Source organism: Rhipicephalus microplus, chromosome 3, assembly GCF_043290135.1.
Source record: "Rhipicephalus microplus isolate Deutch F79 chromosome 3, USDA_Rmic, whole genome shotgun sequence".
Taxonomy (NCBI): Eukaryota; Metazoa; Arthropoda; class Arachnida; order Ixodida; family Ixodidae; genus Rhipicephalus; species Rhipicephalus microplus.
In genome coordinates, this window is record NC_134702.1 from 132,642,653 (window position 1) to 132,918,349 (window position 275,697).

A 275,697-nucleotide genomic window follows, 5' to 3' on the forward strand; every position below is an offset into this window, starting at 1 on the left:
CATAGGACATGGTCGCAGCCGGTATGCAGGCGTTCCATTGATGTCACTCTCTATAATGAAGTACGGTCTGAAAGGCAGCCTTCTTCTAAGCGCCGGTTTGAGCATGCACATATTGCCGCTAGTAATGATTATCAAGACACCTTGCTCTTTTCGAATCTGCCAAGGTGACGAGAGCAACGCAAAATCTGCGCGTTCACGGCAACCGAGTGCTCACAGTGAACAGTGTGAAGCGAAAGAAGTGACGCACTTATTGAAACAAGAGGAACAGCAGCTCGTCTCACCTCCGAGTTTGAAGGTACACACGTCCTCAAGCTGCAATCATCGGTTGTTTTGCGGCTTCAGGTTGTTTCCTTTTATGGTTGCGGTGCAGCTGCAAGTCATCTCAGACTACACTAATAGCTTTTTTATGACAACTGTAGTAGATTACACGGCAGACAAGGGGTTGGAGACGGAACGTGCCAAGTCGATCCTCATGTTCACGTTCCTCGGACAGGCCACCGGGTGCGTGGTGATGCCGTTCGTTGCAGACGAATTCCATTCAGTCGCTCTCCCATCGCAGTGCCGTGTCTTTTTGTGGCGACCATAAATTATGCCATCATCACACGTGCCTCAATAAAAGTTCATTCAATCCAAAAATAAACGTTTATCCAATTCGATCACGCGTTCCTCAGCCTTTGATGAAATCGTGGCACTTGCATTCTCGGCAGGCGTGGCCGGTGCTGGTCACCGACTATATCGGCTTGGGTCAGTTCAGCTTGTGTTGTAGTCTGGCAGGTCTTATGGGCCTACCGGTAAGCCTGACTGGTCCAGCAGTATTAGGTAAGTTCTCGCAAAATTTTGTTCGACGAGGAAAACAACGCTACAACTTCACTGCTCCTCAGCATGATGCAACTGCAAAAGTTTTATGTAAAAATAATTCAACTTGTGGTTCATGAACTAGTGCACTCACTATACCCATAATAACTTTATCTGCTACAGTTTTATTTGTGTTACGAGCTCTTGGACAAAACAAAGACCATCAAGGTGAAGTTTACAAATTAGCCGCTTTAGTTTCCTTACTACGTGCGGTGGTAAAACTTTGACAAAATGCGTTTGATGCCCCGATTCACCACGATTCCACTGAAGTGTTTTCATTGTGGATACGACGTTGTAAAATATATGCTAAGAGACTGCGAAGAAAAAAAAAACGAGAAGAAAAAGTACCGTTAATGGGCATCGAACCTATGACCTCTCGCTTCGCAGCGCGAAACCATTAAGCCACGGATCGTACTATGTCGAGCTTGACAACGGCAAGCTATTTGTATAGACCATATACCGCCTTAGCGGTTCTCACAGCTCCGCAGTTCAAGCACGTCTTCATCATCAGTAGGGAGATGCAACGGAGTGCGTGCAATAGGTAAAGTCCTAAAAAAACAACTGAAGTTGCGCCAACCATACCCCTTCGCCTCTGCCTCATCTCCCAGCAACCACAGCAACGCCTCTAGAGTGTCGACCAGGAAACTATGAACGCGAACGCACGCAGGCACCCTTGATGTGCCAGAAATTTGGGCAGCTCAGACACTGCGGCGCCGTGTGTTCATCGAGCGGCCGTGCATCGGGTATGCGAAAGGGTACGCCGGTGGCGTCTGTTCGTGGAGCACGTGCTCGCGAAAGTGGACAAACAATATGGCGTGTGCGATACCTTCACAAAAGCTACGCACGCGAGGTGGGAGGAGACTGGTAGGGGGAGTGATATTAAATGAAAAGAAGAGAAAAAATGATTCCCGTAACTGTCTCTCAGGTGGAGGACACCTCAGCAGTAGCTCATGAGGGATAGGGGTACAGAAGGGATTAAACGGGTAGGAATAATGGGTGAAGATATATAGAGAGAGAGCAAGGAGAGAGCGAGATGCAGGGACAGCAAACAATGCAAGTATGGAGAAGACAGGAAAGATGGAGATGGTTGCAGGAGTCTGAGGACGGGGCACCACTGGCGAAAGCTCTTGTCGGCGTCAGGAGATGGCGTACGGCTCATCCAGTAGGCCAGAGCTATGCTGTCGTCGTGGTAGGGAACCGGGGTCAGGAGTTGGCGTAGGACCAGCCCACTCGGCCAGAGCTGCGCTCTCGTCGGAGATCGTGAGGGCACAACCGGTCGGCATGGTATCCAGCGAGCAATGGCGCTACTTTAGTTTTTTTACAGGGACTTTATTAATAGGCTCGCTCTAGATGTCGTCGCCCCGCACACCTCAATGCAACCGATCGCGCGGTCTCTCATGCTTGCGCTCATATCTCATGATTCTGGAGAGCACGATGTTTACTCCGCTCACTGCCGCGGCCGCGTTTATGAAAAGAGCGCACTGTTCATGCACCATGAAGTAATGCTTGTGACAGTTCACACTAGTTCTGCGTATACTTGTGCATTCGCTTTGCGCGTCTTTCTATTTGAGCAGCACGCTTTAAGTGTACATCTGTGACGATTGTTAGCCCACGCTGATTCCGTGTATGGTCATTTGGAGCGTGCTTTATGCTTGCACTGCGATCTCCAAGTTTCGAGCTGCATGCCTTTCTTCACGTGACCCAACAATTTGTTGCTATAGCATTCATTCCTTCGCCCTCCTGGCTAAACAATGCGCAATAAATTCTCAGTGGCCTGTGTATTGTAATGTTTCACTTTTATAGGATACTGATTCCTAGACAAAGCCGTCAGCCACGTTTTTTTTCGCTGCTACTGAAAATTGATAGGCACGCTTTTAACCCGTTGTCTGACCACGTAGACCTAGACATGTGTGTATAAATCAATAGATTTCGCTCAATATCAAAGCGTCTTCTGGGTGTGCTTCGTGTAATCTATTGTGACAGTTTATGCTGTACAAGTTTTCCTAAATATGTGCGAGACAACTGTGAAGAACACCGCTTTCAAAAAGTTTGATAGCATGTGTGCTATTCTATGCCTTCAAAGTGTCTTTCGGTATTTCCTGTCTTGTAATGTAGTAAACGGATCATATGTTGTGCACCGTGTCTTTTGGGGATGGCTCTGTGTGAGCTTTGAGTAAGGTTTCTGAAGCTGATTTCATTTCTCGCTACTATAGGCGTTTGTCTGTATGTGCTATATTTGAACTGACTCCGACTAGCATGGCCACGGTATTTTTAGCCGTAAGCGGCAGACACATCTGCAGAACCAAGCACTCTGAACTCTACGTAGGGTGCCGCACATACGCTTGTCTTGTGCCGTGTACCGCTTACACCACTGCGCACGAGAGCTCGCCATATCACCCTGAAGGCACGGTAAGACCGTATGCGCAGTGAGGGCGATCAAAGGCAACACTTCTCAGTACGCCCTTTATTAACGGGAGTTTTGTACAACCACATCAGCAGCTTTACACAGAAACCAATCGTAAGTGTTTTTTATGCACACAATGTATCACGCTACAAAATACTTCAATTATACGCCACCCCAGCGCGGTGGTCTAGTGGCTAAGGTACTCGGTTGCTGACCCGCAGGTTGCGGGATTGAATCCCGGCTGCGGCGACTGTATTTCCGATGGAGGTGGAAGTCTTGTAGGCTCGTGTGCTCAGATTTGGCTGCACGTTAAAGAACCCCAGGTGGTCAAAATTTCCGGAGTCCTCCAATACGGCGTCTCTCATAATTGTGTGGTGGTTTTGGGACGTAAAACCCCGCATATCGATCAATCAATCAATTATACGCCGCTAATGGCACACCTACGGAATAAGCAAAGAACCAAGTAGTCTGGAAGCCTACCTAGAGTTCGGCTAACGCTTCCGCGAAGAAGAACCTCAGAGCAGAGAGAGAGCAAATATAATAGAAGTCCGTGAGGTCAGCCTAACCTTCTGTACTCTGTCCTGCTGCTGAGCACAGTGGAAAAAGAAAAGGGGCACACGCGTCATAAAGAAGATCATGGTGGCAGGAAAAGGGGATCCAATTTACAAGAGTCATGTACCACAGTTGTCTTTCTAACGTCGGGAGTGAAGTCCAGTACGAATAAAAAAAATCTATTGATGTCCTTGTAGCAGTCATGAATGATGTCTGGTCGGACATTGCGTGGGATAGATGAGCCTCACTCAGTGTGTTAACGCCCATACCAGCCAACGTTGAAGCCCGCATAATCTGCTGGAACACGCGCAGGGGCAGTCACACAATCAATGTGTTGTAGGGTTTACCGCCTGGCAGCACTCACATGTAGTTTAGGCTGTCAGCACGCCTGATAAGGAGCGCGTAGCGTCGAGTGAAGGCGACACCTAGTTGAATTCGGTGCAACAAAGTAACGTGGTGTCGCTTTATTTTAGCCGGCCGTCAAAAAGTCATGTGAGGTTCCCTTTCCTGCCGACGCCTATGCCGATTGTCCGCGTTACACCAGTAAGTTGTGAACTCTCGCATAAGCGATCTAAACGACGAGTTCACTTCATTTCGCGAGTACAGAATGTTTACGAGGACGGCGCTGTTATCCACAGAGGTTTTTACTGCAACTTCAGCGAGCACGTTGCCTGCCCAGCCACCACATCCGGGTATCCATTCGACAATAATTGTGTGAACATTCCGCTGGGTGAGGTCAAATGTCTGTATGTTGACGGAATTCGATGCGTGCTATTAACTTTTTCTTGAGCATGAATTCAGGACTCGCAATGCAGATTTTGCATCAGAAGCTATGGTCTACTTGCGTGGTGTTTCATCCGATACAAAGTAGCTTTTCTAGTAGCAACCAATTTAGCCACGGTTGAAGATGATTAGTGATCTAAACTATACTGCCAGGAAATATCTCATTGAGCTACCACAAAAGTAGCAGTCGAAATTCAGAGAGTCACAAATCTATCAGTGTATATGTGTATAGGGCTGTTCTGTCATGCCAGAGCAAAAGAAACCGAACATACTTAGGCAGAGTTTCAAATCATAGGCGGTTCATGAATGCGAAGGGCTGCCTCGGGATTTCGAGACTGCGGAAAATATCACGCATCCACCGAGGCCGGGGCTCCGACAAACGACATAAGCACCGGCACGCGACGATGTCTGATAGGCGGAAAGGCATACGCACATTCAAATGTCTTGAAGTGGTCACTTCAGACGCCGTCTTGTGCCCCCACTTGTCGGGCAAGCGGGAGCAAGGCCGAAGTCAACGTTGGCCGAACTCCTTACAGAATTAGGGCAATCGGAGGCGCTGGGTTTAGTGGCAGTGGAATCAAGGCGATATATGACCACCTATTACCGGTCCAGTCTGGAGGAGAGTGACACGAGAACTTTCCGAGAGAAACTGGCGTCGGGCGACAAATGCGGATACCTAAATTTTCAAAGGTTATAGATACAATGAAACAGAAATAATGACACTGTCTGACAATGCAGTCATTAACTCAGTCTACCGTTTGTTTTCCAGTTTGTGTTGTCCTTACAATGTTAGGTCTAAGTTTTTGCTTTGAAAGTTTGAAGTTTATTTGGTCTTTTCTTTGGTACATGTATTTCACTTTAGGGATCCAGAAAGTTTGTTAAAGGGTCCCTAACGCATTATAATAAAAAATGACAGCCTATCCATGGTGTGAACGATGAAGAGTGGAACGAAGCTGGGTCCGCGCACCGCTGCCCCACTGCTTCGGTCTCCCATTGTGGCACTGCCGGGCCCTCGCGTACCTGCACGTTGGGGTCCCTTCTTCGAGAGTGAGCCGCCACCGCCCTGCACGCACGGCGCTCGCTGCTTTTATTGTGCTATAAATAAAATGGCGCGTTTATTCTACTATACAGCGCCCCCAAGCGTACGGCGCCCCCGAAGAACACATGTCAAACATGTCAATCCTTCTTTTCTACATGTTGTGTGCCCACTATAGTGCAGTGACGTTTGCAATTTTCAGCGTATAGCACAAGTACTGCCCTCTATGGTCAGTGTAAGAATTAAAGAGAGGCGGTTACCCACAACGGGGACGCACAAGCCACGCCATCAGGAGCTTCACCGCAGAAAAACACTAAACGACAATCGTCAACAGGTAAATACGTTCCTGTTTCGCCATGCGCTGTTCTCGGGAAGATAAGAAGTGATGTAACTTGGGGATATTTCCTTCAGTGCCACTGATTTCCGTAAAATTATTACTAAAGCGATAAAGCATACCTTAACGCTGAAATGTTTATAGAATAGCGCAGCAAAACCATTGCTTTGGTCGGCTTTGGCGCACATTTGGCTAAGTAGGCGGGCCTATAACTAGATTCTGGTTGTAAAATATTGGCGTTATGCACATTATCTATGGTATGCATTCCTATTTGAAGCCACTTTTTGTGGTGATACCACCTTCCTGTAAATAACTCCTGTGTCACTGCTTGTGTCTCATGTCGAGTTCTCACAGACAAACACTTCCTGCGTGAAAATGCCATTGAATAGTTCGTGCAGAGAGAAACATGCACTATGGTCATGAATGTAGTGTAAATTTATTGATTATATCTGCTTTTTCGTTGAGGCTTTTTCAGAGACACTCGCGGCTCGTACGACAACCTCTACATCTTGTTAGCCGGACTCAACCTTGGGGTCGCCGTACGGCTCACAGTGCTCATTTTCCAAGTCACGACGGGACGCCGACGTTGCCTCCCTAAGAATGCTTTATCAGGGATTGCACAGGAGGAGATCAATTCATTATGACAGCACCTGCACTTGATTATCTGCTTCATCAGATAGTGAGCAAAGCTGAATGAAGTTTAAACCTCTGTAATGGATAGCTGTCATGTATTATTATTTAGGACACTGCTCAGTTACCTCCGTAACGTGCGTGCACTTCATCGTTCATAACGAATTTCCCGGACACTTGCCTGATGCGTTCCCCGGGACAGTTGCCTCAGCGTGGCATCTCTGCGCGGGTGGTCGGGGATCAGCGCACAGCCCGGCAGAACCAAACGCCATAATTCTGGGAACTTCTCCAATGACACTCTTAATAAACGGTAAAACGATAAAATATGTGCGCCCAGTTTTCTTTACAGCTATCCAGATATTGTGAGTATTCACGTGCTTTTAAATGTCGCATCGCTCTCTTTACCGACGTATACTGTTTATTTAGACAAACATGCAAAATATATGCGATGATTCAAAAATCCATTCACGTAAATGCGTGCTTCTGCTCAGTGCTGTGATGTGACAACTCGCGGGAGGAACTACGTCGAATGGCGAAAGATATTGGCTGGATATGCGTAAGCGGTGAAAACGACGATGCCACCTAGGCTGGTGATCACAATGTTGTTGTCTTTTTTTTAATTTTGTAGCCGCGTTCTCAACAGACTAAGAAGCTAGCAGCTGCACTTGCACCGAATCACATATTTGTTGCCCGTCTCAGCTCGTTGATTGATTGATATGTAAGGCCTAGCGTCCCAAAACCACCACATCATTAGGAGAGACGCCGTAGTAGAGACGCCGTATTAGCGGGCTCCAGAAATTTCGACCACCTGGGGTTCTTTAACGTGCACCCAAATCTGAGCACAAGGGCCTACAACATTTCCGCCTCCATCGGAAACACAGCTGCCGCAGCCGGGATTCAATCCCGCGACCTGCGGGTCAGCAGCAGAGTACCCTAGCCACTAGACCACTGCGGCAAGGCGCGGCTCAGTTCCAAAAATGGCGCGCAGAAGCTCTGAAAGGGAAAGGAGAGGACTGGGAGCACCCATGCTAGTCCGACGTGTGTTGAACTGCGTCGCACAGGTTATGAGCGTCTCAAAGGGTTACTTCAGTCTAGGAATGATAGAGTCCTGCGTGCTATTATAAACGCTCGCCCAGCACATGCTTAGTGTGACTTCAATCCACACGTTCGATCGGTAAGCCCGAATGCATTGCTTTTATTTAGCCAAGGAGTAGGCGCTACAGTAAGCATGCTCTGCACCCGTCTTTGTAAAATTACGCTATCCACTTATGCAAATGCCTGCAAAAATCTCATTTCGCCACAGCTTATTGTGCGCACATTCATCATCGTTCGGAGCCGGTAATACTTATGTGGAGTTGCTAAACTTACTCAAAAGTGACATGCCATCTCTTCTTGAGCACCGGCTTACCTAAATAACAGTAATATTATAATCATAATAAACTCTAAGCTTCGCGGGTATGGCAGCGCGTAATGTCCTTCACATCTAACTCTAAGGTCGCTTTGGTTTAACGTTTCACGTAGTTTTGATTGCTGCACTAAATCGAGCTTAACTACTGTGAAATTTGAAAGAGCGTGCAGCACAGACACCCAGCTATTCCATTTCGTGTAGTTCTCACCACATCGTATGCAAAAATGTCGACGACGCCATTGTGTGAGGTAAGCATGTATGGTTTCCGTAGCACAATCGCAGTCTAGTTAGAGAGACTTGCAAACTCAGTGTGGTATCTGCGCATCACTTTTTGCCTGGTAGGCAGTTTATACACGTCGTTTGTAGTGAATTCCGGAAGATTTTTTTCCATTCGGATGTAGCACAGAAGCACGTGGCGGGAAAAGCAACGATGCACTTGGTAAGGTGCTTACGCGGTGTGCATTTGACCTTATTGGCCGGAAGCTCCTTTTACAATTTTAGCTAATTTTCATCGTGATGACTTAATAGCTTTTTTTGTTGATTGCTGGTTTACTTTTTACCCGGTTCGGAGCATTCCTAGGATTTCTGTGTTGACCATTTGATTTATAGTGCGATCATTCCATGCATGATCTAATGACGGACAAGCTAGGTTCCCGAAGTGTTGTGCACTTCAAACAGTATCTGTCATCAGCTATTTTACTCCGTACGGAAGTGTGTCAACACATCAGCTGGGAGAGAAAGAGGTTATAAGGAGCTGTAAAAATGACAAGTCCAGCCCTGGCTCTAACTGATATCTGGGCCACAATGGCAATGTTTCGGTGTAGCAGTTTTGTTGAATCGTAATGTGTGGGAATCCTAAAACAATTCCTTGCATCTCTCTCTCTCTCTCTCTCTCTCTCTCTGTGTGTGTGTGTGTGTGTCTACGTACGTGTGTACGTGCATGCGTATGTGTGAGCCTGTGTGTGTGCGTGCGTACGTGTATGTCAGTGTCTCTACATATGTGTGTGTGAGAGAGAAAGAGACGGTGGGAGAGCAGTGTATTCATCGGAATGAATATAGCTTATATTATATGTGCATTCGATGCAGATACTTCTCGCGTGTGGCGCTACACTGGCACTAGATCTTTAGTACCGTTTGAGAGATTAAGCCGTTATTATAGTGCTTAGAGAAGACTGTTTCGTCGCCTTGTCATTGGGTTCATAAAAATTTAAAAATCACCTTTCCTACCTCTGGCGTCATACGTGCACATTCACGTCATACCCCACTCACACAGCTCAAAGCACAGCTGGCGAAGTAGGCGCTTGTACCGACGTCAATGCGCATTTCGTGATAACAATAAGTAACGGTAATGAAATTGCCGCCCAAGCACATTGTACAGGTGAACAACGAGGACAAGGTCGAACGTCGTATGTTGGCGTTCGCCGCGGGATTGATTCCGACGGTTCATTGAAGAATTTCTTTATTATTGCTCACGTCTTATCCGAAACCACAATTGGTGTTTGACGCCTGTGTGCGTTCTCCTTAATTCTTAGTGGACCAGCGTGGAGCAGCGGCTTCTTCCTATGTGTTGTGGTGCGTATGCTTTTGCCTACTGATGACTTCATCATTTTTAGTGGACCGGTGGCGCTTGCCGAATTTTCGTGGCACTTATTTGACAGGAGTCACTAAGTACAGTAGTAGCAAGAGTAGCGATATTGGTTCTAGTAGTAGTAATAGTAGTGAAAATAGCAGAGGTTGTAGTAGAAGTGTAGTAGTAGCCGTAGTAGTAATGAATACAATAAAAAACATTTATGGACCCTTTATCTTCGCCTTTAAGAGCTGAGCGCGATAGCGAAATCTGGCCCCTAGTGCACCCTTCAACCGCTAAGTGCATACTTATTCATCTGTTTTGTTACATACACACGCACGCACACAAACACGCACACAGTAGATTGGACCAGCGCGCGCTAGTATCGCCGAATGGACTTGATTTCGTCGTGACACCTGTCGAACAAAATGCGCTAAAGGGGCCCTGAAACACTTTTTCAAGTAACTTTTTTCAAGTGATGAAACGAATTCATTATACGAGCTTATTGCCTAATGAATTCAACGCCGCAAAAATTTTAAGAATCCGTCCAGTGCGAGTGGAGTTACAAAGGTTTGTCCCATGCTGCAATAGCATTATCTCTTTTCTCGTCCTGACGAAAGCACTGGAAGCTAAACAGAGAGGCTGGCAGGGCAAAGAAACTACTGCGCCTCGTGACCTTGAGCACTTTTTTTAGAATGCGCGGTTTTTTTTTTTCAGTGTGATCGTGCGCGCGCGTGGACAAGTAGCGGCCTCTCGCGGCTATCTGGGTAACTTGATTTTTCGATCACAGACGCACCGACGATTTTTCACTCACAACCAACGGGGCCGACACCGGTGGCGGGTTTTCTGTGACACGAGCTCTTTACCACTATCGCGTTAAAATTAACATCCTCCCCACGACATAGGTGGTACATACCGGCATACTCAATGCCCGTGGTTTCGGGCATGTTCATTCAAAGAGCTCAGATACACCCTCCAGATACAGGTGGTATAGACCATTATCACGGAGAGGAGCAGCGTCTCGAACCAGTGCATTTTCGTCACACTCTCTCCACCGGCCATTCAGCCATGGCCACAGTGGGGGGGGGGGGGGGATGGCCGCGTTTTTCATGCGTGACGCGTGAAAGGTCAATGTAATTCTATATTTTTTCCTTAATTTTGAATGCGCTATAGCAGTTGTGCTGCTTAAAATCGAAATGTCGTAAGAGAACAAGCCGACAGGCCACCACAACGCTGTGTTTGGCTGCCACAACTATCGCAAAAACAAAAGGCTGGCAGCCGAGACATGCGAGGTGTACCTTCCTTCGAAACGACTTCAGTTGGTCACATGCCTTCTTCTCCGACAAATATTTTATTTTGTGTGGTGCTGTCCCTGTGAACGTTTCTTCATTGCACCAGCTTGTGATTATGCTTGGCTGCTGGCACAGTTCATAATCTGCAGCAAACGAAAGCAATGTCGAACAAAGCTGGCCATAAAAACAACAAATGTTTTGCCCAGAATTCTTCCGTTGAAACATCGACATCCCCAATTTTAACGCAACAGCAGATGAGTTACGATGCCTGCGGCTGCCGAAATCTAAGCACGTGCAGTTTCAAGATTATCAAATGAGCGCTTTCCAAACTGCATGGCAGCGACGTCCGAACTACATCAGTGTTCTTGGGCTCAGGAACATGCCTGTTGCGTTTTTTTAATGGCACGCCATTTTGCGACATGTAAGTTTTGCAACGATAAATAGGGAAGTTCTATCACCACACATTTTTTTTCGTGGCAGCTTGAGTCTAATGCATAATCCACTCATGATAGTTAAATGCAAGTTGCTGCCCGAACACGCACGCTCATCATGTTTCAATAAAACTAAAATTTTGAATTCAAATTTCGCTCTTAACAGTCGACGATAGTAGGCTATGTAAATTTCAGCCACAATAAAAATTTCAAGTATTCTGGTGACGTAAGCACACCGACAAAAAAGGTGTTCGAAGAGACGGGAGGACTGATATTGTTCATAGCAAAAACAACTGCATTTTTTTTGTTTCGGGTAATATGGCCTCGCTTTTTTAGAATGGAAAGCCGCATTTGCTTCCGTTGCCCTATAGCTCTCGAAAAAGGCTGGAATTCATCTACTCGTCGGTTTGGTCCCTTTCACGACTTTACTCTGAGATTGACTAGTCGTCAGAAGCACCCGTTAATTGTGCAATACGCTTTTGAATAATATTTATACAGCTGATTCGACATTCAGGAACTTTCCTTATTTTAATTCAAATGAGGGTGGTTTATTAAAGCCTATATCTCAGTTGGTCTAATTTTTGCAGCTGGAACATATGTTGGCCGAGAATATAAACCTTATTTATTACATGCGTGGTTCATGTTAGTGAAGTTGTCCGAGAGAATATCAGACTCTCAGAAATTTTTGATGAAATACGCTGAACATAGCAAGTCATTGCTGTTGTCACCAGACTCTAAACGTAAACACAGTCGTGTTGCTGATTTCACCAAATCCAGCTGCGCGCATGACATTGGCGGCCGGAAGCTTTGCAGCTCGGAGTGGTGCAAACATGCCAGCACGGGAAAGCCACTCATACTCCCTCTGCGGGCCTCTTACCTCTGCTTACTGGGTATGAACTCCATGTCATCTGTTTGGTTACATTGACACAGATAATATGAAAAAGTACGACGTATTTGCCTTTACTCACTTTTTCTCTAGTTTTATTCACTATGCTGCACGAACCAGTGTATGCCAAGAATATACTAATTTGGTTGAATGCCGCTTCAACATGGAATCCGTTCTAGCTGCGCGCAAAATGTCTTTAGTAAGCGAAAACTGTCGTCATAATGAACCGCCACGTACTTTCTTTTCTTTCTTAGTCCTCTTACTCATCTCCTCCTTCACTTGCCGAACACGCGTGCCAATTAGTGCAGCGTATAGTAAGAGCAGAACAGAAACATAGACAGAGCTCCACAGGAAGATAAAGCCAGAAAATCTTTGTCAAAATAGAGATACTCACGAGGATTCGAAGGTGGTTGTGTTAGCGTATGCTCGGGAGGCCATCGTATTGATTCTCCGCCTGAGCAAACGCACTGAGAAAACATAGGCAAAGAGCCGAATAGTTTAGAATGGCAAGGAAGTAGTAAAAGACATTGATGTTGTGCAGGACGTATGAGTGGTTGAAGAAGATGGAAAGGAGCAGGGCATAGAGTAAGCCTTATCATTGAAAAACGAGAAATAAAAATAGAAGAAGAAATCAAGAAAAAGAAAGAAAGAGTGAGAAACAGTGAAGATGAAACAAAATGACAAAACTAGAGAGCATAGAAAATATAGAAAAGCACGGAGGAAGCCATAGAGAAATAGAGTGGAGGGAAGATGAAGGATATGAAGAAACAGAAAAAAGAAGGAGAGACAAACAGAAATAAAGGAAACAATCTACGAAAAAACACAGAAAGAAGAGAGGAAAATAAAAGAGGGAGAAAGAAGTGGAGAAAATAACGAGAAGTAAATAAAAAACAGTATTGATCTCTCCGTCAAAGGTATCGGTATAACACGAAAGTGATACTCCTCCTTACGGGAGCAGTTCTATGTGTACTGTAGATTGATATAAGAGGGCTTACCGAATGTATCCTGATGTTTTACAGCTATAGCACCATTCAAAGAGAACGAACCTACGCTGATGCTTAGTGATACACTGAAGACAAGAAGCAAATTGGGATAGTTCAAACATACTCCTCCCGATCAGCGCGCAAAAAACGGAAGGACATGCACAACACAACCGCTTTCTAACAACTGACAGAGAAAGAAAGAGAGAGAGAAAACTTTATTTGCGCGTAACGCGGAGCCTTCCAAATGGTCTAGCCCCTATTCCAGGGCTGAGCTGGCCCTAGCCATCATCTCTACCCGTTGGACCGGCCAGCGCTGATCAACAATTGCTGAGCTGGACAGCAGTCCCTCCCATTGTTCCTCTGTGTTGTTCATGTTGTGGTGTTCTTCATTGTGATGCGTGCACTTCCACGTGATGTGAAACAGAGTTGTTGTGGCCCCACACTACGGACATATATCTCTGTATGCTGTGGGGTAGAATACATGCAGCCTTTGTAAGTTCGTGTATGTGTTTGTTTGGATTCTGTGTAATGCCACCGATTACATTGCTCTGAGTTTCTTATCCGGTGCTGGATACAGTTTTCTATTGTCCCTGTAATACTGAAGAATTGTACCAAAGTTAGGGTCTAGGGGCGTTGGATCCTCTATTGCAGTGTGCAAGAAAGCTCGGTGATTTGTGAAGCCTCGAGCCGCCTCATCCGCAAACTGGTTCCCGATGATGCCCTCGTGCCCTGGCGTGCCCTCGTGCCCTGGCGCCCAGATAATGGTTTGGGTGTATTCAATTGGAAAGTCTTTATGAGCTTTGGTTAGAATTTGGAAGGCCTTCATACATTTTCTACCTTTATCGCAATTTCTACATGCAGCCTTCGAATCTGTGATTATTGTCATTGGGACTTCTTGCTCCCTGCCCTCCTTTATTGCCAGCGCGATCGCTATCTCCTCCGCTTGCTTGGGCTATGGAGGCACAACTTGTGACGTTTCCTTTTCGGTCTGTGACCACGGCCACCATGTTCTTCGCATTTGCCTGATATGGTGCACCGTCACTAAATATCGGCGTATTCAAATATTTTGTCTTTTTATCTATGTAAGCGCATCTTGCTTTACGTCTTCCAGCATGCAAAACTGGGTCCATGTTCTTTGGTAGGGGGCATATCTTGTACCAGTCTCTGACTCAGCACGACAATTCCTTAGCTCTTCCATGTGCCTGTACTTGTTCATCGAAGCCGATCCTCTGAAGAAGTTTTCTGCCGGTTAGTGTCGGTAGCAGGCGGTTAATCTGGGTGGTTACTTGCGCCTCAGCTAACTCATCAAATGTATTGTGAAGTCCAAGCGCTAATAGCTTCGCAGTTGAAGTGCTTTGTGGTAGTCGCAGAGCCGGTTTACACGCGATCCTTATTATTTGTCTGCTTTTTCTTTCTTTTCTCTATTCATGTTCTGATAGGGTAGCGAGTATGTTAGTCTGCTGATGACTAAGCTCTTTACCAAACAAAGCACGTCTTGTCCTTTCAGTGCAGCACGATTGTTCGTTATTCGAACTATCATACGAACAATTTGTTGAGCTGTTTGTTTAAGCATATTCAGTGTGTGGAGACATCGCTGATTGGACTGTAACCACATCCCTAAGATTCGAACGGTCGTTTTCTCTGGAATAATATTGCCCTCTAGCTTGACCTCAAGGCGGAGGCTCAGGTCTGTCCTTTGTTTTTTACTCTTGGAGAACCGGATGAGTTCCGATTTGTCTGCTGAGCACTGAAATCCCCTTTATTTAGTGTACTTTTTGATGGTTTTAGCTGCCAGTTTAAGCCGCTCTTCTTTTTCTGCCAAGCTACCCTTGGTTGTCCATATAGTGATGTCGTCCGCATAGAAGCAGTGTCGGATGTCGGGAATATCTTCCAGTTTTTTGGCTAGACCAATCATGGCTATGTTGAAAAGCTATACAGGCGAGATCACAGCGCCTTGCGGTGTGCCTTTGCTCCATGGGTGGAAGACATTGGATTCGTCTTCTCCTAATCTGATAACAGCGGTTCTTTTAGTAAGGAAGTTCATTACATATTTGTACGTCCTTTGACCGCAGTTTGTCACTGCTAGCACATTTAATATGGCCTTATGGCTTACGTTGTCGAAAGCGCATTTTATGTCTATGGCCATGACAATGTTTTCTCCTGCTTTTGGAACATTTGTTAGTACTTCCTCCTTTAAAAGCAGAAGGATGTCCTGTGTCGAAAGGTTCGAGCGGAAACCAAACATGATGTTTGGCAACAAGTTATTTGGTCATGGTGCCGTTGAAGTCTGGCATTCATTAATCTCTCAAACACTTTGCCTAAGCACGAGGTAAGAGAGATTGGACTGAGGTTTTCTATTGCCAATTTCGTTCCTGGCTTGGATATCATAATTATTACAGCATGCTTCCATTGCTGAGGCATAGTGCCATTCACCCAGTGTTTGTTAATGAAGTTTAGAAGCGTTGTTGTGGCTTCGTCATTCATGTTGCGAATCATGGCATTGGTGATTTGATCCGCCCCAAGCGCTGTGTTTCGTTTCATGTTGACGATTGCCGCTCTTACCTCAGCATGCGTGAAAGGTGCATCCAGTTCTGAGTTTGGGAGCCTAGTGTATTTAGCCTGGTAAGGGGCTGTGATGGCTCGGGCGCCGAAACACTTAATATAGATGTCTTGAAGGAGGTCATCTCGTGTGCCTGGATACGTGTGCAATAATTTTTTTAGAGATTTTTGACCTTCGCATTTAGTTTTCAGAGGGTCAATCATGGCTCTGAGGATATTCCATGTCTTTGCTGTTGCTAGGGTTCCATTTAGTGAATTGCAAAATTGTTCCCAGTTGGCTGTCGCGAGTTGATTAGCGTACTGTTCGGCTTGCTGCGTTATCTCTTTAATTTTCACTTTGAGTTTCTTATTTCACTTTTGCCTTTTCCATATTTTAGTGAGGTTTCTTCTTGCTTTCTACAGGTGGAGAAGGTGAACGTCTACTTCAGGGGTGTCATCTGTTCTCGCGATGGTTTTGGTGTGCATTCGCTTTTCATTTCGAATTAATTTGCAACACTCGTACAAGTCGTCTATGGCAGCCACATGTGCTTTTAGTGATTTTCTATATGCATGCGAGTCTGTAATTTTAGCTGTGCCGATGTGTTTGCGGATTCAGCCGGTGCAGATTGTGGTGCTTAGTATGCAATGATCACTGCCCAGGTTTTCAAGGATGTTGTACCAGTCCACGCTGTGGCAGTTTTGTACTATCATCAAGTCCGAACTTTTGTCCATTCTCGTTAGTATCGCAGCCTATTCTCGTTAGTATCGCAGGGTCAGTTAACAGCGTCATTTCCAGTTTCTCTATTTGTCTTGCGATATTCTGGCCTTTGGTGTCTTGCATCTTATATCCCCAGCTTGCATGCCTGGCATTAAAGTCCCCAACTACAATTATTAGATTCCCTTTCGCTAGTTTTTCTGTCTGTTGAAAGAGCTTGTCGAATGTTGCTTTCTTTTATCTTGGGTGACTATAGATATTAAGTACGAAGGCACTCTTTGCACGGCTCCCTTTGTAGGTTATTTCTGGTATGATATGCGGGATATCTGCCTCTTTTATGGGCTGATGACTTATTGCTGTATTTGAGTTCTCCACTAATGTAGCAACTTTCCATTCTGCGTCCCCGGTACTGTAAGTTTCGTAACCCCGTAGTTTTGGTAGTGTTCCGGCTTCCTGGACTGCTATGACAGCAGGTGGCTTTTGTTGCGACGCCGCCAGTTGCAACAGTTGCCCTTTTTTTTTTCGCCGGAAACCATGGCAGTTCCACTGCCATATTTCACACTTTTCTGACCGCTGCGTTTGATATTTAGCCATTATGCGTCTCCTGGTTCATGACCGACAATCCGGGCCTGTTGTAAATATTGTCAGCTTTTTCTCTGATGTTGATGCCTTTCGGATGTTTTCGCAAGGCTTTCGTAAATTCGATGTGTTGTGTCTGGATTTTCTTGTCCTGAATCTCCAGCTTTCTATCTACCTTTATCATTACTTGCTCTATAACTGTCGGTATAACTTCCTTTAATGTTTCTTTCAGCATCGACGACGTAATCATTGAGTCGCCTCCTGCATTCGGTTGCGTCTGCAATACCTGGCCACTCTGCGCGGGTATAGAGTTTTGTGGCGGGTGCTGCGTTTGTTTCTTTTTTAGTTCCCTTTTTTCGCATTCTAGGTCACCTATTTTGACCCGCATTATCTCTAATTCGCTTTCTAAGCGCGTGAGTTGTGATGTTTGGTGTGAGTGTAGGGAGGGTTTTGCTGCCCAGCTCACCTAGTTCTTTGCTTTCTTTTTCTGCGCCTTCTTGCCCTTGTGCTGTTGTTGCTTTGCTTGGGCCTGCTTGTGGTCACCATTCCTGGATTTGGAGCAGTCTCGAGAGCCGGACCTGGATCGGGATGTAGATCAAGACCTGGATCGGGAACTGGAACGGGCCCCGCCTGGCGGCGCACCAGCGTCTCTTGAGTATGCCAGTAGTTTGTGGTGTGCTGTGTTGGTGCGACAGCAGCGACCGGCACTTTTGAGGGACACGTTTGAGTTTTTTGGTGCACTGCGATGCCGCCGTGGGATGGCGTCTGCCGCACAGGGCACATTGCGGATCGCAAGTGTGGTCCTCAGGTGGGTCTCTTAGGCGGCAGTTGCTGCACGCCTTTGTCATTGGTGTGGGACAAACATCCGTCCTGTGTCCCTGGCTCTTGCAGAGTTTACAGCACTGCCGTGTGAGTTGATAAGGCACGCACGGCATTTCACCACCATAATAATACACGAAGCGCGGCAGTATTGGTCCATCGAACGTGATCACTGCAGTTTGTGACTGTTCGAGCATGCGGGCTTGAACAATTGTCACTCCTTCAGTGCGCACTCGGAGATGGCTCAGGAGTTCAGCTTCTGGCGTTTCGCGTTCTAATCCGTGTACCACTCCTTTCAAGTATCCAGAAGGAGTAGATATGTAGGTGTTTACGGGATAGTTGGTGCCATTGAGCTCCAGTGTCTTTATCTTCAAGATCTTTTCTGCGACATCTTCGTACAGAGTGCTTGCAATAATTATGTTTGATCCGTTGCGAAGGCGAAGCAAAAATTTGTGGCTGTTACAAGCCTCCGGGTCCCCGTTAGCATGTTCTATCGCTCGTGCAACCTGGTATGCTTTCAGTTCCTTCACAACTAACCCTGGTCTGGGCCGCATAAGAACTTTCATATCGTTTTTGGGCAGCGGCGCCGCGCGTGTTCGTCGTCGGCCCCTTTCAGATGCTCTTCCGCGTCGCTCTTCTGCAAACGTTCTAGCACTGGAGTTGTTGCTCGCAGTTACGCCTCGAGCAACCCTGTCATCACTGGCTGCGCGTTCTTGTTTCCTGAAGCGTTTTCGCTGCCGCAATGACATTGCTACGTGCCACTGACCGTTCTTGGCTTCGTCGTCGCGTTCCTCCGCAGAGTCTTTTTCCTCATTCTCGGCGTCGCTAGTAGATTCCCCTTGTAGAACCTCTTCAAGTGAAAAGAAATCTTCGTTGGCGTCCACCGCAGAGCTCACGTGGGTTTCGATGTCTTGGTCACCCGTGTCCATAAGTGCCTGGGCTAGTTCCGGGTCGTTGTCCGTTGGGATTCGGGTAGGTGCAGCGCGTCGCGTGGGCCAAGAGCTGGCTGCCAGGACTCCGCGTTCCGCTTCACCGCGAGGCTTAGCGTGGCGGGTTGGCACGCTCTGCTGAAGGTCTTCACTTCTCAAAGGAAACCGGGATTGCATGTCCGAAAAGGTGGAGTCAGCGTGTACCTGACGTCTTCCTGCACAATTCCTGTAGTTTCACTGGTAGTCACATGATTTTAACCGCTGCTAGGCACGATGATTGATGGAGCTGATGTGAACGCGTGTGCACTCCTCGGCGCCACCTGGCGGTTCCTCAACAACTGACAGTTTAATGGAAAAAGCATATCATATATATGCAAGCACGAAGGCGTAGAAAATCTTGGCAACCTTCACAAACACGTAATCAAGTATGCTGTAGATATAAAATCTCAGCACCTGCGAGAGTGGCCGAACGCTAGCCCACACACACGTCTCTTGCTTTTAAGATTTCGTGCACTTCAGCAATTTCATGCATGTGCTGGTCTACATGCCTCATCACCACAGCGGTTTTGTTTAGCTGAGTTACCTTATATTTCCGTCTAAGGGAGCACGCTATATCTCTGAAAGGTACACCAGCTACGCCTCTTGCCCTTCATTGCCAGCAGTGCGGCTGCACGGCTGATTTAAACAAACACGTGTTTATAAAAATGTTAAATTTTTATTAGATGCTCCCTGGAATGCGCTAATATTTTACCAGCTCGTTTGGGAGCGCACAAAAATAAACACGAATTGCTCGGATGAATATTGCAAATTGCATGTAAAGGCTTCTGTAAATTAACCGTGCTTTCATGGTGTGTTGCCGCGTGACGGCACGTATACCCTTGAAATGTACTCGGCGATCGCCTTCCGATTAACAGAGTTGTGACAAAACAATACTGCTTTAGGAAGGGTAACACAATCAACCATGACCACCAAACAACAACCACTTAACAAGGAATGCAGAAAATTAGACATGGAGAATGCTTTCATTTTACCTTGCCCAACCACCACGTGACCTATTGTCAGATATATATGACGGCAAGCAAGGCTTGCAGCCATACAGATGATAGCGAAACACTTTGTTAGTAACCTTTTCACAAAAAGCTGCTATGCGCCCCTGGGGTTTCACTGCGTACAGTATTGCCTATTTTCTTCCCGCATCCTAAAGCCTTGGTAAATTTAGTTTTTTCATAAATACTGAAAAGTCGCGTGACAAACTTGAACTGCACATGAGGCGAATTTACGACGTCTCGTGAGTCTGCTCTGTCCAAGCATGATATACACCAAACATGATAATGCATGACGTGACTGTATGGCGAACATAAATGACAGGTCCTAACGTTTAAATCATCACACGCTTGTTATGTACAGCATGTTTTGCACCTTCCTGGCTGCTTCGCATTCAACCGATTCCCATAGCCCGTGGGGTGTGTCGAATTTTTAGAAGCGAAAACTGTTATGAGATCACAGCAATTGTCGTTATCGCGTCGTACTTAACCGCCACCTCCGCCACCGCTGGTCGTAACCATTATCCCACGAAATAAAAAAAAACGGATTAAAAACACCTAGGACGATTGCCTCCTGCGTGTGAGCCCAGTATTCTACAACTCAGGTATATACTCCGGTGCTTGTGACTCCGTTGAATGCTGACTCTAGACAGGCTTTATGTCTGAATATTATGTGTGATAAAGCATTTTCGGAACAATACAGAGACAAGCAGGCATCACACAATGCGAATTGCGTAACGAGTGAGTCGTCGATAGCTCCAACTCCTTACAAAAGTCTGAGGCATATTTTTTTCATCGTCATCAGCCGCAGCACCAACAAAATCTACATGATTCCTAGTAAGTTCGTAGCCAGTACCACGCCTTTCCGAAGAAAAACCAAGAGTGGATGAGTGAATGCTTCCCTAATACGCAAAAATGTCATAATTTATGGCGTAGTGGGTACCCTGCAAGTGTGTCTGCAGCAGTCATTGAAAGTGTTTGAAAAAAGAACGTACAAAAACAGCATTTCCAGCTTTCACTGTGACTGTGCTGGGTGTTCCATGCAGGCCTGGCAGTTTTTTTTTCTTGCATCTTCCCCCCTTGCTGCATTCTCGGTTGGCAAGGGTGGTAGTGCCGCCTAAAAACAGTGAAGTATTGTATCATGACACTAATGAACACCGACAGGGAGCGCTTCCATGTTAACCGAGCAGAGAGGGCAGGCTCCCGAATTTTCAATCTCATTTTGTATTCCTAAAGCTTATCCCGTCTTTCTATACCAGTGTAGTGCGTGCAACATAGTGGCCCCATTTTTTGATAGCAAAGCTATATGGTTAATATTTCGCGTCGTATCGAAGTGATTGGCGTCGTCTCCAGCATAGTGAAGCTCCAAAATGCACCAACGGCATTTGTGCACCATCAGCTTTTTCGAGTGTGATGACCCCTAATACAAAAACTAATGCATAAGCACAGCAGAAACGCAACAATGCCGATGAATGAATCTCACGCGAGTAGTTTTTTTGGTGAAGGGAGATACAGTCAGTTGCAAGCGGAACGCCTTTGCACGTAGACTGTTCAAGCTGTGTGCTCAGCCTATGCTCCTACAGCGTTTTGTGGTAGTGTAATACGTGGGCAGAGGTGTAGTTTACTGAATTACCGAACAGGGCACACGTTGCTATATCTAGCCTCGAACCACGGCACTTTCTATGAGCACCTGTCGAATGTCACTGTACACTATGCGCTCGCCAATGCCCTCTTTGAGCGGGATTTCCCCTATGCTACGTCCGCGTGTATCCTAAATACTACTCCAGCCATCACAAAGGTTTAATCATGATCATTGGCGTCAGTCGTCTGAAGGAAATATGCCACCTGACATCACCGTAGGTGCATTCATTTCAAATTGTGCTTCAGCGGACTAACACCAACAGAACTATTTCTGTGAAGACACATTTCGCTTTCGTGCTAGGCCGACTGTAATTCAAAGACCCACCATGGTCTTTTAACATATTTATGAAGTTGTAAAAACAACCATTCCAATCACAACGAGAACAAACTTTTCGGACGCACAGTCGTCTTGTATCAATTCGACCGCTGCTTGAGTTGAGCCTGACGTTAGCACGCTCAGGCTCCTATGATGACCACCTTTTATTGCCCGAAGCATCACACTCACTATCCTGCAGAACGTGGTTGAATGAACCGCAGATGCAACTCAAATGACCTCAAACACGAATATCTACATTTAGTGCAGTCGAACCCAAACTAAAAAGTGGGCATAAGCACCGTTTACATTATAGCCACCTGTGGCGGATGCAGATGAGTTCGGCTGTCACGTACCTCGCAAGCGCCCGTACCGCTAAATAGGGCACACAGGTGGCGGTTACAATAAACTCCTTTGTAAAGAACATATAGAAGCAACTGTCTCACTTAAACTTGTTGAAAATATTTTGATACGAAAAAATTTCGTAATTGAACAACAAATGCTATAGCAGCATATCGAAATTGGGACAACTGCAAGGATTCCTTCTTTGTTAGAGCGAATAACTTACTGAAAACATTGAGCAGTGGGACAAGGCTAACAATCAGCATAAATTTGCCCAATTTACATTTGCATTGTGCTTCGGCGCACCTGCTTGCGTTAGTTTAAGGTAAGGGCACATATCACGGAATATTGCCACAATAATGACCGTAGTTGGCCTTCACATTGGGTATTACCCTTAGTTAGTGCCGTGTTTTGCTTATTTTTCAATGTGTATCTAGAACAACTGCAATAATAAGGGCATGATTTTTAAACATTGCAAATCATCCGCCAGCTTGATATGCCCACTTATTTTTTCACCTCGACACGTGACGTTCCGTGCGTGGGTAGTACCGCTGGAGTTCCTAGGCAAGCTGTTGAACTCCATGCAGCTGCCAGTGCACAAAGTATACAACTGGAGTGCCAACACTAGAGTGTGGTTTTGTTTGGGGCTCTTCGGTGGTAAGAAACTCTACTTCTAAAATTTTGTATACGTTGTAATAGACTCATAAGCCAGGTTTTTACGACGTTCCTGTTTAGCTGTGCCTTTTTGACGGCTGACTGCAGGGTTATTCGTGATAAGAAAAAATAAACGACCATGTTCACTGCCGTTAAGTTCGAATAACGTTAGCCTCAGCTTTTGGACTGAGAATTGTCGTCGTACCAAACAAATATATATATATATATATATATATATATATATATATATATATATATATATATATATATATATATATATATATATATATATATATATATGATTAAGAAGTTTATGGTTAAGTGCTCGTTTTCCGTGTCTTGACACAATATCACAATATTAATCACATCTAACCGAATGCTATGCCAAGGAATGTACACGGCAAATAATTAGAACCAATGTAACGTAAATAAGAAGAAAGAACAGTGGGTGAAAATTTGACTTGGCGTGAGCAGGAATCGAACCTGCTCACGGTAAGTTAATTTTTCAACCACTTTTCTTTTTTCTTATTTCCAATACATTGGTTCTAATAATTTCTCCTATACATTCCTTGGCATTATTGTGTGTTAGATCTCAATAATATTGTGTCAAAACACAAAAAACGTGGCCTTATGTATAAACTTCTTATCCATATATATATATATATATATATATATATATATATATATATATATATATATATATATATATATATATATATATATATATATATATATTACGGAAATAAGTGTATACCTAAGGGCTCGTTTTTCCGTGTTTTAACACAATAATATTGAGATATAACAGACAGTAATGCCAAGGAATGTACAGGGGAAGTTATTAAAACCAATGGAATGTAAATAAGAAGACAGAAAAGTGGATGAAAAAATAACCAGCCGTGAGCAGGAATCGAGCCTACGACCTTCGAACAACGCGTTCGATGCTCCAACTACTGTGGTTGGAGCATCGAACGCGTTGTTCGAAGGTCGTAGGTTCGATTCCTGCTCACGGCTGGTTATTTTTTCATCCACTTTTCTGTCTTCTTATTTACATTCCATTGGTTCTAATAACTTCCCCTGTACATTCCTTGGCATTACTGTCTGTTATATATATATATATATATATATATATATATATATATATATATATATATATATATATATATATATATATATATATATATATATATATATATATATATATATATATATATGACGAGATATCCGCGTTTATGGATGGTTTCGCCACAACAGCTCTTGTCGACACAGGAAGTTATGCCCCAAACTGAACAAAGTGACGACTCCACTGGTTGAAATTTCTTTACGCACATCGAGTTCGCAGCACGTCCAGTTTTCTGCCACATGCACTGCTCTTGTTGTGATTCAAGGAGTGCTTTACATCGTTGAATTTGTCGTTCTTCCACATGCGTCTCATGAAATCATCCTGGGATGGAACTTTCTTTGTGCTAATCATGCGGTTGTCGACTGCGCTCGCGCTCAACTCATTTTTTTTATTCAGCACGACATTCATAGAACTCCCTTGCTCACCCAAAAAGGTGATCGTCGCCACTGACGTCATCATTTCTGTTTTTTTGGTCGCCGCGGTATCTCTTTTGTGCAACTCCGTCCCCGATTGAACTGCCCTCTTTATGCCGTCGCAAGAATGCGCTCGTTGCCGGAACCTTGTCGTCACGTTTGCCGTCATACCACTTGCTAATGGCTCCAGTGTCGTGTACGTGTGCAATCCGTTCCCTGTCATGCTCCCTCTCTCATCAAGCAAGATACTTTGCTGTGTGTGAAGGCTTGTTGTATCACCGCAATTACGTGACGGGCGGCCGTAGGTGGCTCCTTGTCATCCCTCGTCATTTGCGCTCGGACATATGCGCTGCCTTTCACGATGACCCCCAGTGTGGCCACGCTGGAGTATTTAAGACTTACTCTCGCCTTTGTCTAAGATACTACTGGCGTGACATGTATTGGCACGTTCGCCAGTACGTTCGGTCATGTGCTACGTGTCAACGCCGCAAGACGCCTTCTCACAGCACTACTGGCCCTTTACAACCCTTAACCTGTCCAGCAAGACCATTCGATCGCGTCAAAATTGATATTTATGGTCCTCTACCTAGCACCTCCACCAAATGCAACGAGCGAGGACACGTAAAAACACAGGTTATTATTCAAGAAGAGTTAGCCGGAACAAGCTGGTACAGGCAGGTTGGTACTGCCCACAGCAAGTTATCTTTTCACCCGCTTTTCTTTCTTCATATTTACAATATATTTTGGTCTAATATCTTCCCCTATACTTTCCTTGGCATTATTGTCTGTTAGGTCTCAATAATATTGTGTAAAACACGAGATAACGAGCCCTTAAGTATGCACTTCTTTCCCTATTTTATAAACGAGGGTGTCGTACTGGCAGACTTGGAGCCTTTGGTTGTGGACGAGGGACTATTGGTCAGCTGCCCACTCGTAATAACTTCACGTGCTCCATGACGCCAAACAGGCTGAAAAGAGTGTGCCACACTCGCCACCATGGCTACTGTTGGCGCTGACTGACACTCCCACGTTTATATTCAGATATAAACCCAATAAAGTGGCCGGATGGATAGCTGCCATGGTAGCTCAGTGGTAGAACATCCAACGCGCTATTTGAAGGTTGCAGGTTTGGTTTCTGCTCACGGAAAGTGATCTTTTCACCCACTTTTCTTTCCTCTTAATTACAGTGAAATTTGGTCTAATATTTTTCCCTTTAATTTCGTTGGTATTATTGTCTGTTAGATCTCATTATATTTTGTAAAACACGAAAAAACGAGCCCTTAAGTATACACTTAAGCGTCGTATAAATACTGCTTGGAAAATAAAGCAAAAGCACGAAAAAAAAAGAAAAAAAAGAAAAAAAGACTTAGAAAATAAAAGGGAGATAAACGCGCAAAGAACAGGGCTGCTATTGGGCCTGATCACGGTAGCGCTCTAACAATAAATTATTGAATATAACAAAAGTTCTTTCACTAACAACATCCTCAGGAAGTACATTCGAATTTGATAAGCAAGCGGTAGAAATGATTTACTGAAGGCATTAGTTTAACCATAAATGCACTGAACACTGTGACAATTAAACAGACGTCGTGATGATTTCATGGGTGTGACGATTAGGCTCTGGCATAGTTGAGGAAAGTTATAATAATGAAGCTTACAGAAGAGGCAGAGACTTGTTACTCTACTACCGGATGCCATAGGCGTTTGACCAATGGAAGTTTTCATGGTAGTGACGTTCAGTCTGTAGTCACATTTCGAAATTATAAAACGAGACAGCTCGGTTATGTAATGCATCCAACTAATAAAGGCAATATATATATATATATATATATATATATATATATATATATATAAGTTCACGTGCTACGTGAACTTATATATAACGTTCACGTGCCACGTGCTACGTATCATAATAAGTTCACGTGCTACGTGACGCCAAACATGCGCATAAGAGTGTTTTCACACTCGTTGTTTGGCTTATAGATGGCGCTGACTGTCGCTCCTACTTCTAAAATTCACAGATAAACCCAAAAAGTGGATGGAGGGAGTGCCGCTGTAATAGCTCAGTGGTTAGAGCATCGAACGCGTAATTCGAAGGTCGTAGGTTCGATTCCTGCTTACAGTTGGTAATTTTTTCATCCACTTTTCTTTCTTCTTATTTACATTCCATTAATGTTAATAACTTCCCCTGTACATTCCTTGGCATTACTGTCTGTTATATCTCATTAATATTGTGTTAAAACACGGAAAAACGAGCCCTTAGGTATACACTTCTTTCCCTTATATATATATATATATATATATATATATATATATGCTCACGGCTGGTTATTTATTTATCCACTTTACATTCCTTGGCATTACTGTCTGTTAGATCTAATTAATATTGTGTCAAAACATGGAAAAACGAGCCCTTAGGTATACACTTCTTTCCCTTATGTAAATATATATATATATATATATATATATATATATATATATATATATATATATATTGTAAGCACAATATTGACAACGTTTGACCTTCATCTTCTTCATCTGTATACAATAATCTTCACAAAAAACGTCGTCTTCGTTCGAAGCGTTGATCAGGCGATTCGGCCTAATAAACACCGTCGAGACTCCAACGCTGCTACTGTCTTCGACACCATTCGACAATCCACTTCGACACCATTGCTGCACCACTTCACTAACTTCTTCCTTCGGGAGCGTCATACGTATGGTCGGACGAAATGCCAAATGACTTTTGACACCTTGAAACGTGCCTCACGTCTGAGCCAGTGCTTTGTCATTGGGATAACGCCGCACCCATTCTTCTCCATACCGATGCCAGCGGACACGGACTCGGCGCTGTACTTCTGCAACGAACAGAGCGTTATGACGAACGTGTGATCGCATACGCAAGTCGCACCCTCACAGCAGCAGAGAAAAACTACACCATCACCGAACAGGAGTGTCTCGCCGTTGTCTGGGTCATCTAGAAGTTTCGACCATATCTTCACGGCCGCCACTTTACCGTCGTCACTGACCACCACGCTTTGTGCTGGCTGTCGACGTTGAAGAATTTGTTTGGACGTCTTGGTCGCTGGATACTTCGTCACCAAGCATACGAGTTTGGCGTTATCTACAAATCCGGCAAGAAACACAACGATGCCGATGCCCTTAGCCGCTGTCCTTTACAATCCTCATCAGGCACTCCTGGCCTGTCGCCAACAGTGAGTGAACTCATCAAAGTGTCTCCGTCAGTTCAATCACTCGCCGCTGTCGATTTTCTTTCTACCTTCGGCAACGAGACGTTTGGATCCCACCAACGCAGCGACACTTACTGTCGCTCTATAACGCAGCGCCTTCAAGGCTCCTCTCGTCCTCCCAACGCCCGCACCCATCGACAGCTGCGGAACTTCAAGAGTGAAAACTCAATCCTTTACCGTTTTGTCTTCCACCCCGAAGGACAGCGCTGGGTTCCTGTTGCTCCTCGTTCCCTAAGGGCGCAGATTTTGGAGGCGTTTCACGATGACCCTAAGGCTGGTCATCTCGGTTTTCAAAAAAAACCTATGAACACATTCGCAGTCGTTTTGCCTGGCCTGGCCTACCCAACTGCGTAGCGCGATATGTTGCGTCATGCTCGCTACGCCAACGCCGAAAGTGACCCACTTCCTCCCAGGCCGGTCTTCTGCAACCTCTTCCATGTCCTGACGCTCCCTTCGATGTCATTGGCATTGACATCTACGGACCGCTACCAATATCAGCTAGCGGCAAGTGCTGGATTGTCACAGCGGTTGACCACTTTATAAGGTACGCCGAAACAGCCGCACTTCCTTCAGGATCAGCAGAGGACACTGCCACATTTTTTCTGGGGGCAATCTTTCTAAGACATGGTGCACCACGCATCTTATTGAGCGATCGCGGCAAGGCGTTTCTCTCAAAACTACTCGAACAAATCCTCCACGTATGTAATACGATTCATAAGACGACATCCAGCTACCATCCTCACACTAACGGCCTCACAGAGCGCTTCCATTGAACTTTCCCCGACATGATATCTATGTATATCAACGCCGACCACACCAACTGGGATACCATCGTGCCATTCGTGACTTTTGCGTACACTACCGCTACGCAGCGCATCACGGGCTATTCCCCTTTCTTTCTCGTCTATGGCCATCAACCAACATCTCCGCTCGACATCTCTTTTTTCGACGTCCCTGTGAACTCGTCATCGTCATCGAGGGAGCACTTAATCTCTCGCCTGGCCAATTGTCGCCGACGTGCCCACCTCAGTACACAGGCAAGCCAACAAGAGTGGAAGACTCGCTATGATGGCGTCCACCGCGTAGTTCACTTCAATACTAAAGACGAAGTACTGTTGTGGACCCCAACACGGGTTCCCGGCCTGTGTGATAAGTTTCACTCACGTTTCATCGGCCCCTACGCTATAGTCGAGCAGACATCTCCTGTTAACTATAGAGTAACCCCTGTTGTCATGCCTTCCGACGGCCGTTTTCGTGGTACGGGGGTTGTTCACGTGTCGCGCTTAAAACCATTCGTGCGCCGTACACCACCGTCATAAACAGCGGCCTTATTGGGCGCTTCCGCGCGATGGGGAAATTAGTGTAAGCACAATATTGACAACGTTTGACCTTCATCTTCTTCATCTGTATATAATCATCTTCACAAAACCGTCGTCTTCGTTCGAAGGGTTGATCAGGCGACTCGGCCTAATGAACGCCGTCGAGACTCCAACGCTGCTACTGTCTTACAATATATATATATATATATATATATATATATATATATATATATATATATATATATTGTAAAGAAGAGGAAGTACTCCGGCGCAGAGGCATCAGCATCGAGCGTGCAGCAGCGGCTCGAGCTCGAGCTGACAAGACGTCCTCCAGCACACGATTTCGCATCACTGTCTAGTGTGATCAATGGTCATGACCAAGCGTCACTAATAGCTGAAATAAAAGCATTTGTCCGCGAAGAAGTTGCACGGCAGCTTTCCTTGGTGCTCTTCACACTAGAACCTACCACAACTTCACCCTCGTCTCTTCGTGGCGTCATTCAAAGAGAGGACGCTGAGGCCCTACCAGCTGCTCGTGAGCATGATCTTGTGGTTGCTCCTCACACCTACGCCGCGACTGCAGCCATGCCAACTCGCAAGGCGCCTGCGCCTCCGTTCCAGCCTCGCGCGAGCTGTACCCCAGCTCCAGTTCACTGGACCAGCACTAACACCGCCAACCCGTGGCGCATCCTCGACAATTGCCCGAATGTTACGCATGTCGATACGCCGGACACGTCGCAAGGTATTGCCACCGCCGTACGCATATCACCGATGAAAACCACCGTGAGCCTTTCTTCCCGCTTGACTCCAACGCGCAATACGGTTCCTCCAATCCAATGCCAGCCCGCTACCAGGATGACCACCACCCGCGGTCGGGACGTCTTCGCTCGTCCTCTCCACGCCGCCACTCACCTTCTCCTATGCGTCGACGGCCCGCGCCTAACGAGGAGGAAAACTAGACGACGTCGTTCCTGCGGCAAGAACTGCGCAAGTTTCGGTTTGCCCAAGCCCTCATTTGTCACCTACCAATGGTAATGATGTGTTTTTCCAAAATATCCCTACTGTCACTCTTGTAGATACCGGTGCAGCTGTTTCTGTTATCGATGCTGAATTTTGACGCTCAATTCGTTGGGTTACGACGCCTTTCTCCGGATTATCGCTTCGCACAGTCAGTGCTCAACCTGTTCAACCGACCGCAGTATGTACAGCCCGCGTAACAATTCAGGACGTTCTGTATACGATAGAGTTCATGGTTCTTTCATCGTGCTCCCACACTATTATCTTGGGATAGGACTTTTGTCGCATCATAACGCCGTAATCGACTGTGCTAGGGCTGAGGTTTAATTTTGCTCACTGGATGACCGAGCGTCCGTCGACACCCAGTTTGCCGCTAAACTTGTCGTTAATGACGACACCTACATCCCTCCATGCTCTTTTGCGTTCGTACCAGTTTCATGCAGCGCCATATCCGACGGCACGGTCTTCTTCACATTATCTCCAGTATACATCGCCCGAAGAGCCCTCTGCCTGCCTTTTGCTGCTCTCAAACCTTGTACAAGGCTCAACCACAATGCCACTTTATAGTCTTGAGTCGTCGCTTTTATCCATATTTTGTCACGAGTGCCTTGGCCACGTCGAGATAATCAGTTCTATCAGAATTATATCCGTCCCCGATCAGGTGCCTTCTACCTCCGTCTGTGAGCTGGCTGTCATCTCCGCGGCTGACCCAACGTCGGCAAACATATTTCAACCATTAATCGCTGCAGATTTGACATCTTCGCAGCGTTCACAACTCATCAACATTCTTGACTGCTACCGCCATTCTTTCGACGTTGAACAAACTTCTCTTGGCCGTGTCTTAGCAGTAGAACACCACGTCGACACTGGGTCCCAGTCACTGCTGCGACAACGACCATATCGCGTGTCCACTACAGAACGCCGCGTCATTGCTGACCAAGTAGACGACATGGTTCGCAGAGGCGTTATTCGACCTTCACAGAGACCATGGGCGTCTCCGGTGGTCCTCGTCAAAAAGAAAGACGGTTCTTTTCGTTTCTGTGTCGATTTCCGGCGATTGAACAAGATCACGCTGAAGGATGTCTATCCACTGCCGCGCATTGACGATGCTTCGGACAGTTTACAGGGTGCCAAGTTCTTCTCCTCGTTAGACTTGCGGTCAGGCTACTAGCAGGTGCCGATGGTGGAAGCCGATCGCCCCAAAACTGCTTCTGTCATGTGAGACAGCTTATATAAATTCACCGTGATGCCCTTCATGCTTTGCAATGCACCTGCAACGTTCGAACGAATGATGGACAACATCCTGCGTGGACCAAAATGGAAGATATGCTTCTGTTATCTCGATGATATAGTGGTCTTCGCCCCTAACTTCGACACACACTTACGTCGCCTTCAGCACGTCCTTACTTGCTTGACTAACGCCAGTTTGCAATTAAACCTTAAAAAATGTCGATTTGCCATGCGTCAACTAAACATTTTGGGCCACGTTGTTTTCAAGGAAGGCATCCTCCCGGATCCCGAGAAATTGCGAGCTGTTACGGCGTTTCCTAAACCTGCCACCATCAGAGAACTTCGAAGTTTCATCGGCTTGTGTTCGTGTTTATGGTGATTCGTCCGAAACTTTGCGTCTAATATATCACCTCTCACGCAACTCCTCGGCAACTGTAAAGACCTCTTATTGTGGTCCGCTGCCTGTGACGAGGCTTTCACCAGCTTGCGACGGCTGCTCACGACGCCACCCATTCTAAGCCAATTCGATCCTGAAGCTCCAACTGAAATCCACACCGACGCCAGTGGTGTAGGCCTGGGTGCTGTGCTCACACAGCATAAACCGGAGCATCAGGAATACGTTGTGGCATACGCTAGTCGCACACTTACCTTGGCTGAGAGCAACTACAGCGTCACAGAAAAGGAGTGTTTGGCCATTGTGTGGGCTCTTAGAAAGTTTCGCCCATATCTATATGGTCTTTCTTTTGACGTCGTGAACGACCACCACGCGCTGTGCTGGCTTTCGACGTTAAAAGACCCATCTGGCCGCCTCGCTCGCTGGGCATTGAAAATTCAAGATTATGACATAAGCGTGGTTTATCGCTCAGGATGGAAGCATGCTGACACTGACGCCCTTTCCCGTTCCCTCCTTTCCCCGAATGCCACAGCTGACTCCGCTTGCGATCCCACATTGTCATCTCTTGACTTTGACAAACCATTGCTTTTGAACAACGCAATGACCCGTGGGCTGCGTCTTTTCTTAATCATATCCCCGACACTTCTGAACTCCCAAAGACACGAACGCTCGGGCGCCAAGTTCCACACTTCTCGATACGTGACACGCTTCTCTATCGACGCAACTACGCACCAGAGGGACGCAAAAGGCTCCTCGTTGTTCTATGAACCCTGAGGTCGCAGATTTGTTCCTCTTTCTACGCTGACCCACAATGTGGCCACGCAGGAGTCTTCAAGACCTACGACAGGCTTTGACATCGTTATTACTGGCGTGGTATGTATACCATCGTCCACAACTTCGTCCGCTCTTGTGCCGAATGTCAGCGCCGAAAGTCTCCACCACACGCCTCCACCGGAGAACTGCAGATTTTACCATGCCCTTCTCGACCCTTCGAACGGGTTGGAATAGATATTTATTGCCCCTTTCCTTGATTCGGACTGCCAACAGGGAGATAATAGTTGCTATCGACCACCTAACACGCTATGCTGAGACCACTGCTCTTCGAACAGCTACAGCACAGGAGGGTGCCACTTTCCTATTGCGTCATTTTGTGTTGCGTCATGAAGGCTATCAAGAACTCCTCAGTGACCATGGCTGCGCCTTCTTCTCCGAGGTCAATGAACAATTGCTCGCTGAGTGTGCTATTGTACATCACACATGTACCGCTTACCACCCTCAAACTAATGGGGCTACCGAGCGCTTTAATCGTACTCTCGGTGACATGCTATCTATGTATGTGACGCCTGACCACTCTAACTGGGACTTAGTCCTCCCATTCATTACATACGCCTATAATACGGCAACGCAAGCGACAACAGGCTTCTCCCCTTTTTACCTCCTCTACGGCCGTCACCCCTCCCACACCATTGACACAATTCTTCCCTATAGACCGCTCGCGTCCGATTGCCTACCGATCTTGGACGCCGTCAGACACGCAGTAGAATGTCGCCAGTTAGCTCGTCGCTTTACCTCCGAAGACCAAAACCGGCAAAAAGCAATTCATGATGCCCAGACCTCAACTCCCGTTTTTTTTTTTCGGGTGCTCTTGTGTAGCTGTCAGTGCCGCATCGCACACCTGGGCTCTCTTCCAAACTCCTGCCAAAGTACGATGGACCATATCGTAGTCTCGAACAAACCTCTGCAGTAAATTACCTCATTGAGCCTCTTACGCCACCGTCAAACTTGCGACGTCGCAACCTCTAGGTTGTACACATCCAGAGACTCAAGCAGTACCATGATTCTACGCCGCCTGCACAGGACTAAGCCGCCAGGATGGCTCCTTTTTTTCCCGCAGAGCCATTGTGAAAAAGAGGAAGTACTCCGGCGCAGAAGCATCAGCATCGAGCGTGCAGCAGCGGCTTGAGCTCGTGAATTGCGGCTGGTGCATCGCCTTACAAGCATAAACCTTTCTGCTCAAGAAATATCCTATATATATATATATATATATATATATATATATATATATATAATATATATATAATATTATATATATATATATAAGCAGGCATGGTGGTTGAGCGGCCATAGCGTTGCATATAGTGCAAAAACATGTACACAAACCATAGACAATCTAACACCCCAGAATTCTCTGCCATCGCAACTTTGACGAGGATGGTCCTCGAATGAAATTCATTCGAGTTTAACCAAGAGTATTTTCGACAAATCAGCGGGACCACTATGGGCACCAAAATGGCACCTAATTATGCGATCATCTTTATGACAAAGCTAGAATGAATTTCTTGCACAAAGTTCCTTGAAACCAATGGTATACAGAAGATACATAGACGACATCTTTCTTGAAGAAGAATGGCGATTTGGGCTAGTTGGTTTGAATTCATGATAATAAGGGTTGTAGCGCGAGCACGAATGTGCTTGAAGAAACAGACGAAAGTCGAGGTACGGAAGGCAAAGAGGCAGCGCTCGTGTTGTCCTCTTTGCCTTCCGTACCTCGACTTTCGTCTGTTTCTTCTAGCACATTCGTGCTCGCGCTGCAACCCTTATTATCATGACATCTTTCTTATTTGGACCCACAGCGAGGACGAACTTTTCAGCTTTATCGACACTTACAATGCTGTACATCCGAACATACACTTCACACACGCATACTCGCAAGTAACCATAAATTTTCTTGATGTTACCATAACGATAAAAGAAGAGAAGCCCTCTACAACCCTATATCGCAAACCAAAGGATCGACAACAATACCCCCATTACGAAAGCGATCACCCACGCCACTGTAAAAACAGTATTCCATACAGCCAGGCTCACCGGTTTAAGCGAATCTGCTCTAGAAAAGCTGACTTTGACACGAGCTCACAGAGGCTAAAACTTATGCTCGAGAAACAAAAATACCCCCCACATGTAATTAATGACGCTGTTCAAAAAGCGAGAAAACTAAAGCGTGAAGACTTATGAAGCGATCACTGCAAGAAGACCCACAATGAACAAACGTCTGCTTGACTTACAGCACAAACTTCCCCAATGTGAACAAAATCCTTAAACGACATTACAACATTCTGGAACAAAGTGAACGTCTGAAACGTGCATTCCCATCCGCTCCAGGCGTCATTTACCGACGACCACGTAACCTCAAAGACACACTTGTCCGCTCTCAAATTAACACATCACCCCCCAATAATTAAGGCTGACCTTGTTTAAAGCCACGATGTCTTGTATGTAAGGCGATGCGAGAAACACACAAAGCAACCAGCACACAATCCAAGTTTTCGATTAACATACGAGGAAACCTAACATGCGATTCCTCTAAAGTGGTATACCTACTCGAATACAACGTGCGTGGTATGCAGTACATAGGACAAACAGAAACACTATTTAGGATTCGCTTCAAAAATCACAGAGCCCATGCGAAATCAGCCCCACGTCTACCTCTATCAAAACATCTTAATTTTCCCGACCATGCATTCGACAAACTATCAGTAACGCTCTTAGAGACGGGATTTAAATCAAATCGAGAACGTGAACAACGAGAGTCATTCCTTATCCACCAATTTAACACCCACGATAGAGGAATAAATAAAAATCTTGTACACTTGCAGCAATTAAAGCATTAGAAAACAATAATGGCAATAATGAAAATAGTGACTGAGTTCACGGCACTGCAGCTGCGAAGGGCACTGGACAACTCAAAACAATTCCAAGTGTAACTACTCTTCCTAAGTGCAGCTGTCATCTGTTTTCTGTTTTATTTTACTACCCAATCAATTGTGCCATGCATGACATGCCCAACAGCAACCCTGTGCACAGCCGGAAGGCCCCTACTGCACGCGTAATCCTGAAGCGGGCAAGGAATTCGTATTGCGCCCGATTACCAGCTTCTGCAGCAATACGCGGCAGCCCTCTTTCTACGACGAATTGTTGACGGGGCGCCGAGTTGTTAAAGGCTTAAAACTTCCTAAAAAGCCCGCTTACCGGCCTCTGCCGCAATCAGGGATAAAAATCACAAAAATCAGGGATAATGACCGTGAGCAGAAAAACGAAACCATCCAACTTCCCATACACCATTAATAACACACTTCTCAATAAAGTTGAGGAACATAAATATCTAGGAGTTACACTGACTTCTGATCTCAAGTGGGACAAACACATCGCTAATGTAACTTCGAAGGCGCTACGCAAACTATTTTTCTTAGAACGAACTCTAGCGCTCTCAACAACGCCAACGAAGCTGCTAGCTTACACGTAATTCGTAAGACCAGTTTTAGAATATGCAAACGCTGTTTGGTTTAAGTATACGCTGACTAATATAACCAAACTAGAAGCAATACAAAAGAAAGCTGTAAGATTTATTTACAACAAATATAGACGCACAGATTCCCCAACACATCTTTTAACTCAGTCAGGTTTACAAACGCTGTCTACAAGAGCGAAACACGCTCGCCTAAAATTCCTTTTCCAGCTAGTAAAAAATAACTACAAGATAGATTCATTCAAATACCTTTCATTTTCACAGGCTCGGCAAACTCGCAATAAACATGCGCGCACGTTGTCAGAATACGCATGTGGGAAAGACACGTTTAAGTACTCTTTCTTCCCGCGCGCGTTAGCGGAATGGAACCAACTTGATGCCACTATCACACACTCCCAATCGCTATCAGAATTTATTGCACAGATAGAAAAAACTGGGTGCGCATAACAGTTTATACGCATGCAGGCGCACCGGTCCAGATCTGCTGTTCGTTAGTTAAAGCAACACCTTTTTCAATGTTCCTTTCACAGTACTATAGCTATTTTTGAAGTATGCTTTCAGTGCTTGCTATTCCTGTCACAACTGTTCCATTTATGTTTTTCCTCACGATACCAATGCCAACATAAGTTCCTTTCTTCAATAATGTATTTTATTTCTATCGCTTTTCGGCATGGTTTCAGCTCTGTATAATGGCTACAACTTGCTTTGTATCTTGTGATTATTGCATACATTGTGTATTAATAACATAATTAACGTTTAACTTCTGCACTGCTCAATGGTTATATGATCCTCATGTCCTGTTATTATGCTTGCACGTTTTTACGTCTACATCCTTTTTGTGTGTGTAAAAAATTACTGTATTGCCCAACTGCCACCACGCTCTCGAAGGAGAGTAGCGGTATTGTAAATAAATAAATAAATAAATAAATAAATAAATAAATAAATAAAAATACGCGGCACCCCTCTTTCTACGACGAAATGTTGACGGGGCTCCAAGTAGTTAAAAGCTTAGAACTTCCTAAAAAAATTTTATGGACTATATATATATATATATATATATATATATATATATATATATATATATATATATATATATATATATATATATTGAAGAACTTTTTCCAATGAGCCAAGCTTACTTGGGAAGAGAAGAAACACAACTTAGCGATTGTCTTCTTAATTTTATTTCCAACGGTTTCGACCGGTGGACCGGTCTTCATCAGGGTTTGCGAACAAGTGCGATGCTATGCGAACATACCGCATCGACATGGTGGTGCAAGAAAGAAACGGGAGAGAGCGACAAGTTGGTGGTGTTTTACAGTGGTGACATATGCTGCGCCGGACAGTTATCTTCGTCTCATTCATTGGAGGAAAACAAAGAGAACCATAGCAAAAAAAGAAAAAAAAAGAAACAAGGGGTACGGAGGAGAAAGAAAGAGGGGGATAGGGCGGCTTCCGCGACGCGTCTTTGAAGGTCACGGTGGGACATTGTGGGTGAGCTGGGGTGGCAGGCCTGTAGCGAGACGACCTGCAGACCTGTAGCGAGACGAATACTCCGGCAGAGAGAGTGCCCACCCGATTCGGCCCCTTCTGTGGTCAGTTAGAAAGAGGAAAGGGGAAACAGGTGTTTCGTTTTCGCTGAAGGTATACTGACACATTCCATATGGGGGGAGGGGGGGGGGTGCAGATTTCGGGGCAAAGATGGCGAAAGCACAAAAGGCTGTTGGAAAGTAAAGCCAACATCTAGGGCCGGAAGGCACACGTTGTCAATATGTCTGCCTGCGTGTCCCTTTTGTACCACTCCCCGAAGCGCTTGTGATTGAAATCGGTTGGTGCTGGTTGGGCTCTCCCACTTACAGATAATAAGGCAAACATAAGTTAAACAGAATGAGAAACAAAATGTAACGAAAGGTGAACAGTGAAAATGAAAGAAATATAACAAACATAATGGAATGGATGATATTGTGCGAAATATACGTGCACAAATCTGTAAACTCAGGGAAATGCAGAAAGACAAGTAACACAAAAATGAAGTTGTTATGATACAAATATTATAGAAATATTAAAGAAATGAAAATCACAAAGCAAAGGTAGTGTACGAACAGTACATAGAAAAATTTTTTCGGTTGGTGCATTCCCCCGATAACCTTTGGGCACCTTTCTTGAGCATATTAAGAAATAATAATAATATTACTAATAATAAATTAGCAATTACTGTTTAAAAATGAAAAAATTAAGAAATTCAAAATAGTACAAACATTTTAAAAAATTAAAAAAATAACATTTACGGCAGACTCGATTCCTCTCCCATCTCACCGTTGCACGACCTAAGGAACGATAGGTTTTCGATGCTTTGATTGATGCCATGTGTTAGTGTTAGAAATTTGTGATTGAAGTATCACTCCCTTTGTTTGCGTTCACTAGTCCCGCAGAAGCCTGACTGGAGGAGGGTGACTCGTATTTTATCGAATGAGTGTTCTGGCGCAAACTCAGATGCTTGAAAAAAGGGAGATTTGGTAGTGTGTGTGCGTGGGCTTTGTGGTTATTGAAACGTAGTCGGAACGCCGTACCAGTCTGACCGATATACTGCTGGCCACAGATATCGCAATGCAGCATATATACCACGCTCTGGCTGTCACAATTCAGCGAGTCCTTAATTTTGAATGTGAAGCCTGAGGACGAAGCCTCGGCAACAGAGGTTGTAGTCATGTGTTTCCAGACTTGGCAGCGTTGTTTCCCGCGTGGCTTACAACCCCATTCACTGCTTTCAGACTCGGTCGTCTTAGCTTTAACTGGGGTGTCTTTTATGTTCTTTCCGCGGCGGTAGACAACTCGCGGCGGCTCCGTGAAAATTGAGGATAGACACGCACTATGCTGTATCATCTTAAAGTGTTTTGAAGGATATTGTTAAGGTGCGGTAGTGTGGACGAGTATGTGACGACAAGGTTAGTTTGGTTCTTTTATTGGCGTGGTTTCGATCCCGACAAAGTTTCATTCCTATCTAAACTACGTGCCCGGTTTATAGCATCATCGATGATTTTTTCTGGGTACTCTTTTTCCAAAAGGGCAGTTTTAAGATCCTTGGCATGATCTTCGAAATCTGACACGTCCGAACAAATTCGGCGGTATCGGTGTTGAAAAGATAACTTGCCGTGGGCAGGAATCAAATCGGAATCAGTAGTGTGGACGAGTATGTGACGACAAGGTTAGTTTGGTTCTTTTATTGGCGTGGTTTCGATCCCGACAAAGTTTCATTCCTATCTAAACTACGTGCCCGGTTTATAGCATCATCGATGATTTTTTCTGGGTACTCTTTTTCCAAAAGGGCAGTTTTAAGATCCTTGGCATGACCTTCGAAATCTGACACGTCCGAACAAATTCGGCGGTATCGGTGTTGAAAAGATAACTTGCCGTGGGCAGGAATCAAATCGGAATCAGTTCCTCCCCACGGCAAGTTATCTTTTCACCCACTTTTCTTCCTTTACATTTGCCTTACAATTTGGTCTAATAACTTCTCCTTTACGTTCCTTGGCAATAATGTCTGTTAGATTTCATTAATATTGTGTCAAAACACGGAAAAACAAGCCCTTAGGTATACACTTCTTTTGCTTATATATATATATATATATATATATATATATATATATATATATATATATATATATATATATCCTTCAGCAACTCCAACTTCTATTCATAGAGCTTGGTTTGGTCTCATTACAGCTCAGGCAGACAGGTATTATTTCAGACCTGGTAGGAGTGTGCCCAAGAACCCGCCGGTAGCATCGGCATGCCGAGGAGTTCCATGAAATTTCTGTAAACACACCCCTAGTGATGGGCAATGGGCAGGATTAAGTCTGGAGGTGTCGGTGGCTCTCTCTTGCCTAGTTGTTGATACCCTGTGCCTGGTCTGTTACGCAATGTTATTTTGTGAAACGTGGTCAGCGAGCACACGTTGGTGGCACCACCACTAGCCTCCTCCGCAGTAGGTGGGGGGCTCGTCTGCACGAGGCACACCAACACTACCTCTTCCATAGGTGATTATATGATCGAACGCGAATTCATGTACTTCTTGTTACCAAGCGTCATATCTTTTGCTATGGGCAACATCGATAGATAACAATTACCGCAAAATCAGCTTTTGTGAGCTCATAGCAGCTTGGGCCATGAAGCAGGACAAGCTGCCGAGTCATATACGTGCGAAGCATTGCATTTAAACAAGACCGCTTTATGTTATCATGAAGAAAAAATCATGTTTAAGCACTGAAGTGCAACTGATATACTGGATAAATGCAGAACTTGGAGTCGGCAATGATTCATCAGGAAAACACCTTGGATTGTATATACGAATTCCACTGGACATATGTCACAAAACCTTGTGGCTCTGTCGTTGGGGGTTGAGTTCCCCGTGGTAGACAAAAGTCGCCCTGCCTACTACAGTTGCTGCTGTTTTTTTGGTGCTGCATGTGCTGTTTTTCATCGTAGAAGAAAAAAAACGGGGGTACCAACGAGCTGTCACACTTATTTGTGCGAAAAGCACAAAACTTTGGGGTTAGGTCTTTAATTTTTTCCAGTTTTTTGTTTAGGATGAACGTCGCAGGGAATTAGCCGCAGCTGTAAAACTGGATAAGTTGCTTTCGACAGTGGTTTATTGGTTACGGTTTAGAGTGGCTTAGCCAGCAGAAAGAATTAGCTTTAGTTAGTTCAATTGATAGGTGGGGTTCAACGTCCCAAAACCATCATATGATTATGACAGACGCCGTAGTGTAGGGCTCCGAAAATTTCGACCACTCGGGGTTCTTTTCCGTGCACCCAAATCTGAGCACACGGGCCTACAACGTTTCTGCCTCCATCGAAAATGCAGCCGCTGCCGCCAGGATTTGTTACCGCGACCTGCGGGTTAGCAGCCGAGTACCTTAACCACTACACCACCGCGGAGGCGCGTTTTAGTGTGTTCGTAATTTTCATACTGCGCGGAACACTTTTTTTTAATAAGCCATGTGTGGAAGCATAGCGAACACATCTACCTCAAACCACGTTGACGCTGCTGTATGGCATTGCCATATGCGAAAACGGTTTCGTGAAGTGAAGGTGTCAATTGATCATGGAACATGTGTTTTTGCATGGACACGGTTCTTTAAAGCAACAGCGAACAAAAGGAACACTTTGACTATGCTTTCCCTAGATAAACGGCTGCGGTGACAGACCTTACGCGTATTAACCAGGCAGGATTGTTCTGGCTGCGATGCGCTTCACGAGATTTTCATGTCTGTGAGAATTCCCAGAAAAACAAAAATCAGGAAACTTGCCGAGTCTGGTCACAGTGTGTACGCATTCGGGCCTGGACATGAGCGTATGAGTTGAGCTGCGGGCCTGACAGGCACGTGACTACATTGTTCACAGCATGTAGCTTCAGCATTATCGCAATCTTATAGCAGATGAAAATGTCGCCGAGATCGCCAGGAGTGTTTGCATGAATAATTTATCCGGGGCATTTGTTATATGCGAGGATTTTCCGCAACGATTTGTGGCTATGCTCTTTTGCACTGCGCATTTACATATCATGCCCTTAAGCCTCTTGCTGATCTTGGTCTATCGTTGTTCCACTACTTAACCAGTTTTAATGTACTCGTCTGACGTAGAGTGCCCCAACAATGATATTTTGCAAAGTGCACAAATGAAAATTCACCCGTGTGGCATAGACTGCCGCAACGGCAATTTCAACCATGCTAGTTTTTTTTAACGGCGAATAAAATAAAATTCGCAATCTATCACTAATCCTTTTGTTATAGACCTGCGCAGCACAATGGCAGGACGCGGCTCCACATTGACCGCAACGGAACTCACACGGCGGCCTGTACCCATGGACAGATGCTGGAGCGTACCGTTCGCGTCGGCGCTGTCGGCCTTCCTGTTGGTCCTGAACAGCTCGTGCTACGGCTTCCTGTACGTGCTCTTCATGAAAAAGTATGGGATCAACCATGCGGAAGCTGCCTGGCCCGCAAGTGCTCTGGTCATCGCTGGAAGCTCAGTGTGTATGACGTCAACATTGACACGCGCATTTGTAAGCTTCATTTCTTCGCAGCCCGTGTGCTTAGTAACGGTGCACTTCAGAACCCCAGGTGGGTGAAATTTCCGTAGCCCTCTACTACGGCGTCTATCATATACATATGGAGACTTGGGGTTATGAAACCACACATGTTAGTATTATGGGCTTCATTTTTTTGTTTATTATGGTTTCAGTCACACAAACACAAACACATATATGAAGTTTAGCGGAGCTCGACGCAAACGGCACTACAGTGCTCTGGAAGCTTCGCGATCATTTGAAATCATTCCATCAAAATTACGCGCGGGATGTCAACGATCAAGTTTGTTCCAAAGCTTAAGCGAGCGCTAGCGATAACGCTCGAAAGTTTGAGGGCTTTTTTATGAAGGCAGGCTAGCTCTGCGGATGACCAGATGACTGACGGCTGCTGTTTGGTTCGCTGCTATCAGTGCGCTTGAGTAATTGCTTGTACCATGATTATCATTTTCCGGCCACAAAAATTCGCCCAAATGAACAGTTTAATTTTGAACACACTGGCTATTTCCTTTTTCACCATGAAGATCACGTGCGATATACGTAAGCTAGAGTGCAGTGTCATATTGTCAAACTTTGTATTTAAAGACATTCTCAATCACATATTTGAGTAAACGAAGGTGACATGGCTTTGATTGTTTGGTCTACATCAAAAGTGATTCGCCACCTGTCCGTCACTTCCAATGCCTTTTTCATGGAGTTTGACCAAGGCCACCTAGATAATATAAGGCCTGTTCACCCTTTCTGCCACGGGTTCTGGTGTCACTCTGTTTAGCCGGTGTGTTTCGCTGCGCAGATGTCAGGCGTGCCTATACGCTTGCTCTCGTCGCTCGACATGCATGGATTACCAAGCCTGACGAATGTTTTTGTGGCGTGCTGGAGTGCATTTTGTGGTCTCGAGAAGATGGTGTTTTTTATGTTTGTGAACTTCAGCTGTATACGTGCTGCGTTTTGTGCACTGGATATTCGCAGTCTGTACGGCTGCAAATTTGAACGGTTGGGCGATTCTGCGTCGCAAATTGTCGCGACAAAGGAACTGAAGTTGCGAATGTTCTCGTTGTTCAAGGACAACCGAAAAACGAAATGAGGGCGTGTCGTTCGTGAAGCTGACGCCGATTTTCGGTTTCTTCATGAACCTAATACAGTCGACCATAAAAGTTTTCAGACCACGTGAGCTCATGCCAAACTAGCTGTCCGCGCTACCTAGCAGTGCGTCATCTACCATCGACTGCAGTTCTGGGCCGGAAACGGGTCTTCTTCTTATTCACTGGCCTTTCAATTTTCTACTGCCGCGTAGCGCATAGTTAGCTCGCAGTTTACACGGGAAGCGCTTATCTGCAATATGACCATACCATTGCTGTTTTCATACGAGGATCAAAACTATCACGGCGTGCCTCAAACGGCATTCTGTTGTCTAGGTGTCGCTTTGTGATAAAGATGGCGACTGATGACAGTTATGCTCATAGACTGCTGGTCAGGCAGAAGCTCGTAGACGCAGATGCCAAAAGCGCGTCGCGTTGAAAAGAGGGGGTGAAAATTATTTGTACCCAGTCAAGAAAGAGACAGCCTACCGATTAGGGGAGGGATGCTTTCAGGGCGCTGCGGTGCTGTCTAGAGCCGATGACGTAGCGGAAGGGTCGCGAAGAGGCTTTCGGCCATGCGCTCGCATGGTACGTCAACACAAGTGGTCGACTGCACGTGTGTCTGTACTACATATTTCAAAGTCATTTCAATGGCATCATCTTCACCATGTTTCGTTCGGGCTCTCAAATAAAGGTGTCATGTGTGCTTCTGGCTTAGCGTAAGCACTGGCATTAAAATAGTAAAGACGCGTGGCAGTACGTTTTCCGAACAGGCGTTTTTTTCTTTAGGGTCGATAAATATTTTGCTATTAGAAATTCGCATCGCGGACTTCCTGTATTACCTCTGTTTACTTGGTTGAGAAAAATGGGAGGAAGGCATTGCTTGACGCGTCGGTTTTATGCATAGTGTTTTCTTGCTGGCGTTCTTACCACTTTATTGCGGTATTATAATTTTGCGCTGTCAGCAGCTTAGTCTGATATGTTTTCTTGAAATTTAGATGCGTGTAGGCCCTTACGGTAAAGCACTTTCTTAAATTCTTTTCAAGTGTGTGAACTCTACTTCAAGCTAGAATATTTAAAAACCACCACTACATATACCGATGCAAGATCAGGCAGTGCAGTAGAAGCGCCCACAGGGACTTTTGTGTACACCCAGTATTAACATTTTTCCCAGGCCCTAAGTTATATGAGCGACTACACACCACTGCGAGAGGGACCAGAGCAAAAGAAGAAACACCGCTTCTTGTGCTGGTCACAAGAGATTTTCGTGAAACTAAAGATTTTGTTTTCTCTTGCAATGGTCATCACCCTGACATAAAGTACTTGTAGCAGTAGCACACTCTCCTCCATAACTTCGTTTCTATGAATACATGTTCGAAAGAAAACACATAAAACTGCAGAACCTGTGAAAATGAGTAGGAACAGTTTTCATGCATGCTCTATATATTGCGTGTGCGCGTGTGTGTGAATAAATAAAGAAGGAATAAATTTTTCACTATTTATCTCGTCATCATGTTAGTCCATCAAACGTTGCTCTTATAGATTGACCTCACGTTCGATAGCTCGAAGTCAGACTTCTTCGTGGAAGAAATGGCCCTCAGCTAAATCCTAAAAGGGGTTTAAGTGCAATAGATTGCTTGAACTAGCACTTTCTTTGTCGCAGAAGGCGGAATAAAGCTAATAGCCATTTAAAACTCTCCGCGAACGCTTTATATTTTAGCGTGAAATAATGGTGGCAATGCTTTCGCAGGTTCTCATATATGCGCGCACGCTCGCGCAAAACGAGTGATATCACGGGGGCTGTGAGCAGGCCTGAAAATATTTTTCTGAGCGGCATTGATTACACACGGTGTGAATCCACGGACTAATTTTGTGATGCTTTTTGTGCTGCTAAAAAGTAATTTTATTTTGCCCACGGGGGTGAGTATGACGATGTTATCAAGCGAAATTGTTGGTCTTCGGCGTATTGTTACGTAAAAATGACACGAGGCATGTGTATTTAAAATCTATATTCAAACTGATGCGTATGGCGTCGACTAAGATGGAAGACAGCACGCACAACCGTAAGACAACTTCCTCGTTGTCGTCTTCTGACTCCTGATATGTCAGGTACGTACATTACCCCCCCCCCCTGGCGGTAAAAGCGTCGTCTCGGTGCACATGAACTACGGTCTTCAGTAGGCAGGTGGTAAGGTTTTAGCCTGCTGACATGCACAACATCACTGGGTGTGGTTGCAGGCGGGCTTGTGGTATCAGATGCAGGAATGATCTCATAGGTGACGTCGGTTACCTGGTGGATGATACGGTAAGGACCCATGTAGTGAGACAACAACTTATCTGATAAGCCAACTCGACGAACTGGGCACCACAGCATAACGAGAGAACCGGGTGAGAAGTGAACGTCAGCATGCCGGCTGTCGTAGATGGCTTTCTGGGTGGCTTGCGAAGCCGAAAGTCTGGAGCGGGCGATCCGACGTGCGTGGTCGGCACGAGCAATAGTGTCGCGTGCATATTCGGTTGACGGCGTTGTAGTGGTTGGAGAGAGAACACAACTTTATTGCTTGAGAGAGAACACAACTTTATTGTGTAGTGGTTGGAAGTAGGGTGTCGAGTGGTAACTTCGGATCACGGCCATAAAGCAAATAAAACGGTGAATAACCAGTAGTGTCGTGGCGCGAAGAATTGTATGCGAAGGTCACGTGACGTAGCACCAGGTCGCAGTCATGGTGGTCGGAGGACACATACATCGCGAGCATGTCCTTGAGGGTCCGATTTAGCCGTTCGGTAAGGCCATTTGTTTGGGGATGGTAGGAAGTGGTCAGCTTGTGGTGCGTCGAGGAAGAGCGCAGAAGATCGTCGATTACACAGGCAAAAATGCGCGGCCGTGATCCGTGAGTAATTAGCGAGGAGCGCCATGATGTAGGATGACGTCGTGGAGCAAAAACTCCGCAACGTCAGTAGCGGTGCTGGTGGGGAGCGCTCGAGTGATGACATACCTAGTCGCGTAGTCTATAGCAACGGCGACCCACTTGTTGCCTGATTTCGACTCGGGAAAAGGACCGAGAAGATCTATACCAACACGGAAGAAAGGTTTGGTTGGGATGGAGATCGGTTGAAGAAGTCCAGCCGGGGGCACAGTAGGTCGCTTCCTACGTTGGCATTTATCGCAGGAGGACACGTAACGGCGAACGAACCAGGCGAGACCGCGCCAAAAGAAGCGGCGACGCACGCGGTCGTACGTCCGAGATACACCCAGATGACCAGCAGTTGGTTCATCGTGGAGCTCGTGCAGCACGGTTGAACGCAAATTTTTCGGCACGATAAGAAGGAGCTCAGGGCCATCTGGCTGGAGGCTACGACGGTACAGCGTGCCATTCAGGAGGACGTACATGCGAAGTGACGTGTCGTTCGGAGCAGATTCGAGACGGTCAATAAGTTGTCGCAGAGAAGCATCACGACGTTGTTTATCACCAATCTGAAGAAACTGGGACATTGACATGACGCTGAGGCTAGGCTCGATGTCTGGTTCGTCGGGCTGATCAACAGGGTAGCGGGATAAGCAATCGGCGTCCAGATGGAGACGTCCAGACTTATAAACAACCGAGTAGGAATACTCCTGTAGGCGTAATGCCCATCGACCAAGTCGTCCAGTGGGGTCATTCAGAGAAGAAAGCCAACACAGCCCGTGATGATCTGTGATGACACGGAAAGGGCGGCCATACAAGTAAGGACGGAATTTCGAAACTGCCCAAACAAGAGCGAGACATTACCGTTCTGTTATAGAATAATTGCGTTCAGACTTAGAAAGCAGACGGGTTGCGTACGCGATTACACGGTCGTTGCCCCGCTGAATTTGCGCCAAAACTGCACCAATTCTGTCACCACACGCGTCTGTTCGCACTTCTGTAGGAGCATCGGGGTCGAAATGTGCAAGAATAGAAGGTGTCGTTAGAGCGGTGATTAGCTGAGAGAAGGCGTCCGCTTGAGGAGAGCTCCAACAAAATGAGACGTCTTGTTTGAGAAGGTCGGTGAGTGGCCGTGCTAGTGCCGCAAAGTTTTTCACGAACCGGCGAAAATAGGAGCAGAGGCCCACAAAAATGCGAACATCATGGACAGAGTGTGGGACTGGGAAGCTTTTACAGCGCGCACTTTTGCCGGGTCTGGCCGTACGCCGGCAGCGTCAACAAGGTGACCCAATACGGTAATCTGACGAAGACCGAAGTGGCTCTTGGAGGAATGGAGCTGCAGGCCGGTCCGACACAATATGGATAGAATGGTCGAAAGGCGTTGAAGGTGGGTTGCAAAGGTAGGTGAGAAAATGATCACGTCGTCCAGGTAACACAAACATGTCGACCATTTAAATCCTTGTAGGTGCGTGTCCATCAATCTCTCGAAGGTCGCTGGAGCGTTGCAGAGCCCGAATGGCAAGGCCTTGAATTGGTAAAGGCTGTCAGGGGTAACGAAGGAGGTCTTTTCTCGGTCCATGTCATCTACAGCAATTTGCCAGTAGCGAGATCGGAGGTCGAGAGACGAAAAGAAGGTGGCGCCATAGAGGCAATCAAGGGCATCGCCAATGCGTGGTAGAGGGTACACGTCTTTTTTGGTAATTTTGTTGAGGTGGCGATAACGCAGATACGCCATGAGCCATCTTTCTTCTTTACTAATACCACGGGAGATGCCCAAGGGCTCGTTGATGGTTCGATTACGTTTTTCGTAAGCATTTAGCCACTTCTTTCTGAATCACTTCTCGCTCGGACGCTGACACACGGTACGGCCGACGGTGAATGGGCCCAGAGTCACCAGTGTTGATTCGGTGAGTGACATTTTTATTCTGGCCCAAGGGACGATTGTCAGCGTCGAAAATGTCACTGTATGAGGCCAAAACTTGGAAGAGAGCGTCGGCCTGTTGAGGCGACAGCTCCGATCCAATCATGTTTCGAAAAATACCATCGTCTGAGCTGGGTGACCGTAAGACTGCGCTTCGATCAAGAGCAGATACAGCGACAACACTGACATCGTCCTCGTTTATGGCGGTTAGCTGGGCTAGAGATATCTGGCAGGGCAACACTTGAGGGGTGAAACCAAAGTTAAGGAGCGGAAGTAACACACAGTTATCCGCAATAGTCGCGATGGTATAGGGCACAGTAACACTTCGCATCAGCCGAACGTCAGTAATTGGCGTAACGATATAATTACCGTCAGAAACGGGAGGGGTCGATGACAAAGACACGTACGTGAGAGCTCGAAGTGGCAGGCGAATGAAAGTGGTTGGGCTCAAGCGGCTGGTGGGCTTTGCAGAGTAGTCGGCAAAGATTGGTAGATCAAGGGTGAGGGTACCAGACGAACAATCAATTAAGGCCGAGTGTGCCGAAAGGAAATCAAGGCCAAGTATGAGGTCATGAGGGCAGCAGGCTAGCACGGCAAAAAGGACCGCGGCGTGACGACTGGCAATGCTGACACGAACAGTGCACATTCCGATTACCGGTACAGTACCGCCATCGGCAACACGTATTGCCTGCGTCGTAGATGGCGTCGTAATCTTTTGTAAGCGGCAGCGTAGAGAAGCGCTCATAATAGACAGGTGCACACCTGTGTCATTGAGGGCGGTCACAGGAACATGGTCGACTTGTACTTCAAGCAGGCTATGGTGCGTGGGAAGCGTCAGTAGAGGATTTTCGGCCGTCATTGGTACTGCAGCTTCACCTCTATAAGCTGCAATGTCTAGTTTTCCTGCTGCGGTCGTCCAGAGAAGCCTGGCGAGGAAAAGCGCTGAGGTGGCGGAGAGCGAGATTGGCGACGTAGCGGCGATGGGGAGCGAGAGCTGTGGCGACCGGACGAAGGGGCGTCAGGGTAGCGGCGACCGGGCAAAGGGGCGTCAGTGGAAGGCTCGTAAGATGACCACGAATAGAAATTGAAGGGTGCGGCGACTGAACGTCGAGGGGTCGTCGAATGCATGAGCGCCGAGTTGGAGAAAGTCTGACGTGGTAGGTTTGACCAACGGCGGCGGCAATAGCAAGAAACGTGCCCAGGCTGGTGGCAGGAAAAACAAATAGGCAGGTCGTCGGGTGTTCGCCATTCCGAAGGGTTATGGAAGGGCATTGTTGGAGGTGAACGGCGAGCGTGTCCTCGGGAGTAAGACGAGACTTCAGGGCGAGTCAAGAGACATGCTGATGGAAGGCCGAGGTTCGCAATTTCCTACCTCACCACTGCTTATATTAACGCCACTGATGGCTGTTGTTGGTCAGAGGCGAGCGTTGCGAAAACGGGTGGCTGAAGAGGAGCCGGACAGGCGGCTTCAATTTCCCGACGAACAATGCGTGTGACATTGTCATACGTGGGGGACTGGCGGGCGGCTTTACACAATGAGGTTGCGGCCGTGTTGGGCAGCCGGGTGAATCGCTGAGTAATACGGCGGCTCTTGGATTCTTCGAACCACCGGTACTCTTTAATGATGGCGTCGACGGTGGCAACGTTGTTGTAAACTAGAAGATTAAATGCGTCGTCTGCTATGCCTTTCAGCACATGGGCCACTTTCTCAGACTCACTCATGTGCTCGTCAATCTGGCGGCATAGGGCAATGACGTCGTGAATGTACGCGACGTAGACTCGGTCGACGTCTGTGCATGAGCCGCCAGTTGATTCCGTGCTGCGATCTGCCGCCCAATGGTGTCGCCAAAAAGGTCGCGGATCTTCTCTTTATAGGAGTCCCAGTTTGTAATCTCCGCTTCGTGCGTCTTGAACCACACTCCGGTGGGCCATGGAGCTAAAAAAGCACATTCGCAAGCATAAGAGTCGGGTCCCACCTATAGCTTGCGCTGACCCGTTCGTACCGGTTGATCCACTTTTTGACGTCAACGCCATCCTGACCGGAAAATACACCGGGATCACGAGCAGGGGGTAGAACGACGTATGTAGAAGTCATGGTAGGGGCAGGTGGTGAAGACGATGGTTGTTCAACCTGTGGCATGTTTGGACCTATGATGATGCGGCCATTGCGGAGCTTCGTGATGAAGACGGGGAAGTACCCAGCACGTCCACCACAAAGATGTTACGTAAAAATGACACGAGGCGTGTCTATTTAAAATCTATATTCAAACTGATGCATATGGCGTCGACTATGATGATGATGATAATGATCCTTGATACTCTGGCGCACACCCACAACAGGGGATCGGCCAAGAACCAGGCGGCAGGATCTTATCTAAAAGGCTTATGGTTTTTCAAACACAACGTAATTTTGGGCTGAAAAAAATATATAGAAAGAAAAGCCGAAAATTGAAAAAGGAGTATATCTGAGCAGGGAGCGATGCAGGCTATCAGATGCGATTTAGGACAGAGGTAATGGTAGGTCTGAAATGATATAAGATGGAAGACAGCACGCACAACCGACAGACCACTTCCTTGTTGTCGTCTTCTGACCCCTGATATGTCAGGTATGTAGCAATATTAAAGCTACATCCGCAGCTTTGCCATGAGTGATTTATGACTTAGGTCTTGAAATTGTTCGGTAACAAAAAATCTCAAAATCTCTAGTGCTTCGTTTGAATATTTTGAAAACTATTTTTATGGCGTGCATGTAGAATAAGCTTGTTGTTCGTATCCTGCATTTTGTTAACAAACGCAGGGCCACAATGATGAGGATGGTTCTATTCTTGTGAGGATGTTCCATGCATGTAGTGTTGAAGTGGGATGACATGCCTTGCTTTTTTTGGTGGTAAATTGTGCAATCAAGAGAAATTATGCGATAGGGCACGACGCTTTTACTGCACTCGGATAGGGTCTACAAGTCTTCAGTACAGAGAACTAGGCAATGGTATGAGAAATACGCGATACACTTTTGAGACACGCTTCAGCGGGGGTTTCATATTACAATTGACCTTGCGAGGCTCTTCGATGAACACCTGAGCCTCATTGAGAGGCCACTTGACCTTCCCAGCAATCGAAACGTTCCAGCCATGGCTGGGAATTGAAGTCATGCCACCCTGTTTAGCCATAGAACGCTCCATCCCCAAGGCTGTACGCTGTGTCCAAACTAGCTTTTACTCATAAACTTTTCTCGTAGATACTGCAGAAGTGTCATTTCCAGCACTTTTTATCTCCTAAGATCTATTCGAACCACCCTAGCAAACGGCTAGTTGATATCGACACTCTTTTTACATAAACTTGTCAGCCCAAGTTCATTCAATCGTGCCAGTGGTTACTTGAAGGAAACACTCCAATACAAAAGTCAAGAGATTAAAATGGTTCTAATTCTGTATTGCTCCAAAGCTCAACGATTCCAAACATTTCCCTTTAACTCGTGAATCCAAAAGAAAATCAGGCCAGGCACAGCCTAGAGGACACCCGTTATTGTCTCTTGTGTAGTAAGAATGATATGAATTGAAATAAATTAAAACTGGGGCGAAAAATAACCCTTTCTTTCAAAGATATCTAAAGCCTAAAATTTCGGTTTTCTTGTTTTATGCATTACCCTTTGAGTTACGATGGAAGGCACTTTCTCTTCTGCACGTGTGGCCCCTGGCAGTGTTACCTAGCACCACTCCTACAGTAATGACGGCAGCTGGGGAAACACTCTTTTTGCCACAGGACAACACCTGGCAAGTTTACTTTGCACGTGGCAAGTGACCAATGAAATCTCGCATGGTAACCTAAGGCACTACGTCTGCCGCGGTGGGGCTCTAGCTTAGAACGAACGAAAGAAGGAAAAGCTTTTTGCGGGGCCCTCGTTTTTTTTAGACACAACCTTAGGAATTCAACATGTTTAACAGCCAGTGAGAAAACTGCGGATAATATTAGTTGTCATTACGCGTAGTGTAGTAATAATGGCATAAATTGAAATTCATTAACATGGACGAAAAATCACAATTTTCGTATGCGGAATCGGAATTCATGCCTAATTCGAAGGTTGTGAGCTCAGATGCCCCTGACGCGAGGGGTGATTTTTCATCCACACTGAATGACATCAGTTCGCGTCAGCACTACACTACAGTTGAAGACAAGATTGACTGCGCAAACCAAGTTATTCTTCTCAAACCCACCGATTTTCTTGGTATCCTTTCACGTGGTGAAAATGCAGACTGAAATTACTGGCGCTGACCTCGTGTTTTTGTTTCTTTGTAGGTCTCGTCGTCAGTGCGTTGCAAGACAGACTGTCTGTATTTCACATCACACTAGTCGGGGGACTCCTGGCTTCGCTTGGTCTCATCGCTTCCACCTTCACTCCTACCATTGCATGGATGACTTTTACATTCGGTGTTCTCCACGGTATGACTCAGCACGTTGTAGACTTTACTAACAGAAGTTTGCTCAATAGGGGTATGGTTTATGTAGAAAACATGGGTGGACAATGGGGCAGACAGGAATTTTTTCCCACGTGAGTAAAAACTCTACTGGCAGCGTAACTTAGGCACAGAAGCGTTTATGAACCTTTTTTGTTCTCTTAAAGACAATAGTCTTTTTTGTTTTAAATATTTTTCCCAGCTGTCAGATGCAGATTTATCACTCTTAGGCAATTACTTAAAAATACGTAAATGCATGTTTCTGACAAAAAAATTGAGGCTACTACTCTACTGTTACGACGATGCCCAGTTCTTTCAAGTGTCTTTCTTGGTTTCTAAATGAGTCCGTTATATTGAAGCACCTAAAATGGCGATACTATTTGATTACCATTGAGATAATATCTCATTTGATGAGCTTAACAACAAAATTTTGCGTTGGTATATTGTTGCGGTGCCTGTACGCTGCAGACCTACTGGTCGCGAGATGAAAACGCAGCTGCGGCCGCTGATAAAAAGTTATAACATTGAAGACCTCTGTGCTTAGATTTCCGCGCACGAGTAACAGCTTTAGGTGGTCAAAATTTTTGAAGCCCTTCACTTCAGTGACTTTCGTAATCATACCACGGCTTCAGGTCTGAATACCCATGAAATTCATTATAAAAGCTGAATAACCAGCCCTTAAACAGGCACTTTATTCATTTCGTTCTGGATACGTCAAGAAGTCAGTATATTGTCTTTATCGGAACTGATTCTTTTACATGATATACTATAAATGAAGAATAGGTTTCACCACAAGGACGAAGAAATAAATACGATAGCAGCTGATTGCAATGTTATCTGACTCGAGCCGATTTCCCGTAACTTTATAAAACGGTGGCGTTACATAATACGACCGCTTCATGGAGAGATGCGCTTTTCACAATCTCTTCGCGTTGAGATCGCGTACGTGGAAAAGATATACGAGCCGTTTCGAGATGCCTGCCATGATAGGACACGCGCCTTCGATGGCAATCCCTCTCTTATAGTCCCCCCCACCCCCTGCTCATCTGGAGTCTCTAGATGTTCTTTCAAGACTTCAGCTACATTCAACGGCACGTCTAATACACATATTTAATTAGAGATGGGTCACTTCGTTTTATCTCTGCGTCCACCGCGTTCGTCGTACTCGCTCCCCCGCTTTCCCTGTGGGTAGAAAATGCGATGTGCAGGAGATGTTGTCCATATAGACTTTATACGAAACAGGGCGACGATGGTGATTCTGAGGACACGAAAAGCTGTCCACAGTGCCCATATAATTAATATCGTAATAAATCTCCCACACTCGTTGTCATCACAAAACATCTGTCAGCTCTACTGGTTACAGGCTCTTTCCGATTACTTTTTCTAGTAGAAAAGGTAAACTGTAAGCAATTTAATGCACATGAGCAGCAAACCAGGTGCAAGTATATATAGCGAAAATAACAGGTACATTTGTTGCCTTAGGCAGACTAAGCTTACCTCGAAGGCATCTCAAAAACCCTATGGTTTTGGGTGGTGCTGCCCACACCACGGCGTGCATAAGATTAACGAGTTTCGCTTTCGCTCTGGCCAGAGAAGACCGGACGCGCTTTTATGATTATATTTTAATAATGCAATGGTAACTATGTGAAATCTCTCGGCTGCTTTTCGCTGTTGCTGTCACTGTCATTTCTTCTATATGTATGCGTATACATAGAAAAAAAAGCCCCCCCCCCCCCCCAAAAAAAAAAACTATTCAGAAAAATTGTTTTCCGATGCGTGGAACGCCGACCTCTCGTTCCGAAGCATTCTGCGCTAACCGATCGGCCACAGCATCACACGGCCTGCAAGATACTAAAGGCAATCTGTTTATACGCAGAACTTATTACTGGCATCACAGCGATCCCTAAAGAATGCCTGCGTGTTCTCTGCTTTACCAGGTAGGTGGTGCCAGGTGCGCGCACAGTGCCTCACTCGTCGCGATGCGATGGCTCGGACATGCCTTTTGCCCTATGGCATGTAGTCGCCCATGCGCGTGCGCGTGCTTATCATCTGCGGGTGAAGTTTGTACATCGAGTGCTTTTGCTGGAAAGGTTTCATTCATGTTACAGAGCGCGCATCGGTCACTTCGCTCGCTTCGGAGAGAAAAGCACGCTGCTCAAACATACTGAATTAATAACTGTGACACTTGCTAGTTCGCGCTTGTACCATGTGTAGCTTTGCGTGTTTGTGGCCTCCATTCTATTTGATAAGCGTGTTAAGTGTCGAGCTAACAACGTTGTTAGTGCGGAGACGTGCTGTGCGTTCATTTTGTGCGTTCATCGTACCTAGGCAACACACTCCAAGTTTCAATGTGCTTGCTAATTTTCGCTTTACATCTTACGTGTTGCTATTCCATTCATTGCTTTACTATTGCGGCAAAACTGTGACTTTTTTTTTCAATAAGGTTTCTCTGCTCACGGTCACTATGATTCCTCCCCCAACCCACTTCCATCCTTTTCCAGGTTTAAGTCGATTTATCTGGTTTTCTAGGCGCACAACGTTCCCAATAATTTGTTTTGTTGAACACGAAGGTCCTCATTGCTCGGTGTTTATTTTCTTCCAGGAGCCGGAATCGGCACAGCCCTCCTTGGTTTCAGTTTGTACATCCTTTTATACTTCGACAAGTATAGCGGCACCGCATTCGCTGTCATGTGGGTATTCAGAGCAGTTTCCGGTATGGCCGGCACTCAACTACTATGGCACTTGGCGAATGCATATGGCGTTGAAGGATGTCTCCTGATTACCGGTGGTCTGCTGCTGCACGTCGTACCATTCACTATGCTCATCAAGTCTCCCAGCCCAACCCGGCTTTTTTGGTGCGCCTCTGCAAAACACCGGGAGAAAAACACATATAACCCGGTTGCGCAAAACCTTTCAAGCAAAGCTAACCAAGTGACATCGACATGTTCTCAAGTTTTACCAGACACACCGTCGTCTACTCACCACCCGTCTCCTCCTACCAGCTCGTTTGCAAGTGTCATTGCAAGCATGCGCACCTGGTCTTTCTACGTAGCTCTGTTTTACTCTGCCATGTGTGAATACTTATTTGTGACCTTCAACGCTACAGTGGTCGCCTACGGTGTTGACAAAGGTTGTTCACTCGTAGATAGCAAACAACTCGTCACCTATAACTCCATGGGACTTCTCGTCGGTCGTGTGGTCATTCCTTTCACAACGGAAAAACTTCGCTACCGTCACTGTCCTGGGGTCGTGGCAAGTTTCTTAGCCGCCGCAATTTGCTTCATCGTGCTAACACAGGTGTCAACGTACGCTGGTCTGGTCGCCGCGGCAACGGCAATGGGAGTCGCGCAAGGTTACGTGTTGTGCATGAAGTCGGTCATTGTCGCAGACTTTGTAGGCCTGGAATGCTTCACCTTCTGTTGTGGTGTGGGAGGAATTCTGTCAATACCGCTGTGGCTCTCCGGACCATCCATAATCGGTTAGTGCTTCGTCATTTAATTATCATTTTGCTAAGAGCCCGATAACAGCTCTTTTTATGCATTTTTGTGATGCCAGGGTAAAAGTGCCTTAAATTATACACATCATAATTTGGGGTCACCGTCGTGTATCAATAAGATACGGGGAATGAAAGGTTATGCTCTTTATAAGTCACGCTGTCTTCCCCTCTAATTGTTATTCCAGGGGCCAGTGCTCAGCTGCCGCTTTCGCATTCTTGCATTGGTGCGCTGAAGATGCTTCGTACTATACTATATATGGTTCTGTCTCCTTCGAACTCTGTGCCGCCAGATACCGCTGGTCACTCAAGCATTTAATCAACTACACAGGTTTACGATGTCGCAAGCTTTCCGTATTTTAAATGCATAGGTACCTGAACAATCGGTGATCTGCGCCCGCTCAAATTTTTGTCGAAGGGCACGTTCCAGTTTCATGCAATTATGAATTTTCTTGCCAGCCCTCCCAAAATTATATGCTAATCATGCACAGGACTTGGACTACACGAATAATGTGTTAGAAAGGAACCGTCACAATCTTTGAAGGTTTGCCTGAATAAATGTATTTCGACATCCGAGGCAATAATTGTGTGTAGTTGCTACCTTAAATGTAGGAAAGAAGTGTACTATTGGAGCTCGTTCTCAAATAACGCATCCTAAAGTCGCTGATTTGGTCTCTGCTCACGGCAAGTTATCGCCCAATTTTATTTCTTCCCATTTACATTACAATGGCTTCTACTAACATCCCACATACCCTCTTTGGGATGATTGTCTGTGATATCCTATAAATATTGTGTCTAAGAAAAAACAACGTTGCCCATAATTGTAAACTTTCGTTCTTCATTCATAGGGAGCGTCTCGTTCTGGCAGATGTGTTGGTGCCTTCAGCCAGTAAACGAAGAATTATTGATCTGCTGCCCTATTGTATTAGGTTCACGTGCTACGTGATGCCAAACAGGTTCATAAAAAATGTTCCACGCTCGCCATCATGGCTATTTGCTGCGCTGACTGACACTTCCACGTTTAATGCATATATATATACACCACAAAGTCGGCGTTAGAATAGCCGCAGTGGTAGCTCAGTATGTAGAGCATCGAACGAGTTATTCGGAGGTTGCAGGTTCGGTCCCTGCCCATGGCAAGTAATCATTTGGTCACTTTTGTTTCTTCAATTTCATATTACAAATGTAATAACATGTATCCCCTATACTTTCCTGTCCTGACAACATTAGTATTTGAAAAGTGCAATTTAGTGAGCCCCATGGGTCCTAAAATGAAATTTTATGAATATTCTTTATTCGGGCACATACCGATATACATACAAGTAAATAAAGCAGCCTGTTGTCCTTAAAATCTTGTCCCATATGTGTACATGCAGATAAAATGAATAACGTGGTTGCTACTTGGTTTCCTGATTGCATTCCTTTACGTTCAAACTTTGCGAAAGCGTCATAATAGCAACAAATTGCAGCTATACCTTAAGTTGGTCAAGTGCCCTGGAAGTATGAGCAATTGTAATCTTCCTTGTAAACTATTCATATAAGAGGGGACTACATTGAATTTAGTGTCAAAAAGGTTTGTGTGTTTTCTACCTTTATATTAATGATTAGTTGCCCTCCCGTTGCAGTCTTCTGAGTGAGAAAGCACCCCTGAAACGTCGTTCTAAGGGTATCAAAGTTAAAGCACGAAGGAACTTTGCAAGACGGTTGTTCTGTTCTTTTTAAGCCACTCACGAAAATTTGCAAGTTTTCTCTGGGTCTTCATGATGTGATATTTTCATGCATGACCGGGCAAATGTTGTTACCGTTCGTTGAGCTTGAAGCTCGGCACCCGCGCTTCAAAGGCAAGTATATAAACCACGACGCCGCACATTTACGCTTGCAAAACGTGAATATGAATGCCTTGAACTTTTTTACCACAATGGTGAGTACTCTTGAAGAGCAACCTTCCGAGAAGAAAAAAAAAAACACGTGATCAGAAATAGCAACAATTGATAAAATACTAAAAAAACATCCTGGGGCTTTCACACTTTGGTACAAGAATGTTTAGCAAAACTTGGTACATTGCGTACAAAAAATGTATCCAGCCAGAAACATCCGGCGACTAGAAAGAGGGAAAGGCATGGGAAAGCCACTATAGCCGCTTTCCTGTCTCCTTTGACGTTTCGTGTATTCGGTCGTTTCTGGCTGGTGATATTTCAATGATTACAAACGGCTTATACGTATAGCACCCGTAAAGATTTTTGTACAGTGAAAGCTCTTATGAGACATGGATTCCGCGCGGCACCGTATTTGCCCGCAGCCGCCACTGCTGCCGCTGGTGTCTGTAACGAATATAAGAAATAAGAAAAAAATATAGGTACCACACCATGGGAAGCCATGATATGCGAAGCACCAATGAAAAAGGTTGAATCGTCACTATAAAATCAGCACAACGTTACGAGGCAGACATAAATTGGGCTGTACATGACTTCTATGCCATTATTATCATGTTTGCACCGGGAATCGGTGCTCGTCGTCCATTCAAGTGACGTAATACCAAATTTCGTATATGTGAAGCTTGCGAAACAGCCACGAGCGCATAATGAGCGTGATGTAGTCATGCTCTTACATAACACGCAAGTCGTGATTATTATGTTTGCACCAGTCATACACATTAATATTTCATTCACGTCACGTAATACCAAATTTATACCCCACTGCGGTGGCCAAGTGGATAAGGTACTCGGCTGCTGACCCGCAGGTCGCGGGATCGAATCCCGGTTGCGGCGGCTGCATTTCCAATAGAGGCGGAAATGTTGTAGGCTGATGTGCTCAGATTTGCGTGCATGTTAAGGAAACACAGTTGGTCGAAATATCCGGAGCCCTCCACTATGGCGTCTCTCATAATCATATAATGGTTTTGGAACGTTAAACCCCACATATCAATCAATACCAAATTGATACATATGAAGGTAAAGAAGCGACTGCGAGTGCATCATGAGCGTGGCATGTAGTCATGTTTTTACATGACACGAATGTCGTGATTATCATGTTTCCACTAGTCATATACCGTCATCTTTCATTCACGTCACGTAATAACAAATTTGGTATATGTGAAGCTAGCGAAAGGGCCGCGAGCGCGTCATGAGCGTGGCATGTAGAATGTTCTTACATGACACGCATGTCATAATTTCCACACGAGGGCCTGTTGCTTATTCATGTTCGCCTAGCAGTCAAGTCAACGTTATTTGGATGGGCGTAAGCTCAGTAATCGTAAGCTGGCTTCCCTATATCGTGTTGTACAGTGAAGCCTATTCATAATATCGATAACAGCGTAGTCGTTGACGTGTCTGAGTATAGACTGCACAGTGGTGGGAGTATTGAAGTGCGCGTTCAGAAGAACTGGCCCCAGCCGTGTCACCTCTGTGCCATGCGTAAATAGCTTTGCTTGTGGTTCACCTTCACACAGTAGTATGCATCCTAGATTCTCTCAAGATCGTTCAACACAGCCGAATTCCGAGTCATTCTTCAAGTAAATGTTGCTATTTCTTGCAGGTTTCTTTCGAGACAAGAACGGATCTTACGATTACCTTTACGCCATGCTCGCCATCCTGTGCCTGCTTCATGCAATTCTTCTTGGGTTACTTACTTGGCGGAAAGCGATTTGCAGAAGACAGCGACTGGATTCCCCGTTCCTCAAAGAGGGTGTGTCGGAGCTGCAAGATTTGAAAAAAACGTCCATGGTGTAAAGACTCAGAAACGAGTTAAGAGTAGCTGCGTTTGCCTTTTGCCGAAACACTCAACTCCAGCTGCTGCGGGAAATGCAACACATGTGAAAGGAAAAAGCGACAACAAAAGACGCATCTTGCTTGCTAAGTGTTCCGTCAAAAAGTTATCTGCCTCCTTTTCCTCTGAAGGCTACGCGAGCGTTCATTCGTAATCGCTTGCACAGTCAATACTGTTTTGCGAGTTGAAGACCAAGCAAATGTATGGTGACTGCTCATGTTCATTACAAACAGGTATCATTGTTCAAGAACAAGCATTTTTCGAAACTATAGTGATTTGGGGGAGAGGTGCTGATTAGCAGTCAAGGTTTGACCATGCGGCATGAATACGGACCAAATTAAAATTGCCTGACTGTCATTTAATACCTCTATAAGATTTCTATGAATTCATTTCGAATTTCACCCGCTGCTTCAAGGAAACAATAGGTGTCAGCAGATTTCTATGTGAAAATAACAAACACTATTCGCAAATGGCATCGAAATATACAAGTGTTTAGTTTACATGTCAGGCCTTAAATAAATCATGCATTGTTTTTATCCCTTCTTTTTAATGAACTTTACAAGAGGTGTGAGGGATTCACCTAATTTTAGAGATTTTGGACCAATGTCGCGCAAGAAGCGTGTTGTTGATGATCTACAATAACTATAGGGTGGGCCTGTGTTACATTTTATCTTTTGTTAGAACGAAATCATCAAACCTTGAGCAATGTAGTGTAACTACGAGTAGCGATGTTTGCTATGGCTCTGAGAAAAGCAGGTACTAATGTCCTGAATGAAGGGAAAGCCCATATTTAGTGCTATAGTGCTGAAGTCATAACCCGTGTTGAACAAGTAATTTCTAATCTCATACATGCAGTCAAATTTCTTCTATTAAAACTTGCACCATCTCTGCTGAAGGGTAGCACATGTATATGCGAAGCATCGGGCGCTGATGCTTACACTGGCGGCAGCGTTGATGCTGCATGGCGCTCATCGCGACATCGTGCAGGAGGCAAATCTGCCGAAGCGCAAACCACGAAGTGATGGACCCGTGTTTCCTACTAGAACACGCCGATCGCTGCTAATGGGCAATGAGAGACAAAAGACTTCGATCGGACACAGAGACCCGCAATTCACTTTTCGTTAACGCGTACGCAGTGAATTTTTATTGTTGAACAACGCAGAGGAGAAATCTCCCACCGGCACTGCCTTGGAGGTCAAGATCCAGTGCCTATACATACGGGGTGGTCTTTGAGTTGTAGTGCAGCTCGAGCAGTCAGTTTTTTCAGTCAAGAATCAAGCACTGCTGTTCATGCACAGGAACGGCTTCATGCTCTCCCATAGTAGAGTAACTAGTCATAGAACGTAGTACTCTAAATTGTTACCCCGTTTTTCTAAACGCACAGAAACTCGGTAGCAGACGCTGCCTGTGCCGGCGTTGCGAGGCGAGAGAGGAGAGGGAGCGTAGAGAGGAGAGAAAAAAAAGAGGAGGGGTACGTACATGCGCAATGGGAGTGTAAACACCGCAGGCAGGAATGCCAAGAGGATAGAGAGGGGGTGGTGGTGGTAGTGGTTAGACGATGAGAAAAGGCACCTAATTTCTGCAACCTGGTCGGGAGCACGGCGCAGTGTCTTAGAGAGGGCGGAGCGAGCGTAGGTTAGCAGACACTCCGTGTCTTGGCGTTGCGAGGTGAGAGGGGGAGCGGATGCGCATGTGCGTTAAAGGTGGTCACGCCGCACATCCGATTGAGCTCGACCGTCAGCCGTTTCGCACCTGAGAAATGTTTGCCTTCAGTGCACAAATTGACTGATGTTAGCAGAGCTTGCTCGGAGGTGCATGGGGTGTTTCATGGCTAGACCATTCCTGTAGAAGGGCTTGTTCACGGGCCGGCGCATGATCTCTATGTCAAAGCCAGCGTGGACAGGCACGCGCGTTCCACGGTCAGAACTGCGCAGTGTGGGCCACGCCGATCGGCCCGTTAACCACCTACAATTTTATGCTATACAGGCCGCTGTCGTGAGTCAAATTCTTAACGCTCATAAGTGGCAGACATGGAGCTATCAGGCGCTCTTCAACGGGGTTGTGATCAGGCAGGTGGGAGTATTTGAAAAGATATTGTTACCCGTGGGTAACACTCGTTGCGGGAACTTGTCATTTGCTGCAGTGACTACGAAGCGACGAGAACGAAGAGGACGTAGTCACGAGGAGGCCAGTGTGCAGGCCATCGAGTAACGATGATGGATGGATGGATGGATTTAAATGGCTGTGCCCTTTAGATGGGGCAGTGGCTAGCGCCACCAAGCCGTAAAACTTAGTGAACCAAAAGCGAAATTTATTTCTTTCCCTCTAAATAGTGAGGTTGAGGACTCGTACTTTGCAGTGTCGGGTTTAATTTTCACTCGTGCCTTGACTTTAACCACCAATCATATAGCCTCGTTTTACTAATTCTACCCGCTTAAAGTCTATTTTGCCCTCCCTGTCCCTAAACCCTAGTTCTTTGAAAAATTCTGCGCCATCATCCTGAACAATAGGGTGAAGCCCTTTAAAGAGCATTATCAAGTGTTGGGCCGGCTGCTTTGTCCCCTCCCAGCCCCACCACTACTTTGCTGAAGCTGGGCCTTGCGACAATTGAACCGGCTGAACCTGTTTTTTTAAAACCTGCTTGCTTTTTCTTCTCCGCCGTTCTGGTTGCCGGTTCCCTACTGTTCTCACCGTAGGCCGCTCCTTTGTTCACCTTGGCTAGTGCTTTCTCGGCGGACTTCAGCCTTTCTCCCATTGCCCTCGTTTTCTCTTGCTCTGTCACCAACGCAGTGTCGAGCTCGGTGATTCTCATCAGCAGGTCACTATGGGTATGGGTAAGCATCATTTTCTCCAGTTTTTCCTCGACCTCACATTGCCTACACTTCACGTCAGTCTCTTCTCCTTCCGCTTCTACACTTGGGTCCACTTTCAAACCAAAAACACATACTGAACACTTTACAGCCTTTTTAACCATGTCTTTCCGACACCAATTGTCCTTATGACTTGTCTCACTCGATAATTACAAAACATGAGCCCTGCCCTACGAAAAAAAGAAAGTCTAAGCTCTACTACTAAAATTTGCGTGCTCAATGTGCGTGCACCTCTCCCACGGGAGTGCAAAAGAAAACAAAACAAAAAACAAAAAAAATCAAACACACACGCACACACACACACACGCACAAACTAATGAATACCTTGTGACTGACCCCCGAAAAAGCCGTACAATAAAATAAGTGCTACAGGGATTTTAACTGCTGCCCTATAATTATAAAGAGAAGCTCAAAACATGCAAAACAACTTATCTGCGCAGCCGATCGGGAGCGCTCAAAAAACACGTCCATCCACCTTGACACTCCGAACCGGATGAATGGATATGGCTGTACTTTTTAGATCGGGCGGTGGCTAGCGCCACCAAGCCGCAATACCTAATGAACGAAAAACTAGATTTATTTATTTTTCCTTTTAAAAAGCGAGGTTGAGGATTCGTAGTTTGCACTGAAGGGTTTAATTTTCACTCGTGTCTTGACTTCAGCAACCAATCAAATAACCTCCTTCTAGTTAAGTCTACGCGCTTAAAGTGTATTTTGACGTCCCGGTCCCTAAACCCCAGTGCTTTGAAAAACTCTGCGCCATCATCCTAAACTATAGGGCGAAGCCTTTTACAGAACATTATCAAGTGTTCGGCAGTTTCTTCTTCCTGTCAATTTCTCTGAACCAGTCAATTTGCTGCTTCGCTTCCTCCATTTTGTATCGACATTCTTCATGTACAAGTCGCTGAATACCTTCCTAGCCCAACGGTCCTCCCCCCATTTCTCTCAATCGCTTCTCAAATTTTGTCTTGCTGCTAGCTTCCCTGCCCTCAAATGATGTCCATCCCATATCCCCTTGTACTCCCTAATATGGTGTATTCCCGTGAGCTCCTAAGGCAAGTCTACCTATTCCACGTTGCTTAATTTCTAATCTTGCTTGAACTTGTGATCTCATGCACAAGACCGCATTGCCGAACGTCAAACCAGGAACCATGACGCCTTTCCATATTCCTCTGACAAGATCATACCTATTGTAATTCCACAGTGCCCTGTTTTTTATTACCACTGCATTCCTGTTACCTTTAGTCGTCACGTATATTTCTTGTTCCCTTAGGTACTCGGCCCCAATGCTTATCCATACGCCCAGATATTTGTATTTATCTGTTATCTCTAGCGTGACCTCCTGTATTCTTAGCTCACTACCTTCCATGTCATTAAAAATCATGACTGCTGATTTTTTCTTACTGAATATGAAATCTAACCTATCTCCCTTATTACCGCAGATGTCCACCAATCTCTGCAAATCTTCCTTGTTGTCGGCCATTAGCACTATATCATCTGCGTACATCAATGCTGGTAGTGCCTGTTCAATGAGTTTTCCTTGTTTGAGAAAAGAAAAGTTGAAGCCCAGTCAACTTCCCTCTATTTGACCTCTAATCCTTATAGGTACATCATTAATAAGGGTGACTGGGGACACCCCTGCCTAAGCCCCCGTTTTACCTCTGCAGGCTTGGATACCTGTTTTTCCCACTTTATAACTACCTTGTTACCTTTATAGATATCCGTTAAAAAATTAGTGACTAGATGTTCCACGCCTAGTGTGTCCAGTATTCCCCATAATTCCTCTTGAACCACGCTATCGTACGCTCCCTTGATATCCAAAAATGCTAGCCACAGGGGCCTGTGTTCTTTTTCTGCTATTTCGATGCACTCTGTCACTGAGAACAGATTGTCTTCCAACCTCCGGTGTTTCCGAAACCCACTCTGCAGCTCCACAAGCACCCCCTTATCCTCTATCCATGCCTGCAGTCTTTCCTTCATAAGCTGCATCACCAGCCTGTAGACCACTGATGTCAATGTTATAGGACGGTAGTTGTTTAGGTCAGCTTTGTCCCCCTTTCCTTTATAGATCATGCTCATCCTGCTAAGTTTCCATCTATCGGAAACTTCATTATCGATTATTAGTTTGCTCACTGCCTCTCTCAAAGCCTGCTTAGACATCGGACCTAATGTCTTTATCAGCATAATTGGAATGCCATGTGGGCCTGTTAATGTACTACTAGGAACGCTTTTCTCAGCCCTTTCCCACTCGTTGTGAAAATGAAGCCATTGAGCCACTTGGTTCATCCTTGTCTATTAAAGCACTTTTTTGTTGAAATTTTTCTGTCACCCTTGTTCTTATATATTCAATAGCTTCGTCCCCTTCTAGGCTAGCTCCTTGGGCTGTAGTTATAAACCTCTGCTCTAGGCTCGTCTCATTTCTTAGGGAGTTTAGATGGTTCCGAAATTTTCGCAGCTGCCTTTTCATCTTTTTTGCGTACTTCTGCCAGCCACTGCGCTCCCTTTCTTCTAATTTTTTCATTGATCAGAATGGATGCATCCCTTCTACAGACTAGAAAGGTTTTCCATTTTCTTTCAACATCATCTGTCGGTTCACTCCGCTGCTTAGCATGTCTGGGTTCCCTAGAGGCTTCCTGACGTTTTGCTGTGGCTCTCTTAACTTCCTCATTCCACCAACTTTTGGGTTTGTGTCTTCTTTTCCGGGGTGACTTGTCACGCGTCTTAGCAAGTTTTAGCTCAAACAATCTAATTAGATTCGTGTATGTCCACACTCTTTTAATATCCTCCGTGATTACTTTGTCAATGTGTTTAGTGGCTATTATGATTTGCCTTTCTGGATAAAAATTTTTCTGTAGTTGCTCGTCTTTTCTCCTTCCCACTTTCACTGCTCTTCCAAAACTTAGCTTGATACGTTTGTGATCCCTACCCAGACTTCTGGAGCCACCTTCATCTATGTGCATTCCGCTGAGCTTATCATACATCCTATGTGACATCAGTGCATAATCTATCGTGGACTGCATCCTTCCTACCTCCCATGTTATTTGCCCTTCACACTTCTCGGTACTGTTGCAAATTGCAAATTACCAACTTGGGTGATGGCGCGCCACCGTGTGAGCATTGTTGGAACCACCAGAGAGGTGACCGGAGTGGTGACCTTGAGCGGTGACACGAAAAGTGTATATTACCAACCCGGGTGCACACGCGGGTGGCCGCCGGACAGGGCGCGAGCTGCATGACATCTGGCTGGAGTGGGTCTTCATCCCTTTTGTAGATGTTCTTTCTTCAGTTGAAATAAATCATTTTGTTGAGGGTTAGCGGACGTGTATTACTTGCCGCTCCCTCATTTTATTCCCTCTCTCTAGCGCACCTGCAGTGTTTTCCCTTCTAGTCCTTGTGTCATATTTGCGCTAAACATTGCCAAGTATCTAAGTAAATGTGGTCAAACACATAGCGTTGCTCAGAAAACTAGGTTCATCGACACTTCGCGCTTAAGCTTTACGAGCTGAACGACAGTGCCGAAACCGAACGGCTCGGTATGGCTTGAAATCGTGTTCTTTGTCTAAAGGGCAAGGGTGTGCATAATTGAACTGGGTTGTAGGTCAATGGCTGGTTAACCTACCCCGTGAGACCGGCGATGGATCGGGTGGTATACGTTATTTTGAAGCATCACACCCTTTAGATAATAAATGGCCTTTCTAAACGCAGTATAGTTTTCTTGGCGTTGTTAGTGTTCGGTCAGAGGGATTAGTAAAGACATTGTAGCACCACTAAATCTTTGCTAGGCATTCGCGGTTGCCACCACACGTGTTCGAATGCGTTGGCGGCCGCTCCGTTTGGAAAGCTTTTCCAACTGTTCGGAAAGCTTTAGTAGACGTTTATATAAAAAATCCTGCGCTTAGCGTGCTCGTTTAAGTGTGGCAATGCGACAGCCCGTTGTTGATATGCTCGTATTTTTGGACAGGTGTTCGGCGTTATGCCTGGCAGCAAGGTAGAAGACTTTGAAAAACAGAACGACATAACGTTTCGGGCAGAACTCTTAGACTTCAGTATGTGGTTATTTATTGTTTGCTTCTAATACTGTATTTCTATTTATCTATTTATTTAACTCTTACGTTGATTTAGGTCTTCTCTGTTCACGCCTTGACGATCGGCTCAACGCGTCATAGGTTCTTCGTATATGCGTCATGTTATCAGTGCTTCCAGGGGCACCTTGATAGAGGCGTTATCAGTATTTTGGCCTCAAACAGCTCCCTCCTATGTTTAAGTGTATACTCCTGCACGTGTACGACACCGTACTTCTATGGGCGACTTCCTTAGTAGTCTGGCAACTTCCTCACTATTGCATCGAATCGAAAGTGGCCGACGTTGAACTGCACACCTGTAGAGCTGAGATTTCGTCCTTTCGTGCAATCCTTGGACACACGCATGTATGGGATTCAAGGCGACCGATTCCACGTGGCGATAAGCGAGCCCGCGAATCTGTTGTAGGTTTGCAATGTCACTCTCCGCGTTGCTGTAGGTCGCGCTGACGGCTGCTACGAATCAGAAAATCGTCGCCTTGTTATAGGTAAGTCCTAGTGCGCGTCGTACAGTTGTCATCAATCTTAACTTGAACGCTCTGTAGCGTTGCCTCGACAAGTCTGACTTATGCCAGCCGCGAAGCGCTGGATGCTTCGCGATGTGCTTGGATAGCATGTCTGCATGCAGTGGTGTCATCGCGGCCACAAAACCCAAAGCTAAGGGCACTGTCGCCAATAAACCCATTTCAGGATGCACTGCAGAGCGTTCAAGTTAAGCTTGCTGACGACTCTAGACGTGTAATCACACCATTGTATCAAGAAATCCCATGCCTAAGCCTTTAGAAGTTGCTGGTTGAAGTTGCTGTATCGAAGTTGCTGTATCGAAGTTAAAGGGTCCATGACATAGTCACTCAACAATTTGCGGCTTAAGGCGAAAAACTGAGGTAGAGGGACAGATATACCTGCAGAAGTGTGAAAACTGGACCGTAAAATATTATTTGAATTCAAAACTAGCCGTAGAAGCCATTGACTTTATATTACGCCTCCGCCGATGAGCGCCATTTTGCCATGGCGTGTGTGACGTCACAAGCCGTAAGGAGCAGGGCTGTCGTCCACTACGAAACAGCACCTTCCCACGCGGTGAATGTGACTGTGTTGCGAGTGTTGCTTTCTACGTGGTGTGCACGTGTCAGTGAGGTGCAAGTGCTGCAGCGTGTTACCGGTACCATCGCCATGTCGTCGGCGCCAGCATCACCTCACAATTCAGGCGGTGGTTCATCGAGCAGCAGAAACGGTGACAATGTAGTGTACGCTGCGCAATTTGACTTTCACCCCGTTGCCACCAGCTGAAGCGAAGAGGAAAGCGTCGATGACGGGGCGAACCAAGCTGCCTCGGTGTTGTGGCACACGTTGAAGACGGCCTTCCGCAAGGATAAGTAGCTTTATTTCAAGCGTGCCAGGTTGACAAGTGAGCTTGGGATACGGGGGCCTGTTGACGCTACATTCGCGACCAAGTGGTGCTTAGCGCAGTGAAATTCGCAGAGCGTGCAGATGTTTCTTTGCTAGCATACTCACATGTACGAGTTTCGGTGCTGAACAAAATAAGTGGTGGCAACAATGCTCGCGTTCAGACCATTGTTTTTTCATCGGTTGTTGCGTGCGGCATATGAACACATTAGACAAAGCGAACAGCGTGTCAGTGTGGTGCTTGGGTTGCTCTATAGAATTTGGCTGAATCTTTGCAAGAACTTTGTCGACTGCATTTGGTTCGAATAAAAAAAACAAGTGTGAAGTTGAAGCATGTCACTTACTGCGATTGAGTGATTGATATGTGGAGTTCAACATCCCAAAACCACCAAAATGATTGAAAGACGCCGCAGTGGAGGGCTCCAAAAATTTTGACCACTTGAGGTTCCACTTCGAGCAAAGGAGTTTCAATAAATATCCGCAGTTGCATGCGCGTTGCACATTCGCAGGACCCTTTTGGCCTCAGACTGATTGACAAAATTTTCTCCAAGTACCACTGCTAAATGGGTGACGTGGTGTCACTGTTTCAACTGCCGCAAGTGAGTTAGTTCCGGTGGCAAATCGAACACTGCAGAAAGAAAAGCCAGGCCTGTACGGAAGGCGGAGCAAATTCTCAATGAAAGCTAGCAGAGCGGCCTTTCAGAACATGTTGTTGTTGTTTTTCTCCTATTGTAAGGGGCGCATACCCACTGTGGGGGATTGGCCAAGAAACGAGTGGTTTCAAAATTTACTGTTTGGATTTGGAATGATTGAGGTTTAACAGAAAGATTACCGATAGTCTAGGAAAGTGTGGCGCTTAATGTAATGCATGCAAATATTTACATAAACGAATTTATTCTTAGAATAGAGCAATAATATGATTTTATAAGAACATTTTCTAAACACTCATTGAGTAGCTATTCCACACACACTTGCTTGATACCCACTACGGCAATAATAATAAATTTTTTGGGGTAGTAGGCTGGCATTCGCTATGCTATTTTGGTCATTCTTCTAAGAAGCGGGGTATCCGCTAAACATTTGCAAGGAAGTTTCTGCCCATTGTTCTTGCAGTGGCTGACGACGACGAAAAATTATGGCGAAAGTGGGCATGCACCACAGTTTATAAGGGAACGAGAACAAGCTTTTGCAATGGCTTGGAGCATTGGACGACCCACTCGTTAGGCTATTCGCATTATGCGACGACTGGTTGTTCCTTTTCTGTTTTAAAACGCTTTATGAGCCGTATTAACACGATTCCTTTCCCGACATCAGGCCTGCCTAAGGCAAGTTTGCACCGGCGTGGCTCAGCGGTATAATACTAGGCTGTCACCCAGCGAACTCGAGCACGAGCCCCACTGTGTCACTGGTTATAAAATATTCGATAAAAAGTAATGTCATGACCAAATGCGCCGACATTTCGCCATCTTGTCTTTCAACGTACAAGAATCAACCCACACAACACAGATTATGGTCCGAAATTGGGTGTCATGACCCCTTAAAAGCTTCAAATTTCTGAACTTAAAGCTTTTGTTTTATCTTTTATACAGGTCATCGCAATTATCGCATAGCAAAATCTTTAAGCAATGAAATGGCGGTACACAGAGCAAATGTCTTACTCTTTTCTCTGGAGTAAACTAGCGACCATTATGTTTGTTCTTGAGGACGTTTACTTAAAACTACATGACTTCAATACATCAATGCCAAGATTTCTTCCTTACGTCAATGAAGTCGCTGAATGCATTGTTTAGGTGACCCCTATTTCCATATCCCCTTTTATTTCGCGTTTTAAGATAAAACCCGTGAAACTTGACCAATGCACAGCGCATCAGGATGAAGTTTCTCGAGTAGGTTTACTGTGAGATGGCCTACATCAAAGTATGGTTAGAGTGCTTTGATGAACGCTTTTTTCTTCGGCCACTCCGTGTCCGAGTAATCCTGTCCCTTTAGTCTTCCAAGGTCGGGCCGTAATCAGAACAGCGGCCAGACCGCGTTATCAGTGCAAACAGTCGGCCGTTCATCAGGGTAACTATAGCGACGTACAATCGAACCGAAGGAATTCCTGGAAAGCTGCGACGCGTGTTCTTGGCGATAGCCCTGTGCCCTAGCTACATTCTGGACAGCTGTCTGGTAATGGACAGCACGTAAAGCAGTTCTTCGCAGCACCCTTATTTCAGGACGCTGCTTTCACTAGCTAGTGGAGATGTAGTCACGAGCTACTTTATTAAGTTTCAGTGGCCTTCTTCATGCGACTGAACAAGATATTGACATGCGGGATTTAAACTCCCAAAACTACTATATCAATATGAGAGACGTCGTAGTGTAGGGATCTGTAAATTGCGACCAACTGGGGTTCTTCAACGTGTACTCAAATCTGAGCACACGGGTCAACAGCATTTGCGCCTCCATCAAAAATGCACCCACCACAGCCGGGATTTGATCCCACGGCCTGCAGGTCAGCAGCCGAGTACTTTAGCCACTACACCACTGTGAAGGGGTTAGACAAATGAACAAAAAAAAGGATACTTCACGCTATTAAACAGTTGGCGAAAATAGCACTAGATGTCTTTTAACGTACTTACGAAGGCCTCACTGCCAATCTGTGAACTCCACACAATCTGTGTGACTATTCAGTATACAATATGCCGAAACAGCTCACGGTTCACGTTTTAGCGCACCTTTACAAAAAAACCAATATTTGTTGAAAACCTTCTCATGCCTCCGAACGAAGCGTGTCAGCTGAAGGCGACGAAAGCCCTACTTCGTTTTTTAAACAAAACAAACTTGGACAAGTAACTGTGATGTTCCGTACGACGCTAAAGAAGCAAGCTGGGACTGACTGAGTGTGTGCTGTAAAATCTGCCATCTTGTCTTGTCTTGTCTCCTAGGAGATCTTGGCTTTCTTCCTCTTTCAACTTCATCTTTTAATCCACCTATCTTGTTTCCATGTGAAAAAAAGTAAATCAATTTTCCTAGTGTGGCTAACTACCCTCACTTTTTTTTACTGTTTCTTCTCCTGAGCTGACAATTACTTGAATACTTTTCGAGTTAAACAATTGGCAGAATCCAAGTACAATGGGAATCGATATTATGCGAAGCACGAATGAGGAAGGGTGGTAGGTCACTTTAAAATCAGCACAACGTTAAGAGGCGGAGGTAAATTATGCCATACATGACTTACATGTCATGATTATCAAGATTGGCCGTTTCATTTGCTTTCGTGACATATTAACGTCACCTGATACCAACTTTGGTATATATGGAGCTAGCGAAACAGCCACGAGCATGCAATTAGCGTAGAATGTAATCATGTCTTACGCGTAATTCATATCATAATTATCTTATTTGGACGTGTCATTTACATTCATCGTCCATTCACGTCACGTAATGCCAATTTTACTATATTTGGAACGAGTGAAAAGGCCACGAAAACGCTATGAGCGTAGCATGTAGTCATGTTTCACATGAAAAGCATATTATGATTATAAGGTTTGGACGTGTCATTTACCTTCGTCGTCTATTAACTTTTCGTGACACCAAATGTGGTAAATGTGGAGCTAGCGCAACGGCGGCGAACGCGTCATGAAGGGCACAACATATTCCGACGCGAGGTTGACGCACGCGCAGGCTGGGCGCAGCGACGCCACGCTAGCAAAACGTGAGCACTCTATAGTGTGACGCCAGGCGTGACTGGCCCGACCAGCGTCCGTCTGCGCGGCCCTATGGCAGCCGGCGCGAAATGCGACACGCTGCATTTCGTGTCAATGACGTTACTTGGGCAGCACCGCGTCTGCCTCTCTTCGTGACGGTGGGACGCCGTGTGCGCTGAAACGCGCATGCGTCAAAGCAACGCACCGCGACGGGCTTGTGCGAGTATATGGCATGCGGATCCACAGTTAAGGTCAGTAGGCAGATTTACTGATCTCTGGTAGAGGGATATCGGCACCTGGCGTGGCTTTGCGACGTGAGCTGGCGCGCGTGCGCGCAGGTTCACGTCGAAGTGTATTGGTGCCTTCAGTGTGGCGTGTAGTACTGTTCTTATATGACCCGCATCGAATGATTATCACTTTTGCACCAGTCACATACCTTCGTCATCCATTCACGTCACGTAATACCAAATTTTGCTATATGCGAATGCAGCGAAACGGACGCAAGAGCATGATGAGTGTGGAACGTAGTCTTGTTGTTACATGACACGCATGTCATGATCATCATGTTTGTACGTGTCATTCACCTATATCGTCCGTTCGCGTCACGTAATTCCGAATTTGGTACATGTGAAGCTAGCGAAACGGCCACGAGTGCATCATGAGAGTTGCGCATAGTCGTATTTTTACATAACACGCATCTCATGATTATCATGTTTGCACCAGTCACAAACCTTCGTCATCGATTCACGTCCTGTAATACCGAATTTGGTTCATGAGAACCTAGCGAAATGGCCGCGAGCGCATCATGAGCATGGCATGTAGTGATGTTGTTACATGACACGCATCTCATGATCATCATGTTTGCACCAGTCACATACATTCGTCATCCATTCACATTTCGTAATACCAAATTCGGTATCTGCAATGCTAGCAAAACGGCCACGAGCACATCGTGAGTGTGGCATGTGGTCATGTTGTTACATGACACGTATGCTATGATTTTGATGTTAGGGTCAGTCGCTTGTGTTCGCCATGCATTCATGTCATACCATTCCAGTTTTTCAACATATCATGTAAATGAAACCACCCTAAGAGTAGCAAGACGGAGACATGTAAATCATGACATTTATGACATATATGTCATGAATTTAATGTTATGACTAGTTGCTTATGCTCGCAATACAGTCATGTTATGCTATACCAATTTTGGTATTGATACCGTCATCCAAACGGCCCGGAGAGCTAAAAGTCGTAGGTGGCTAGATAGATAGATAGATAGATAGATAGATAGATAGATAGATAGATAGATAGATAGATAGATAGATAGATAGATAGATAGATAGATAGATAGATAGATAGATACGCTCAACGTCGCCGAAGTTCGCCAAGAAATATGCTTCGTAAATAAATCGTGACGATGTCTTATTAATTGAATGTGAAATAAAACCAGTAGTAACTACTGCAGTCTACTTTGAAAAATATCTAGCAGGTTCGCATAACAGCGTTGCTCTCATTTAACAACTCTTCTGTGCAATAGTTGAGACGGCATATCTTCTCACTGAGCATCTTAGAAAGTTTAAACCGTCCGCTGCAGTTTTTGACGCTTTATCCGGCCTCAAATATTACTCACTTCATCATAGTTTTCACTTAGATACAACAATAAAGAGAAGCACAGACTTTTGTGAGATGGGAGGCCACGGTAAAAAGTTGCCTGTTTATTTAGGTTTTTTTGCCTTCGTTTACAGTGCTATTCATCCCTACAAGGTAGTGGAGTCAGATATCACGGTCTTTTTTATATTTTTTAACCATCTGTCACATATGCTTCAATCGGCGAACAGAAGCATAAAATCATTAGAAATGCACAAATGATTCCAACTTTCATAAGATGTGGTGTCGCAGCCATCCCTGAGTTTATGTCCTATATTGTGGAAATTATTTATCTTTCTTTTCGTTTTGGGAACAGTTCCACCTTCATTGTTTCAGTTGTAGTTGAAGCGTATTTCGATTCTTATAAGTATTGTTTTTTCCTAGGACTCAAGTGCGCGACCCTAGACGACGACCTCTTTCCGAGTGGTTGTGCTTCCCGACGCGACCAGGCCCACCGAGCTCTCCTTACATTTATGAACCAAACGGACCTGGCCATTCGTTTATAGACGGTCTCTTTTTCCCCTTTTTATTATTTTATTTATGATTTTTTTACCCATACTTGTCAAAGTCTTCGTCATTTTTTTCCCTTCTTCATCTTCTTTCTATCTTTCTCTCCTCTAATCTTTGTTTATTCTCTTTCTTTCCTCCTCCCGAAAGAGTGGGCTAAGGTCCCTAGATGAAACAAGTTTCCGAGGTAGCGACACCCTCCCTTTTCCTCCTCGCTTATTTGCCTGAAGCGCCCCCTAGAAGGTTTAAAACTTTCATCCAAAAGCGAATGTTTGGGTTCTGTTGCTACGGTGAATAGATGTAAATGAAACAAAATGGAACGAAATAAGACGTAGAATAAACAGTTACCTTTATGAACATAAACGGCACAACACAAGAGCAAGCGGGATGTGCGTTACTCAACCGGCAACGTTGGGCAGTTCTATACTTTACACCACTAGCCATGGCGTCTCGCGTAGTACATTGAAGTTCCACGGCCGCGGTATTTCGTCCAGTTCTAACTAGTCCACTTCTCCGATTGTGTTTTGTTCGTGCTGTGACACAGTGAACCTGCTTCTTGCTGGATCCTGTAAGTGGCCACAGGGCGTGACGTTGTGACGATTGATTACAACCGGCTTGTGCACACGCAAGAAAAAAAAACTACGACCAGACTGGTACGAACACTCGTCCAGCAGCACTGCGATGACGTTTTTTTTTTTAAAAGGGCCCATTTGGACAATCGTGATGCCAAGTGATTCTGATGCAGTGCTGGGAACTTCCTGAAAAGTGAGAGTTCTACTGGTGAGGTGTCTCGAAGCAGCGCGTTTCGGCTCAAGCGGGAACTGGTCAAGAGTGAAATGTTTCTGAAGGTGCGTTGATTACAACCTACAGCTGTTCCATATACGTGCATACCCACATGTATTTGTACCAACTGGCATGCACTAGGCACGCATTAGACGCGCGCCTGGCGTTTCAATAAAAACCGACAAGTGAACTCGCTTCGCAGATCCGCGTCGACATACGTTGACGGAGTTGCACGAAAGCCTTCGCGTGAAATGGTTCATAGTTGCACTTAATGGTGCGCTTCATCTCGGAAAGCACGAGGTAAGTTGAAGAGAGCGAAACCATTTTCTGTTGTTTACGGCAACGCAGCATTGCTGAAAAACGCAGATGTTGCATTGAACGAGCATGGCGAAACAATCATTGTTGACTTAGCGCACACCGAAACGCTCCTCGTCTTCAGTTTATGTTCTGGCTACGATTTTGTCTTTGGTCACGGCGAGAATCTGGCTGGAGCCATATGCGCATGCGTACTCGTTTTGAACCTTTTGCATAATAATAAATAACACCACCAGCCACTTGCAAGATCACGTGCTAGTAATGCACCAATTACAGACGCGGATGGCAGAGAAAAAGAGGAGTAATCGAGAGAGTGAGGAGGACGGCTCGAGAACAATAAGTGACACTACCTTGTTTCATCTAGGGACCTTAGAGTGGGCAGGCGTTGTGCCCCTCCAGGTGGCAGTTGCCAGCTTGCTCTCTCCCCCTTTCCTCTCTGTCCTTGTGTATCTGTGTATGCAAATAAATAAATAAATAATTAAATAAATAAATAAATAAGTAATGTACCAGCGCTTACACGCAACTTTTTTCATTGTTTGTGTTTGACCTACCAGTCATACAACAAATTTGTATCCCCAATTTTCTAAAACTCCACGGTGTTCCAGTTGTAGTATTTGTAAATAAACAAATATATATATATATATATATTTATATATAAGTATTCTAAAAAGACTACGAAAATAGTATTTCGATTCATCAAACACGCACCTTCGCGAAAAAGAATGGCCAACACATTTATATTGAAACAGCAACCACTGGATTTTGGCTAGTTGTACTGATCCAGAGCTTATGTAAGCGGTTAAGGCACGTACGTAATACGAGAGAAGGACACAAGACAAACGCTTGTTCTGTGCCTTTCTCTCGTCTCACAGTTTGGGTTTTTTTAGGAGTCCTCCTTTGTAGGTCACAAAAAAAATGTCAGTGAGGTGCTACTCTAGATCTGTAAAATTCTGCTACCTCTACATGGAATGGTATAACGTTAATCTTCTTACAACTGATGACAAACTCTTATGCATTTCCACAGCGTATGCAAAAATTTTTTTCGGATTAAAATTCACCAACATAAAAAGGTGAATTCTTTCAAGCATACTGCGGCTGTTTCTATTATAATATCGATGTTATTTTCAATCAATAACAACTCGTACTATTTTTGTTAACTGAAGGTAGCTTGCTTACGTGCGTTGCGGTTCAATGCGTTGTATCGTCATTGTCTGGGTGATGTCACCGACGAATATTGGTGTATGTCCTATTTCTTCCAGCTGAATCCATATAACATCACAAGCTCAGCTTACGTATGCGGAGTTCCGCGGATATACAGCAGCCCATCGTGGACTTGGACAGGTGCTGGGGTGTGCCTGTGGCCGCTGCCTGCATCGTCTTTCTATCGTGCATAGCCTCAGCTAACTATGGCTTCCTCTACGTGCTCTTCATGCAAAGGCATGGGCTTAGTCGCGAGCAAGTCGCCTGGCCTCAGACCTTACTCCTCATCTCAGGTGGATGCGTTGGTGAGAAAGCTGTCTTAAACTACGCCTTCCTGGATGCACTGCGATCCTTTGTGTGTGCATGCACCGCTTGCTCCTGTAACTCCTTTTTGCGCGTCTCGTTTCGTATATTTCGCGCTGTTAGTAGCGGAGCATCTTTCGTCTTGAGTGTGATTGGAGTTTCGTCTACATGACAGAAATGGCTATCCCACCAAAAACAGATATTCTCCTGCTACATTTGTAGTAAAGTGCAATACGCAAAGAAGATAAGCAATAACTGCATTACTAGTGGCTAAATATTATTGGTATATAGGTAGCTGCGTTCGTCACAATCATTTTGCGGGCCTTCTGAGCGCGGTAAAGCCACTGGGAAGATACTGCCGGACAAACTTCAACCAAATGTTGATATACTTCTTCAGGGACGGAAGTTTACAATATTAGTACGAGCCATAGTCGGGTAACGTCAGTTGACGCCACTGTGTTGTCAATTTTTTTTTCCAGGGATCGGGCACCTGTTTATTGAATCTATGCACCTTTTCAGAGCGTCTGGAATTGTTACATTGCGCAGCCGAAAAGCACACCTTGATTATTACCCTTTTCTTTTTCACTACGAAGATCTTGAGAGCTGGTGTGGGCATGCTGCTGCTCTTGCCCTCTATCGGGACAGCGGCGCACTTTTACGATTGTCATCATCTGTACTCTCTGCGTGCCTGTGTGCATGTTTCAAGGCAGCGGCAATGGTTGCACTCAGTGATGTTCTGTGCGGGAAATTTTCCCCCGTCATTTTGAGCCGAGCAGAAAAGGGAACCTTCGTTATATTGCAGGGAATTTCAGGAATGGTTAGATTCTCCTATGGCGACCGATAATTTGCGTGCGCGCCTTCACCTGCTGTAATCTGTTCTGGCGTATTCACCACGCAAGCATTTCCATTGAGCTTTCTGTCTGATATTTTATTCCAGTCTGGGCTACGCTAAACAAAACAAAGAGTGAAAAAACTATTCTTCTTCAAAAACGTGCACTATGTCTGCTAACTACCTCGGTCCCCCCAAATACGTCCCTTTTTCGTCTGCACAACATGATACCATTCCCAGAGCGCTACAAGGTTCAACTAGCCATGTTAATCTATAAAAAAATAAGAACAACTAACAGAGTTTTTGAGATACATACTTAAGCAGAGATCTTGCATACAATCTACGTACTGTTGCGTTGGTGGGGCCGATGTGTCTGACAGACTATGACATACAGTCAATTGACAACCGAATTATTTTACTGTGCAACAAGATTTCGGAAACAATAGAATACGCTAGGGAGACGAAAAACAGTAGAAAATGTAAGAAGCAAATTACGAATGTAATAATCCAAACCTACTTATAATGTGCGTGTACTTAAGATTGGTAATGTATGAAATACATCTGTTGTAATCTTTGTTTTATATCATTGTTTACCATACACACACAAATTGTGTGTATTTCAATATAGGTTAATAGTGCTGACAACGTCTTTGCATGTATCGCTAAAGAACAGTTTTGTTTGAATTTTTAACCGATACTTTTTGCGCTTATTGTAGTGATCATTGTTTTTTATAATTTGTATGTAAATCTTGAATTTTCTATGAACTGTATTGCTGTACTTGCCCAAGGTGCCTCACGAAGAGTGGGCCTAGTCAGGAGACGCTCTCTCCTCTTTCCCCCTTCGTGGGCATTTTTGCACGAATGCACAAATAAAATAAATAAATAAAAAATAAATATTTACTTGGAGTTGCTTCTAGTTCACTGTTAGTGTTAGGCTTGAAGCCATCAATGGGCAGTTTGCTAACAATACATGAATTAAAAAAGCATTGATTTTGTTGTGTGGCAGTGCATAGGCTAGTCATGATTTCAAAAGTTGTCAGTACGTGAGACACGTGTAATTACAGTGTGTGCGGGCATGGAGGCGGAAATTAGTACAGTTGTGGAGGGAAATATGTTTGGAATTTCATCAACGTTTGCAGGGAAATATCCTCCAAATAGAGAATTTTCTAGTCTCTGGACGGCGATTCATAGTAGTAGTACGGAACATCACTGGTTGCCCTGGCTGCTGATTTACAACAATAATGACCGTAATTTCTTCGTGTGTGTAAATGTGTAAATCAGGTTTGCAAACTTTTGTCTCTTTTTTTTCTAAAAAATAGCTGTACTGCAAAAGCAACCTGCAGTGAGTCTGTAGCGTAGCCATTCCACAGAACTTCGTCCCTTTTCCGCCCCAAAACAATCGAGGAAGAGATACCCCTTGAGTTCTTTTCACTGAAACCGAATCGCCTCTACTGAAAAAAAAAACAAGAGCAACAAAACCGAGCTGCTTGCACCGGAAACAAACTCCATTCCCAGGGTCACTGGAACTATACGATTCGTCCCCCCTCTACACACACACACACACACACACACACACACACACACACACACACACACACACACACACACACACACACACACACACACACACACACACACACACACACACACACACACACACACACACGCACACACACACACCCGCACGCACGCACGCACGCACATCAGGCCAAGTGAATGCCGGTTCCAAACAGTAGTTCGTTACTCATTGTCGTATGCTTGAAAAGCGCATCACCCACCAAGACCGCAAGTCCGGGCTGGGTATGACGACGAGAAGCGACCATTGTGCGTTGTTCTGCGGTTTTCGTAGGATTGAAATCCTATTAAGATATGTTTCAAAAGAAGCTGCTTGCCAATTGTGGTGAAGTTGCACGCTATCGGTCAGAGTGCTATGCGTGATGGAAGGTTTCACCATTATTAGAAAACGGTGGAAACTAGTTGTTATTATACTTCAATGACACCTTCGCGCCGCATTCAAGAGAGCAATACTATTGACAAAAATGTCGAACCAAGTGCAAAACTTATCCAAGGTATACCGCATGCGTATCAGTCAGCGGAAAGTGATCCCGGTACATCTATAGCCGATGATGTGGCTGTTATTGCAAATATAGAAAATGGGAAATCTACGGCCACTACCTCAAAGGCTGCAAGCACAGTAATCACACTACAAGTTTTCACTACACCCGAACAATCAAACGTACGCAATAAATGAGTGGGAAAAGCAAACTTGCCAAATTTATCTGTGTCTGGAGCAACTCGCACCATCTACGGGAGTTTATGTGCAAGTGCTTCGCAGCACAAATCAACAAGAGGTCTTAAGTTGGCGTCGTGTCTCCTTTTACTTCTAATAAGATTTTGAAGACTCGAGCAAAAGAGCCTAGTATGTCTATTGCTTGTTAAAGAAAATCAGCATAAGAACGTCTCTATAAAGTCAATCGAGAGATTCTAATTGCAGTTTGGTGTAATTTAGGGGTAAATTTAGGAATATAAGGTGAACTTAGGTTGGCATCACGGTGGAGGGTGCATAATCAATCAGGTGCTGAAATATGTTCACAGTCGCTATAGCGTGTGGTGATAGCAACGTGACATAGTTTCGCGCTACAGTAATAAGCCGATCTGAGTGTTACCTCCGCAAGATTAACGAAAGGCTCAATCAAACATCACTAAATCCATGATGTATGCAAATTTACGTGACATGGCGATGGGCCTTCTAAGGGCTGTTATTTCGTGACAAAAAATAAACAAAAAAGTCACAGCTTTGCTGGAAAGACGAAGCAATGAACGCGATAGCAAAGAATTGGAAGGCCATGCGTTGAAGGGCAAGCAGATCGAAACGTGCCCCATGTTTCCCACGCACAAATGACGCACGAAGTGTACTCACAGGGACATATGAGTGCAAATAAGCGTCTCAGTTGTTACTTTGCCGTGTCTGTGCAACGGAAACTGTGCAACGATTGCAACGACATTTGTGCGCCCGGTAACAACAGACACGTTCTAGTGAAAGCCAAGACATACGATCCAGCCAAGACATACGATCGTCACCACCGGGAGATAACGGTGCGTGAGCGAGCATCTATCTTCTCTACTCTGAGGGACAAAGTACGCGTGGGAGATGTAGGCTCCCTAGCCACCGCGCTCATTGCGCTATCTTGCTGGGAATGCTAAAAGCTCCATAGTCCCCCTACCCCTCTAAGATGCTTATCACCAGTGGTAAGTGGTAGATATAAATAGCTTACTGTTTGAAAGTTGAAGGACGTGCTCCGCGGTGGCTCAGCGGTTAACGCCTGACATTCACGACGCGGAGGTTTCCACGTTTGATCCTCGCGCCAGAGTCTTTTTTCAGGATTTCTTACTTTCTTGCGTTTCCATATATATAGATACGTATACACATATGGTGAGTGACAGCGACGCCGAAGCCGGCGGAAAATTCCAGCGGAGAGTGTTCATATAATCGCTATCGCAATGAAGTTGTGGTATTACACATTCTACTGTTCCCCGCAGTGTTCCTCTCAATTTTTTTGTGTGTCCCTAAAAGATCAGTTCACAATTCAATCACGAACACCATCTTAATTATACATATTATTAAGGGCTGAGTTTCAGTCTCTCTGACATAACTTCAAATGTGATTTATTACTCTTCCAGGCCTCCTTGTCAGCGTGGTACAAAAGAAGTTCTCCATCTATCACATAACCCTCGCCGGTGGGATCTTGACTTCTGCAGGTCTTGTGGGCGCTAGCTTCGCTCCCAGCATCGTCTGGTTTTCTGTTGCTTATGGAGTGGTACAAGGTATGAATTTTCCTGTCTAGAAGAGTTCAGTGAACAATTATATCATGGCGCCGCTAAAACAGCAACGACTGATGCACTGTGCAAAAGAGTACGTTAAAGGGAGGAAGGGGGGGGGGGAATGGCACCGTTTATGAAGAAGTCGTGGGCGAGAGAGAGCGAAAAAAAAATCAAAAGAATGGTAGGGAGGTTCACAAGGTAGCACTCGGTTTGCTACCCTACAAGAGAGAAGGGGGAAAAAGGTGGAAAAGTAGAGAAGTAGAGCAAGAAATAGAGGAAAAGTAATACGCTTCCACGCATAGCAGCGTGCGAGTACCGCGCATGCCCGGAAGGTTCTAAATAAATCGCGGGTAAATTATTGTTCCCAATTATGTGCTACATCTAAGCTGAGTGCAATACTTTTATACTTGATTACGTCCTAAAGGAATATTCAGCATTGTTGATTTTCTTTTGCATCAATATAAAAGATAATATGAAGTATAAAACTGTTCAATAGAAATCGGAGCAGTGTTTCAGACAATACACAATGCGCGCGCATAGAGTGGCTGGTGCAGTGATAGCAGCGTTTGTATGACCTATGGTGCACAGCTGCGTCACTGGCATCAGCTGATGGTACCATGTGAAACTCAGGCAGCAGCTTTGTACATACATCTTTAGTCCTGATGACTTCCTCGGTGCGCTAGAGATTCCAAGGTTCACCAGCCTCAAAGCGCCTGTGGGGATGATTGCTAGAGGCTGGACACTCAGTATTCATTATCTCTCGACATTCTCAGAGTTCGTTATTCAGAGTAGCTCTAGAACGACACTTCTTGCATTTACCTGTCTTGTATAAGCCTGGGTAACTGAGGTGTAAGGTCACCAGGTTCAGATAAAATCGCCTCAGTAATGGCCGCCAGTCGACAGACTTCTTTCGGCTTTGCTTACGGTGATAATGTGGAAAAACGCACCACTGCAATTTTCACTGGTGTGCGATATGATGAAATTTCATCATGCGGTCATGCCATTCTCATTTGTCTCCATTCTCGCTCTCGGGCAATACTGAGAAGGCGGATATACTGTCACGCTGGCTTAGTTGTGAGGGGACCCGTGGGTCAACCATCGAGCCTCATCATGAACCGTCTAAACAATATTGCTTTTTCATAATGCGGTGGTGATTTGACCATGGGAAGTAGTGAAGCATGCTGGCACTACTGAACATCTTGGAAACATTTGTGCTTCCTTTTGCCTTTGACTGAAGAATTTTTTTTGTGTGTGCGTAGGAGCCGGACTCGGAATCACCTTTTTAGGCGTCGCCATGTACTTGCTCCTGTACTTCGATAAGTGCAAGGCCACTGCCGCCGCCATCAAGGACGTCGGCATGGTAGTAGCGGGTGTAGCTGGTGTTCCATGGATATCTATTCTCATGAAGGAATACGGTTTGCAAGGCAGCCTTCTTCTCATGGCTGGTTTGATGCTTCACATCTTGCCACTAGTCATGCTTATCAAGACACCTCGCCGATGCCACATGTTTCGAAAAAACGACAAACCGACGGGGCGTATAAATTCACAGAAAGGGGACGTGGACAAACCTGCCGCCATTAAAAGCGCAGTGCCCTTATTGAACGAAAAGGAACATTGTGTCCAACGTGAGGAACTGCCGACGTTATCAAATGGTGCCCCCCGTGGGTTCCCTATTGGTATACGGTTCCCCTTCTTTGTTTTAGTGCTGCTGCAAGTCTTCTCGGAGTACGGCAATTCTCTATTCATGACCACCATCGTGGACTACGCGACAGACAAGGGAGCAGAGCTTGGACGTGCGAAAACTGCAATTATGTTCGCTGCGATAGGAAAGGCCGTAGGACGTGTGCTGGTGCCTGTTGTGTCAGACAAAACTTCTTTCAGCCGCTCTTCTATCACCATGGCATGCCTTTATGTGACAGCCCTCTGTTTCTACATCATTACACGCATCTCTGCTTTCGAAGCAGTTGCAGCACTTGCTACCGTAGCAGGTGTGACCCAAGGATACACCATTTGTATGCGACCATTACTGGTAGCCGACCATTTGGGCGTGGAGCGGCTGAGCTTGTGCAGTGGAGTGGCAGGACTAGCCGGCATGCCGATGTGCCTTTCTGGCCCAGCAATACTAGGTGAGTAAGCAGGAAGGTTCCTGAAATGAGAAAAACGAATTGTTGTTAGGCTTGTTTTGTTTTTTTTCGCTTATGACGTATAAAGAAATCTAGAGTGGTGATGGGTATTAGTTGCCCTTAAAACATTTAATTCTAATTCCGTGGACAGACGTACTTCAGTCTAGTTGCAAAAAAATATCAGTAACAAATCTGAAAGGCGTGTCATAGCGAATACTTTGTTGTTTTTCACTCAACACAGGCTACGAAGCGTAGGACAGCTTGTTGAGTCACTGTGGCAATATATTAGTCACTGTGGCAATATATTATAATAAATTTTTTTCTGAGTAACAAGCACACTTCACCGAGATTTTCGGAGAAGCAAATTGTGCTAATGAAATGATGCAACTAAGGCCTGAAGCCTCTTAAACTTGCAAGGCTACTACAAAAATGTGAGAGTCGCTCACACCGTGCAAATTGCACGATGTACAATGTGCGTATAAAACGTAGCGCACTGAACAAAAATCAGAACTCGAAGTAGTTTGCCTGCGAAGTAGTTTGCCTTTATCATATTGTCTGTCCACCTATATCCGTTAAATTATCAATTTTCATCATTCTATAAATTTTGCATGAAAGATGTACCTGAAGAAACGTAATTTTATTGCGTATTCGAGTAAAAATTTGAGTTATTTTCACTTGCATAGCCGCAAGTGTGGTCTCGTTGCAGGGCTTTGCTAGTCAATGTACACATCTAGAGCAGCGTGGCCCAGCCAGCCTCCCCCCCCCCCCCTCGTGTAGAACGAGTTCGATGCACAAGAGTTTCTTGAGGACCCAGTCGGCACATGACTCAGAGCGTAAACAATTGATTATGATTGAACACAGTTATGCCAGGGTGTGTGCCGCAAGAATTATCTTACTCTTTGGCGCGATTCTTTATACAGTTACGCATGTCCAGGCGTGCGGCTCGTTCTTCCTCCGTCGCTTCCTCCTTTTAGGTTTGTTTCGACGACGAAGCTTGGCTTCTCTCAGTCTCACCAACTCATTTTCCATATCTTCCGATGATTCGAACCGAGCCACGTTTTCGATATATGTGGTGCAACGCCACTTCCTCGTCTGTTTTCGCAACGCGGTTTCACCGGCTCGTCTTCTGACGTCATGCCAGACGGCACGACGAGCGGCGCTGCCAGCTGTGGTGGTTTCTAGGAACGTCACAGCTCGCGGTGCGCCTCCGGCCGCAGTGAGACGGCAAGAATATGCACAATATAGTTATCGCAATTAATGCAAAAACGGGAGCTTGTAAAGGCGTTTAGTTGTGTGTTACTTCTACTTTTCTTCTGTTTCTTTTTTTAACATCTATTTTCTGTCATTCTTTAGTACTACCCTCACCCTCTTGCCCAGCATAGGGTAGCCAGCTGCTCTGAGAACTGGCTATTTTCCCTGTTCTTCGTTTCCTCTTTTTTCTCGTTTTTTTCCTACTTAGTCCCGTGCTTGCGCGATTTCTACGCAATACAACTTTGCAATGCATGCAAAATGGAAAACAGAACAGTCACTTGGTGATAGACATGGCCTTTCTTTATTCCCTGGTTCTCCCACGGTAAAGGTTGGATGTGTATCCATCTTGTAAAGCAACATCTGCACATCTGCAGTACATGGTCTCCACTGAGATCAAAAACCTGCATTTCTGTAACACTGCCTAATAAACAATGATACGATAAGCCCGGCTCAGTGCTGAGTAGTAGTAGTGGTGGTTCAGGGAAAGAAAGAAATAGGGCGCTAATTTTTGCGGCCCTTGAGGGAGCACGGCTAAGTGCCTTCGGGGGAGAAAAAGGTGGAGGCAGCAAAACAGAAAGAAAGAAAGGTGACAGCCACGAAGCCGGCGTGTCAGGGAAAAAAATCGCAGCATATCCACGGAGCGAATGATGATGACTGGGCCGAAGTGCTGAAGGGTTATATATGCAAATACTGTTTATATTTATACAATAAATTATACATTTCGTAAGTGGTAACTATACGTCGCTTCTGTTCCCCCTTAATTATAACTACTTTATGGTCGTTGAAGTGGTGGATCGGTCATGGGACGTAGTGGGATGTTTGCAAGGACGAAGTAGTGGCCAGCTGGCAAAGGTGGAACTATAGGCAGTCACGTACATACATAAATACATACATACATACATACATACATACATACATACATACATACATACATGCCGGCGGAAATGTTGTAGACCCGTGTGCTCAGATTTGGGCGCACGTTAAACAACCCCAGGTGGTCGAAATTTCCTGAGCCCTCTACTGCGGCGTCTCTAATAATCATATGGTGGTTTTGGGATGTTGAACCCTATATATCAATCAACATACATACATACATACATACATACATACATACATACATACATACATACATACATACATACATACATACATACATACATACATACATACATACATACATACATACATACATACATACATACATACATACATACATACATACAAGGGATGGACAGACCGCCGCCTTAGGAGCTTCGCCCCTAATATGAAGAGCCGAGGCTATTGCGGTCGGCAGAAGCTACTCATGTTGCCGAGAATCCTTGGAGGCCATCTCGATGGCGGGGGTGAATTCACCGCGGGTGTTATAACGCTAGTCACGCCTTGCCACATCGGGCTGCGAGCTGACTGCTTGAAGGAAGATGGCTCGCAGCGGATGGTCCACTGGCCGGAACTGGACGACAATCTGCAGAGCGGCCACGACGCTCACGAAGAGGGCGTCCCTCGGGTCCGCCTCAGTCGCTGCAGGTGTAGTAGAAGGCTGGCTCTCCTTGAGTAAGATCGCTGATAACAAGAGGAGGAGGAGGAGGAATAAATGAGGAAGGACAGGGAGGTTAGCCAGTTCTCAGACCGGCCGGCTACCCTGTACTGGGGAAGGGGGTAAGGGGGGATAAAGGATGAGAGAAAAGAGACGTTATTTAAAAAGAAGAGAGAAGGTCATCAGACAATCTACGACGCTGTTTACAGTCTGTCTCTAAGACCACTTGCCCTCAGAAAGCGCAACAACGCTCTCAATGCCTTGCGTGCAGAGGACGGTCTCGGCCAGTGTCCTAATACCCTTTCTTCCGACAATTGGCGATTGTCTATTCTATCTAAAGCTTTCGACAGTTCTTTTCTTGGCACGCTGAAGCGGGGACACTCGCAGAGAAGATGGGAGAAAGTCTCTGCGCAGCCACAGTTGTCACATGTCGGGCTTCTGGCCATTCCGATTCGAAACGAATAAGCATTCGTAAAGGCCATCCCAATCCACAGACGGCACAAAAGTGTCTCCTCTGCTCTGGTTATTCCTGATGGAAGACGGAGCTGTAGGTGTGGGTCCAAATTATGAAGGTGGACGTTGGTGAATGCCGATGAATTCCACTGAGCGAGTGTCAGTTCTCGTGCAAGTGATCGAAGCCTTGCAGCGGCTTCCGTTCTTGATAATGGTATAGCTACACAAGGAGCATCATCATGAGCAGTTCGGGCTGCTTCATCTGCACGGTCGTTTCTGTCAATGCTGCAGTGGCCTGGTATTCATTGATACGCTATGTCATGTTGTTTCTCTATAGCCCGGTGATGAAGCAGTCGTATTTCAGCAATTAGGTGTTCGTTTGGTCCATGACGATATGGTGAGGCAATGCCCTGGAGAGCTGCTTTGGAGTCGGAGAATATTGACCATGTCTGTGGCGGTCCTTCAACTAGGAACTCCAGAGCGGCATGAATGGCGGCAAGTTCTGCCACCGTGGATGATGTCAGATGCGAGGTCCTGAACTTTATCGTGATAGATTTCTCCGGAATTACCACAGCGCCTGTTGAACTTGTTGAAGTAACCGACCCATCCGTGTAAATGTGAATGCGTCCACTGTGTTTGTCATGCAGAAACAGTAATGTTGTTTGTGTTAGAACAAAATTTGACAAATTTTTCTTCTTTTGCATTCTGGGGATGGTTATCAGGGCTTCCAGTGGATGTAGACAGCACAATGGTAACGACGGTCTTGCTGCGTGCGTGAAGTTTGTGGGAATCACCGTGCGATGTGGGGCAATAATAGAGCAGAACGCAGAGCGTGGCCTGGAAGTTGGAAGGGAGGCGAGGTGATGCGATTGAATCCGGCTGGCATGTCTTATGAGCGTTCTTAAAGCATCGACACGAATGTAGGTTGTGATAGGGTGTTCATGAGCGATTGCGACAGTCGCTGCTGAGGATGCGCATCTCGGCAGCCCAAGGCATATTCTCAGTGCTTGAGCTTGTAATGACTGGAGGACGTGTACGTTTGTTATGCGGGCCTTGCCAAGCACAGGTAGGCTGTAGCGTATGAAGCCAAGAAAAAGTGCAGCATACAGTTGAAGCATGGCTCAAACCGATGCACCTCATGATTTTCCCGCAAGAAACCTTAGGACGTGGGTGATCATGGCCAGTTTCTTCTTCATGTAAGCGATATGAGGGCTCCAAGACAAATCACGATCTATTATTACTCCCAGGAAACTGTGAGTCTTTTGATAGCTTAGTGTGTGTTCATTAATTCTGATGCGGTATGGCGTCATTGTCTTGTGCGTAAACGCAACCAGTGAGCGTTGCTCAGATGACAGCTCCAGTCCTCGTCCTTGAAGGTAGTTTGACGTCAGTGTAGCCGCTGTCTGAAGCCTGGCTCGTACGTGTAGACGCGTGACCCCTGATGCCCAGATGCAGATGTCGTCCGCGTATATCGACAGATGTACGGAGTGTGGCAGGACGTCAACGAGGCCAATGAGCGCAAGGTTGAAAAGTATGGGGCTTAAGACCCCACCTTCAGGTACGCCGCGATAAGTATGATGTTGCCTTGTTGCGCCATCTTCCGTCTGAACGAAGAAGGTTCGGTCCTTCAAATAGCTGTAGATCTATTGGTAAACGCGGCCTCCCAATCCAATGCTGCCCAAGGCGTCCAGGATGGTTTCATGTAGTACATTGTCATATGCAGCCTTAATATCCAAGAAAAGTGCCGCTGATAATTTCTTTAGGCTTTTCTGCTGTTGTACAGACGTGACAAGATCAACAACATTGTCGATAGAAGACCGTCCACGCCGAAAGCTGGTCAAAGTATTGGGGTATATACTGTTATGTTCCAAGTACCATTCCGGGCGAGTCAGCACCATTCTCTCCATCACCTTTCCGAAACAGCTGGCAAGTGCGATGGGGTGATAGGAGGCCATGTTCAGAGGCGATTTGCCTGGTTTGAGCCGGGGCACAAGGCGGCTGCACTTCCACGAAGGAGGAACCAAACCATTGCTCCACGAGTCATTGTATACAGCTAGAAGGGCATGCCAAGCTGTTCGTCCTAGGTTAGCAAGGGCCATGTAAGTGACTCCATCAGGTCCAGGCGATGACGAGCGCTTGCATGCTGCCAATGCTGCCTGAAGCTCCTCTAGAGAAAACATATTGTCCATCCGAGTGTCTCTGGACACCGGCGCGTTTCGTAGGTTACTCATGTTAATCTCGGACCCCTTTGCAACCCTGGCACAGAAGTATTCCGCTACATCTATTTCACGCCGGCCTTGGTGGAAAGCAAGGCATTTGAACGGACGATGCTGTTGTGGCTACGTTCGTAGGCCGTGGGTTATTCTCCATATTTGCGAAAGAGGTTTGTGGGGATTGAGCGACTCGCATAGTGACTTCCATCGTAGCGACTGTAGTGCATTCATTCGACATTGAATCTTGTTTTGTAGAGCTGATAACAAGAGATCTCGGAACGGCGCAGGAGACGGAGCTGCAGGCTGCGATCCATGGTATTCTCAGATGGGTTGGTCTTAACTGCAGCAGCACAGGAGCACATCTAGCGGGACTTCTCGTGCACTGAAGCGTTGACGATCCGTCCCCAGAGCAGCTTCGGTGGCACAGCCATTAGCGTGATTACTCTACTCTCCTCCTGCCAGCGAGGGCACGTCGGGTTGTTAGCAGCATTTCTTTCTCCACATTTGATGCAGCGAGGACGGCAGCTGTCAGCAGACTGTTGGTGCTGGCCGCATCTATTGTAGTTGCTGGTGCTGGCCGCATCTACTGCAGTTGCCGGTGCTGGCCGCATCTATTGCCTTGCGATGTCCCCTAAGCGGCCGCACTGCCAAGTTTGAAGTGACCGTGGTCTTGCGTGCCACACTCGAAGTAGGCCGTAGAGGAAGACGAGCTCCGGTGAAACGCTAGTGGCAAACCGGAGCCTCGCCTTTCAGCCCTGTAGGCTCGCCTCAAGCAACGGGACGCTCGACATAACGCCCCAATGCAGCTCCGAGTCCGTAGGCTCTCCATCGATGCCGTGTAGGAAGCCGACGCTGGTACGACAATCCGCAGGTTCCATGGTGGTAACGGCAATGCCGCTGAGCGCCCTTAGTGCTTACCTGGCACCCTGCTTAGTCGATAGGAGCCCCAACTCGTTGGTTCTTTAATTGGTTTGTAGATACCTCTTCTAATGTCCCCTTCTCTTCATCTCAGTATTTTAGTTCACATCCAACCGGATGTCTTTCTGGTTAACCTCCCTGCCTTCTCCCTTTTTGTTGCTTCCTCCTCCAATGTTACTATTTCATGTCGCCTCAGTAATTAGAAGTTACTATCAACGTCTCTATCAACGTACATTGCTTTATTATCAACGTACATTGCAAGTGGTTTCTCCAAGGAATTTCTGCTTAGGGGCATACATTGCATGTGGTTTGACTCGTACATTTTTGCTTGGAGCACTATTCTTTCTCTCCTTTTTATTGAGTTTGTGTTTACCGCGAGGTGCAGTGTACTCGTTGCTGCTCGCTTTTTCCTTCGAAATGGAGGAGAACCATGCTTTTTCACAAGTGGTGTTACTTTGTTTTCATTCCAGGTTACTTCAGAGACAAGCATGGCTCTTATGACACGCTCTACTACATGCTTTCTGGACTCAACCTTGTCGTAGCGGTACTTCTTACGGTCCTGGTGGCATGCCCCGTGACTAAACAGAGACATTGCTTTACGAAGCAAGCTTCTTTGAAGACTTCGTTCAATGAAGAACGGGTCTAGGACGCTAGTTAATTATAACCGAGTCCCTGCTTAGCAGAGAGAATAAGACAGTCGGGTGGCATAGCTCTTTAATTTTTCTACTACTAGTCGCACCAGGCATCGTTACTAATTCAGGGCGATAAGGCGGATACATCACGCATCATACGTGATCACAAAGCTCCGTTCTTGAATGGGCGTTTCGATAAAGAGATTGCCAGTAAAGTTTTCATCGCAAACTCTATTGATGATTTGAAGTTAGGGAAATCATTCAGTACTTTTACGGGAAAAGTACTACTACTACAAACTGTGCCAGCAATTGTCATTACAATGCAATGACGTAATTACGACACCATTTTAAGGACAAGCTAATAGATTACGAGGTATGGCTCTGTAATCTTCGTAGTCAAGGAAACCTTGCTAAATGAGAAACGAACCGGTGAGATATTCGGATATTTTATGCATCAAATAGATCATTTGCCTCTTTGTTGTGCTCGTGTATTCACTGGCCTTTCAGCGTTGATGGTGGCCTTAAGTACCAGCGAGTCTTCGCTATACATCGTTATAGTTATCGCTCAGCTCTATCTCTGACTACACGGCAAAGTTCTGAACATTTTTTAGCACAGTACTTCAGTTCACACTGAGCCTTCTTGTGCTTGTGTCTTTCCTGTTCACTGCCGCAGTCTCACAAATGGGGTAAGACTTGGTAAAATATTATTTGATGGCGCTAGGCGAGTCGCAGCTGCTGCGATAACTCTCAAATCGCGCCCGACTGTACCGTTGTATTCGCGACATCCACCAGACGTGTTCGAGGGCCTTAGAAACCACTAAATTTGGAAATCATTGTGATCTGTCCGAGAATTTTCACTACTCTCTTATGTCATAAAAAGCACGCATTGATTAAGCATGTTTCAAAGCAAGAAGGGGTCCGGCCCGCTCTGCTGTCACACTCATCGCATTTCAAGAAAGCCTTTGGCACTTCCCTTTTAGCGGATGAGTATAATAGTACTTACAATGTGGCTGAATAGACACCTGCATTATGAAATATCGAACCGGCCTTCATGGGTTCAGTGTGTGCTTTTTTCACATCGTCCTCATTTTCAGGTAATATCTATTCCCGACTCAGCAATGGGCTCAACACCTGATAACACCTTCGTAGATATGCCGCTATTTCAGCCCTTAAAAGGGCCTCCATAAGGGAGGTGTTACCACTGTTCCAGACTCGAATAACCTTCTCTTGTACAAGATGTCTCACGTAACTTGAGTCAAGGATTTGAAAGTGAAAGACACTTAGGAGGGTAGTTGAGCCAAATGTATACTACTCGCACTAGCCTGTAGGTACGCAGGCTATTTTTTTATTTCTCCCCCTACTAAATAAATAATAATTCTTAATTACCATTTTTTAATTATGGGCTGGAAACTCAAAATATAAACACTGAGATGTAGAGTACTTTCAGAAACCACCGACTAAATTGTTTCCTGTAGTATACGTCTCGCGCTGTTATTTTTTTTCACGTTGTAAAGAAAGCCCGCGAAACGTGAAAAGAAACCGTGTGATGGACCACGAGAACACAACTGTAGTGCTGCTGTAGGCTTTCTTTACAGCGCGGAAAAAAAAAATAAAAGCGTGAGACGTATCGTGCAGGAAGCAATTTAGTCCGTGGTTTCTGAAAGTGCTCTACATCTCAGTGTTCATATTTGGGGTTTCCAGCCCATATTTTAAAAAAAAAGGTAATTAAAAGTTACTTATTATTAGTATGGGAAGAAATAAAAAATAGCCTTTGTACCTACAGGCTAGTGCGAGTAGTACGGGTTTGGTTCAATTCGCCACTGAAGTGTCTTTCATTTTCAAATTCTTGGCTCAAGTTATGTGGGACACCCTGCATATGGGTGGATGTTCCCGCTGCTGTATTACGCCATACTCAGATAAGTGGCTTCCTCACTGGTAAGAGAATGGGCTGACCACAGATATTAAAAGAGCAGAAGCCCGCATATTCAGAGACGTATAACAACGGATGTAGAGCTGAGCATTCGTTCTTCAGTGCATAACTGAAGCCAGGCGTCCGGTAACAGGTGACCGATATTGAGCAGCGATAAGCAAACACGCAAAGCTGTTGTGCGTTAGGATGTCATTGTCAGTGCTGGTTCTGGTCGTGCGGGCTGCTGCTGCAAGTCGGACGATCGTCTCCGTGTTTACGGTAAGCGATAAGGTGCTTATGTGCGCGCGTAATTGTTTCGCTGTATGCAGGTTTTCCATGTGAAGAAGTGTGATGTTGCTTTTCAACCTTGCATTTGTTGCTTAGCAAACTTTCATGCAAGACGTTATAATAATTACGCTACAAGTATTTAAAATGTCAAATGGGGCTACTGAAGGCAAACGTAGTAGCTTCTACAAGGAACCAATGAAAATGAGTTGCGCGGGAACACGCAAGTGGGTGGAAGGATTAACAAAGAAAAACTAGAGAACCATTCGCTTGTAGCATGAAGCCACAAGGAAACCCCAGTGGATTTCTGAAAAAGAAACATTCTTGGTTGCTTCGTTCTTTCCCGTTGTTCGAACACGGGAACCACGTCTTCCGGGGCGGTTTCTCTTGCTATTGAGCTAACCAGGATGCCAGCAATTGGCAGCACGAGGGCAAATTCACTAGCGACTCGAAGCCCGACAAAAATGATGCCCTTCCGTCCCCTTGCGGGTTTTGGCAGAACTCGTTTGCATTACTTGTCTCATTGTGCTTCGAGTTGTCGCTGAATTCGCCCTCATGCTGCAAATAGCTACCTTTCTGCTTAGCTCGATTGCTAGAGTGACCGCCCCTGAAAGGCGTAGGTCTCGGGTTCAAACCCCGAACCAGCGTGAATTTTTTGGCAATTAAGAAGCTTTCCTTGTGAGATATGCGTACGGATTGTCTTGTCACTTCTTGCTGCAAACGGATGGTTGTCTGTTTTCTCTTTCTTAGACTGAACTAGTAACCAGGATTTTTTTTTGTTAGCGACGTTTATATAAATACTCACAATCACATCTGCAACTCGACTAGTAATCAACGAATTAACAAAAGGTCAAAAAGGCCTTAGTATGCATCTTTTACTTCACGCCTAACTGTGCTATTTTCCACAGCATATTCATTACGTGCTCAACTTTTTTTTCCAGCTGATAGAAAAACCCCGTGAAAAGTGTCGCTTCGCATACCTGCAGCGCGCACAAGGATGCAGTGTTCCCAAACGTATGCACTGTGAAGTCACAAAAAAAAAAAAACGTGAATCGCCGTGTCTGCCATCCTCTCCCCCTCGGCCGATTAGTTTCGTATTTTTTAGTCTTACCAACGGCTACTGCAAATAGACTCCTGTGACATCGCACGCTTTCCAATGGGGACGGGAGGTTTCTTGTGGTTGAATGCTTCCTCCACAAGGAGCGCTCGTAGCCGACACTACTATGACGTTTATATGAAGTTGTGAGAGGGATTTGGAAAGGTGTCATGGTTCCGGGTTTGACGTTCGGCAATGCACTCTTGTGCATGAAATCAGAAGTTCAAGCAAGATTGGAAATTAAACAACGTGGCATAGGTAGACTTGCTTTGGGAGCACACGGGAATGCCCCAAATCAGGGGGTACAGGGAGACATGGGATGGACATCGTTTGAGTGTAGGGAAGCTAGGAGCAAGATAGAATTTGAGAAGCGATTGAGAAAAATGGGAGAGCAACGTTGGGCTAGGAAAGTTTTCAGTTACTTCTACATGAATAATGTCGATACTAAATGAAGAAAACGAACTAAAAAAATCAAGCAAGTATTTAGACAACAGCAGAATACCAAGCCAAAAGAAACATCGGTTAAGAAGAAGGAGAATGAAACAGAGAGGGACACGTGGAAGATAGGAATGCTTACGACACCATCTCTGGAGATCTACCGAACCTTTAAGCAAGAAATTGCAAAGGAAAAGGTCTACGATAATTCTCGGGGTAGTTCTCTGCTCTTAGAGGCTAGAACGGGAGTATTGCGGACCAAGACGTACCGAGCAAAATACAAAGACACAGTTACGATAGGTAGTGCGCGTGGAGAGAAGGAGAAAACGGCTGAACATTTGATAATGTTCTGTAAAGGGCTTCACCCTATAGTCGAAGATAATGGCGCCGAAATTTTCAAAGCATTGGGGTTTAGGGACAGTGAAGGCGAAATAGACTCTAAACGGGTATAAACAACCAGGGGGGGGCTAACTGACTGGTGGCTACAATCGGGGCGCGAGTGAAATTTATCCTTAAACACACAATGATAGTACTTAACTTTATGGCTAGGTGGCGTAAGCCACCACCCGATCTAAAGGGCACGGCGGGATACATCCATCCATCCATCCATCCTTCCATCCATCCATCCATCCATCCATCCATCCATCCATCCATCCATCCATCCATCCATCCATCCATCCATCCATACTTCCGCTCGACTCAGAAGTGACACCATCAGAAAAACACGTCGTGATGCCTCCGAGACGGCAGTAAACAGTGCTTTAATCTCAGAGGCGGCAATGTTTAGCGGCCGCCACAGCAAGCGCTCAACGCGGACACTTTTTGGGCAGCGGAGGAGGAGAAAACCGGAGAGGGCCGGGAACCAGCTTTTCGGCTCAAGTCGCAGGCATTTTTATAGAGGAGGCGATGGTCTTGCAGAATAGGGCTGTAAACAGACGAGCACCACGACCGCTTTATCAGTGCGGACACTTGACCTTGAGACATGAATGATAGCGGCGTGCAATTGAGTCGAAAGAACCCCTGAGATACCCAGACGTATGTTGTTGGCAATCGTCCTTTACCGTTGCTAAGAGCGTAATGCTGGCTCTGGCAGCTGACACCAGGCCAAGCGACTCCTTGACGCACGACCGTAGCCAGGGGAGAGGTTAGTGCCCCCGTCCTTGAAGTTGTGCTGGAGTAGGGTGTTCTGCCTAAACAATTGCGATGAAAAAATCACAGCATATTTATGGAGTGCATGATGATGAGTCGGGCGAAGGGGCCGTCCATTCGTCTGTCTGTCTGTCTGTCTGTCTGTCTGTCTGTCTGTCTGTCTGTCTGTCTGTCTGTCTGTCTGTCTGTCTGTCTGTCTGTCTGTCCGTCTGTCTGTCTGTCTGTCTGTCTGTCTGTCTGTCTGTCTGTCTGTCTGTCTGTCTGTCTGTCTGTCTGTCTGTCTATATACTGGGCTTACTTCGCTGCCGGAAGGACGTGGGATTGTCCTAAACCGTAAAGGCGCGTTTACACTATTTAGAGCAACACGACACTGACACGAGCCCGTCGAAAACACGAGGCAGATGCAAACCATCGGCCGACGAGTCACCCGCCGACGATTGCGCAAGACCCCATGGTGACACGAGGCTGACGAACATGACGACATTTCAAAAGATAGCATTTCATCGTAGTGTAACATGATGAAAGACCGTAAACACCAGCAAAACGCATCGGCAGACCGGTCGTCGGCGTGTCTTCGGGAGATCGGTGGCTGAGTGAAAATTTCCCCATGTCTTTGGTTCAAACGACCACGAAGTGGGCTATCATGGGGGAGTTAACAATGAGGGAGTTAACGAGGATTCCACGGCGTCTGAATAGGCCACTCGAGCACTCAATGGAGGTCTTTTCTTCGCTTCCCTATAGTGTGCACCAACCCCATCCCTGGTTACCATGAATCATGGCGGGGGCTGCGCTGGTTACCCGGAAAGGGACAATGGCAGAGCGAGGAGCATGGCTCAAAATGATGTGCAGGTACGCGAGTTTAGTCGGTTTCGCTGTATGTGCCTCCAACCGAACTACAGAATCGGCCAACGAAATACTGTGAGCAAGACAAGGCACGAGCGGGATCCTCGAGAGACCACCCGGGGACTGTTTATGTATTTGCAGCGTACATAGGTTGACGAAAAAAGAAAAAAAACTCCTAAAAAACAGCCCGCAGACCAAAATCGGCGACGTGTCTCTCTAGTTTAAACGCGCCTTAAGAAGCTTCGCTTCTAAAAAAATGCTTCTCTAAATAGTCGGGGTCTTCAGCTAGTGCCCCCCCCCCTCCCGGAAAAAATCCTGTCTACGGGCCTCGTTCGAAGTAATCTTATATAAATGCAATGTTTTCTTTTGTGGGTGGTAGCGTAGTTCGCGTCGTCGTGTGTTATTTTCCAGATACAGTGGGATTTCTTTCTTCACAAAAAAATTCAAGCAATTAGCGTGCTAATGCAATTAGCGCATTGAGTTGTGTTTGAAGATGCCTACATGCCTCATAAACATTTTGATAATAATAAATAGGTGAATACTTGTCAACCTATAAGTATATAGATCACAAAAATATTATTAGTCACTTCTACAGCCTACTGGGACAATATGAAGGTTCGCTCCTATCAACGCTGCTACTCTTTGATTAAGTCTTGCTTCACGATTACTGGGATGCAACGTTTTTTCGCTGTCAAGAATGCCGAACTTGACTAGTAACTCTTGCTCCTTCATGTCGTTTCGCAAGCAGGTGGCGAATAGTAAAAGCTTAAGGTGACTTCGAGGAAACCAAAATATTTGTGCGGTGGCGAAGCATCCCAATGTCAAGACATTTATACGTAATCCCTGTTTTGGTAACTACTATCGGTTTGCACAGGACTCGGGGAAGAAAGAGAACACAAATAACTTTGTTCCTAATGGCAATCACATCAGTTTTATTCTAACACAATGTCTAGTTGATATGTGTGATTTAAAGTCACAAAACCATCACGTGATTATAAGATACGTCGTTGTGGAGGCCTCCGGAAATTTCGACCACCTGGAGTTCTTTCGTGCACCCAAATCTGAGCACACGGGCCTACCGCATTTTCACCTTCATCGAGTATGCAGCCGCTAGAGCCACGATTTGATCCCGTGACCTGCAGGTCAGCAGCCGAGTACCTGAGCCACTAAACCACCACAGCTGGACCTAACAGAGAATCTAACAGCAAAGAATCTAGCATATTATGCAACAGAAATGAAATCAAAACCGGTAGCGCGTGAATTTGGCACTAAATCTGAATCTCTCTTTTTCGATATCCCCTTCAGGCGCGAATTAAATCTGACGTAGCGAAAAAAAAATTTTGTTCAGATTATGAATACATAACGCTATTAAAGAAGGAATCCACAAGAAATTCAGAAAAAAATTCATTGGTTCAATTTTTCAATGGCGTCCACATATGTGGACATTGCGCCTCAAAGCAGTCATATTGTCACGTGACCGTTACCCAAGCGCGCGCACGAAGACGCAGGGAAAGGAAGACGACGAAGGTGCGCCATGGCTTGTGCGTGGGTTTTTCGCCATACTGCCTGTTGTATAGGCTCTAGTAAATACATATTTTACATCTCGCTTTCCTTGTTGCAATACCCATGAACGGTGGAGAAGAAGAAAACAAACGCTTTTATTTCGGAGGCTCGCAAATAATCATTGCAGGAACACTGCTTAGGAAGTCTTTTCCGCAAAAATAATCAGAAAGAGTCTATTTGGTATGAAACAAATAAAAACAGTCGTTCTGAGATGTCAGACAAAGGAAAATGTTGCATTTCCTGCAGCGGACACGGCTTTTGGATGTGCATTCCTCTCTCCGGCAGCGTTGTGCGTTAGCCATGTTTACTTGCTGCGGCCAATGATTAATCCCATCATAGCGAACAGTGCTGACTGGTAGTGGTGAAGCATTGGGTACCTTCTTTTTCACTGTTCGGGAGTTGTCATTGCTCGGACGTCCACGCTTCTTTTGTGGCTTATTGCTGTTCAGCAGGCAATTCGCGACGTCTGTTTGGAACGCCATCATGTCCAGTGTCTCTTTTCTTAGTAGCCCTGCTTTATTGGCATCCCTTAAGTATTCAAGCCAACTGTTGGAGAGCGCAAAAGATGCAAAATGGGAAATCACTCTCACAGGCCACTTTTTCGTTCGCGTCCGCATTGGGTAGAGGGACATGATGAAGTCTAGTTTGTCTACTCCACCCATGTATTTGTTGTAGTCCAGGACTACCTCTGGACAGTCAATGTCAACGTGGACCTTTTGGGATTCGCTCCATCTTCTCACGGTGCCAATATTTCCAACTCCAAGGTGGGTAGAAGCCATGTTGACGGTCCCGTTGTCTTGCCAACGAACAAGGACAACTTCGTCGTTCTGGGAAACCCGCTCATCATAGCTTCCCCGTCCTTCTTTCTTCATTTCCTTGTCTGTTTTCATGACGCATCCTGCCAAGCGGTTTCCCCTAATTGTGCCACTAGCCAAAATGCCGATCTTTTTTAACTCAAGAAAGAGCTTCACGGACGTAAAATAATTGTCCATGTAGCACTTGATGTTCTGTGCCTTCGGGAGGCTTTCAACAAGGCGCATTACGACGGAGCCACCAAGGCCAAGATGTGCATGTTCTTTGCTCACTCCCGTTCCCTTCCCTTGGTAAAACTCAAAGTCATGTGCAAGACCGTCAAAACTGCAGCGTACAAAAACCTTCACGCCTTCTGGGTTCGGTTTTCCTTTCACAAATTGCTTTGCAGCAATGCGTCCTGTGAACGGCACCATCTGTTCATCGATGCTATTCTGTTCCAAGGGAACAAGCTGTAAGCAGCGGCTTCTGACAGCTTCTAGCAACGGCCTAACTTTCCAAAATTTGTCTTGGCTGTTCGGGTCCCGTTCTTCATTAGCGTCGCTTATGTGGAGAGCGCCTCTGATTTTGAAGAATCGCTTCACGCCCATCGAATCGGCTATTGCGGGAATCCTCGTTGCAGTTTGCCAATACATTCTGACGCGTGGGTATTTCAGAACACCCATCAGCATGAGCATTCCAAAAAATATTTTGATCTCTTCTTTTGTAGTGGCTAATACGGCACCGTCTCTTTGCAGGACATACCTGTTTGTGAATTCAGCAAGGTCTTCAAATATCTGTTCGGTGAAATACTTGCTAAAATACACAAGTGGCTGCTGGCATGTCGAGGCTACTTCAGGATTGTAGTGGCAGTCAACATCACTTGGAGCAAAATCTTTCTTCACCCATTTGAACTCAGCCTTCGTAGATGCCGCAGGTGCGTTCGAGCTGACCGTGGCGTCTGGTCGTGCAGGCAGTGCAGCTGTGGTCGTGGATGCGGTCACCTGACCATTGGCAGGCTGAAACAAACAGCGTAAATTAGGGTCAAAGTACCTTTAGACAGTTTGGTGCCATATGTTTCCCGAGAACACAAAATAATGTCTCACAATCTCGAGCAAACTTACTATGTTTTCTTCATTTTCTGCTTCCAATTCGTCATCTGAAAAGTCGCCATCTGAGATATCTCCATTTGATATTCTCATGAGGATTTCTTCTGCTGTCGCATCATCAACTTTCTGACGTTTTGAAGCATGATCTTCAAGTCCTGGAGACAAAAAATCACACATAACCATCATATCTGCGCACACGGTGCGAAATGGCTGCCCTGCAACAAAGGCAGCACTAAGGCGCAATGTCCACGATCGTGGACGCGGTATTTTACGCACCCTTTTTGACGTTATAAATAGTTTCTAGTTGCAAAAGTCTTGTTTATTGGCATGAGGTATCTCTTAGCTCTTACTGACAAGTGCATAATTTCATGCCACCTCGAATGAAACATAGCAAGGGCTTGAAAAGTGAGAGCCACTTACGTGCGCCGCCGTAAAACGTGGAGGCGTCCATCTTTGAGAGTTGTTTTTGTAGTTATTTTGTGTCAGCTGCGGCAGATGGCGCCACGGGTCGCTGCAGCAACATGTAGTGATAGAGAGAGCACTGGTTGCGCGCGAGATTCAAAGTAAATTTCGAGATATTGAGCTGTGAAGTTGGCGTCCACAAATGTGGACGCTGCGCCTGAAGGGGATATACAAAATGAACTCGCTATACGCAAACGTTTGTCGAGATGGGAGTTTTTCCAGCTTATGCGACCCCAAAATTCTCATGCCCTAGTTTTTATTTTCTGGTAGCGGAGTGAACATGGCACGTGTCGTAAAACGCTCTCGCTAATGATGGCGTTTATAAACGACATGACCTTGCTCAACTCCCCACGGAGTTTCAGGTTACGTAGCTAGGAACTCTTTATGAGATTTTTGAAAACCATTTTTGATTGACTGTGACGTGTACAAGGGTGCATGCGTGCGTGCGTTCGTGTGTTTGTGTGCGCGCGTGTGTGTGCGTGCGTGCGTGTGTGTGTGTGTGTGTGTGCGTGCGTGTGCGTGTGTGTGTGCGCGTGTGTGTGTGCGTGCGTGAGTGTGCGTGCGTGTGTGTGTGTGCATGTGTGTGTGTGTGTGTGTGTGTGTGTGTGTGTGTGCGCGTGCGTACGTGCGTGTGTGTGTGTGTGTGTGTGTGTGTGTGTGACATACAACAAAATTTTCAGTGCAGCCAGAATTCGCAATTACCGATCTGTGTTTAGTGTGAACGTTCGCACCGCTGAAGCGCACTGGACATCGGTAATTTGTCACCGCGAAACGCCGCGAATACCTCATACCTCACTTTGAATTGCCGAGTTACGAAGAATTGAGAAAGATAATTTCATTGGTAACAACAGTAAGCTGTTCAGATCATCAGTAGGCTCTTATAGAGTTTCATTATCTAAATCTTCAAGGCGATACGAAGTAGGCTTCACTAGACCTCGGCAGCAAGCTGGCTGGCGCCGGTCGAAAGCTGCGCTGGCGAAGCACTCGCCTCGACTACTGGCGATGGTGGCTTCTCAAAGTATCACCGGTAGTTGACGAGCTGCAAATAAGACCTCAGTACGTCGGTCACATTAAGCTCGCGGCGTAACGAGCTCGCCCTGGCGCCCTGGCTGTCAACCGTAGCGAGCTCTACAAGCTCGCACCAGGCACCGGCGAAGTAAAAAATGTGTTCCACATAAAATGAAGGCTGCTGGAATGAATGACCGCCTAAATTGTTTCTACTGCACCATGTGGCTGACGACCAATGCAAAGCCGAGCGCCGATACTAGGCAGAGGCACACAAAAGAAGGTGTTAAGGAGTTTTGAAACTTTTGCCGGGCACCCAAGCCTACAACCCCAGCTCTCCTATTCATTAAACATAATATGCTAAAAGCTTCCAAGTTACGCCATTATAAACTATCCCTCTATATGCATAAAAACATGATTCCGAAACATGAAGAACACACTCTTTATGACTATAGCATACGTAATAGGCAAACACCAGTACCCCGTACACGCAATAACTACGGTAGAGTTAGACTACAGTATTGCATACCATCACTCTACAGTTCCTTAAAAACTCAGAAATTTCAATGCCCCTTCAAATGTGTTCAAATCAGATGTGCGTGATTACTTGATGCAGATATATTTTTTTTCATGTTGTGTGCATCATGTTGTACCAGTGCTCCGATGTTCCTTGTATGTGACTTAGATTTTCTTCGCATTATGCTGTTTGATTTTGTTGACAAGACTTACAACTGTATGGAATCCGCTGCATCTGCTGCCCTCTGTAGGTCCCCAGGTCCCGTCAAGCTGTTTGCACCTCTTTTTGCCTGGGGTCCCCCAACAAAACTGTTGAAAATAAAGTGTACTCTGGATTCTGGAGAAAAACAACCAACATACAGCTGCCCATGCACTGCGATCAACATCAACCACGATTGCGAACCGTCTGGTTCGTTTAAGTCGGCCGCTCGCCAGCTTCAACGGCGTGGATAGCAGCCACTCATTTTTGTGCGTGTGAAAATTAGCGACGACGAAATCTGCAGAGCATAAAGCATTTTGTGACGACCAGCGGTCGTTCCTAGTATAGCCATGTCATACTCCTGAAAGAAGCTTGACGGTAGAACCCGGCAGCGGCTCTGTGCCTCGGTTCTTCAGCTGTGCTGCTGTAACTGAGCCGTTGATGTGTTCATGTACGGCCGCTCGGGCTTTGTGTGCGATGCAGTTCATTTTTACAAATACACAGTTCTGGTAATAAAAATTCATCCCATGCGACAGAACACCACTAATAATGAGGTTTCGCTATAATCAAAAAGCATTCAATATTAGGCAGGGTTACGATAAATTATGTGTGTGTTAAAGAGCATGTATCAGGCCGACGTAAATTTACACCTACTTCATCATTGTTTATTGTTCAATTACACGAAAAGAGAGGTCTGGCTAGAGTTACGTGGAAAGTTGAAATAGAGTGCTTATATATTGCCGGCAACCAACATTACTCGTGCAGCGCGCGCGGCAAGCCTAGGTTTGAGTACAATGCTGCCAACTCTAGAGAAATTTCCCCAGATATAGGATATTTTGGTTGTACTTAAGGAAAAACGGAAATTCGGCACCGTCTAGGGAAATTTTTCGCTTCCAATTGTATCAAGCAGATCGACGGAGGGACCTCCAGCCCACAACCTCTTTTAAATGCGAAGCATTTCTTAGCAAACTTCGGCGACTTTAGCGTATCTATCTATCTATCTATCTATCTATCTATCTATCTATCTATCTATCTATCTATCTATCTATCTATCTATCTATCTATCTATCTATCTATCTATCTATCTATCTATCTATCTATCTATCTATCTATCTATCTATCTATCTATCTATCTATCTATCCGCGCCTACGACATTTAGCTCTCCTGGCCGTTTCGATATTGTTATCAATACCAAACTTGCTATGGCATAACACGAATATATGACGAGCATATTTAAATAGTCACAACATGATAATCATGACATGTATGCCATGAAGGTTATGATTTACATGTCATAATCTTGCTGCTCTTGCGGTAGTTTCATTCACATGTCATGTTGCAAAACTGGTATGACGTGTTTGCATGGCGAACACAAGCTATTGACCCTAACATGAAAATTATGACATGCTTGTCATGAAACCAAATGACTACATTCCATGCTCATGATGCGCTCTCAGCCATTACGGTAGCGTTGCATACAACAAATTTGGTATTACGGTACGTGAATGGATGATGAAGGTATCTGACTGGTACAAATATGGTAATCAAGAGATGCGTGTCATGTAACAACATGACTACATGCAAGATCATGATGCGCTGGCGGCCGTTTCGCTAGCCTCACTTATGCGAAATGTGGTATTACTGGACTTGAAGGAATGACGAAGTTATGAGAGTGGTGCAAACATGATAAACATGAGATGCGTGTCATGTAACAACATGACTTGATGCTCCGCTCATGATGCGCCCACAGCCGTTTCGCTAGTTTCACGTATACCAAATTTGGTATTACGCGACACGAACAGACGACATAGTTAAATGACACATCCAAACATAATAATCACGACATGCTTGTTATGTATTAACATGACTACATGCCACACTCATGATGCGCTCGCGGCCGTTTCGCTAGCTTCACATATGCCAAATTTTGTATTACGTGACGTCAATGGATGACGAAGGTATGCGACTGATGCAAACATGATGATCATTAGATGCGTGTCATGTGAAAACATGACTACATGCCACAGTCAAGGCACCAATACACTTCGACGTGACCCGGCGTGCATGCGCGCCGGCGTTCGTTTCGTCGCGTCACGTCGGCGTTGCCGCGCCAGGCGCCGGTCCTGTCATATACTCGCAGGCGCGCGCTGCGTTGCTTTGACGCATGCGCGTTTCAGCGCGTCTGGCGTCCCTCCGTCTCGAAAAGAGGCGGACGCAGTGCTTTCGGAGTAACGCATTGGCACCGAATGCAGCATGTCGCTGCATAGCCCAAGTTGACGTCGGGCCGCGCCGTCGGAAGCTGGTCGCGTCGGTCGCGATTGGTGTCAGACTTAAGAGTTCTTGCGTTTGGCAAACGTAGCCTTGCTGTGCCCAGCGTGCGCTTGCGCCAACGTTACCTTGGAGTATATTGGGATCTTCATTATGCAATCGAGGCCATTCCGCTGGCTCCACATATACCAAATTTGGTGTTACGTGACGCTAATGGATGACGAAGGTATTTGAAGGGTGCAAACATAATAATCATGAGACGCGTGGATGTAAGAATATGACAACATACCACGCTCATAGCGCACTCGCGGCCGTTTCGCTAGCTCCACATATACTAAATTTTGCATCACGTTACGTGAATAGATGACGAAGGGAAACAACATATCAAAACATGATAATCACGTCACGGAAGTCGTGTATGGCGTAATTTACCTCCACCTCGTAATGATGTGGTGATCTGAAAGTGGCATATCAACCTTTCTCATTCGTGCTTCGCAAATCATTGATTCCCAATGTAAGTGGGATCTGTCTTTTTTTTTCTTCTTCTTCCACTTTTCATCTTTCACATTCCGTCTACTTTCACCGAAAAGCGCTGTGCCATGCCCTAAAGCAAAGCAGTTCGGAGGGATTCAAGGGGGTGACAGGTGGTGGTGGTAGTAGTTAGAAGAGGAAGAAGGCACCTAATTTCTGCAGCCCGGTTGGGAGCACGGCGCAGTGCCTGACGCGAGAGGGCCGGTTTCCGTCCCCAACGCTGTGTCAGCGCTCTCCTCTCCCCATTGCGCTTTATCCTGTGCCGTCCATGGTCGACGTCGATTGCTCGAATCCCGGTTCGAACAAAAGAAAAAATTGGCAGATTCTACGTACAGTGGGAATCGATGATATGCGAAGCATCAATAAGAAATCTTGATACGTCCCTTCAAAATCAGCACAACCTTACGAGGTGCAGGTAAGCCATACCGTGCATGAATTCCGTGTTATGATTATCATGTTTGAATGTGCCATTCACCTTCGTCATCTATTCATGTCACGTGATACCAAATTTAGCATATGAGGAGCTAGCAAAACGGCCGCGAGCACGCTATGAGCGTGGTTTGTTGTCATGTGCTTACATGACACGCGTGCCGGGATTATCATGTTTGCACCAGTCATTATTTCGTCATCCATTGATGTCACTTAACACCAAATTTGTTATATGTGGAGCTAGCAAAACGGCCGCGAGCGCATCATGAAGGGTCCAATATACTCCAGTGTAGCACTGATGCGCGCGCACGCTGGGCACAGCGATGCTACGTTAGCAAAACGCGAGCACTCCATAGTCTGACGCCAGGTGCGACATGCTGTATTTCGCGCCGATGCAACAGAGTAACATTACTCTATGCCGATGCGTTACCCAGACTAGACTGCGTCTCTCAATTTTTGTGATGGAGGTACGCCGGACACCCTAAAACGCTCATGCGTCAAAGCAACGCAGCGCGGCGCGCACCTGCAAGTATACGAGCCTAGAGCAGAGTTTTATAACTACAGCCCAAGGTGCTAGGCTAGAAGGGGACGAAGCTATTGAATATATAAGAACAAGGGTGACAGAAAAATTTCAACAAAGTACTTTATGCACCACAATGGACAAGGACGAATCAAGTGGTGCAATGGCTCTATTTTCACAACGACAGTGGGAAAGGGCTGAGAAAAGGGTTCCTAGTAGTACATCAACAGGCCCAGATGGCATTCCAATTATGCTGATAAAGACATTACGTCCGAAGTCTAAGCAGGCTTTGAGAGAGGCAGTGAGCAAAATAATAATCGATGGTGAAGTTCCCGATGGATGGAAACTTAGAAGGATGAGCATGATCTATAAAGGAAAGGGGGACAAAGCTGTCATAAACAACTACCGTCCTATAACAGTGACATCAGTGGTCTACAGGCTGGCGATGCAGATTATAAAGGAAAGACTGCAGGCATGGATAGAGGATGAGGGTGTGCTGGGGGCACTGCAGAATGGGTTTCGGAAACACAGGCGGTTGGAAGACAATCTCTTCTCACTGACGCAGTGCATCGAAATAGCAGAAAAGAAACACAGGCACCTGTGGCTAGCATTTTTGGATATCAAGGGAGCGTACGATAGCGTGGTTCAAGAGGAATTGTGGGGAATACTGGACACACTAGGCGTGGAACATGTAGTCACTTATTTTTAAAGGATATCTATAAAGGTAAAAAGGTAGTTATAAAGTGGAAAAAACAGGTATCCAAGCCTGCAGAGGTAAAACGGGGGCTTAGGCAGGGGTGTCCCCAGTCACCTTTATTATTCATGATGTACCTACAAGGATTAGAGGCCAAATTAGAGGGAAGTGGACTGGGCTTCAACCTATCTCTAGTCAAACAAGGAAAACTTATTGATCAGGCACTACCAGCATTAATGTACGCAGATGATATAGTGCTAATGGCCAACAACAAGGAAGATTTGCAGAGATTGATGGACATCTGCGGTAATGAGGGAGATAGGTTAGATTTTAGATTTAGTAAGGAAAAATCAGCAGTCATGATTTTCAATGACAACGAAGGTAGTGAGCTTAAAATACAGGAGGTCACGCTAGGATAACACATAAATGCAAATATTTGGGCGTATGGATAAGCATTGGGACCGAGTACCTGTGGGAACACGAAATATATGCGACGACTAAAGGTAACAGGAATGCAGCAGTGATGAAAAATGGGGCCCTGTGGAATTACAATAGGTATGATGTTGTGAGAGGAATATGGAAAGGGGTCATGGTTCCCTGGCTGACGTTCGGCAATGCGGTCTTGTGCATGAGATCAGAAGTTCAAGCAAGATTAGAAATTACGCAACGTGGAATAGGTAGGCTTGCTTTAGGAGCTCACGGGAATACATTAAATCAGGGAGTACAAGGTGATATGGGATGGACATCATTTGAGGGCAGGGAAGCTAGCAGCAAGATAAAAATTGAGAAGTGATTGAGAGAAATGGGGGAGGAGCGTTGGGCTAGGAAGATTTTCAGCTACTTGTACATGAAGAATGTCGATACAAAATGGAGGAAGCGAACCAGGAAATTGACTGGTAAATACTTAGAAAACAGCAGGTGGCCAAACCAAAAAGAACTATCGGTTAAGAAAGTGAAGGAAACGGAGACTGACATGTGGAGAATGGGCATGATTAAGAAGTCCGCACTAGAGATTTATCGAAGTTTTAAGCAGGAAATCGCCAAGGAAAGGATCTATGATAATACTCGGGGTAATTCTCTACTGTTCGAGGCCAGGACGGCAGTACTGCGAACCAAGACATATCGGGCCAAATACGAAGGGGTAGACACAGTATGCAGTGCGTGTGGAGAGGAAGAAGAAAATGCCGAATACTTGATAATGTTCTGTAAAGGGCTTCACCTTATAGTTCAGGATGATGGCGCAGAGTTTTTCAAATCACTGGGGTTTAGGCACCGGGAGGGCAAAATAGACTTTAAGCGGGTAGACTTAACTAGAAGGAGGTTATCTGATTGGTGGCTAAAGTCAAGGCATGAGTGAAAATTAAACTCTTCACTGCAAAGTACGAATCCTCAAACTCAATTTTTAAGGACAAAAATAAATCTAGTTTTTTTGTCATTAAGTATTATGGCTTGGTGGCGCTTGCCACCGCCCGATCTAAAGAGTACAGCCATATCCATGCATCCATCCATCCATGGCAGGACTGGCGCCTGTCATGGGAATGCCGGCGAGCAGGCGCACCGTGTCACGTCGAAATTTATCGGCACTTTGCTGTGGCATGTAGTCATGTTGTCGCATGACATGAATCTCATGATTATCATGTTTGCACCAGTTACATACCTTCGTCATCCATTGACGTCACGTAATACCAAATCTGGCATATGTTAAGCTAGCGAAACGTCCGCCAGCGCATCATGACTGTGGCCTGTAGTCATGTTGTTACATGACACGCATGTCGTGAATATTATGTTTGTATGTGTCATTTACCTAAGTCGTCCGTTCGCGTAGTGTAATACCGACTTTAGTACATGTCAAGCTGGCAAAACGGTCGTGAGCGCATCAAGAGCATAACATGTAGTCATGTTGTTACATGACACGCATCCTATGTTTATCATGTTTACACTAGTATCATACCTTCGTCATTCATTCACGTCAATACTAAATTTGGTATAACGGAAGCTAGCGAAGCGGCTGCGAGCGCATCATGAGCGTGGCATGTAGTCATGTCGTTACAACGACACGCTTCTCATGATTATTATGCTCGCACCAGTCACATACCTTCGTCATCCATTCACGTACCGTGATACCAAATTTGCTAAATGTGACGCTAGCGAAACGGCCGTGGGCACATCATGAGCGTGGCATGTAGTCATGTTGTTACATCACACGCATGTCATGATTGTCATGTTAGGGTCCGTTCCTTGTGTTCGCCATGCAATAGTGTCATACCATACCAGTTTTGCAACATGTCATGTGAACGAAACCACCGCAAGACATGAAGAGCCTTGAAATTAAATCATGACATTCATGACATCTATGTCATGATTGTTATGTTGTGACTAGACAAATTTGTTTTTCATACTGTCATGTTATGCCTCACCGTGTTTGGTATCAATATCATTACCGAAACGGCCAGGACAGCTAGAAGTCGTATGTGGCTAGATGGATTGATACGCTCAAAGTTGCCGAAGTTCGCTAAGAAGTGCTTCAAATTTAAAAGTGCTCTCTCTCAAGCCCGCCAGGTATATGTTTTCCTTCACACCAACGTCCTATTCTCTCGCCTTTCACACGCGGCGTTATTTCTTTGGTTTCTTGTTTCTTATCAGTTTTCTTTCTTTGCGAGCGCTGTGACGTTGCTAGTGAGCTGCCCCGTGAAGTCAGGTGGCTCCGCCAAGGTCACGAAGGTTTCTGTGAAAAGCCCGGCCAGAGCAGTAGGCTGCATGTATGCGGTTATTCGCACAGCTGAAAAAGAGAAGCCTGGAAAAGACAGTGGGTGGCGGAAGACTGCAAGGATATATTTGAAACGAATATAAGCAGTCAACATTTCTAATAAACGTATATTTTCGTAACCATTCAGCAGGTTGCCGAGGATGAAGTGCCAACTGGCATAATATGCATTTATGGTTAAACTACTTCACAAATATACTGTATCAGATACCTTAACAAAGCTTGAGAGCACGTTTTTCAAGACATTGCTTTTGAGTTATGTAAGCGTTCACCACTTCATGTTCCATATGAATACCACCAAGCGTTTTCTGCAGAGTAGTTGCAAAATAACACAATTTTAAACTAATTGCAGAATAACAATAATTACAAAAGAACAAAATTTAATAATTTTTAAAGCTTGCTTGCTGGAATATTTCACGTGCAGCGCTTTGTATTCTCATTATTATTATTATTATTATTATTATTATTATTATTAATATTAATTTTAATATTATTATTATTATTATTATTATTATTATTATTATTATTATTATTATTATTATTATTATTATTATTATTATTATTATTATTATTATTATTATTATTATTATTATTATTATTATTATTATTATTATTATTATTATTATTATTATTATTATTATTATTCGACTTGCATGCTATTCGAAGTGCACTATATCATAGTGTACTGCTGCTGCTGAAAAACATTTATTTACAGATGTTATTTACAGGGAGGGTGGGAACGGTCTTTAAGGGGCCGCCCCGTACAAACACTAGGTGAGCTCCCTCTTACGGGAGCCCATTGGCGTTGGCCGCGGCCCGGGCACGCTCGACCAGGGCCCGTTGGGCTGTCAGGTCAGAGCAGCCGAGCAGGGCATCCTCCCAGTCCTCCCGCGAAGGGTTGGGTAGTGGGGTAAGGTTTGGGGTTTTTTGGCATGCCCACACCATGTGAAAAATGTCAGAGGAATTTTCCTCACAAAGCGGGCACTTCCCCGTGCAAGCGGGGTCAAAGTGTTTTATGATTACCGGGCACAATAGTGTTTTAGTATAAAGGCGAAGGAGGATTCGCTCCTCCGCCTTCGTGAGGCCCTTACAGGGTTTCGGATAGACGTTATGGCCCATTGATAAAATTGTGTGACCTCCTTAAAGGTGTAGGCGGGATTGGGTTCGAGTTCCGGATCGGTAGGGGACGAGGATGATGCCCGGAGAGTGAGCGCGCGGGCGGCGGCATCGGCCGTCTCATTACCATCGAGGCCAGTGTGAGCCGGAGCCCATATGATCGTTCGGTGCGCGGGGGCACCTAGGTAGCTGCTGTTCTGCAAAATTTCATAAGCACGGTACGGATTGTATCCCTGTTCAATATTGCGACAGGCACCCCTTGAGTCGGTGATGATGACCCTCGAGTCCTGATCTGCGGCGGCTAGTGCGATGGCGATCTCCTCCGCGTGCGTAATGTTATGTGCACGGAATGTGAGTCTGTTTACAACGGTGTTTTGGTGGACGACCGCAGCCGTCTACCAACCACCATGGTGCGGGCCGGAGGCGTCCACGTAGAATACTCCGAATTTGTGGCCGTAGTGTCGAGCCAAGGCTTCCGCCCGCGCGAGGCGTCGGCCACTGTAGTCATCTCGGGTCATGATAGCCGGAAGAGGGCGCACGTGCAAGGAGTATCGCCAAACTTCTGGAATCCGTACGCGCTCTTCCGTGTGTATTGAATGATTGATGTGTAGCCGGGCAAGGAGGTGGCGACCCGACGGTGTTTTAGAGAGTCTAGTATATTGGTTTGTCAAGTGCTCCTCACTCAGCTCTTTGAAGGTGTTCACCATTCCCAAGCCCAAAAGGCGCTGGTTAGAGGTGCTGACAGTAAGGTCGAGGGCGCGCTTGTCGATTTTGCAGAGAATGACTTCGAGTGCATTCTCGTCAGATTTGCTTAGGTGGAGGTATGGAGCCGAGTACAGGACTCGGCTGGTTACGAATGCATGCGCCAGCCGCAAGGCATCTTTGCATCGTAACCCCCCGCGCTTGTTGGAAACCCGGCGGGCCATCCGGCCCACCTGGTCCCCCACCTTACGCAATTTGGCCAATGTTGTGTCTGCTCTGCGACTTTTGTGTATAAAAAGCCCCAGTACTCTAATCTCATCGCGTTCGGGTATTGGTCCGCTGTGAAGGGAGACGTCGATTTTTGTGGTGCACTTTGGTGAGGGGCGTATGTGCACGAATTCCGATTTGGACGGAGAGCACTGAAGGCCGCAGCGACGGGCATAGTCATCCACGATGTCCGCCGCTTGCTGCAGGCTTGCCTCCATGTCTCCTGCCGAGCCATGTGACGCCCATATGGTGATGTCGTCGGCGTACAGCGCATGCTGTATGCCTTCGACTTTCGCCAGCTGAGCGGGGAGTCTCATCATTGACACATTGAATAGGAGGGGCGAGAGGACCGCTCCCTGCGGAGTCCCTCTCGTGCCTAATCGGTATATCATAGTGTAGGATTTCTGTTTTTAGGGGCGAAACTCCTTATAGCGGCACCCGTTCGTTTCCCGTAGTATGTAACAAGTATAACATTTTGACCTCCAAGGTGGTGCCGGTGAGAGACTTCTTCAGTGCGTTGTTGAACAATAAAAAATAGTGCTCAATGTACATTCCAATGACTCCTAATGGGAAATGAGAGACAGGAGCATTCGGCTTTTAGTTAACGCGCTGGCTGCGATCACCATTAGCAGCCATTGGAATGTACATTGAGCACTATCTGACAAGAAAGGGTTGCTACGTTATACTCGCTGGGTGTAACCTCCTTAGCTTCAGAAATATTTAGCGAGCGTTGAGCCACAGTGCCATGAATACAATGAACTTGTATATACCATGAATGAACTCGAGGTGGTTAAAAATCAGAAGTAGATACGAAGCGCAAGCCGTAAGAAAGTAAAAGCCGAATTCTCCGCCTCTCATTTCCCATTAGCAGCCATTGACATGTACATTGAGCACTATTTGACTGAAAAAGTTTGCTGCGTCATACTCGCTGGACGTAACCTCCTTGATTTTCGAAAGGTTTAGCGAGTGTTCGGCCGCAGTGCCATGAATACAGTGAAGTAGTATATACCATGAACTCGAGGTGGTTAAAGGTGGGAAGTGGACCCGAAGCGCAAGCCGTAAGAAAGTGTGCGTGTGCCACCTCTCGTTTAGTCCTTGGAATGTCCGCTGGATGGCGGTGCTTCTATATGGGGAATATATGATGAAAAGATGCGAGATGGTGGTACTTGGAGTGTTGAATAGATGGACGAACGGACACATAGACAGATGCATGGATGGACGCATGAACGGACGCAGGGGCGGCTGCATGGACGAACGCAGGGACGGACGCACGAACAGACACACGCACGGACGGGCTGATGGACGCATGGACGGCCACACTGACGGACGCATGGACGGACGGAAGCAAGAACGAATGGACGGACGAATTCTTCGCCCCACTCTCCATGATTCACTCCGTGGATATGCTGCCATTTTTTTGCATCCAACAGCTAACAGTGTTACTAAATATTATTTTGATTATTTATCCCTTCTTTGGCCTATGTGCAATGCTTCTTTCTTGGTGATTTGTATAAAATATTGCGAAACTACATGCCCCCCCCCCCCCAATGTGATGACTGCTTATCTTTGTAATTTCATGGAATAAAATGTCGTTTAAAGCTTTTCAATTTATACTGCGACACTTTTTCACCTCCAGCATGGTACTTTAGTAAATGTTTCCAAACGAATGCACCATTATATCTTGAGAGTGAACTTTGAAATTGTTTTCTACAGCACCAACACAAATAGTCTTTAACAAACCACTCTCCGTGAAAGTCTAGGGAAATTTAGGAATTTTTTTTTACTTCAAAGAGGAAAAAAACGGCTCCGCAAATTGGCAACACTGTCTGAGTGAGAGTTTTAGTAATGAACGAATGATGTTGTGTGCGCGTTTGTGGAAGTGTGATCGATATCATGCGTGTTCTACAAAGCTAATTCAGTTGAGCACACGCTTCCGCTGATACAGCTGTGGAAGTTTCAGTTTTCCAATGAATATTGCCACAGGGGGAACTCGAGTTATTGCGTTGCAGCGTGGGGGGGGGGGGGGGTATTGCGTGAATGCTGCGTTATTAGGGAATGCCTTACAATCATTTCGTCTTTAGTTTTTTATTCACGGAAGGAACGAGAATAGTTGCCTTCAACGTCAAGCGAAAGGCATGTAAAGATGGTCTTGACTGAATTGCATACGCACGATCCAGTGCCTACACATAAGAGTTGGTCAGTGAACGGTTGTGCAGCGCGAGCAGTCGTTTTTTTTTTATTCATAGCAGACGCTACCTGCGTTTGTCTTTCGAGGCGACGCAGGTGGCGTCTCGAGGGGACGCAGGCAGCGTCTGGGCATTGTCATAAGAATAAAAAGCGACGCAAACAGTCACAGGCAAATTTTACCTGTTTACTGCATTCGCTTTGTTCTACGGTGTTTTTATCCCTACAAGGCAATCAGACTGAACATCGTTGGGTTAACTATATCTCGCGTTAAGTGCATTACTCATGATCAATTGAAGTAATAATACTCTGCGAATGCAAGTCTTGCGAAATCAGAACTTAACTTATTCAACTTCATTGTATCAGGCTTCAATCGTTGGGAATTTAAAGAAATATAAAAACATCAACCAAACATATTTCAATTAAACTGTCAGAAACCGAATAGTAACCTCCATTTTTACACGAAGTGATCGCAGTGTTACAATAGTGAGAACATTAGTTATATTCAAAAGATGTGCCCGGACACCACGCTCTGAAGTTGAGCATTACACACATGGACTCCTCTAATCTGCATTTTTCAATCGTTGCTAATTAGCGTGGACCACAGAGACAATAATATACGGTGATTTTAGTGCCAGCCTCATAAGCTTTTCTTAAATTTAAATCAGCTTGCTTACGTACGTTACTGTCGAATGAGCGGTACCGTGATTATGTGGAGGTTGTCAGCGTGCAACCTTGCTGTAAGTCCTATTCCGTCCAGCTGAATCCTTTTTGCTATCGCCACAGGCACAGTTCACATATGCGGAATACCACGGACAGACAGAGGCCCGTCGTGCACTTGGACAGGTGCTGGGGTGTGCCTGTGGCAGCAGCCGGCATCACTTTCCTATCGTGCATAGCCTCATCCAGCTATGGGTTCCTCTACGTGCTCTTCATGCAAAAGTATGAACTCAGTCGTGAGCAAGCCGCCTGGCCTCAGACCTCACTCGTCATATCTGGTGGTTGCGTGGGTAAGAATGTTTCTTTATATAACAGCCGTAGTGTTCTTTATTCTTTTGTGCGTGCCTGCACCTCCTGTTCTTGTCTCAAACTTTGCTCTGCTTTGTCTCATTTTTCGTCCTGTTAATCGGGGTGGAAGGTTTTGTCCTTAACACACTTGGAGCTTACACTGTTTGGCAGAGAAAGTTATTTCTTTGACATCTAGAAAAAATGTGGTGTGGTCTTTGGAGTGGAGTGCAACACTGTCTTACAGCAGGTAGGCGCTTCAAGGAATTTTACCTGCGCTTAACAGATGGTGTTACGTGGGTTGCAAGCAACTCGCGGACCTGTGTGGAACTGCAAAACCGATATAAACATAGTGTAGGCCACTTTGCCACTAAAGCCTTTATCTCCATTATTAATTGCGAAATGTTTTGAAGTTTGTGTGAGGCACACTCCAGTAACATCGTTCAATGCCGCTATGTGACCATGTAAAAAATAAAATCAGAACAAACTGCTTAATGAGAAAAATTTATCCGCTGGGTAATAACTAAACTGAGCATCTGTCAATAAAAATACGGGCAATCAGTGCACATGAGCTGCTGGAAGGGGGACGCATACACTGCACTGACTTCTTTGGCGCTGTGTTTCTTCCGATGTACAAACAACTTACACACAAAGAAGCACTTGCGCAATCTCGCTCGTCTATTTCTTTGTGTCCTATTTTCGCTAATAAATAAGGAATTAGGCGATGATGAGCCTGACAGTAGCTCTTGCGTCTTGTAGCAGTAACATGACAAAGTTACGTGCTGATTCTGAATTAGCCTATGTTAAATTTGGCTTCGTAAGATCCTTCCAACGCACAATAATTTTACAGCAAACAACGTCCACCATACAAAACAAATTTGAAATCTGACATGGAAATGGATATTTTAATGACTGTCCCTCCAAGTAATAGCTGCTAAGGTGTTTGACGTCCTCTAGCCCCCTCAAATACTGCCCCAAATGAAGGACACTAAGTGTCTCCTTGAACTCCTTAATCAAACAATCAAGCAATCAATCGACCGATGAACTAATCAGTAAACAAATGATTAAACTATATTTTTGTTCATTTCAAAAAGAGACAGAAGACTGGCTAATAAGAGATGTCTTTCGACAGATTTGTAAGCAAGCCACCACTATTACTTACAACACCTGACTGCAGCACAGCGAGAATTATGATTTACATAAGCATTTAAAGAATACGAACATCATTGGAAAAGGTTCCAATAAAAAAAAAACTTTTAAAAAGGGTGAATTGCTCTCTACGGCGGCTCGCAGCTTCCAAGACTTCAATTAATACGTAATATATTACACTTCCAGGCCTCCTCATCAGCATGGTTCAAAAGAAATTTTCGATCTACCACATAACCCTCGCTGGCGGGATCGTGGCTTCTGCGGGCCTCGCAGCAGCAAGCTTTGCTCCCAACATCGCGTGGCTTTCAGTTACTTTCGGAGTACTACAAGGTAAGAATGCTGACGGTGAGGACAAGTTAGTGTACTGCTCTGTCTTGGCAGCACTGAAACCAGAAACACTAAAGCGCTGCAATAAATAGTTCACGCGAAGGAGCATATGACATAATTTTGTGGCACGATTTGTCATTTCGATTATATCATGTATCTAAGTTTATTCAAATACTGCCGCGAAGTTTAAACTTTTTGTCGAATTTCACCTAGGAGGGACTGCAGTTTCGTAGACAGGTAGCCTACTAAACGGAGAAATACGCTTATCAGGCGGATATGTGGCCACAAAACTCTACAATTCGTCTGTGGCAGCCCTAAGGGTGGTGCTCTGTGGTCGTCGATTAACAAAATGCGTGGTTCTATCGCCCACGCCAAATTCGAAGGTGTTCTGGAACTTTTGAGAGACGACTGGTGAGGTTTCTACTGCGTTCTACGACATTCTGGAAAAATCTCGAAGCCATCACACGTGCCAAATAGTATACTCTAGTACCCATTGAATTTTAACGTCCCGAAACCATGATATGTTTAAGAAGACTTTGAGCGAATCTATCTATCTATCTATCTATCTATCTATCTATCTATCTATCTATCTATCTATCTATCTATCTATCTATCTATCTATCTATCTATCTATCTATCTATCTATCTATCTATCTATCTATCTATCTATCTATCTATCTATCTATCTATCTATCTATCTGTCTATCTATCTATCTATCTATCTATCTATCTATATATCTATCTATCTATCTATCTATCTATCTGAAAATTAATAGTTTGGTTTTGGACAGACAATGCAACCAAACAGAGGGGGCTCAAAAGATGACAAAGTGTCGACATCTTTATTTCCTTTTGCGAGGGCAACTGAAACTACCCGCCACGGTGGTCTGTATCAAGCTGCTCGACTGCTGACCAGTAAAAAGTGATATCTAACGTATGATAGGGTACATGGCAACATTTTGATGGATGCGTTGTGCTAGAGGCCCGTGTGCTTAGAATCAGGTCACAATAAATAGCATAATAATAATAATAATAATAATAATAATAATAATAATAATAATAATAATAATGTGAGGCACAGTTTTACTCGAGTCGAGCTCAGTGTCACACATGTTGGTGATAATATCTACATATGAGAAAGTTGTAAAAATTATGATGATAACTCCAGATGACAAAGAATAGTCATCAACTGCGCTCACAATATCTGGGATTGGGCGTCTCACAACCACGAGGTAATTATGAGGATAGATAGATAGATAGATAGATAGATAGATAGATAGATAGATAGATAGATAGATAGATAGATAGATAGATAGATAGATAGATAGATAGATAGACAGACAGACAGACAGACAGATGGATAGATAGATAGAGAGATAGATAGATAGATAGATAGATAGATTGATAGATAGATAGAGCTGGTGAAAATTATAGGTTGAATATATTACTTGGAGCAGTGTGACTTAGCAGCAACTACTGGTAAGGTAATTTGGTGAAAAAATATTAGCATCTAGTAATTCACCCTGTGATCAGACACAAAATGAAGATAGTGTCGTATGTGGGGCTTAAGTGTTTAGTTCTTTTCACTTTACCCGCATTCCTACAAAAAACTTTTATTGAATGAAGTTATGAGTGCTTGAAGGATCTATTTTTTCGCAGGCGCTGGAGTGGGAATCACCTTGCTAGGCGTCGCCATGTACTTGCTCCTTTATTTCGACAAGTACAAGGCCACTGCTACCGCCATCAAGGATATTGGCATGGTCGCAGCTGGTGTAACGGGCGTACCTTGGATATCGTTTCTCGTGAAGGAATATGGTCTGCAAGGCAGCCTTCTTCTGACGGCTGCTTTGATGCTTCACATCTTGCCAGTAGTGATGCTTATCAAGACACCTCGCCGATGTCACATGTTTCGAAAAAATTGCAAAATTACAGGGCCTATATATTCGCAGCAAAATGAAGTGGAGAGACGGTCCGCCATTGAGAAAGTCGAGCCCTTATCGAACGTAGAGGAAGGCTTCGCCCCACTTCACTGTGAGGAACTGTCGACGCCATCAAAGGGGGCTCCCAGTGTGTTCCCCGTGGTGGTATGGTTGCCATTCATTGTTTTGGTGCTGCTGCAAGTCGTCTCGGACTACAGCAACGCGGTATTCATGACCACTATTGTGGATTATGCAAAAGACAAGGGTGCAGAGCTGGGGCGTGCCAAAAGGACAATTATGTTCGCCGCAATGGGACAGGCTGTGGGACGTGTGGTGGTGCCCTTGCTGTCGGACAAAATTTCTTTTAGCCGCTCTTCTATCGCCATGGCGTGCCTTTACGTGATGGCTGTCTGTTTCCTCGTCATTACGCGTGTCTCTGCTTTTGAAGGAGTTGCGGCCCTCGCTGGCGTAGCAGGCGTGGCTCAAGGCTACGTGCTCTGTATGCGGCCATTGTTGGTCGCCGACCACGTCGGTGTGGAGCTGTTCAGCTTGTGCTGCGGAGTAGGAGGACTTGTCGGAGTACCCATGTGCCTCTCTGGACCAGCGATACTTGGTAAGTAAGCGTGAAAGTTCGTGAATTCTAAAACTGTCGAAGCTTCCGCGAAATCCCGCAATCCCTGAAACAGAGAACCTGCCCGTTTGTCAGCTAAGTGAGGAAGGTTGTTTCCAGGTTGCTTCCAGGTCGTTGCCAGGCTTTAGCTAGGTGATTAGGTGATGATAGGTTGTTTCTACGCTAAGATATGACCCGTATGTGTCATCTCTTCAGACAGAAATTTGGACTGAAACCGAACGTTCAAACCCCTCATACAGTCACTGACACGACATGGTTGTCGAAGCAATGAGCAGTTGGTAGTGAGTGCTGCGTGGCATGTGTTTTACACGGGTGGATGTGTGAGTGCTTGTGTGAGTGTTTGCGAGAGTAAAGGTTCCGCTAAATATTTACATTATGCCGGAGAGAGAAACTCACGCTAAAACCGAGCGTTAGCACCTCTTATAGGTCTACGGGCACACTGTGATTGACTTATTCCTTCCATCGCTTTGGGGTCTTTTCGCAGCCGCCGTTGCATTTCCCGTTCCCTAGTATTTTCTCGCTGTACGTACTTGGGTCTTGAACTCACTGCCATGACTTTGCAGCAACGTTCTTATTTTATTTGTTTGGGTGTCACAGAATATGGCACATACACACCATGGGGGATTCGCCAAGATAGCGTAGTTTACCCCGTCGCGGTGGTCTATTGTGGCTAAGGTACTCAGCAGCTGACCCGCAGGTCATGGCGAAACCCGGCTGCGGCGGCTGCATTTTTTATGGTGTCGAAAATGCTGTAGGCCCTTGTGCTCGGATTTGAATGCACGTTAAAGATCCCCAGGTGGTCGCGGTTTCTGGAGCCCTCCAGCATGGCATCTTTTATATTCATACGGTGGTTTTCGGGTGTTAAACCCCACACATCAATCATGAATCTAGATTTCGTAGTTTCTAATTCGGTACACAATCACAACAGTCCTAATAAAATGGAATGAAATGAAGAAAAAAACTTGATTTTAGTCCTGCAGGACGTGCTTAGCGCGTAGCAGGCGTATCCCGCATAGGGACCGAGAGTGAGTACCTGGTGGCCGCTTTGCGGCCCTGCTGGTCGGCCCATTGCTGGTCGGTGAGAACTTAGCTCCTGAGCTACCTCTCCCACTTGTTTGAGGTAGAGTTGGAACGAACGTTTCTTCAATACCAGAAAATGTGTGAGAGTGTTGCCGTGTGTCCACACGAAGGGCATGTGTCGCTGGGGTATGCATCAGGATAATAAACGTAATGCTTGGCAAGGTTTGGGTACGAGTGGGTCCGTAATAGGCATAGAGTTAGCGCCTAATAATTTTATTGGCCAAACAGTTGCCTCTTTTCTCTTTGTGGTAGTTTGGCATAGTGGGATTTACTCAACTTCAGTGGCACATAGCCGTTTGCAATACTCCACATTTTCTAATAGAGCACACATTTCAGTACCACACACCTGTTTCTTGGGCGAACTGTTGCTTTCTTTATATTTAGTGGACCCATGGTTAGTAATGAAATTGTACGAATGTCTGGGGGTCATGCCCGTTCAGGAAGATTGTTTTTTTTTTTGTAACGGAGAGAACGAATAGCCATTTTTTTACAGCTTCACTGTTTAAAAAAACCTTTCTTAGCTGAGTATTTTTTTTTCAATACGCCGTTCTTCATATTTACTTCACTCTTGCATTCGCAAGATCTGCGTACTTCAGCCATGGTCGTATTGTTCTAAGTGCATTTTGTTCTAATAAAGGCGTGTGACAGAGCACTTTCTATTCAATTCCAAGCAACACGCGTCAACAAGTAGCGGTACGCTTTGGATATGAGCCGTTGTGGCGGTGTATATTTTTGTGTTGCAGCCTAATGCTTACGTAAAGCTTCCTAAGCAACAAATGTACTTACACAAAAGACGCGGTATCATCATTGTCATTCTGGCAGTATATAATTTATCTGGCAGCCTTATACATATGTTAAGTGCCTTAAGAAAAAAAAGATCTATTTGTCAGTGTGTGTTGGCGAGACGAATGACCCTGACTAAGCGAAGTGTGAGTGTTTCGAAACTCTTGTACTGGCAAGGCTAAAGAAATGGGATGGTTGTTCTCATTCTGTGCACAATGTACTCTGCAGAGATTGGGTACAATGCCAATAGTAGAGGTGACGGCAGTGAGAATCCGAGATGTGTCGCCTCCACAGTAGCTTTTTCCTTTTGATATTGCCTGTGTAGCTATCTCATTTCAATTATCGTCACATTTTCCTTTCTTTAGCCATACGTCAAAATCGCTGAGACACATTATTTAAGGCATGCGCGAGCAAAAATCGCAGCATATCCACAGAGTAAATGATGATGAGTGGGCGAAGCTTTCGTGGGTGCGTTCCACCATGCATTCGTTCGTCCGTGCGTTCATCAGTCTGTCTGTCCCTCCGCCCGTCTGTTTCTCTGTCTCTGTGTCTGCGTGTTTGCCCATCTGTCTGTTGGTCCGTCTGCCTATCTGTCCGTATGTGGGTCCGTGCGTCCATCTGTCCATCCGTGCCCTCCGTGGATAAGCTGTCAAGGCCCTCCACTTCGCTTTGTCTATGCTCCACCAACGAGGCGACAAGCACAAACCGCCACGGCCCTTCGCCGCCCTCCGCACCCACCGCTCTACTTCGTCCATGCTCGGGCGATTCGACACGTACGGCGGTGATGAAGGACAATGGAAGAGGCACTCGTTTCCCGCACATCGAGGTACATCCCACGCAGCAGGCAATTGAAGAGTAGCGGTACAGCGCCATCTTGAATATCCTCACTCAATTTCAGTTTCTATGTTCGTCTATAAAACAGCGCCATTCATTATACTGTTCGTGAAATAGTGGCGGTTACGCCTGCCGCGGCACAAGGTTAAACTAAGAGGATCTTTGCTTCTAAAAGTCCAGGTTGCTCAAACTCCACCAGTTGGTGTTAGCCATTCACGCTTTAACAATTTAAAATCCATTCAATAACTGACGCTCTCATGTTCTTCCGGGACACACGCACTCATCGTCGCCCCGAAAAAAAACATTAAGGGTTAGAAAATTCTATGGCAGTCATACCCCAATCCAATGAAATTGTCTTCCTAGCAATTCACTGTTATTTAAAAATGAAGCTGACTTTAGGAAGATTTATTTTACCTTTTGCATGAGTTGTGGTCTTCAATGTGTGTTGCGGCAGAGCCTACAAAAAAAAAACGCCAGATCCACATACCGCGAAGCGGATTTTATTGTCTTGTTACGGTGGGCTTGGCAAGGAAAAGTGACCTATTTCACCTCGGTGCTAGTGTTGTTGGATGTGCCATGGTATACCTTCGCCCCGCAGTTTGAACGCTGCTGGGAATGTTCACGATCTGAACATGAATAGGAAACTCACCCCTATCGTGTCCGCTCTGTATCATTTGCTAAATACCTATGTTTGTCGCCAACCTTGAGAGATTGGAATGACTGAAAGTTTTCTAACCGCATCTGAGGGTAGCAGTATGCTACTAAGAGAATGAAAAAAAAATTGTAGGCAACGCCATTTGAGAAAGAATACTTAACCCGAGTGTCCTTCCTGAACACTTCGCTGGAGAAGTGTAGAAGGAACATAAACATGGGTGAGATTGTCTATACAGGGCTGGGGTGTAGGCATTTTTTCTTGTTGGTGGAAGAGACGCCTTGATTTCGGGAGGGAGGGCACCTCCTTTAACTTGAAATGGCCGTTATCGCTTTGTCGGCCCATGGCAAAAGTACATGTCGATGGGGGTGCACGGGATCGATGTGCTAGCTCCAGGCTACGCCAATGATATGGGAGTCAGTGGGTGTTCTGCTATTACTGCAAGACAATGAAGCGTGCCAAGGCAATAAATTGGTGGCGAATCAGTAACATGGCATGGCGCACAGAAATAAAGTAGGAACGACGCAAATTTTAGAGGCTGAATTAGCCATTGTTTAAATCTGTATCCTCATATATTTACAAGGTCCCATTTTGTTATTTACGATGCGACGCCTTGAATTGGGGATACTGGCCTCAAAGAAATACTGGCCGCTCCGAGTAAGGACACACTGAAAGTCATTCATTCTTTCATAAATAAGCCCCAAAACGTGTCGAGGCCGATTAGGACACACAGAATAAACATTTGTAAAACTTCATAGTTAAGATGCATCTGTGTGGGCCATTGTCCCCAGGAGCTCAAATATCAGCGATAGACATGTAGGCCAAAATGTGCGATGTTTACGAACAACTCAGGGGACGTTAAACAACTATAATTACTATTGTTTTAAGAGGCGCAGTCAATTTATTAGCCATCTGCCACAAAGCATGACATAAGGCTGGGCTCGTTGAAAGTAGCACTTGCAATGATTGACGCTGGCACGCTTCACAGCATACAGCGGATCAAAAACTAACATAAAGAGGACCTATGCAAACGCTGGAACGCTTCCGTGCTTGTGAAGTCCTACGTTTATTCTGTACCGTGTTTTAAATCATTAAATGCTATCCGCCGGAAGTAGTTCCTATCCCACTTGTTTATAAAACAAGAGAAATTTGTTGCTTGCTGCCTATAGTCCAAGTGTGGAAATTCTAACAAAAAGCACAAGCTCTTTTCAGTCTAAATTATAAGAAGTAAACACTGTGATTTTTTGTTACACATCAGTTTTTTTTATTTGCTGCCGAAGTGCACCTTGTGAATCCTAATGCGCAGGTGTTATTGAGGAAATATGCTTTCTCTCACGATTATTCGTTTCATATCTTGTATACTCGACACGTGTGGTGTGCCTGTCACTTTCCTTATATTTTACTTAGTATTCATGATGAGTGGGCGAAACGACTTTATTAGGTGTACAGTAGCCGTGAAATAACTCGACGTCACCTAGCTAGGCCCACTGGGGCATGGTCAGGCTTAACCTGACCGCCCTCGGTTGAGCCCTCCAGAAGGCCAGGATTCGATATTTTCGGTCCTGGGCCGCAATAGGCCTCTTAATTTCTTCTTGATAGAAAGGGGGCTGGCAAAGGCACAGCCCCACAGGACATGTCCTAAGTCCGTAGTCAGTTCTTTATATGTCCCTATCTCCACTTGCGACCATGAGTCATGTTAGTAAGCATTTGAATTTCTCCCAATAAATTTGGTTAATACAAACTTCTTCAGAGGCATGCCTTGCGTTTAGGTAGTCTAATTTTCCATGTGCACGTTATAACTCACTCTAAATGTATGTGTTTATCAGAAAAAAAAAACTTACTTGCAATACAGTCATCACTGCTTGTTTTCTTCTAACAGATACTCTTTTTAGACGACATACAAGTTTCTTTCTTTTTTCAGGCTATTTCAGAGACAAACGTGGCTCCTACGACAGCCTCTATTACATGCTTGCCGGACTTAGCCTTGGAGTGGCAATACTGCTTACGGTGCTGGTGGTCCGGTCCATTACTCAACGGCAACATTTCCCACCGAGCCATGTGTCCTCAAAGACTTGTCCTGGTGAAGAGCGGGTCAGCCAGACGAGATAATTAAAATTAAGCTTCCGCAAGAAAGTAAGGTTGATACGGGTAGGCGGCATGAAAAGCTAGCTAAATGTGCTGCTTTCATTGAAATCCACTCTCGACGAAAATTGATAGCGACAAGGAGGGTAGTCCAGGTGTCATGTATGGTCGTAAGACTATGTTCTTCCATCGAGGAGATACCCCTAAGGTCCATACAAAATTAACAAAACCATATTTATTTTCTGAGCCAGGTGAATAAGTGTAGCGCATTGTACGGAAGAAGTGATATGTTCGATTTCCAGCACTACCAAAAATTGCCCCTATGTTGTTACTAACGAAATAAAGAAAAGTAATTATGACACCACTTTTGGAACAACCTTACCAATTATAAGCTTGTGTTCGGACGCCTACCTAAAAGAAGAGGCGTTATGAAATTGAGAATTTTCCAATGAGGTATTCGGAGCAATACTCTTTGAATAGATAGCTTGCCTTCCAGCTACCATATATATATTCAAGTGCTTTAGCATTGACGACGCCATGTGTGCACGAGTTTCTTAGTCATACACCTCTATAGTGATTGACCAGCTCTATTTCTGACAAAGCGTCCAAGATGATTTTTTATAAAATGATTAAGTTTGCGAAAAAAAAACTATTTTGGGCGTGTGTCATTCCTGCTCACTGTGGAATAGTACAACAGACCTCAGCCTTGATAAAACTTTATTTAACTGCTCACTGCGGAATAGTGTGGTCGGGGCTTTGCAGATCTGTATTTGATGCATCTTAGTAAATCTTTTGGTGTATTCGGGGTGCTGTTTTTGACGAACAGCAACAACGCGACGGTAGTACCTCATTGTACTTTTATTCCAAAAGTGACCACTCGTGTTTGTGGATTTTGGTACAGGGCATGTTTATCGAAGATCTGCCTGTAAATCTAATAAAGCACAAGCAATAAGAAACGAGAGTTACGCCTTTCTAACCTGTGTCTCAACTTTGCACGAATTTAAGCGGCTGATGAAACTTCACATGTGATTCAAACCATCCTGTGCGCAAGTCCTTCATCGACTTATTATCCTGCAGCTCATTATTTTGTTTTGCTCAAAGCAAGTGATCTCAGAATTTCTTGAATTAGTTCAAAGTACTAGCATATCTCTGCGTGACAACACTTGTATGCTACCGACAAATGCCCGGGAACAATTCGGAACGACGCCCGATTCTTATGCTCAAAATTGTGTCACACCCGCTGTGGTAGTCTAGTTGCTAAAGCACTCGGCTGCTGACCCGCAGGTCGCGGGATCGAGTTCCTGCCACGGCAGCCGCCTTTCAATGGAGGTAAAAATGTTTGAGGTACGTGTGCTAGTATCGAGGCGCAAGTAGTAACGAGCGTCTTGGAGAGAGCGTCTCCACATGGTAGTGGCCATAAGAAAACTGGTTTATTGATACAAACGGAACACTAGCGTACAACGTTGCCAGGCGTTGCTCTAGGTGGCACGCAGTGTTGTCCTGTTGACTGCCCGTTGCATCCTGTTCTCTTTGAAGGCGAAGCACACAAAATTTACTCAGAACACAACACTGAACGCCAGTACCACTTTGAACCTTTTCTTTGAAGGCGAAACACACAAAATGCATTGTGAACGCCAGTTGGCAATAGTCGACATTTCTATAAGGCTGTTTCATTTTGCTTGATTCCGGGAGTGTAGGACAGGCGATTTGTTGGTCTATGGGATCTGGTGGATCGTCGACATAAATCTATGGTGCTAGGCGAGCTTGCCAAGTGTGCTGGTGGTCTGTCTTGTCTAGCTTGCCGGGTTTCTGGCCCGTGTGGTATGACTTCGCCTGTAGCTGACTCGGAAGGGCCGTCGCTGTCGTCAGCGTTGTAACGGGGTAGTCGACAGAACGCTTCTGGCGTCTTGTGGAGGTGTTGTCTATTTCGATGAAATATTCAGTCATCTTATATAAGAACGGTGTACGACATCCGTGCTACGAGATCTTGAACTTGCGCTTTTGTTTCCCGTCTACCATTGTTGAGAACACGGACGACGTCTCCCTTCTGCAGAGGAGCTAGCGATATTCTTGTGGTCTTTGCTAGAACAAGTTTTCTACGGGAATTGGGCGTGATGTTGATAAATCTCGAAGCAGTGTTATGAGGCTTCGTTTCATCAGCATTTATGCTGGTGAGTGGCCATCCTCAATAGGGCACTCTCTGTAGTTCAGAAGGTCCAAATAAAAAATCTTCTTTACCTTTCCCCGTCTTGTCCAAAATCCGCTTGACCACTTGCACGCCCTTCTGGGCGATTCCATTACATCTGGGAAAATAAGAACTTGAAATAGTTCACTTTCTATCTACAGGAATCTTGTTGAAACCCCTGTTTGCATCAACTTTGCTGAAATACTTTGCTTGCGCTAGCTCACGCTTGATTTCTTCGCTGCATGGCAAGTGAAAGTGTTCTCTTTTCGCGGCCCGAGTAATTGCTCGCGGGTCCATGCAAACTCTTGAGTCTCCATTTTTCTTCCTTGCGGTAACCAAGGCACGAACCCAGTCTGATGGTTGTTCCACTTTCTCGATGATGTTCGCCGCACACATCCAGTCGAGCTCTTTCCTTAGCGGATTTTTGAGTGCGTAAGCAACATGCCTGGTTGGCTGTACCGCAGGGACCACGTCTTCCCGAAGCACCATTTTAACACGATAGTGTTGAAGAGTTCGTGTCACAGAAATTCCGCAGTCGGCGCGGCACCGTTGGTTGTGAGCGAAAACTCGTTCATGAGCAAAATATCGAGAAAGAAGCAAATAAAACGTTGCTCTAGGAGACAACACTACATAAATCTCATGCAGTGGAATAAGCCTCCTTAACGCATTTTGTTTGACAGGTGTCACGAAGAAAACGAGTCTATTCGGTCATTTGTAGGCGCATTTGGGAGGCCATCAAAGTACATCAAAAAAGGCCGGGATAGTGCAGCCACCGCCGCTAAAAACACACAACTTTCAGACAGCTCCAAAAATCGACAACTAGGTACACCTAGCGGAAAACATATCATGCCTTTCCAGAGGCGTTTATCAAGCAAACAGTAAACCTTAACTTTATGCAGCAAACGCTGGACAATGTGCTGTCATCTGCGAAATATTGTGAGACTCTTTATGCCCCTTCAAGAAAATGCCATTTCAACAAACCACAACACTTGCACAGATTTAGTTTTTCATTCTGACGACACCATTGAAAGAAGTGAAGTACAGCAGTTGCCATTTAACTGACAATAGTGCAATGCTCATTGCAGTTGGCCTGAAGAGGTCTCCACAACAGACCAACAATTTTACCAGATAACTAACGCAAGACGGACGACAGAATGTGACCATTTACGAATACAAGTGTCACGGTTACGCGGAGTTCATACTACACGACCATGTGAATATATCACTGTACAATATTTTTATGAATTTATAAAAGCGCTGTTAAATAGATCAAAAACCTGTTTCATTACTATATACACGTCACGCTTGAGAGCGAGCGAGCGCGCGCGCGCGCGTGCGTGCGTGCGTGTGTGTGTGTGTGTGTGTGTGTGCGTGCGTGCGTGCGTGCGTGTGTGTGTGTGTATGTATGTGTGTGTGTAACAAAACATATTGATAAGTATGCACTTAGTGGTTGAAGAGCGCACTAGGCGCCGGATTTTTCTGTCGCATTTACCTCTAAACGGCGAAGCTTAAGGGTCTCCCAATTTTCGTACTCGCGCTGCATCCTTCCAATTCCAGTGAATAACCGCGGGTACGTCTGCTTCAGCCTTGCGTATCCGTCACTGTTGTCCACCGCATTGACCCTGTTGACGAGACCAAGTTTTTCGCTAGGCCCAAAACGGCTTGATTCTTCTTTACGATGAAAAACTCGAGCAGTACACGTCGCTGGTCTAACTGCATGGTGAGGTGAGCCTTATTCCCACAGTGTGGTATTTCGCCACACCCATAATGACGCAACACGCTCCTTGTGGGGCACGGCCGCCCCTTAGTAGCGAGCCTGTTGAACAGTGAACATGGCAGTAAGTTAGCCTGCATGCGCTCTGGTATCGACCTTCAGCTGCACCTCTTTTCCTTCAATGCTAGTTGTTACAGTACAAATGCGACTTTCACGGCCATGCTTGCTTTCTGCCATCCTGATCTCCAGAACGTCGAAGTCCCCGTTGCTATCACTCTCAGTTCCATTGACCACGTCGTCAACAGCCGCTCGCTTGTCCATGAAGCAGGTGGCGAAGTGATTGGGCTTCATGCAATCGTTGCATATCATTCCGTATGCCAGGCACTTCTTCGCGCGGGCGGCAAGTTGCAGTAGCGACATTTTTTCGCCCCTTCTTATCTGGCATTCCTTAGACTGGTTTAATCTGGATTTCTTCCACCCACGCCTTATTTTGCGATTAAGCAAGTTCCTCAGCTTTGCAGTATTCCACTGCTGTGACAATGGTCAGGGCCTTCTTGCGAAGTTTTTCCCGCATGGAAGCACTAGATATTCCTCAGACAATTTGGTCAATCATCATGGACTCCTTTAAATCACCGAAGTTGCACGTTTTTGATTATAGCTGCAAGTCCCGAAAGAACTGTTTGAATGGTTCTCCATGGGTCTGACGATGAGAGCGAAATACGCAGCGTTCGTAAGTCTCGTTACACTTGGGCAAGTCGTATGCTTCGAACGCTTTAACTAAAGCGTCATAGTCTTCAGCTTCCGCCAGCGTCAGATTCAGGCTATTGAACACTTCAATTTTTTTATTGATATGATATATAAGGAGATGTTGGCGCACCATTATGGCGCCGGCTACTCATTAGCCGTTGATTGAAACTTGAACACGTATCTTGAAGCAAAACATACAAAGCAGTGCATGGAAAATAGAAAACTCAGGCACAGATACGCAAAGACACACTTATACGTACATACCACAATGGTAAGTAAATGTTTGAAAGTCATTGTAAGAAGTCTCGGGAAACAACAAAACACAAACAACAAACACAAAACACAACAACAAAACAACAAAGCACACGTCTGGTCCTTATAAAGATGCATTCGCTCGTATGTACATAATAGTCGACACGTCATTTATTTCACAACACTCACGTGGTGGGTGTCACATGATACTGTATATAATAAGTATATGTGTTACAAATGAAAGCTTGTTCTTTGTTAATACTTGTCAGCAATCCCGCTGTCTTGTAAAAAACGTGTTAATGCTTTTAAAGCGTGGGACTGTAAAACTCCAGTTGGCCACGGGCCCAGAAGTTTTTTCATGCTAAATGATCTGTGGTCCAATGCGAACAGTTCGCTTTTAAGACGGCGTCTTGGCGTGTCATGATGTGGACAGTCTATGAGAAGGTAACATACGTCTTCATCTATAAATCCACAATCGCATTCGGGAGTTTCAGCTCTGCCGATTCTGTGGAAAAAATGTTTTGTGTATGCGGTGCCTAGCCTCAATCAGTGAATTAGAGTTTCCATCCTTCTATCTAATGCCAGCGTAATTTTGAATTCAATAAATGGATCGATGTGATATAAAACACAGCTCTTTGTACTTTGGTCAAACCAAGCAGTTTTGCTCATTCTGAAAGTTGTATTTTTTATAATACTACGCAATTCATTTTTCGAAATCGGTAAAGAAACAGTATCGTCTTTACGATGTGCTTGTCGTGCTGCTTCATCGGCAGCTGTGTTTCCAGGAATGTTGCAGTGGCCAGGTATCCACTGGAATTTGATCTTATGTTGCGCCTTCTTTGCTTTAGTGAGCTCCTTCAGCGTTTCATATCTCATACTATCACTTATTACTGTCCAGTTTGTACTGGAGAGTGATCTTAATGCGGCCTGTGAGCCACTGAAAAGTACCCATTTTCTAGCGTCTGCTACCGAGTTTATAAACTTTAGAGCATACAGAATAGCGAAGAGCTCAGACGGTGTAGATGACGTCGTGCGGCATAATTTAAACGATTCCTGAATATTGAGCTGTGGTATGATAAATGCCCATGTTGAAGACGTTGTAGTACTTGAGCCATCTGTGTAAATATGTATGTACCCTGGATACCGGTATCTGATAAAGCGCTAGTTGTTGAGCAGCTTGGATGAACATGTCTCTCTTTCTAATAATGCCATCCACTCAGAATTCAATGCTTGGTATAACAAGCACCCACGGAGGATAGTCCATTTCAGAGTTGCAAAATTCATGTCTGGGTAATATATGTACTTTACTCTGTACTTCGTTATGAGCATTGCTTTTATCTCTTAGTAAAATCTCCAGCGCCAATGGGTGGTCCCTGTGTTGCGTCTGTAAGCGAAAAAAATGGCGGCATGTTTCATTTGTTCTCATGACCGAAAAGGGTGGTTGTCGAGTCTCTGCTATGACAAGGCTGCTGGAAGTCGCTCGTGGAACACCTATGCAGACGCGCAGTTCCCTAGCTAATAGTCTTTGAAGTCGCTCCTCTGAAGTGCGGGAAAGGCCGTGTAACTTTGCTGCAGAATATGCAACTTTTCGTCGTATCAAAGCATTGTGAACAGCGAGCATGGATGATACAGATCCGCCCCATGATGTCCCAGCAATTCTGCGGAGTATATTCACTAGCGCATTCACCTCGTTTTCGAGTTTCTTTGTGTGAGGTGCCCATGATAGCTGCCTATCAAGTATTACTCCGAGAAATCGATGCTGTGTCACAACCATTAGTGGTTCTTCTTCTAAATTGAGATTGAAGTTCTTTAACTTCTTACGGGTGAAGGGCAATACAGCTGTCTTTGCGTGCGATAGAATCATTCCTCTTTCTTTTAAAAAATTGTTGGTAATATTTATTCCGTCTTGCAATGCAATCTGAATTAACCGTATGTCCGTGCCAGATGCCCAAATGCACACATCATCTGCATATAAGGAGTATTTCAACCTGGAAGGCAGTCTTTTAGCTAAATCAGCCATAACACAGTTGAAAAGAAAAGGGCTGAGTACGCTTCCTTGTGGCACTCTCTGTCTGACGTCGTGTTCTGCACTTTTTCCTTCGCTCGTCTGAATGAATATTTTACGACCTGATAAAAATTTGGATACCCACCGCAAAGACCTGCCGGACAGTCCGTGTTCCAACATACTCAGCAGAACATGAGTGTGACTAACTGTGTCAAATGCCCTTTTGATGTCCAAGAACACTGCGACCGTCGAACTACCACAGGCGCGTTCATGCTCCACATAAGTTACTAGGTCCAGTATTGCATCCATTGTGCATCTCTGTTTCCTAAAACCTGTCAAGTAGTTGGAGAATATACCAGTTCTGTTGCACCACCATTGAAGTCGCGCATCAATCATTTTTTCCATTACCTTACATAAACAGCTTGTCAGACTGATTGGACGGAAGGATTCAAGGTTCAAGGGTGTCTTAGCCGGTTTTAAGATCGGAATGATGCGAGCAGACTTTCAAGACTCGGGTACAATTTCTTGCGTCCATATATTATTGTAAATATCTAAGAGAATAGTTGTGCCTGTGGGCCCAAGGTTCTTTAGCATATTGTACGTAATGCCGTCCGGTCCAGAGGCCGATTTTTGACGACATGATGCTATAGCACAATACAGCTCCCTTAACGTAAATACAGGGTCTAGCTGAGGATGCTGGGCCCAAAAGCAAGCTATAATTTTCTGGCTGGCTGATGCAACAGAATTATCAAATAAGGCACATTGTGATGCGGCGGGCTTACTGATAAGTTGACAAAATTCATCTGCTACCACAGCTTCCGGTTTGTCCAAAGCTACAGCAAGAGCACGAAATGGGAAGCTCTGTGATACAGGGCCACTAAGTGCTCAAATTACAAGCCAAATTCTTGGAACAGATGTGTGGGGAGAGAGCGTGCCACAGAAATCACGCCAGCGTCGTTTACCTGAATTTTTTAGCCGTCTGCGCATTACACTGTGGATTTTCTGTGCATTTTTGTATGCTTCTAAACTTCCGCTGCGTCGATATGCCCTTTCTGAACGTCGTCTGATGGCTCTTAGATGTTCATACTCTCCATCGACTGCAGCATAGTCTTTTGGAATCGGGACTTTCTTTGTACATTTATTCGCATTATCTTGCAGAAATTCAGTAAACCTTTCAACTGTCGTGAGTTCACTTTGGTTTGTCAGGTGGTGCCGAAAAGCTTTCCAGTTCGTCAGTTTGCTGTAGCGTCTGGTGTCGTCTTTTTGCAAGTAGGGGTGACTTATTAGAATGGGAAAATGGTCACTCCCACGTGTTTCTACATCCGTTGTCCATACCACACCATTCACTAGATCTTGGGAACACAAGGTTACATCGATGCAACTAGAGTAATTATGCCCTCGGAGAAAAGTTGGGGAGCCGTCATTTAAAATCGTCAAATTGCATTTGTCTGCGGCACACTCAACAATGTTCCCACGTGCATCACATCGATCACTACCCCAGATTATGTTGTGCGCATTAAAGTCTCCGCATATAAACGTATATGAATTAGAAATGTTGAAGATATTTGTTAGCTCTTCCACCGGAATGCGGCTTGAAGGTTGTAGGTAAAAATTGATCACTGTAAAGCACTGCTCACCAAAGGATACTTTGCAAGCGACGAATTCCGGGAAGTCCGAATCACTTGAGGGTGCTTGATGAGAAGGTAGGTCCTTTCTGACGCACAAATGTACTCTTCTAGGACCACTTCGATGAGATGACTTATATATCACGTAGTTGGAGAGGCGGAAATCATCATTCATGCCTGCCTCTTGGATGCAAAGTATTGAAAAATTATACTGCAGAAGGAGTTTACGGAAGTCAGCACACTTCCTTCGAAGACCATTGGCATTCCACTGGTATATTGAGACATCTTTGTAGCGCTTATTCATATGTTACTTGTCGCAGGTTTGACCCGGACTGTCGACACAGTAGTGCTTCCAGAGGCAGCAGGGCTTTTACCTCTGGCAGGTTTTTTGCTTCCGGTAGAGCAGACAGGATTGCTTTAAGTGCTGCGAAAAGCATTGGCAGAATCAATTGCATGACTGATGCAGAGGCACGGTCTCCATTGAATGGTTGATTTCCTGAGGCCTGTTGAGAATGACGTGGCGTTTCGATGTTGTAGTTGGGGCGAACACTGGCACTGTCGGTTTTGCTACTTTCCGGCAGAGGTCCCGTGGGCGTTCGTAGCTTTGACGCGTAGGTTGGGTTACTTGAAGGTACTTCTCGTGAGTGGTCTCTCGAGTGTGCTCTTGGCGGCTCTCTTGGCGGTTCTCTTGGCGTGCTTGTCGGCTGTTGTTGCGGTGGCCGCTGAGGTGAATCACGTACAGGATGAACAATCTCAAGGTTTGGAGATGGTTCGTTGGGGCGCGGTTTTCTTCCATGGATGAGCTCATGCCGACGCATTTTTGCAGCAGCTTTACTTTGCGGGCAGCCTGAATATGAGGTAGCGTGATTACCTGCACAGTTTGCACACTTAGGTTGAAGAACAGACTTGCACTCCTTATGATTGTGTTCTTCTGAGCAGATCTTACACCGGCGTGTGTTACGGCAACTTTTCGCCATGTGTCCGAATCGCTGGCAGTTATAGCACCGAAGTGCTGGACCAAGATATTCTTCCACTGAGTGACTGGTGAATCCTAAGTAGATTCTTCCTGGAATCGGGCGGTCATCTCGAAAAGTCAGGATCACTGAGTGAAGTGGACGCGTCGTTACTCCTCCATCTTCCTGGCGGTAGTATTTTATTTGCCGTCGCGCCGATATAACCCCTGCATCTCTCAAGTACTCTAGGAGTTGTTCGTCTGAATACTGCAGAGGAACATGTTTTACTTTCCCAACGTTCCGAGTGTATGACTCTGGGTTGAAAGGCTTAACTTCCAGGTCTCCTACATTTGAAAGCATCAGAAGTCGCTTAGCTGAACTTAAGGAAGCAACGCTGACACTAAAGCTTCCATCTCTGGTCGTTCTGGATGACTGCACTTTTTCTTTAGCAGCGGAAACTACTTCAGCTGACACTCAATTGGGGTTCACTTTCCAGAAGCTAGCACCTTCAGCTGTTGGACGAAAGACGACTGGGATACCCTCTGCTTGTTTCTTTTTATAAGTAACCAACGTAAATGGTTCATCTTCGCCCATGTCTTCTTCATCACTTAGGTAATAAGTTGACGTTTTATCGTCGAGAGGATTCTCTTCTAAGCGAGGCTTCTTGCTCTCAGCTTCATCGTCTTCCAATGCTGCTGTGCTCGCTGGAACCATTTCGTGGTTGTGAATTTGCAAATGGGCCGGCTTTATGATGCTTGGACGCACCTGTAAGCCCCCAGGCTTTTCATTGTGTCCTGCAGTATCACTCATGTGGTTTAACGCACTTGGACGAGCATAAGGCTCGTGGCGATGGCTACCAACCACCGTAGTGGTCACGTACTAGCCAAATCTTTGATAACGGAACCTCGTACCTGTAGGGCACCGAGCCCTCGAAGTCTTCATCCGGCGTCTTGTTGGCACACCACGAAGAAAAAACGGTGCCACGTTCTTCGTGGTTCCTCGCGACGCTATAGCTGCGTCGCAGCGGTGACGGCGGTGTCCACGGCGAACGCTATGCAGGTGGCTCTTCTTTCGGCGCAGCGAACACAAAAACGGGCATAAAATGGTCAAATGCAAGTCCTCCCACCTGATTTTTCGTCAGGATGGTCGCGATGACTTGTGGCGACGATTCGTAACGACAAATACGCTGGATATGATTTCCGCCGCGAAACACCCAGAAAACACGGAGCCGACGAGATGAGCGACTGCTCCTGCCGGGCGCCTCACGCGTCTCCCCCAATTCTTCTTGACCTGCGAGGTGCAAAAAAAAAATGGCAGATCCCACGTACAGTTGAAATCGATGATATGCGAAGCACGAATGAGAATTGATGATATGTCACACTAAAATTAGCACAACGTAACGAGGTGGAGCTAAATTATGCCGTACATGACTTCCCTGTGATGATTATCATGTTTGGATGTATCGTTTACCTTCATCATCTATTCACATCATGTGATACCGAATTTATTACGTGGAGCTAGCGAAACAGCTTCGAGCACGCTATGAGTGTAGTATGTTGTCATGTTCTTACATGACACGCATGTCAGGATTATCAAGTTTGCACCAGTCATATATTTCCTCCTCTATTGACGTCACGTTACATCAATTTTTTTATATGTGAAGCTAGCAAAACGGCCGCGAACGCATCATGAAGCTCTAACGTAGCGTTGACGCACCCTGGGCACTAGACGCTACGTTAGCAAAACGCGAGCACTCTATAGTCTTACGCCAGACGCGACAGGCGCGACCAGCGTCCGTCGGCGCGGCCCGACGGCAACCGGCGCGAAATGCGACATGCTGAATTTCGCCCTGACGCTCACACATAGAGTTTCGTACAATAATACTTGAATGAAACTCTATGCCCAGACATTACTGCGGACGCCGGATGCGCTCAAACGCGCATGCGTCAAAGTAACGCGCAGCGCGCGCTTGTGAGTACATGGCAGAACCGGCGCCTAGCGTGGCAACGCCAGCGTGACGCGGCGAAATGAACGCCAGCGAGCACGCTCACTGCATCACGTCGAAATGTATTGACGCCTTGACTGTGGCACGTGGTCATGTTCTCACTTGACACGCACCTTATTATTATCATGTTTGCACCGGTCCCATACCTTCGTCATCTATTCGCGTCACATAGTACTGAATTCGGCACATGTGAAGCAAACGAAACGGCCACCAGCGTATCATGAGCATGGCATGTAGTATTGTTGTTACATGACGCGCAAACCGAGATTATCATGTTTGGCACCAGTCACATACTTTTCTCATCCATTCACTTCCCGTAATACCAAATTATTGTACATGCGACGCTAGTGAAACGGCCACGAGCGCATCATTAGCGTGGCATGTAGTCATGTTGTTACATTACATGCATGTCATGATTTTCATGTTAGGGTCTGCCGCTTGTGTTCGCCATGCAATCATGTCATGCCATGCCAGTTTTGCAACATAACAAGTGAACGATACCACCGCAAGAGCTGCAGGACCATGAAATTTAAATCATGACATTCATGGAAAACATATCATGATTTTTATGTTTCCACTAGCTGAACATGTTCTTTATGCAGTCATGTTATGTCATACCAAGTTTGGTATTGATACCATTATCTGAATGGCCAGGATAGCTAAATGTCGTAGGCAGCTAGATAGATAGATAGATAGATAGATAGATAGATAGATAGATAGATAGATAGATAGATAGATAGATAGATAGATAGATAGATAGATAGATAGATAGATAGATAGATAGATAGATAGATAGATAGATAGATAGATACGCTCAATGTCGCCGAAGTTCGCTAAGAAATGTTTCGCATTTAAAATTGGAGCTTTCTGCTCCTTACTGCATGGTTTGATGGGCTCCGTTGCTATGAGGTACAGCTCGATGCGTTGCTTGAATATTTTTCAGGACGCCACTGCAATGTCACCCAATTGCTGTGGCTCGGGCGGGCGTAGTTCAGTATCGTTGGCATCCCACTTCCGACACCATGTAACGAGCGTCTTGGAGAGAGTGTCTGCAAATGGTGGTGGTCATAAAAATACTCCCTTATTGATACAAACAGAACGCTAGCGTACAACGTTGCCAGGCTTTGCTCTAGGTGGCCCACAGTGTTGTCCCTTGACTGCTTGTTGCGCCATTAAAAAAAACCCAGGTGGTCGAAATTTTCGGAGCCCTTCCCTACGGTCATATGGTGGTTTTCATAATCCTATGGTGGTTTTCGAACGCCACACCCTAAAAAATATTATTATAGAATTGTGTCACGACTATGTGTGGTATGCTAAAAACAGGGATGGTCACTCATCTTCTCTGAGTGGAAAGGCTCTAAACTATTTGTTGTACTGGCACCACGACTTAAAGGTTCAAGCCTGATTATGACTAAACATGTACAATACGTATGTCAAGTTCCAACAAAAGCAGCCAGGTAGTCATTACTTGAAAAAAAAATTGCCCGCAGCTTCCCTCGGGGGAACACTTAGGAGGATGCGGACCATATAATTGGTTAACGAGGTGTTAAAGTGCGACTTACTTGGGTCGATGGCTAAATTGGTTAACGTGGTTGTAGGAGGGGGTGTTAAATGAGTGAACACGTACACACGTATGCGAAAGGGCGGCGCTGGTCGAAGGGACGTCGATCATTGTGTTTGTGGATTCGTTGGAATTCATTTCACCGCGACCTTGGACGTCGACGCGCCGTACAAACCAACCGACGAGCGGCAACTGAGCGAGCGAGCGCCGACCTTGAGTATATATACAGCACGACGGCGCATGCACTGTCAGCTGTTGAATGTTCTCGAAGCGCGACGCCACATGCGCGTCCACTGGAGAATCAGGAGAATTGTAGATGTCGAACGCGGTGTGTAGAGGAGGAAGGGTGCACAGATGGTGGAGGAGTGAAGCGCGCGCGGTGTGTAGAGGAGGAAGGGATGCACAGATGGTGGAAGAGTGGGCGACGGCGCGACGGCGCATGCGCGCGCGTCAGCTGTCGAATGTTCGAGAAGCGGTGCGGACGGCGCGGACGGCGCGGACGGCGCACTACAAGGCGCGAGTATAAGATGCTCCGCATCTAATAAATTATATTGTCCATGCCTGAAACACAGTATAGTTCATTATTTGCCGCGGTTTAGAGTACACTCTACGTAATATTTCAGCATTCTTGCCCACTTTGTATTGCAAGCAATCGAAAGCGCCCTCGATTTTGTGATGTAAGTTAACTCCACTAAAGTGTCTCGCCACAATCTGCGCTCTGTTTCATCGGAGGCACTACATACATTCACGTCGACACAACACACCGCAAATTAAAAAAAATACCCCTTCTTGTTCAAAAATGGTATTACCGACTGCAGCCCTGAACCCTCGTATGCTATTTTGTAACCATATCGTCATATACTTTAGGTATACGTTGTCACTAAGTATTATCAGCTTATAACGCACGCATTAAGTCCAAGGGCGTCGTCGCAGCGGCAGTTTCAATCAGGGGCCACTGTGGAGCAGCTCACTCCCGTGGACGAGTCAGACGTCGACGTGACCGCCGAGTCTTAGAGCTGGGTGCAGGTGCTCGAGTTCACCGACACATTTTCAGGATCTCCGCTCCCCGTTGCCGTGCCTTCGTTTTCGAGCTGCGATTCATGTATCCTAAAGAAAACGTCTTTTGCTCATAAAATTGTATGTATGCTACGCTTGACTACCATAACGCGATTTCTGGCGTAATGCACGCACTTTGTGTTTCAAAGGACCGAAAATAATTTGGCGGGTGCGTTATTTATGTGTTATAAGTATTGCGAAAATTTATTTACGGTAATAAAAATTGCGGTATTGCGAAAAAAATGATGATTTCACTGCTATAGTGAAAGCAACAAAGAATCCAATAAAAACAGAATACCATTTTATGGTATGTTGTAAAACTCACGTTTTCAGACCTGTAAAAACCTGTAAAACAATATGAATGAACAAACTAAACCTAGCAAACAAGGTGACATGTCATTGAAATAGGGCTAGCAGCTATTTCCTTTAAAAAAACACTGCTGGTACAGTGAGAGAAGTGCTCTTTTTGCAGCCTATGGCTGCATCGTCCACTTTATGATGGGAGCACAACACGTGCGAAGTTGTCTTCCATCTGCTAATCACGCAAGAGGATGTGGAATACGACGCAAACGACTTCCGGTGGCAAGGCCCGTTCGATCACAGAAAGCATTTGCTGCCAGTGCCACGCAGCCTCCAACGCTCTCGCCCAATTTACCTTCGTTTTTACGGCTATCATTCCTCTGCCCCTCGCGCACGAAGAGAGTGTCAGGGCGTTATCTCTCGGCTTGAAAACGCATCGCTTGCCACCCTATCACAATTACTTTGACATACAACATATGGCTTCTGGTGAGCATATTTTTTTTTGCGAGTGAAAAAAAAAAACCTTATATATATATATATGCTTATATATATATGCTCATGGCTGGTTATTTTTTCATCCACTTTTCTTTCTTCTTATTTACATTCCATTGGTTCTAATAACTTCCCCTGTACATTCCTTGGCATTACTGTTTGTTATGTCTCATTATTATTGTGTTAAAACACGAAAAAACGAGCCCTTAGGTATACACTTCTTTCCCTTATATATATATATATATATATATATACATACATATATATATATATATATATATATATATATATATATGTATAAATATATATATATATATATATATATATATATATATATATATATATATATATATATATATATATATATATATATATATATATATATATATATATATATATAGAGGTATATATATATATATTTATATATATATATATATATATATATATATATATATATATATATATATATATATATATATATATATATATACATATATATATATATATATATATATATATATATATATATATATATATATATATATATATATAAAGCCTGACAAAGAAAAAGGCATGTGTGCGTTGAAAAGCGAATGCTTTCGACACACCCGCTTTCATACAAAATGCCTTAAGGTTATGTTAGTGCCCTTCCACCTGCTGGAACGCACAGGCTTAGCATCAATGTGGGCTCCTATATATAAAACAGCAACGGGGCGTAGTGATTGGTACGTAGAAAGTGAATCGGTGCGTATCAGTTGAATTGTTCTTCATATTCCCGCTGCATGCACTTCCGTTTATTTCTCATCGGGGAAAATTTGTGCCCGCACACGATTCGGCCGTACGCTTATTCCTCTGAATCCGCTTAGATCTGCTTTAGTGTTTAAGTACAGCTTTAGTTTTTGTAGCAATAAATTCAGTGAAACTTTCCCAGTTTGACCTCTAAATGAGCATCAGTGTTGCAATGAAGTGGGAGTTCAATGCATAATGTTCGACTTTCTGTTAGGTGTAAGCGTGGTAGCAACGCGTTTCTATCCGACTGAGTTGGCTGTAAGTGCTTTGTGAAATTTGCTGGTTTCAGTTCATGTATTAGGATACGAGATATAAGCAATTGGCTACACCATATATTATCATTTTTTGTAGCTATATACTACTGCAATCGTATTCTCAGTGCTAGTAACATACACCTCTGTGTTGCCATATTAGTTCTCAGCTTATGTATCTTCACTTACAAAAACATACAGCGAAAATCCAAACTGAATCTTCCTTCCTCGAGCTGCATCCTGAGCATGTCTTCAGATTCCTAATATGATTGATATTTATAATTTAACGTTACAAAACCTCTGTAACGCTGTAGTGGAGGACTGCGGAAATTTTGACCACCTGGAGTTCCTTAACGTGGGCTCAAAACTGAGCACGCTATCATACAGCATTTTCGCCTCCTATGAAAATGCAGCCACCACAGCCAAGATTCAATACCGCGAACTGCAGGTCAGTAGCCGAGTATCTTAGCCACTACACCACCGCGGCGGGGCCAAATTTTCAATTTCAACACAACACCAAGGTTTCAACACACCACTATACTCTCACTGCATGGACCACCGGTAGCTGGCATTCGCTTTACGCGACCTGCTTATATCGTCGTTTTAATTTTAAATTCCCCCAAAATAACGCCTCTTCTTGTCTGTTCTCCCCAGTCATCATGTCTCTTAATTTTTCACAAAAACGTGTCACACAGGAACTTTTGCAAGCCAATCACAGCATTATTTACCATATGCAACAACCTCATCTGCAACTCAGAGTTGCCAATTTCACATTGAATGTTTAGTTTTAACAACAGTCATTCCTAGTCTAATGGTCCGGATACTTCGAAGAATGCAGTAAGTAGAATAACACAGATTGTGTCCCTAAGGCACGTTTACTATTTCCCTTGCTTTTTATTATTTAAAATGGTTCTAGATTTTACTTCATACGTTTGATGGGGGGAGGGGAGTGATTTTAAATGACATGACATGACAAACAACTTTATTTGGTCCTGAGAGGCAAGGCAGCGGGCCAACTATGTAGGTCCCCACCCAGCCGTTGGCTAGTCCCATGTCGGAACAGAGAGGCCATGCCTCTCCGCTCGTTCACGGGCCCTCTGGACAGCCTGAAGCTGGACGTCTTGTCTGGGGTCTGTGATTGCCGTCGTCCAGTCTTCTTCTGTTTTAAAATCCTGTAACGCAGGGCACTGCCAGAGCATGTGACTCAAAGAGCAAAATTCACCACAATCTGGGCAAAGTGGATCAATATCCGGATGAAGCATGCTCAGAAAGCCCCTAGGGGTAAGACCCCGTCTGGAGCATGCGGAGCGTGCTTGCTTGTGATCTGTGGAGCTTATGATGGGGAAAGGGAAAAGTGTGTCGCTCTCCTCTGTAATGAGATGTTATCTCGTGAAAAGTAACGAGAGGATCACTGTGGACGAGCTCTCCCGAACTCACCCGAGAGACCACCCCGTCGCGGCTTGTGAAACCTCGCGCACAGTCGTGGGCTATCTCGTTTCGGTTCAGGTGACCCGGCAGTACGTCTGGTCCCATGTGAGCGGGAAACCAGACTATGTGATGAATAACGTCTGAGGGGGGTTTGCTGTGGAGAATTCTGGCTGCCTCTGTGGCTATCAATCCCGATGCAAACGCCCTAACGGCCGCTCGGGAATCGGTGTACACCGTGGTGCGTTTCGTGTCCAGTAATGCCAGTGCTACAGCAGCCTGTTCTGCTACATCGACCAAGGAGGTCTTCACTGAAGCTGCCGAGACAAATTCTCCCCTGTCATTGACGACTGCCACGGAAAACTTGCTGCCGCCGGCGTGGCGCGCCGCGTCCACAAATGTCTCTGTTCCGGAGAAATTCTTTATGAAAGCCCTAGCCCTCGCCAACCTACGACATTTATTGTGTTGAGGTGGATGTTTCGTGGAAGAGGGTCAACAATAAAGGAATTCCTTGTTTGATAATCAAGCTGCATAGTTTCTCCCTGATTGAAGATAGGACGGAGGCCTGCCGCATCGAGCAGTTTTCTTCCTGTTTTGAAACTCGATAACCGAATTATTTGTGCTGACCTTTGCGCTTCAATTAATTCCGAAGTGGTGTTGTGCACTCCCAACTTCATGAGTTTTTCTGTGCTAGTCGTGATTGGGACGTCGAGCACCTTTTTGACACTTTTGCGCATGAGCGTGTCCAATTTATTCCTTTCCGTTTTGGTCCAATTGAGAGCCGCCACTATGTATATGATATGGCTCATGAGGAAAGCGTGGTGGGCCCTAAGGAGGATATCCTCGCTTATGCCGCCCTTCTTGTTGGACACCCGCATAATTAATCTCAGAATGTTCTCTGTTTTTGTGGTGAGATGGGCTATAGTCTTTGCGTTGCATCCCTTAGAGTCTAATAAAAGCCCCAGAATTTTCATAGAATTGACTCTAGGAATTGTGCGACCATCCTTGGTGCAAACGCTAATGGGCACCTGATCGAGAGGGGTGAGTCCCCTAACACCTCGTCTAGCCTGTCTGTACAGCAGGAGTTCCGACTTTTCCGGCGAAAGCGCCAGTCCCGTACCTTCCAGGAAAGACTCTGTAACGTCCAGAGCCTCCTGTAGAGCTTGTTCAACCGCCGCCTCCGATCCTCCGGGACACCAGATTGTAATGTCGTCAGCATATAAAGCGTGTCCGACATTAGGAACTTTAGAAAGGCTTGCCGACAGCTTGCGCATGGCTATGTTGAACAGAAGGGGGGAGATAACTGCCCCTTGGGGAGTACCCCTTCGTCCGAGTTTGAAAGGCTCCGAGACTGATTGTCCCAATTTTATTGCCGCCGTCCGACTCTCGAGGAAAGATTCAACGAAGGAGAAGAATTTAACTCCCAGGTTCAAAGCCGATATCTCCTTAAGAATATAGTCGTGTTTGACAGTATCGAATGCTTTAGTGAGGTCCAGTGCGAGGACCCCTTTTACATCTTTGCTTGGAAAGTCAATTATGTGTGTTTTGAGGAGGAGCATGACATCTTGCGTGGAAAGTGAGGGCCTGAAACCTACCATATTATATGGAAATAGGTCATTCCTCTCGATGTAGCGCGATATCCTGTTGTGTACTGCATGTTCTGCTACTTTGCTAAGGCAAGAAGTAAGGGAGATCGGGCGGAGGTGATCTAAGCTGGGTGATTTACCTGGCTTGGGGATTAAGACCACTGTGGCCCTCTTCCAAGTTTCTGGTACGACGCCCTCCTCCCATACCCTGTTTATCTCCTTCACTAAGGCCTGAATGGCTTTATCATCCAAATTTCTTAAGAGCCGATTCGTAACTCCATCGGGACCAGGGGCAGACCTTCCGTTTAGGCTATGGAGCACTTCCCTGATCTCAGCTTCCGAGAAGGGAGCGTCCAACTCAGGGGAAGGCACACCCTCATACCGGTGGGGGAAAGAAGTTGAGCTCTGGCTAAGCGGGAGGTACTTGTTGGCAAGTATCTGAAATTGGGAAGCTTCTGAGATGCCTGCCATTTTCTCCTTAATAATAAGTCGGTCTATGGCTAGTTTCTGATTGCCTTTGGATTGTCCATCATCTAGGAGGTGTTTGAAGAGGGTCCATTTGCCTCCTTTGCGCATTTTCCCGTCCGCAGCCGAGCAGGCGTCCCTCCATTGTTGTTTATGGAGTTCGGAGCAGTGCTCCTCAATATGCCGATTGAGCTCCGCAATCTTTTTCCGTAGCCTGCGATTTAGCCTTTGTTTTTTCCATCTCACGATGAGAGAGCGTTTGGCGTCCAGGAGGTGCGCTAACCTTGCATCCATCCCCGCAGCATCAAATTCTGTTACTATTTCTTTGGTGGCCTTCTCGACATCCTTCTGGATTTGTACAAGAAGTTCACTGAAGGTGTCATGTACTGACTCATCTTCACCTCTGATTTGCCTAAAAAGGTCCCAGTCTGTATATTTATAGGTTCTTGGGGGTGGTGCTCTTATTTCCATCCGGAGTTCTATGATGCTGTGGTCGCTTCCCAAGTTCTCCTGTAAGTTGCACCACTCGACCACTGCATTTCTAGTGAAGCTGAGATCAGGCATCGTGTCTCTGGCGACCGAGTTTCCCAGCCTCGTGGGAAAACGCGGGTCGGAGATAAGCGTTAGGTTTAAGTCTATACTGGCTGCAACTAGATTGGCCCCTTTCTTTGTCCTCGTAACATAGCCCCAAGACGGATGGGGAGCGTTGAAATCCCCAGCTACTATTAAAGGGTGCGATCTGGCGGCAGTTGCGACCCTATGAAGGAGTGAGCGGATATTATGTTTATAAGCCGAAGGAGGGCTATACAGGTTAAAAACGAATATGTTGCTTCGAATTTTGCGTTGGGAATGATTTCAATTAATTGTGCCTCGAGACCGGATCTCTTATCCGAGTCGCAAATTTTGACTTCGTGCTGCTCAAAGGAGGTATCTTTCCTGACCAACGTGGCGATACCTCTGCCATTTGCGCCTTTTTGGCTAATCGAACGGTAGCCCGAGAGAACTACCTTCTCGCTAAGGGTTTCCTGCAAGAGCAGGACGTGCGGCATTGACGCCTGTGCTTTGATGAGCTGCAGTAGAGCAGCTTTACGCCTTAAGGAACTTGCGCAATTCCACTGCCAGATAATTATGTTTCCGGTTTGGCCCACCATTTTGAATATTATTGAAGGAACATAGCCTGCGGCGAACTCGTACCGTCCGAATCCTGCTGCACTATCTTGGCTTTTGCAATCGTACCAGTGTTGGTCGTCTTGAGTTTGCTAGAGTCAATCATTTTCATTTTAGATTCGAGGATTCCTACTCGACGTGTCAGGTGTGAGACGCTCCCGTCCATACGTTCGATTGTGCTAGATTGAATGGCTAAGGCCTCTCTCACCAGCTTGAGCGATTCCTCAATCGCCGTTAAAGACGCGAGTACATTTTTCTCAGGGACCTGGGGGGGGTTAGAAAAAGGAGGTAACGATTTAGAGCACAGGGTACTTTACTATGGGAGAGCTTAAGGCCGTCCCGCTTTGTTAGCGATCAACGGAAAGCACGACTACATGACCCAGGGGACTCGTCACTTTGCATTGCCACGCTTTCCGCGATCGCGGGGGGCGAAACGGCCTTGCGCTTATTCGACCCTCCTGCTTGAACCGGTATGGGTGTGGCTACTTCACGGGGTTCACGCGAGTTGCGGAAGAGCTCGAACTCGGCCCTCAGCGTTCGTAGTGCTTCTTTAAGTTCTGCATTTTCTTTTTTAAGCATTAAAATCTCTGATTGTTCTCTTTTTTGCTCTGGTAAAATGCCCTGCGTTACCTCTTGGCCGCTTGGGATGTTCATCCTGGCCTTGTCCGCCCAAGACATTTGCTTCTGAACGCGGCCCTTGGAACCCGATCGTCTTCTCGAACGGGAGCGACTGCTGCCCTTGTCACGCCCTCTGGAGCGAGAGCGCGATTTGCGGCCGGAGCGTCCTCTGGAGCGGGAGCGTCCTCTAGATGCCAATCTGCTGCGATGAGCGCTGGAGAATGATTCTTCTTCCGCCAGTCCTTCTTCGCCTCCAGCTGTGTCGGAGCCACGCCGCGCGCGCCTTCGGCGGCGCCGCCGTCTTTGGCGCACGATGTAGGGCACCTGGAAGCGCTTTCTGCACTTGCGGTCCGCCGTTGGGTGCGCTCCGCCACAGATGGCACACGTGGGATCACACTGATGATTCGGTGATGGTGACTGCATGCCGCATCCGCGGCATTTCTTCTGTTCATCGCCCTTGGGGCAAACATCGGACCTGTGGCCCAAATCACCACATGCATAGCACACGTCCACTTGCCTGCGATACAAGGAACAAGGGTATCGAAGACCATCACACACGACGTGCTGGGGGACCTTTTGTCCGTCAAACAACACGATCACTGTTGGTGTCTTCTTGATTCTTCGAACCCCCAGAGTGTCAGGGTTCCTCCGGTTGACGATCATCTCCGTCAGTTCTGCGTCACTGAGATCCACATTGATTCCACGGATCACTCCTTTACATGTGTCGTCAGACGCAGCCACGTAAGCCGCCAAGCCTATGACAGTCGAGCCTATACTTATCTCTTAGACCCTGGCGTAGGCGCGCGCATTCGCCTCGAACGGCGTGGCAACGACGAAAATGTTCTGGAAGGGGTTCGTGCACAGCGTGTCGTCGAACACCTGCTCTGCTGTTAGGGAAGCCGCCTTTGCGAGCGAGCGCTTGAAGATAAGAAGGTCTGTCTTCTTGAGATCCATCCCTCCACGTGGCCGTATAATGGTCTTAAAGTGATCCCTGGGAAGGTTTGGGATCCTGGAAGCTTTCACAACACGCCTCAACACGTTCTGTGAGGCGGCAGTGCGGGAGCCGCCTTTACCGCTTCCTGTCGCTGACGTGGGCGCATTACCAGCGTTACAATCCGCCCGCTCGACAAGTTTCTTCTTCTTGCTGGCTACTTCAATCCATCCCGCGCACTCCGCTTCTTCCGGATTGATGTCCATGCCTTCTACAACCGACACATTGGGGTTGGAGGCCATTCTTCAGCTCGACGACGCGTTAGGCGTCGTCGCGACGCTGTTGCAGCGCCCGAGAAACGCGTCGACGCGCGAGGCGTCTGCGTGGCGTGGGTAAAAGTCCTGAGGATGTCCAAAAATTTCACCCACCGGTAAGATGTTGGTATTTGCTGGTTCACTACAACAAACGGCGTCGAATGATGCACAGTTCTTGCTAGTTGAGGCAAAAAATCCGTGCCAGAACGCTTGAACAAACGGGAGCCGACGTGTTCGCACATCCGCACTCGCAGCGCCACCTGCGTAATTCCTCGATTTTAAATGAAAAGAAGATAAAAGTGAGCTCCGTAACTGTCTCTCAGGGAGAGGACACCTCAATAGTAGCTCACGACGGTTGGGGGTAAAGGAGGGATTAAAAGGATAAGATTAAAAGGTAAAGAGAGAGAGAGAGGAAAGAGAGAGCAAGGCGCAGAAACAGCGAACGATGGAAGTGAGGAGAAGATAGGACGGATGGAGATACATATCCTGTAAAGGCTACAACTTCGTAGCGGGTGAAAGTGCTGCTGAGCAGAAGTCTTCTATGCGTTTATAATAAGTGCTATGCACGTGGGTGTAATGCAAGTAACCAATCGTGAAGCCACCCTGTGGTCCTACAAGACAGAACTATCTTAAAGTGTCCTATATATCTCAAGTTACGCTTGTGCTGTGTGGGATCTGTTGGAACACTTGTGACTTGTCAAATTTAGAAAATTTAATGCATGTCCGTTCGGCTGCTTTGCTTTCATTTTACGAGCAATTTTAGTGTTTCAAAAACAAAGGTACGATTGGTAGGGCTCTTCTACGCAAATTGAATTTTGGAAGTTTAAACTTTTTCTCAACGTATTTCATATTCGAACAAGTCTGGACTGCTCGCAACATCTTTGCAAACCTGATAACGTTTCATAGCGACTACATCATGCCCATAAGATGAAGGAAATAAGCTGCCGTACTGACTCATTTATAATGCCTCTGTTGTTTAAGGAAGATAAGCCGATTGGAATAGGTTGGCTTCCAAAGTAGCCGACATTACTTCACATGACATATTTTCAAGTTCACTGCAGGGGCTGAAGTAGTGTGCATTCACGGTTCTGACACTGCAAAACGCTACTACGTATCTACTTTATACTGTATACTTGCATGTACCATTATGCAAGTAGACAGTGGATTGTGTTCTAAATGCGAAGCATTTCTGAGGAAACTTTGGCGACCTTGAGTGAATCTATCTATCTATCTATCTATCTATCTATCTATCTATCTATCTATCTATCTATCTATCTATCTATCTATCTATCTATCTATCTATCTATCTATCTATCTATCTATCTATCTATCTATCTATCTATCTATCTATCTATCTATTTATTTATCTATCTATCTATCTATCTATCTATCTATCTATCTATCTATCTATCTATCTATCTATCTATCTATCTATCTATCTATCTATCTATCCAGCCGCCTGCAGCTCGGTGCTCTGTAGACCAAATTGCTATTGGGATTCGTACCAAAACTGTTATGGCATAACTTGACTGTATGATGAAAATGGACGAGTGCTCATGAAAATCCTGAGTGACTTGTCATGAACGGTATGGTGTACACGCCATGCCAGTCGTGCTCCTGCCACCATTTTCTAAACATGATATATAAAAAATTGCAATGATGAGACATTTATTTTTGAGGAACATAAATGACCGGTGGTTATATGAAAATCATGACGAGCAAGGCATGCACACTAGGAGTCACATACCATACGCATGATGTGCCGACGGCCGTTCCGCTAGCTTAATATACGCCAAATTTGGTATTGTGGGACGTTACTTCATGGCAGAACATAAATGACAATTGGTAATATAGAAATTACGACATATCATGTGCAACATCACTTGCCCACCACGCTCATGGCTCGCCCACAGCCATTTCGCTAGGCTGATCTATGCCAAACTTCACCGTACCCCATAGGCACGTTCCTCTTCGAGGGACCTTCTCGGGGTGGTGGAAAATACGAGGCCCGTAGTTAAAGTAAATTCACGTCTTGCAAGTGCGGATGGGTGCCCTGTGTGCAACGCAATAAAAGAAGAAAAAACAAGGGGGGGGGTCTTCATGCTTGAGACACTTGATATTGGAGTGTGGGCGCCCAAATCAAAACCCCTAACCAATAAGATTTTTTCACCCTTACAGCATTAGTTTCTTCCACCTAGCCATAGAGGGTTCGATGAAGTCCAATTGAATGAGTAAAAACACTTCTGTGCACATTAGTTTTCCCACTGCTCCCTTAAGGGCACTGCTTTTTTTTTTTACTTGGGTGTGACGAAATGCTGGATACCAGTAATCCTTGTGGCCTCGTAACCTCCAGAAATGGTTCATAGCTAACATATTTTAGGGGTGTACTACGTATCCCAATGTGATGTATTATACAGTATATTACACAACAAGCACCAGAGGAGAGACGCGCATGGCACTGCATCAGGAACATAAATGTCAAGAGGTAATATGAAAGTCATGACTATGGTCATGTGTAACATGACTCTCATCTCACGCTTATGGCGCATTCATGGCGATTTTGCTGCCTTTATATACACCTAACTTGGTATTGCGTGATGTGCCTGCATGCCAACATAAATGACACGTCGTCCACTTCGGTGGATCAGTGGCTAGGGTGCTCGGCTGCTGACTCGAAGGTCGCGCGATCGATTCGGGCCAAGGCGGTCACATTCAATGAAGGCGATATGGTAGAGGCTCGTGTACGCTGGGATGTAAGTGCATGTCAAAAGTTATCAGGTGGCCAAAATTTCCAGGACCCTTCACTTCAGCGTGTCTCATAATCATATCCTGGTTTCGGAACGCAAAATTTCACAAAATAATATAAAAACAGGGGGCAGTATGAAAATTACGACAAGCCACGTGGAACGTGCCTGGCATGCCGCGCTGATAGAATTCTCGCGGTCGTTTCGCTAGCTTCATATACACCAAACTTGGTATTGCCTGATGTTGCTGTATGGTAAAAGTAAATGACAAGTGGTAATATGGAAACGTTGACATGTCATGTGCAACATGACCTGCATTCCACGCTCATGGCACACTCGCGACCAGCTTGGTATAGCTTGTCATACACTGAATTGGGTTTTGTGTGACGCATCTCTACAACAGACAGAAATGACAGACCGTAAAATGAAAATAATGAAATCCATGTCATGTCCAACATGATTTATATGCAACGCTCGTGGTACCCTCGAGGACATTTGGCTAGCTTCATATGCATAAAATTTTGTATACAGTGACATGACTGTACGACGAACATAAAAGACAGGAAGTAACATGGAATTCATGGCATGTCATGGACAAGAATTTTATGCCACACTCATGGCACTTTTGGGGCTTGTTCATTATATTGGTTTACAGCAAGTTAGGTATTGCATGGTGTGTCATTTTGGCAACCATAGGTGACAAGTAGTAATATAAAAATTATCACATAATGTTGAGCATGACTCCTTTGCCGGGCTCATGCCCCGCTCGCAGCAGTTTCGCTTGCTCGATATACACCTAGAGTGGTACTGTGTGACGTGACTTTATGATGAACATACGTGGCAGGTGCTAACACGATAATTGCAACACGTGTGTCATGTACAAAGTTATTTTAATGCCACACTCATGGTGCACATGCGTCCCGTCGCGTTCGCTAGCTTAATATACATGGATATTGGTATTGCATGACGTGACTGTATGACAGACATGAATGGCAGGTGGTAACAAAACATTAGGTGACCTTTAACAGCTGAATGCAACAACAATATCCTGTTTTAGTGCGTAGTTAAACATTTAGTGCGTAGCCTTAAGGGAATAGCCGCTGTAGCGTGTGTGCCTTTTCTAGTGGGTGACCAGCTTTAAACTACGAAGTCTTATAATGACATGTTGTGACGTCCGATGACAACGGGCGCTTGTTTTATCCCCCTCTCCCTGTAAGGTGGTTGAGCGCTGTTTATTCAATATGTTTATACATTATTATTGCATACTTTAAACTGATTACATAAAACATACAGAATCAGGAGGTCCCAAAGTACGAGGCTGTAAGGGGGACCTGCTATAGTTATGGGCGTACAGCTGGAGCCTACGGCGAGAAACGGTGGTGGTATTATTTTTGAAGTAGGAAAAAGGCACCCAAATTGTGTCAGCCATAATGTGACACGGCGCAGTGCCGAAGAGGAGAAAAAAGAAAGCGTGCGGAGCGTTCTATGCGCTGCGCCCGCTTTGCTGGCCTTCAACACGAGAGTGGCAGTGGCGAAGCGGCCAGACATCGACGACTGTGAAGAAGTGGCAAAGAGAAGGCCATTAGACCACGTGTTCAAACGTGGCAGCACCCATTCACCGCTGCAGAAAACTGTCTATAGTATCCTTGACCAGTGAAGAGAGTTTAACTCGTAAAAAACATTTGAAGCTGTGATGAATTAGCAACTGTTTGTTGCTTGACACTTGAACTGCGAGTACATATTTATCTGACATGTGTGAGTACATTATTACAGTGGCGTACACACCCAAGATTCACCTGCCGTCTCACCGACGTCAGAGCAATGAGAACCGAGAAATCGTTCAAGGGCTCTTGGGACCCTGAGGATGCCTTAATCTCCTGGAAACATTGCACCGGTACAAAATAAGCGATAGGCAAAATGCATTTAAGATGATTGCCAGTTGGGCTTGTTCGTATAAGTTCACGATGAAACACGCGCCAATGGTACGATCACTCAGAAAAGACACATGACGAGCGCGCGTGCTCCTGTGTTCTTTCTGAGTGCTTGTACTCCTCATTGGTGCTTGTTTCATCATGAAACAAATTTCGTTTCTTGCTTTCATGTGCGGTCACGCTGAATATGACTTGCAATGAGAATACACGTGGGCTCGCAAGCTTAGCGATTGCGCAGACCTTAAATGTGCACCAACGTTCTCAATTGAATGGTATCTGCATACTTGGAGTCATCTCATAGTGATTGACAAATTTTTAGTTTTAGAAATCAAGCTCGTGGGTTCGACCTCGGCCGCAGCGGTCGCATTTCAGTGGATGCAAAATGGTAGACCAGGCGGTAAAAATTTTCGGAGCCCTCCACTATGACGCCTCTAATAATCATATGATACTTTTAGGACGTTATACGAAACATATTATTATTATTGGGTAAATGAGCGCAAGGAGATGCCGTGGTTGATCTTGGGGGTTCCTGAGGCCAGTGCTCCCGTGTTGTTAGTAATGTCGATATTGACAACATATACAAAGAAAAAAATTGTCAGATCCCACGTAAAGTGGAAATCGACGATATGTGAAGCACGAATGAGAAAAGTTGATATGTCACTTTAAAATCAGCACAAAGCTACGAGGTGGAGGTAAATGATGCCGTACATGACTTCCATGTCATGATTATCATGTTTGGATGTGTCGGTTACCTTCGTCATCTATTCACGTCCCGTGATACCAAATTTAGTATATGTGGAGCTAGCGAAACGGCCGCGAGAACGCTGTGAGCATAGTATGTTGTCATGTTTTAACATGACACGCGTCTCAGGACTTTCATGTTTGAACCAGTCATATATAGTTTCGTCATCAATTGATGTCACATAACACCAAATTTGGTTTATGTGGAGCTAGCAAAACAGGCGCGAGCGCATCACGAAGGGCCCAACATACTTTAATGTAGCGTTGACGCGAGCGCACGCTGGGCACAGCGACGCTGCGTTAGCAAAATGCGAGCACTCCATAGCCTGACGCCAGACGCGACTTGCGTCCGTCGGCACGGCCCGGCGGCAACCGGCGCGAAATGCGAGATGCTGCATTTGGCGCCAATGCGTTACCCAGACAACACTGCATCTCCCTGTTTTCGTGACGGAGGGACGCCGGAAGCGCTGAAACGCGCATGAGTCAAAGCAACGCAGCGCGGCGTGCGCCTGTGAGTATGGCAGGACCGGTGCATGGTGTGGCAACGCCGGCGTGACGCGACGAAATGAACGCCGGCGAGCACGCACACCGCATCACGTCGAAATGTATTGGCGCCTTGACTGTGCCATGTAGTCATGTTCTCACAGCACACACATCCCATGATTATCATGTTTCCACCAGTCACAAGCCTTCGGGATCTATTGACGTCACGTAATATCAAATTCGGCATATGCGAAGCTAGCGAAACAACCGCGTGCGCATCATCAGTGTGGCATGTAGTCATGTTGTTACATGACACCGATTTCGTGATTTTCATGTTTGGACGTGTCATTTACCAATGTCGTCCGTTCGCGTCGCGTAATACTGAGTTTGGTACATGTGAGGCTAGCGAAACGGCTGCGAGCGCATCATGAGCGTGGCATGTAGTCATGTTGTTACGTCACACGTATCTTATGATTATCATGTTTGCACCACTCACATGTCTTCGTCTTCCATTCACGTACTGTATTACGAAATTTGGTATATGTGACGCTAGCGAAACGCCCACGAGCGCATCATGAGCGTGGCGTTTAATGTTGTTGCGTGACACGCATCTCATGATTTCCATGTTAGGGTCAGTCGCTTGTGTTCAGCATGCAATCATGTCAGACCATAACATTTTTACAACATGCCATGTGAACGAAACCACCGCAAGAGCTGCAGGTCTATGAAATGTAAATCGTGACATTCATGACATACATGTCATGATTTTCATGTTATCACTAGTAAAATACGCTCTTCATACAGTCATGTTATGCCATACCAAGTTTGGTATCAATACCATTATCGGAACGGCCAGGAGAGCTAAAAGTCGTAGGCGGCTAGATAGATAGATAGATAGATAGATAGATAGATAGATAGATAGATAGATAGATAGATAGATAGATAGATAGATAGATAGATAGATAGATAGATAGATAGATAGATAGATAGGCTCAAAGTCACCAAAGTTCGCTAAGAAATGTTACCCATTTAAAATTAAATCTAGTTTTTGGTTCACTAAGTATTAAGGCTTAGTGGCGTTAGCCACCGCGCGATCTAAAGGGTACAGCCATATCAATCCATCCATCCGTCCATCCAGCGCGAACAAAGGATTTCATGAATGCGCTCAATCTTGTTCTTACCTAATAATAATGGATTGCAAGCCCCTACGACCTTTCGGAACGCTAGGATGATCTTTAAAGGGGTTTTATACAGACTAGAAATCAATCACTTCGTGGAGCGTATGTACATTTCAGCCACAATAAAAAGTCGTTAAGCCGTGCTTTTACGAAGTGGAAAACAGGGGGATAGGGCTTAGTCGATTCCATGCCATTCTTGTTCAACTTCCGTGTTCTGTTTTGTAGACTGTTTTACTGCCTAGTGATGAGACGAAATAAGCAATAATATCCGTGACAATCCACTGGTGCCCCAGTGCGCGACACCCACAGAGCTCGTTCCAATGACGAAGCACACGGCTACCCCTATCAGCAGTGCGACCACGATGAAGGATATGGCGACGATTTTTTCCTCGAGTCGCTGCCTCCAGCCAGCGAAGCGGCAGTCCGCGTCGTTGTGGTCCTCTCAGGTGTTGGCCGGGGTGTACAGTCTGAGCACGTATACCAGGCTGGGCGGCACGAACAAAAAATAAAAAATGTTCAGATAGTTTCCACATGGTGTCAAAGCTATCAAAGGGTCACGCTGTTTTCCGGTTCATTCAGTCCCTTCAAATCACTTCTACGTCATTTTTCTGCTGTTTATGCAACACCAACTCTTTAGTCTCAGTCGATGGTTGCTAAGGACGTTGGTAACTCTTTACTATTACGCCTTTCTGCTAAGTATTTCCCTCCCCCTCTCGGTGTGCCTTCTGCCATTTTAGAGGCAACCGAAATTTTCCCCAACTGTGACGTAGTGTCAGGTTTGGGCCCAGGACCGCTAGCCAAAAACCAATCGAGCCACGAGTGCACACACACACACACACACACACACACACACACACAAAATATATTTATACGGAAAAAGCAACTATTATTGGAGCATTTCTAAACATAGCCTGTCACGTGCAGTTCTAAGGGAAATCTCTCACTAAATTGAAGGTCTCTGCTTGGGCTTGGACGCCGATAGCTCGGGGTGCCATGCCGTCTGTCCCGTTGGCGTCATCAACGTGAGTTGGCCCACGCCATCTCACGGCCTTCTGCCGCAGTAGCAGCAGGAGGGTAGTGGTCGCTCGGAAGCTCCGCACTAGAGCAACAGCTCTAAGCCCCAGCGTTCATCCCAGTAGCACACCTGGGTCGTGCCAGCACACCGGAACGTCAGCAGGACCAGCGGCCCATAGCAAACGGGAACTCGTAGGCACTCGGGATGGCAGCCGGAACAGCGGAACCTCGCCTGTTCCCTGTGCCAGTCACCCAGCCGGAGTCGAGGCCTCGTTAGCCAGTTGTCCAGCTGTCAGGAACGGCAGCCGGAACAGCAGCGGATCGCCTGGTCCCTGGGCCAGTCACCCAGCCGGAGTCCAGGACAGTACAGCCCTAGAGGACGTCTCCTAGTTCCCCGGACTGGTCGTCCATCCAAGAACCGTCTGTCCTTGCCCGCTTCGCTGCCTCGAACGCTGACACGCACTTCCCGATCCCATGTGCTCTTCTTTGACGTCTTCACTCTTCTGCCCACATAATCACACCAACCCTTTTACAGCGAAAGCGGTTATGCGATCACAACTCAGGTCTCGCGCAGCGCCATATAGTTGTCCGCCGCCACCAGCGCTACCACCGACTCCGACGGTGTCCGTAAGCACATCGCGCGAAATTAGAAAAAGAAACCTAGTACCAATGACGCAGTAGGGCTTGAACCCGGGCTCGCTGGGTGTCAGCCCCGTAATATTAGTATTATACCACTGAGCCACGCTGGTGCTTGGGACTTGCAGGCAAACTTTCTTTTGGCAGGCTTGATTCAGAAAAGCAATCGCGTTAATACGACTTATAAAACGTTTTAAGAAAGCGAAAGATTAACCAGTCGTCACACAAAGCGAATAAAGTAACAAGTGGGTCGTACAATGCTCCAACCCACTACAAAAGCTTGTTTTCGTTCAGCTATAAACTGTGGCGCGTACCGACTTCAGGAATATTTTCTCATTGTCGTCACCACTGCATGAACAATTGGAACAAAATTGCTCGCAAGAGTTTAGCGGATACCACGCTTCTCAAAATGTTGACGAAAAATAGCATAGCGAATGCCGACCTACTACCCTAAAATTTTATTATTATTGCTATAATGGGCATCAAGCAAGTGTTCTTGCAGCAGTTACCTAACTAACGTTTAGAAAAGGCTCTGAAGTGCCGCTCTTTTAGCTCTCGCTGTGACTGCACTGCGCCTTCCGCGCAGGCATGGTTTTTTTTATGGCTTGCTTTACGTGAGCTTCCAATCATGTGGCCCCTTTCCCACCGAGATTTTTATAGGTACACTTGAGGCAACTCTGGCGCTAGTGTTCATGAAAACTGCAACGCACTGCACTTCAGCTAGAATAGGAATGATGGGATCGGGTAGAGAAAAAACTTGGTCGAATCTTCAGTTTTTCGGCTCTGTTTGGCTCCCTGTGGTCTGAGTCTGCTTTGCCGCAAGACAATGTTCAGCTAACGTTTCGCAGTAACATAACACCCCCTTTCAGGATCTGCAATTCAAAGTTCCTAATAATCTTTTTTTTATTTGAGACAAAACTAAAACACGGCAGTAAAGAAATTCATTGTGTTCGAAGCCACAAGTACAAAGACTAGGCGAATCCGTGTGCTACCTACCATTTCGATGGTGGCTGAACGACTGCAGCGTTGGAATGTCCTCTGGTTAACATTAGGAAACTCTATGGCCTTTCCCACTCTTCTTTCTGTCAGACACCCTCCCCACCATTCTGGGTATGTGACCTCATTCAGCGTGACAAATCTAGCAATGATAACATCACAGGGTCACGATTACCAGCTTTACTATGGAATATCTTTATCATAAAAGAATGTAGGACTGCGCTTGTGGTGGTGACACATGGTGAACCTTGTGGCGCAGAGGTGAGACATCGACGGAAAAAAGCTAATGTCCTCTCGTCGCTTTCTTGTTTTTCGATGTATTTTTTGTTCTCCAGAAGTTTCACCAACTTTATTATTGTTGCCTTTAGATGGGCAGTAGCTTATGATGAAGCTCAACCAGTGTGCGTAACTACTATTACTGCACGCGCGCAACAGCTGCTCCAATCACTGCCAAAACATGCGCACGTGCTAGCGCGTTCCGACCTGTGTAAAAATCTGAGTAAAACGCAGTGGCTTTTTCCCCTCGCACTCTCTCAGCGATCATGTCCTGGCGTCGGAGAACGAGATATGCAGACGTGAAATAAACGAACGCCTTGTATTGTACAGACAGAACGCGATGGCATGCGCTAGCCCGTTCGGCCCGACGTAAATCTCTGTGTAAGAGGCTGAGGTCTCTCCACCTTACTCTCTCTCAGCCATCACGTGATAAGGTCAGGGAACGAGATTCTGCACATGCACTACGGAGCCACGTGTTTCCCCGTGGCATGGCGATGAACCCGCGTGGGTGCTCCAACAAGCGTTCGGAGCGAGCAACAGCACCAGAAAGTATATTGAATTTATGATGTGCTACCCTCGCAAAAACGCGTTATTATCGGGCAAGGTGCCCGTGATGAACGAAACTTTGTCGAACCATGCGCTGTTTTGCACGTTACTCATGGTTCCTTTTATTAAGAGATCGTGTAACATCTTTCAAAGGGAAGCAGCACTCGGCCAGTGCAACATACGCCTCATCTCAGATATCGGCTTCGTCCCCTGATCATGAATTTAGCGCTATTACGCAACCATGACATTATTTAAAATGTCTCTGTGTTTAACAACTGAGCAATTCTTAAGAACATCGGCATGTGTTTCATGACATAGTCTTACCACATAACAACTATGTTATTAACTTTACAGCTAGCTTAGCATCAACCACGTTGTTCTGGTTATGCCTGTTTTTGTGAACTGGGATCTGTCTTATTCAGAATATATTCTAGGCTTTTGTACTGCATGTTAGAAGGGGGCACTACATTTTTTAAGCGGTGCGCAATAATGTAACATTGAATAGTTACCAACTCGGCAAAGCATGAGCCCTTTTAAGTATACCCATAGTTACAAGTAACTCGAACAAGAGCACTCAAATTTTAGCTTTTATTAACAAACGAGCGCACTCAGAATTTTAGTACTTCTCATGGCACCAAACAATTGCGTGAACATATTTTCTTTCTACGAAAAGGTCCTGAAGCCTTCCAAAATGTACTATTCCAAGTAATTGGAATATATGGGCCGCAACTACAAATTCAATATCTATTACGAGAGAAACATGAAAGAATTTAGCTCTAAAAACTCGCCATGACTCCCCCTGTATGAAAAAAAATGGCGCGCAGCATCGCGCTGCCGTAGAATAAATGTATAGGCTCCCTACAGTAGCATATAAAGGTAGCATATACAGTTACTCTACGTAGCAGAGCATCTTTTCCCGCCTTAGCGAGAGCTAGGGCACGGTGACGAGTCTACACGTCAGGCGATGGCGCGTTACAACACATACGTATGGTAAGGCTTCACGCGTGCAGGTGAGCACCAATCATGGCACAGAACTAACTTACTAGATCTCGGCCCTCCTGAATCACTCAGTAACTACCGATTGCAATAAACCCCCTCGACCCCCTCTTGGCACACGCCTATAAAACACTACCTCTAATTTGATAACAAAAATTAATTACGAAGCTCTTGCTAAGTCATTTCAGTGTAATTCTGTCTGGGCAACGTGTTTCGAATTCAACGTAATGTTCGTGTCCGAAGTCGGCAGTTTTCTCACTGTCACAGTAATATATTTGCAGTTCAAATTTTCCGAAAAAAGAAATAGCCTATATAGGACTCCTAGTAGTGAAAATCATTTATTAAAACGTAAGAAGCCGACACCAATTGGGACAAGAGATGCAGCGCGTCGGAGAACGAAGAAGATGACGATTGAAGGCGCTGGTAAGCAAGTTTTCCGCAGTTCTATAAACGTTTTACTTCAAACGAGCGCTATACCGTGGGAAAGTTGCATACAAGCCTTTGAAGCGAAATGAAATCTGTTTATGCTTTTCGAGGGACTATCATAGGTAGGAGAGCAGCAAAGAATTTGTTGCTTGCTTCGATCTTCGGCTGAAGTATGAGGTCTGACCGCGCCTTGCTGTCGGTAGCACCAGAGCTCCGCGAGATAGATGAGGACGGCTTCGACGGTGCCGCGAGGTGTCCCCCGCCCGCTGCCGTTGGAGACCCGTCAGGGTTGCCGCGAATCGGTGACGGCGACACTCAAGACTGCACGCACGAGCAGGCAGACAACGGCGAGAGTTCACTACTGCCGCAGAGCGCGTCGCCACTGGGACCACCACAGGTGCAAGGCCAAGGCAAGTAGACTAAGAGCACTGATGCCTCATCGGCTTGACTTGTCATTGTTTAAATTATTGCATTTTGAGTACCATCACTTCGATCTCAATATGAGCCGAACCGACTAGAATCACTCTGCGCACTGGCGCACGAGCGAGTTTGCCACGTGGTATTTTTTGTATTTCGAGGGCATTTGTAATTAGCAGAAAAATACTAATAGCTAACAGATATAAAGTTCAAAACTGTCTAATCGGACGTTTTGCAAATCAATGTACAACTTTATCTTCGAATTTTTTTATTGTGGGTTCCTTTCTTGAAAAGTTGATTATTAAACCTAACAAATAAAAATTATTTGAGAACACAAAAATAGTCCGACTAACTTCATGCAACGATGAGCCACAGGTGTTCGGTCGCGTCGTAATTACGTGTTCAAGCATATTTTTAAACTCTGGCTAAAGTTACGTGGGGGACACTGCATATCTCTTGGTAAACGCCCAATCACTTTATTGCGTGTCATAGACCACTCTTGGAAGCACCAGCTACGAGGTGTAATGGTTATGGTGCTCCAGTGCTAACAAAAGGCCCCAGATTGGAATTCTGGCCATGGTACCTAAATTTTCAAGGAGGCGAAATGTTAGAAGCCCGTGTGCTTGGATTTATTTGTGCGTAAAAGAAACAATATAACTAAACAATGATTTGGTTTCGATTGATAAAGTGCTTTCTGGAAACTCTAGGGCTGTTAATCTTTCCATCCTAAGTTTGTCATTAGAGGAGAAAATCAAGCTCCAAATGCCATGTTTAAATTTAGTACTGTAGTCTGCGCACGTGCACGACGTCAGGAATTTCAAAGTGCTTTTGTCGTCTTTTATCAACATTGTCTTGACAAACTTTCTCGAAACTTGGTATATCATGCCTCTGGCCCTGGCAGCAGACATTGGGCTGCATTTTTACCTACTGTGAGCTACGCGACGTAACGAACTTTGGTGAAGGAATGTCAAGGTGGCGTCACCAACCGCGTTTACTTTTCGCGCGTTATCTCACTTGCCAAGTGTCTTCTCAGGACATCCCTGGTGGTTTTAGAGTTGTGAATTCACTAATAACATAAAAAATGCTGTTTTATTTTAAAACATTAGGTGGTCAACCCGTCCAGAGCCCTTATTTTATACTACATCTCTCATAATCCTATCCTGATTTTCTGATTTAAAACGAGAAACTATTACCACCCTTTCCAGCATCTACTCAATGCCTCGCCATTGGCATGTACATTGAGCACTATCTGACAGGAAAAGTTTTTTGCGTTATGCTCGCTGGGCGTAACCTCCTAGGCTTTAGAAAGGTTTAGCGAGCGTTGGGTCCCAGTGCCATGAATACAGTGAACTAGCATATACCATGAACTCGAGGTGGTTAAAGGTGGGAGGTAGATCCGAAGCGCAAGCCGTGAAAAAGTGTGCGTGTGCCACGTCTTGTTTAGTCGTTGGAATGTCCACTGGATGGCGGTGCTTCTATATGGGGAATATATGATTAAAAGATGCGAGATGGTGGTACTTGGAGTGTTGAATAGATGGACGAACGGACACACAGATAGATGCATGGATGTACGCATGAACGGATGCAGGGGCGGATGCATGGACGAACGCAGGGATTGACGCACGAACACACGCTCGCACAGACGGGCGAATGGACGCATGGACGGACGGAAGCAAGAACGAATGCACGGACGAATGCTTCATGTTACCTCTATATTACCGTATGCTACATTTGCATACAATACCGCAGTACAAGAGAAAACCCCCTTCGCGCCATTTCAACTTGTTTATGGTCGGACAGTAATAACGACATTAGACGTGATGCTGCCTGTTAACAGCACGAATGAAGAGGACCCTGACATTAGCGAATATGTATAAAGGGCAGTAGAGGCGCGAGCACTAGCACGGAACTGCATCATTCAACAACAGGACGTTGACGCGCACCGTTACAATCTAAGACGAAGGGACGTTCAGTACTCCCCTGGAGACCAAGTGTCAGTCTGGACGCCTGTACGTCCACGTGGCTTGTCAGAAAAGCTTACGGCGTTATTTTGGACCTTACAAGGTTCTTCGTCAGCTAGGCCCATTAAACTACGAAATGATCCCTAAAGGTCACGTATGCACAACACGACGCAAGAATGTCCCGGAAGTTGTATATGTAGTACGGATGAAACCGTACTACGACACGAACTGAAGAAGCGAACTGACTCACGTCGTCTAACACAAGGACAAGTCCTATTGGGTTAAAACTGCCAGTTGGCTGTACGCATCGGGGTGATGCGTGCTAGGAGGGGGACTAATGCCACAGTTCGACATTCGCAGACGACGCGTGCAACGATGTGCGTTCTAAAAGCCACCACCCAAGTAGCAAGAAAGCCGCGCCATGGAACCCCGTCCTGCACGCGCTACGATGCTACACCCCGGGACCGGCACGAGACTCGAGGTGAAGAGAAATAGACCGACGAAGTTGAAGACAGCGAGCAAGGGGCATTTTGACTGACCATTTAGTTTTGGGGTACGGGCACAGGTTCGCCCTAACTTAATAGCTTGTATAGTACAAGGTGCTATATTTATTGGTAACAATATCATGTTCTGTTCATGCATTAGGTATAGGGCATGCCTTGAACTGCTGTAACTGCTCAGTGTGTGAGGTGGCCAGGTTCTCCTCAAGCTGATAAAAGCAGATTTTTGGCCTGATCTACTCGCAACCTCCTTGCTCAATAAACTTAATTGAATTCATTATTTCAATATTTCAATGTAAGTAGTCGTCGGAGCATGCCTTCGATTGACACTATATTTACTCCTTATTGTCTCACGAATTGTGAGATGCGCCCACTGCAGAGAAACGTCAATGCTCATAACGAGTAAATCGTTTCCCATTTTTATCTTAAAGGGTCCGTAGTTGTGTTAGTCATAGCAACTAGCGTAAACGAGCACCCTTAATGGTGCGAAAATTATTTTTCCGGGGCGTCCTGTGAAATAACCAGCTTTCCTCATGCAGATGATTTTGAGGCGCCCCCACGTCGGCGAAGGGCGTCCCGACTGAGTCACTACCTCTACCCGTGCGGCACCCTTTCGCCGACGGTGCTGCTGGTGACGCTGCTCACCCTGACCGTCGTGCACCTCGTGCTGCTGATGCAAGTCTGGCGCATAAGGATGCTGGCGCATGTGCACAAACACTGACTCGGCTTGCACGCAATCGCTTCCACTGTGCCAGCTAACACGCGGACCACCGCGAACACGACATCACGTGGTCTCATTCGTATGGCATGTTGGAAGCGCTGTTGGTGGGCGGAATTCGGTGGTGCGCTGACAATCTCTTTTGACAATAAAAAAATTTGACGCACTACTTCAAACGACTATTGACACCCACAGTAGTAAGCGTTGTTAGAATGCATAGCAATGGTTTAGGCGCCGATTGTGTGGGTAATGTTGTGTAGGCACAAGCTTGAGCAAAAGGGGTGCTTTCAAACCATCCATCGGTGGACCGGAAACCTTGGACAGCTTCGGTTTGTTGCTGGGTGACGTTCTGCAGACTCATTATGCTGGAAAATACCACACATAAGCACTGCAGAGCACAAGGAATGCACCATTCATAAACTGATAGCCGCTACGTTGGCGGAGCGGTGTTATCCGGCATGGCATCGTTGGCTCCCCCTAACTGTAACGCATGGTATGGCTAATCTGCCAGGGACGTCGACAAGAAATGTATGTATGTATGTATGTATGTATGTATGTATGTATGTATGTATGTATGTATGTATGTATGTATGTATGTATGTATGTATGTATGTATGTATGTATGTATGTATGTATGTATGTATGTATGTATGTGCCATCTATTAAAAAATTCTCGCTATTCTGGGGACTGTCGTCGGCCAAACACAGTTGTAACATACGTGCTGCCGAAATGCACCTCGTTAAGTAAAGATTGGTACAAAAAATAAGATTCCTTGAAAATCTTAGTTTTTCAAGGACTTCTGCACCAACTGTTCATGTGAACCGTATCTTACTTCATGTGACAATTGATGTCCAAATCACAGAGTTTGCTAATATGCACTACCTGGAACTCTGGCGCTTGTGTCTATGTGAGCTGCAACGCACGGTGCTTCATCGAGCATGGGAATGATGGGTAGTACACATATTTATCCAATCTTTGTACTTCTGGCCTGCTTTTTGCTCCTTGTGTGTTCGTATGGCTTGGAGCTGTTTTCTTTCACGAAACAAAAATCAGCAAATGTTCAGCGGTTGTGCTTCACCACCTTATTTTTTTCTAATGCGAAGCATTTATTAACGAACTTCCGCGACTTTGACCGTATCTATCTATCCATCTATCTATCCACCTACGACTTTTAGCTCTCCTGGCCGTTTCAGTAATGGTATCGATACCAAACTTGATATGGCATAACATGACTGCATGAAGAACATATTTCACTAGTTATAACATGAAAATCATGGCATGTATGTCATGAATGTCATGATTTACCTTTCATGGTCCTGCAGCTCTTGCGGTGGTTTCGTTCACATGGCATCTTGCAAAACTGGTATGGTATGGCATGATTGCATGGTAAACAGAATCGACAGACCCTAACATAAAAATCATGACATGCGTGTCATGTAAAAACATGACTACATACCACGCTCATAATGCACTTGCGGCTATTCCGCTAGGTTCACATGTACCAAATTCGGTATTACGTTACGCGAACGGGCGACATAGGTAAATGACACAACCAAACATGAAAATTATGACATGCGTGTCATGTAACAACATGAATACATTTCACACTGATGATGCGCTCGTGGCCGTTTCGCTAGCTTCACATATGCCAAATTAGGTATTACGGGACGCCAATGCAAGACAAAGGTATGTGACTGGTGCAAACATAATAATCATGAAATGCGTGTCATGTGAGGACATTCCTACATGCCACAGTCAAGGCGCCAATACATTTCGACGTGTCGCGGTGCGCGTGCTCGCCGGCGCTCATTTCGTCGTGTCACGCCGGCGTTGCCACGCCAGGCACCGGTCCTTTTCGGTGCACTGATTCGCCAACTGAGCAGGCGTGGCAACACCTGCTCAGTTCGCGAATCAATGCGGAAACCGTATGACACGTGATGTGAATCGATATAGTATACTGTTTCTGCAAACACTCACAGTCACATCAAGGGCTCTATCATCTTGTATCTGAGCTGGAAAGCAGTTAATGACCACAGATTGCGGAGCGCAGCCGAGAATGTGAATTTTCAGAACCAATACTTCATATTCGTGGGATATTCCTTTGTAAAGTAATTGTGCTTTATGACAAACTTTGGATGAAATGAAAAAAAAAGTTAATCCTGCACCACGTGAGTCTCTGTCTAGATGGAAGCGCTGATAGTTTTTAAATAGACGCTTTGACCAGCTGACGAAACTAGATATAATAAGCCTGTGGTTGCATAGAATTGAACGGCAGTTCCACTGAAGTGCTCTGAGGCACCCTATTATGACAGGCAAGCAGCAGCAACTAATGAATCTAAATTATATTCTTTTAAGAAGTCTGCTTTAGTCCTAGCTTCCTTCACACTCTTTTTGTTTTTGGATGAGAAGAATTATAGATATTGCCAGTAATCGATCTGGTATGTTTCAGAAGGCGAGCATCTATATCTACACTCGACTACTTATTGACTTTGAATCATATATAACTTCCTGCTCGGTTGTCTTAAAATGGTAAGCTCCAGCTTCATTATCAATAGAGGCATCTGTCTGATATTCGCCAGACTTATTGAGTGAAATGCTATAGGAGATTAGATATGCTTAGTTTTTTATTCAGAAATGCCCGACCTCTGTAAGTTCATAATATTACTGAGTGAATTGGACAGATTGAGTAAAAAATTTTCTAATACTTTTTCTGTGGCCTTTTCTACCATAGATGAAATGGACGGAGGAAGTGATGCATCCGTAGGAAGAGGCGGAAGAGCTGCTATGCCGGCATAAGCATGATTCCTGCTTTGAAATTCTGCCGTTGCTTTCTTACGAGAGCATCGTATCCTTTCAATGATTTCAAGCACCTGAAGTTTCTTTGATTTTGCTGGGCAGTTCGGATCGTCAGCAGTGTGATTTGTTTTGCACAAACAAGATGTCTCATTGTCTGATTGGCACTCAGCAGTACTATAGCCAGCCCCGCATATGGCCCCGCATATGTAGAATCGAGTGCCCTATCGACAACCTTAAGTACTATGTTCAAAATACTAGCATTTAGCGCGTAGCAGTGGACGGGGAGCTAGAACTTTGATCCTATAAATAAGCGGGAATGCCTTGATCTCCGAAGCGCGATCTGTCCCAGCAAATGTGGCAACTACTGTTTCAGTAGGGACTTTCTGATTGTTTACTTGTTTGGTTCAGGGGTACACAGAAATAACACGTGCTGAAGGAAAAGTGTCCAAGACTTCTGCTGGACTTAGACTTACGTCTACCCTCCGAACCAGTTCTTTGCAGCAAGCTAGATGAGGTGAGATAAAACAGCTCACCGGATGTGAGGCAAAAGTAGTACACTTCAGCAGGTCTTGGATACAAGCCTTGTCTGGTAAACAGCATAGTATCCTTGCGCGTCCGAACTGACGAACCTCTGTTATCAGTAGGGAGTGTGGAGTGATCACATGAAGTTCCGTTTCGATTGCCTTGAGATGCTTCATACGGATGAACTCACCATTGGCCGGCACCTAAGTGACTGGAACGCTACGGCTTCCATTGCGGAGAAACAACTCTAAGGGTAGATCCTGAGGGGGAACAGAGGCTGACCAGAGGGTAGCACTCTGGCCCGGAGAAGAAACAGACATAAAAGAAGGTGAAGTTGCACTTAACAATGACTATAACGTGGCAAAGGCACAACGAGCTTCAGGCTTATTGCGAAGGTTGAGCAACAGAAAATATGGGTTACGTAGACACACCTTATTAATGATATATAAAATGTACATGCGCCCAATACTCGAATTTGGGTGTATATTATTTTCGGGTGGCCCTACGTACAAAATTAAACCGTTAGTTCTATTAGAGCGAGAAGCGTTACGGTTGTGTTTGCGACTCCCCAGGTATGTCGCTATTAATGTACTATATCAGGAAGCTCGCATACCAACTATTCTTTGCCGATTCCGTATCTTAACAGTACAAACATACTTGAAATTTTACGGCTTATCAGCGAGACGGTCTGCATATGCCTTTATTAGTGACCCCGACGCCTTCTTCCTCGCTCACTGGCCACGCTTTCGTACTCCCCAGATTATTTTTGTACAAAAGAAACTTGAAAGCATAAAGGTGGATATCAGATCGGTAATTGGAACCAAAGCATTAAATCACAATATTACGATAGAATGTGATGAAATTTTTCCCCCACTATCTAAGTTTCAATCTTCGAGTTACTTAAATGACAGGTTAGAAGACTACATAGCTCATGCGGAAATAAAGAACATAATAGCCACAGACGCTTCTGTGAATAAAGAAAAGGCAGCAGTAGGAATCGTCTCAGATTACCTCGGTTGGTCATTCTCGGTAAGACTACCAGACTTCACTCCGGTTTTCGAAGCTGAGCTCCTGGCTATTATTTTAGCGCTACGAAAACTTCCTTCAAACGAAGAGAGTGCAATGATAATTACTGATTCTCTTTCGCTGTGTACTACTCTCACAGCTTCAGAACAATCAAGAGCTCTAGCGACATTACAAACATTAGTTCCACCTCATGTGAAGTTCCTGAAGTTAGTCTGGGTCCCGGGACACTGTGGCATACGGTTGAATGAAATAGCCGATTCACTATCTCGAGCCACACTTGATGGCCCTGTGATCTCGGTACTACCAGAATCGGAACACATAGTGTCGATCAGATATAGAAAATGGGCTATTTATACGGATATTATGGAAAATATTACTAAATATACGGACTATCAGCACCTAACATACCCCTGGAAACCTCAGTGGAGTCAATCTAAAAAGTTAGAAGTTATTTTAACCAAATTTCGATGTCGTGTCCCTCCATTAAACTTTTACTTGCACAGAGCTGGTCTGGCGATATCCCCCCTGTGTCCATTCTGTGAAGAAACGGAAACAATAGAGCATTACTTTATAACATGTAAAAACTATTCATTAATTAGGAAAAGACTTTTAATTGTTCCGTTTCAAGCAGTAGGTTTAAATTTAACTGCAGATAATGTTCTAAGTTTCGGTGCCTTTAGCTTGGGACATTGCCACAGGAGCGTATTCGATGCTGTATGCAATTTCATTCGAGAATCAAAGCGCATGTCATAATAATGCCTGCTTAAATATATTTCTGAAGACACTTGTCTAACTTTGAATGAAATTTGCATATTCATTTGATTGTGACCGGGTGAGATAAGCTCGATTGTCTGGTCTACTCAAAATTTCTGTCTTCCACTGTAGTATTACCTCACCTTTTCTCTTCTTGATTCAATCTTCAATTATTTGTTTAGTTTAATATTCCTTTTTAGTTAATTATTATTTTCTATTACATCATTAGTTTTTTCATTAAGGATAAACCTTTTAATATATCTCATATAGGATACTTCTAGATTTCATGGCCAATCCCCCATAGTGGGTATGTGCCAGTGCGAAGGGGCAACAACAACAATGCATCAAAAACAGATGAGGAGCAAGACGTAGAACTAATAAAATAAAAGTACCCGCCGGCTACTTGACCGCTACCTTGAAGATGGCACAAGGGACATTGGGTCGAACTACACAAGTTGTTCACTACAACGGGAACGTCTGCTGGGCCCTTTCCGAATGACATGGTTATTCCAGTAGCCTATTTTGCTAATGTTTACCATCATTAGTTATTCACAACCTAAAACTGAGGGCGTTAATTTTGTCAATGATCAGCGTAATTATCATTGCTCCCAAATTTTGCCAGTATTAGTAATTTTCATATTTATATCATAACACAGCCTTAAACACGTTTTATTTATTTTAATATCTCAAAAATGGCCATATTATGTTTTTCTACAGTATATATTTTTCTAGGTGTACCTTCTTCTTTTCCTATCTTTCACTTAATGTTTGCATTTACATTAGTAAATGGCTTCTTGGCCTTGGTTAAAAAGACATTCCATGGTTTCTTGGCCAATTCTCCCATAGAGGGTAAGATGCAGACCAAAAGAAAAAGAAACAAGAAAACGCCCTTGGCTCGTCCTTTTTCTACTCGAATTCATTCATCTCAGGTTGCGGACGTATTCCTAAAGGACAGCACTTCGCACCACGATGCACGTCAACGCCGCGTTCGTTGCAGTCGACGAGGCACCTGCTAATGGCGCAGCAGCACAGCCTGGTAGAATCCCTCAGCGCCGGGTCCCTACCGAAAGAGTCGCTCCGGATCACACAGGTGACGGGCCAAGATTGTCGCTTGAAGGAAGCACGGCGCCCAGGAGTGATCTGCTCGGCTTCTCCGAAATAGGCAAGGATATTAACTCATATGGCACGGTTCCACGTCTCGTATAAGTAATCTTTCATTGAAGAGCACTGCCATTAAACAAGTACAATTTAAACTCAATTAATAATGAAACTCGATTCAGAGGACTCCTGAACCACCTCTGAAAATACGAAGAACCAGCGCGTTATTCTCTCCCGGTGTTTACCGTATTCGTGGCACAACTCGTGACGTTAGCTATTTGTTCAACGTGGCATCAGGAAGTGAGCTCTTGGCTGGTCGAGATACGAATTATATCTGTTTTTGGGTGCACGTTAAAGAACCCCAGGTGGCCGAAATTTCTGGAGCCCTTCACTATACGCCGTCTCTCATAATCATATGGTGGTTTTAGGACGTTAAACCCCGCATATCAATCAATTATATATGTTGTGAATTGCTGTCTACCCTTCTTTGCCATGCTGTGTCCTGCCCATTCCGCCTTGTGTCACATGACTGTCGTGCGCGATAAACTGATTTCGCTTCATTTTCCACGTTTTATGACTGCGCAAGCGCAAATAGCAACTTCTAGTCGAAAAGCAGGAAGCACTGACTAGATCAACACGTATATCTAGTGCTAGCATTCCACGTGTTTTATGAAGAGATAAGTGTCGAGGAGGAGAGAGTGCTCTTAGGAAAGGTAGTGAAGGCGAGAAAGAAACTACACTGTCTCGCCTTTGAACGTGATGTCGTTTAGGCGCCGTTTTAATTGGGACTATAGTAAAATCAAGAAAAAAGTTTGATCCTTCGAAATCTGGAAATATAATGTAGCGGCATCCGAAATCTGCAGTGCAATTTTATACGTGGCGCAAATAACATCCTACTGCGCGCCTTACAAGTTCTAGACTACAGCCCGGACACGGAGCACCCCACATCACGCTAGTACATGTGAGGTAGATGGCCTCGTGAAGGTATGACAAGACAGCAATATTGAATGACGACTAAAATGTATTCAGTGATTGCCTGAAAAGGCAGGTGGAGAGACACTGCAAGTTAGGTTACCTTTAGGTGTGCCATATTCTATGCTAATAAGCGGAAGCACTGCTATTGAGGATGCCATTTCGGTTCAAACGTTCTCTTTCGCTCGCAATGTCTGGTACAAAACGATGGATGGCTTTCAGGAAAACGAACGGATGTTGGCTCAGTTTATTACTCCTTACAGTAGGGCTTTCGCATATATTGTTAGTAGCTGAATGGTCAGGCGTTTGTTAGTAAACGCTTAGCATTTCAGATCTAACGAAAGGCATTTTGAGCATATCAGTCTCTCTACGTAACTGGCGGATTCAGTCTTTGTGCTCTCCCAGCCGTTTGAATACCTTCATATATACCAAAATAGGCATGGCATGAGAACAGCGCACAGCGATGATAAATGACTGGTCATAACGTGAAAATTATGTCCCGCAGGTCATGACAGACATGATCCAGTTACGATATTCTAGTGGTTGTTTAATTTAATTGATGTGTATGAAAAGAGTCGTGGTAACCCAAGAGCAAGTGATGAGCATGAATGAATGATAAAAGCATGAAAATAATGTCGCGATTGTTATGTATGCCATGACATACCGTGCAGGCTAAGGGTGCGCGGTAGCTGTCGTTTTAGTTTTTGATGTAGGCCAAAATTGCCATGGAATAGCAAGGACATATGATGAACACAAATTAATGATCATAGCACTAATATATTCAGGGTATTGACATCATGAAGTATATTATACGGCCATAATGTCTTAGTGGATGTTTTATTATATTGAGTGGTTCATTAGTAGCTTAATGTGGTCATACTACAACCAGATCTAGACTTACTCAAAATTGACATGTTAAAGAATATGTTAAAGATTATTTCATCTGGATTAGCTGAATCCGGGCTAAGTCAGATGGGCTTAATATGACCATAATAAGTCATCCAAGTGGCTAGACATGTTCAAATTCTTTGAAAATTCACTTCTTCAAGCTTACCTTCATCCAGATTAGCTCAATGCGGTTAGTTCCTATTTAACTTACCACAATCTGAATCATGGATGGGAAGTTTCATATAAATCTGTGTACGCGTGATTAGACGTATTCCTCACTAATACGGGATATCGATCAGTATTAATTAGTACCGACAAGTGCTGATTGGCTTGTCCAATCTTTTTTTAATTATGCCAGGATATAATTAGAATACTCTTTTGGTGGGCAAGTTTGTACAGGTCTTGATATCTACTAATTGCATGCATCGCAAAAAACAAAGACAAGGAAAAACACATAAACGACATAAACTTGCCCTGACATCCAACTGATTTACTTAAAGCATGAAGCCCGCGCTTGTGCATGCGCACATGTTACCAACAACTCAATACGCATCACGTGTGAGCATACAAAAACTGCATCTTTTCATCCATTGAATACCCACTTGGCGGAATTACACACTTTACACCACATTTCCTCATGAGAGCTGCCTCTACTACTTATAATTCCGTTATTCTTTTTGCACGCGTGGCAAAGGTCACTTGATCAGCGTGTGTATTCAATTTACCCTTGTTGCAGTGATCTGCAAGCTGTCTGTTTGAATTGCTCTTCCAGTCAAAATGTCCTCATATCCTCTGATAGTAAAACATCGGCCTGTCTGCCCAATGTACCGTTTTCCGCAGTTGAGTGGTATATTGTATACCACGTGAGTTGTGGTGTCTCGTATACTACAATTACTGAAACGATGAGCATGATTCCTCGTGTGGAATTTCTTATTTTTTTTTGCAGCATCAGGATAATTTGATTTAACTGGCACGGTGCAGAAATTACAACATTTACATCATATATGTAGGTAGTCTTCTTTAAGGGGTCGTGAAACGCTTTGTGAAATTTTTCAACAGCGTGTGTATTCAGAGTGCTCGCCGTCTATTCGATACTATGCCTCAGCTCGTTTAATCGTCTGGGCTCACTGAGTTGCTGAAATAGCGCCAGCTTGGTGTCCTTGCTCACATTCCCGTCAACTGTGCAGTGGATGTCATTTTAAGCCAGCCAAGCAAAAGTTTCTGTAGTTGACGAAACATAGGCGACGCCGCGATGTCTTCGAACTTTACTTGACTACAGTTAATAGAATCAGACGGTTTCAATTACGGCGCCATCACCACCATAACAATATCTTAACTTCACGGACACTCAGCATGGGATGGCTGACTTTTCCAAACTAAAGCGTCGTTTCCTAGAGTGGAGTCAGCTCATGAGCTTTGAGCCGTACACCGACGCACCTATGCGACTGCGAGATCATTCATTGTCAGAACAAGACAGTGGTGGCGGCGACGACAACGGCGAAGAAGCCTGCGCCCTGGAATCGCATGGTATTGAGACCACATGGAAGAACCTCTGCTTATGGAAGCAACAACCACGACCCTCTAGCTAATGTGCCCATACTATCGAGGTCATCGCCGTTGATAGCTCGAAGCCACACTGCGCAGTGGCTCGCTAGGAAGCTTGGGAAAGTGAACGTTGTTCGCACTTCGATAAGTTGAGCGAGGCTGTCTGCCGACGCACACGGTTGACATAGCGAAGACTGAGCCACCCAGAACACGTTGTAGTGCACGACCTGACGCTGCACTGGCTGCACCCATCAAGCCGAGACAACCGCCTAGAAGGCAAGGATACACATGCGACAGAGCCAGGACGTTCTTGAAATCGGAACCAAGCAGATCACTCGGTTTAATTGCACAGGATACACCTCAGAGTGCACAAACAGCTCCATAATTTTTTCTTTGATAGATTCCTCTAAAACTATTACTTTATAGAAAAATTAAGCCAGCACTCACTTCGGGACTTCTCTCACTCTGACGTTTCACTGACGTCATATGTTAGTGCGCATGGTCACTGAGCGGCCCCAAAAACTGCAATTTCAGTCAGGCATCAATAGTTACGGACTAGATATTGTGGCGAAATACTTCTGAATCGGTATGTGTAATCCTTATTGAAGCCGGGAAATTGCAACCCGGAAGTCTATTTTCGTTTCGTGACCCCATTGAGATTGTAGGAAAATCTCCGGAAATATCACACCACCTGCTATCCTCGTCTATATTTTTCTATTAGGGGCAAAGCTCCTTATAGCGACACCCGTTCGTCCCTCGTAGTCGCAGTCTTAGTCGTAGTGTGCAACCAGTCTTACGTTTTGACCTGCAAGGTGGTGCCGGTGGGAGATTTCTCCTGTGCGTAGTTGAACAATGAAAATTCAAAGCGTGCGCGTTAACTAAAAGCCGAATTCTCCTGCCTATCATTCACTATTAGCAGCCATTGGCATGTACATTGAGCGCTATCTGACAAGAAAGGGTTGCTAGGTTATACTCGCTGGACCTAACCTCCTTGCTTTTAGAAAGGTTTAGCGAGCGTTGAGCCGCAGTGCCATGAATACAGTGAAGTATTATATGCCATGAACTCAATATGGTTAAACCTGGGAAGTTGGTACAAAGCACAAGCCGTAAGAAAGTAAAAGCCGAATTCTCCTGTCTCTCTTACCCCACTACCAGCCATTGGCATGCACATTGAGAAACTTCTGACAAGAAAGGCTTGCTAGGTTATACTGGCCGGGCGTAACCTCCTTCGTTATAAAAAGGTTTAGCGAGCGTTGAGCCGCAGTGCCATGAATACAGTGAACTACTATATACCATGAAGTCGAGGTGGTTAAAAGTGGGAAGTAGACACGAAGCGCAAGCCGTAAGAAAGTGTACGTGTGCCACCTCTCGTTTAGTCCTTGGAATGTCCACTGGATGGCAGTGCTTCTTTATCGGGAATATATTATGAAAAGATGCGAGATGGTGGTACTTGGAGTATTGAATAGATGGACGAATGGACATCCAGACAGATGCATGGACGGACTCACGGATGGCTGCACCAACGGATAGACGCATGGACGGACGCAGGGGCAGATGCATGGACGAACGCAGTGACGGACTCACAGATGTACATGCGGACGCACGAACAGACGCACGCACGGACGGGCGAATGAACGTACGGACTGTCACACAGACGGACGCATGGACGGACGGAAGCAAGAAAGAATGAACGGACAAATGCTTCGCCCTACTCTCCATCTTTCACTCCGTGGATATGCTGCCATTTTTTCGCTCATCAGATTCCTTTTTCTATGTGCCCTGAACGACACCCAATGTCGTTGTTGCATGCAAATCACATTACGCGTGCTGTGTCACAGAGACAGCAGGAAGGTGCCGCAGGACCCCTCCGGCTATACTTCGTTTCACACATCGAGTGAAACTTTGTGGAAGCTACACAAGAAGTTTGACTAGCAAAATCCGCGATTGCGCGCGTCTTGTCCTTGCCTGTCGTCATTGCTAACGCTCGTGCGATCCTAGCATGAGCTCAGGCACAATGCGTCGTGACGCACTACATACAGCGTGTGCACCCTAGCGCTACAAGTAAAACACCACCCCGCCGCGGTGGTCTAGCGGCTAAGGTACTCGGCTGCTGACCCGCAGGTCGCGGGATTGAATCCCGGCTACGGCGGCTGCATTTTAGATGGAGGCGGAAATGCTGTAGGCCGGTGTGCTCAGATTTGTGTACATGTAAAGAACCTCAAGTGGTCGAAATGTCTGAAGCCCTCCACAACAGCGTCTCTCATATGACGTCTTTCACTGGCGGATTCGGATTGGCCCACGAACTTTGCGCCGAAGCCCTCCACTCTGGCGAAGGGCAACAGAAGAGAATCTACCAATGAAACACACGCGCTCTCTCTGGAGCAAATGGCATGGTCAGAACAGAACGTGCTGCACGCGTGTCTTTTCTTGCTTGAGTGAGCACGGTGGGGGTGTGACGGTATACGCTAACAAAACGTGAGCTCCGACGTGAGGCGAAACTGACGCAACCGGCGTCCGTTGGCGCGCCAAAGTTGGCACCATTTAAAGGAACGGCGCCCTTGCGACTTCCGGTTGAATCCACCGATTTTCACAGAGCAGAAGTTGCTCCGCTGAATGGATCTCGCGGTGACAATGCTCCAGATCTGCCAATGAAACTTACAGGGAACACTCGCAATCCGCCTATGGAATGGATTTGCTGCGCATGGAGTGGAAGAAAGTATTACCAGAAGTGTTACGAATTTGCCAATGGATGACACCAATAATCATATGGTGGTTTTGAGACTTGAAACCCCACATATTATCAATAATTGAAACACCAGAAACCTAAAAAAAATTGGCATATCCCACGTACAGTGAGAATCGATGATATCCGACGCATGAATGAGAAATGTTGATATGTCACCTAAAACCAGCACAACGTTACAAGGTGGATGTTAAATGATGCTATACATGACTTTCGTGTCATGATTATCATGTTTAGTTGTGTCGTTTACTTTTGCATCTATCCACGTCACGTGATACCAAATTTAGTATATGTGGAGCTAGCGAAACGACCACTAGCGCGCTATGAGCGTGGTATGTTGTCATGTTCTTACATGACACGCGTGTCAGGTTTATCATGTTTGCACCAGTCATATACCGCCGTCATAAATTTACGTCACGTACGTAACACCAAATTTGGTATATGTGGAGCTAGCAAAATGGCCCGAGCGCATCATGAAGAACCCAATATACTCCAATGTAGCGGTGACGCGCGCGCACGCTGGGCACAGCGACGTTATACACGTCAGCAAAACACGAGCACTCTATAGTCTGGCGCTAGGCACGGCCAGCGTCCATCGGCGTGGCCCGACGGCAACCGGCGCTAAATAGGACATGCTGCATTTCACACCGGTGCGTTGCCCAGAGAACACTGCGTCTCCCTCTTTTCGTGACGGTGGAATGCCTTATAAGTGTGGCAGCTTGGGCTAGTTGGTATGGCATGAGGATAGTTAGAGCGCGAGAACATAACGACGACACAAAGACAAGAAGGACACGAAGAACACGAGTGCTCGTGTCCTTCGTGTCCTTCTTGTCTCTGTGTCGTCGTTTTGTTCTCGCGCTATAACTATCGTGGTGGAATGCCGGACGCGCTGACGCACGCATGCGTCAAAGCAACACAGCGCGGCGCGCGCCTGCGAGTATATGGCAGGACCGGTGCCTGGCGTGGCAACACCGACTTGACCCGACGAAAGGAACGCCGGTGAGCACACGCACCGCGTCACGTCAAAATGTATTGGTGCTATGACTGAGGCATGTAGTCATGTTCTCACATGACACGCATCTCATGATTATCACGTTTTCACCAGTCACATACCTTCGTCATCCATTGACGTCACGTAATACAAAATTTGGCGTATGTAAAGCTAGCGAAACGAGCGCGAGCGCATCACGAGCGTAGCATGTAGTCATGTAGTTACATGACACGCATATCATGTTTATCATGTTTGCACCAGTATCATACTTTCGTCATCTATTCACCTCCCGTAATACGAAATCTCGTATAAGTGAAGCTCGCGAAACGGCCGCCAGCGCATCATAAGCGTAGCATGTAGTCATATTGTTACATGAGACGCATATTATGAGTGTCATATTTGCACCAGTCACATACCCTCGTCATCCATTCGCGTACATACTAAATTTGGCATATGTGACGCCAGCGAAACGGCCGCGAGCGAATCATGAGCGTGGCATGTAGTCATGTTGTTACATGACACGCATGTTATGATTTTCATGTTTTGGTCTGTCGCTTCTGTTCGCCATGCAATTATTTCATACCATATCGGCTTTGGGGCTTACCATGTCAACGAAACCACTGCAAGAGCTGCAGCACTACAAAATGTAAATCATGACATTCATAACATCTATTTCATAATTTTCTTGTTGTGACTTGTCAAATATGTTCTTCACACAGTCATGTTATGCCATACCAAGTTTGGTACCGATACCATTATTGAAGCGGCCAGGAGAGCTACAAGTCGTAGGCGGCAAGATAGATAGATAGATAGATAGATAGATAGATAGATAGATAGATAGATAGATAGATAGATAGATAGTTAGATAGATAGATAGATAGAAAGATAGATATATAGATAGATAGATAGATAGATAGATAGATAGATAGATAGATAGATAGATAGATAGATAGATAGATAGATAGATAGATAGATAGATAGATAGATAGATAGATAGATAGATAGATAGATAGATAGATAGATAGATAGATAGATAGATGATACGCGCCAAGTCACTGAAGTTCGATAAGAAATGCTCCACATTTAAAAAGGCCGACTCATAGGTGAAGGCATGATGAAGTGTGTTTATGTAAATAGAATCCTAAATGTGTTACTCAGGCTAAAAAGTAAAACAAACATCTTGCGGTTGGCAAAGCCATAAGATGTTTCTTGGTGCGAACGCATCTACTGTAAGAAGCCTGGCTGGCCTCCACAGTGTATGCACCTGACAAATTGTCTTGCGACTGCCCTGCAGGAGACGGCGATTGCCTCCATCCAGCCGAAGAGAACCGTCGCAACGTGATCCTTCGCACGGTGAACCGCTACGCGTTGACCTTCTTCCAGCTGCTGGTCATCATTATCGCCGCCTCCGTTTTCCTCTTGCTGCTCGTTGACTGGCCCCATGCGAAGCACTGTTCGGAAGAGCAAGGCGGCAACTGCAGCCAGGATGCGTGGGCCCTCGCGGAGTGAACTTCCGGTCACATGCAGCGCTTCGCGAGCTGCAGTACTGCTACTGCTTTTCTTTTAATTCTTGCTGAAAATATAATAATACGACGAATGAAACCTTGATATTTTTCGAGGACCTTAAGCAGAGCGCCGGAGGAGCCTCGAAACAGGCTTTCTTGCTGGCTGACAACTGATTGGCGCGAGACCAACAGCTTGCGGGTGCTTCATACACAGATAATCAAGAATAATTATGGGCCATGTTCTGGCCACCACACTTGAATACCAAGCCAGCACTTACGGAGCGCAGTTGCATGTGGCAACTGAAACTAATTTGTCTCCGAATGCATCAAGTTTATCGAAATTAGGAGTAAGCAATCTCACAGCAAGCAGCACAACCATGGGAGAGTGATTTAATACATTGACAGAGCGAGATGGCAAGACAAAGAGAGACTTAGAAATGTAAACAATAGACACTGAAAAAAAACAAAGACAGGAAGTGAAACAGAAACAAACAAAAAGATAAAAAGAAAGAAAACAAAAAATGAAGGGCAACAACAACAACAAAAAAACGCCAGGCCTGCACGGAACATGCAGCTTATCACAGCGAAAGCTAGAAGAGAGGCCTTTCAGAGCGTTTTATTAACTCTCTTTGAGTAACTGCTACAAGCAAACTACTGGGTACCCACTACGTCATAAATAGTTATACTTTTTGAGTACTGGGCCAGTATTCACTATGCTATCCTTCGTCATATTTTGGAAAAGCGTGGTACTCCTACACTTGTTAGAAATTTTGTGCAATTTTTTTATGCAGTGGCTGATGACGAAGAATTATGCCTGAAGTGGGTATGCGCCACAGTTATTAGGTCATCAAGAAGTGGTTTTCTAATCGACTGCGGCATTGGACGACCCACTGGTTACGCAATTGCATTATGTGACACCTGGCTGTTCCTTTGATGTTCTAGAACGTTTGATTACTCACATTAACGCGATTCCTTTCCCGACATCAGGCCTGCCTAAGGCCAGTTCACAGACGACTTCCAAGCACTGGCGTTGCTGAGGGGTAGAATACTCATCTGACACGCAGCGGACCCGGGTGTAAATTCCATTGTGCTGATAATGTTTTTTTATTTACTGAATTATTTTTATATTAGTTACTGACACCGGCGGCGGCGGTGGTGGTCAACAACAGCGGGGCAAGTGACCTGTTTTCTGATCTCATAACATATTTCGCTAAGTAACAAAGAGAAACAAATCCAGTGAGAAAAGCATAGAAAGAGCGAGGTATCGGGAGAAATAGAATAAATTCAATATAAAAATTACACCATCTTCCGCTAAAGCAAACCCCGTGTACAGCGAAGCAGCGGTCGCTAACGCTTACACTGGCAGCGTTTTCGACGCTAGCACTCATTGCAGCGTTGCGGAGGAGAGAAACCTGGCGAGGGGCAAAGCACGCACTGATTGATCCGTGTTGCCCACGGTAACATGTCAATTGCTGCTAATGAGAAATGAGAGACAGAAGACGCCGATTGGGCACAGAGACCCAGAGTCCAGTTCAGTCAACGCGCACGCCGTGAATTCCTAATGTTTACCAGCGCACAGGAGAAATTTTTTACCGGCACTCCTTGAAGGTCAGCAATCAACAGACGGGGTGGCCGGTGAATGGTTGTGAGGCGCGAGCGTTTTATTAAGAAACGGTAACTCGCTAGCGGACGTTGCCTGCGTCGGCTTTGCGAGGCCAGAGAGGGGAGAGCATAGTAGAGCAGGAGGGGATGCGCATGCGCCGTGGGTGTGCAAGCGCCGCGTAAAGGAGTGCCTAGAGTAGATGGATGGGGTGGTGGTGGTAGTCGTTAGAAGAGGAGAAAGGCACCTCATTTCTGCAGCCCGGTCGGGAGTACGGCACAGTGCCATTAGATGGGGTATCGAGCGCAGACTAGCAGATACTGTCTGCGTTGACGTTGCGAGACGAGGGGGGGGGGGGAGAGTAGGAGAAGAGAGAGATGGAGAAGGCGTGCATGCGCAGTAATGGTGGTCACACCACACACCGGATTGAGCTCGACGCACACGGGTCGACCCTAAAACGCTTCGCATCTAGAAAAATCCGAAGTGCTTTTACGGAAAACAAAACAAAAGAATATATACTGCAGAGGTCACAGGAGATCGTGAATACACTGGAGCCGTAAAACTTGCTGTGATTCCTTACATTAGTCTCACTCGCTGGGTTTGGTGCCAACCGGTTGTGCCCCCGCGGTCTCCAACGACAGCGCAGCTCTGGCCGACTGGCTCGCCTTACGCCATCTCCTTCTTGATAGGAAGCGCAGCAACTACTACACAGAACACACAACACAAGCGCTCTCACTGAGTGGTGCCCCGTCCTCGGACTCCTGCGACCGTGTTCATTTTGTCTCCTTACTTCCGTATGTGCTTGTCTCTGCACCTCGCTCTCTTCTTCCGCTCTATCTCAATAGCTTTTAATTCTATTCTTTTAATCATTCCTTACCCCCATCCCTCGTGATCTACTGCTGAGGTGTCCTCCCCCTGAGAAACACTTACGGGGCTCACTTTTCTTTTCATTTAAGAATCACTTCCCTATAATATAAGGTTTCCCATAGCCTGAAAGAAAATTTGAAAGACCCTTAAGCTTCGCCTTTAAGAGTTTAACGCGATAGCGAAATCCGGCCCCTAGTGCGCCCTTCAACCACTATGTGCATACTTATTAATGATGGTTCAGCGAACTGGGAGCGTGGGGGTAAACACAGACACTTAAGCAAAGAAGAGGCACACAGCACGAGCGCTCAACTAACAACTGGTTTATTCTCACGTTTGAAGTACATATAAGTACACAAGGGTGCGCATGTCAACAAAAATAGAATGATAGTGTGAGCAGCAAGCGTGGCGTTCATTCGATGCACATGTCTACGAATTATTAATATAGTTAAACTCACAGTCAAGTAGTGATAATGACGGATGGCTAATACAATGATTCTTATTTCTAGAAATGTGATATGCTCCAACTATATTGATAATAGCTTTAACTGATTTAACTATATTGATAATTCGTAGACAAGTGCATCGAATGAACGCCACGCTTGCTGCTCAAACTATCATTCTATTTTTGTTGACATGCGCACCCTTGTGTACTTATATGTACTTCAAACGTGAGAATAAACCAGTTGTTAGTTGAGCGCTCGTGCTGTGTGCCTCTTCTTTGCTTAAGTGTCTCTGTTTACCCCCGCGCTCCCAGTTTGCTGAACCATCATGAATTACCAACTTGCCCACCTTTCCATCCTATTACTTATTAATGATTTGTTACACACGCGCGCGCGCGAATGGTACATACAGATTTTTGATGTAAAGCAATGGTCGCATGGCCTCCAAGATACACGCCGTACGCTCGCCATCCAGAAGGCCACAAAGAGTCTCAAAATGCCTCAGAGATGGCAGCACATTATCTAGCGTTAGCTGCACGGAGAAAGGAAAGGTAAGGAGAGGGCATGCCCAGCCGGCGCAGGGCGTGAAAAATGTGGCGGAAATGACATCATGGCGGCCATATTCACTAGGCACAATGGCGGCGTTGCTATGGTTACGTGTTGCGCAGTGGACCTGGTCTCGCAGTGAGCGGCCGCGGCTGGCGGCGGAATGTGTGCCTCCCCAGGTCTCGTGCTGAGCCGTGGCGGACAATATCTCTGCTCTGCGCTGCGTTATTGGTTACGCAGTGTTCTCCTGGCAGTTACATTACTCTTAGCAACGTTTACAAATCCTTGTCCATCACGGGGTTTCAACAGTGCATAGAACAAGTGCATATCCATGTGTCTTGCGGCGGATGACGCGGATGAAGCAGTTAGTGTTCAGCGAAATTGCGTTGGGCACCATGACGAAGCTGAATGACGACGAACGCCTTGCAGGTCAGTGACGGTTGAGCAGTGCTCCTGCTTGTGACAACGGACGACGCTGTTGGGCCCAGCAAGACGCCACGAGCACAATGTGCACATACGTAGTTTCGTGTTGTGTGTGTACAGTAACAACTTGCATGTGCGTATTAAAACACCTTTTTTGTTCCGCTTGGTACACTCTCCACCAGCATTGCATGTAGTCTCAACGTAACAGCAACCGCGTTCAACTGTCAGTAGCACAGTGCTCAAAGTCACCACGGTCGCTGAATGCTGACGCCGGTGAGTTTTACGCGGAACACGGACACAATGGCACGACGCTGCGACGGCCGCGTGGCGGAATGCAACCGTAGAAGGCGCACGACCGATCGTGTTGTCTGTACAGTTGCTGAATTATTGACGTGAAAGCACTCGCCGTTGTCAGTGCATCTAGCGCGCGTTCTCTCGTAGTTGCTTCGTTGTCGGCGAGCTGTTACTCCCTGTTATTACTCGTACGAAGCGATTTCGCTGAAGGTGTCCCGCAGGCTCAGAGTAATGAGCCCCGTTCCATTAGTTTCGGATCGTCACGACACACGCACTGCGCAGCCCACGTGCTTTCCGAGCCGGAGAGAGTCGTGCATTCTGCTTTACATTCGGATGTAAACAAGCGAGGAGAATTTGCCTAGTCAATATGGCCGACTTCCGGCTTCAACCCGGCTTCACAACGAGTGACGTCAGGGCCTCTCCTTACCTTTCCTTACTCCGTGGTTAGCTGTTTGCTTGATCACCGCTTCTGGAAAGGCGTGATATGTTCTCTGCTAGATGGACATAGTTGTTTATTTTTAGAGCTGTTTGAAAGTTCCTGCGTGTTTTTAGCGGCTATGGCTGCACTAGCCCGGCCTTTTTCGACGTAGTTTGATGGCCTCCAAAATGCGCCTACAAATCGCTGAAAGGGTTCGTTTGGACACCTGTCTGTCGAACAAAGTGCGTTAAGAGACTCCTTCGACTACGTGGAGTTTATGTAGTGGTTTTTTTCCGAAGCAGCCGGAAGTAACATTTTGGTTTTGTGGTAGGACACATACTTGCTACGCGAACGACCCGGGTTCGATCCTCATTGGGACCAAAAATTGTCTTCATTTTATTCGCTCCTCTCTCGATTTTTAGCTCACGCACAATTTTTCGCTGAAAACCAACGGTGCCGACGCCGATGGCGTAATTTCTGTGACACGAGTTATCTAACGCTATCGCGTTAAAAAAACAGGCTGGTATAGAATACCAATAGTCTTTTCCACGCTCGTTAAGCTTGCTCAGCTATGCCCGATAACTACTCGGAAGGAAAATAGACGGCATGAATTTGGAAAAAATATGGCACTATGTACGGGAGCTGTGTCAAAGGCGTGATGTATAACATTCCTTCTTCTTGTGGCAAAGAGTACTCGGGCACACGGGGTGCTGTGGAAGTGAACGAGCCAGAAAGCATTTACGAAATCTACCGAGAGATGGCTTCTTGGCGCATCTGCCAATACATTTAGAACGTGCAAGTGTCAGCCACGTTTTCAAACCATTAAGATTTTGCGCCTAAGCAAGCCTCAGAATGCGCGTGAATTCATGGAAGCATATCATATAAAAGAAAAAAAAAACAAGTTGTATCAGTCATACGCATGCTGCACTCTACGTAGCGACAAAGATATTGTTTGACCTGTGAATAGCATAGCTTTTGATGTGACTGCGCGTGCACAATGTCTATTTATTTCTCTGTTAACGTCCCCAGCATTCAGTCTACATGTTCCTCTCTGTTGTGTGTGTTTTAATTGGCGACTAAACTATGTATTTACAAAAAGAACCATCTAGGCAACAAAACAGTGTTGTTAATAACACTTGCGTGGATGGCACCGACTACGCCATGAATCATTCATTTTTTTTTCGTCAGAGTGCGCCCATTATGCATTTATTTATTATTCTTCTGAAAAGCCTGGTAGTTGTAACTACACACTTGTAAAATCAAATAGGTGGTACACTTTCTCGGTGCTGTGACTGACGACGACGAAGAAATATTGCTATGGTATGAGCCGGGCTGTAGTATATGCCGGGTAGGTAGAAGAGAAAGACGACGTTGTCTGGTGCGGCCTGACGACTGGTAGAAGGTCTACAGCTGCGGGGATCCGGTTTCCTTCTTCGCCGTGAGACATCTCACCTGCCAGTGGTAACGGGGGCAGTCCAGCAAGGCGGCGGCTTCGTCGTAGATCAGGCGCTTGAAGCGTCGTGTTGCTTGGTTGATTACCCAGCGCCTCCACCACAAAACTTACGGTTGAATTAAAGGATAGATGGATTTATTCACAGGGTGAGGATGAAGTTTGGCAGTCACGGTAAAGATGGAGTCCTCAGGTCGCACCAGACAACGTCGTCTTTCTCTTCTACCTACCCGGCACATATTATAGCCTGGCTCATACCGTGTCAATATGCCTGAATATATGCAAGGGGTTGGAGCATTCAATAACCCTGTCGTTACGCGATTCACGCTGTGTGACACCTAGTTGGTACTTAACTATTCTAAAATGCTTCATGTTAACGCGTATTTCTTGCCTATAGCATGATTACGTCCCAGCTTTTCAAGCAGCGGTGTAGCACATTCAGTTATTTATCAATGCTTGACGGCCGTTAGCGTTTTTTGCGCCATGTTTGTTGTGCATGTTTATTTTGTGTTGTGATGTAACGCTCACGTCGCTATGGTGTGTGACGTTCAACAGGAAATGATGGGGGGAAAGCCAGTGTAGCTCAGTGGTTGAATGCTAGATTGCCACGCAGAGGGCTCGAATACGAGTCCCATGCTGTCCTCAGTATTCTATTTTTATTTCATTTTTCGTACGATAGCGGTTACAAATACAAACGGTGGTGGCGGCTGAGGTATAAGGCGCCGAAAACTATCCCTGCTTTTGACCTCATGACAGATTTACTTCCAAATATTTAAAATATTCACGTACTGCGTAGAACGCGCAGCACTGTTACAATAAAAACAGCAACCGCGGTCTTTCTAGAGCCTTAAGGACATTCTCTTCGGGTAAGGATCTGGGGCTGTAAGTACACGTTTATGGCAGGAGTCTCGAGCGAGGGGTCTCGAGCTCACCTGTGCTCGCGGTCCACAGAGAAGAAACTTAGTCGCACAATGGCTGTGACAGATCGAAGCGACGAAGGAAGAGAGCGCAGAGCATTTCACTAAAATGTCGCGTAACGTTGCCGTTTGAAGGAATGCCTTTCTGATATACCGTATATTGATAATTGCTGAAGAGGATTCGGTATTAGGGTTCTAAAATCTTGTACGTAGTTATTTCACAGTGACTGAAACCTGGACGGCGATTCTAAAATATGCAAGTTTCCTCCCGCGATCACGTAACATATGGCGAACGCATAGGGCGTCTGACGCAACAGAAAAGTGCTTGAGACAAGTGCAGTCTCTGTAAAAAGCGTTATTAATTACAATAGGTGAGCAAATATACGAGCACCAAGTATCAGAGTCAATAACTATAGTTCTTGTGACATCGTGTGCTGTGTGCTTGAGGCACGTTCAGTTTGCAATATATGCTCATAATTTCGTGAAGTATGATTCCTCACGCGATTGGTTATTCGGCGGAGACCCGCTACAGATCTGTAACGCATTATGTGCGTGTACTTTGTTAATGGGGTGGTTGGTAATCAAGAATGATGGCTGCGCCTATTGTAGTGGTATATGTGAATGCTTTAAACGGCCAGCTGTCACCTTATTTCCATTGTGTGATGCCTGGCCATTATTTTATTACTCGCCTACCACGCCATACAACAGACTTTACATGCAGGCGAATTTGGAAGGTCATTATTGACGCCATTATTCGCCATTCTTCAGAGTAGCGTGGTATCACCGCCACACACGTGTAAGGAATTAGGCGCACTTTGTTGACGCTGTGGCTGCTAACAAAGAATTGAGGCTGAGAATTTTCTAATGTGTCAGAAGCATTCAACGACCCTCTCGTTACGCTATTGGCATTGGCCAAAGCCTGATGGTTTTTATAATCTTCTCAAACACTAGATTAAACATTTTAACGTGACTATTTCCCCAGCATAAAGCCGGCATAGACCCTGTTTTTAAAATTGTACTCAAAGATCCTGATTCGAACCTTATTCTATTCTGAATATTTTTTTCATTTCGTTTTTTTTTTCATGCGATATCAGCTACGAGCACCGGCGGTGGCAAACGACTACGTTGCCAGAAAACGGGCGTTGTAACCTAGTTACAGCTCTTGCTGACTAAAAAAATCACTGATTAGATGGATTTCTAAACCAAGCCTTCTGTGTGGCAATTGAGTATTCTACCGCTAACCCCCGTATTCTAGAACGCCCCTTCACTCAACGCTCCACTTTCACTTGAGAAAGCCGATGGGAGCGCCATCTCTAGACAGGACAAGTCACTGCATATCAGTGATAATTTGCTGCTATTCTTGAGTAGAACAGTGAGCGTCAGTTTCAGCCGACCAGCGGCGCAGTGCTCAACTCTGTCAAGTGAAGGGTGAAAGTCGAGTCGAAGAGCGTTTGTGAATACGGGGGTAAGCCTCGCTAATACTTTTTTAACCTCCTTTGCAAAAATGCTCTTACAGGCGTCAGGTCGAACGAAAATTCGTGCACTTTCGAAAGGCCACACTTCCAGCTTTCGCATGTGCCTGCGCAGCCCCGGCTGCGCAGACATGGTGATCTTTTGGTATGATTTTATGTGTTTATTAGCATTTTTGACAATGAGCAGGCGCATACGCATGTGATCTGGTTTTATAAGCTCAATTATTTTTACAATAAACTTAAGTTCACGTACAGCATCGTGTCTTTCCTTCCATGGTGCAGTCTTGAGAATTTGACAAGCACCATGCATTTCAACCTGCTTGCTCAATCTAACATCGTACTCCCGCTTATTGGACAAAGGTGAGAATTTGACGACGAACCCGATTTTAATTTTATTCCAGATAATCTCCCTGGGGCGTGGTTGATACCCTGGTTTTGGCGGTACACAACCCAGAATTAAATTATATAGGCACGGAAATGTGAAAAAAAGCATCCAAACCTATTACCAATCAGCTGAAATTACCGAGAAGGAGTTGCGTCATTTGCGACAAATTTTGTTCGATAACCAGTAATGAACCCAACTGAAATATTGCCTTACTTGAACATTTGGATATTCTATTTTATTCTTTGTCAAACTAAGTAGTCACTTCTTTGTATCCATGCAACATGACACCCAGGGCTACTGCAAGTGCAATTATCACATTTCGTCACTGTGTGGAAGCAATGGGGCAACTGTATAAAAAATAAAATGAGGATTTATTGGTCTGTATAAACTATATGCATCAAAACATTGCACAGTTCAATGAATGTAAAAAAAAAGCAGCATGATGGAAGCGAAACAGTCAATATGAGCATGTACATGCGTTTAAAAGCTTAACTCAAAACATAACTCATTTGCAGGGAACTGTATACAATGACTAGTACGTAACAAGACAAGTGTCTGTTTTCCAAGCAAAGTCTTGAAAAAGCTTTGTACGTTATTTCTAATGACATTACATGCTGTTTGCGCTTTACAGAAGTACGATGCCCAACTACGGTAGAGAATACATTACCATTTGTCCTGGCTAGATCCATGCGGTTTTGAATATTCCAGAGAAGGCAGCCGAATACCAAAGAAAGATTTCTATAGATTACCACAGCACTTTCATGTCTCAATGTTGCCTGTCTGCTTAGACGCTCCTAATAAAAAAAAATGACGTTCGGAGGACGCACTGCCACTGAAACTTGGAGCAGTTAACGAATGAGAAAAAAAGCACGAGCACTACTATAACAATTTACTGTATTTGCATACCAATTTTTGTAACTTCCTAAAAGACTATGATATAAAAGACATCCGGGCATAATCGAAGCTTTAGTCTATGTCGAAAGTAGCATTTGCCCTGGTTCGCACTCACTTGAGTCGTGGAAGTAAAGAGTATTCACGAAGGGCAAGTTCAGATTGTGTTAGGTTAAAGACCTCGTTACTTTTCACACACTATTCATGCGATTCTTGCTTTTGATAGGCATATTTTACGTCATTTTTGTTTTAGCTTCATGCAATGTCGTAAGGAGATAGTTGTATTGTTAAACTACAGGCAAAGATTCTCACCACATGGTGCCTGTCGCGCGTTAAATTGGTTACAAACGCCATGAGTTACAACCTAACCTCTGCATTTTGATCAGCTTAATTTTCTTGCGCATATATAAAAAGCGATGCATCAAAATAAGCTACAACACGACCACTTAAGCTCGGGGCACCTTGAGAAAAATGCAATACTTATATTAACGCAGTTCTGAGTTTCTTGCAAATACCCGTAGTGAACGAAATGAGTTGACTACATCGTGTCACAATATAACACCATGTCCCATTTGTAGACAGATCTTCAAACAGTAGAACACTTGTAGGGGAGCTCAAGAACACACAAAGAAACACTGCTTGAGGCGGTTCTGACACTGTGCGGCTAGCAGTCCCTGTGGGTGAACTGGGCACTGAGACTTCGCTGTTGCCGACTAGAAGTAATGGCAAAAGCGTCCAAGACTGAAACTAGAGGAACGACGGCTTGTGGTTCCCACATTACGAAGCTTCTGTCAACGAGCAGGCCCTCTTGAAGTCCTCCGACAGCTTGTCCAGACCTGCGTCATGCCGTTAAAATATGATAATCGTCTGTCACACAAATGTAGAACATTCTAAATAAGTAATAGATCAATAAGGTCACCAGTAAATACTCCATTTGCCCCAAGATGAGGCTACAGGTTCCAGCGCCATCACCGTGCTAGTATAAATAGGCAGCCGGCGGCGAGCATACGTACGCAGCCATGCTTTTTCATGAGCGGTGTGGGCCAATTGTTAGCCAATAAAATGCTTTGACTGCAGCGCACTCGTAATGTGTATGTTGTCCATTGCAAAAAGATGCACGAGGCTCACCGAACGATATTATTACTTGTGAGAGGAACGCAATGTGTCATTGAAACGGATGTTCGTGCTTGGTGACTATCTGCGTTTTTGCACTATGCCACACTTCTTGCATTTTTATTTAGAAGCGTTGAGCTTGTGTCCAGCCTGCTACGCACTTCTGTAGTGCGACTTAATTCATTATTTGTTTCATGCTTGCTGGTCTTGGTCGCTAAAGAGACAAAAAGAAAGAAAAAAGAAATACCATATTCTTTGGTGATGAACAAAAAAATGCCACTACAGATCCACATTATTTTTTTATTCAGTTCTCCATGTAACATACGCATCACCAGAAGGGGATATGGGGAAGCTGGAGCTCCCTAAAAGTATTGCCTGCCACCCCTTTGCCCCAAAGTTCAAGCATAGTCGAAACACACAGCATATGTTCCCAGCCTCCCTGCCCCCTTGAACGAACTCCCTTTTTATGCGTGCCCTCCCAGGGAACAAATTCTGGCGCCGCTTTTGCCATGAAGTGATTGTAGGAGAGTTTCTTAGCTTATTCAGGATAGCTACGTTACTCGCACCACTTTAGCGTGCTTGTTCTTAATCGAAATACAGTATAAAAACGTAACCATGCAGCAAACAGATTCCTTCGATTGATTATCTGCATGACAGTGATGCAACAAAGGCTCAGTTATTTGATAGGAAAGAAGTACATAGTTTGTTTTCAAGCAAACAGTGTACGCACTTCCATCATTCTATAACAATGCCACAAAAGTTTTCAAGATAATGTGAAAAAGAAGATGATGTTTTGCACGAAATTATACAATATACCCGAGCTAGGTCATCGGAATTACTTTTGACAATTTGTATTTTTAAAGTGAATTCAAATTTATGCAGACGGGTGTGTCTGCATACATTTCACCCAATGTTCAAATTGTCCACTGTGATTAAAGTTCAATCACTTCTGTGTCATTTGCTGTTTCTTTAGGGACCAATTCAAGTAGGGAAGTGTCAAAATTAACTCAATATAAATATTTCGCTATAGTAGGGCCAATACCGTACAATAAATAAATATTTCATACACAATTGAAGCTCATCGCAAAACCGGTGTGCAGCAGCACCACAGTCTGACACCTAAAAAGCGAAATTTATTATGTCACTGAGTAGCTAAAATGATAAATTTACACAATATCAAATATTTACTTTTTTTGGCGATATGTCAAGGGCACTTTACGATGCGCGACAGCCACAAAGTGGCACCTAGCCTGAAATTACCCTGGAGAACAAAAGGTACGACTACGATACATATCACTCTCGGCAAGTGCACGAACTGATCTTATTGCAGTGAATATATAGGTGGGCCAGCCTAAACACTTCTGTAGATAGTGTTCAGCCAATGTACAAGCAGTTTAACTTGCGCTAACAGAGCGAGACAAACCGCTCTTTGAGGATGAACATGACGCACGTGCACATACTATCCTTAGGTGGCTAGCAGACCACGCAGGGACCAATCTCCACTAAGTGCGCTTCAGCCAGAGGCTCCCAGGCAGCGACTCCGCTCGATGTCCGGGCGAATAGCTAAAGCGAGACTCAATCAGAATCACCCCTTTTATTTGAGGTATAAACCACAATGCTGTCTTCCAAAATGCACTTTGCAGATTTTCGAAAGCAACACAGTAGTGTGCGTTTGGTCGTAGAAAATAGTAAAAAATCATTATCTTCAAGTCCGAACAGGGAGACATCTCGTTCTGTCAAATGAGCTTGAACGCGCCTGCAACACATGAACAATGCTGTCTAACACACAGTATTAAAAGAAATATGTCGAAGGCAAAACTGTGGTGAAATTATTTAAAAATTCAAAATGAATGCACAAAAAACTACAAAAGACACCCAGTAATTGTGTTTGTACTCTAGTAATACGTATTACCAATTTCACAATTTTCTAGTACTTACTGTACTTATTATCACCCTTGTACAAGGCAAATATACTACATTCTAGCTTATGAAAAGTCTTCCTGGGTAACACATCTTGAGTATGTATCAAGCGGGAATCTCTCAGCAGATAAAAATCAATCAAAGAAGAGGAAATGCCTCTTAAAACTACAAAATATTGTAGCGAAGAAACCAAACACATGTTTAACGTTTTAATATTGCAAAAGAGCAGGTACAAGAGACAGTAAGATTAGTTCACAAAACACAGTGTTTTTTTTTCTGTTGAGCTTTTGTTGTCAAGAAGACACTCAAACAGCAGTAATTCCAAATGCTTTGTTTCTTTATAATTGCAGGCACACTCAGAGAGTCCAGGGTATTCTGGGGATCAGTGAAAATGACGCCCTATTTATAAATGTCTAACTATCTCTACCGTAAAATGGGGTTACTTTGTGACAAATTTCGTACGTTTTCATTCACTCGCTGAACAATTATCCACATAAACGCGAATGAATTGTGGCATAACGTTGCTAAAACCTCCCCTCACACGACGGTATGTTCTACAAATCCGCATCTTTAACACAAACGGCTATATTTAGGATAAAAGTTGTCACAAAGTTGCCCCGTCGTGTGGGGCAACTTTGTGACAACGTTGTTTGTGGCTGAATATGATAGGGAAAAAAAGGTCTGGCACGAAGTTACCCCATCAAACGTTTATTTGCGTTATCTACAACTGGTTTCTGCTCTGGAAACGTTACATTATATTACAAATTGTTCATACGTGTCCAACCTCAATCAAGATCTTTTACCTCAAAGATGCCTCGCTTGCCTATCGGCCTAGGGGATTCAATTGTGTACAAAATTTCTTCTTTGAGTACAAAATAGCGTCTTCGCGGTCCGGCCATCTCCAATTCTTTTTGGTCCTCTCCATAGTGCTGACGATGTACCCCTCAGGGTTTGAATTCCGTCACTCTTCCAGGGAAAATTTGTCCTTCGAAGTTAACTACGACAAAGTCATCCTTCTTGAAAGTGCTTTCTCCAGAACCCGTACAGCGGACCTTTGGGACGTTGCTAGTATTTGAAATCGCGCAAGTGCTAGAAGTGTCTGTGTCCGATAGGTTGTCACGACTTCCGGAGAGTACCTCGGAATCACTTGTATCTTCTTCTGACCACCTTTTGTTGTCGCCGTACTGACCATCTGAGGACGATTCGCTGTCACTGCTTTCTTCTGCTCTGTCGTCCTCAAGAGAAGACCTCTACCTAGGTCGTCTAGCTCTGATACCGGAGGAAGAGCTGCCCTTCTTTCCAGTTGTTGGTTTTCCCGTTCTGCTGGCTTGGCAGTGGCGTGTCACAAAGTTACCCCGCGAAGTATCAACATTTCAGTTTTCTTTCTATAACCTTAAACAAACATGACGTGAATAAATTTTGATTACAGTTTATTTTAGCCTACATATTAACAATCAGAAGTGCATACCTGTTATCGCTGTTTTTCTCGTGCGGACGGGTCGAGAACACAAAGTTTACGGTGCTTCAACAATGCGCGCTAAAACAGCATTAACCACGTGGGCGTCTAGAGTGGCTCCAGAGCGCGAGAACTTCCACCGGCTGCCGCTAGGTGGCACAGCATGTCAGGCGAGCTTGTTGAGTGGCTCATAGCTTTTCGGCGGCGCCTGGTTGTGGCGCAAGATATAAAATAAAGAAAACCGAGCGCGTGTCACAAAGTAACCCCTGCAGTCACAAAGTAACCCCATTTTACGGTACATTACGTTCCTTTATGTCTAAACTGTTTTAAGACTACTCATGCAAGGTAGAAGTAGCATATCACTATGGAGTCTTGAGTGCCGCTATAAGCTAGATGCAAAGAAAATATCCACACACATTAGATGTTTCTTCGCAGGATGAGTCAGCAATTCAGTTTAATTTGTTGTATCAAACAGCTGTCGTAGGCATATGTGAAACATGAAACAAAAAGCAATGCTGAATCTTTCGAGCCGCCATTTTGGCGAATGCCCACGTCATTACTTCGGTGCACACGTGGTGATCGGAACTTTTCACAAATCGGATCATTTGATTGACAGTGCCAGCTTATTAAGAAGCTATTCTTATGATCTGTAGGACACTTTTATTGAAACAATTAGACGGTTTGTCATAAAGTATGTGCAGTATGGGTCCACTTGGTTGAACTTCATGAGAAGAAAATTGATAAAAAATATGAAATGTACCATGGAAGTCGTCTTGCTCGGTGTCTTTCATCGCTTCTTCGAGTCTTAAACCCGAGAGCGACAATTCTTCAGCAGCCTGCTCCGCTTCGAGGCGCGTCATTGTGTGCCGGTAGTGCTCGTGAGCGACATCGGGATTGTATTGACGACGGCCACACGGATTTTCGCATGCCTGTTCCCTGCAGCCGCAAGGAAATGACGCATTCTCGACCTGCACGTGATGTGAATGAAAAATGAATCTTGCAAAATTTAATGTGACTTGAAGCAGTCATTGAAATTTATTAACTTAAATTCTTAACTATGCTAGTTCAGGTACATTCTAAACTGGTGTGGACCGAAGACTCGTGTTACAAGAAGTAAGAACTGCATGAACTAATGAAACCAGAAACCAATGAAACTTGTCGATCGAAAATCCAATGCGTACTTTGCACATGTTTCAAATAATCAAGCGGCAATGTTTACATCATGCTGCCATGATTCTTAATGTTGGTAGGTTATCGTAGTGGTACTCATCAATGTGAAGAAACCAATAATTTGAACTCGCGCTCCTGGCAGCGACTGTTCAAGGAAATTATTGTCTCTGCGCGATCACTTATAACGATGGGCACTATCAAGGATGACCAGTTCTATGAAGAGCCCCTTCATATAAGCTACCTGACATAACATCCTGTGACTACATGTATTACAGTATAATGAATAGCCATGTTACGATTCATCAATACGCAGAACAGAAAAGAGTACATATGTTGTCAAAGCTATTTAATGCAGGCTAATTGTTGTTAACCACGTGGTTTTACCTAATCTCCGATATCAGTGATGTTCTTTACGTCACGGTAAGCTAGTCCTACTTAATCTATACTTTGGGGATACTGCAAGGCTAAAAAAAAAGCATACCGTCAAGCACTTTTCTGGATGGCCGTAACTGTTTGTAGTGTGGGTGACGACAACATATTGAGACGGGGAATTCTTTACTCTGAATGCTTACACATTAACATTTCAGGATGTTTAACATATAACAATTATATATTGAGGAAGTCGACAAATATTCACAAAAGTGCTTAGGCACTCAAAATGCAGATTTACATATCTACTCCAAAATAAAATATTATTCTGTAAATAATTGTTCATACACTTTTCTTTACTAGGATTTTTTACAGCAGTTCTTGCTGTCTTTTTTTAACTGCAGCAAAAATTTGCAGAGCGTCATATTATATCTACATAAGTGCTTATGGTCACAGAAAACAGCAGAAAATATCCTGCTGGAATGGGACCGCTGCTTAGGAGAGATTGCTCTGACCATGAATTTTGCTTTCTCATATAAGCCAACTAACGGCATCCTGGCCACAGTGAGGAAACAAAGCTGCTCGATTATCTAAATGCACACATGCTTACATGGTGGAGTTTCTTGGTATAGCAGTTCTCAATTTAATGAGAGTTAAGCCGTTATACTTTAGGTGTTCCTAACATACTCCTATATATAAACTTTAAAAAAAAGGGCCAAGAGTATGAAAGAATCTTGTGCTATATATTTTCAGCCTCCTAAAAGAAAGTATTTTTAAAGGGAAACAAACTCATAGAGACATATTGCTGATCCATTATGCCCTAAATTGAGAGAAATAATGCAGCCTTTCTTATGAATAGATGTGCCACTTCCTGCTATGTTGGCAACCTCCATAAGCAGAAAAGCACATTTCTAGACCTCTATCCTAAAGGGCAACTTGTCAAAACACAGCGGCAGCCACTTTGAAATGTGGAGCATTTCTTAGCCAACTTCGGCGACTTTGAGCGTATCTATCTATCTATCTAGCTGCCCACGACTTTTAGCTCTCCTGGCCGTTTGGATAATGGTATCAGTACCCAATTCGGTATGGCATAACATGAATATATGACGAGCATATTCGACTAGTCTTAACATAAATTCATGACATGTCATGAATATGTGATATATATTTTATGGTCTTGCTGCTCTTGCGGTGGTTTTGTTCCCATGACATGTTGCAAAACTGGTATAGTATGACAGGATTGCATGGCGAACACAAGCAACAGGCTCTAACATGATAATTATGAGATGCGTGTGATGTAACAACGTCACTTCATGCCACGCTCATCATGCACTGGCAGTCGTTTCGCTAGCTTCACTTATACGGAATTTGGTATTACGAGACCGGAATGGATGACAAAGGTATAAGACTGGTGTAAACACGATAAACATGAGATGCGTGTCATGTAACAACATGACTACATCCTGCGCTCATGATGCGCTGGCGGCCGTTTCGCTAGCTTCACATATACCGAATTCGGTGACACGAACGGAAGACATAGGTAAATGACACATCCAAACATGATAATCACGACATGCGTATCATGTAACAACATGAATACATGCTACACTTATGATGCACTCACGGCGATTTCGCTAGCTTCACATATGTCATATTTGGTATTACGTGACGTCAATGGATGACGAAGGTATATGATTGGTGCAAACGTGATAATCATGAGACGCGTGTAGTGTAAGAACATGACAACATACCACGCTCACAGCGTGCTCACGGCTGTTTCGCTAGCTCCACATATACTAAACTTGGCACCAGGCGAAATGAATAGATGACAAAAGTAAACGACACATCCAAACATGATAATCATGACGCGGAAGTCGTGTACGGTAAATTCACGTGGACCTCTTAACATTGTGGTGATTTGAGCGTAGCTATCAACCTTAATTCGTCATTCTGGCTTCACATATCATCGATTTCTACTGTACGTGAGATCTGCCAATTCTTTTGTGCTTTAGTTATTTTTAAATCGGCTCATGTCTCTTATTTTGTTAGCAGATATATACGGCTTCAGTAACACTCAGTGCACTCTAAGGCATTTTCAATCGCAACCATTCCATGAAATATAAAAAAAATCTTACGTGTACCTATACAGACACTGTAGATTGAGCGTAAAAACATGTTTGTCGTACGGTCTCTAAATATAGCTCACAAACAAGTCCGCAGCATCATGTGTGCTGTGAACTCGAAATTCCAGCTACAATAAAAACGGTCTAAGTGAGGCATATTCGCAAAAATTGACTAATGCAAAAGGCCAGGATTCACCTGACAGGGTATGCCGTTCAGGGAGCACGAACAGGCCTCTCGGAGGCACTGGCCTCGGCACTCGCAGCCGCAGCGTTTCCGCGACGCCCTGATGTATCGGCACTCCTTGGCTTCAGAAGAATCAATCTTCCTGACGCCACTGTCCAGAAGCAGCTTGCGACGACAACGCCATGGCAAGGGCTTCAACTGCTGCTGTCCATCCTGGCTATTTTTCTCAACAGCGACCTCCTGCAAGGAATACACGAAACACGGATTTCCCACCATGGACTTGCGTCTGTGCCAGTTTTGTTTTTAGGGGCGAAGCTCCGTGGCTTGTGCGTCTGCCCTGTTCGTAGTGCGTAGCCTGTGGCACGTACCTGCCATCGGGCACATATCTGCATGCCGACATGCTACGAAAAACGTATAGCACGGCTTCGTTATCACGCTCGCGGTGTCAACAATTAAGGCGCTCGCTAATAGCACAAATGTAGTACATACTCTCGTTTAGTCATTGGATTGTCCGTTGGATGGCGGTACTTGTACACGATGAATATATGATAAAAGATTGATTGATTGATTGATTAATTGATTGGTATGTGAGGTTTAATGTCCCAAAACCACCGTATGATTATGAGAGACGCCGTAGTGGAGGGCTCCGGAAATTTCGACCACCTGGGGTTCTTTAACGTGCACCCAAATCTGAGCACACGGGCTTACAACATTTCCACTTCCATCAGAAATGCAGCCGCCACAGCCGGGATTCGAACCCGCGACCTGCGGGTCAGCAGCCGAGTATATGATAAAAAGAAGCGAGATGGTGGTACAAGAAGTATTCACTAAATGGACGGACGTACGCATGGCCGGAGAGACAGACAAGCAGACGGACAGACAGACACACAAATGGATGGGTGGACACACTGACAGATGCACGAATGGGCGCCCGTACGGGTGGACTGACGTACGGATGGACGGACGGGCGGACGGACGGACGGACAGAAGCATGGACAGATTCATGGACGCTTCGTCCCACTCATCATCATTCATTCCGTGGATATGCTGTAATTTTTTTTTTCATGACAACCTCCATTATATGCACCTAAACGCAATGAGTCTTGTAAGCCTGAACAACGCCTCCAGCGCAGATCACCGATATTGAAACTGGCGTTCGTTGCTTCTGAAGTTGTCCTCCGCGTGCCAGTCGAAAAAGACGTGGGCGTGGTAGTTTCCGGAGTAATACGCAAACCTGCGACGTCGGGCGCCGCTTAGTTGGCATTTGTCACCGCTGCGTGTTGGCCACAAAACACAATTCGCAGGTTACGTCAAGACAGCTGCGCCTGCGCAGGCAAGTCTCCTGAAAAAGGCCCATACTATGCTACAGCCTAAGTTGACGCAGAAATGGGATCTTACGTGCACGTTTCCCGTTTGCGGACGAAGGTTTAACGCCTGCCTAGAGTCAAATTTTATTATTATGCTTGTCGTGTGTGCTTTGAAATCCAAACACGTACAGGATAGAGTATACGACATCACGCGCAACAGATCTGATGCCACTATCAACAATATTTTTCTGCAAATGTCTCACACAACTTGCTTGTGATAGCCGACTAAGTTTATCGCAAAGCAGGTTCGGTAAGCGTTGGTTCATTTGTTTCTTCGCTGGTTAAAATAAGTTACAATTAGTAGGCATTGGTGTGACAGTTATCAGCAAACAAAAGTGATACGTTCCAATTTGAAAGCCTGCATGTTCTCGACTCTCCTCCACAATGAAATAAAATGTCGGAAACACTTAGCAATGATTCAAAAGCAATCAGTTTACATGATGGCAACACAGTTCAGGCATCAGTGGTGTGCTTGTGCTTTTTATTTTTGTAAAGACAACTTCTCAGCCATGCCGGACAATAATTAAGTCTCAAGCAAAGAAATAATAAAAACCAATTTCGTATCTAGATGCGGCAGCTATCAAGTAATGGAACTATATATACGTGTGTAAACTGCAACACATCAAAATTCCATACAATATTATTATCGTAGACTTTCTCCCCGCAACAAAAACTTTCTATTTAACTTTTGAATATTGCACTATGATCATTTATATGAGGGAAAGTTGATTCCCTCCTAAATAGGGTTACTTCGATTTGTCCACAAAAAAGAAAAGCAGCAGCCAGAAATGCTGGACTGTTTTCACACACAACTCACAAGTACATTAGTCCGTAGTAAAGTACTGTCGGACCCTTTACCTTTGGCTCATCGCTGGGACATGTCGTTGGGTAACTAGAGGTTATACTGTCTTCCAGGACAGCGTGTACAGCTGTGATTGCGCCGGACTGTTCAGCACCAAAATGCAGTCTTGGCTGGTCGACATGTTGACGAATGAGGACTGAGTATTCTTCCACGTGCCTGAAGCCTAAACCTGTCATATTCAAGGAAAGTTGAGTGAATCTCGTGCTCAAAAAACCAAACCACTTGGTTGGGCTACGAAAGGCATGTATATGTAAATAACGCTATTATTATTTTTATCTGTCCCTCCGCAGTGTTCTTTTATGCTCCAGTACACTCTTATCGCTGACTTTAACGCACATTATTATTGAAGGGACCACATACACCACAGGACATACAATAAAATTTCACAATAGCAACACCTATTTCAACAGAACCAACCCTGCGTGAGAAGGGCGACTGAGAGCAGCTCTATCGTGGCTATTCTTTTGTGTAGCTAAAAAAAGGACCAGCTAAACAGACAGAACGTACACAGCTTTCAGTGCATGCTAATTTGCGCCATGTGAGAGCATATTTCCAAACAGTAGAGAGGTATATCACAAAAGTTTTGCTGTATACATAAATGTTTCATGGAGTGCCGGATTACCAGATGGTGGTATAGAAACTGGTGACAACTTCCAACAAACACGTTTATAGACGCATTTCTTTTTGACGAGTGCTTCAGATACAAAAATTTTTCGGACAACGCTGTTGAAATTACGTCACTGTCGAGGATTCACCCCACTACCGCAGTAAAATACACTAGCCCTCGTGCGATAAACATTATGTGCTTGCCAGGTTCATCTTAGCGCCGATAGATGGCCCGAATTATCCGGCCTCTCTCCTTTACACGTGCCCTGCATGCAGTGACTAGGTATTACGCGAACGCGAAGTCTGGCTAAAGTTACCTAATGACTTTCGAATACAGTGTCACCTTCGATGGCTTAGTATACCACGCGTTAGATGACTGAATCGACCACGCTTGCCGGCCTGGCCTTCTCGTAGGCAATCGGCACACAATGAATGAAATATAATGGCGTATCTCCAAAATGAATAGTCTAGGATTACAGCCCAATGAAAAGCAGTAGTGCAAGTCGTGCCACCAGGCTTGTGTCCGGCATAAAGCTCGCCAGGCTGGGGAGCAAGTGCTTGCTCATTGCATAAGGTGGTTACGTTACTAATATGCAGAGAACGTGGAAAGCTTTGGTGTGGAGTTTTGTTTGAGAGTGGCACCAGTTTCCGATTGGCCGGTGTACTTATTCTTTTTAAAAACAATCGGCAATAATAACCATTTTGTACGTGCATAAAACCATTCCACGTATGGCCCATGTCACACTGGCCTTCTTTAATTCTGACTGGCGTAGCATTTCTGTACATGCTCTTCAATTTGACTATATAGGCTTTTCTGAATATTTTCTCATTTCACTCACATTTATATAAGTGCTTGAGTGAATGAAGATAACATGCGCTCAGGTAAGTCCCAGCCACTTTGCCTAGGGTGGCAGCTTATGCTAGACCATGTTTTTCCAGTGTATCTGTGGCTATCTGCGTGTGTGTGTGGTTTTGTGTGTATGTGTGTTTGTGTGTGTGCGTGCGCACATACACGAGCGTACGTTACTGCATTCCTTATAACTAGTAGAAAAAACTCCAAATAAAACAACCAGTCGCGTTTCCCTGCTTGCTTAAAAGAATAATTTGCTAGCGCACACGCATTTTGGTATGCTCAAAATACGCTTTCGTATATACCATTTTACCCAAGTCTTGTGGGCGCTGCCTTCGGGCTGTTAAGCTGATGTTTTTTCAGTTTTGTTTATTGCAATATGAATTAATAACACCAAGAAAGATTTATATAATAACCAAACAGAGTTCATATGTATGTGTCTACCGTAAAACTGTCCGTTTAGTTGTTAAATAGGCAAACCACAACGAATAACAGCCCAACATGGAGACACTAAGACCGTTCGTGAAATAGTCTCTAAAATCGCAGAGCAAACACTATCATCTAGTAAATTGTCACTTTTCACGGGAAAAATCTGGTGGCTCTCTCTATCGATGATTTTCTAAGCAGCTGCTGCGCATGCATTGGTAAAAGTATCTAACGAATGGTCTAGGCGTCATTTTTTTTCGACACTGACTCCGCTGTCGGCATGTGATAAGCGGAAAAACACCAATACTTAGTAAAGTTACAGACTGCCAGTACAATATCTTGCAATGTGATCTGTCACTTCCTTTCTAGAATTTTTCAACCACTTTTGTGGGTTCAAAATATCGCGTAAATAAGCAAGGAAGTAAAACACAACAATGGCGTAAGCTACGTGAAGCAACATTTAGTATTATTAACTGGGTGGCGTTGTCGTGGAATACCTCGGTCTGTTTTAAAACTGTGGCTATAGTTGCCTGGGACACCCTGTGTATATCCAACACTTTCCTTCACTGTTATTCAATTTTTTCATATATTTACAAGTAGACGTTTATTAAGAAATTTTAAGCAACGTTTGTAATATTTCAGAACGAGCATGAATTTGCTGCCTTTGAGAAAAAATGAGAAGTTTCGGCAAGCAAGGCAACAGATTGCGCAATATGGAATAGAAAGAGACATACGAATAAAACAAGCACAGTCGTTATGTGCGCGAGAAATTGTGAAGTTTGAGCATGCTAACCAGAAGAGAGGCGTAGCTATAGTTGTTACCAGCGGCTGCACCGGTACCAAGTAGGATGAGCTATTGAAGATGAGATATTTGAATAAAGAATCTGCTTAGACTCATAAAAACTTCTTTGAAAACTTTGTGGTCAATATCAGCACCATAAACTCATTCTTAGATGAAAAATAATGTCAGAGTTTAATTTTTACACATCGTGGTTGAATTCTGTGCACGTGAAGTCAGGAAGTTCAAATACTTCAGTCGTACTTCGACCACATTAGCAAACTACTCTGAAACCTATTCTAAGTTTCATAGCCTTCTTAGAGGGCAATTGATCTATTTCGCATTATTGTATTTGGAACTCCACAGGCAATACTTGATGTTTTCAAAGTCCACGACATCAGGGCAATCAGCACCGAAGCTACAAGATGGCAACGCTCCCCGCTTTTTCTTCTTGCGCATTTTCTGGCTTATCAAGCATCTTCTCGCAGCAGGCGTGATAGCCTCAGTAGGGCTGTGTTAATCCTTAAAAAATTTTGAAAACAAGTCGAATCGCGTTCTTTTCAACTTGGTAATAGGATCTAATCTTGTATATTCGAAATGCCAAATGTTTTTTTTATAATATAGATCACAGACGGAAAACATCGAATTAACAGTACCCTAGAAGAGCGAGGGGTCGCTTTCGCTTTTTGCAGCTTCAGTTTCAGTTTATTTAGCAATCTTTTTCAACAATCGTGTTAAAGGACGATGTACAGTTGCAATGAGTTATTGTTTTCATGCAATAAATATGGTCAAAGCAACGTAATACAAATCAGATTAAAAAGTGAAAAAGATGCAAAGACAGCAGTTGAAATCGCCTAAAAAGCAGCTTGACGAGATTCCTGACCATGATGCAGCTTGCCCGCAGACGCGTGGTCATGTGCAAAAAATAAATACAAACAAACATACAATGAACAAGCAAGCAACATGCAAGCAAACAAAACTAGCAAATTTAGCAGTAAATTGTAACTGACAATAAAATGTAAAAACCAGGAAACACTGAAAACAAAGGTATACATGCAAAAGAAAAAAAATTAAAATGAGCCGAAATATATGTAACAAAGCTTAATAACAATACTGTGTAGAAATTGTGCGTTTAATAAAAACACTAGGACATATTACTGCTCATGTTTCGCATATATATATATATATATATATATATATATATATATATATATATATATATATATATATATATATATATATATATATATATATATATATATTTGTTTATTTTTTTATTTATATTGTGATGAGCGAGACAGAGAACAAGAGACAACACCCGATCATAGGCCAGCTGTTCTTATTCTGATTTCGTTCTTCTCTTCCTTGCTCTAGCTACCCGCGCGCTGAAACGCCAGCGTCTTTCTTGGTCATGACTCTTGGCCATGACTGCGCGCGCGCGGTGCTGGCGGCAATGTTTCTGGTGGGTGGGCTTGGCTGCATCGTGGTGGTCAGCCCGGACCACAATGCAACATGGAGCGACGGTGTGGGAGAAGCGTCTCTGGTGGACGGCGCTGGCTGCCCCGTTGCGGCCGACGCTCTCGGCCGCGATTTGGTCCCGGTATCTGCCAAAAGAGATCTGGTGGTCGATAAAGTGGCTGCATCTTGGAGGCCGGCCTTGGCCACGCTGAAACTGGGTGCCAGAGTCTTCCACAAGTCTATCGGGAGGTCGAAACTGGCTGCATCGTTGTGGTCGGTATCGGCCATGCAGAGACTCTCTGTGGGAAGCAGATAAACATGCACCTGACAGTGCGCTTCAGACGGGCCGCAAAATCAGCGGCAGACGTTGCACTCCGGTCGAGGGTAGCTGAAAGAGTATACCAAAATACGCGCTGGGTCCCTTGGGCTCTACCGGCGCTATCACCGTAGGCGGTTCAAGCATAGGCGATGCTGGTGTCTCCACTTGCCTCAGTAAAGGTTATATTGGGGCTCGCTTCTCTAACTGAGCTGTATGAGGACTGGTATCAGCCTCTTCCACTGACATGATGGCATCGCGAACCGGCGCGGGCACTGAGAGCAGTAGTGGCGTGTCGCACATGCGTCTGACGTCGTTCGTAGGGCAGGTGGAGAAGCTTACTGCCGCGTGGCTAGAGGGCTCCGAGGAACCTTCGAGGTGTTGCTCCACTTCAGCTCGGTGTGCGAATGGGGTTGCCTCGGTGAAGGGCAATGCAGCACAGTCGAGGTGATTCTCTGCGGCTGTTTCGTTGGAGCAACGCCCTTCAAGTGGTCCGACTTCGGTAGCGACCTCTGGCCGCAGTGAACTTGCTTCGGGTATCGACAAAATGTCTAACTTTTCGTGTGGTAAGCTGCAGCGCACAGCTGCAGCCTCGAGGTGGAAAGCCTCTGGAGTCTGCTCCTCGATACCGGCCAGGCTGGACGAGGTGGTGGTGGAGAGCTGGTAAGGATTACGACCGAAAGCAGCTATGAGCTTGCAGCTCCACTCCGCCCATGACTGCTTCTTCGAACCTTGATACCGGTGCCACGCCGCTGCACCTTCCTGAAGACGGTCTATGGCCACATACCATTTCTAATTTTCTGTCCAGGCCTCGCGCATTGCTATCGCGTTGACGGTAGCCACCCAACCGTCGGCGTCGTTTGGGGCCCCGTGGAATTCCGGTAGTTCGCAGACGGCTGGTGATTGTGAGGTGGCCGGTAGCAATGCAGAGATCACCAACGCGAAGCAGTCGAGCTGGTGTGAGAGCTTGATGACAGAAGACCGAAGCTGCCTGCGTTGCCCCAGTGTGCTTGCCTCAAGGTCGTATGAGGCAGCTACATCCAACGCTGCGTTAATGTCACACAATGCTGGCAACATTGTAGGCGCTCGACGCGGATTAGCGCGATGGTACGCCGCCGGTCCGTGGTGCTGTCCGGCATTAAGCCCGAAGAGTCAGTGATCGTGGTCTTCGAGTAAGTAGCAAGTGCAGCACTCACCCCGGTGTGGTCGACGAGCAGGGAAGACTGGACGGCGTTTCGTGGTTGCTCGTTTGTTGTAAGAGTGCCGCAACGGGAATGTAGGCCATGGGAAACGTGAGCGGCATTCCCAAGGGACAGGAGCCGGTGTGGATCCCTGCCTTGAAACGGTGGCAGGGTTTCAATCAGGTCATGTCTTAGAACCACAGGGGAGGCCTGGACGCCATTCACAGGTGGTCTGAAGGGTGGCTGAAGCGGCGGGAGGGACTCCATCGCTAAGCAAGCGTGAACGGCGTTCCTTGATGGAGAAGCCCGCACTGCCGACGAACCACGAAGACACGTACCGGTGGCTTCCCACAGAGGGTTCACTTGTCGGCTTGCGCTGACAGCAGAATCCATAGCCAAGGGCGCGTGGACGGCGTCCCTTGTGAAATGGTACCGGTAACGTGTACTGCAGCCGCCGAGGAGGCCTTGACACCGTCCCCGAACGCTGGTGGCAGTGGCGGCAGGTGAACAGCTGCCGAGGTGGCCTTGACGCCGTCCTCAAGCGGTGCTTATCGCAGCTGCCCTGGATGACGAAGCCGAGACGTAAGCCTTCTTCTTCGTCGACTGCGCCATTGTGATGAGCGAGACAGAGAACAAGAGACAACACCCGATCCTGGGCCAGCTGTTCTTATTCTGACTTCGTTCTTCTCTTCCTTGCTCTAGCTACCCGCGCGCTGAATCACCAGCGTCTTTCTTGGTCATGACAATATATATATATATATATATATATATATATATATATATATATATATATATATATATATATATATATATATATACATACATATATATATATAGCAATATGCACTTCTAATATCAAATCAAACATCAAATGTCAAATAGAAACTGATGCTTTTGAACACAGAGAAGATGAACGCGAGAATAATTGATCACATTCAAAAGACGCTGTCTGAGGTCACTAATTGTGTATTCTTTCCACTGCTTTTTTTGTCAACAAGTTATCATTCGCATGATTTTTGTGATTTACGCAACACCACAAATTTGGCATGATTTTATTAGGACATTTTATACCACAATTTATTCGCGAAAACGATGTATGCCATGTGCCTATCTTGCTTATGTTGTAGGGTGTTGCCGATGACTTTTTTCTACAACACTACAACACAAGTAACTTAGCTTGCACCCCAGCTTAAACCGAATAGCGAAACTATATTCATCACCGAATGAAAACATTTCCGCTACGTGGACGAAGGGAACGAGTCTCCAATACACTATCATCGCAATGGCATTGTTCATGGGTATGTGGAGATTACGGCTCCATTTCAATACTGAATTGCAACTTCGCAAAGGTTTAAATGACTAGCAGCCAATGCAAGTGTTATTTTGTTGATGTAAATTGTTCTTGCAAATTTAATATTCAGCAATGATGTTTATCTGCCTTTGGTGCAGACACATTATGTGTAACTGGCTTACCTACTTCATTAAACGTTTACTTACATGTATACGCTGTTCGGAAGAACATTTTTTAATTGTTAAGTATTACTTTGACTTGAACGCTGTTAACAAAGCGGCACCTTGAATACTGTAGTCACTGTTGTGCTACAATGAAAGTTACAAAATATCGAAAATTCTACAGTCTTTGATGTATACAGACTTATTCCACTGTGCACAACTAACAGCCTTTGTCGCTTAGAAATAGTTCTAATGTTGATTTGTTAAAATTTTTGTATATTTGTTGCTATACAAATGCCATAGATTCAAGACCTGTTTACGAAATAGCTCGAAACCTCGTTTTGAAGATACTATTCGAAGACCATTTGAATAGTATTCAATTCGGTCAGTGTCATCCATATTCGATTCAGTTCTGAAGTTCACTACTATTCGCATGCCACTACATTTTTGTAATAAAAGAGAGTAATACACTAATACACGAAAATTCACATTTTCTCTTTATTACACCTTAACTCTTTACAGAGGAAATTTCCTGGGCCGCGCTTCTAATACCTTTCAACAGACGAGTGCGGCGTGTAACGGAGTGCAGCATACAGCGCACAGCAGAAACAGAACATCAGTTTCAACGTACGCACTAAAATAGATACATTTTGATCCCAAAAGTGTAGTTCTAGTTATTTGAAGGCATCGAATTTCGCTGCGCGAGTTGCACATGCAGTGCTTGTCCAAGAACCTAGAAAATCTTTAAAATGCCGACGTGACAGTTGTTGCTGACAAGTTCTACAATTAGGGCTACTATCAGTAGATTAAAGATCCTGCAAGATCAGATTAATTGGGCTAAGTCGTCCCTTGCGTTGCAAACGGGGTCGACCTCATTTGTACAATTTTGCTCAAGATCTTAGTGTTGGCTACACTTAGCCGAATCCGGTATATATAGGCACACCTTATACCACCTATGCAAGTCATACAACATCCGGAATTTACACACAGGATCGCGCATGCGTACATAGGTCCATAGTACTGTACACAACACTTCGCAGAGCTTGTTCGTCGCATACACAGAAAGTAAATGAAAACATTTACAGATATGATCAATGCATATACGATGGTGTTTCAGGAAGACTAGGTACTCACCTAGGGTCATGCCTCCCTCAGTGGGAACTGAAGCAAAGCCCTGTGCCCGTGGGAATTCATAAACCGTGACCTTGTCGAAGGTGACTGTCTTTGTCTGGCGCCTCGATGAACGTCCCAGCGCGGAGCCTTCTGCCATCTCGGCCGTCAGTTTTGTCAAAAGCCTTTTGTACAAGACCACTGACGACGAATACCATATCTTTCCGGTAAGAAAACCTGCAGCGAACCAATGCTGGCTGTATAGTATGATAGGTGCCCACTACGGGAGCATCGGATAGAAAGTGGGATTTTTCACTACGACAACGTTTGCGTGACCTGTCAAGGCCAAATAGAAAGGAACATTAGTTACGTAATGTTCTTCTATAGGCAGTTTCATTGGTAACCACAGGTCAATCAGAGAAGGCAACACTAATGGACCTTTATCATGTCTGACTCGCGACTTCAATGGATATTGCTCCTCTTTAGGGTCGTTCATCTATCTGCGTGAGAGATGAGTACAATGGCCGACAAATGAAAGCGCACCCATCTGCCTGGTCAACAAGAGCACCCTTCACAACTAATACAACACCCTCTAGAGGCAATCAGCTCATGGCGGCATATAAAGTGAGATTCAATAAAGATGAAGAACATTGTACATGCTGTGGCGAGCTAAGAAAAAGTTTCATTTCAAAGATTAGGTACGTTTCGTTTCATGGTCGATGCGGGAAGGTTGCGCCAAGGCTCTGAGGAACAACCAACCAACCGACGATGGAACATGTTCTGATTGAATGTGGCGATATCCACCCAGGTATACGTGTGAGTATGAGCTTGCATGAGGCTTTGGCTTTTAGGGACAACAATGGAAAGCTGAACGCGTCCGTCATAGAAGCAAGTAAGAGATGGTTAGAGTATTGGTGGCTGAAAAGTAGAGATAAATTACATAAATAAAGGAAAAAATAAGGTCACTCTGCCTGAAGAGGCAGCGGGAACGTGAATTGGCATTTTTCTTTTTTGTATTAAGAATATTTAAATCGAAGTAAATGAGACATTAGGCCAACATGAAAATAAAGGTCTGTTTTCGTTTTGTTTTCTATCAAGTCTCGTGGCACACATATCATCGCCCCAATATAAAGGCGACGCTCATAGCATCCGTATATCCATCTATTTATACCGTCTATGGTAATCTGTGAACACATGTACATGTCTGCTTGCTTTCGGCGAGCCGGTTCACACGAGACGTGAACTCAGTCACGTCTCCGGACAAAATTTTTATATTCTTGAAAAGCGCCGCACAAGTGTCAAACGGTTGTGACTGATGCTGCTGATGGCACGCAGGACAATGCCCTGATGTACTGTCCACCAAGAACCATCGTCGCCTACTTCCCCCTGTCGCAGCGCCTGGCCTCACACAAGCTGAAGCCGCTGACAGGCGGCACTGTCATCTACACAGCAACAAGTGGGCACATGTCTAGCATCGGCACATGCGAGTAGCGTGTACTCAGTCCGCAATACAAAGCGCTGCCGTGCTCACTTCCCAGTGTTGCATCACTGAACTACTTTGGGTACAGGACCTCATTGAAAACGCCGATAGAAAGCGCAGATAAAACAAAAATCGCCACACAGCCATTGCGCACAGACAGTCGACCACTGACGCTGAAACGTGCGGGCCTGACATTTTCGGCGGCAACAGTGTGCAAAAATTGCGGTGCATTCGTCAACCGCCTGTTTCGAGAGTCCGAATGAACGATACGGAAGACAGAGCTACAGTTTACTAGATGGGGTAGTGTGCCGCGCGGCGCCGGAAAGAAGGTTCTTCTAGCGATGACCGCTACGCGCACCACTAGAGAACGCTGCTGGCTGAAGGAGCGCTACGCTCGCTGACATGATGGCTTTGTGAGCAGGCTGTGTGGCGAATTTGTGTACTGTTCCGAGTTGTCGTCGTGGCTTTTTATGCGATACATGGCACCTAATGGTGAAATTCAGCCCTTCCGCATAGGCATTAGCGGTTGTTTCATCATAGCGAGCGTACACAAAAACACCCGATCACAATTCAGTGAGATCGTTTACACCAGTCGAACCGTTTTCTTTTTGAAGTTACTAAATTTTATATAGTAGTGATGAACTTTCAAATAGTATTGGGTGGATTTTAACGTATTAACTTATTGAACTTAAACATCTACTTTTTGCATACAAGTGTCTGTGTTTGGTCCTGTGTGTTTTATATTTTTATATTGCTTCGCATACTAAACAGTCGAGAAGCGTCAAGCGAAGGCGTCGAAATCTTTCAGCTACTGCTTCTTCAGACAACTGCCCATTTTTCTGCTTTCATTCGACTGAATTTAATTTTTGCGCTGCTAAGCTTGGCTTTCGTTCTCCGAAGGTTATGTCGTATATTGCGAGGACATTGTTTCGCAAACATCTTCTGACATCGTCTTCTGGAAAGATCGTTGAATATCAGCTTACTCTGATATTTTCAGTGAACACTAGCACTGAAGTCATTTACTACAAGCGTGCAGTTCTTCGAAGTGAACACCCTAATAAACGATGGGCCTTTACCAGCTAAAGGCTTCATTTCCGCGCTGGGATACAAAGTCAATTTGCTCGCATTGATTATTAGCAACTCTGCTTATTCTCGTGCTACGAGTTCCTCTTGGCGCCTCTTTTTTTTTCTCTTATGAGAATGTCGGTGGTTGCAGCACTTTCAGCAGCTTGCTCCTTAACCCGAATGAGTTTTTTCAACGCCGTTACTGTGTTCAACAGCGTCGGCTTCCAACTCGGCATAAAGAAATGAGTACCCAACACACGGCAGCAAAATTTTTGACCACTCATTTGGAATTGTGAGCTTTGAAAATGAAAGCCCTTGGAATTCTTGGTCACGAGCTTTATCAGCGGCACCGTCTCAGCCAACATCATTCGACATTCTTTGGCATTCCTGTTCAGAAACACCATCGACTTAACTGCCTTGATCAACGTTGTTCAACTCAGCTTCTGACAACTTGTTGCTCTCACGGTTTCGGTAGAATCTGATAGCTGAGTTTGCATCTTTCTGCTTTTTAAGCAGCGATTTCGAAAGGTACTTAGGAGCATCAGAAAAAATTGTAGCAATAGCATCTTTTGATAAGAGTGGCAGGTGTCCGGAGATCTCAATAACCCTACCATCGATAGTCATCTTCAAAGTTCACTGTCTGAACCTTACTTTGAAGTGTCGCTCACAAACAGCGCTGCTCTTGTCGACGACTCGATCACCTCTCTTGATGTTCCGCGACCATTCTTCCCCGCGGTCAGCTTCAACGAAACCGGAAATAAGGAGTGCACCTCATTACACGAGTGGTAGTCGCTGTTACAATTTGGCCAATGCAAAAGCCATCTCGCTTGTCCCGCCATCTTTCGGCCATTTTTTCTCATTCCAGTAGACAAGCGCGAGCACCACCGTAACTTCTTCACTTACGCACAGCACAATCTGTCGAGGAGCGGAGTTACTTAATGTGAGAAATACCGGCAACGAGGAAATGGTCATGCGTTAATAGCCAAACTGACAGTGCAACATGCGTTGACACATGGGCTCCTCTGGCTCGCAGCGTCCCTTAGCACCCCAAGCTGTACTCAACCTGCTTCATGGCAGCAGAAGCTCCCCTCGCCACCATTGAAACGCGCCACGCATGGCACACTTCCTCTTCTAGTACACTGTAGCAGAGCTTCTCAGCGTATTACCATGGTTTACAATCGAGAGAAAGTGGTCAAATGACGAACAACCACTTCAAAACTCCAAGCCACGGAGTGCTCCAAGCAGATCTTGGGGGGGGGGGGGGGGGGAGTGATTATAAATGAAAAGAAGAGAAAAGTGGGCCCCGTAACTGTCGCTGAGGGGGAGGGACACCTCAAAAGTAGCTCATGAGAGATGGGGGTAGAGAAGAGATTAAAAGGATAGGATAAAAAGGTAGAGAAATAGAGAGAGATAAAGGAGAGCGAGGCATAGGGACAGCGAACGGTGGAAGTAAGAAGAAGACAGGAAATATGCACATGGTTGCAGGAGTACAAGGACGGGGGACCACTGGCAAAAGCTCTTGTCGGCGACAGGAGATGACGTAGGGCTAATCCAGTCGGCCAGAGCTGCACTGTCGTCGGAGATTGCGAGGGCACAGCTGGTCGGCACGGAATCCAGCGAGCGAGTGAAGCAAATCTTTGCGGAAGCCACGCGCCCCTCGAAAGTTGGATTCCAGACGTCGTGCCACGTTTGCGATCAACTCCGGTTAGACAATCAAGTGCGCTTGCTGTAAGGCGTCGGCTCGGACAGTACCCGGCATGGCGTTTGGCGTGTTCCGCGAGTTACATCCGGGTCTCGATGATCTAGCTGGGGTTCGAGGTTGCGGCATGTGCAAGGAACCTTTGCTAGGCGGAATGAGATTGCATAGAAGTTCATTTGTGCCTGCAATTGGGCGCTCGCGCGTCTCGAAGAGGGCATACGTCATGCTCGGAGCAGCCGGCACGGATCTCCGCTCGACATTGCCGGCTCACTGGGTGCTGTTGCGACCGGGGTTTTCAGGCACCGGAGGTCCGGGATGAAGTTGTCGAGGCAGGAGGAAGAGAGACTTGAAGACGGTTTATTTACATTATATACAAGATGAGCTCTCGTGTATGACAAGCTCTTTCTTACATGGCAAGCTCTCGAATCTGGCGTTCCTCTACATGGCGCTCTCTCGAATGAGCCGGGTGACTCATTATAAAGGGTATGTGCTCCCCAGATCTCTAGATTAGAGAACACGTGCAGAGGTTACTGTCCAATCACAGATCACACACAGCCGGAAAGGGTGAAGAACATGCACGGCCTACGTGAACGTCCAATATTGAGGCGTGACTCTGCAGCCAAAGGTGGCGCCAGCGAGGCTCTTTCTCGTCGTGTGTTTGCCGCTGGTCGAGGGGTCCCAAGCTCATGACAGCATACTTCAAAGAGTCGGCCGAACTGCTCGCTTAATTAGCGGGGCGATTTGCGACGGCCGCCGCGGTCTCTTCCAAGGAAGATGCTGTATTTGCTGTCCTCTCTCGAACAGCTTACGGCGTCGTGGCGACATGACGTCTCACCTTCTGGATAGGTGGGACAATTCCTGGCGGTCATAGGCAGCCGGCCGGTCGGGTACTTGTTTGAGGATCCAAAAAGCGCCGCTCTCTCGTCAGCTTTGGCGCCAGTCACAACAGTACCTGGCTTTTCATTGCTCCGAGAACCTGCCGGGTGGTTCAGTGCTGCTCTTCCTAGTTGCAGTTCTTCGCGGCCGCCTCGAGCCCCCTCCCCTTGTTCCACTTCGGAACTGTTTAGGCTCGCTGTCATCCTCATTGCGCCGGCACCGCTTCAATAGACAGTAATAGTTCACCGTACTTAGCGGGCTTGCCGAAATATAAGTGCGCATGCGCAGTAACGTGCCTGACCCGCACCAAGTACGCAAGCTAAATTTCAGATTTAACGTTACCGTGTTGGCGTAGTTCACGTATAGTGCACGTAAAAAGTGGCGGTGCTTAAGCACGCCCTCTTTGAAGCGATTTCAAAGTATAGTTGTTGAAATATTCACTACATTCGCAGCAAACAAATGTTTAAAATGGCTTAGATTGCGTTCAGTTAGCTCCGGTGACCAAGTACTACGGATAAGTTTGCGTAGTTTCTGAGATAGGCTCAAAGACGTTAAAATGAGAAGCTAGCTAGAAAGTATATGTAAACAACCTCCTTGATGTAAACTAATCGGCAACATAAATATTTTCGCATTTGGTGCGTCGTTCATTCTTAGTAACATTTATTATTACTGGAAAAACTTTATTATTCCTTGCCACGGTGACAAAGGCAAGCATTAGACAGTAATAGTATACCTGGCGTACCAGAATACCAGAATCGAAGTGCGCATGCGCAGATACGTACGTTACCCGTACCTACTCGAACTGTCTATTTTTTTCAGATTTGACCATACCTTAGTAGCCTTGGTTTACCATGTACGTAGTGTACGTAAACATAGCGGCGCTCTCGTACGCCCGCTTCGAAGTGATTTTGGCGTAGTTGGAGAAAGATTCACCTATTTCGCAGCAAACAAACATGGCGGCGCGCTCGTACGGCCGCTACGAAGTGATTTTGGCGTAGTTGGGAAAAGATTCACCTATTTCGCAGCAAACGACTTTATAAAGTGGCTTCGCTTGCCTTCAGTTAGCTTCGACGACCGAATATTACGGATAAGTCGGCGTGGTTTTTGAAAGAGCTTCCCATTTCGAACGCGTCTAGGCCTAACTGCAAGATAGATCGATGCAAACAAATCGGCAACATAATTTTTTTCGCGTTTGTTGCTTCATTCATACTTATTTGCTTTCATTATAAGCAAAATAAACTTGTAACATTGCTTCGCACGGTGGCAAAGGCAAATATTCACGTTTTCTTTTCATTTTCAATGTCCTTAACTTATTAACCATTCGATAGGTGGCGCCACTATCCCAGCTGGGGCACGTAAACCACGTAAACGCTATCCCACTAAACTATACCATGTTTTTCACAGCGAACGTTTGCTGCACGGTAACGCCATTTCCTTAACCTCCACTATCACGTTAACCAGAAATTATAGCTGCCTATTCTTGTTCTCTTTTCCTTTTCACTGTTCTTCAACTTATTCACCCTCCCCTAGGAAGCGTCACCATCCTAGCTGGGGGCACGTAAACGCTATCTCACTAAACTATGAGGCGCTCTTCGCAACAAACGTTTGCGGCACGGTAACGCTATTCCCTTAACCCCCGCAATCACGCTAACGGCAAGCTATAACTGTCTAATGACGACCGCTACGAAGGTGTTTCATCGGTACTAGGTCGCGTTCACGCCCCACGCGTGCTCGTCGTTGGTGCGCAGGTCGATGAAAGCCTTGGCCCTCAGCGCTATTCTTCCCTTGTACTTGGGATCAATGTTCTTTTGATTAATTTGGGGTTGGTTCTGGTCTGGCTTTAAACCTTTTCGGTGACGTTGAGCCTCCTCTTCACTTCGTTCTAGCTTTTTATTACGAAGTCGTCCAGTAACTTTTTCCCGGCTGAGGTCCTGGACAGCCGCTCCAGTTGAGCAGTTCGTTGCACTTCGGCTATTTTTTTTTAGCATGTTGCGTGTCCCGAGTTGTACAACGTGTCTCGTGCTTGTGGGCTCGAACAGGCCGAGCGCCGTCTTGTACGATCTTATGATGATGACGTTCATTTGGTTGCGTTCGTGTTGCAGCCATCAGTAGTACACTGCAGCAAAAGCTTCGAAACTGATGATGGATAGTACGAGCCTGGTTAGGCTTTCCTCTCTCATGCCTGCCCTCCAGGACGTAACTCATTTGGGGGGTCTTGTAGTTGTAGCATTGGCTGCCTTACCTGTGAGACGGCCGATCATGTCGCCATTTCTTGTGTGCTCCTCGATGACCATGCCTATAGAATCCTCATTTTACCGACTCTGGGGATATCACGTCTCTGGACTTGGTTTACTGATATGTGGGGTTTGACGTTCCAAAATCACCATATGATTAGAAGAGAAAGCCGTAGTGGAGGGCTCCGTAAATTTGGACCATCTGGGGTTCTTTAACGTGCACCTAAATTTGAGCAAACCGGCCTACATCATTTTAGCCTCCATCGAAAATGCAGCCGCCGCAGCCAGGATTCCATCCCGGGACCTGCGGGTCAACAGCCGAGTACCTTAGCCACTAGACCACCGTGGCGGAGCTCTAGATTTGGTTACGATTCAGATTGTTTTTATTTTTCGTTTTCGCGTTGCCTGGTCATCTGCAGTTAGTGTTGCCTACAGATTCTGTGAGATAGTTTAGCTTTTCTCAAGTGTCACGTTAGTAAACGGCCCATAACCAAAAAAATAGGTTATGGGAAAAAAAAGCACCAAGCGACTGCGTAAAAGTGAGTGATGAGCTATGCTTCGTGGACCCACAGTGAGCCGCATTGTTCACAAGTTCACATTAACACATTCAGCAGATTATTTGCACAAGCCTTTCCCCCCCCCCTCCCACCCCCCTTGTGGCAATCGGGAGAAAAAAAGAGAAAGCTTGGCAGAGGACCATTCAGCCAGTGCAAGATAAGCCGTACAGCAAATTGCTATAGTATATACATAGATTACTTTGGTATGATTGAAAAGAAAAATATCGATTCAGTTTTTTCTTTGCGCTAACTGTCCCCACTTAACAAGGTCGCGCTTCAATCATACCCATTTCGTTAATGTACATGTATGACTGCAGCTTCTCGACATATTCTCATTCCAAGTTCCGCGACCGATATCAATTGAAAATCACTTTTTCCAGCCGCATCGTAGCTTCTCTGTTTATACCGCGCGGTTACACTCAGCAGTATAGAATACGAAAATTTTCGCGTCACGTAGAACGGCTTTACTGAAAAGGAGTGGGAGGGCTGCATACACTAGCGAATTTCAACGTTCGCCGTGATGTCTAAGGCAAGCTGTTCTGCCCCAACTAAATGGGGAGAGAACACTGCCGATTTATGCCTAATTCAGTTCGGAAAACAGGAGTGCCCAAAAGCAAGCTGAAAGTACTCGCTTCAAAAGCGGTGTGTTTCAGCGGTTGAACAGGAGTAGCTCTGTGATCCAGTGCATGGTAGACCAAGAGCACTTTTGCTGCACCGAATGCATCCAGGAGAAGTTTGTAGTGCTCTCGTCTGAAAAGCAAAATAGGCACAACGTGGCGACACTCACGTGACTTTTAAACGTCACATTCTCCGTATTTCTATTCATTTTTCTTCAGCCAGCGAGCGAGATGGCGATGGCCGTTTCTACGGATGGCGACGATGACGCCTATAGGAAGAGAACGTAGCTACGTTCTCTTCCTATACTATACTATATAAACTATACTATACTATACTATACTATACGTTCACTTCGAGACTATAGGCGTATTTTCCTGCTGTCTCGCAGAGAATGCCGGGACTTCACATTTTTCACGGCATGGTACGTTTTCTCCCACTCCTCACCCTCGCGGCTGCTCTCCGATAGCGTGCCGCAATAGGTGAGCGGTAAAATGTGCAATCGCATTAGGTGCCTTCTTCCTTTTCCTCATGAACCACTAACAACAACAACAATCGCAGAGAACTGTGGGATATAACGGCTTCTGGTTCGACGCACCGCACGCGTCAACAGCGGCACGCACGCATTCTTGTACTGCTCCATTGAAGAAAGCACCTCGCCGTGCAATGTTGGTAGTTTATTTATTTTTATTTTTTACCAACCATGACTGTGACGAAGACAAGCTACGAAAGCTATGAACGGTCCAGAAAATTTTTTTGCCGCACTAAAATGGTCTGCAATGCTTTTATGCTGCTCGAAGGTGCTCCCAGTTTGGAGAGCATGTTAGTCGATACACAAAACAGTTTTTCTTCTATGATACGGTACTGCAGATGAAGGCCACCATTTTTAAAGACCTCATGGGGATAGGGATGACTGTAGCAGTGTGCTAAGAGTTCATTTCGGGATCGCTGCTTCGGCCGACATCGTCAGTCAATCGGCATGAAGCGCAACACTTATTGAGCGCATTGAGATATTTTTTTCTAGGCTTTAGCGCGCTATAAAATGCATTTATTAGTCGAAGTCAGATGCTTATTTGAACGCTGATCTTGGTCAAGCTGCACGGCATGGTGGCACATAAACAATACAGTCATAAACGGGGCCGAATAATCGAAACTTTGTGCTTGTTTAACGCACTTCTTCCTTTGAGTGCCGTCCTGGCGCACAGTTTGACCAAGATAACGCAAATGAACGTGTCCAGCACTTCATGTAAACTTACTATTGAGTAAAGCTTCCGCGTTCCCCGCCGTGGTGGTCTAGTGGCTAAGGTACTCGGCTGCTGACCCGCAGGTCGCGGGATCGAATCTTGGCTGCGGCGGCTGCATTTCCGATTGAGGTGGAAATGTTGTAGGCCCGTGTGCTCAGATTTGGGGGCACGTTAAAGAACCCCAGGTGGTCGAAATTGCCGGAGCCCCCTACTACGGTGTCTCTCATCATATGGTGGTTTTGGGACGTTAAACCCCGCATATTAGTCATCAAGCTTTCGCGTGTTTTTTTTGTCATATATATATTTGCTATGGCTGGCGTTAATCTCGCATGGCAGGTAGATTTCACCCACTCGTTCCTGTAATGTATTTGCTAGGCACGCCTGCGCTAAAATTTATTTCTCAATATAATGTAGTGCATGATCATCATCATCATTTTCTCAATCACCGCGCCGCGCCTCTCGCGCAGCAGATGCTAGCTCGAGCTGCGCGAGAATAGAACGAGCTGACACGCCTGGCGTGGCGGACGCTGGTAGCCGACGTGGCTCCGCTTCAGGCCTGCAATAAAGTGGCGAGATCAGCACGGCCCCATCTGCCGCCTTCGACGTCTTCACACGTCTCTCCTTCTCTCGCCGCTACATTGGTGACCCGGAGAACACGCCCTTCGCCGAGCGGCCCGCGGCCATGTTCCCGCAACTCTGCCCGCCAGTGCCACCGTTCCAATCGACCTACCCAAAGGTATGGTTTATGCAGCTCGACGCCGTTCTGGCGCTGAATGGCGTCACGGACCAGCTGCAGATGCACGCCATTCTTCTCGACGCCCTCCCGGTAGAGTTGCGTCATCTCTCTGGCACTTCAACCTCCAGCCAGCAGCCTTACGATGACCTCTGCTCGGCGGTGCTTGCCAGACATGGCCTCACATACCACCCGCTGCCGTTCACCCGCGACTTACAGGTTTCGTCCGCGTCGCAGCGTGCGGTACCCTCCGGCCCAAAAGTCTTCACTGACCAGGACCTAGCTTCCCCGACAACGTCTCCCTCCGCCTTGGATCCGGCCGCTGGCGCGGTGAGTCTCGCACCCGGTCACAGATCCGACGAGGTTCTTGAGGTCGTTCCTGCTGCCGACGACCTCTTCACCACGGGGTGCGTTTTTTCGAGGTCCGCGGCCGATGGTACTTCAGGCATGCTTGCCGCCGGCTCGTCTCAGCCGACCTCCATGGCTCACGGCACGGCTGACACGTCGGGTTCTGCGACGGCGGCGTCATCGAGCGCCCTGGCGTCTACAACGACTGCGGACATCGTCACGCCTGCTGTTCACCCTCCGGTCGCGAGGGCTTCAGTGTCAACGATGTCCGGGGGTGCCTCTCCACTCACCTCGGTAATCTGCGTGTCTGGCCGGCAGCAACCATCCTCGCCCTCGCGGTCTCTCGCGGGCGAGGTTGAAGCCAAGGGCTGTCAACCACAGCCAGACTTCCGAGATGTTGCGACTCTGACCGACGCTCCTGAGGACGACGTGCCTGATCTGCCTATGTCACAGCAGACCGCACATCTCACGCCTGGCATGCGGGCACCCATCTTCCATACCGACCTGCGCACGAACCGACGTGCGCCGACTACTGAGGGTGATTCGCCAGGTCAGGGTACGCCCACTGAGCCTCCTCTGGAGTCCAGGTCTGCTGATTCCCGTGACACGCCTCCTGCTGAGTTCTTGACGGAAGCCGTGGGCGAGCTGGCGTGTGACTGGACTGTGGGCACACCCTTTTACGGGCCGCATGCGTCATTCACCTCTGCCCGGCGTGTACAATCCTACTTGCTCACTGCCAGCGTGGGTGGTCAGATCCACTCATATTCAGATGCCACTCACGTCACGACACCTGCGTACCGTCATGGGCACCAGTGCTGTGCACGCCCGCGAGGGCACCGTCAAGGCCATTGCTTGTCGATGGGTGGTCTGCAGGACTTCACTACGCCACTTCTAATTGATTCGCGCGCAGGGGCCAAATCGGCTTTTGTGCACCCGTCGTCACCTCACCCTGAACGCATCTTTACTACATGCAATGCTAACTCGCGACACCCTGTGCGCTCCCAGCTAGCCCCAGCTGGTCATCCTGTCACCCACTTGTGTGCAAACACAGTTTCGGAACGCTTACTTCTTCGTCCTCTGCGCAACTCCCAGTGTCGCCCACCAGAGACCCACTGGCTCCCTTTGGTCACTACACGTTGACAAACTGGACTTCCTAAACGGACACCTTGCGGATTGTCGTTCATGTACATAGTCTCTTTCTCTTTCTTTGTCATATACACTTCAAATCGCGCAAAGCGCTAGGGGGGGAGCCCTGTAGTGCATGATTATCATCATCATTTTCTCAATCACCGCGCCGCGCCTCTCGCGCAGCAGATGCCAGCTCGAGCTGCGCGAGAATTGAACGAGCTGACACGCCTGGCGTGGCGGACGCTGGTAGCCGACGTGGCTCCGCTTCAGGCCTGCAATAAAGTGGCGAGATCAGCACGGCCCCATCTGCCGCCTTCGACGTCTTCACACGTCTCTCCTTCTCTCGCCGCTACAATAATATTCACAAAAAATTCATGCGTAAGCTTTTTTTAGTGTGAAATACACACGTACCAGGGATAAAATAGTTTTCGCACTCTCTGGCTTCAAAGTTCCGTACATAAAGCTACCAGTCGCTGTGGCTCTCTTCACAGTCACGGCCCACCTCGTTTTTGTGTTAATTTCATGGCAATTGATACCTGCGTTTGCTTTGCACGCTCGAGTAGGAGCAGCCAACGGCTGAACAACTGACCGAACACGCGAATCCCGAATTATCCGAGGCTTGCGGCGAAGCGGTTTGCGTCGTATACTCTTCTCAAACCGGAAGCTGGTAGCAGGCGGTGCATCCCACAATCCCTCGCTCTTTTACTGGTCACATATAGGTGACCAGTAAAAGAGCGAGGGATTGTTAGATGCACATCCAGAAGGAGACGACGGCAAATCGTTTCGCCGCAAGCCTCAGATTATTCAGTATTAGCGCACGCGGTCGCCTGTTTATCTTCATCCTGATAAACCGCGGTCGGTTGTTCAGCCGTTGGCTGCTCCGACTCGAGTATGAAATGCAAATGGCATGTATCGATTCCCATGGAACGAAGAAAGAAAAGTATGGTGGGCCGCGGCAGTGAAGAGAGCCACAGTGACAGGTAGCCTTTGAGTACGGAACGTTGAAGCCAGAGTGTGCGAAAACCATTTTATCATAGATACGTGTGTATTCCACACAAAAAAAGCTTACGCATGAATTTTCTGCGAATATTATATTGTCACCAATCTTGTCTCACTCAAGGAAACCTTCCGCAGAACTGCTCGTCAAGCTAGGACAAAAAGAAAAACTGCTCCAACCCAACCTCTTCGTCCTCTTCCACACGAAAACCACGCGAATTCATGCGGCATTAGTCCCCCCTTTTAAAAAGCATCGACTCGATGCTTCTAAATAAAAAGAAGAAGAAAAAAAAAACCCATAATTAGAACACGCGTTGACGTAGAGAATGACAAAGTGAGTGCCAGGGAAAACAAAGAGGGCGCACAAGCACTTGGACCATGCGCGAACACAACAGCACCAGTGGAAGAGTCAAGAAAAAAAAAACACCACATGAGATCACTGTCACGTTTGCGAAGTAACTCGCAAGCACAGAGACTATTGTGTGTAGTACGGCTTGAGTCGTACGACATGCACAGTTTCGGGCCGATGTTGTCGACGTGACGACACTGTGCCGTCCGGAAGTACTTCGTATGTAAGGTCACTCACACGTCGGATAACCTTGTATGGTCCGAAATAACGGCTCAGAAGCTTTTCAGACAAGCCTGGTCGTCGGACAGGAGTCCACACCCACACTCGTTCACCCGGGTGGTATGCGACGTTTCGACGGCGAAGGTTGTAACGTCGTGCATCTGCGTCTTGTTGGTGACCGATGTTCACGCGAGCCAGTTGACGAGCCTCTTCGGCGTACTGCGTGTATTGCTCGGCTTCTGGAGAAAGAGCATCGCTATTATCGTACGGCAGCATAGCGTCAAGCATCGTTTGTACGTTGCGTCCATAAACAAGGTGGAAAGGTGAAAATCGGGTTGTTTCCTGCATTGCCGTATTGTATGCGAACGTGACGTATGGGAGGATATCGTCCCAGGTTTTGTGCTGCACGTCCACGTACATTGACAGCATGTCCGCTATGGTCTTGTTGAGCCTTTCCGTCAGTCCATTACTTTGTGGGTGGTAAGCCGTTGTTTTTCGGTGACTCGTGCAGCTCAGTCTGAAAATGTCCTCTAGCATTTGTGCCGTAAATGATGTTCCTCTATCCGTAATCACACATGACGGCGCGCCGTGCCGGAGGACGATGTGCTGCACGAAGAACTTCGCCACTTCAGACGCCGTGCCGCGGGGTAATGCCTTTGTCTCAGCATACCGGGTCAAGTAATCGGTTGCCACTATAATCCATTTGTTACCAGTGGCCGACAAAGGGAAGGGTCCTAGAAGGTCCATTCCCACGAGGTCGAAAGGTGTCCGTGGTGGTGTAATAGGGTGGAGAAGGCCCGCAGGTTTCACGGGTGGCGTCTTGCGACGCTGGCACTCGCGGCAGCCTTGCACGTAGCGGTGTACACTGGTCGAAAGTCGTGGCCAATAGTACTGCTGGCGCACTCTGGCGAGAGTCCGCGAGTAGCCCAAGTGTCCCGACGTGGGCTCGTCATGGCACGCGAGGAGGATGTCATCCCGCATGTCGGCTGGTACAACGAGGAGGAAGGCTTTGTTGCTACCTCGAGCATTTTTCTTGTAAAGAATGCCCCTCCTTAGACAAAAGGATGACAATTCGCGAGCGATGCGCCGAGGAGTGTGAGAATTTCGGCCTTCTAAGGAATCAATAATAGGGCGCAATTCCTGATCGGCTCTCTGTCTAGACATAAAGTCAGAATCACTGAGGGCTCCGAGAAAACCATCAGCATATTCCGAGTCCATATCAGGATGTCCCACGGGTGCTCGAGAAAGTGCGTCGGCATCTTCGTGCTTGCGCCCAGACCTATACACAATCATGATGTCAAACTCTTGCAAGCGCAAACTCCACCGAGCGAGACGACCAGACGGGTCACGGAGATTGGCCAGCCAACACAGCGAATGGTGATCGGTCACCACCTTGAAGGGACGGCCGTAGAGGTAAGGTCGAAACTTTGCCGTTGCCCACACGACTGCGAGGCATTCCTTCTCTGAAGTGGAGTAGTTGGCCTCGGCTCGAGAGAGAGTACGACTGGCGTAAGCTATGACATGTTCTACGCCGTTGTGCCGTTGTACAAGGACAGCGCCAAGTCCGACGTTGCTTGCATCCGTGTGAACTTCGGTATCAGCGTCCTCATCAAAATGCGCAAGAACAGGTGCCTCTTGCATTCGCTGCCGTAACTCTGTGAAAGCTGCTTCTTGCTCTGTAGTCCAGGCAAACGGTACATCATCTCGGGTGAGTCGCGTGAGCGGTTCGGCTATCGTCGAGAAGTTGGTAATGAATCGGCGATAATAAGCACACAAGCCGAGAAAACGCCGTACCGCTTTTTTGTCTGACGGCACAGGAAAGGTGGCGACTGCTGCAGTTTTTTCTGGGTCAGGCCGCACTCCATCCGCACTCACAACATGTCCCAGAAATTTCAGCTCATCGTAGCCGAAATGGCACTTCTGGGGTTTTAGCGTGAGTTCGGCCGAACGAATAGCTTCCAGAACCATTCTTAGACGCTTCAGATGTTCTTCGAAACTCTCGGCAAAGATGACCACATCATCAAGGTATACAAGGCAGCTTTGCCACTTCAAGCCAGCGAGGACGGTATCCATCATTCGCTGGAATGTTGCGGGAGCCGAACAGAGGCCGAAAGGAAGAACTCTGAATTCATAAAGCCCATCGGGAGTTACAAACGCTGTCTTCTCTCTGTCTCGCTCATCGACCTCTATCTGCCAATAGCCGCTCTTCAAATCTATCGATGAAAAATACTTCGCGTGTCGTAGCCTGTCGAGAGAATCATCAACCCGTGGAAGCGGGTAGACGTCTTTTTTGGTGACGCTATTGAGTTTCCTGTAGTCAACACAGAATCGCAGCGTTCCGTCTTTCTTCTTTACTAGAACGACTGGCGAGGACCACGGGCTGCTCGACGGTTGTATTACCCCGTCGTCAAGCATCTCCTTTACCTGCGTCTGTATAGTCTCGCGTTCTTTAGCCGAAACACGGTAAGGTTGCTGGCGGATTGGGCGAACATCATCGTCGGTAATAATTCGGTGCTTTATGAGGGGTGTTTGACCGACTCTAGATGAAGAGGCGAAGCAAGATTTAAATTCCTTCAGCAGGGTATGCAGTGCGGCCTTCTTCTCGTCCGAAAGCTTCGAACTGACGTCGATGTGGTCCAGAAACTTATCTCCATCAACCATTTCCTCGGATGCGAAGCACTCGGTGACATCCGCTACACGGTCTCCGAAGGCCACGGTGGTGCCGCGGAAAAGATGTCGGTGCTCGAAGTTAAAATTTGTGACGAGTATCTGCGACCGTCCGTCACGCACACGCAGAATGCTTCGCACTGCACACACACCTTGAAGCAGTAAAAGGGATACGTTGCTCTCGGCGACCACGTCACCGTCTTGGAGGTCTTCACAGGTGACTTCTACGAAAGCAGTCGCTCGGGGAGGCAACGTCACGCTTTCGTCGGCAACACGCAGCGCAGGTCTACGACAGCTATCAGCGCCTCGATCGGTTGCAAGTTGCGTCGAGAAAGTCACCATTCGCTCGCGGAGATTTATGATCGCGCCATTCTCTCGAAGGAAGTCCATTCCAAGGATGAGCTGACGAGAACAGTCGCGTAGTACGAGGCAGGTTACCACAAACGTTGACTCGCGTATTTCCACTCTTGCGGTACAGCGACCCAATGGAGTAATAACGTGGCCTCCAGCAGTGCGAATACGCGTCCCATTCCAAGGTGTCATCACTTTCTTAAGACTGGTTGCCAATTTTCCGCTCATAATAGAATAATCTGCACCTGTGTCCACCAATGCGCTGACCTGAAGACCGTCTATCAGCACGGGAATGTCGAGTGAGACTCGGCCACTGGGTTCAGACGCACAATCCGGCATTTCTCTCGCACTGCACTCAGACGTCAATTCAATGTCTGCAGCGTTTTGTGGAAGCGTCGATAGGAGGTCTTCCGCACTTTTAGTCCCAGCGACCTCGCCCCCGAAGGTCGCTGCCTTCAGTTTTCCCGACGAGGGCTTGGGGAACGTCCCCGTGCCATCGTACTGAGACGTGGTCCAATAGCTGCGGGTCGTCGTGGGGATGGAGACCGCGATTGACGCCGTGGGAAAGGCAGACGTTGCTGCGCGAGGTAGTCCTCAATTTCTCTTGGCCTCTGACCAACTAGGGGACGAGGCGAATGAATAGAGAAACCGCGCAGTCCAAGTTGTCGGTATGGACATTCCCGGTAGATGTGACCGGCTTCACCGCAATGGAAGCAGAGGGGTCTTCTATCCGACGTACGCCAAATATCGGACTTCCGCGGAGGGGCACGGCGACCGTCGATGTCCAAACCAGCATGCGCAGATTGAATTGAAACTGGCGGCATCGTCTGGATTGGGACTGCAGGGCTTGAGACCGGCATGGAAGTGCGCAGAGCTTCGGCATATGTGCGGTTCCCAACATCAGTGGACGCAGGAGGTGGTTCTAGATTTGTAACCGTTGGTTGAGGGCGACGGCTGTGAAGCACCTGCTGGACCTCGTCCCGAATAATATTGGTGATGCTGCTTACCTCCGGCTGTCTCGCCCCGTGTAGTTTCGCGATTTCCTCGCGGACGACGGAGCGGACGATTTCGCGAATCCACTCAATGCTGTTGCTCCCGAAGCTGGCGGAAAATTCAGTAGGTGATGCAGAATTCACTTGCCGGTTGAGTAGGGCTGACCGCTGATGAAGTACCCTCTCCATCGTAGTGGCTTCGGTCAGGAATTCTGCTACACTCTTCGGAGGACTCCGCACTAGACCAGCAAAAAGCTGCTCCTTCACGCCTCGCATCAGATAGCGTAGCTTTTTTTCTTCTGGCATTGCCGGATCCGCTCGCCTGAAAAGCTGCGTCATGTCCTCCACGTACATGGTGACGGTCTCATTAGGCATCTGGATGCGTGAATGCAATGCACGTTCAGCACGATCGCGGCGGTCGGGGCTCCGGTAGGTCTCCAAGAGGCGATGCTGGAACTCGCGCCAGGATGTCAAGACATCACTTCTGTTCATGAACCACGTTCGGGCGCCGTCTTTCAAACACGCGTAGACGTTGCGGAGTTTAGCGGCTTCGTCCCAGTAGTTGATCGCTGCGACGTGTTCGAACTCGCTCAGCCAGTCGTCCACATCCTCAAACAGCTCTCCGTGAAAGGGACTAGGCATCAGCGGGTTCTGGACAGTGCAATAAATTGGTGCCGACGACGTAGGAGTTTCCATGACGCCTTGAGGCGAAGTCATAGTCGCTCTATGGATAAGCTGTGCCGGTGTCTCTGGTGGTAGGCCTCGTTGGCGGCGGCTTGTTCTGTGAACTGGCGTGTCCACGGGCACAGGGCTTGTGTTCCGGCTCCTGGATGGGCTCTTGTGCATGGGGTGCGTCGTCAGTTGTCGTACCCAGCAGCTCCACCAATCTTGTCACCAATCTTGTCTCACTCAAGGAAACCTTCCGCAGAACTGCTCGTCAAGCTAGGACAAAAAGAAAAACTGCTCCAACCCAACCTCTTCGTCCTCTTCCACACGAAAACCACGCGAATTCATGCGGCAATATTAACAAATGAATTGTCGCGCAAGCGCCTAGCAAATATATCATGGGAACGCGTGGGTGAAATCGACTTGCCATACGAGATGAGCCCGAGCCATTTCACTCATACATATGACAAAAAGCACAAAAGCTTCAATCAAGACTCAGTATACATGAAGCGCTGGACGAGGCCATTTGCATTATCTTGGTCAAACTGTGCGCCAGGACGGCACCCAAAGGAAGAAATGCGTTAAACAAGCGCGGGGTTTTGATTATTCAGCACCGTCTATGTCTCACTGTATTGTTTATGTGCCGCCATGCCAGCAGCTTGATGAAGATCAGCGTTAAAATAAGCATGTGGCTTCGATTAAGAAACTCATCTCATAGCGCTCTGAGGGCTTGAAAAAAAAGATATCTGAATGCACTCAATAAGTGCTGCACTTCATGCCGATCGACCGATGATGTCGGCCGAAGCAGCGATCCCGATATAAACTCTTAGCATACATCGACAGTCATCCCCATCTCCTGGGATCTTTAAAATGGTGATTTTTTATCAGCAGTAACGTATCACACAACGAAAACTATTTTCTGTATCAGCTGATCTGCTAGCCAAACTGACAGCACCTCCGAGCAGCATAAAATTATTGCAGATCATTTTAGTGCAATAAAAAGTTTCCTTGCCGTTCATGGCTTTCGTAGCTTGTCACCGTCACAGTCACAGCTAGCAAAAATAAAAAAAAACAACTTATAAAGTCCTGACTTTGCACGGCGAGGTGTTTTTTTTTAACGGAGCTGTACAAAAATGCGCGCGTGCCGCTGCTAACCCACGTGGTGCGTCGAACCGGAAGCCGTCGTATCCCGCGCGCAGTTCCCTGCGATTGCTCATTTTACCGGTAACCTATTCCAGTGGCATGCTGATCGACTGACACTGCTCTCAGTCCTTTGCCCCCCCCCCCCCCCACTCACCACTGCACTAGCCCCCCACCTCCTTGTGGCTCAGTGTTATTCGTCATTAGAATCGAAGACAGCGCAGAAAACGGCAACGTAAGCCACGTTACCGTTGTCTTCTTTTTCGTACGTGCTGCAGTCTTCTGCGGGGCCTTATAGAAAATAATTACCCAACTCGCCCAATCGGGCATTGTAGAAGAGAAGAAGCCTGTTGCACGAAGCAACAGCAGCAGCGCAGATATTTCTTAAACGCACACGTCTGCAGGAAACTTACAGTGAGCGCACCCCGGGAAAAGAAGATTGCAAAGAGGGCATTATGATATCCCACCGCGCAAAAATTTAGTGCAGCCGGGAATTTAAAAACAAATACGTGGTCAAGGTAGTGTAGCTCGTGTACGAATAGTTTCTTTTTAAAAAAATTTGTATGACGTACGTCCTGACACATTCAACTCTGCCCGCGTAAACTGCGCAATGTGGTAAATCAGCGTTAAGTGCATCGCGTTTTATAGGCACCACATTCCGTTATCGCACGAAAAGAAACTACCGGCGTGTTCTTTCAGCGATCACCTTGAAACACATGAGCCCGACGGTTCGCAAGAATCTGCAAGACAGCTTTCCTCCAAGGTTTCTATTACTTTTCCTTAAAGCGAGCACGCTCACCCACGGGCTACTTTTCTCACTCGTTTTACTCAAGCCGCTTCGAATCCCAATGAACGTCGAGCTTCACCAAGTTGTTTTTTTTTTTCTGTCAGAAATTACTGTGATTGCCGTGACTCATTCCTGACTCTTAGCATCAGGATCGAGGCACCCATCGTTCGGGGCACGCGCTTTCACTGGAACTTCGAAAGGCAAAAGCGCAACAAAGCAGAAAAGGGGTCTCTAAACGGCAGCGCTTAGAAGTGTGGCAGCTTGGACTAGTTGGTATGGCTTGACGATAGTTATAGCGCGAGAACAAAATGACGACACAGAGACAAGGACACGTGTGTTTCGTGTTCTTCTTGTCTCTGTGTCGTCGTTTTGTTCTCGCGCTATAACTATCGGCAGCGCTTGGTTGCGAAAAAAATAAGTTTCCAGTAAAGCATCCTTACGGCTTTTTATAATTATTTCCTTAACCTGCACACCTTGTTTCAACTATGTGGCTACAAGAGCGCCAATTTGAGGAATTCACGTATGAAAATTATTTTGCAGCAGCAATATATCTATTAAACGCATACTTACACAAATTTCGCTTTCTTTTTGCGCCGATTGTAAGGCCAAGCCCTCAGTATCCTTGAAAATGTATTGGTTAGCATGAGTGCATCGATAAAATGTAATTGAAGAATTTTTTCAAAAAACTGGTTTTGGTTCCTACTCCACCCTGACATCACCACACGGCACGAGTTTCTCGTAGTGTGATAACGCAACATATTATGGCGTTTCCATGGCCGCTGCACGCTGTGGTTTTGATGGTGGGTGATGCAGAATCAGTCATTTCGGATGTTTTGGTACCTGACGTCACCACAATTGCTAGACCGGAGCGTTAAGTCACCAGAATTAGTACAATATCCTGACGACTATAAAAGGGCCGGTGTCGCCAGGTGCGCCATCAGAAAATGACAAACATGCAAAGGAAATATTTCATCAGCATCTGCTGAGCTTCGGACTTGCTCAGAGCCGTCTATGAACACAAGAGTTTTGTATGGCACAGTAAACTCACATTGGAAAATGGTGTCAGTACCCTTTTAACATAAATCAGTCGCTGCGAAAAAAACGTGCACAGGAGCCACACAAGCAGCGCCTCAACCGACTCGTTTGAACGAGTGCGTTTTAGTTTCACTGCAAGTTGGTAAGTAACACGCGTAAACACTGCTCCATGCTGCAGAAAAAAAAAGAAATATCACCTTTGGAGCACCTAATTGTGCGCTAAGGCACACCCTGTAGAACAACAACCTTTTCACTCATTACTCCGTTCACTGAAATGAATATTTTCAGAAATTATCAAACACGTGAGAAAACAAAATCATCTCTTTTTTTCAGTATCACATCTAGCGTTTTCTGGCCAGCCAGAATAACGCGTAATGCATGGTCGAAGGACTGACAACGTTTTGAGTGATATGATAGCAAGACACGTGCTTCCATTGCACCGTGACCGTCTTTCACCCGCTGAATTGTTTACGCACGTTGTTACCAGCTGCAATCTATGCTTTCCTGCGTTCGAACCCTAATTGTCGAGTATTACCGTGGTCAAAACGTGAGAGACGCTATGCAACTAACGCGATAACGTCCAGGTGCGCAGACTTTCCCACTGACTTTTTCTTTTCGTCGCAGAAAACACTAAAATGCGAATATTGCATAAACATGAATGAGAAAACACCGGCTAACGAGCAACATTTTCTTTCCATGGGGCTTTTTTTCCGGGGAAGATTTACGCAAGAGCGCGTGCGTAATTATGAAAAAAAAATAACAGTGAATATTCATAACGCACGTAGTTTAGAATTAGAGCAAAACAAGCTTTCATTCCAGTTGGGTTGTTTGCGTGTAGTATGGCTTATCGTAGCAAGAAAGTTTCCCTTCGAAACACTGAAGGGCTCTTTTTCCATGCAGTTAACTTTCTCATTATCTAGATGTTGTTAGAACCCTCGATTATTTGGGTCGACCGTCTCGTGCGCCCTTCAGATATCTCTAAACAAGCGTATTTGAATAAGCATCTTGAGCGTGGAGCCATTCGTCGTGCGGGCCGTTCGTCGCACTACCTCACAGCAAGACAACTCCGAACGTGCTCGACGACACAGAAAAGAAACAGTCGACGGAGCAAGCAGCTAGTAAAGGCTAGCACTTACCGACGGCCAGCCGTTGAGGATTGTCGTCGTAAAAGACGACCAAAATGGGAAAATAAGTGGGCATACACATACGCAAGTCCGGTCCCTCGCTCTGTCGACTTTCTGTGGCACAAGACACAATGCATGTTTGAAGCTGTTTCACATTTTGTGCCCGTGATGAGTGAAGGAACGAGCACGTCCGTAAGGGTGGCACAAACAAGTACTTCAACGTCGTCGAACTGTCAGAGCAATAGTAGTAGCAGCAGCGATTTTTGGAAACATGGAAAAAGGCACTGATTTCCGCAACGGCTCAGCGCCTTCACAATGTGAGGAGGATGGTGGCGAAGGAAAGAAAATACAAAAAGTAAAAGAGAGTGGCCAGCCGTGCACCAGGCTAAGCAGGGCAGCATGGCTTGTGTGGTTGACCGCCGAGGTTGTGGATAGTCCGGTTCAGGGCGTCTCGCACGGATGGGGAGGGCGTGAGTTCGCTGGAGATAGAGAAAAGTTAATTACGTTGGTAAGCCATCCTAACGTTGGGGAGCCCTGCGCTGCACAATGGCTCTCTGGAGGCAGAAGACACGCAGCAGAGGGGCTCCCTTCACCCACGAAAGGTGAGGGCTTCGAAGAACATCGTCCTTTGTCGAGTACAGGGGAAAGAGTAACAATGTCACTCGCCCTCGGCATAGGTTGCCTTGAAAAAATGAAACCCACCCTGTCTACCGGAAGGGTTCGGTGGAAGTATGCTTGCGTTAGGGTGTACTAGAAAGGGGCAGTAGAATAAAAGAGGCGGCTGTGCCGCTATGGCGCCGCTTCTCGGCTGATTATGGCAACAGCGGCGGCGCTGTAGCCACTTTGTACTGAAGATGTCGAGAGCGCCTGCAGTATGATCACGCGTTATAGACAGCAGCGAAAGCGTGTAACTGCTCCCTTTTAGCGCATTCAATGCCACACTGAGACTTCATCGGTGTATGCACACCTGCGACGCGCTATGGTGTACAAGTGTGAATATGCAGACGTGCCCATATAGCGTCGATAAAATTTCCTGCTTCAGGAACCCATGAACACGCAAAAAGAAAAAAAGAAAACGACGTGCAAACTGAATTTGGACGGATCCGCCTAGCTGCTCACTCAAAGTTGTGCAGTCCGAAAGTAGCGCTTTAAGCCACGCTACATAATAAGTTGCTCCCGGCTAACTACAAAGAGCAAACCACGATGAAATCATACGCTCGTTCTGTCGGCAGTCTATACAATATCCAGGCCACTCATTCTTATATCAGTCCACACGCTCGATTGTTTCATGAGAAACCCGATTACAAGTAACTATGCCACAATATTTACTATGGCAACGAAACAGTTTTATTGTGCCAGTTTTACGGATAATTAAAATGTTTTCTCAAAGGCTTGATTTCACGCTTACTATGCATTGATTATGCAAGCTTCAGGTGCTTATTATACCAGAAGGCCGAGCCAGGCAGCCGAGCAAAAAGAACACACTTACCTCTTAGCCTCGAAATCTACGCGGAAGGGGTTTATTTTAAGCATAATATGAAGCGCAGTTGTATACACTTATTTTTCCTAAACTCATTAAAACCACTTCTCATTCGCTATCAACAAATTATACTGTGCTGCTTTCCAAACCTTCTATTCGCGCCATTCGATTGCGAGCCAGCACAAGCCAGAGCAAACACTTGTTTATGAAGATCTTTGGTATTACAAATTTGTTTTTATTATGTGTCGCGCGCGCGCGTGCAGGGTGCGTGCGTGGGTCTGTGTGTGCGCGCGCGCGCGTGTGTGTATGTGTGTGTGTGTGTGTGTGTGTGTGTGTGTACTTACATCAACATTTGGGCGTGCCCAGTCCGGTTTTGTGTTCAGCGTTCAGTGTTTTGTTTCTTTTTTTGTTTGTTTCTTAGTTTTCTCTCACTCTCTCAAACATATTCAAGGTGAGAGGGACGTGGCAGCAGCGAAGTTTGAACGTCTACGTTAGTATGACTCATCCCATGACGAAGGGAGGACCTCTTCTAAAACTGTTGGGAAATAAATATATTTATCCTTGTTGACAACGCTCCCGTTGTTCCATATCCCCTACCTTCACGAAGACTAACTGGTTCATTGAATTATTACTCTTAGCATTTATATATATATATATATATATATATATATATATATATATATATATATATATATATATATATATATATATATATATAGTAAACCTAAAGAAACAAAATATTATTTTTTTAATTATTCCTAACAGCATCGGCTGGGGCTGGTGGACCAGCCTTCTTCGGAGGTTCTAAGCGAAATGATACAAGTTCCCGTAGCCACCCATGGCCACCCTCACAGTTTGGAGGCCCCCAAAATGAAAAGAGAAAAGAAAAAAAAAAGATTTGAAGAAAAGAATAAAAAGACGAGACAAACTGGCTAACGAGGCAAGCGACAGTCAACAACAAGAGGAAAGGAGTGACAGAGAGCAGCCGGAAGCGGGTGGGTAATTGTAACTAAAGGTAGATAAGACGCGCCGCCAGAGGAGGCGACCAAGAAAAAGGGGAAAAGTGAAACATATTGCCGCTTACTCGCCTCCCACACATTGATCGAGTTAAAGTTCACGTGGTTCGGCGGCTGGCCCGCGGAGTCGTGCCACAGACACAAAAACAAAAACATACGACCCGCTTAAGCTTCAGGAAAACATTGGCCACGATGCAAAGCTAAATGTGCCCTCTCCCCTCTCCACCCCTTCTGCCCTCTCTTGCAGAAAAGTGTATCACCAGTCATACTCAAAATAAATGAATGAATATTATTTAGGACGTGAACGAACAAAACCATAAACAAAAAAGAAAAAAGTACTTAAAAAATTGAAATCTGATAATGCTATAGCACGCGCCAGTTGATGCACGTAGCATCAAAATTCGTTTATTTTCATGCGCTAGATTGATAATCCTATGTGTGCGACTTCAGGTATGTATAAATAAATTAATTGAGTAATTCACTTTCTGTGTTTCACGAAACTTCGCGGAGGCACGCCCAGGGCTCTCGTTGATTTCGTAGGTAAGCGATCTGAATTTCTTTATGAAGTAAGACTCCCACTGCTCACGCTCCCGTGTGTTCTGGAAGCCGGATTGTAGCAGAATGACACTTACGCGTTCAAAAGAGTGGCCAGGGAGGTTGATACGTTTCGAGAACGGCAAATTGGGGAGGCCCTTTATGTTTGCCCTGTGGTTGTGAAGCGCAAACAGAACGCGTTTTCCGTGTGTCCAATATATTCCTGTTTGCACACCTCACAGCGAATTTTGTATACCACGTTGGCTGTGTCACAGTTAAGGTCGTCTTTAATTTTGTACACAAAGTATGAACAGGAAGCTTCGGCCGCATCTGTGGTCACCATGTGTGCACACCCTGCAGTAAGTTTTTCCGCACGGTCTTCAGCCCTGATTGTGGTCGGATTTGTTTGTTTTCGTCCTGACCAGTAAGTCTTTCAGGTTTTTTATTTCTTCGGTAAACCACCTTGGGCGGAGTCTTAAAAACGTCAGAGAGGCGACTACTCTGTTTAAGTATGTTAAAGTGGCGGCTTACATTAGAATTCACCCGAGGGGTGGCGGTGGAGTATGTGAGGTATATTTTTGCCCCTGAAGTTATATCTTTATTCCTGCCTTTTCTCCCATTGCTGATTCTCGGTCCAAAGAGCGAGCGCGCTCAATTGCATTGTCAATCATTTTTTCGTGGTACTTTTGACACAACGAGGCTGCTCTCTATTCCTGTGCGTGGGTGTCACATTGCGTAATTTCAGAGCAAATTCTTCTGTCCTGCAAGTTCTTCCCTATCTCGTTCCCCAGCACCAAGCCCCCCTTCTCTCCATTTCTCTTCAATAAATACTTCCCGTCTCATCTGAGACAGCCTCGTGGGACGAACTCTTACTCGATGCTCCACCAATGCAGCAGACAACTGCCCTTTCCTCAGAGATGGGTCTCCGCCTCTGAGTTCCCACACGTTGTTATCCTCTGAGCTTCGGCTAAGAAGAACTCCGTCATTTCATCGACGTACAGCTTAAATGATACTTTCGTGCGACAACAAGCCTGTCTAGACAGCCGGTCAGCTGCCTGGCGTTAGTAGACACTATTCTGCCGTATATCCACTCGTATTGTTACAAATGGCGCCACATTATCTTGTTGGGAGCCGTGTCACGACAGCGACCACTTATTTCTCAGTCCGGCTCACCGTGGTGAGAGCGCTACCGCCGTGGGGGTGACTCCCCGCACAAGGTGCGGTGAAAAAAAGCTCCCGGGGTTCGACAACAAAGACGCGTTCCGAGAAGAACGGCTTTGTCCGCGTCTGGGCAGCCTTTTTTCATTACCTTCCTTTTTTGTAGGGCGGCATCTACCGACTGGCCATTTTCAGTGTGCCCCAAACATAATTGCGGCGATTGTGGCGGCGATTCCTTCGGTGTGGGGAATGTTTGTGTGCAGCGATGAGACATCCGTGGCGACGAAATAGCATTCTAAAGGTACTACAAGTTTTGAGACTTCTCGGAGGAAGAGGCTGGTATCTTTAATGTATAATGGGAATGATTGTGGGATGTGCTCAATGAGAAAGTCAATGAAACTAGAGATTTTATTTTCAGTAGCAGTGCTGTTGCTGAAAACTATAGGTCGGTCGGGATTGTTATTCTTGTGAATTTCGGGTAGTAAATAGAAGCGACCAGTAGATGAGTTGCCAGGTGACATCATTTATGCATGGATACGTTATCTTACCACTCTTACGTAATGATGTTAGTGAGGCCTTAATTGTATTTTCATATTCCTCTGCCGGATAACAAGGGAGTTCTTCATAGAAATTTTCATCTGGCAGTTGGTGAAGCCCTTTTTTGATGTAGTCAGTCCTGTCGAGTACAACCACAGCACCACCCTTATCAGCTGGTTTGATAATGGTGCTCTGGCTGTCACTTAAACTGCGCAAATCCTCCCACTCCTCCTTGCACCGATTGTTGCGAATGCGTTGGTGCTTTTGATATTTCTGATTATATCATGTTGGACGGCTGAAATATACATGCCTAGATATTTGTATCGTTGTTCACGTAGAGTCCAAGATTTATATGAAGATTTATTTTGTTGCTTGCTGCTTCGATCAAGAAAATATTCTTTTAGACGTAAGGTTTTCGAAAAGTTGTCCAAATCTTGGTAAAGTTTAAACTCATCAATTTTGCCAGAGGCGGGGCAGAAGGTTAGATCTTTTGATAGCAGCTTTGTTTGCACACGTGCCAAAGATTTGCTGGAAAGGTTAACCAGATTGGTGACATCGGTGCTATTTTGGGGAGATAGATGAGAGGTTACAGTTTGATTTGCATACGTTGTGGGAGAATAGCTGGCGGAGTATTTTAATGCCAGCCACGCACCGTCTCGCCTCAATTTCTTGTCTTTCTTGCCCTGAATAGTCTATCTGTTTTTCTTGGTCGCCTCCTATGGCGGCGTGGCTTATCTACCTTTAGTTATAATTACCCACCCACTTCCGGTGTCTCTCCCTCACTCCTTTCTTCTTTTCTTCTTGTTGTCGGTCGCTTGCCTAGTTAGCCCATTAGTCTCGGTTTTTTATTCTTTTTTTTGTATTGTTTTGCGGCCTCCAAACTGTGAGGGTGGCTATCGGCTACGGGAACTTGTGTGATTTCGCTTAGAGCCTCCGAAGAAGGCTGGTCCACGAGCCGAAACTGTTAGGAATAAATAAATAAATTATTGTTTTGTTTCCTATACTGCACTAATTTCGAAGTTTATAATTTGTATTACGGTAGACAGAAGAAACTCTGATCATATATATATATATATATATATACATATATATATATATATACATATATATATATATATATATATATATATATATATATATATATATATATATATATATATATATATATATATATATATATATATGGGATATGGCACAACGGGAGCGTTGTCAACAAGGATAAATATATTTATTTCCCAACAGTTTCGGGAGGGGACCTCCCTTCATCAGGGGATGAGTTATATATATATATATATATATATATATATATATATATATATATATATATATATATATATATATATATATATATATATATGTAATGTGGGCAAGGTCCGTCTTCCTCCAATGAAACCCATACAGCGGCAAGCCAAAGCAGCCGGACAGAATGTGTGCGCCTATCAATTGTGAAAACTGGACGGCGCGCACTACACTATTGCGAAGGCTTGCTGCTGTTCCGATGCCACTTGACGCTGAAAGTACATGCAGTTAGGTCACACGTCCCTACCCCGCCCATTAACAATATCCGTGAAAAACGCCCCCTTAGAACGGCCGCTATTTGTACGAGGTCATGTACGCCGTGTATGTGGCGTCTGACTACGTCCGACATCAAATATCTTTGAGACCTCATATACTGTCAAAAAAAATTAACATTGTACATTTGTGAAGAGACACGCTATACTCGGCTTCGCCAACGGTAAACGTTCGGCGCAGAGGATTTTTTTTTTGTGTGTGAGTGGGGGGGGAGGGGGCGGAGTGGTCTTTGTATGAAGAACAGCTGACAAGCATGAACAGTGTCGGGATGTAGGGGCTTTAGATTATCTACCGCTCCCCCCTCTTTTTATACAATCTCCGGGTTCAGTGCGTGTTCTACAGGGTTCTCAGCTCTCAATAATTACGATTGTTACAATCTCCGAAGCCAAGTTCTCTTTAAATAATGCTACATCAACTGTATAGACCTCGCGCTTCTGCCGATGTTCGCAGTACAAAAGTATTTTGAAGCCCATCGAACTTCCGGTAACGTGTGTAATAATGCCGAGACCTTAACAGCCTCACTGCGCGATCAGGTTTCTTTCCTCATAGTTTACTTACCTATAGTGACTATTTTACCTGTTTAACTTGAAAAAAATGATTTTCGCCTTCTCCCAAGAGTTTATTGAGCTGAAATTTATTACTTTGACATGCCTTCCTTCAAGGAATGACAGCATAAGCTAGACATGAATTATTGGCAGACACAAAGAATTCTGCATAAAAGAAGTGCGCCGGGGGAGTCGAAGCGCATTGCAGCACTGATTAAGGCCACGCGCTCCCGTGTTCCCTTTCATAAAATATGACAGAGTACGTATTCAGAGTTTTCTGCTGACAGCCACTGCTTCGCAGCCATTTGTTGGTACAGCTGTTGCCTTCTTCATTTGTAGCAGACCAGTGGCGAGTAGCGAGATCGACCCAATTACTGCTCATTTTTAATGATGATAGTTTTGTGGGTCGACTCACAAGTAACAACTCGCTAAATAGCTTAGATGTTTAGAGAACTGCGCTGTCGACGTACGATCGCGACATACAAACAATATGGTTGAAGTACCCCGAGCCAAATTTATGGTGCAAGGAGTGAACTCATGCAGTAGAGCAAGAACTCACATGTGGTCTGCGAAAATTATTTGCCTCTCAGCACACAGCCATGTTCATCGTGAGCCCTGCATGCTGGTAGCGATCATCATTCACGTTAGCGTACGCATCGGGCGACGCATTCAGCTAAATTGCTTTCGGTCATCCCGGTAGTATATTACCAATGGAAAGGCCTTAGCGCTAAAAAAAGGACATTAGTTACAATCAGCAGAGAGAAAACTGGGCAGGGCAATTGCCTGCAAATTATGCAAGGCTAGATTCGCCAGCTACCTGCAACATCATAAATCTAATTCTACACGACAGGGTAACAAAGCTATGCCAAATTTCTCCGTTATTATCTTGACCGCATTCACATGCCTTTTAAATGGCTTGGAGAACGTTGCTGCTATTGAAACACAAAATATGTTCTGTATTCGCCCCCACTGAACACATTTGTGAGGCACATAACTCGTTTTGCTCACTGTTGTGAAAACAGCAATGAGGTGAAAATCCTACCAGTGAGCTTAACAAAGTTGACGAAAGAAGAGTGAAATACTTTTTTTATGCAAAGCGAGCATGAGGACTATGCTGCAAACCGTAATTAAGTGCTTCACCATGCGTAACCCCGTTAGCTCAGAATGTGCGCAAAGCCTGCGCCCAAGTTTGGCCACATCAAGCGCCCAACCACTCGCCAAAAATGAACCGTGAGAGAACGCGACCTTCGAGATACCCACGTGCGCGTGACGAATCGCCGAGGCCACTCAAAAAGCTGCAACTTTGAGAACGGTTGCTTTTACTTTGCTAGTTACACTGTAGATGGCGACACAATGTCCACGTGCGACCTAAGAACGAAAACAATGCACGCATCTCGTCGATGATAGCTTACGTTTTTGTTCGTTCTGCTGTTATTTCAGCAAGCTGCCGCTCAAAGGAAGGGAAAGGACGACGGTAACAGGGGCTGACGAAGCTGTAACTTAGCGCCAAGGGCGAAGCACGAAAAAGATAAAGAATAAGTAACTCAACAAAAATATATATAGAACTTCAACGTTGCCTCGTGAGCTGACGCCGAATTTCGCCTCGTTGTCATTCAACGACAGCGTGACGCCAAATCTCAATATGAGATAGAGCAAAGTAAATCTACGGCCATTGTGTTCAGGCTTACCCTCTTGGTGTCTTGTGCACGTTCCAGCAACCTAACTAGATTCTTCTTTCAGTTTGCAAACTGTGTCGTCGCAGGTGTCACCCTGCTATGCACCACCACGACAGGGCGCGCTCGTCGTTTTTTGACCGGTCTGACGAGGGTCACGGCGATTAGGCGCACGCCACTGACCACGCCGGCGAAGCAAAACAGCAGGTGCTGCTTTTTGTTCTAGTAATCAATTGCAGCAGGAAGAAAAGTACAGCAACCGAATTGCTGTGCTCATTGATGAAAAGCGCAAACTACAAAGACAAAAGACAGAACAGGAGCGCCGCTTGTCCAATAGAGTAAGGGACAATCCTTTTGTATCTGTTCCTCTCACCTGTGTCGTTTGCGTGATTAGTGTATGCTCAAAAAGTGCACTATGTTGTCTTAATCAAGGTAATGTTGCGCACAATGACGTAGCCATGAACACCCCCCCCCCTCCCTTCTTTCTATAAGATCAAAGCTTTGAAAGCTGAAGGTAATACGTCCACCGCCAGCGAAAAACCATCCGCACAGTGACTAGCCATAAGCTTTACGTGAACGGGCCATCAGGTCCCTTACAAAAATGGACATTGACTGGATTTATTCAGAGCAGGTGCGTTTTATTTATTAATTGTTGCGAATATTCCTCTTAATGTGTCCTGAAAAGTACGTCATGGTAATTCAAAACAGGACACCAACCATGAAGAATAATCTGGAAAAGAGACGTTTCGGTGACCTTGACGATGCCTTTCTCACAATGAGGGGAGCCTTGTTGACTAAATTGTGAACAAAGCTCTCCAGAGAGCCGAAACGCGTTTCTTTTTTGAATTTTTTCTTTTTCTGGAACCCACTTTTTAAATTTTGTGTTACTTCCCGAGTAGACGCGCTTTGGTCAAAGCCTCGACTTCGTAGACAGCGAGAAATCAACATTATTGAAATATTTTGAGCCGCGGTCTTGTTTCAAGGAGAGCAAACTATGTACAAATATATATTCTCATCGAATAATTTGACGGCTGATGCATGCGATGTTGCGTAAAGCAATGTCTTTCCCGAAATGAAGGTGCTGATAAAATATCGCCAGCGTGACCATAAATGCGCAGTCCCTAAAGACTGATAAAGCTAAGCAAAAGGTATACGAGCTTCGCTTTTTGACGAGTCTTCACGACGTTATAGGTCGGTGAAGGCGCGTCAAATTTTGCTCTTGCATATTAAAAATGCGCGCTATGACTAGCAGCTCGGGCTGGCCGCCCACCATTGTCGCAATTCTCACTGTCATCTGAATACACTGGTAAAGAAAAAGTGTAACGCATCAGATCACTGTTGTAAAGAAAAGAAGAAAGCTGTGCCTGCTCAACCAGTCAAGGGCCGGAGATAGCGTTGAACTGGATCTAGCCGGAATGTAAGCGCCACAAAGTCTCTTCCCCTTGGCAATCTCGGCTGCTCTGACCGCCAAGCGTGCGCAGTGGGCGCTGAACGCTGGAGGGCGACCGGCTTCATGTTGCACGTCACTGCGTGCGCTGGCAAAATACCTGAAGTACTCTCCCGTTTGTGTGCGTGTGGTGTGCGTGGCTTCGCGATCACTCGAGTTCATTAGTGGTTTTTTTTTTTTTTTCAAAAGTGCCTGCGCTCTGTATTCGTCCACTGCGTTCTACTAGTGCCGCTTATTGCGACGATGCACCATACTGAAGGCGGGACCTGCGGATTCATATCGGGGAGCACTCGAAGGGAAACAGTAAGTACCGCTGTCAGGTTGTTGCGGTGCGCGCTTCGTTAACTGTGTGTGTGCGAGAATAACGCCTTCAAACAATTTCACTTTAATAGTTGACAATAAATGAGCCTTTGTTACCGAGCGAGCATATTTGTGTGAACTGTTTTACCGGTATAATGAAAAAGTGTGGATGCGACGAGAAATTCCTTTTGTGTGTGTGTGTGTGTGTGTGTGTGTGTGCCGATTGTTTGCCGTAGAAAGCAAAGTGCGCATGCGCAGTTGTGGTTCAACGAAGAATTTGAACAGAATTGTAGCGGTGCCCTTTGTTGGTAATGGTGCTTGGCGCCCCGCTCGCAATAAACATAAATGTTGGTTTAAAAGTACCTACGTGGGAACAGCGTATATTGGCTCTATGTGTCAACCGTGTTTAATAAGCATATGCTTGCGCGTGTTGGCAGTTCATTAGCTCTTTTTTTTTAATCTCACAAAACGCCCGAGGACAAAAAAAGGGCGTGGTGTTCATGTCGTTCTATTCCGTCCTTCTTTGTTTTCTGCGCTAAAGCTACCTTGATAACTCGAGTTGATGCATGAGGTGACAACACACCACATCGCTTTGTGTTAGGTGTGCCTCGCGAAGTTTGCCTACGCGTTAATACACTCCATTTTGTTGATTGATATGTGGGGTTTAACGTCCCAAAACCACTATATGATTATGAGAGACGCCGTAGTGGAGGGCTCCGGAAATTTAGACCACCTGGGGTTCTTTAAGTGCACCCAAATGGGAGCACACGGGCCTACAACATTTCCGCCTCCATCGGAAATGCAGCCGCCGCAGCCGGTATTCGAACCCGCGCCCTGCGGGTCAGCAGCCGAGTACCTTAGCCACTAGACCACCGCGGCGGGGCCACTTCATTTTGTCAAACTCGTCATTAACAATGTTTTCGTTTACCCGCGACGTAGGTTGCTTGACACTGCCGATAGCCGTGCCTGTGTAAGGAATCGTTAAAGCGCCACTTACCAGGCCCCATACCAAATTTTAGACAGCGGAGTTGCTGGGTGTCTGATGAGGAACCTTTTGCCACAAACATTTTTCGAATCGGTTCGTCACGAGTGGAGAAAACGGGTAGTTTGAAGCGGCGCGAAACCAGGATGAGAGGAGGCGAGCTCAAAGCCCTTGCCGCTCCTCCGCGTAGACTCGCTCTCTAGGAGGTCTGGCTCTAGCGTTCGTGGAGAGCGGCCGTGCTGTTCGGAGTTCCTGTTTTTGGGGGAGACGCGCTGCGGCGTCTCGTGCAACGCTCGTCGTTTCTTCACCTGCATCATGTGCATTTTTTCGACTGTGAGACTTTTTTCCTAAGTGCTGGTGGTACTTTTCAACTCAGCAAGTGGCCGTGACCTCACCGAAGCCAAGCTTGACGCAGTGAGTTGATCCTTCGTCCATCCATGCGTGGGGCTCCGACGCTCTGAGGCGGCCCCTACGCAGCTGCTGCTACTGTGGCGTGGTTCCCACGTCCAATATTATAGGCCCGAAGCCGGCATCAGTGCGAATAGTTTTCAGCCAACTCACGACACCGTGTCGATGGAGCATTCAACCACCATAACGCCGTCTTCCAATGAGCAAGGTTCATCGTCGGCGACGGAGAACGCTGCCGGGCGTTGCGCGGCAGTAACGACACCCGAGACGCATACCGTGGGGCTGACATCTGATCCAGCTTTCACCAGTTCTCTTTCCGGACAACAAATTGACATTTTGACCGGAGAAAGAATGGAGGACGATGCTGCCTCGAACTTTCCTGCTGACCACACCGATGACGACGATGCAGGTGGCTGTTGGAAGACCGTCATCAAGAAGTGACGCGCCCCCGAAATGAACACTCACAAAGAAACCCAACCAAGCGAGAGCATCTCGGGCGTCTCTCAGCGCAATGTACGCAAGCAGAGTGGGAACCAGCATCTGCCTCGACTTCCTATACACGATGAAAAGATCAGTCTACGCCCTCATGGAGGGGAAGACCGTCATCAAGAAGCGACGCGCCCCCGAAATGAACACTCACAAAGAAACCCAACCAAGCGAGAGCATCTCGGGCGTCTCTCAGCGCAATGTACGCAAGCAGAGTGGGAACCAGCATCTGCCTCGACTTCCTATACACGATGAAAAGATCAGTCTACGCCCTCATGGAGGGGAAGACCGTCATCAAGAAGTGACGCGCCCCCGAAATGAACACTCACAAAGAAACCCAACCAAGCGAGAGCATCTCGGGCGTCTCTCAGCGCAATGTACGCAAGCAGAGTGGGAACCAGCATCTGCCTCGACTTCCTATACACGATGAAAAGATCAGTCTACGCCCTCATGGAGGGGAAGACCGTCATCAAGAAGCGACGCGCCCCCAAAATGAACACTCACAAAGAAACCCAACCAAGCGAGAGCATCTCGGGCGTCTCTCAGCGCAATGTACGCAAGCAGAGTGGGAACCAGCATCTGCCTCGACTTCCTATACACGATGAAAAGATCAGTCTACGCCCTCATGAAGGGCTTTGCCTGGATAAGTGGGTGGGCCCTGAACTCGCCGGCGCTCTCTCGAGCGCTGCTGGTTTGACTACCAAAGACCACGAGGACATCATATTCAGACTGGGACCACTGCAAAAGCTAGCGATCATCAGCACACCCCAGTCCCATGTGGCCGACACGTTATACAGGGTGCGGGAGCTGAGACTCGGTGAGCGTGTTTATCCCATCACCACATACTTTGCGGCTCCAGAGAACTCCTACAAGGGTATTGTTCCTGGCATCGTGCCCGGTACGTCGTCTTCAACGCTAGTAGATGAACTTGTGGCTCCTGCAACCCAAATACTTCAAGCACGCATGATGGGTCAGACCAAAATTGCGTTGGTCACTTTCGAAGAATTGAAGGTCCCTAGCTACGTACGCTTTTACGGGGCCAAGCTGCGTTATTACCCCCATCGCCCCCGACAAGTGGTTTGCAAGATTTGCCTTAAGCTCGGCCATCGGGATGACCATTGCCCTACACCAGACGTTGTCATATTCACGACGTGCGGCACCGACAACCCCGCCCAGTCGCATCCGTGCACTCCGCACTGCAAATCCTGTGACAGACCTCACCCAACGACTGATCCGAACTGCCTTCGGCGTGAGAAGCAAGTACTCAACAAGGCATGCGTGTGGAAAGCCCTCCAACACTCCAGTGACCATACCGCGTCAAGCAAGACAGCCGAGACCCGCCATTCACGCACCCCGACGAAAACAGAAGAGTCGCGCTCCAAGAGCCGATCCAAATCGCGTCGCAAGTCAAAGACCCGCTCTAAGTCCCGGGCCCACTTCAAGCCCCGGACCCGCTCTCAATCCCGGACCCGCTTCCAATCCCGGACCCGCTCTCAATCCCGGACCTTGCCTGAAGTCCCACTCCTGCTCCTGCGAAGAAATTGTTGAAAGATTTTACTCGCACTACTACTGACTTTGAAATCTTGACTGTTCAGCATGGTCGTAGCATTTTTTCCGTAGTATATCGCCCACCTGTAGGAAACGTGGTAAACTTTCTCGAATACATTGACAATCTACTGTCCTGGGTTAATGATAACGATTACAGACTAGTTATGGGTGGTGATATTAATATTAACATGTCTCATGACAGCTCGCTTCGCAGACGCACAGTACGGGTGCTTGAATCAAATGCATGCACTAATACAATTTCCACACCTACTCGTATCCAAGGTAACTGCGAAAGTTTACTCGACATTTTCGTCACAAATATTGATGCACAAAACGTTGAATCGGGTGTCATCACGGCTCAGGTCAGCGACCACTTGCCCATATTTCTCATTGTGAATTCATCTATGTTGCCCTTGCATCCTTCCGCAGATCAGCACTACACATTTCAAGATATTAACCCGTTCACTCTTGATAAAATCCGCGACGAAATCTCGCGCATAAGCTGGCAAGACGTGTACGACGAAAGCGACTGCGACAAAGCGTACGAGTTGTTTTATCCGCATTTAAGAACGCTTACGCAAAATCATTCAAGCGTAAAACAAAAAAAGCCAGAAAAGCAAGAAAGCCATGGAATAATGACAGTGCGTTGAAATTGATAAAGCAAAAAGATGCTCTTTTTAAACAGTTCTTAAGGACAAGAGACGCAGTAGTTTTAGCCGCGTTTAAAAAACTCCGGAATAAAGTTAATGGGTTCCTAAGGGCAGCAAAGACACAGTACTTCGAGAAATTGTTCCCTGCCGAAACGATAATGTGAACCGATGTCACATGGAGAAAGCTAAATAGTTTACTGCATGGAAACCAACAGGCAGATAATCTAGACGAATTAACAGTAGACAGTGAGCTCATTTCAGGCACGGCCTTAGCTGACGCTTTTAACAACTATTTTGTGTCATTAGTAAATAGCTCCTATGATCCCCAATGCATAAAATATTTAAAACCCAAAATCGTTCACAGTGCATTCCTAAACCCGACAGACACTCAAGAGATACAAGCATGTTTGGCAGTATTCGGAATAGTAAAAGCTGCGATATCGATGACCTGCAGATTCGCCCAGCAAAGCATCTACTAGATCTAATCGGTCCTGTCTTGGAGCACGTGTACAATCTTTCGCTGGCGAACGGCACATTTCCAAGACGCATGCAAATCGCGAAGGTAACAGCACTTTTCAAATCTGGCGACAAAAACAAGTTCTCGAACTATAGACCAATATCAATTCTGCCTATTTTTTCTAAATGTCTCGAGAAGCTGATAAATGTAAGAATAACCTAATTCTGTAACAAGCACAATCTTCTTACAGATTTTCAATTTGGATTTAGAAAAGGTCGCTCAACTGAATTAGCATTATTGACCCAAAAAGAAATAAATCTGCAAGAATTTGAAAAAAATTTGGTTACCCTTGGCATATTCATTGATTTTTCAAAGGCCTTCGATACCATCAATCACAACACTTTACTAACAAAACTTGATATTTACGGCTTTAGAGGAACATTTCTGAAATTAATTAGAAGTTATCTGCAGTATAGGTATCAAACTGTTGTTATAGGCAATCACTATTCAAAAAATTTACCGATACGTGCTGGGGTCCCGCAAGGGAGCATACTTGGACCACTATTGTTCAACATTTATATAAATGATTTAACGAATATTAAGACTACGGCGCGATTTGTTATCTATGCGGACGACACTAGTTTATCACTTCTAGAAACGTTGCCGAACTCATCAGCACTGCCAATGATACTCTAGAACAAATATACAAATGGAGTTTATCAAATTCGCTAACTATTAATGCTGCCAAAACAAAAGGCGTGCTTTTTCAACCAAAGAATAAAAAACAAGTAGTCCATGGATGTCTCCAGATAGGAACTTCCGGGATAGAAGTAGTACCGTCAGTCAAAAGTTTAGGCGTCATTTTTCAGGAAAACATGTTATGGAATGAACATGTCAACACTATTGCCAATAAGCTTGCTCGAGTCACAGGTATACTAGTAAGATTACGCCTCTTGCTGCCATTGAAAGTGAAGCTCTTACTTTATACTTCTCTTTTTCTATCACATATCAATTATTGTCATCTCGTATGGGGCAACACAACCAGCTCAAACATCAACATTTTATTCCTTTTGCAAAAGAAAGCCGTTCGAATGATTTTAAATGCTCCATTCGATGCACGCACGGACCCTATTTTTGACCAGTTAAATATCATACCATTAAAGGCAGTGTACAATACAACTTTGCAAAAACGGTTTTTAATAGAAAGAAAGAATAGCATGGGTTTTCTAGAGCAATTGTCAAGGCTCACATTAAATTCAAGCACGTTCAGTACACGTCACAAAGAAACCTGGCATGTTCCACATTGTAGAACAAATTATGGAAAACAAATGCTACGTCATGCCTTACCATCTTTGCTAAACTCTCTTCACTAACTGCCATATTTCCCCTCCCGAAGGATCTGGATGTGCCGATCATACATCTTATTCGCTATTGTGTTTTAAATGAACATGCATTTTATGTTAAAAGTACAAGGCGAAGCGTTTTTGAACTTTTGTATATTCATTAGTGAATAATTCTTATGCTCGTATGTTTACTATGTATTTTTGTGTATTTTTGTGTTGAAGGTGTATAGCGGCGCGTTTCAAACTTTGTATATAAATTTGTTCATTGTTTTCGGATGCAAGTGTTTTAAATTATCTCTATTTCTTACTGTGCGTGTGTGTACATGAATCTGTTCTTGCATTGCATTTTTGATCTTGCCCGCCAACTGTTTGTTGCGAAAAAAAAGGGGGCACAGACTTTGTCAAGCCGTAATGTGGCTTTTTGTCTGTGTCCCCTGTTATCTGTACAATGTATAGATGCGAAATAAAGTTCAAGTTCAAGTTCAAATACGGTGTCCATCAGAGACGCGCGCTCCTTCCCCATCTACACGACAACGCCACAAGAAGGCTTTGCAGATCAAACCTGTTGGCAAGGAGGTACACGCCTTCTCCGAGCAGCAGCGGGCCCCGGAACGGAACGCAATCATGGTGCCTCCTCGGTCAGGTAGAGGGTCCCCCACAGCTTGCTCCTGTCTCGCCAATCACTCTTCACCATGTCCCCTCAGATCAATAAATCCTCGACCCCTGATCCTCTCGAAAAAAAGCACGCCTACGTCGAGACATGAAGGCGCGTTGTGAACGCCAGCAAAAGCAAATGGACGCGTTGGTAGCAGAAATGGACACCAGTATGCAGTCTGCACTCGACCGAATAGAGCGCCGCAAAGAAATCCTTCAAATTGAGATAATGGACTGCGTCCAGTCATCTATACAACGCACGCTCGCACGTACCACCGCCGTGTTAACTACCGAGACTAAATTTCATCGAATCTCTCGGCCGTCAACATCAAATACGAGTGCACGGTGCTCACACACTTACACACGTCCTTGCGTTTCCTTTCGCGATGATTATGGCGTCGCGTGACACGTCACGACTGGTGGTATAGCAGTGGAACTGCAGGGGATTCCGCCAAAAGCGGAGTTCCCTGCAGCAGTGCGTAGCCGCATCCACTGACGCTCCTGATGTTATCCCCTTGCCAGAACCAAATTGTCCGCTTTCTTCATCAGGCTTCAACATGGTCTTAGATGCCTTTCCTCTTGTGGGAGCAATTGTTTTGAAACATGTCCCATGTCGCCTGCATACCACTAGTAGTGATAGCCCTTATAAAATAATCGAAATTATTATGCAAAGCTGAAACAGTGAAAGCTTGTTTTTACTAAATGTGTACAGTTCCCCCCGCTCGCGTAGGCATTGCTTTCACCACCGTCTCACGAAAATTGGGAGTTTTGGACGGGTTCGTGTGGTGTGCGGGGATTTTAACGCTCCACATAGAGTTTGGGGTTATGTGAAATCGCAGGCCAAAGGAACACGCTTTTGGAATGATATTTGTAACATGAGATACACAATACTAACCGACCCACAGCGCCCCACTCATATTATGAACAATATATTACGTGACACCTGCCCTGATCTCACCTTTCTACGCAATACGGGCCCGGTGGTAGCGCATGGTCATCTAGAGGAGCACCTTGGCAGCGACCACTATATTGTGGCGTCCATTCTACAACTTACTGGTGCTCGGAGAACCAAGTGGCGCTTACGCATTACAGACTGGGTCAAATTCAGAGAACGTCGCCAGGACCCGCCTGAGGGGCAAGGTTAGGAGTGATGGCTTGACTCGCTTACTCAAGATATATGGGCCACCACGCGCACATTATGTTCTACCACCGAAACACCAGACGTTGACCCACATTTGCTTCATCTTCGGGACGCGCAGAGAGGACTGACACAGCGATGGAAACGCCAACATCTGAATTGTAAACTGAGAAAAAGAATAGATCAAATTACACGGGAATCGGAAGAATATGCAGCGACTCTCACCAGAAATAACTGGCGAGAATTCTGCGACGGGCTTTCAAGAACATTAGGCACCACATAAAACCTGGTCGATTCTTCGATCCCTCCCAGACCCCACCACCACAAAAACAAAAAACATTTCAACAGTTAGACATTGCAATACACGAGTATCGGGACGACCCCTCGAGACTTCTCAGTGAGCCCGAAAAACATTTCATTCCGACAGGCCCAACCCTAGATTACTCTCACTATCCACACATAGGCGAGACAAATGAATTGTTGGGTGCAGATATCATGGTTGAGGCAGTACGGGTAGTGTTGCAAGATCTACATCGTAACACGGCACCGGGAGCAGACCACATTCGGTTCACCACACTTCGCCACCTAAGTGATGCGGATAACACCCACCTCACCGGTCTATTCAATGAATACTGGCGCACGCTTCTCCAAGCCTGGCGAGAAGCTGATATTTTGTTGATTCCCAAGCCAAGAAATCCAGTTCAGGTTCAAAACCTACGTCCCATATCCCTAATCTCTTGCATGGGCAAGCTGGTGAAGCATGTACTCTTGCGACGTCTGCAGCCCTTCTTAGAACAGCAATCTTTCTTCGCGCATTCTCAATTCAGACACCGAGCTCATCTATCGGTCAAAGATGTACTGTTTCAGCTACGGGAGGAAGTCCTAGGGCCTCCATCTCGCGCCCAAACGAGAGCACTCATTGCTTTAGATTTGAAGGGGGCCTTCGATCATGTTGAAAACGACCTCGTCCTTCGCAATTTAGCCGAGTCGCATTGTCGAACTCGAATGTATAACAACATCTGCTCATTTCTTCGGGATCGTACGTGTGGAAATGGGATCGCATCGGTCTGGTACGATCCAGCTTACAAGACGTGGGACACCTCACGGCGGCTTCGTTCTTTTCCCTACATTATTTACTATTGCACTGGCAGGGCTTCCTCGCTTGCTCGACCAGATCCCCGATGTCGTCCGTGCTATTTATGCGGATGACATCACTATCTGGTCCACACGGGGCTCTGATGGAGCCATCCAAGACCGACTGCAAAGAGCAGTAGATACTGTCGTTGAGTACGCTAAAAAAGAGGCTTGCAATGTGCTCCTCAAAAATCAGAGCTCATCGTTGTTCGCTCCCGAAGCAGTTGCCCTCCTCCCCCAATAATTGTGCATGTGGATGGCATACCCATACCACATGTCCCTCGTGCCCGATTCCTTAGACTATACATGTTCAAGCGGATGGCAAAGCTAACTACACCGTTGGCCTTTTATCTCGACATGTTGACCAAATACTGTCCATGATCCGCCGGGTTTCAAACCGGCGCTTAGGGCTTGAAGAACAAGATCTGCTGCGCTTGGTGGAGGCCTGCGTGATCAGCTGGCGGATATATCACTTGCCTTTCCAGTGGTCGACCCAATCCAATCCAAACTTCATTCCCAGCTCAACAAAAGAAAGCCGAAATTAAAGGTGTGGGAAAGACCTGTTCCTGCTTAAGCATACGAGGTTTAAAGCCAATTTAAAATAAATGAAAAGGGGTTTTCAATTAATACTCACAACGCAAAATTTTTTAGAAAAGACAACTGGTAAAATAAATTGTGGGCGAACGGTAACGCATTTTGTGTCCCAAGGGCTCATCGAGCACGGAAAACTCGCGATTTCTTTAATGTAATAATAATGGGCCAGAGACATCTGGGCCGTGCCCAGGATTAAAAAGAAAGAAGAAAAAAATTGAATAAAACGAAGTAAAATGGGAATAGTTCAAAAAAATTCATATTATATAGAAGAAGACACAAATAACACAAACAATAACACAACACAAACACAAACACAAACAATAACACAAACAATATAATAAAATAAAAAATATAAAAGTAATAATAAAAAGTTAAATGATTTAAAGTACTAAAAGAAAATAATAATATAGAATAACATAAAAATAACAACAGTACTAAACAAAACAAGGCAAAAAAGAATGAAAACAAAAAAGAAGAAAAATAAAAAGAAGAAAACAGAAAAGAAAAAAGAAGAAAAGAAGAAAAAATTATATACATAATTCGCAGTCTCCAATGTCCGTATCTTTCCTCTGGGAAGTAGCGGTCCGCCAGACCACGTGTGGTTGTTCACAACAGGGTAGACCTTCCGTGACTTTGCCGAGTTTTCTTCGAGCTTTTCTCCGGTCGACCCGCTCTTTTCGTCATGGTACATTTTGTGTCAAAGATCTGTTCATAGTTCACAGTCCGTAATGTCCGTATCTTCCCTCCGGGAAGTAGTGGTCAGCCAGAGCACACGTGGTTGTTCACAACAAGGGTAGACCTTTCATGACTTTGTCTAACTTTCTTCGATCTTTACTCCGGTTGACCCGCGCTTTTTGTCCTGGTGTACTTCGTTTCGAAGAGGCGTCACCGTCTTGTTGTATGTTTGTTGTCCTAGTGTATCCAGCGCGCGCCGGCATGGATACAGCGTCCACGTCCCCGAGGTTCGAGACCTCTCCCGTATAGGGTCGACAGGGGGATGCGGTGTGTGCATCCCGTGGCACACGCCACCTAACGTTTGTTTTTATGTATTAGCCTGTGCGCGTGTGTAATGTAGCACAGTTTTCCGTGTCCACCGAAACAAGACCGGAGCCCTGATCGATCGTCACCACGAGAGTTCGGGGATGTTATCACTTATGCGTTTCACTAAGCGTATTACCAGCGCTCGATTTCACGCCTGTTCAAGGATGCGTGGTAGATTCGAGTCATCTGCCATCACTTGAGGGCTCAGTTGTGTAGCAATGTGGCTAGCTTTCGGGCATCCCGTCAAGTAGTGTTTGATGTGCTCGCACAATCTTCCACAAAAACACCTGTGTTCTCCATCAGATAAAATCTGTGAAAGTACGGGGGAAACCGCCCGTGGTCCGTGAGCAGCGTTACGAGTGCTTTGTTGGGGGGAAAAACGACGGTAGTTGCCGCAGGTCCGGCACCCACTTATGTAGTTCTGTATCGCTGCTCTCAAGAAACCACTGAAGGGCCCAGCGTTTGTTCATCTCCGCCCGGAACATTGATCGCACGTTACGCCATGACTACTTGTTTGTCCTCGATAGACCACGCCGTGCTGCGCGAGAGGCAATAAAATCGGCTACCTCGTTGCCGAACACCCCACGGTGGCTCGGAACGTGATAAAGACGGACGTTTGCCTTCAATGCAATGTTTACAATCGTTTGCTGCATTTTTAATATACGGGAATCAGTGTTAGTACGGGATAAAATGGCCTGGAGAAGCGACAGGCCGTCCGTGCACGAACACGTCCTGGGACGGGGGAGGGCTTTCAGACATTTCAGGGCCTCTGCCAGAGCCACGGCCTCTGCACAAAATGCGCTCGTGGCTCTTGATACTGAAAACCTTCCCACGGCCTCGACACGATTTGCCCGGCCGAAAACAGCGTATGCCGCGCCCGCCAGTTCCTCTGCGTAAGAACGGTCTGTGTACACGTGTAGCCCTGGACTCCCGGCCATCCAAGTGGCCTCTTGAGCCGTCATTCGATGGTAAGGAAACGAGGCCCGCTCGGCTGAATGTATTTCGATTCGATCTACCAGATACGTTATCTCATCCGGGCGTACTACGAGGTCCCCGTATCGTGTCATCTTCCGAAGGGCGAACAGGCGGAACTCGGCGTTCAACCGCTCCAGTTCCAGCGCGATGGGTGGGGCGCGCAAGATTACCTGTAGCGCGGCCGTCCTCATCGCGTGGAAAGCCTCAGACAGGTGAATCAATATTGATCTTTGGATTGAGACGATTCGTGACGTTAGCCTGCAATCTGGGCACAATTCGTCCCACCATATTGGTGACGCGTATGCTATGGCCCGGATTATGACATTTCTTTAAAATGTGGTCTTTTGTTCCGGGCGCAGGCGACCACCTGTAAACGAGCAGGGGTGTTGACACACGTCAGTAGTGTCTCCACCCTTGCCTTGAGGGCATCGGCGTGGAGGAAGAAGGTTAAATGCCTGTCGAAAGTGACGCCCAGGATTCGCACTGAACCCTTGAAAGTGATGGCTTTATCCGTTCTTTCAGACCTAACTGTTAGGCGACTCTTCATGCCTAGACCGCATTGCCCGTTTGCGAGGAGTACACAAAATGTTTTCTCTTTATTAACTCCTACTTTGTTGACCGCGCCGACTCCAGTACTCTCCTGAGTACTTCGGATCCAAGCTCTTCGAACCTTTTCTTTGATTCGCCGGGAATGATTATTAACATGTCGTCCACGTACGCTTGCGTGATGACGCCTGTCGGCATCTGCAAGCAAAGTAATTCGTGAACTACCATATTCCACAGAAGCAGCGACAATGGCGATGCCTGTGGACAACCCATGGTGGGCCGCGCTTCCACCTCCACAGCCTGCGCTTGGAACACGATGGATCTATCAGTCAGGAAAGTTCTTAATAAGTAACAGAGATTGGACGGAACCCTTCGTTCCCTGAGGAAGTATAGGACCTGCGGGTGCCAGACGCTGTCAAAAGACACTTCGGAGTCTAGGAACATGAGTATGATGAGGGTTTTCGATGCCCTCAGCTGCTCGAGTCTGGTGTTAAGATTGTGCAGGACCAAGACCGCACTTCTTGCGTGCGTGAACCCGTGTTGGTCTGTATGTACGCGACCGTTCCGCCATAGTAAGCTGTAGAGACGACCATTTAGCAGTCTTTCTAAAACCTTTCCAAAGACCGAGTTCACAAGATCGGTCTGCACAAGGGCGTGTATTATGGAGGTCTATTTGGTTTTTGAATGAAGACCACCCGACCGCGTCTCCAGCACCTGGGGAAGTGGCCGAGTCGTAGCGCAGTGTTCAAAATGAACATTACGAAGTCCTGCCGAACGGCAAAAATGCCTTTTATTATGGCGGGCGTAATGCCGTTTGGACCGGGGGCCAACCTCGGTGCCAAATTGGCGATAACGTCCCTCACCTCCCCCGATGTAAACGGTACTTCCTTAAATCGGGTCTGGTATGATGAGATCACCAATTGTCTTATAGGAGCGTGCGCCGCAAGATCTGTGCCAGGGTCGTCTATGGACACCTGCGTGCGCAAGAGCAGGGCGGCCGACTCCAAGTGCGAACCCATGAGCAAACCGTACGGACCCTCCAAGGGAGGTAAAAACGTTTGGTTCCTAGTTCGACCGAAGGCCTCTCTGAAAGGGGCCGAAAATACGCATCGCCTCGAACAAGCCATGTTACATTTGGCCGCATATTGATCTTTCAGTTCTTTTATTTGGGCCCGAAACAATGCCAACGCCTCTGAGTATTTGTATCGAAAAACTGCTCTTAGTTCTTCGTCTCGGCACCGTTGGTAACGCCTTCTCATCGCTTTGACCAGTTTTCTGTCTTCCACCAGTTGCGGCGTCCACCACGACTTCCCGGTTCTTGATTTGACCGGGCGCAATCGTTTTTGTTGGTGGCCTCTAAGTACTTTGTAAAATTCTTCCATGACATATCCTAGTGCCGTCGGAGATGAGATGTCGGCCCCTATCACCCGGTCGAACCTGTCGTCGCTTGCAATCGCCCTGAGTAATTCAGCCTGAGCGAAACGCGTCAACCGCTTCCTGGTCTGCGTTTAGTCTGCTTCTATATGAACTTCTATATATCTGTGTTCTGAAAAGGTGACTTCTTCACGCACCTCCCACTGTAACCTAGACTGCAGCGCAGTCGACGTGGCCAGCGTCACATCGATCTAGCTGGCTGCGTACAAGTTCTCGCAAGTGGGGCGCGAGTTCGGATTGTAGAGCACAATTAATTCCTTTGCTGCAGCAAACTCGAACAGCCGAAGGTTGAGCCGAAGGTTGACTCGAGCCGAAAGTTGACCCGATTGCAACAACTACGCATAGACGCCATGATCCGCAAAGTGACAAAGCTGGCCCATGGCGTTCCGAACTGCACTTCCACACGTCTTGTTCTTGAGTCGGGGGCTCGCAACACACTATGCGATCTGCTCGAGGCAGATTGGGTAAGTCAGCGCCAACGCCTCCTACTCACCTCTACTGGCCGCCATCCCCTCTCACGCCTCGGATATCTCGTCCCACCACTTGAGATTGAGACCCGCCCCACGCCCTTATCACCTGCAATACGTAAAATAAAAATTTTTCATCCCTTACCAAGTAACAAGCACCCACAGAATGACAAGGGCCGACGAAAATCCCGCGTACAATACCTCAGCCGTATTATCGAGGACATCCTGGAATCGCATACTATTTACACGGACACAGCCTGAAATCGCGAAGGTTACATCTCGGTAGTGTTAGATGGCACTGATTTTATGCAAGACTCGGCTGCAATGCGTGGGACACATGCCGCTCATGGTGAAATTATTGGGAGTCGCCCTAGCAATACGATACACTATCCGTGTTCACCGTGAGGTCTACGTATTGACAGACTCGCAACAGGCATGTCGGGTCTTCCTATCAGGAAATGGCATCCCAAGAGCCGCCCACCGAATTCTTAAATTCCACTGAGTCAAACAGTACTCTTCGCTTCCCCTTATTCTGGACTCCTGGTCATGCCTCTCTGCCGGGCAATGAACGCGCACGCGCTGTTGCCCACAAAATTTCCCTCCGGGCGGCCCGGCAAGGCGAGGCGACCATTTTGGAGTGGAGGGAGATCCGCATCTCTTTTACAAAGACATTATTCGTCACTACAGGAACGTCCGTCGCACTCAGAGCGGCCCACCACCATCTTTCTCGGGAGAGGAGGCAGTAGCGTAACGCCAGCTAATGACTAAAACATTTCCCAATCTAGTATCACTTCACAAATTCTACCCACAGTGCTATGCAGACCGTTGCCCCGGCTGTGGAAACTCGCCCACGACCTTCTATGTCTCGACCGAGTGCACTGCGAACATCTTTCCTCCCTTACCTGCTTTCATTCACCCTTTACGTAACGAGGAGCTGTGGGATGATGCTCTCCGCGATGGACCTCTCGAAGTCCTCCGAGCTCTCATACAGCGGGCCGGGCTCGTCGCTGGAGTCGTCCTAGGGACCCCGGACTAGGCATTCCTCCTACGCCCTCCTTCTCCATGCTTTTGTGAGTACTGACGTTTCTCTTTCTCTCGCTCGCTGGATTCCGTGCCGACCGGTTGTGCCCTCGCGATCTCTGACGACAGCACAGCTCTGGCTGACTGGGTTGGTCCTACGCCACCTCCTCCCGCCGGTCCCCCACGACGACGACAGCGCAGCTCTTGCCGACTGAATTAGCCCTACGCCATCTCCTGTCACAGCAGCTCTCGCCTGTGGTGCCCCATCCTGGGACTTCTCTGACCGTGTTACACCTTTCCTATCTTTCTTCTGTCGTCGCTCGCTGTCCCTGCGCATCCCTCTCTCTCTCTCTCTCTCTTTCTACCTTTAATCCTATCCTTCTAATCTCTGTTTACTCCCGTCCCTTGTGAGCTACTTTTCTCTTCTCACTTTTCTCTTCTTTTCTCTTTTATAACCACAATCTCTCAAGCCAAATCTCTTCCCCACCCTCTCAGGCATCCAACCAAGAGGTCACTTGCGCATGACGTGCACAAACAAGTCCAACCCCCAAGCACGCGAGTGGCGTTGCTTTGTTCACCAACGTTATTACATGCGAAGAATTTCTTAGCGAACTTCGGCGACTTTGAGTGTATCTGTCTGTCTATCTATCTATCTATCTATCTATCTATCTATCTATCTATCTATCTATCTATCTATCTATCTATCTATCTATCTATCTATCTATCTATCTATCTATCTATCTATCTATCTATCTATCTATCTATCTATCTATCTATCTATCTATCTATCTATCTATCTATCTATCTATCTATCTGTCTGTCTGTCTGTCTGTCTGTCTGTCTGTCTGTCTGTCTGTCTGTCTGTCTGTCTGTCTGTCTGTCTGTCTGTCTGTCTGTCTGTCCGTCCGCTTACGACTTTTAGCTCTCCTGGCCGTTTAGATGTTGGTATCGATAGCAAACTTGGTATGGCATAACATGACTGTTTGAAGAATACATCTAACTAGTCGTAACATGAAAATCATGACATGTTTGTTATGAATGTAATTGTTTACATTTTGTGGTCTTGCTGCTCTTGCGGTGGTTTCTTTCACATAGCAGGTTGCAAATCTAAAATGATATGACAAGATTGCATGGCGAACACAAGCAACAAACTCTAACATGAACATCATGATGTGCGTGTCATGTAACCACATAACATGTCGCGCTCATGATGCACTCGCGACCGTTTCGCTAGCTTCACTTATACCAAATTCGGTATTACGGGACGTGAATGGAGGATGAAGGCCTGGGACTGGGGAAAACATAATAATCATGAGATACGTGTCATGTAACAACATGGCTACTTGCCACGTTCATGATGCACTGAAGGCCATTTCGCTAGCTTCACTTATACTAAAGTCGGTAATACGGGACGTGATTGGAGGATGAAGGTATGACACTGGTGCAAACATGATAAACATGAGATGCGCATCATGTAACAATATGACTACACGCTACGCTCATGATGCGCTCACGGCCGTTTCGCTAGCTTCACATGTACAAAACTGGGTATGTCGCGAAGCGAATGTACGACATAGGTAAATGACACATCCAAGCATGATAATCACGACATGCATGTCATGTAACAACATGACTGCATGCCACACTGATGATGAGCTCGCGGCCGTTTCGCAAGCTTCACATATGCCAAAATCGGTATTACGTGACGCCAATTGATGACGAAGGTATGTGACTGGTGCAAACTTGATAATCGTGAGATGCGTGCCATGTGAGAACATGACTACATGCAACAGTCGAGGCGACAATACATTTCGGCGTGACGCGGTGCACGCGCTCACCGGTGTTCATTTCGTCGCGTCACGCCATAGTTGCGACCCGAGGTGCCAGTTTTGCCATATATTCGCCGGTGTTCCGCGCTACGTTGCTTTGACGTATGCGTATTTCAGCGCTTTCAGCGTCCCTCCGTCACTAAAAGGGGCAGACGCAGTGGTGTCTGGGTAACGCAGCGGCACGAAGTTTGCACCGGTTGCTGTCGGGCCGCGCCGACGGACGCTGGTCGTGCCTGGCGTCAAACTATAGAGTGCTCGCGTTTCGCTAACGTAGCGTCGCTGCGCCAAGCATGCGCGCGCGTCAACGCTACATTGAGATATAATGGGCCCTTCATGATGCGCTCGCGGCCATTTTGTTCGCTCCACATATACCAAAATCAGTCTTACGGGATGTCAATAGATGACGAAATATATGACTGGTGCAAACGTGATAATCCTGACACGCGTGTCATGTAAGGACATGACACGATACCACGCTAATAGCGTGTTCGCGGCCGTCTCGCTAGCTCTACATATAATAAATTTTGTATCATAGGCGTGAATAGATGACAAAGCTAAATGACACATTCAAGCATGATAATGATGACACGGAAGTCATGTACGACATCATGTAGCCCCACCTCGTAACGTTGTGCTGATTTTAAAGTGACATATCAACCATTCTCATTCGTGCTTCACATATCATGGATTCCCACTGTACGTGGGGTCTGTCAACTTTTTTTGTGGTCTTCTGCCTGTTTCTGCGATATGATTTGGAAACGCTGGCTTAGACGCGGTAGAGTAGATGAGCACAATGAGTGCGCGAACGCGTAGGAGCGTTCCACGGCGGTCGTCTGCTCGATGCGCTGACCGCGGGGACACGAACGCATGCGAAATACCGACACATCAGGCCCGCATCTCGTTGCAATTCACGGGAGAAACATGGAAAGAAAGACGCTCACGTTCTCTTATTGCTTCTCATTATTTATCTAGACCCTTATTAATCTCTTCAAGCAACAAATTACATAAACTATGCATGGTGTGGTAAATATTTTCGCCATGTCACGTGCCACTGTTTGCCAAGTCAGAGCAGAGTCGTCTACGTAGAGGAGCAACGTCACTGCATTGCCGTGTACGTAGGGCCAATATTGCGCGCACGTCATGCCCTCATTCTCTAGGTGTGTGCCGGCAGAGGGGAGGGGGAGCAGCATTCATTTTGAAATTTGACCTATTTCCGCGGTGCGTAGCCTTGCAAATTTTGGCAGACGTGATCATGTACGCCTCGTCTAAGCATTGCACTTGTCAGCTTAAAATTGTCCCATTTGGCGAGAGGCCCTTTAAGCTGGACTTGAGTTTGAATGGACCTTTCTTTTGTGCACACGGCCTAATTACCATACTTGAACAGTGAAAACGCCCGTTTCAGCATAACTGCTGACGTGCGAGCATAATCTATTTTATTCTGCTTGTTTCCGTCATGTGTAACTTTGATTATTCTTGTTTTTCAGAGTTATATGGGTCTCGCTACGCTTTGAAATTCAACTTCGCTTAATTTATTCCAGTACTACAGATGTTAGAGGTTTTTTTTCGTATGTGAAGCATATCAATCTTTTCTTTGTTTCACGAAAAACACTCTAATGTTATACAGAGTGCATAGTATTTATGTATGTGTTGCCACCAAAATTTAAGATTGGCCAGCATAATTATCTGAGAGACAACAAATATGGAATTCTTTTTTCCATGTCTTGGCATTCAAACAAGTGAGTTCAAGAATCAGTTTCTCCGAATGATTAATATGTAGCACAAAATTGCAGTTAGAATGTTTTAGTATTCTTGTGGCTTTGTAGGTTGTCAGAGAAGCATACGTGGTTACTGTGATGACATGTGGCTCATAAGTGGTGTTTTGTAAGTCTGGGCATTTACAGATTTTTTTTAACGCACAACCACTGAACAGCGTTCACTGCATTGGGAAGAAGTTCTGCTTTCTTACCTGACCAGCACCATTGAAAATAATGGCCCTATTCTAGCAATATGCAATGGTCATCGAGGGAAAGCAATAGGGTCATTTCATGCCAAGCTTCCCAGCTATTTTGGCGACCATGTAGAGTGTATTTGAAAAAATAAAATCGTGCTGATTAAATGCACTTAAAACAATGAACTTCTAGAATATTTCAGAGTGAAAAAAAACTTTTGTTCGCGTGACTGCCATCTGAACTTCCCAAAATTTTGTCTGGGTGTTCGTGAAAAAAAAATGTATTAAAAGTACCGCTCCTTCTTTGTATACCCTGACTGGTGTACATGGTAAACAAAGGGGCTTGTGTAAGCTCAGTAATATCAGTACAACTTTTCGGCCACATACGCCTCCAACAATTTAGCCAAAATGTGCTGTGTGCATTTTCTTATTGCAATACTGCACTTTGTATGAATATCTGAGCTGTGAATACCTATTTCGCAATAGGTATACTTTAAGAAAACGTAATTTTTAGACATCTCAGGCTGTTAAACTTTACGTGAAAAAATCGCGAGTTACACAGAATTGTCATTTTTGCCCATATTGTGAGACGCATTTTGCACCATGTGTTGGTCAATCTAAAACTCGCCTTTCACCTAAATAGAAAGCAAATAAACATTTCTTTGTATATGACAAGTTTTATCATTACAGTTCCTGTTTTAAGGAAGAAAATAATTTTTCAACTTTCACATTGATGGCCATGGAGAGTCTCATGTCGGCAGCTGTCGTTTGACCAAGCAGGATAGCCGCCAATTGACTACTTGAAAAATCTTTTACGGGCGAAGCTCCTTAGTACTTGGGTCGCTCTCTCCTTTGTAGTCTGTTGTGTTTAGAACATACAGGAACGATGCATCTGATGCCTTAACATCATCCTCCTTATTCTGTGATACCACGCGCTTATCCTCATCTTCTCTCCTATATACATTTCTCCGGCTGATAGAAAAACAAACTATCACTAGCGTAGCACATGGTGCTTCAATGGAGTCTTTTTTACTCGTCGGCTCTTCTATGATGGCTGGCCGGACTCTTTGCTTTGCAGAGAAGATGGTTGTGACTACAGTGAAGATGGTGCTGACTGCAGTAAGGATGGTTTGTTGGTTTGGGCTGCTGTCGCTTGGCGTGGCGTTGGTGAAAAGTCGTCATGTTGTTCATTCGCAGGTGTGGTACCTTGCAAAGGATCGTGTGATCAGGACAGATTCTAACCTAGAATACCAGGCCGACTGCTTGTCAGCTTCCCTTCGGCTTCTGTGTGTATGGCTTCGGATTTAGGACGAGTTTCATACGCGACCGTCTTCCAAAAGAAATGAGGTGGTCCCTCGTTGATCAATGATTTATTTTTGGTTCCAAAAAATGTGAGGGTATTTTACCGTGAACACATGGCTTTCTCGTAAGAACATATACAGTCGCCGAGGGCAAAGTTTCTGGTCCGAGCTCCTTGACGGCGGTCAGTGTGCAGTTTCGAAGAAGCTAGTTTTTGTTGGACACGCTGACGCAGCTGTTTCATCGACTCTGCTGGATTTTCGTCAAATGTTAAATCCGGTAAACCAACAATGCTTAAGCGAGTTCATGGCAGTCGTCTGTGCTGGAGAACAGCGGGTGCAACTCCCATTGTGGCTTGAAGTGTGCAGTGGTAGACGCCCATATTGTCGGTCATGGCTGCACGGATATCCCGCCGCTCGTATACTGCCATCTGGACTACAAACTTGAGGACTCTGTTTGAAAGAAATGGCGTATACCACGTTTCCGAAGGAACTCCTTCAATTCGGCTGAGCGGATTTGTGGTCGGTGACCCAAAATTATTTTTTGGGGGGTACCCATAACGAGCAAACACTTGTAACAGGATGTCTGTGCTCCCGTCCATGCTTCCATCCGTTTGTTCATGCTTCTGTCCGTGAGTTTGCCTATGCTTCTCTCTGCCGTCTGCCTGTCCATGCTTCCGTCCTTGTGTCTGCCCGTACATGCTTCTATCCGTCTATGCTTCCCTCCGTCTGTGTCCTTCCGCGCGTCCGTCCGCGAATCCGCCCGTGTGTTTGTCGGTCTGTCCGGAAGGATGAAAGGACAGATGGACAGACGCTTCGCCTCACTTGTCATCATTCACTTCATGAATAGGCTGCGTTTTTTTTCTTGAAACAAGAACTGTATTAATCAAACCTGCCACATAAAACGAACTGTTTGTTTGCTTTCAATTTAGGTACAAAGGTGAGCTTTAGTTAAACCATCACATGATGGAAATTGCACCTCAATATGGACAAAATGACTATTTTGGGAAATTTGTGTTTTTCTCCCGTAATGTTTAACAGCTCTAGAGGTCTAAAAATACTTTTTGTCATGAAAATATTCCTTGCAGTATTTCAATAGAAAAAGTGCAGTATTTCATTAGAAAAAATGCAAACAAGATACATTGGGATAAATTCTTGGAGGCGTGTGTGGCCGGAAAATTGTAATAATATTACTGAGCATCAAACACCTTACACAAGCCCCTTTACTTAACATGTACACCAAACTTTGCATAGGAAAAAAGAACGGTACTTTTAAAATATTGTTTATTTCGAAAAGATCACCTGGATCAAATTCCGGGGAGTTCAGTAGGCAGCCACGTGGCCAAAAAAAATTCTGCCGAAATATTATAGCAGTTTTGTATGCATTAAATCAGCCCAATTTTTTTAGATTACATTTGACATGGTCGCCACAATGGCTGTGACGTTTGACGCGGAGTGACCCAATAGCAGTTTCTTACATTTTATAATCCTGTCAATGCGAGCCACCTCCAGAAGATTTGTTTTATTCGCAGTGCAACACTTAACTACAACCTACCTAATTTTACATGTTACCTGCACTGGATAACTTATGAATGTGCATACCGTCATGTATGCTCAGTGGCATTGTGCTTTTGTGCAATATAAATAAAATATTTATATGTGGTTGTATGTTTTATTGCATTCCTCAGGAAATAAATCGTACGAGTACCATGGTAATCTGCAGAAAAACACATGTACTTGATGCATACTTAAGCATGGAACTTAACATTTACTTAGACGTCGTTGATGCATAGAGCTAATTGAACATTATTGCCTTGGAACTGCACCTTTCTAAAGGCCTGTGTGAGCAAGCTGAAAGGGCAAATGAAGGCCCGTATGTACGTCATGAAAAGTATAAAAATTCTGACACAGCGTGCATTTATGGTGTTTATTCCGCAGCAAACCATTTCTTGCATTTCGCACAGCAGTGGAGCCCGCTGCTGATTATGCTTGTTATGCACTTCATTTATACTTCCACATTACTATGAAAGTAGTTAGTCATGCAGGGTGGATCCCACATGTTGTACTCCTTGTGGATCTTTTGGCAAGGTTTCCGGGATTGAATTTGCTGTACAAAGAGAACAGCCTTGCCTTACTTGTCTCCAAGGAACCAGGCTTCTCAGCTGCTGAAGACGATTGTGCAAGCAGCAGTGACGACCTGTGGTTTCGCTTTTAGGCAAATATTAACAATCACACATTTTTATTCTAACCCCAGTCACATTACTTCGTCAAATGTTTGTTTATTGAATGTCGAAGTTCATATTGTGACGTATAGTGGGTTGTAAATAAGTATCATGAATTGGTACAACAATCACTTACTCTTTCCAAGCGTTTGTTTTTTCGGTTGAATATGTGTCATTCAATGCGAAACCTCTCAGTCATTTGCCCGACTAGCGCGAATCTTTTCGAGAAAAGTTGTGGGGATTTATTGCATTGAAAACAATGAATTTTAATACATTTCACAGAAAAAAATGTTGCTCACGTGGGATATTTTACGATTTCGCCTAATTCTGTCAAAGTCCTGTTTTTCAGACTTCGTGCAATTTTTATATAAATAAAAGAAGATGTGAGCATATGGGTTTCACGTTTTTACTTTGACGTTATATTCAGTTGAACCTTACGCTAACTGCTTGCACTACTGTTGTGTGGTGCGTGTGCGTGTGTGTGTGTGTTTTTTGTGCTTGCCACGTCCCATTTTGTCATTTCCGTCCCAGTCAACTTGCACATATAAACACCATTGGTATGCAGCTCATTCAAGACCACGACACCTTATTTTATCAGCTGCATAAATGGGGGCATAATAGTCGCACTTGTGACATCAGTATCTTGCTTCTTGCCTGTCAGCCGCAGGGAAGAAGGTTCATCTATGCTTCTCCCTTAGAACAGTTGAGGCTTAGGCCAGTTGGTGATGCATGTTTGATGGAATGGAGTCCTATAAACGGGACAACAAAAGAGGAGGCTCACAGGACGAAGCTTTTCATCCTGTGTGTCTCTACTTTGTGGTCCTGTTAACTGCGCTCATTTGATCAAGTGTGCTTATCAATGTAACTGCCTTCGTTTCAAGGGTGTCTTTATGTGTTACACCCCGCACTCACGTGTGTAGCTTCTTCTAACACCCATAGTTCAGGGGTGTTGATAAAGACATAAAATTAGGGTGTAACGTTTCCTTACACCCTACGTTTTAAAGGGGTGTGTCTAAAGACGTTATGTTTGGGTTTCTTCTAAACAACCTAAAAGGATGTAGCTCATGGGACCAAAAAAACACACTCTTAAGGGTGTAAAAATTTTGCATTGTAGTTGTCACTTTAAGTAGTTTTCATGCATAAAAACAACGTATTCTTCAGTTGAAGTTTCCCACTGCCAATCAGATAAAGGCTGCTCCTAGCGTATTCGTGCCGGAGAGATTGCGCAAGCCCTGCTATCATCGTTTAGGGAAGCTATTTGTTGTCGAGCGCTGAGCGTGGCGTGGCGGAGTCTGGGAGATTGGATGAGTGTGTGGGGACTAATGTGAGTATGTGCACAAAAGATGTTTCGGAAGAGCGAAAATATTAAGGTTTGTGCCTTCAGCAGTATTTTTCAAATGCTCGGAGAAAGGAAGAACCGTGAGCTCTTCGGAACAAAGTGATGCCCGTCGCGAGCTTTCATATTATTAACGCTTAAAATAATGACAACGTCATACTGATTCCAGGCAAGTAACGAATCCGTGCAATATCGGTAAGGTTAAGAAAATGAAGAATTCGATGATCTGAGTTGAAAAGTTTCAAAACATTCTAATCGTTGTTAGCTTTCCCTTTGCTAAGTGTGACACACACAAAAGTTACGACTGATTGATGTGCTTTGCAGTAGCTGCCGAAATACACTTTATGACAGAAAACGAAACCAATCAACCTGTTTAGTTTAGACGAACCAGTCTTAACCTTGAATTACTAAAAGAGTTTCATGAAGTTTAGCATGACGATACAGAACACTTTGCTCTTTGGTTAACAACCACAACGCTAGGTCAATGAAGCCGGGCTATTTTATCGACGAAGCTGTTTGAACTAGGTGTGAAATGCCGTTACCCAAAACGATGATCGTAATGAGCCAGCAAGCGCTGTCTTCATCTTCTTCCTATTTATCTTCTGTGGTGCTCCTAGAACATCAGTGCCGATTTCTGTCGCGTGGTCTCTAATAAAATTAAGGGGTGAGAGAACGCGTACAGAGAGAGAGAGAGAGAGAGAGAGAGAGAACTAAGGATGGAGACAGAAAAAAAAGAAAAGTGTGAGGAAACGAAAATGGAGAAATTGTTCCGGAAAAACTGTTCGTGTGGCAGTATACTAAGCCGCATAACATTGATCCAACGGTGAGCATACCAACCATTCGACGACCCCTGTATGATAGACGCGAAAGGCATAGCGCTGTATATTGAGTAGTATACTGTGTCGCAAAGAAATGGGTAGACGAAGTGATTGTGAGGATAAGTGTGAAGTTGAGAAGTCGCGAAAGGAGGAGGAGAGGACTGAAGCATAACAGAAAAAAGAGAAAAAGCGGGAAATGCAGATTGAGAGAAAGGAAGAAATGCAGTGAGGGATAGAGGAGGAAAAGGTGAGAAAGAGGAAGAAAGAAAGAGGAAGAAAGAAAGAGAGGAATATGAAAAAAATGGAAAGAAAAACGGAGAGATAAACAAAATACGCAGACAGACAAAACAGAAGAAAATATAAAAAATAATAGAAAAAAGACAGAGAATTTGCAAAATAACAAATGCAAATGCGACATTGGAGCCAGCTGGGATGATTACTTGTCCTTTTTTTTAATCCAGCTTACACCAGATAACCAGACTCGTTCCTTCCACGAGAAATGAGGTTAACAAAATTAATAATTGTTTCTAGTGTCAGCAGAAACAATTAGCACCACCACACAATAGCGCCACCACACAATATTGTGTGGTGGCGCTATCATGCCATTCTGGCAGTTTTTACAGGGGCGGCTTTGTGTGGCTTGTCGCATTTTTTTATTACTTCAATGAGAAAGCCACGTTCTTGTTATTCTCTGAGCTTTTATTTAAGTATAAATATTTTGAAGCCGACTCAATGAGAAACCGTGTGCCTGTTTGTCCAAACAGCAGGTAGTATATATATTTTTGCAAAGAAACATATATGTGTGAAACGAAATGCAGATGGTGAAAGTTTCCAAACATCTGGTTGTTATTATGATGCCACGTAATTTACCCTCCATGCAAAGCATACTTTTTGCTGTTCTCATAGTCCCGTAGGAATAAGAACAGGCGCTTTCCGAATAGGAATATATCGAAATGTACTTATCTTTTGCTTCTGAAAGTGCAACACTCTAAGGTGCAATTGTGATCCTTTAAACACCCTCTAAGGGACCAGATATATATAGCCCCGCCGCGGTGGTCTAGTGGCTAAGGCACTCGGCTGCTGACCCGCAGGGCGCGGGTTCGAATCCCGGCTGCGGCGGCTGCATTTCCGATGGAGGCGGAAATGTTGTAGGCCCGTGTGCTCAGATTTGGGTGCACGTTAAAGAACCCCAGGTGGTCTAAATTTCCGGAGCCCTCCACTACGGCGTCTCTCATAATCATATAGTGGTTTTGGGACGTTAAACCCCACATATCAATCAAGGGACCAGATATAGCATTCATGTGGCCGACTAGACTGCCACGTTCCTTGCCTTAAGTTTTGTTATCGTCGCGTTACACTACGTTCAGCGCAAAGCGCGCCTACAATGTTAGAGAAGCTTCGAGGCTGTATAAAATCGTTTTGTTAGGATCGCGCCCACTTCGTGAGCATTACAGATTATTCAGGAAGCTATGTCGCCGCTAGCGATAACGCTAAAACATTCGATTGCAATGCCATAAATACCGACACGCTTCGCCGCTTGTCAGTTCATCGACAGTCGATGCTCCGTTCGCCGTTATCAGTGCAAGACTGCTACTGTAATCGGACTTTCCGTTTACTGGGCACGAGTTCTTTCAAATGAACAGTTATTATTTTGACTAGCAGTGTGCTCCATTCATCCACGTCACGACCCCGCGACATCTGGCGGAGGTGCTTCCCGGCCCATGTACTGACGCACTGAACGCCCCATCCCAGCCGTTAGCCAAGTCCACACCGTGACAAGGATGTTGAAACCAACCTCGATCAGCGAACTTGCCGCAGGCAGCGAGGACTACAGCTAGAGTACGGGGCTCTACACGATAACTTTCGCAAGCTCAAGGCCACCAACGCTACATTGACCACTATGGCCGCCCCTACGCCAAAGCCCGCCACGGTCGTAATGCAACAGCCGAGAGAGCCACCGACCTTCCACGGATCATCATGTGAAGGAGCGGGGACCTGGCTTGAGACGTATGACCGAGTGCCTGCCTTGAACCAGTGGTACTCGGAAGAAAACTGCGTCGCGCCTTCTTTTACCAGGAGGACGCGGCAAAAACCACGAGTCGTCACTTCAAACCTGATATCTCTTCTGCGGCGCATTTCTGGAAACGTTCACGAGCGTCGTCCGAAACGAAAGAGCCGCAGCTGTGCTGAAAAGACGGGCAAAGCTTCCGAATGAAATCGTCCTAATTTTCGCAGAGTTGCAAGACAGCTCAACTGTTCACGCCCTCGGCTCTAACGAAATACGTGAAACGATCCGACAGATCATGCGGGAGGAGCTACGGAAGCCGCTGCTTTCATCGCAACCCCAAGTGGATTCGATTGTCGATATTGTCCGCGAAGAAGTTCGGCAATCGCTTGGAGTTTCTGAAGCACCATAGCCTCAGCCGCAAGCAATGAGCTACGTTGCTGCAGCCCGACGCTACGCCCCCCACGCGCCCACACCAAGACGCCACTCAGCCAAAATCCCATCGCCAGGCAACCCCGCTGCCAAAAAGGACTAAAGTGGGGTATGCCATTGGTCCTTTAGGGGAATAAATGGGCTGCCACAGATTTTGAACCAATTTTAGACTAACTGCAGGAGCAACTGCAAGGAATAAACTGTTACCCACCAGCACTTCTTACTCTACTTGGTTTAAATGTTGGTTCAAGTAGAATGATCCAGTGGGACTAACATTCGAATCGTCTGGACGAATGGCAAAAAACGGCACAACTGCACTTGTGGAGTATATTTTATGTTTATTTCAGCGTAATTGGCACTGAACAACACAGTATATTGGTCATGCAACACACACACACACACACACACACACACACGTATATATACATATATATATATATATATATATATATATATATATATATATATATATATACGCACTATTATTTCAAATTAAAACACCGCAAACACTGACCGCCTGCGGTACACTAAATAGAACGAACTATTGGATATATATAGCACAGTATTTTGACCTCCCATGCAGTGCCAGTGGGCGACTTTTACTCAGCTTAAAAACAATAAACATTGACACCGTAATGTGAAAATTCGCATGGGCTAATTCGTAGCACCGAAGCGCACCGATCTTTTATTACGGATTCATTTAATATCCAAGATCCCTCCAGTGAGAGAATACGAATTATCAGCTGGCATTCGATCATGTCGGCCAAACCAGCGTTTGCATTGCTGGGGCCCGAGCTCGCTAACACAAACATAGCAGCGGCGCTTATGCAGCAAAGCCGGCGAAGCAGTGAGACCCCCCGCCGATGCCATACCGTGTCGGCTTCCCAACGGCGTCGCTATAGGCTTACGAGGAGTACGGCTAAACGACCAGCGGCGACCGCAACATGCGGCTCGCGTGAAATTTTTGTCGTTGTTATTTTATAGTCACAAATGAACAATATGTAGGTGTCCAGTGCTCGAGGTTTCTTACGGAGTGATGTAGATATCTGTATTTTTACAGTGACGAGACCGTTCGCAGGCACGGTTCTTTCATCGTTGCTCGCTGTGCACCGCCGGCCGCTTGATTACTTGCACCCGCGATCGCCGTCACACTTTATGTTTGACAATGATTGTCGCATGCAGAAAAATACATAAGTTTATCTGAGCGTTAATGCAGGAGATGGTATTTTCTGCGAAAGAAATTGTATGCAACGTTAACTTTGCGCGGGCCGGCAATGCACTCACACCGGCAGCCAGCTTGATACCGATGACGTACGAAGCCTACTTTTTCTCTATATCGCTTTGAAGTTGTGGCCAGCGACTGTGCGGGTACGCGATTGCTGACGAACAGCTTATTTTCATGAGCGTTGTCAGTGTTATTCGTTGTTCGAATTGAGCAAATTGAAGTGAGTTATCCGCATTGCCCATCTTCGCGGAAATGCGAGGGCGCTTGTTGTGTGCGCTGGCTGGGTGTTGTACTTGCCTTTCATAACATCTTCCATTCGTTTCACAGTGCTTCGCTTTGACAGTGGCGTATAGCTGATATAATTTGTTTTCGTGATCACCGACCACGCCGAGCATTGCAGTGCAGCCTCGACAGAAGGTGATCCTGGCGCAGTCACCCTCCCCGTTGGTCTCTTCGTTGCCAGGCGTTTGTGCACGATACACACTGTCGCGCATTTTGCCCATGTTGGACGAACCGTTCGTCCGTTGGTTTAACGACTGCAGTTAGTCCAACTTTGCCGATTTTCGGCTTAGAGTGCACCACCACCGACGCCTTACCGTTCTCCTCGGGGTTAGCGCTGCACACCAAGGAAAATGCATGTCTGGCGCGCCCGACGCCTACGATGCTCGAGAAGCTTTGAGACTGTAGTAGATTGTTTTCTCAAGATTACGCCCACTTCGTGAACATTACAGATTATTCAGGAACCTACGTCACCGCTAGCGATAACGCTGGAATATTCGGTGGCAATGGTATAAATGCCGACACGCTTCGCCGCTAGTCAGTTGATAGACGCCCGACGCTCCATTCGCCATTATCAGTGCTAGACTGCTACTGTAATCAGACTTTCGTTTACTGGGCACAAGTTTACGCAAATAAACAGTTTATTATTTGACTCCCAGTTTTTTCTCCATCAATCGCGTCACGACCCCGTGACAATACTAAATAAAACAACTTCGGTGTTCATGAGGCTTGATGCCGATGAATTGAGGGAGTCACAATATGAGCGTATCCTGTGGCCGTTTCATACTATGACGAACTCTAAAACGAAAACGAACGATGCTGCGACAATACCGCCCGGAAAAAAGTGTCATGAACGGCCCCACTTATGGATTATTTCTTAAGTATAAGAGTACAAAAGGCAACTTGGCATGGAGTTCTCTATATTTCGCAACGCATGCGTAAATACTTCATAATTTTATGAACATTGACAATGTAACTGGCAATGTTAAACAAAGCAGACATTTCAACGGCTAAGGCATTCTTTTACGTGCACGCGACGCACAGCACAAAGCGCGATTTGCAAACACGCAAAGCGAACCGTCAACTTGGTTTAAATGATACCGCATTAAAATGTCGATGCGCTGAAAATGCACGAAATCCAGCGTAAAAATGGAGCAGGACAAGTGGTACACAAGCTAGCACCTGTTTATTTCTACAAAAGCACACGAAAAATGTACATGGCATTTCGATGGAGGCGGAAATGTTGTAGGCCCGTATGCTCAGATTTGGGTGCACGTTAAAGAACGCCAGGTTGTCGAAATTTCCGGAGCCTTCCACTACGGCGTCTCTCATAATCATAAGGTGGTTTTGCAACGTTAATTCCCACATATCTATCAATAAATCAAAGATGTATATAAAACATAGTTCATAAGGAAAGACTACGTCGGAATTCGCAAAAGACAGTAAAATTTGGCTCTTTGAGCTCCCCGTGTGTAGCGTTAACTAACCTAGCGGCTGCGAATAACGTTAGAGGCGGCCTCACTAAGAGCAAGAAAAGAGAGACCATGTGATGACATCTGACTTTCAAAAAGAACATCCTTCAAGGATTTCGCTGGCTTTCGTAGAGCTGCAATGCGCCAAATTTTGCATTTGACTAAAAATTTACTTACATTCAGGTCTTGCACAATGTCTAGTCAAGTGCCCTAGCAAACGCTGCATTACTGTAGGCGCCTTTGTTATCTTAACCATATATTTATGCAATGGCCGGTCTCACAATGTTGAAGCTTCAGCGCATGCAAGATATTATCTATAGTACACCCTCGCCGCATTAAACATAATTGACATGCTTAACAGCACAGTTTTTCCCTGACGAAGGCTTTAGGAGTTTTCAACATGCTTAATAAAGTCTGTAAGCTTCATCATCATCATCACAATCATCATCATCATCAGCCTGACTACGCCCAGTGCAGGGCAAAGGGCTCTCCCATGATCCACCGATCAACCCGGTCTTGTGCTTTCCGTTGCCACGTTATACCGGCAAACTTTTTAATCTCATCGGCCCACCTAACTTGCTGTCTCCCCTTCGTGCATTTACCTTTTCTGTAAATCCAGTCAGCTACCCTTAATGACCACCGGTTATCCTGCCTACGTGCAAAGTGCCTGACCCATGTCCATTTCTTCTTGATTACAACTATGATATCCTGAACCCTGGTTTGTTCCCTGACCCACTCTGCTCTCTTCTTGTCTCTCAAGGTTACACCGATCATTTTCCTTTCCATCGCTTGGTGCGTCCTCCTCAACTTAACCTGAACGCTCTTTGTAAGCCTCCAAGTTTGAGCTGCGTAGATAAGTACTGGCAAGAGGCAAGTGCTATATACCTTCCCCTTGAGGAATAGTGGCAATCTACCCGTCATGATTTGAGAGTGCTTGTCAAATGTACTCCACTCCATTCCTATTCTTCTAGTTACTTCAATCTCGTGGTTCGGCTCCGCGGTCATGACCTGCCCTGAGTGGACGTTTTCCTTAAAAACTTCTACTGCCTCTCCGCGTATCACATAGTGCTGTTTTCTGCCGAGATTGTTGTACATTACTCCAAATTTGTGCCTATTATTTTTCAGACCTACTTTTCTGGTTTCCGTGTCTAGTTCAGTAATCATGAACTGTAATTCGTCCCCTAAGTTACTCATGAAGGCAATGTCATCAGTGAAGCGCAGGTTACTAAGACACTCTCCGTTAACTATTATCCCTAACTCTTCTCAGTCTAGAGTCCTGAATACCTCCTGTAAAGACGGGGTACATAGCATTCGAGAGATTCTATCTCTCTGCCTTACACACTTCTTTATTGGGATTCTTTCGCTTTCTTTATGGAGAACTATGGTGGCTGTGGATCCTCCGTAGAATTCTTCCGCTATGTCTATTGAGGGTTCTTCGATGCCCCGATTCCGTGGTGCCTGCATTACTGCTGTTGTCTCGACTGAGTCTAAAGTCCAACGCCTTATCGTAATCTATGAAAGTTATGTATATGGGTTGGCTGTATTCAGCGCATTTCTCTATTACCTGATTGATAGTATGAATATGGTCGATTGTGGAGTAGCCGGTACGAAATCATGCTTGGTTCTTTGGCTGATGGAGCTCTAATATCATCTTAATTCTAATAGCTAATATTTTTGTGAATAGTTTGTAGGGAACAGATAGTATGGTGATCGACCTGTAATTTTTCAAGTCTTTGATGCCTCCTTTCTTATGAATTAAGATGATGTTGGCATTCTTCCAAGATTCAGGTGCCCTTCCCATCAAGAGACACTATGTATGTAAGATGACTAAGGTTTTTAACGCGATTGTTTTCGCCACCTTTCAGGAGGTCCGTTGTTACTTTATTCTCACCAGCGGCTTTGCCTCTTTGCATTCCTTCTAGGGCATTCCTTACTTCCCCTGTCGCTACTGGTAGGATGTCAAATTCTCTTGAATGATTCTAGTTTCTCACAATACCATCCTGATTCTTTTGGCTTCTGTACAGCTAGCTCTCCCTAGAACTCCTCCACCATTTCGACTATCCTATCCATATTGGTTATGACATTGTCTTCCTTGTTTCTCAATGCATACATCCGATTTTTGCCTATGCACAAGTCTGTCTTCGCAGCTTTTAGGCTTCTGCCGCATTTTATAGCCTGCTCAATTCTTTCCATGTTATACCTCCTGATGTTGACTACTTTTCGGCCATTGATTAACTTCGAACGCTCCACTAGCTCTATTTTGCCGGTTGCATTTGAGGCTTTTATTGTTTGTCGTCTCTTAATAAGAGTTTTCGTCTTGTGAGATAGTTTGCCAGTTTCCCGTCTAGTGCTGAATTTCCAACTTCAATTGCACACTCTTTGATGATACTAGTAAAATTATCGTTCATTGTGTGAACGCTAACGTCGGTTATCTCATTTAGTGCCTCGAATCAATTAAAAAAAACTCCGAATTCCTGTATTTTTCCTCTAACCACCAGTTCTTTATTTGGCTTCTTGCGTATCAGTTTTGTATTTCCTTTTTTTAAATCTAGGTAAATACGAGCTCTTACCATCTATAGTCACTGCATCTAATCTTGCCAACTACTTCTAAATGCTGTACTATGTCTGAGTCTGTACACAGAATGAAGTTGCTTTTAATTTTAGTTTCATCATTAGGACTTCACCACGTCTACTTACGGTTAGCCCGTTTTCTGAAGAAGGTAGTCATAACCCGTTAATCGTATACGTTCGGCGAACACTACTAATAACTCCCCTCGGGTATTTCTAGAGCCGATGCCATATGCCCCCGCTGCATGGTCTCCGGCCTGTTTCTTGCCTACTTTATTATTAACGTCACCCATAAGAATGTTATACTGTGCCTTTGCGAGCTTCAATGGGGATAAAAAAAACGCTAGGCCTGCGTAGAAAGCGCAGCACAGGTACAGCCAAAACTTGAAGACCGCCATCTTTTTAACTGCTGTATGCTCTGTTGGGGCTACAAATAAACTCTTGCAAGGTACGCCTTAAATGATAATTTTATCAAGTTGGGAAGCACCGACTACGCCATTATTCGTCATGCAGTGGAATAGCGAGGGTGCCGCCACGCATTTTCAAGGGAATATGTGCACTTAGATGATGCACTGGGGAATAAAGATGAAATAAGTAGGCAGAGCCTTTTGTAATAAGTTATAGGTATTCGACCACCTGCTTACAACGGATGGATGGATGGATGGATGGATGGATATGGCTGTACCCTTTAGATTGGGCGGTGGCTAGCGCCACCAAGCCGTAATTCCTAATGAACCAAAAACTATATTTATTTTTTTTCCTTAAAAAGTGAGTTTGAGGATTCGTACCCCGCAGTGAAGAGTTTAACCTTCACTCGTGCCTTGACTTTAGCCACCAATAAGATAACCTCCCTCTAGCCAAGTCTACCCGCCTAAAGTTTATTTTGCCCTCCCGGTCCCTAAACCCCAGTGCTTTGAAAAACTCTGCGCCATCATCCTGAACTATAGGGTGAAGCCCCTTACAGAACACCATCAAGTGTTCGGCAGTTCCCTCTTCCTCTCCACGCGCACTGCATACTGTGTCTACCTCTTCGTATTTGGCCCGATATGTCTTGGTTCGCAGTACTCCCGTCCTGGCCTCAAACAGTAGAGAACTACCCCGAGTATTATCATAGATCCTTTCCTTGGCAATTTCCTGCTTAAAAGTTCGATAGATCTCTAGTGCGGACTTCTTAATCATGCCCATTCTCCACATGTCAGTCTCCGTTTCCTTCACTTTCTTCTTAACCGATAGTTCTTTTTGGTTTGGCCACCTGCTGTTTTCTAAGTATTTACCAGTCAACTTCCTGGTTCGCTTCCTCCATTTTGTATCGACATTCTTCATGTACAAGTAGCTGAAAACCTTCCTAGCCCAACGCTCTTCCCCCATTTCTCTCAATCGCTTCTCAAATTTTATCTTGCTGCTAGCTTCCCTGCCCTCAAATGATGTCCATCCCATATCACCTTGTACTCGCTGATTTGGTGTATTCCCGTGAGCTCCTAAAGCAAGCCTACCTATTCCACGTTGCTTAATTTCTAATCTTGCTTGAGCTTCTTATCTCATGCACAAGACCGCATTGCCGAACGTCAGCCCAGGAACCATGACCCCTTTCCATATTCCTCTCACAACATCATACCTATTGTAATTCCACAGTGCCCTATTTTTCATGACTGCTGCATTCCTGTTACCTTTAGTCGTCACGTATATTTCGTGTTCCCTCGGATACTCGGTCCGATTGCTTATCCATACGCCCAGATATTTGTATTTATCTGTTATCTCTAGCGTGACCTCCTGTATTCTAAGCTCACTACCTTCGTTGTCATTGAAAATCTTGACTGCTGATTTTTCCTTACTGAATCTAAAATCTAACCTATCTCCCTCATTACCGCAGATGTCCATCAATCTCTGCAAATCTTCCTTGTTGTTGGCCATTAGCACTATATCATCTGCGTACATTAATGCTGGTAGTGCCTGATCAATGGGTTTTCCTTGTTTGACTAAAGAGAGGTTGAAGCCCAGTCCACTTCCCTCTAATTTTGCCTCTAATCCTTGTAGGTACATCGTGAATAATAAAGGTGACAGGGGGCACCCCTGCCTAAGCCCCCGTTTTACCTCTGCAGGCTTGGACACCTGTTTTTCCCATTTTATAACTACCTTGTTACCTTTATAGATACCCTTTAAAAGATTAGTGACTACATGTTCCACGCCTAGTGTGTCCAGTATTCCCCACAATTTTTCTTGAACCACGCTATCGTACGCTCCCTTGATATCCAAAAATGCTAGCCACAGGGGCCTGTGTTCCTTTTCTGCTATTTCGATGCACTGCGTCAGTGAGACCAGATTGTCTTCCAACCTCCTGTGTTTCCGAAACCCATTCTGCAGTTCCCCCAGCACCCCTTCATCCTCTATCCACGCCTGCAGTCTTTCCTTTATAATCTACATCGCCAGCCTGTAGATTACTGATGTCACTGTAGATTACTGATGTCACTGTTACAGCCTGTAGATTACTGATGTCACTGTTATAGGACGGTAGTTGTTTATGTCATCTTTGTCCCCCTTTCCTTTATAGATCATGCTCATCCTGCTAAGTTTCCATCCATCGGGAACTTCACCATCGATTATTATTGTGCTCACTGCCTCTCTCAAAGCCTGCTTAGACTTCGGACCTAATGTCTTTATCAGCCTAATTGGAATGCCATCTGGGCCTGTTGATGTACTACTAGGAACCCTTTTCTCAGCCCTTTCCCACTCTTGTTGTGAAAATGGAGCCCTTGCACCACTTGATTCGTCCTTGTCTATTGTGGTGCATAAAGCACTTCTTTGTTGAAATTTTCCTGTCACCCTTGTTCTTATATATTCAATAGCTTCGTCCCCTTCTAGCCTAGCACCTTGGGCTGTAGTTATAAAACTCTGCTCTAGGCTCGTCTCATTTCCTAGGGAGTTTAGATGGTTCCAAAATTTCGCAGCTGCTTTTTTATCTTTTTTATGTACTTCTGCCAGCCACTGCGCTCCCTTCCTTCGAATCTTTTCATTGATCAGAAGGAATGCATCTCTTCTACAGCTTAGAAAGGTTGCCCATTTTCTTTCAACATCATCTGTCGGTTCACCCCGCTGCTTAGCATGTCTGTGTTCCCTAGAGGCTTCCTGGCGTTTTGCTATGGCTCTCTTAACTTCCTCATCCCACCAACTTTTGGGTTTGTGTCTTCTTTTCCGGGGTGACTTGTCACGCGTCTTAGCAAGCTCTAGCTCAAAGAGTCTAATTAGATTCGTGTATGTCCACACTGTCTTATTATCCTCCGTGATTACTTTCTCAATTTGTTTAGTGACTATTTCAATTTGCCTTTCTGGATAAAAATTTTCCTGTATTTGCTCATCTTGTCTCCTTCCCACTTTCACTGCTCTTCCAAAACTTAGCTTGATACGTTTGTGATCGCTACCCAGACTTCTAGAGCCACCTTCATCTATGTGCATTCCCCTGAGCTTATCGTACATCCTATGAGACATCAGTGCATAATCTATCGTCAACTGAAGCCTTCCTACCTCCCATGTTATTTGCCCTTCACACTTCTCAGTACTGTTGCAAATGATCAAATCAAGCCTTTCACACATATCCATGATCATTTTGCCTGTCGGGTCAGTATACCCATCTATATCTTCTATGTGCGCATTCATGTCTCCTAGTATAATTATCTCGCACTCTCTCCCTAGCTCCTGAATGTCCCTTGATATACACTCTACCATTGCCTGATTTTCCTCTCTGGCCTTTGCTCTCGTCCACAAGTACACCAAACCAAGGAGTGTAATTTGACCTGCCACTTTCCCTTTTAGCCATAAATGTTCCTTGCACTCCTGCTTGACCCTTTGCCAGTCTGTACTTTTATGAATGAATGCCCCAATACCACCCTCCTTTCTGCTGCCTTCTGTTCTATTACAATATTCCCACGCGTAGTCCGGATTGTTCGGAGGTTGTTTCATGTCCCTGAGATGTGTTTCTACAAAACCGTATACCATCGGCCTCTCTTCCCTTAGGCGTTCTTCTATCTCTTCCTACTTCAGCCTGTTCCTACCAACCTGCATGTTAATATACCCTATGTCTGAATTGGCTCGGCGTTCGTGGCTACGTCTATTTATGCCCCGGACTCTACCTATCTAAGATATTGGTGCCACTTTGGAATCGTATCTGTTCATACCACCTGTCGAAGAGTCTCCCTGGTTGTTTTCCTCGTTACTAGCTATCCTGCACCCCGAAGGGCTCGCTTGCCCCCCAAAAAAGCTACTGCGCGTCCTACAAGTCGCCAACCCACCTCATGACCTAGCCGCCCATCGAAGTGAATTCTGTCTCGTTGAACCCACCCCCACACCTATGCACCTCTCTGTTTATTCCCACCACCTCAAAGCCTTTCTCTCGACTCATCTGCCATATCTCTTGGTTTGCGTTGACCACCGCTCTTTGCAGGTTGCTATCACGCACCGGTACCTCCGGTATCGTGCATATCACTACCTGTACCTTAGGAGAAGTGGCGCGCATGTCATCGACACCTTTCGCCAGTGTGGCTGCTAGTCCTGCTGCATCTTCATTTAGGACATCGTTTAAACCGCCTGAAATTATCACGAGGTTTCGTCTATCAGCTGTCGTTTTGAGCTTTGCGCTCGCTTGTCTCATGACTGCTTCCAGCTTGCGTCCTGGGAACGCGCCTACTGCAACCCTCTTGTCACCTCTTACCCTCTCTTTGATGGCTTCTGTGCATCGATTTAAATTCTAGTCCCCGGCGATTATCACATGCTGTGACTTTGCAGCTGGAGCGTGCTGCACCTGGGGGCTACTTGCACCTGTGACGCCGGCTGCTTTTTTCCCTCCCTGCCCCACCACTACCTCTCTGAAGCTGGGCCTTGCGACAGTTGAACCGGCTAAACCTGTTTTTTCCAAACTTGCTTGCTTTTCCTTCTCCACCGTTCTGGTTTCCGGTTCCCTACTGTTCTCTCGGTAGGTCGCTTCTTTGTTCAGCTTCGCTAGCGCTTCCTCGGCGGACTTCAGTCTTTCTCCCATTGCCCTCGTTTTCTCTTGCTCTGTCGCCAACGCAGTCTCGAGCTCGGCGATTCTCATCAGCAGTTCACTCTGGGCAACCATCATTTTATCCATTTTTTCTCGACCTCACATTGCCTACACTTCGCGTCAGCCTCTTCTCCATCCGCTTCTACGCTTGGGTCCACTTTCAAACCCACTCCACATTCTGAACACTTTACAGTCTTTTTAACCATGCCTTTCTGACACCGATTGTCCCTATACTAGATAATTACTAAACTCGAGCCCTGCACAACGACAAAAAAAAAGAAAGTCTAAGCTCTACTACAAAAATTTGCGTGTTCAATGCACGCGTACCTCCCCCACGGGGTGGCAAAAGAAAAAAAAACATCAAAAAAATTTCAACACACACACCCGCACTAACTAATAAATACCTGGTGACTGGCCCCCGAAAAAGCCGTACCATAAAATAAGTGCTACGAAGATTTCAACCGCTGCCTTTTAATTATAAAGACAAGCTCAAAACATGCAAAAACAGTTATCTGCGAAGTCAATCCGGAGCGCTCAAAAAACACGTCCATCCACCTTGACAGCCCTAACTGAACGATGTCAGGTGTCGCTCAATACGGACTGCGTTGTCCGTATTGAGCGACACCTGTAGTTGATACTTCGCTCTTCTATCACGCTATATTTTATATGTTATAACGCAGTTTCTTCCCGACATAACGTCTGGTGAATAGCGTGTTTTTTGTGTAATTGAGTTTTGTAATATAGCTTCATATTATACTAGACTTCAGCAGAGAGGACCCAGGTTTGAACCCCGTTTCATTTTGCACGGTATCGCCCTTTCTTTTGGTATTTCAAGTGGTAGTGATTACGGACACCGCTGGTGGTGGAGTCAGCGGCGGCGGACAAATACAGCGCCATAACTGTCTTTTTTTGTCATTTACATAACAGCTTTGGCTGTAAAACAACCCTTGAAACTTTTGAAGCTGAGCCCGTCGCAAGGGGTGGCAGACTCTTGCCAGCCATGCTAAAATTCTCGTACTTTTGTCGTAGCTGCTCGCGAACAGGACGCCGCACACGAAGCTGAGACTGAATACGGCTGGTGAATAACGAATAATGTGACCCTTTGTTACAGCAGACCTAAAGTTTGCGAGTGTTATTCGAAAAA

General features: G+C 45.7%; 4 protein-coding genes across 6 annotated transcripts; 3 read left to right on the top strand and 1 right to left on the bottom strand.

Moving 5' to 3' along the window:
- The first annotated feature begins 9,389 nt into the window (after nucleotides 1-9,389).
- LOC119159955 (monocarboxylate transporter 9-like) lies at nucleotides 9,390-59,617 on the top strand. 2 transcript variants are annotated; one of them, XM_075888475.1, is made up of 5 exons: nucleotides 9,390-9,574; nucleotides 41,577-41,819; nucleotides 52,069-52,212; nucleotides 54,829-55,704; nucleotides 59,254-59,617. In XM_075888475.1, the coding sequence occupies exons 1-5, from the start codon at nucleotides 9,565-9,567 to the stop codon at nucleotides 59,445-59,447; spliced, it is 1,467 nt and encodes a 488-aa protein (XP_075744590.1). In that variant the 5' UTR covers nucleotides 9,390-9,564; the 3' UTR covers nucleotides 59,448-59,617. The 2 variants fall into 2 exon arrangements, with proteins under 2 accessions (XP_075744590.1, XP_075744591.1); XM_075888476.1 differs by lacking the exon at nucleotides 54,829-55,704.
- Nucleotides 59,618-73,562: 13,945 nt separating this feature from the next.
- Nucleotides 73,563-90,536, top strand: LOC119159376 (monocarboxylate transporter 12). Of its 2 annotated transcripts, none has more exons than XM_037412116.2 (5): nucleotides 73,563-73,685; nucleotides 76,041-76,286; nucleotides 80,795-80,938; nucleotides 82,195-83,061; nucleotides 89,898-90,536. In XM_037412116.2, exons 2-5 carry the CDS (start codon nucleotides 76,076-76,078, stop codon nucleotides 90,071-90,073), a joined length of 1,398 nt encoding a protein of 465 aa, XP_037268013.2. In that variant the 5' UTR covers nucleotides 73,563-73,685; nucleotides 76,041-76,075; the 3' UTR covers nucleotides 90,074-90,536. The 2 variants fall into 2 exon arrangements, with proteins under 2 accessions (XP_037268013.2, XP_075746354.1); XM_075890239.1 differs by having other exon boundaries at nucleotides 82,639-83,061.
- Nucleotides 90,537-92,163: 1,627 nt separating this feature from the next.
- LOC119171658 (monocarboxylate transporter 7) lies at nucleotides 92,164-176,280 on the top strand. Its single transcript, XM_075890240.1, has 5 exons — nucleotides 92,164-92,247; nucleotides 113,682-113,905; nucleotides 115,236-115,379; nucleotides 117,036-117,908; nucleotides 175,991-176,280. The coding sequence occupies exons 2-5, from the start codon at nucleotides 113,695-113,697 to the stop codon at nucleotides 176,203-176,205; spliced, it is 1,443 nt and encodes a 480-aa protein (XP_075746355.1). The 5' UTR covers nucleotides 92,164-92,247; nucleotides 113,682-113,694; the 3' UTR covers nucleotides 176,206-176,280.
- A 9,085-nt stretch (nucleotides 176,281-185,365) lies between these two features.
- LOC119159366 (cysteine/serine-rich nuclear protein 2-like) lies at nucleotides 185,366-204,876 on the bottom strand. The gene is made up of 5 exons (XM_037412105.2): nucleotides 204,670-204,876; nucleotides 196,465-196,637; nucleotides 194,252-194,479; nucleotides 191,154-191,361; nucleotides 185,366-186,740 (listed from the first exon to the last, which is right to left on the bottom strand). The coding sequence occupies exons 1-5, from the start codon at nucleotides 204,803-204,805 to the stop codon at nucleotides 186,682-186,684; spliced, it is 804 nt and encodes a 267-aa protein (XP_037268002.2). The 5' UTR covers nucleotides 204,806-204,876; the 3' UTR covers nucleotides 185,366-186,681.
- Nucleotides 204,877-275,697: the final 70,821 nt, after the last annotated feature.

What these genes read in the sequence shown, in the direction of transcription:
- LOC119159955 (XM_075888475.1), top strand. An exon ending in CATCGCTGGAAGCTCAGTGT is followed by an intron (nt 41,820 to 52,068) that starts GTATGACGTCAA and finishes GTTTCTTTGTAG; the next exon opens with GTCTCGTCGTCAGTGCGTTG. An exon ending in TACATTCGGTGTTCTCCACG is followed by an intron (nt 52,213 to 54,828) that starts GTATGACTCAGC and finishes ATTTTCTTCCAG; the next exon opens with GAGCCGGAATCGGCACAGCC.
- LOC119159376 (XM_037412116.2), top strand. Translation starts at nt 76,076, where the DNA reads ATGCGGAGTTCCGCGGATATACAGCAGCCCATCGTGGACTTGGACAGG. An exon ending in TGCTTATGGAGTGGTACAAG is followed by an intron (nt 80,939 to 82,194) that starts GTATGAATTTTC and finishes GTGTGTGCGTAG; the next exon opens with GAGCCGGACTCGGAATCACC. An exon ending in TTCTGGCCCAGCAATACTAG is followed by an intron (nt 83,062 to 89,897) that starts GTGAGTAAGCAG and finishes TTTTCATTCCAG; the next exon opens with GTTACTTCAGAGACAAGCAT.
- LOC119171658 (XM_075890240.1), top strand. Translation starts at nt 113,695, where the DNA reads ATGCGGAATACCACGGACAGACAGAGGCCCGTCGTGCACTTGGACAGG. An exon ending in CATATCTGGTGGTTGCGTGG is followed by an intron (nt 113,906 to 115,235) that starts GTAAGAATGTTT and finishes TTACACTTCCAG; the next exon opens with GCCTCCTCATCAGCATGGTT. An exon ending in CTCTGGACCAGCGATACTTG is followed by an intron (nt 117,909 to 175,990) that starts GTAAGTAAGCGT and finishes ACTGCCCTGCAG; the next exon opens with GAGACGGCGATTGCCTCCAT.
- LOC119159366 (XM_037412105.2), bottom strand. Translation starts at nt 204,805, where the DNA reads ATGGCAGAAGGCTCCGCGCTGGGACGTTCATCGAGGCGCCAGACAAAG. An exon ending in TGAACGGCATACCCTGTCAG is followed by an intron (nt 191,362 to 194,251) that starts GTGAATCCTGGC and finishes CATCACGTGCAG; the next exon opens with GTCGAGAATGCGTCATTTCC. An exon ending in CGAGCAAGACGACTTCCATG is followed by an intron (nt 186,741 to 191,153) that starts GTACATTTCATA and finishes GGCATGACGCAG; the next exon opens with GTCTGGACAAGCTGTCGGAG.